Source organism: Anolis sagrei, chromosome 3 (assembly GCF_037176765.1).
Source record: "Anolis sagrei isolate rAnoSag1 chromosome 3, rAnoSag1.mat, whole genome shotgun sequence".
Classification (NCBI taxonomy): domain Eukaryota; kingdom Metazoa; phylum Chordata; class Lepidosauria; order Squamata; family Dactyloidae; genus Anolis; species Anolis sagrei.
The window spans coordinates 167,426,585-167,714,942 of NC_090023.1; the positions used below are offsets into that span (position 1 = coordinate 167,426,585).

The window sequence follows — 288,358 nt, forward strand, 5'->3', positions numbered from 1 at the left end:
TATGAAATAAATAAACAGATTCCAGAAAAACATAGTTTTCTTATGCATAGAAATGTCCAAAAGGTTGACAGTCTCAACAATATATAAGAGTTAACATGCTTGTAAGAGTGTTCCTTCTGTGGAAAAGAATTAACAATTTCTCCTAAAAATTAGAAGCTTGTCCCATTTTGGAAATCCAAGTGCTGCAAGCTTCAGAAATAGAATTAAATATTATAGAAAGAGTTCTTGCCATTGCATTTTTCTGTAGCTGTTAATGTGATTACACTCAATATAGGGAATATAGATTGAGATGTATGAATCGGGAGACAAACGATCCCAGGAGTATCTTTCAAAGGGCTTGTTGTTCTGCAGATACTCAGTTAACAAAATGTGGGCTGTTTTAAATTTAGTTCTTTAGCAGTTTGAGAATTTAGTTCTGTAACAGGAGTGGGTAATTTGCGACCTACTGGATATTGTCTATGACTTGCATAATTCCTCATCTTTGTCTAGTCCAGTGGTTCCCAGCCTTTGTTCCTCCAGTTGTTTTGGACTTCAATTCCCAGAAATCCCCGTCAGTTTATTAATTGGTAGGAATTGTGGGAGCTGCAATCCAAAACATCAGGAATACTAAAGGTTGGGAAGCACTGCTCTAGGCTACCTAAGACTGATAGGAATTGCACTGGGTGACACCTCCTCTTCTTCCTAAAGAACTCATCCTTGTTTTTAGTTTGCATCTTAATGCTGTATTTTGATTTTTATTTGCTTGTTGCCTAGAAATCAGCATTGTAATAGGTAAATTAACCCTTCCAGCTTGTTTCTTCCTTTTCACAAGTGAGTAAGCCAGGTAACTTCAAAGGATATGGGATAGGAAACAGTTGTGTAATGATGCATTCTAATGCTTCATATTGTGAATTTATTCAAAAAGGAACCTTGTCAGATGGGCTTGAAAGGAGGCAAGTTTAGTTTTCTTTGTACATTTCGTTAGTATGATGACACGATGCTTGCCAAAATATTGTAATTAATACTTAGAAACACTTATGAGAGGAAAGCACTTAAGAGAGTTCTTGACTGGCCAAAGCTTCCTGAGCCAAAACCTGCTTCATATGAGATCCAAAGAAGCTAGAAGTGGCCCTGTGTTTTTCAGTGAAATTAGTGAATGACAGGTTCTGTTCCCCAACACATGTGTTCTTTACCTTCTTGGAGTCAAACAGTGGCAATAGAAATACTAGAATTTGAAATGTAATTTTTGGCATGTATACTGTCAGAAAATACGTTACAACTCCCATATCCACTGGAGATACATTCGAAGACCCCCTGTGAATACCTGAAACCATGGATAATAGCAAATCCTATTAGACTTGAGCTGTAAGCAGACTGGAGAATTGCACTGGAGGACCTAGAGAAACCCACAGATACTTCTGGGGATTTTTTTTAAAGTGTGGGTATGTTAAATTGTGGATATTGAATTGTGGATGAGGTGGCTTTACTGTAAAGTATTGTGGAAAAGATGAGGCTTCCATTAGGTCACTGTTATATAAAATATTATGCAATAACAGCATATGCAAAATAAACATTCTAAACTGTATTCAAGCACTGCCTTTTACTTACCAGTTCTTACAATTAGTAGTTTCAATATCTGGATTCATCTTAACTTTAAGGACTGAAAACTTTAATTCTAATAATAAATGATCAACTTGTTTACATATTTGTAATAGAAAGAAGACTCTTCTAGCATTTTGTACTGATATTTCTTTACCTTTGTAAATGCTATTTTTGAAAGATGTAATTGCTCTTTATTTAAAAAAAAACAATAAATAAATAAATGAGTATTCTCAAAGTCTTTGACTTATATCATTTAAATGTAGTACAGATTACATTTAATATATTCCAGTCTGGCCTTTCTAAGCATTTGTAAATTGTACCAGTTCTTTCTGAAAGTTATTTAAACTTTACGGTGTGTGAGATTTCAATTTTAATTTGAAGGGCAGCTATGCATTCACAATGTAACAAAATCCAGCTGTTTGGGAAGTTTGGTGACATGGCAGTTGCATGTTGCTCCAATGTAGGAGTCAAGTAGACTGTGGTATTTTTGCCCACTTTGCCCCCCCCCCCCAAAAAAAAAAAGAAACCTCACAAAAGGTTAAAATAATAATTATCAGCCAGTATCAAATCTCCCTTTTTGGGGCAAGGTTCTGGAACATGTGGTGGCCTCGCAGCTTTAGGGATTCTTGAGAAAAACAAATTACTTGGATCCCTACCAGTCCAGCTTCAAGCTTAGCCATGGAACAGAAATGGCTTTGGTCGCCTTGGTGGATGACCTTCACAGAGAGCTCAACAGGGAGAATGTTTCTCTTGGCCATCTCAGCGGCTTTTGATACTATTGATCATGGTCCGCAGTTTGGGGGTCCTCCTGGATTCTTCACTTACGTTTGAGGCTCAGGCGTCAGTGGTGGCCGGGAGGGCCTTTGCACAATTAAGACTCGTGCACCAACTGCGACCGTACCTCGGGAAGGCGGATTTGGCCAAAGTGGTCCACGCCTTAGTCACCTCTAGACTAGATTACTGCAATGCACTCTACGTGGGGCTGCCCTTAAAAATGGCCCGGAAATTTCAGATGATCCAACGGGCGGCAGCCAGATTGTTAACTGGGGCGCCTTACAGGGAGCGGTTAACCCTCCTGTTCAAGGAGCCCCACTGGCTGCCATTCATTTACCCAATTCAAGGTGCAGGTTCTTACCTACAAAGCCCTGAACGGTTTGGGACCCGCCTACCTGCGTGACAGCATCTCTGTATACGAACCCTCACGATCCCTTTGATCATCCGGAGAGGCCCTGCTCTCGATCCCACCAGCATTGCAGGCGTGATTGGTGGGGACGAGAGAGAGGGCCTTTTCGGTGATGGCCCCTCGAATGGAACTCACTCCCTAAAGACATCAGACAGGCCCCAATTCTGGCAGTCTTTAGGAGGAGCTTGAAGACATGGTTGTTCCAGTGTGCCTTCCCGGAATAATGATTCCATAGCACTTTACATTTTTTTGGTCTGCTCGTATGCCCTTCTACAAACGCCACTATCACCTTTTCGTCCATGTCCCATCATTATTTCCAATTTTAACTTTACATTTGGCCTTCCCACTGTTTTAATTGTGTGTTGTCTTACTGATAATTGTATATTTTATTGTCTATGTTTTTATTTTAATTGCTTGTACTGTTGTTATTATTGCTTGTATTGTTGTATTCGGGCTCAGCCTCATGTAAGCCGCACCGAGTCCCCTGGGGAGATGGTAGCAGGGTACAAATAAAGTGTTATTGTTGTTATTATTATTATTATTATGGTATCCTCCTGGACCGGCTCACCGAGATGGTTTCTACAATTCTAATTATTCTCTCTGCAAGACTCAGGCTACAACTTCTGCAGGCTTGGTTCCTGTCAGTCTTCAATGCCACCAATTATTTATTTATTTATTTATTTATTGAGAGCTTTTATAACCCGGTCTTCTCGACCTCCGAGGAGGGACTCAAGCCGGCTAACAACAGAGAATCAATATACAAATAAACTAAAGCATAATAACATCATAGTACATTAATACATTAAAACACATTAAAATACAGATCAAGAATTACATAAAGCCAATTTGTCAAGGTAAATCACAAATTCATCACCATCCACCTTGTGGTCAACAGTATTGATTCAATGATCAATCTGAAAATGCTAAGTTCCAGAGCCAAGATTTTACCATCTTTCTGAAAGTCAGGAGGGAGGGGGCAGATCTGATCTCTATTGGGCGAGAGTTCCACAGCCGAGGGGCCACCACCGAGAAGGCCCTGTCTCTCGTCTCTACCAGGCGCGATTGCGAAGGTGGTGGGACCGAGAGCAGGGCCGCTCCAGAAGATCTTAACAACCTTGATGATTCATAGGGGAGAATCCGTTCGGACAGGTACACTGGGCCGGAGTCGTTTAGAGCTTTATAGGTCAACACCAGCACTTTGAATTGTGCTCGGAAGCCAATTGGCAGCCAGTGGAGCTGGCGCAACAGAGGAGTAGTATGCTCCCTGTACCCCGCTCCTGTTAGTTATCTGGCTGCCGCACATTGGACTAGTTGTAGCTTCCGGGCAGTGTTCAGAGGCAACCCCACGTAGAGAGCGTTGCAGTAGTCTATACGGGATGTAACCAGAGCATGGACCACCATGGCCAAGTCAGACTTCCCAAGGTACGGGTGCAGCTGAGGTGATAATATTCTTCAGATTCTTCTCCCAAATAGCCTCATACTCAAACTCTCCTAATATCCTCTGATATCCTCTGATATCATCTGGCCCAATCTGTTTATCTTTTCTCTCCACTGTGCTCTGTTTTCTCATTTGTCTTCCTTATCTTATCTTCTGAGTTATTTACCATATAGAGAAAGAGTATTCATACTCACAGTTTTCGCTGCATTCTTCTTTTAAAGTTAAAAGTGTGGTGGCTGGCAGTGTGCCAGAACTAGCTTATTTAGCTGGCTGGCTCGCACTTCAGTGACTTGCTACCCTGAGGGGAAGGGACAATTAGACCGTCGGCTGACACCCCTGTGGGTTTGCTGCTTCTCCGGACTCAATCCACCTGAGAAGGGGGGTTTCTCTGCCCTCCAAGTCATCTGAAAAGACCATCCTGCCGCCATGAATCCACACTGGAAGTCCAGCTTTGAATGTGTTTTGATAGCTTTCCATTTAATGTTTAAAGCAGGCATGGGCCAGCTTGGGCCCTCCTTGTGTTTTGGGCTTCAACTCCCACTACTGGCTGTTAGGAATTGTGGGAGCTGAAGTCCAAAACACAAGGAGGGCCCAAGCTGGCCCATGCCTGTTTTAAAGAATAGCAGTGATGTTTAATTCTATTGTAATGATTCATATATTTGTAGATTTAAAATTGTATTGAAATGTAAGCTGCTTTGGCCCCTTCCACACAGCTGTATAAAATTCACACTTAACTGGCTTATATGGCAGTGTGGACTCTGATAATGCAGTACAAAGCAGATATTGTGGATTATTTGCCTTGATATTCTGGGTTATATTTATTTATTTATTTATTTATTTATTTCGAGGTTTTATATGGCTGTTTGGAAGGGCCCTTTCAAACAGGTCCCATATCCCAGAATCTGATCCTAGGTTTTCTGTTTATCCCAGATTATTTGGCAGTGCAGACTCATATAATCCAGTTTAAAGCAGAAAACCTGGGATCAGATCCTGGGATATAGGGCATCTGGAAGGGCCCACAGTCTCCTTGTGGAGACAAAAAGTGATGTATAAATAAACATAATAAAATTGTAGAACAGATTTGGTTTGAAAGTGTTATTTTCTGTTTAATTGTGCGGCCCTTACTTTGAAAGTAGTAGTTCTCATCCAGAGACTTTGTGTGGCTGCCACAAACTATCGGCCAAACTCCCATGAGAAGAGATCATGGGAGTTTGGCCGATAGGCTGATCAGTAAACATATTCATGGGTTCCTCCTGTTATAGTAAACCTGTTACCCATGCCACGACATACTTGAAGTCAAAATTTCAATTATTTGTAATTAGAAATAAATGTTTCACAATATATAAAACAAATGTTTCACAATATTCCCGTGTAAACTATAGTCCGGCCCTCCAACAGTCTGAGGGACTGTTTGAACTGGCCCCCTGTTCAAAAAGTTTGAGGATCCCTGCTCTAAGCAGTACAGGATAGCTAAGAATTTCTGGAGGGGGAAATTGGAGTTATAATGCATGGATATATTTCTAAACAACTCACTGAGGGTTTTTTGATCCTTGTTTGTTGGACTTGGCTGGTTTTCTTCTGTTAAAGTTATGTGCTGATCTTAACCTGCTACAGCCCAGATTAGAACCCAGTTGTTTTGGGCAAAGAAAAAAAAGGTACAGATTTCCAGTTAGTCCCCGCCTGTATAATTATTTGCCAGGGAAACAGGGGTCTTATACACCTAAAACTGTTCAATGTGAAAATACAGCTGTTTTGCAAAATGGGGCAGCAATAGTAGTTAAACTCACTCACCGGGTCACTTTAAGAGCCTGCATATTTGGGAAATGTTTTATTTTAAAAACATTTTCTTTGCTTAGCTGTTGGATATGCCATTATAGATGTTAGATGTTTGAAATTGTTTTCATATATTTTAAGCAATGCTGAACAGGACTGTAATGGATGTCAAGATGATATATTGCAGGCTTAAAGCAGCAAGTCTGTATCCTTAGCAAAGTGCCCTGAATGCCTTTGTAATTTGTTTCGAGAAGTTCAACATAAGGGGATATTTGAGCATATAAGCTCTGATAAGAGTTTCACAGCCACATCTGTCAGGCACCAGCACAGAGCTTCCCGAACCTTCATCTGCCTTCCACAGTGGGAGTTTCCTATCAGAGTAATCTTTACCAATGAAAGTACAATCCAATATGTTCAGTACATGTAACATTGTCCCCTCCAATGAAAGTAATTTTCCTAAGCATTCCAAATGTTTCAGGAAAGCATATTCTAGTCCAGAGTTTGGAAACACTTTTTTCCCTAGAGTATAAATCATTAAACATCCACTCAGTGTAAAGTTAATAGGATTTGTGATGGTAAAATAACACCCAAATTCTGTTGTAGGTGGGACAGAGAATGAAAATTTAATTTCTGACAAACATCTTACACAAAAGCCATTTGTTTGCTGTTACCCATTCTGGGATCCAAAATATAGTATCTGCTAATGATGATGTTCTATTGACACTCAGTGAGCTTCTCATGTTAGCTTTTAATTTTAAAAGAAGATCTAGAAGTGTTTTGGTACAGCCGCACCAGGAGTTCCAGCTTATCTTGCTATTTGTTCATTGCTGCATGTATTTTGAAGTTATATGCCTTTGCAGTTAGATGGCTCTCCTTACTTTGCAGTTATTGGGTCAATTGCTTGTCAATTATCCTTAGGTTCCCTAGTCCCGCCCTCTTTTTGGGCTTTGGTAGGGAAGTGAGCCATTTTGCGTTTAGTTTCAGCCAGGTTAACCAATGTATAGGATGTGTGTTGCTTCCCCTGTACAAAGGCTTCAACCTTTAAGAAATTCCAGGGTCACAGAAACTCTAACAGAATCTCCAGGGAAAGAATTTCCAGGGGAGAGCATCTAAAGATTCCCAAAGGTTCCCAGGGAAACAGCCTTACAGCCCTGAGGAATTTCGGAGGGAATAACAGCTTTAAACTTCAAGAACTCCAGCTGGAGACCATCCATTGCCTTGCTGGTAGGTCCTCTCAGCGCTCGAGAAGCAGTTTGACCTGGCAGCGGAACCCACACCAGTGAGGGTTGGATTTTAGTCAGCCTTGGGATAAGTTAAAAAAGGGGAATTTTCCTTTAAAGAAAGTTATTGAAGTTAGTGCCTGTCCCCTGTGGGCAAGATTGAGAGAACTAATTCTTTATCAAGAAAGCTTTGAAGTACCTGTTTGATTCATTAATAAAAGACTTTGTTGTATTTTTCAAGCCAAATGAAGATTCTTTTGTTGTGGGAACCTCTGAGAACTTCTTCTTAGGCCCTTGGCTTCCCGCTGGGCAAAGGTTACACATCCTATATTTAAAGCCAACCAAATACAGTCCCAGCGGCGACAGAACAAGAAGTTCTGTGTGTCACAAAGCTAAATGCCATTGTTGGTTCCCAGAATAGCCCTAAACTCTACATAGGTTATGGACACATTCTTGGAATACAAAAAAAAATTCAAAGATACAGCCCAAGGTAGAATCATAGAATCATAGAATCAAAGAGTTGGAAGAGACCTCATGGGCCATCCAGTCCAACCCCCTGCCAAGAAGCAGGAATATTGCATTCAAATCACCCCTGACAGATGGCCATCCAGCCTCTGTTTAAAAGCTTCCAAAGAAGGAGCCTCCACCACACTCCGGGGCAGAGTTCCACTGCTGAACGGCTCTCACAGTCAGGAAGTTCTTCCTAATGTTCAGATGGAATCTCCTCTCTTGTAGTTTGAAGCCATTGTTCCGCGTCCTAGTCTCCAAGGAAGCAGAAAACAAGCTTGCTCCCTCCTCCCTGTGGCTTCCTCTCACATATTTATACATGGCTATCATATCTCCTCTCAGCCTCTCAGCCTGGTAATTTGTTTCCAGGTAATTCCAAGTGTTGGAGGAGCTTTACTTTGGGTGGGGGGCAGTTAATTGAGTTCGATTTTGCTGATGTTTCTTTAATTATGTCATTTATAACTCACATTTCTCCCCAATGTAGAACTCAGTAGAGTTACTCACAACAATAAAACATGATTTTAAAATGATACACATTTATTATATTTGAAATGGGCATTTTATTGTGGTTGATGGAAGCAAAATATACACAATCCAATTTTTGGATTTTAAAATTTAGGATTCTGACTCCAACTGAAGATCCAGCTAAAACAACCCTAAATAGTGGCTGTGTCAGTAGAATAAAGGTTACTGAACTATACTTAACAGTGCTAGCAGCAAACCAAAAAGAAGAAAATAACATGCTGTATCTTTGTCTATGGGTTGAGACTCCTTTTTTCTCCACATCAACATTATGTGACATTTCTCTTATGTCTTCATCCTGCAGTCTTCGGGGTTCCTGTTTTAGACAGGCGTTTCCTTTGCTGACTCCTTCTTGGCCATGTAAATGAACTTTCTAAACAGAAAGTTCTTACTCATTCCAGACCACATTCTGGGGCTGAAACTCAAACTCTTTTGGAAAATGTAACTTAAGTGTCTTGCCCACCAAGAAGATATTCCAGCAATTTCTTGCCTGGAAACCAATTGTGTTTGTTTTGACAGAAGAGTTTTGTAGCCTAAATTTCCTCTTCCAAATGAATGCCAAGAGAAATAGAGTTCATTTTCTTTACGTGTGTATTGATTGAGGAGTGGTGCCCATGGAGGAATGTTTTTGCAAAGACCCATATAGAGAGAGACATAGGAGAGTCTTCAGCCAAAGTAGTCATTAAATGACATTGTTTTTCAATGCAGGGACTCTCAGATGGAAACTTTTCTCAGATGATGTTTTTATAACACTTAAGGAAAACAGGGAAATGATATGTATCAACTAATTCTTGAAAAAGTGAAGCTTATTTTTTACAGTTCCAACTCATGGTTTCGCCACATCCTGCTTCAAACCCTTAAGATATAATGTGCTTAAAAACTATACATAAAACGGGTTTAAATGACTTGGCCACAGTAGTCCACGCTCTGGTTACATCCCGCATAGATTACTGCAACGCGCTCTACGTGGGGTTGCCCTTGAAGACTGCCCGGAAGCTTCAGATGGTCCAGCGCTCGGCAGCCAGGTTGCAGACAGGAGCGGCACTCAGGGAGCATACCACTCCTCTGTTGAGCCAGCTCCACTGGCTGCCAATTTGCTACCGGGCACAATTCAAGGTGCTGGCGTTAGCCTATAAAGCCCTAAACGGTTCTGGCCCTACTTACCTCTCCGAACGCATCTCCACCTATGAACCGACTAGGACATTAAGATCATCCGGGGAGGCCCTGCTCTCGGTCCCGCCTGCGTCACAGGCGCGGTTGGCGGGGACGAGGGACAGGGCCATCTCGGTGGTGGCCCCTCGGCTATGGAATGCCCTACCTGTAGACATCAGACAGGCCCCTTCACTGCTGGAGTTTTGGAAGAAGGTTAAGACCTGGCTCTATGAACAAGCGTTTGGCTAATCAGTGCAACTGAATATAGGAGGATGGTAAAATTTGATCTCAGGAATGGCATAAGGATTACGAGAACGGAACTGATTTCATATTGAGGCGTTATGAATTGTTAATGATTGTTTGATTTTGTTGCTGTATATGATGTGTTTTAATTGTCTAGGATATTGTTGTGATAGTATTGATGTTATTGTGATAATTTTCATTGTGTAAACCGCATTGAGTCGCCTTCTCAGGCTGAAAAATGCGGTATAGAAATGAAGCAAATACATAAATAAATAATAAATCTAAAAATTAAGATGGGAAACACACTCCGTAAGCCTGAAATATTCTAACTTCCACATCAGCTGTTTTAGGTATTTGTGTTATGATTACACAATTTCATTATGCAGGATTCTTCTATGTAATAACAGCTGGTAGACTATCTCTAGAGTGTGACAAGATCTCCTTTCCAGACTATCCCCACCATTTCAACCTTTGGTCTCCTGTCACTCACCTGCCCATTTACTCCCTACCTGGATTGTTATTTTGGCTTCAGAGTGCATCCTTAAATGTGGATCTGTGGCTGTGTTGTGGTGCTGGATTCATTGTGTTTATCGTGACCAGCCCTTTATTAAACTTAATATGAAGTGAGACAACAGGCACATCTACTTACTTAGGTGATCCCTCGTTGGTTGAGTAGGATAGTCTTCCAGGATCAGAATTCTTGTGAGTTGGTAAGTGGCTGTGGAGCCCTATTCTTGATCTGCATCTTCTTCTGCAGTGAGGGCATTGGTTTTCAGGTGGAAGGCAGTCCCGGTCGGAGTTGGCTTGACGCGCCTTCCTCTTGGCACGTTTCTCTCTTTCACCCTCCATTCGTGCCTCTTCAAATTCTGCAGCACTGCTGGTCACAGCTGAACTCCAGCTGGAGCGCTCAAGGGCCAAGGCTTCCCAGTTCTCAGTGTCTATGCCAGAGTTTTTAAGGTTGGCTTTGAGCCCATCTTTAAATCTCTTTTCCTGTCCACCAACATTCCATTTTCCATTCTTGAGTTCGGAGTAGAGCAACTGCTTTGGGAGACTGTGGTCAGGCATTCGGACAACGTGGCCGGTCCAGCGGAGTTGATGGCAGAGGACCATTGCTTCAATGCTGGTGGTCTTTGCTTCTTCCAGCATGCTGACATTTGTCCCCTTGTCTTCCCAGGAGATTTGCAGGATTTTCCGGAGGCAGCGCTGATGGAATCGTTCCAGGAGTTGCATGTGATGACTGTAGACAGTCCACATTTTGCAGGCATATAGCAGGGTTGGGAGGACAATAGCTTTATAAACAAGTACCTTGGTATCCCTACGGATGTCCTCAAACACTCTCTGCTTTATTCGGAAAAATGTTGCACTTGCAGAGCTCAGGCGGTGTTGTATTTTGTTGTCGATGTTGACTTTGGTAGAGAGGAGGTGGCATTGGAGCTGTATCTCTGGCATTGGAAAGGGGTTGGCTGGTGACTGCTGGAACAGCACTTTGGTTTTCTCAATGTTAAATGACAGGCCGAGCTTATCGTATGCTTCTGCAAAGATGTTTAGAATGGCTTGTAGATCTTCTTCTGAATGCACACAGGTAACTTTGTCATCAGCATACTGGAGTTCTATAACAGATGTTGTTGTACCCTTGGTTTTGGCTTTCAGTCTGCTGAGGTTGAATAGCTTGCCATTTGTCCGATAGATTATTTCCACTCCGGTGGGAAGCTTCCCATCAACAAGGTGAAGTATCATAGTGATGAAGATGGAAAATAAAGTTGGGGCAATAACACATCCCTGTTTGACACCTGATTTCACCTTAAATGGGTTACTTTGGGAGCTACTGCTGTCCAGGACTGTTGCCATGATGTTATCATGGAGGAGCCACAGGATGTTCACAAATTTGTTTGGGCACCCAATTTTTTGGAGGATGGTCCAGAGAGCGCTGCGATTCACTGTGTCTAATGCCTTTGCAAGGTCAATGAATGCCATGTACAGAGGTTGATTTTGCTCCCTGCATTTTTCTTGGAGCTGTCGTGCAGTGAAGATCATGTCCCCAGTTCCTCTGGAGGGGTGGAAGTCATTCTGTGATTCTGGGAGGGTGTCTTCTGAGAGGGGTACTAAGTGGTTTGCAAGGATTCTTGCGAGGATTTTCCCAGCGGAGGTTAGAAAGGAGATACCTTGATAGTTTCCTAAATCTGTTCTTCCCCCTTTTTTGAAGAGGATGATGGTGGTGGCATCCTTGAAATCTGCTGGGATTTTCTCGGTCACCCACACTTTTTCTATGAGCTGGTGGAGTTGTTGTGTCAGCTCAGGTCCTCTGTCTTTTAAGATTTCAGCAGGGATCCCATCAGGTCCACTGGCTTTATTATTTTTTGTTGGCTGATGGCATTGATGACTTCTTCCAAACTAGGCAGTGCTGCAAGCTCATCCCTGGTTGGTTGTTGCAGGATTTGTGAGAGAACCTCTTCGGCCACATTGGAGCTGCGGTTCAGGAGGCTTTGGTAGTGTTCTTTCCAACGTAGTGCAATTGATTTTTGATCCTTCAGGAGTTTGGTTCCATCTGATGAGCAGAGAGGCTGTATGCCATGGTTTCTCTGTCCAAAGATGACCTTTGTGGCTTTGAAAAATCCCTGAGCATCATGGGTATCTGCCAGGTGTTGGATTTCTTCAGCCTTCTTTGTCCACCAGATGTACTTGAGTTCTCTTGTCCTTCTTTAGACGTAGATATTTTTCTTAGCAGCACAGTTGATGTCTCTCTGCCATGTTTGGAAGGCTTTCCTTTTCTTGTCAATTAGCTGTTGGATCTCGTTGTCATTTTCGTCAAACCAATCTTGATGTTTCTTGGTTTGATATCCAATAGTTTCTTCGCACACTGTGCAAAGGTCTTCAATTTGTTCCAGTGTTTCTCAGCATTTTTGGGGTGTTTTGTGGGTAGATGGTCCTTGAGTGCTGTTTGGAGAAGGGCTCATTTGGAGGACTCCTGAAGGGCTTGGGTGTTCATTTTGCGCCTTGTCTTTCTTCCTTGGAGTCTGCGCCTGGGGGCGATCTTGATAGCCATTGTGGATCAGATTAGCCTGTGGTCTGTCCAGCAGTCGTCAGCACCTATCATGGTTCTTGTGAGGAGCATGGCACGGCACGTGTGATTACGTAGTCTAAGAGGTGCCAATGCTTTGACCAGGGGTGCTTCCATGATGTCTTCAACTTGTTTTTCTGCTGGAAGAGTGTGCCGGAAGAGTGTGTTGGTGATGACAAGGTTGTGTTCCGCACATTTAGTGAGAAGCAGGATGCCATTCGAGTTGCTGTTTCCAACCCCGTCTTTTCCTATGGTCCCTGGCCACAGGTCGAAGTCTCGCCCGACTCTTGCATTAAAGTCCCCCAAGAGGATGATTTTGTCCTCCTTAGGTATCCCCGATAGGACAGTGTCCAGCTGACAGTAACATTTTTCCTTGATGTCTTCATCAGCATCTAGTGTTGGTGCATAGGCACTTATGATGGTTGCCTGTTAGTTTTTTGCAAGATCAATTTGGAGGATTGAGAGTTGTTCGTTGATGCCAGTGGGTGCTTCGGTCAGATGTTTCACCAGAAATGCAAAGCCAACTCCATGCATTCTTTGGTCTTCTTCGGGCAGTCCCTTCCAGAAGAAGGTGTAGCCTCCTTTTTCTTCCTTCAGCTGTCCCTGTCCTGCTCTCCGGGTCTCCTGAAGGGCTGCTATGTCGATGTTAAAGCATCCCAGCTCCCTTGCAATGATGGCAGTTCTGCGTTCGGGGCGTTCACTGTCAGTGTTGTCCATCAGTGTCCGTACGTTCCATGTACCAAAGTTCATTTTTCTTTTTTGGCCGCAGGGTGGTGACCCCACTGGACGCGGCAGTCCATTCAGAGATAAGAGAGGCAGACTATGTTTAGGGCACCTTTTCTAGCCCCTTCCCCGTGTGGGGTGAGCAGAGTGGGTCCTAAAAAGGGCTGCTCAGTCGTGGATACAGCTGCCGACCTAATCAACTGCCTCGGACCTTGAGGTAGAACGACTGAGTCCGTATCCACCGCCCATGTGCCAGTCTGTGACTAGGGGCTTCCAGATTTCACACTCCTGCCCCCGTCGCCACTCGCTCATCGCCATGGGACTTTTGTTGGTTTGTTTTTATTTTCTTTGTGCGTTTTTTTAATGTGTGCACAATTGATCAACACACAGTCTTCACAGCGTGAGGTTCCACTGGTGGTGTAGTTCAACACAATGACCGTGGCTTCTCAGTCTGTTGCAGCCTTCTTCCGCCTTCACAGCCGTTGTAACATGTATCATGTTATCCTCCACCACTGAGGTCTTTGGGTTTTTGGACTGTGCTTGGTCTGGAACCTCCCCCGCGGCAACTCCTGGGAGTGCACGACTCCAGTTGTTGTGCCCACAGGTTCATCGGAACACGCAAGCCCCCTCACCACGACAAGGTGACAGTCCATCGAGGGGGAGGCACATCTACATTGGTAATTTAATGCAGTTTGAAAGCATGGCATTTACATAACACATACCATTGTATGCTGCAATGCACTTTAAGCCATTTAAATCAGGTTAAGCCAAGTCGAGGAATACTCCAATATCAAGTCCTTAATGAGAATCAGTGTGCTCTAATATACTGCACATCAAAAGTGACTTTGCAGAATACGAATCACTCAGTTGACCCACACATTCACATTCTGACAGGGTGGAGATGAAAAAAAGTGCATTCTTCATGGAGTTCAAATTAGATTAATGTCTAAGTGAAAATAGCTCCTTCAAAAGCCAAGGTCACCTCAACTGCATCTGCAGAAGCACTTTGTATGCGGCAACTAAGATTTAATGGAAGATGCTTTCTACACAACATTCTTGCTACAGTTTTGCTAACATTGCAAAGGTAATAAGAGATATGGGTTAGGGTTAGGTCTTAAATGCAACGAGACCTGGAAACCTAACATGTTGGAGGGAACTACACAATTATAGATCATGTAAGGGATTGAAGAACCTTTTTATCTACTGCATATTTAGATGTTCACATAAGTTAGTTGTAGACTTAGTTTAACTTCTGTGTTACAACAAACATGTTGTATACTTGTTTTAAAAAAAAACCTTGTAGGCAGTTCTTCATTTGGCATATGCTCATTCATATCAACTATATAAAATGTCTTAGATGAGTATTCAGGGGATGTTACTTTTCCTTTTTAAATAGATTTTAAATTTGATTACAGTCTTATGGCCAAGAGAGGAGGAAGGCTGTGCTTGCATTGTGTTCTCTCATGATCATTGTTAAGTGAGAATAAAAATAATACCCAAAGCAAACTGTATATCTGTAACTCTTAACACCTTTCTTCTCTGGTATGATTTTTAACATTTTGATGAAGAAGCCTGTAATTAGCTTGCGAAATGTATTTTCTGCATTTTGGTTGGTGAATGAAGGTATCATTTTTTGTGGATTTTCTTTTTTTTAATATAATTGATTAACATTTATGCTTGCAGACACGTAAAGAGGGGGAACAATAGTGGTAATAGAAAAGTAGGAAAATAGTATCATCCAGGAAAATGGATATTTTTGTGTCAGACTGTCATTTCTACCAGATTTCAGTTGCTAATTAAAATAATTTCTTCAGGTTCTTCTAAACTTATTCCCTTTTATAAACACACAAGTGATGTAATATGAACTACTTATTCTTTTCGTTCAAGGAATATTTATTTTGATAGGATTTCTTAGGTTGATGATAACTAAAATCAACTGTGTTGACCAACAAGAGCAAAAAATTGCTCTTGTTGAAAATATAATGCAGGAATTTGTGAAAGCCTTTTATTTAATACCTAAGCACCGCCAGCTGGTTTAATACACCAGTGCTTCTTCTCTTACTATAGAATGGGAGCATGGAAATGTGCAATGCATAAAAACTATTTTGAGGGGACGTTATCTGTTCAGGAATCCAAACAAAGATTCTCCTAGTATAACTTGACCCTGATCTAAAGCTTTTAATCAATACTAGATTCAAGGCTCATGGGCTTCACTGATGCCATTCTCTAAAATTCCAAATTGTAATAAACATTTGGTCACATTAAAGAAAATATTATGCAGAAATTTGTGAAACCCTTTTATTTAATACCTAAGCACCACCAGCTGGTTTAATACTAGCTTAGCCTCTTATCAGGCAAGCCAGATCATAGAGAAAGATACTGTTTTTCCTGCCATATGTGCCTTACACAAGCATGCTAGGCCAAATTAAAAACAGCTTTAGTGCTATGTAGCCTTTTCCCTATTTTGGTTGGTATAAGCCAGATTGAGTTAATGATTTGCTTTTTGGAATTGTCTGCATAAGCTATTGTGTCTCCCATCCCATCCCGAAAAGGCCCTGCCTATAGAAAGTATGGAAATACTTCCTATTGAAGGAAAAAGCCCTTTAGCATATAGCCTACTTGGCTCATAAATGATTGTGGATTTATTTTGCCTCCCATAAAAGTATTTCTAAGCTGGGGAAGCTGTGCAAATTATCTTTACTTAGTCTAATTAAACAGCAGTACTATTGAATCAGAGGGCACACTTTGGCCTTTTCTTTTATATCAAAGTCATCTATCTAACATTATGTGCTGACGTGATACATGATGAGACTTTATGTGTAAAAATAAAAACAAAATCTGCAAGAGTATAAAGAGGATTATTGAGAAGGGATCAAACAATAATCTTCAAGTACACACAGACCCAAACCAGAGAGAATACTCAGTCTTCATTTCTGTTGTCTGCAAAATATGTGATGTGCTCTGATAGTCAGTTGTTTGTTATTTGGGTCTTGAATATTCAGTTTCTCTTGTACGCCAATTTAATTTTTTTTAAAGCAGGTCTCTCCTTATTAGATGTATTAATTTAAGAATAAACACCTATATATCCTTGTTTCCGATATGATCAGAAAAGCAATTAATGACTGAAATACTAGAATAACTATCTCAAGTTTTAAACCAGAAACTTGGGGAAATGGTAATTCCATGACATCACCATTTTCAATAGGAATTCAAAAACACTTTTAACAGGTTCTAATTTTAAAATTACACAGAAGAAAGAAAGACAATAATTTACAAGTTAGTATAATTAGGATAGTGAGGGCCCGGGAGAAAACTGCAGCATGGATGAGTCGTAGAGATTAAGTAGAGCAAGAAACAAATGCCCCCAGTTTCTGCAAATTTATGTAGAAGTGTACAAAACAACTTGCTGACCTTTGAGTCTGACAGTTTATACTGTTTGGGGGAAAGTTTTTGGTGTGCTTGCTTCCTTTCTACTCTGATTCTAATGCAAACTCTCTCTGGGTTCTTATGACTCCAGACATTTTGGACTTCAGTTGCCAGTACTCCTGACTGTTGGCCAAGTTGGTTAGGGCCAAGCTGACTGGGGCATCCAAAACACCTCAAGGACCGAAGTTTGCGAACCATTGCCTTACATCACAAGTACTACATCACCCAGTTTCTTTCCTTTTACATCTGCACAGATGAGGTCTTTATATTGTTAGAGACTGGGAATTTAGGGTGACGGGCCCAGAGGGCAGGGAGGAGATGAGATTCTGATGAGGTTTTTCAACAAGACTTTATTGCAAGTTGATCAACATTGAGATGAACAGCCTTTGACCATCCCGGTCAAAGAACAAAGAACTGTTCACCCCTTTGTGGCGCACTTAACAAGTTTTTATATCAAACTGATAAAAACAACATGTAAGCAACTTCTGATTGGTTCTTCTGTTTCTAACGTCAAAGCCTATTAATGATCCTGTTGAAATGTTTGACCCTGAGCTGTGGCTTATCTATCTGCAAGTTTGCTTACCCATGGCTGAAAGAATTTTAGGGAGTGTGGGAGTGCATCTGCTGTGTCTGACTGAACAAGGAACACAGAGAATAATTATTCTTTCTCTATGCAGCAGCAGTCCTTGGCAAGCAAGGTTTTCTCTATAGACAGGGATTCTGGGACTTGTAATAATTGGAAATTTATTTTTGTTCATGTTTCTCTCAATATATAGAACATACATGAAAACATGTGTCTGTGAAGTTCCCTTGGTTTACCATCCCAAATATATTACAATGGAATCTTCTGTCTTTTTATGATTTTATTGGAGTCTTTCCAAAAAGCAGGTGTTTGTTTGAAGCCTTAATAACTAAAGCAGTGGTTCTCAATCTGGGGTCCCCAGATATTTTTGGCCTTCAACTCCCAGAAATCCTAACAGCTGGTAAACTGGCTGGGATTTCTGGGAGTTGTAGGCCAAAACACCTGGGACCCACAGGTTGAGAACCACTGAACTAAAGGATTTACTGTGGAAAGCTGCTTCTCTCTGAGGCACAGTGGGCATAAAAAGGAGACACCAAAAGTGTGTCTTCTTGCACTTTTGACTAAATGCCTAGCAGTCACTTTATTCTGCTGCAGGAAAGCCTTTCAAGGAGAGTATCCCCCGCTCTTCCCACCCCCATCTGTGTAAATTACTGTTGGTTGACAATCTGCATGTGAACCATATAATGTCTTTTAACTAAAAATTTCACTGTAGTCCAGGGCAACAGATGGGTATATATACATCCATATGGATGAGGCATGGGAGACTCCAAATCCAAATGAGACTTCATTCCCTAGATGTCTTGTGAACCATTCCTCTACTTGGCAGATATATACTCATTTAGAAAGAAACATTTCACTAATTGAATAGCAAACACCAATAAAATGTAAGTCTTTTGTTGAAAACTATTAAACGATTGAAGTGGCAATGTAATTTACTGTTATTGCTGTGTGTCTTCAAGGTATTTTCAGTTGATTATGACCGTAATCATGGGTTCTAAGGATGGGAAGATGTGACTTGTCCAAAATCACCCAGTGAGTTTGGGCAAGTCAATGGGAGGAATCCCACTGGAGCACTCCGGGCTTATAAGAACTGCTTGAATATCAAGCAAAAAGTGGGTATTAGAAACAATATCACCCGAGGACAGACAGTAAAAGAATTGAAATTACTGAATCAGGAAAAACATCATTTAGAAATGGAAGAACAAGCAAAACAGCTAAAATTTATCAAAGTCATATTTTGAGAATGCTAATAAGCCAGGCAAATGGCTTTCAAGACAAGTTTGGAAAAAGAAGCAATCACAACAAATAGTTAACCTTAAAAAAGGAGATAAAGAAATAAATACAGACAAAGATATTTTGGAAGAATTTAAACTGTTTTTTAAACAACTCTATACAAAAGATCATATTTCGAAGGATCATATTTTGAAGGATGAAATATTTAAATATATAGGTCAATTTAACTTCCCAAAGATATCTGAAAGCCAGAGGGAAAACCGAACAAAGAAATAGCAGATGAGGAGATTGCTAGCACAATAAACAAAATGGATACTAATAAAGCTCCTGGCCCGGACAGGTTCACAGCGGGTTATTATAAAATAAAATCTTTGAAAACTTCTTAGCAGCAAGACTAAAAGAATTCTTAAATGAATGTATAGAAGAAGAACAGGCGGGTCTTTTTTTACCGAAATGGAATCTAAAAGATAATATTAGAACAGTAATTGATCTGATTGAATATTTTGAACCCAACCATCAAAAAGAAGCAGCTTTCCTCGCAATCGATGCAGATAAAGCCTTTGACAATTTGAATTGGGACTTTTTCAAAATACTAATACAGGAACTAGATTTAGGTTACCAATTCACCATTGAAATTAATGCTATATATGATAAACAATATGCTAAAATTCAAATTAATGGTCAAATCTCTGAACTATTTGAGATCAGCAAAGGTTGCCCCCTTTCACCTCTTATTTTTATTATGTCATTGGAAGTATTACTAAAAAGTATTAAAGAGGACAAAAGTATAAAGGGAATAACAATTGCCAAACAAGAGTTCAAGATGAGAGCTTTTGCAGACGATATAATTGGTATAATTGAAAATCCATGCCAAAATTTAGAAATTTGGTTGCAAAAAATAGATGAATTTGTAAAATTAGCTGGCTTCAGACTAAACAGGAAAAAACAATAATCCTTACTAAAAATATGGCGAAGACAAAACAAGAAGAACTGAGTAAAATAACGGGCTTACAAATAGCAACAAAAATAAAATATTTAGGCATATGGATTACCCCAAAAATGGTCAACTATTAACAAATAACTATGAAAGAGTGTGGAATCAAATAAGAAGAGAAATGGATAAGTGGAAATCACTAAATCTCTCCCTTCTGGGTAGGATATTGTTGGTAACAATGAATATTTTACCGAGATTACTTTTTTAAATTTCAAAACATACCAATAATACAAAGTACTGCAAAATTTAAGGCATGGAACAAAGATTTAATTAAATTCGTATGGGAGCGGGAAAAGCCTAGAATAAAGTTTACGATATTAACAGACAAAAAAAATAAGAGGTGGCTTCGATTTCCCCGATTTAAAATTGTACAACAATGCATGTGTCCTAGCCTGGATTAAAGACTGGATGAACTTAAAAAGGGAAAAACTGCTATCCTTAGAAGGTCATGACTTACCGGTGGGCTGGCACTCATACGTTACAAGAGGAAAAAAAGAGAGAAAAAATTCAGAAACCACTTTGCAAGATCCTCACTATTAAGAATTTGGCAAAAATATAAAAATTGCTTCTATTCAAGGACTCAATTGTGGGTATCAACTATGGAGGCGAATCAAAGAAGGCTATTAGGTTGGTCTAATTGGCCAACCTATAAGGACTTACTGATAAAAGGATCACCCAACCTGAAATCACAAGAGGAAATTAAACAAAAAATTACTAATATTTATTGGCTTCACTACTTACAAATTAAAGAGTATCATAGTAAAGATAAAACAGTGGGTTTTAATTGGAGTGAGCAATTCTGGGATAAAATTTTAGAAAGTGATAAAAAGATTATTACTAAAATATATAATAAATTGTTAGACTGGTCAACGGAAGAGGAAACAGTGAAAGCCTGCATAACCATGGGTGGAAAATTTAAGAATGGGAATCAATCTGGAACAGAAAATTAAAATATACATATGCAATGGATTTAAAGGAGAATTGGCTTAAGATATTCCATCGTTGGTACAATACTCCAAGAAAACTAAGCTTAATGTATAAGAATACACAAAAATATTGTTGGAAATATTGGTCTTTCAGCATAATCTTTCTGGGGGGCTGGATATAGGAAACGGGCAAATTCAACAGCACCAGCTGCCACTCAGAATCTCAATCCAACTATTAAAAGTACCGAGAACCTGCCCAAGATGGGGGAGAACACATTCCTTTTACCTCTCAGGAATATAAGTTCCCCTGATCCCCACTCTAGAATCCTGGCTTCTGCCGCTATTAGATCTCCATTAGATTCTAATCGACAACCGGGAGACCTGGTCTTTACGCCTGCCCCAGCCTGTTCAGGAAATCCCACTCAAGAACTTTCTTTGTTCGACCGTATTCCGTCCCTTTTTCAGTTAGCAGGACGAAAACCGGACACTTAGCAGACTGTAATGTGGAATGTAAATCTGGGTGGGGGATTCCGGTCAAATGTAAAGGGTCAAATGGCAGCAGTCCTAGGTCAAGCGCCAGAGCGAGGTTGAGTCGTTTGGAAACTTGCTCCCTTGCCAACTTGCGTTCCATCCCCAAGCATACGACCGAGAAGGTGCTATCTTTGTCCTCCCCCTTGTCCCTGCTACTAATCAATGCTAGGTCTGTTGTTAACAAAACTGCTACCCTCTACGACTTCATTCTTGACCAAGCAGCGGACCTGGTTTACATTACAGAGACCTGGATTCATGAGGGAGATAACATCCCCTCACATGAACTGACACCTCCAGGTTTCCAGATATTTCAACAGCTTCGGAGTGCGGGACGGGGTGGAGGGGTTGCATTACTCCTCCGTGATTATTTTACCATCAAAATTGTTCCAACTCCGAAGATAGCCGGCATCGAATGTCTCGGTGCAGTCTTGGCCAGTAGGGAATCCTTAGCCATTCTTGTAGTTTACCGTGCACCGGGGTCGCCGGGAGAGAGTCTGCTTAAGCTATTAGATCTTGTTTGTGGACTGGGCCCTGAGGTTCCCCAGGCTTATTGTCCTGGGTGACTTCAATGTACATGCCGAGGCACCATCATCCTCATCAGTAACTAAGGTCCTAGTACTAATCTTGGAAACTTTGGGGCTCTCATTAATCAAGACTCGCCCCACTCATCGGGCCGGTCATACTTTAGACCTGATTTTCCATATTGGAGTACAGACATCTTTATCGGCGGTAATTGATGTCCCCTGGTCTGACCACGCTGCCCTGAAGGTCCGGATTGAGACGCCATCTCCTCCTTCCCAAGCTGTCAAACCAATCCTCGCCCACTCCAGAAGACTCATGGAACCTACTGAGGCATTGAATGCCCTTAAGGGCCTTGGAACTGTGTGCGTCACTCTCAATGAGCAAGTCAACAACTGGAACACCAGTCTGCTGGCTGCCTTGGATGAGATTGCTCCCATGCGCCACTTCTGCCCTTGCCAGAATCGCTCCCCTTGGTACACTAATGAGCTAGGGATGATGAAGCAAGCACAAAAGCGGCTGGAACATCGGTGAAGACAGAAACCTGACGAAGTGTCAATGTCTATTTTTAAGGCTTTTCGCAAGTCCTATAAGTCAGCCATCAAGGATGCTAAAAAATCTTATAATTCTTCCTTAATAGCCTCTGCTAGATCGCACCCAGCACAGTTATTCAAAATTGTTCATGCCTTGATTAGTCCGGCTCCTTTAGTCCAGAACCCAACAACTATGCCTATAACAGCTTTGGCATTCCAGGAATTTTTCACTAACAAAATTACCATGCTTACCTTGCCAACTACCGTCCTGTTTCTAATCTGCCATTCTTAGGCAAGGTGATAGAGTGGGCTGTACTGGGACAATTGCAGCAGATCCTGGATGACACAATTGGCCTCGACCCTTTCCAGTCAGGTTTTCGCCTGGGTCATGGGACGGAGACAATCCTGGTTGCCATTACGGATGAACTCCGTCGCCAGTCTGACAATGGTGGATCCGCGCTACTGGTATTTCTCGACCTTACCGCAGCATTTGACACCGTCGACTACGATCTAATGATTCACCGTCTTGCCATGTCCGGAGTTCGTGGTCAAGCCCTCAATTGGTTCAACTCATTTCTCCGGAACCGGAGTCAATGCGTGGAGTACATGGATCAAGTCTCTGATAGATCCCGCCTCCTATGTGGGGTCCCCCAAGGTGCAATTCTCTCTCCTCTTCTCTTCAACATCTACCTTAGACCCCTTGCTAGTTTGGCTCAGAGTTTCGGCCTGGACTGCTACCAATATGCAGACGATACCCAACTCCTTCTGCGTCTGGAGCCTGGAGCAACGTCAATTCCAGACAATTTCACCCTATGTCTGGAAGCTCTGTCAAACTGGTTACATGCTAGCAGACTGAAGATGAACCCGGCGAAGACTGAGATTCTCTGGCATGGCCGCCCGGCAGGTCTGACTCCTCCATTACCCACCTTCGATGGTGCTGCCCTATCTCCATCGACCACTGTTAAGAGCTTAGATGTCATCCTGGATGCACAGTTGACAATGGAAGCTCAGGTCGCTGCTGCCAGCAAACAGGCCTTTTTCCATCTACGACAAGCGAGGCAACTACCTATCTGACGAGGCTCTGGCAACTGTCATCCATGCCACAGTCACGTCTAGGCTGGACTATTGCAACGCGCTGTATGTGGGCCTTCCGATGTCTACGACCCGAAAGCTTCGTATTGTTCAGAATGCGGCAGCCAGGTTACTTACAAGAATGCCCATGAAATGCCATATAACACCAGTGCTGCAACATTTACATTGGCTTCCAACTGAGTACCGTGGCTTGTATAAGATGCTAGTTCTGACCTTTAAAACTCTTTACGGCCAGGGTCCATCGTACCTTAGGGACCACCTCTTCTTCTCCCATCATCGGAGGTCGCAACGACCAGCCCAACGTGACTTACTCCATATACCGGGTCCTAGAGAAGTGCACTTGGAAAGGACCAGACGCAGGGCTTTTTCCATTTCTGCCCCTGCCTTGTGGAATTCCTTGCCGCCCTACATGAGAGCCATGCATGACTTAGGGCCTTTTACTCTCGCACTTAAGACCTGGCTTTTTACTAGAGCATTCGATCTCTGTTGATTTTTAATTTTTGTATGTATATATTTTATCTTTTGTAATTTAGCTGTAAATTGCCTGGAGCATTCTCGGATGGAGGGCTATTAATAAGTTATTAAATGATGATGATGATGATGATATTACTATACCTTGAAAGTACAGGTAGTCTCCAAGTAAAAAAAAACCATCCAGCTTATAAACAACTCATAGTTAAGAATGGGGGACAATGAGAAGCGAGAGAAATCTACCCCTAGGAAGGGAAATCCACTCCTGAAAGAGTTAACATGGGGGAAAGAGTTCTCTGCTGAAACTTATCACCAAGCTGTTTCCACAAAAAGCCTTTTTTTTCCAAAATCCAATTGTCAGAAAAACAGAAAGTGTGGCCAAATCTTCTGAACAGGGGCACAGACAACAAAATAAACGCCATAGGAGTGTTAAATATTCCCTATGGTATACATGATTTTTTGACCGGAGTTACATTTTAAAAAATGTACCTGTTCCAACTTACAAACAATTTCAACTTAAGAGCAAACCTACAGTTCATAACTTGTGGACTGCCAGTACTAGGCAAGATTTTGTGGTTAAAACTTTAAATCCATCCTTTAGCATAAACAACAGCAAGACTACCTGGGCTGTCTAATCCAATGTACATTTTCAGTTTTGGATGAAAATAATTTTCCTTTTGAGAGGCAACACTAAACACTTAGTAGTCTTTCATATATATCCCATAGCAGGAAAAGTGCGGTGCTCATACTGCCTGCGGCTCCCATTCTTAATTTTAATATCCCCAATATATAGTTTGTCTGACAATAATAGGCCCAATGCCTCAGTAGAGTAAGTCTTCCCCTTTTTACAATACTGTTATAAATATACAAGGGTTGGAGACTAGACAACAGGACCAAGAAAGCCCTTTTTATAGCAGTGGGAGAAGTTTGACTTTTAAGGTTTTAATGAGTAGGCAGCCCAAATATCTACAAGGTGTATCGGGTATTACAAGGGGTGTCCCTTATTTGAGATCAGAAAGGGTATCTCTCCTTAGACAGAGTTGGAGATTGGAAAACTCTTTCTCTTTATATAAACAAGATGCAGAGGATCATTTATATTTCTGGGTACAGGCCTGACCAGCACAAAGTGCCCTGGGAGGGGGAAACAACTCCCCAATGAAAAAGTTATTAAAAACAGATTTAAAAACAGTTTAAAAGAACAGGTTAATGTAGTCGGTATAGAACCAAGGGGACTTTGAAGGAGAGGCCAAAGCACTGGTGGGGGGAGTGCTAAAAGGGATGGGAGGGCCACTTTACAAGTCTAGTAGCATTTTAGTTGTAACAGGCTGCTCTAACTAGATTCCTGACAGGGTGTCATTTTGCGGGGTCGACCCATCATCCCACTAATTTTAAGTGCTGCAGCACAAAACTTAGCAACATCGTAACGTATTGTAGTGCTAGAGTCCAAAAGCAGCAGGGTAGAGTAATACTTTTTTGGGTGTTTTTTTGTTTATTTTTTGTCGTGTCAGGAGCAACTTGAGAAACTGCAAGTCGCTTCTGGTGTGAGAAAATTGGCAGTCTGCAAGGACATTGCTCAGGGGACATCCGGATGATTTGATGTTTTTATCATCCTTGTGGGAGGCTTCTCTCGTGTCTCCGCATGAGGAACTGGAGTTGATAGAGGGAGCTCATCCGCCTCTCCCCGAATTCGAACCTGCGACCTGTTGCAGTCCTGCTGGCACAGGGGTTTAACCCACTGCGCCACCCACTAAAATGAGAAGCCATGGTGTAATGAGATTAGTTCGAAGGTCTCTGTAGAGAAGAAGCACATGCTCCGTTGTTTCTACGTGTCCACATTCACAGGGCCAGAGTCTCTCCTTGAAGGGGATCTTTCGATACCTCTCTTCCAATAAGCTGATGGGAGAACATGGCACCTTGCCAGGATAAAAGCCCTTCGGTGTTTGGGCACCTCCAGGTCTATTGTCAACTCTGAGGATGCTTGCCATAGATGCTGGCAAAACGTCAGGAGAAAATGCCTCTAGAACATGGCCATATAGCCTGAAAAAACCTACAACAACCCACCTCCAGGTCTGTTTGTTATGCCATGGAGGCAGGGAGGTATCTAATGGCTTCAGGTCCAATTGGTGCTCTATGTTCAGGATTCACTGAGATGCTTGGCTTGGTCCCATATCATGCTTAGCCATTGTCCTTGGGGAAACCTAGTGTTGCGATCTTTACTGCCACTGTTTTAGTCCACGTGGACTGGAAGTCGGCCCTCATGGTTAGAGGCAAAACCACGTGGGGAGAAGATACTTGTTGCTTCCTTGAAAAACAAAATTCAGGAACCCTAAGTCCCAATGAACCTCCCAGTTCATTAATTAGACCAGGGGTCCACAAACTAAGGCCCGGGTGCCGGATGCGGCCTTCCAAGGTCATTTACCTGGCCCTCGCTCAGGGTCAACCTAAGTCTGAAATGACTTGAAAGCACACAACAACAATCCTATCTCATCAGCCAAAAGCAGGCCCACACTTCCCACTGAAATACTAATAAGATTATATTTGTTAAAATTGGTCTGCGATTTAATTATTGTATTGTTTTAAAGTGTTTTTTCACTACAAATAAGATATGTGTAATGTGCATAGGAATTCATTCATGCTTTTTTTCAAATTATAATCCGTTCCTCCAACAGTTTGAGGGACTGTGACCTGGCCCTCTGTTTAAAAAGTTTGAGGACCCCTGAATTAGGCAATACACACTTTCTTTATAAACCACCCAAATCGCGCATGGTGCGCATGCGCTGAGCAGGGAAGCCCCCCCCCCCGCTCGGCCCTAAGGCGGGGAAGGGCGTGGCTGCGGAGTGAAGTGGCAGCCGCCAAACCCCGCCCCCTCCGAGGCCTCGCCGGCGTTTCGTCAGCAGAGACCGCTCTTCCCAACAGCCGCGTTTCGCTCTCAGCCCCGCCACGTAGACTCGGGCTGATGGGATGCTGCTACTGCGAAGGGGCCTGTCGGAACCATGGACCTCGACGAAGCTTTCGGGATGGTGGGGGAATTCGGCCCCAGCCAGAAGAGGCTCACCGCGTTCCTGGTGCTGCTGCAGGTGGGAGCACAGCCCAGCACACCCCTTCCTTTCGCCCAATTGTTGGGCCCCTTCCTCCTCTCTATCCCTTCCTCCCCACCGCGCGCTTCCTTTTTCGACGCTTGGTGGGAGGAGCCAACTTTCGCGCAGAAGTAGGCGGGGCCAAATCTCGCTCCCGTTGCCTAGGCGACGTGGAAACTTGCTTGGCCTTTCCAGGGTCACGCTCTCCCCCTCCCCACTTCCCCTCCATGGCATTGGGCCCCCAGAATCCCCGCTGCCTGGCGACGATGGGGTCCAGCACATGGAAAGGAAGGGCTCCAGGGAACCCTCTCGCTTCTCCGGCGTGGGAAGGAAATAGAAGCCGGACAGGAAATATGTAGGAGGAGGCCCTTTTTTGGTCCTTTCAAGATTGCATCTACACTTCAGAATGAATGCAGTCGTGACATCCCCTTTAACTCCCATGCTGTGGAATCATGGGACTTCTCGCTTTACGTGGTTTTCCTTTAGCCTTCTCTGCCAGAGGGCTGGCACCTCTCCAAAGTGCAGATCCCATGATTCCATCGCATTCCGCCCTGGCAGTTAAAGTGGCGTCAAACTACATTAATTCCATAGTTTAAATGCGCCCTTGATTTCCAATTCAAACCATTCCCTCCTTTATAAGGTTTAACTAACATATGGAGTGTTTCTGTGCCACGTCATTGTTTTTTCCTATGAGCTCATGCCTTTCCTGAAAATTATAATGTGACTAGGGCTAGATCCAATAGTAAAGAGTAGAGAAATCAGACTGGCAACAAAGATCCGCCTAGTCAAAGCCATGGTATTCCCTGTAGTCACCTACGGATGTGAGAGCTGGACCTTAGGAAAGGCTGAGCGAAGGAAGATAGATGCTTTTGACCTGTGGTGTTGGAGGAAAGTTCTGAGAGTGCCTTGGACTACGAGAAGATCCAACCAGTCCATCCTCCAGGAAATAAAGCCCGACTGCTCATTGGAGGGAAGGATACTAGAGACAAAGTTGAAGTACTTTGGCCACATCATGAGGAGACAGCAAAGCCTAGAGAAGACAATGATGCTGGGGAAAGTGGAAGGCAAAAGGAAGAGGGGCTGACCAAGGGCAAGATGGATGGATGGATGGCATCCTTGAAGTGACTGAACTGACCTTGAAGGAGCTGGGGGTGGTGACGGCTGACAGGGAGCTCTGGCGTGGGCTGGTCCATGAGGTCACGAAGAGTCGGAGATGACTGAACGAATGAACAACAACAAGGGCTAGATCTACACTGCCTTATAATCCAGTATCTGATTCCTGTTTACACGAGTCTACACTGCCATATAATCCAGTTCAGAAACTTAATTAAACATATTTTGAGATTTCCTATTAGTTTAGGGGAGTGCCTTTTCAACGACAGCCTACTAAGGCTGCACCTACACTGTAGAATTAATGCAACTCAACACCACTTTACTCCTATGACTCAATGCTATGGAGTGGTGGGATTTGTAGTTTGTTGTGGCACCAGCACTCTTTGGTAGAGAAAGCTGAAGACACTAAAACAAACACCAGCTCTCATGATTCTATCGCATTGAGCCATGGCAGTTTAAAAGGTGTCAGACTACATTAATTCTACAGTGCAGATGCACTCTAAGGCTCCTACACTGCCATAAAAATCCAGAATATCTGCTTTGAGCTGGATTATATGGCAGTGTAGACTCATATAATCCAATTCAAAGCAGATAATCTGTATTTTATATAGCAGTATAGATGGGCCTAAGTCTGGGCAGTCAAAAGCATGGGTTTGTTTAGAAGAACGTTGATTGAAGGGGACCAAAACCAGCACCATCCTGCATGACATTTGAGTATTCAAGAAGTGGGATCATTACAACTGAGCTGAATGGCAGCAAGAGGACAGAAGAAAGTAGTTCTTGCAATATGATATCATGGTCTAAGGTTGCCAGAGTTGAAACTGGAGAGGACTCCTGTATAATTCATGGTTGTGTGGAAGAGGGGATTACTCCAGCCATTGCTTGTTACTGGAAGTGAAACACCTGATGAATTTTTCTCTTCACAACCAGTGATGTCACCCCATGGACTTCCTCCTAAATCAGATCATCCCAGAAAATTTGACAAAAATTATTGCTATTAAAAAAAACCAGTAGTAGTAGAAACAGTAGAGTGTGCTTACTCATGGTGCATACAGATGAAACAACAGGATTTGAAGTGTCATTGTAATTCCTTCCTTTGCCTGGGCAAAGCAGACACACATGGCATGCAGGAACAGGAGGAGGAGCACACCCTGTCTCCCATGTCCCTGTCTCCGCAATATCACCTATCCTCCGGATCTAGCACACACATGGCACACAGACACATAGGAAGAAGAAAAGGAAGACAAATCTACAGGGTAAACATGTGGGAAATGCTCCTCCTCTTCTTAGAATCATACAATCATAGAATAATAGAGTTAGAAGAGACTTAACCCTGCCACATCTGGACGAGAGAAGGCACAACAGGAGGCGGCGGCAGTGGCAGCAGCAGCAACTGGACTCGACCTCGGCAGTATAAGCCTGGCAGAGTTTGGTTTTTTTTAAAAAAAATTATTAATTTCTCCATACAGATAACAAAACAATACAATACTAACCTTAGCCATCTAAAAGATAATATCGAAAACTGATTACAAGCCTGGCAGAGTTGAGGAGCCTGATGTACTGCTTCAGAAGAAACATCTCCAGCCAGCCCTTCTGTTCCTGCCTTTGGAACTCCTTGTGAGTAGACTGCAGCCCCAGGCCCTTTTCATCTGGGTGTGACTCAGCACTTCCAAGGAGGGTGTAACTATAAAGCCTGAGTCCACAAGGCCTGGCAGGGCTGAGTAGTCTGCTGTGCTGTTGCAGAAGAGGCCAGAAACATCTCCAGCCAGCTCTTCTGTTGCTGCCTTTGGGAATCCTCCTTGAAAGGCTGACTGATATACACTGCCCATTCCATGGATCAGTGGAGGCCGGTTTCACAAGACAGTCAGCATTGCTAGCCGCTCCAGGCTCCATTGTCCACGAAGCAGTCAGTGTTGCTGGCTGCTCTAGGCTCCATCTGCACCACCTGCTTTATCTGCCCCACTTCGTCCTTCGCTGTTAGGCTCGCCACCGGATGAAGGCTGTGCTGGGCTGCTTCAATCTCTGAACATCATGTGAGACCTCTACTACAATGCCTCCACTACAGTGCCTTCTACTCTATCATCAGCTGGATTGCGTCCATCTTGGTGCAGGCTGTTTTGAAGGATATGAAGAGACTCTATTGCTGCAACTAGAGTTGAGGGGAGGGCGTGACTTGTTGAGAACATTGTGAGGTCATCTGCTGCTCAAGGGATGCCGGCGAGTACCACGGGTTCCTTGGCTCCGGCCAAACCAACAGGAATTGCTTCTTCTTTGCCCGCCATTGCCATTTTACTGCTGCTGAGGGCATTTTCCAGTATTTTTCCCCTTCTCTGACTAGCCTCATAGCCAGGTTTTAATCCCAACTCCACCATCACTTATTTTATCATCTTATTTGGGGACCCTTAATAAAGGACATTGTGGCTGTTACCATCAAATACCATTGCTAACATTAAGCTATTTGCACTACTAAAACTTGATCTCACTGCTTGCACTTTATTCGAAGAACTTACCCACAGACTGTGTTATATAGCCTGCCTTGCACTTTACAGACTCTAAGATCTACTCACTTATGCTGACCCATAACCCCTTGCACTTAGCACTTTTGCTTGCACTTTATGTACTTGGAGGGGGTTGGAGGAGACTGGAGGGAACTGAAGAGGGAAAGAGTGGGGAATAAAGCCAGCTAATAATGAAGAACTAAATGAAAAAACCACTATTAAGCCATGGGCTGAGGACGGGGGAGGGGAGCATGCTGGAGGAGGAGGGAGTTCTAGTGGGTGAGATTCCCCCATAAAAGTTATATCTGAGAGGAGGAGATATGCGAAAAGTAGACCTAAACAATTAATTTAATCTAGTTCCAAAATGCTCTTCTGACATGGCTAAACTTTTTTTGAGAAACTGCAAGTCGCTTCTAGTGTGAGAGAATTTGTTGGCTGCAACAACATTGCCCGGGGGATGCCTGAATGTTTTGATGTTTTACCATCCTTGTGGGAGGCTTCTCTCATGTCCCCGCATGGGGAGCTGGAGCTGACAGAGGGAGCTCATCCGCACTATCCCTGGATTCAAAGCTCTGACCTCTCGGTCTTCAGTCCTGCCGGCACAAGGGTTTAACCCAATGTGTCACTGGGGGCTCCTACGGTTAAAATGAGTACCCAGGATGGCGGTCCCTCTAAATTAAGAGCGGTGCTGTTAAATGCCAGATCTGTAAATGGCATCTTCTTCTCTCCTCACCCTCTTTACCTTCCTCTTTTTCCTCCTCGCCACTGTCGGGGCCCCACGACACCTCTGCCGCCTCTCCAATTGCAGGGCCCAAGTGGCGTCAAGAGGCCCAGGTGGCGACGAGGAGGAAGGTAAAGAGGGTGAAGGAGGTAAAGAGGGTGAGGAGGGAAGGTCCTGGAATGTAACCCCTGCAATAAGTGACGGAACACTGTATACAACAATATGTTATTATTTTTTACCCTAAATAACACAATCTGTTGATTACATTTTATTGTGGCTTGGATGGCTTCAATCATATATTTTGCAATTTAAATCTGGTCTTTATTCCTCCCATTACCTTCAATTTGTTGGGTAAATAATTGTTTCTTGTTTAATCTGGGCCATTTGGTGTGGGGTTTGATACCATTTTGTGTTTCCTTAATCCTTAAGTGTTTTCTTAATTGCTCTCATCGAATTCTCAATATCATTCTCCTTCCAATTTAATTTGTTTTTCCATATCTCAATTAAAATGTGTTTCATGTTCATATATATATATATATATATATATATATATATATCCCCAATTCCTTTCTCCTTATCAAATTTCCATTTTAAAATTTGGTCTAAGTCTGCTTCTGGGCTTTCCTTTCTTTTCCATTTTATTATCCTCTGATTCCATGCCATAATAGCCAGTTTCTTTCTCCACACTTATTCTTTAACTCCCTTTTTAAAATTCATCCATCGGTGTAATAACTTGCCATTTTTTGTTATTCTATTATGTTTCATATTATTTATCAATTTCCCAAATATCTGATTTTTAAAATTATCTATTAGTCCTGTTGGAAGCAGATCTATTTTATTTATCGGAAATATACGGTAGTTTGCCATTTTTTCCAGCATTGCATTGTTGAAATCAGTGGTCTACTTTATCTAACTTTTCTTTAATACATGAACAGTGTTCCCACCCACTGATTTATTTCTCCAATCTTGCCCATCTTTTTGACTCATCCAAATCCAATACTAATAATTTCACTAATTGGAATGCCTCAAAATAACTCAAAAAAACTCGCTGTGTATAACAAACACTCTCTTCCAACAACCTAAAAGACGGCTTTATACATGGACTTCACCAAATGGTCAGCACCGAAATCAGATTGACTACATCCTTTGCAGCCAAAGGCAGCGGACATCCATCCAGTTGGTGAAAACAAGACCTGGGGCTGACTGTAGTTCAGATCACGAACTTCTTATTGCTCAATTTAGAATAAAACTAAAGAGATCAGGAAAAATACACAGACCAGTTAGATATGATCTCACTAACATTCCTAGCGAATATACAGTGGAAGTGAAGAACAGATTTGAAGGACTAGATTTAGTAAACAGAGTCCCAGAAGAACTATGGACAGAAGTCCGCGACATTGTTCAGGAGGCGGCAACAAAGTACGTCCCAAAGAAAAAGAAAACCAAGAAGGCAAAATGGTTGTCTGCTGAGACACTGGAAGTAGCCCAAGAAAGGAGGAAAGCAAAAGGAAACAGTGATAAGGGGAGATATGCCCAGTTAAATGCACAATTCCAAAGGTTATCCAGAAGAGATAAGGAACTATTTTTAAATAAGCAATGCATGGAAGTGGAAGAAGACAACAGAATAGGAAGGACAAGAGACCTCTTCCAGAAAATTAGAAACATTGGAGGTAAATTTCAGGCAAAAATTGGCATGGACAAAAACAAAGATGGCAGGGTCCTAACAGAAGCTGAAGAGATCAAGAGAAGGTGGCGAGACTATACAGACGATCTGTATAGGAAGGATAATAATATCGAGGATAGTTTTGACGGTGTGGTGAATGAATTAGAACCAGACATTCTGAGGAGTGAGGTTGAATGGGCCTTAAGAAGCATTGCTAACAACAAGGCAGCAGGAGATGACGGGATCCCAGCTGAACTGTTTAAAATCTTAAAAGATGATGCTGTCAAGGTGATGCATGCCATATGCCAGCAAATATGGAAAACACAAAAATGGCCATCAGACTGGAAAAAATCAACTTATATCCCCATACCAAAAAAGGGAAATGCGAAAGACTGCTCAAACTTCCGTACAGTGGCCCTTATTTCTCATGCCAGTAAGGTAATGCTCAAGATCCTGCAAGGAAGACTCCAGCAATACATGGAGCGAGAGTTGCCAGATGTTCAAGCTGGGTTTAGAAAAGGCAGAGGAACGAGAGACCAGATTGCCACTATCCGCTGGATAATGGAGAAAGGCAAGGAGTTTCAGAAAAACATCTATTTCTGCTTCATTGACTATTCTAAAGCCTTTTACTGTGTGGATCATAATAAATTGTGGCAAGTTCTTGGTGGGATGGGCATACCAAGCCACCTTGTCTCTCTCCTGAGGAATCTGTACAAGGACCAAGTAGCAACAGTCAGAACTGACCACGGAACAGCAGACTGGTTCAAGATTGGGAAAGGTGTACGGCAAGGCTGCATACTCTCACCCAACCTTTTTAACTTGTATGCAGAACACATCATGCGATGTGCGGTGCTTGATGAATGCAAAGCTGGGGTGAAAATTGCTGGAAGAAACATTAACAACCTCAGATATGCAGATGACACCACTCTGGTGGCCGAAAGCGAGGAGGAGCTGAGGAGCCTTCTAACCAAGGTGAAAGAAGAAAGCGCAAAAGCCGGGTTGCAGCTAAACATAAAAAAAACCAAGATTATGGCAACAAGAATGATTGACAACTGGAAAATAGAGGGAGAAAATGTGGAGGCCGTGACAGACTTTGTATTTCTAGGTGCAAAGATTACTGCAGATGCAGACTGTGGCCAGGAAATCAGAAGACGCTTACTTCTTGGGAGGAGAGCAATGTCCAGTCTCGAAAAAATAGTAAAGAGTAGAGACATCAGACTGGCAACAAAGATCTGCCTAGTCAAAGCCATGGTATTCCCTGTAGTCACCTACGGATGTGAGAGCTGGACCTTAGGGAAGGCTGAGCGAAGGAAGATAGATGCTTTTGAACTGTGGTGTTGGAGGAAAGTTCTGAGAGTGCCTTGGACTGTGAGAAGATCCAACCAGTCCATCCTCCAGGAAATAAAGCCCGACTGCTCACTGGAGGGAAGGATACTAGAGACAAAGTTGAAGTACTTTGGCCACATCATGAGGAGACAGCAAAGCCTAGAGAAGACAATGATGCTGGGGAAAGTGGAAGGCAAAAGGAAGAGGGGCCGACCAAGGGCAAGATGAATGGATGGCATCCTTGAAGTGACTGGACTGACCTTGAAGGAGCTGGGGGTGGTGACGGCCGACAGGGAGCTCTGGCGTGGGTTGGTCCATGAGGTCACGAAGAGTCGGAGACGACTGAACGAATGAACAGTTAGAGATTCTATTCTTGTTAGCCCCTACTATCCAACATTTAATTGAGTTGTCTCATTTATTTATTATTTTGGATGGAGTATTACATGGAACAATAAAAGGATTTTAAACAATATTTTAAAATATTTAAAAAGGAACAATACCTTGGGTAAAAACTTTATTTTACAAACCTTTATCCTGGTTGTGACATCCCAATTCCATTGTTTCCTGTTAAGCATTTGCTAACTTATTTTTCCCATAATTGATAGTAGTTTAGTTTAACTATATTATTTAGACTAGCTTGGGTACCCGGCAGTGCCCGGGTTATTTGAAAAAGGCATTGTTTGTTTTGGGGTGTTACTGTAGGTAATATCATTTATTTAATTAGTAACACTATTTATTAGGCAAAAGCCAGTCTTTGATTTAGTTTTTTTTTATGAATGCTCCCATTAAAAAATACATAATGATGTGGGTGAACTACAATTCCCAGAATTGTGGGTCAACTCCCATATGCCGAGGACAAACACACCCAAAACCTGCCAGTCTTCACGGTTGGCCATGTTGGATCTGTGTGCCAAGTTTGGTCCAGATCCATTATTGATGGAGTTCAGAGCGCTTTGTGTGCAGGGTGAACTACAACTCTCATGCATGTGGGTTGGTCCCCCTACAAACACCTCTAGTATGTTCTGTTGGTCACCAGGGTTCTGTGTGCCATGTTTGGTCCAGATCTATCATTGGTGGGGTTCAGAGTTATCTGGACGCATGGTGAATGACAACTCCCATGTGGGTGGGTCAGTTCCCCAAACCTCTCCAGTATGTCATGGGGGGTTTTGTGTCCTAAGTTTGGTCCAGGCCCTTCATTCGTGGGGGTCACAGGGGTCCATATTGACCTTATTTTTTGTAAAAACATTATAATCCACATTGCATAGTGTCATTGGTCTATATGAGTTTGGGTCAACCTCCTCCTTATTTGGTTTTAATATGGATGGTAATAGCAAGGTTTGGCAGTTCATTTGGCAGTAGGGATTAAATTCAAAACTCAGTTTGTAAAAGATATTTGTCATTGCCTTGCACTGGATTTCCTAAAACTTGTAACTAAGGAGAAATGTACAGTAATATGACAGTAATTGTCATTTCCTAATTGGTTCTATCATAAAAAACTGCAAAAACTTTTGCAGGATAACCTGCAGTACGTTTTACTATAGCTTTTCAATGAATATCTCATAGAGTTTCAACCAATTCAACCCAGTCTGTAGCAGTCATAAAAATAAAGTTTCTGGAGTATAACAACAACTTACAAAGTAAGTACTGTGCAATTAAACAGGAAATAACACATTCAAACCAGGAACAGATTTTTTTTCAGATTTTGTTATGTATGTTTTGTTATTTACAGGTTGGAAAATGAGGGTAATAAAGCTCTTCATGCCAGACTAATCTGATTTCTGGGTTGTTGTAGGTTTTTTCGGGCTATATGGCCATGTTTTAAAGGCATTTTCTCCTGACGTTTTGCCTGCATCTATGGCAAGCATCCTCAGAGGTAATGAGATCTATGGCAAGCATCCTCAGAGGTAATGAGGCATTTTCTCCTGACGTTTTGCCTGCATCAATGGCAAGCATCCTCAGAGGTAAACTAGGAAAAAGGATTTATGTATCTGTGGAATGACCAGGGTGGGACAAAGGACTCTTGTCTGTTGGAGCTAGGTGTGAATGTTTCAACTGATCACCTTGATTAGCATTTGATTGCGTGGCAGTGCCTGGAGCAATCCTTTGTTGAGAGGTGATTAGATGTTCTTGTTTGTTTCCTCTCTGTTGTTGTGCTGTTCTAATTTTAGAGTTTTTTTTTAATACTGGAAGCCAGATTTTGTTCATTTTCATGCTTTCCTCCTTTCTGTTGAAATTGTCTACATACTTGTGGATTTCAGTGGCTTCTCTGTGTAGTCTGATATAGTGGTTGTTGGAGTGGTCCATTATTTCGGTGTTCTCAAATAATATGCTGTGTCCAGGTTGGTTCTTTTTTCAATAGAGTTAAAAATGGGTAGATGCAGGGAACGCCATGAATGTAGCATATCTGTATTTCATTAAGCCTTCAACAAGGTCCCCCATGACCTTCTGGCAAACAAACTAGTCCAATGTGGGCTAGGCAAAACTACGTTAGGTGGATCTCTAATTGATTAAGCAAATGAACCCAGAGGGTGCTCACCAATGCTTCCTCTTCATCCTGGAAAGAAGTGACAAGCGGAGTGCTGCAGGGTTCCGTCCTGGGCCCGGTCCTGTTCAACATCTTTATTAATGACTTGGATGAAGGGTTAGAAGCCATTGGAGATGGCACCCAATTAGGAGGTCCAGCCAGTAACCCAGAAGACAGGAGCAGAATTCAAAACGATGTTGACAGATTGGGGAGATGGGCCAAAGCAAGCAAAATGAAGTTCAACAGTGACAAATGCACTCCATTTAGGTAGAAAAAATAAAAAATAAAATGCAAAGATACAGACTGGGGGCCTCGAGAGTAATAAGTTAAATGAGCAAAAAATGTCATGCAGCAGCAAAAAAGCCAATGGGATTTTGGCCTGCATAAATAGGAATATAGTGTCTAGATCCAGCGAAGCCATGCTGTCCCTCTATTCTACCTTGGTCAGACCACACCTGGAATACTGTGTCTAATTCTGGACACCGCAATTGAAGGAAGATGTCAACAAGCTGGAACGTGTCCAGAGGAGGTCGACTAAAATAATCAAGGGTCTGGAGGACAAGCCTATGAGGAGCAACTTAAAGAGCTGGGCATGTTTAGCCTTCAGAAGAGAAGGCTAGGAGAAGACATGATGGCCAAGTACAAACATGTGAGGGAAATTCATAGGGAAGTGGGAGCAAGCTTGTTTTTTGCTGCCCTGGAGACTAGGACGCGAAACAATGGCTTCAAACTCCAGGAAAGGAGATTCCACCTGAACGTTAGGAAGAACTTCCTAACTGTGAGAGCTGTTCAGCAGTGGAACTCTCTGCCCTGGAGTGTGGTGGAGGCTCCTTCTTTGGAGGCTTTTAAGCAGAGGCTGAATGGCCATCTGTCAGGGGTGCATTGTATGCAATATTCCTGCTTCTTGGCAGTGGGTTGGACTGGATGGCCTACAACAGTGGTTCTCAACCTGGGGTCCCCAAATGTTTTTGGCATTCAACTCCAAGAAATCCTAACAGCTGGTAAACTGGCTGAGATTTCTGGAAGTTGTAGGCCAAAATATCTGGGGACCCCAGGTTGAGAACCACTGGGCTACAAGGTCTCTTTCAACTCTATGATTCTATGATTCTAAGGGCTAATGTTTTAATGTTTTCCAGACCATTATTTTTTGTGGGGTTTGTGTGTGTGTGTGTGTGTGTGTGTGTGTATCAGGAGCGACTTGAGAAACTCACCGTCTGCAAAGATGTTGCCCAGGGGACACCCAGATGTTTTACCATCTTGTGGGAGGCTTCTCTCATGTCTTCGTCTGAGAAGCTGGAACTGACAGACGGGAGCTCACCCTGCGTCCTGGATTTGAACCACTGACCTTTCGGTTAACGATCCTGCTGGCACAAGGGTTTAACCCAGCGTTTCTCAACCTGGGGGTCACGACTCCCATGGGGTTTGTTCAGCTGTTTCTGAGGGGTTGCCACCACCTCCTTCGGCCTCTCCCCCTCCTCCTGGAATGGCCAGCTTTTCTGGAGCCTCAGGTCAAAAGAGCCACACAAAAACAGCAATTCCTCCCATTCATCCTCTTCCTCCTCCTCCCTTTCCTCCTCCTCTCGGCCCCTCAGCACCTGAAAAGCTTATCCTTGGAGGCACCTCCCTCCCCCTTTGCAGGATCTGCCTGCCTCTTCCGTCTTTTCCCTCCCTTCCCCTTTCTCCTTTCCTCAATCCTCCCTTCCTTCCTTCCTCCCTCCCTTCCCTCTGTGGGGCCTCTGCGCCTCGCCGCCCTCTCCCTCCATTCAGACCTCCTCATCCTCACCCACTTCACCCATGGGGGAGAGAGCAGTAGCAGCAGCACGGTTCCTTTCCCTCTGCCTTCAAGAGCTTCCCGACCCCACCAGTATCCAAATTTTGGGGTATCAGGTATGTATATCAAATTTGGTCCAGATCCCTCATTGTTTGAGTCCACAGTTCTCTCTGGATGTAAGTTAACTACAACTCTAAAACTCAAGGTCAGTGTCCACCAAACCCATCCAGTGAATCCAGGAGACTACTAGTATTATTAGTAGTATTAGTATTATATGGGACAGAATGGATGGGAGAACCTGCCATAAGCTTGACTTACTGTTGTTGTTGTTGTTATATTATTATTATTATTATTATTATTATTATTATTATTATTATTATTATTATATGGGGCAGAAAGGATGCGGGAACCTGCCATAAACTTGACTTACTGTTGTTGGTTGTTGTTGTTGTTATTATTATTATTAGTATTATTATATGGGGCAGAAAGGACAGGAGAACCTGCCATAAGCTTGACTTACTGTTGTTGGTTATTGTTGTTGTTGTTCTTATCATTATTAGTATTAGTATTATTATATGGGGCAGAAAGGATGGGAAAACCTGCCATAAGCATGATTTACTGTTGTAATAATAACAACAACAACAACAACAACAACTTTATTTATACCCTGCCACCATCTCCCCAAGGGGACTCGGGGCATCTTACACAATATAACATAAAAACACAACAGAAAATCAGAAAAAAACCTAAAATACAAAACCAATGTATATGAGCGACACAACAATATAAAATCAAAACATTACAACATTAAAAATGATCACCATGGGCAGGGCCAAATTCAGGGATTAAAATTTTAAAACACTGGGAGATAGAGCAATATCAGGGAGGGGCTCCGGGGGATGAGGTAGGATTTAATTGCACAACAAGAAAATAAAGTGCTTCTGAGAGCATTTTATGTAGAGTTTGATCAGAGATTATCATGTAATCAATCATTGAAGGCACATTGGAAGAGCCAAGTTTTCAGGCTCCTCCTGAAGATTGCCAGATTGGGGGCTTGCCTAATATCTCTGGGGAGCGAATTCCAGAGCCAAGGGGCCACTACAGAGAAAGACCTCTCCCTCGTCCCCACCAGTTGTATTTGCGATGGAGGTGGGAGCGAGAGGAGGGCCTCTCTGGAAGATCGAAGAGATTGTGTGGGTTCGTAGAAGGAAATGCAGTCACACTGGTAGGCTAGTATTATTATATGGGGCCGAAAGAATGGGAGAACCTGCCGTAAGCTTGACTTACTGTTGTTGTTGTTGTTGTTGTTGTTATTAGTATTAGTATTATAATTTGAGGCAGAAAGGATGGTAGAACCTGCCACAAGCTTGAATTTCTATTGTTGTTAGCAGAAAGAACAAGAGAACCTATCATAAGCTTTTTGATTGCAAGGGAACTATACATTCCAGTAACATCCAAATGCCAAGATCTATTTTCCCCAAGCCTCTCCAGTATTTTCTGTCAGTCATGGGAGTTCTGTATGCCAAGTTTGTTCAATTTCATGGTTGCTGGAGTTCAGAATTCTTTTTGATGACAGAGGAACTATAAATCCCATTAACTGCAACTCCCAAATGTTTTCCTCAAACTCCATATTGAGTATAAGTATGGGTATATTATTAGTGCCAAGTTTGGTCCAGATCCATAGTTGTTTGGGTTCACAGTGCTTTCCGGATGTAAGTGAACTACATCTCCCATACATCACTGTCAATTCCTCCCAACCTCCTCCAGTATTTTCTGCTGGTCATTGGAGTTCTGTGTGCCAAGTTTGGTCCAGGTCTGTAATTCACAAGCATGTGGACAATTTCAACAGAAAGGAAGAAACCATAAAAATGAACAAAATCTGGCTACCAGTATTTTAAAAAATCAGGGCAGTAAATAAAGAACAACACTCAGGAATTTCAGACATGAAGCAATCAAGGCCTGCTAACACTTTCTAACAAAAGGATTCCCCCAGGCATAAAGCTTGTCAGGCTTTGATCTGCAAGGCATTACAATGCTAATCAAGATGGCTAATTACAATATTCACACCTAGCTCACACAGACAAGAGTTCTTTCTCCCTCCCTGGGGAGAGACCCTAGGGGAGGAGCGATAGTAGCTAGCGGGAGAGAAGGGAGAACTATGGGAGACAGGAAGAGGAAATGACGTATCGCAAGGTTCGAAGGGCTCGAAGGAGAGAGGAAAGTGATCGGAGAAGAGAAAGAGAAGGCAGATTTTTAAGGTAAAATCAAACAAGAACAAATTAAGTGGTTTATTAAATTTGCAATAACTCTCCTATGAACTGGCTATAGAGCGTAACGGACTATCTTTATGAACTGTAGTGGATTACTGGATTATGTGAGACTGTTGGATAATCTGATGAATTTGATGAAATGTTTTGAAATGTTATGAAATGCTAATACATGTCACAAAGGATTATGAATTGTATGTATGTGGAATTAAATTATTAGAAATCATGAACTACTCTCCATAAAGAGAGGAAAATAGATTAAAGTCTGGACATATAAGCTATAATTTATAACCCTAACTCTATTAGAGTAAAGAAAAGAAAGAATAAAAAATTAATAGCAATAATAATAAATTAATAATAAAAAACTGAGGTGACCAGATAAGAGAGAAAGACTACCAGAACATATTTAAAATTTACAACTTGAAAATGTCATCACAAAAGGGAAAAATGGAGAAAGACAAAGACAAGGAAAGAAGAACGACAGAGATTGGAAGAAAATATTCACTACCAGAAGAACTTAGTATCAAAGTTATTATGAGAGAAATTCTGAAACTACAGACAAATGTACTAAAAATACAAGACAATCAGGACATGCAAAACAAGACAATCAAGGAAGAAATGTGGAGGATAAAAAAGGAAATGAAAGAACAGTCTTAAAAGAGGAGATGAAAGTAATGAAAGAGGATATAGAGAAATTAAAACAAGCAAATAGAGACCTAATGAGGGAAAATGTCCCTATTAAAAACCAAAGCATGATGAAAAAAATCAAGTATTTAGAAGATATAACTATCTCAACAAAGATCCAACAGGAGACTTTGGAGAGAAAAGAGAAAGAACACCAGTTACGCTTTAGAAACGTAATAGAGACAGACAACGAAAACATCAGAGAAATGATTACAGGGATGATATCCCACAGCTTAAACAAGTGCACAGAAAATACAGATTTAAATTTAGATCTAATTTTCAGGATTCAATCACATTACTCGAAGTGCTCCAAAACTCCAAGAGATGTAATTGTGTGTCTAACAAGGAAAAATGTACGGGATGAAATATTAAAAGTAAATGCAACTTCACCAATGTATTATAAAGGAAATAAAATAACGATTCTAAAAGAAATCCCCTCATCAACAATAGCAAGAAGACGTAAATACTACTTCTTGATGGATGAACTAAAGAAAAGAAATATTAGATTTAAATGGGAAAGGAGAGAAGAGTTAATGGTATCGTGGAAGGAATCCAAATACTTGCTAACATCGGAGGTAAAAGCAAAATCATTCTGGGAAAAGTTTCTTTAAAAAGAAAATAAAGAGAATCAAGATCCAGAGAAAGAGGAAGATAATATCTCAAACACAAAACAATAAGGGGGTCGCATTGAGAAAATTTTCCCAAAAAGATTTGAAAAACCAGGAAAAAAGAAGAGAAAGTCCAAAGGAAAAATCACGAGAAAACTATACACTACATTCTAATATGGACAAAGGGAATAGAGAATCAGGGGGAGATTTGTAAGAAGAAAATGGATTGGAAAATTAAAATATATTCAAATAATGTTGATGGGCTAAATTGCCCAAATAAAAGGAATAAAATTTGGCACCACCTTAAAAAGGAAAATACGATGTGATTTCCCTACAGGAAACACACATAAACACACCCCTCACTTAGAGCAAAAATCCCTGGGTAAATTCTTCTATGCATCAGGACCCAAAAAAAGAAAGGTCTAGTCACATGCATAAATGAAAAACTTTTACCAAGCCTGGCCTTTAAAGACCAGGAAGGAAGTATATTGGAAATAAAGATTGACCTAGAAGGTAAGAATGTACTATTATGTAACATATATGCCCCCAATGACACCAAAAGTAAATTTATCGAAAAATTAAGAAAGAACATAGAAGAGCAAGAATTCGATGACTTATTAATAATGGGGGACTTTAATGGGGTCTTAGATATAACAAAAGATAGATCCAGCAACAAAGGAAAGACAAAACAAAGTACATCAGGATTACTACCCAAGAAATTCACACAACTAAAAGAAGATCTGGACCTTTTTGACATATGGACGCATGGCCACGATAAAGAGAAAGATTATACCTTTTTCTCCAACAGGCATAAATCATGGTCATGCATCGACATGATTTGGGGAACTAAAACAATCTTAACTAATGTGACCAATTCCAAAATACTCCCCATAACACACTCTGACCATGCCCCAATGGAAATAATTCTGCGAGAATGCCAGGGAAAGACATGAGGATTTAACTGGAATCTATGATAATAAAAGACCCTCAAGACCAAGATAGAAACAAAGTCAGTTTAAGAGAAATCTTTAAATTTAATTTAGAAAAGGAGACCCCAATAAATACTATCTGGGACGCTAGCAAAGCGTTCATGAAAGGCCATCTCATAGAACAAGCAGCAAGGAAGAAGAGAATTAGAAACCAGGAATACAATATGCTGACAAAAGAAATACAAGACTGGGAAACACAAGTTAAATTAAACACACAGAATACCAAGAATTTCCAACATTTAGAAATATTAAGGAAACAATTGAACACACTACAAATAGGGGAAATGGAAAAAAAACCTTAAATTTGCTAAACAACAATATTTCGAAAACGCGAATAAGATGGCTAGCAAGAAAAATTGCCATTAAAAAACAATCCAGACTTATTTCGAAAATAGAAGAAGGTGGGGAAAGCTATTATAATACAAAAGATATTATAAAACAATTTGAAGGTTATTATACTAATCTATTCAAATCAGATAATATTCCAAGAGAAAAAATATCACAATACCCAGGGGCACAAGATATTGAGAGATTGACTGAAGAACAGAGAGAAAAGTTAAATCGAAAAATTTCACATGAGGAAATAAATAAAGCAATAAAGAATATGCCACCCAATAAAGCCCCGGGCCCAGATGGCTTCACCACACTATTCTAGAAAACATTCTCAGAAATTTTGATCCCACCACTTCAGAAGGTTATGAATAAAGTAATGCAAGAAAGGACAATACCGGAGACATGGAAAGCAGCAACAATCTCGATATATAAAGAAAATACCGACAGTACCCATGTTAAAAACTACAGACCCATTTCATTACTCAATGTTGACTACAAAATTTTCTCCAGCATCCTATCTGTAAGACTAAAGGAGCTACTATCCTCAAGAATAGAAGAAAAACAAGCGGGTTTTCTCCCGAAACGTCAAATAAGAGGCAACATAAGAACAATAATAAATGTCATCGAATACTACGAAAAGAATAAACGGAGAAAGGTAGCACTAATGTTTCTAGATGCCAAAAAGGCATTCGATAATGTAAACTGGCAGTTCATCACTTCAGTCTTAAAAGAAATGGATATTGGATTTCAATATATGAATGCAATTAAGGCAATTTACTCATATCAAACAGCAAAAATTTCCATAAACGGCCAACAATCTACCAGCATCCCAATTCAGAAAGGGACAAGACAGGGTTGTCCCCTCTCTCCTTTACTTTTTATTTTAACTTTAGAAGTTTTGTTATCTAACATAAGAAAAAATACAGAATTAAAAGGATTGAAACCAAAAAAATACTCCTAAAAAATCCGCACTTTCGCAGATGATGTAGTCTGCATTATACAAGATCCAATAAATGAAATAAATAACTGGTTTCAAGAAATTAATGAATTCGGTGAAGTAGCGGGATTTAAAATAAACAAAGAAAAATGCAAATTATCACCAAAAATATGTGCAAAGAAAGAAAAAAAGGACTACAAGAAAAGACAGGGATAAAAATAGTAACAAAGACAAAATATCTAGGGAGAAAAATAAGACAAAGTATGGGAGAAATATAAGACAAAAATGTATAGTAAAACACCACAATGGATATCCCCCTTAGAGGCGGGACAGAGGAGATGCATGTGGTGAAATGATTGACCAGTCTATAAAGAAATACTGAAAAACAAACAAGGAGAATTGGTAATAAAAGAGCAACATGAATAAGAAAATAACCTGACTGCAATATTGGCAGATTAAAGAGAAATACAAATTAGATAAAAAATTAGGTTTTACACAAAGAAAAGAATTTTGGGACAAAATTATGGAAACAGAGAAGAAATTAATAACAAAGATATACAAGAAATTATTAGAATGGTATATGGAACCAAAAGAAGAGAAAAAAATACATGAAAAGGTGGAACAGAAATATACGAAGAAAGATAAGAAAAGAAGAATGTGAGGAAGTCTGGAAGAGAAGGCTAAAGTTCGCTTATGCATCGGATTTGAAAGAAAATTGGGTCAAAATTTCACAAAGGTGGTATTTGACCCTGAAAAATTTGGGAAAAATATATAACAATACAAGCACGGCATGTTGGAAATGTAGGGAAAAAAAGAAGGTTCATATTACCACATGTGGTGGACTTGCGATAAAGCAAAAGAATATTGGACGATAATACAAAAAGTAATTCAAAATATGTTAAAGATGCAAGTACCACTGAAACCAGAGCTATTTTTATTAGGAATATACGATACGAATTTGGAAAAAGATAAAGATAAAATTCTATTCTTAGCCCTAACTGCTGCAAGAATGTGCTTTGCCAGAAAATCGAAACAGGAAGAGATACCAAAAGAGGAAGACTGGATAATACAGATGTTAGAAATTAGAAAACTGGATAGGCTTACATTCCTACTATTGAAAAATAAAGAAATAAGAAGAAAAGAAACAGACTGGAAAGAAGTTACCGAATATTTAAGAAAGAAAGAAAAAGAAATTGTGATTTGAAAGGAACAAATAGAGACAGTAACTCAATAAGAAGAGAGAAAGAAGGAAACAAAAAAGGTAAAGAAATAAAGAAATATTAAAAGAAGACCACATAGAAGACTTTTGAAAGATACCAGGAAGCCAAGCTTTCTTTCTCTAAGCCTTTTTTTAAAAATTTGGTATGGTTTTTTTTAATGGTTTTTTTTTTCTTCTTTTCCCTCTTTTCCCTGCTCTCTCATCTTCTATGATGATTTTATTACACTGGTATATTTTATGAAAAACTTTAATAAAGATATTTTTAAAAAGACAAAATATCTAGGGATACTAATTACAGCAAGCAACCAACACTTATTGAAAAATATTTATTTATTTATTATTTACTTCACTTGTATACCGTTTTTCTTGGCCTTCAGGCGACTCAGAGCAGTTAACAACCAGTATCAACAACACAATACAAAATCATTAGTCATTTAAAACAGTAATATCAATTAATTAACATCAAAACATCAATACAACAATACAGCAAAATAACAATCCATCACGTCTCATCAATAGAATCAGCATCCGATCTCATTGTCCATTAATCCATATTCCAGTAATCAATCAATTGCACTGCCAGATACCCGTTGGGACAGCCCCATGGTTGCCATGAACGACATGAAGTCCTGAGCCGTTCCTACTAGGGTAGTCTCGGCGTATACATTGAAATCCCCCAGCACAAGAAGCCGTTGGAACTCCAATGCCAAGCTCGAGACCACCCCTGCTAGCTCAGGTAGGGAGACCATAGTGCAGCGAGGTGGGCGGTACACTAACAGAATCCCTATTCTATCCCAGTCACCCACTCTCAGATGGACACATTCAAAATTGGTTGACTGCGGGATGAGGCCCCTGGTAAGAGGGATAGTATTTCTATAGACCACCGCAACCCTGCCACCTCCGGATCTTGGTTGGTGCTGCACGAAGAACCCTGGTGGGCAGAGCTGGGTCAAATTTACACCTCCCGCTTCGTCCAACCAGGTCTCCATAATGCACGCCAGATCTGCCCGCTCATCCAGGATTAAGTCTTGGATGAAAGTTGTTTTTCCGTTGACAGATCTGGCGTTCAACAGCACCACCTTCAATCCAGAGGGACCGTCATCCTGGGTACACCGACTTGTCACGTCAGGAGACCGATTTATGGTTACTAAATTACCAGAGTCCCTAGGCCAAATTAATGGTCTCCCTTTCCTGCATCTCCCCCTCCCCATTATGGTTTCTATAGGGGTCTCTCAGCTGTCAGAACACCCTCCCTCCTCCATTTCACACTCCGCTGTCATACTCTCAACCCATACTTCACACTTGATTGTATAATTTGTTAGTGTTTCCACTTGCTGTAATCCACCCCTCTATTCATTTCCTCCCCCTGCTCTATTATATCCAAACTTCTCAAACCTGCTCCCCCCCCCCCCCTTATCCCTTTCCCAATCCGTTAACAATACACTAAGCAGATACCAGGGGATAGGGAGCAGCATGGGTAATATAATTGATACAGTATCACTAGAACTTCGTAAAGTGCCAGCAGGTGTAAAGTGCTAGAAGATATAGCTATTAAAGTGCAACGGGATGTCACAAATTTATAGACAGTTAAAGTACCAGTTAAGGTGTGACATGGAGGGGTTGATATTCAACTGCCAGTTGTTAAGTCAGTAAATTAAAGTGCTGAAGTTGGGCAGGTTAGCAGCACAAATTCAGTTTGATATTAAATTCACTTCAATGTTAATTCACAGGTTCCCTTCAGAGTTAAGTTAGTAAATTAAAGTGCTGAAGTTGGGCAGGTTAGCAGCACAATTCACTTCACTGTAAGGCAGTGGATTAAAGTGCTGAAGTTGGGCAGGCTAACAACACAATTCAGTATTTTAAAGTGCAATTATACTACAGTTCTTAATCTTCAATCTTAACTGGAAATGGAAATGAACAGTCGGATGGTAACAAGCTCAGATGGTGAGATGGTCAACACTAGTCCTTCCAGGAATGGAGACGGAAAATGCGATGATAGGCGTCTCAGATGGCGAGATGGTTAGCACTAGTCCTTCCGGGAATGGAGACGGAGACACGGTGACAGGTGTCTCATATGATAGCGGCAGGCCAACACAACCCAAATCAGCCGTGGATCAGGGAGGAAATGGTCATGTACCCCAGGAGTTGAGGCAGTCCTCAGTGCCTTCAGCATCGGTCCCCGGCTGCAATCAAAGGGGAACCGCGTCAATGGCTAGGAGGAAAAGTCGTGAGGTATCACCGAAGAGATCACCGAGGGGGCGCTGCGCTCGAGGGCCAGTCGGCACAATCAAAAGTCGTATGCTGGAAAAGTCGGCCAAGTTCTCAAATTGGCACAGTCGGGCGATAGCACAACACAGCCGGCACGATGGAAAGCCGGCCAGGCCAACACCAGGTAAACAATAAGTCAGCCAAGCGGCAACACCAGATGGTGAAAAGCCGACTGGAGCTGAAAAGGCCGGTACAGTGGAAAGCCGAGCTGGAACAAAAAGGCTAGAGCAATAGAAGCCGGTCTGGCCCGACAATCAGGTGACTGCAAAGCGACTGCAAACAGCAGCATGGAGGTGCAGTAACGCCACAGGCAGTCGAGCAATCCAGCACTTGAGCTACACCCGCAAGTGAGGTATGGCCATGCGGCAACAGCCAAGCCAAGCCAATCCGTGTCTTCGGGTCTCACCAGGTCTCTAGCTCCCAGGGCTGAGAGAAGCCAGTCGGGGCGTCAGGCAACTGTGGAAGCAGAGCAGCGGTGGAGCAATGCGGTGAGGCCGTGAGGGAGCGAGCTGGCAAACCTGCATCCCTGGAATCAAGGAATGGCACCGTGGCAACAAGCCAGCCAGGCCGCGCCTCCAAGTCCCGAGACGGAGCGGAGCAGAGAGAGCGGAAGGATGGCACGTGCCTGCCCACTCGAACGGCAGTAATTTTCAGCTCCTGTCAACGGCAGTGGAGTTGGTATGTAGAAGCCAGTGGTTGCAAAAATAAGGCGAGGAGGGAGCGCACTCAAGGGCTAGTAATGGCGGCGACCCAGTCGCTCTACCTCCTTCCTTCCCAGCCTTCTTCTTCTGCAATCCCACTCCTCCAAATTGACCCCCAAGGCTGCCTTCACGACCCTGGTTTGTCGATGGAATACGGAGCAGTTTTTGGGGGGTTTGGATGGGGAAGCTTAAGGTCGGATTGCAAATTCTTTCCTACCGTGGTGGAATTTCGCTACAGCCGCGCCGCCGTCATACCGGAAGTATTATGAAAAAAAATGGTCAACAATAAGAGAAAAATTAAAGTCATGGAGAAATCTGAATCTTTCCTTGATGGAGAAAATAGCTACAATCAAGATGAGTATTCTTCCAGATATGCTTTTCCTATTTCAAACCCTTCTGATAATAAGATCCAAAGCAATGTTTCAGAAGTGGCAGAAAGAAATAGGAAACTTTATCTGGAAAGGCAAAAACCACAGAATAAGCCATAAAAATTTAACAGATGATAAGAAGAGAGGCGGCCTGGGACTCCCAGATCTCCAATTATATTACAACGCAGCCAGTTTATCTTGGATAAGAGACTGGTCTCTACTAGAAAAGAGAAAAATACTAGCCTTAGAAGGCTTTGATTTGATACAGGGATGGCACAGCTATCTCTGGAGAGGGAAGGCAAAGAAAGAAAGAAAATTTAAAAACCATCTTACAAGAGCAGCGCTTATCCAAACATGGAATAAGTACAAAGGAAGACTATACTCAAAAATGCAATTGTGGTTCTCCCCCAATGAAGCGGAACAAATGAGGGAGTTGCCCAGAGAAAAATGGCCGTCATACAGACAATTATTAAAAACGAATATTCAATACACAGAATTAAAAACACTAGAAGAACTAACATCAATTGACCCCTCGCTGTCATGGTTCCAATACTGGCAAATTAAAGAAAACTTTAAAATAGACAATAAAGTAGGTTTTGAAACAAAGGACACAGTCTGGGACAAGATACTACAATCTGATACAAAAATAATAAGAAAAATATATCACCAATTACTAAAATGGTCTACAGAATCATAGCAGGTGAAAGAAAATATGGTAAAATGGGCTAAGGACACAAAACGTCCAATAAAAATGTCAGAGTGGGAGGAGATATGGAAAAATAAACTGAAATACACATATTTGATAGAACTCAAAGAGAACTGGTATAAATTGTTCTATAGGTGATATTTGACCCCCGAAAAAATAGCAAAGTTCAGTAAAGGCAAAATAAAAGGAAAATACTGGAAATGCGACAAACATAGGCAACCTGTTCCACATGTGGTGGAACTGTAAGAAAATTAAAAAAATCTGGCCCCCAAGTATATAAAGATATAGGAACAATTTTATCACAAAAATTCGACTTTAAACCTGAATATTTTCTTTTAGGGATCACAGACTTCCCAATGGACAAAAATTCGGATATTTTTTCCCCCATTTAATTACAGCCGCCAGAATAACTGTAGCCAAAATGTGGAAATCTAAGGAAATACCCACAATAGAACAATGGATCCTAAAAGTTATGGACACCGTGAATATGGACATGCTTACCCAAAAATTGTCAGTCAATCCCCATAGAACAGACTGGAGGAAAGTTCTAGGATTCATAAAAGAGAAAAACATAGGAAGCTATGTTATCAAAACATAAATGAAACTCAATGGAACGATCTCTAAGAATCTGACAATGAAAACAAATAAGAAGGAGTAAAACAAAAGAAATCCACATCCTGAGGCGACCTGGAAGTGCTTTCTCCTTCGTTTTTTTTCTCTCCCCTTAAGTTCTTGCTGTTTGTTTGTTTGTTTTTGGTTTGTGTTTTTGTTTGTTTTTCTTTTCTTTTCTTTTTTACACTGGGCTTACCTATTGTATAAATGCCTCAAATTTCATATCTTTCCTACGCCCATATTGTTCCCACTCTTTTTATGTAAAAAAAATACTTCTATCACCACTTTTTCTGCTCCCTTCTTCAGGGAGACCACCTCTATTCTCAATTAAAAACATTGGGAAAAAAGAGTTCTTTCTCCCTCCCTGGACATTCCACAGATATATAAACCTCACTTGTCCTAGTTTCCAACAGACCCCAAACCTCTGAGGATGCCTGCCACAGATGTGGGCGAAACATCAGGAGAGAATGCTTCTGGAACATGGCCATACAGCTCGGAAAACTCACAGCAACCCAGTGATTCCGACCATGAAAGCCTTCGACAACAAATTGTATGTTTTATATATCTCAGATTGTTCTACAATATTTACAACTTAACAGTACAAAAGAAGCTAGTGAAACGTACTGTGTCTAATGATAACCGGTCTTGAGTCCCTCTACGTAGGTAGAGAAGACTGGGATATAAAAGTTTTAATAAATAAATAGCCATGTATAAATATGTGAGAGGAAGTCATAGGGACAAGAAAGCAAGCTTGTTTTCTGCTGCCCTGGAGACTAGGAAGCGGAACAATGGCTTCAAACTACAAGAAAGGAGATACCAGCTGTACATTAGGAAGAACTTCCTGACTGTGAGAGCCGTTCAGCAGTGGAACTCTCTGCCCCAGAGTGTGGGGGAGGCTCCTTTGGAAGCTTTTAAACAGAGGCTGGGGATGGCCATCTGTTAGGAATGGCTTGAAAGCAATATTCCTGCTTCTTGGCAGGGGGTTGGACTGCCAACTCTATGATTCTCTTCCAACTCTATGATTCTGTGATTCTAGTCATATCGTGCAAGTTGTTCCTTGAACACGCCATAGATGGCAGCACTAACAGGCCAGTCAGTGCTGCTCTTGTGGCAAAACAATGAACTTCAAGAGGCAAGAGAAAATTTGAGGCCTACTAGGCTAGTAGGCCTCAAATTTTCTCTTACCTATTGAAGTTCATTGTTTTGTACTTGCCTAATAGATCTAAATGCTATTATAATATTTTAAAAGATGGATCAAAATCAGGATACATACAAGTTTTAAAAGAAAAAGGATTGAGCAAGCAATGCATGATAAATAGTTAATTTAGTGTTATTCCAAATAAAACTCAACTTACCTTTAACTTTAGATGAAATGTCTTCCTCTCTGGGCTTTTAAAAGAATGATGTTATGCTCTTTTGGCTTTGTTTCATGTTAGTTGTTCTGTCTTCATGTGCTATAGCGAGACTGAAAGGAATTTCACACAAATGTCCATGACTCCAACGTGACATGCTTCTATATATTTCTAATACTCCAACTTGATGTGGATTTTTATGCTCTACCAATAACCCTCTGTTCAAGCCTAATCTTAAACTTAAACTGAACAGAAATCCCCAACCGTCATTCTAATTTTCATTCCCAGAGTTCTAAAGCTAGGGCTCCTTACCCCTTCCCAACTCTTAAAGATGCAGGCCCTAAATTACATATTCTGCCTTTGGAGGCAGCATATTAGTAGCATAACTAACTTCATTTTAACGTAGAAGAACTGTTTAATAATAATAACAATAATAATAACAAAAATATCAATAATAATAATAAAGCAGGGCATTGAACCAAACCAACACTGGATCTGGACCAAATTGGGGAATTATTGCCCCTTTCAAATGGTAGTTGTTGTTTGCCTGGATCCAGAAAGCACTGAAGGCAGCCAACGTCATATCTGAACCAAACATGGACAACTATGCATACAGTACAGGCGGGGATTGGGGGTGACTGACCTTGGATCTGGGAGTTGCAGTGCGTCTTTATCCAGAGGGCATTGAACCAAGCCAACGCTGGATCTGGACTAAACTTGGCACAGTTCCTGCGCATCGAGGCAGGAATTGGGGAATGAGTGCCCTTTTTCAAATGGGAGTTGTTGTTTACCTGGATCCAGAGAGTGTGATGAGACTTCAACGCACAGGCGCAAAGGCCTGCCAAGTGCACGGACACGAAGGCTTATTGCGGCTTATGAATTGTCTGTGGTGTGGTGGCATCCTCTTTGGCGCCTCAGCTGTCGGCACACTCCCCTTTCTCTCCCAGCACCGAAGGCCGAAACCAGAGGCACCAAAAAGGAAAGAGAGTGCACCGAGGGCCCAGGCACAGACAGGGACACTACTGTGCCACGTACCAGTAAGGCCTTCTCGTGGACCACCCTGAGAATTTCGGGGGGGGGGGTGAAGCACCTCAAGCCCCCCCCCCCCCCCGACTACATGTCTGATTCTGAGTTCTGTTTCTTTGGGCACATTAAGATTTGGCAGTGTTGGCATCAGGCCAGTATATTTATCTGATTATTTAGCCTGAAGAAGAGAAGGCTGAGAGGCGATATAGCAATATATAAATAAGTGAGAGGAAGTCATAGGGAGGAGGGAGCAAGCTTGTTTTCTGCTTCCCTGGAGACTAGGACATGGAACAGTGGCTTCAAACTACAAGAAAGGAGATTCTGCCTGAACGTGAAGAAGAACTTCCTGACTGTGAGAGCCGTTCAGCAGTGGAACTCTCTGACCCGGAGTGTGGTGGAGGCTCCTTCTTTGGAAGCTTTTAAACAGAGGTTGGATGGCCATCTGTCAGGGGTGCTTTGAATGCAGTATTCCTGTTTCTTGGCAGGGGGTTGGACTGAATGGCCCATGAGATCTCTTCCAACTCTATGATTCTATGATTCTATTCATCCTAAATTACCTTTGTTTTATTTTAAAGGTGTTTGTGGCCTTCCAGTCTATGCTTATTGTACTAGTCGGAGCTATGCCAGAATATCATCTTGACCATGAAGTGATTTCAACTAATACAGAACCTCTTGCAAAACACATCAGGTTTGCCAGTAACTTCACATCCATAGCAACAGAGGCAAGTACATGTTGTTATTAGTTTTAACATTTTCTGCATTTTAGATTTCTTCTCTCTTCCATATGGCTTCAGTGTTAAAAAACCTTGGGAGAAGTGCTTACTTTAGACTGGTTTCCATTTATAGTTTACTTTCAAATATGATTGTGGAATTTGCTGATGAAGGAAAATTTAAAATGTTACATCAACCACTTTCTTATCTAAAAGCATAGCTCACCATTCTAGCTTTTCTCCCATTTTTAGACCATGTATAGTTCAGATTCTAAACACTACTTTCAGTGAAATGTTTAAAATGATTTGTTAGTTTTGTAAGGTTAAAAATTCAACACAAAATGATTTATACTCCTTAACACAGCATGAATTATACTCCTTAGTGCCATAAATGAAAATATATTAATGTAGGATACCAGATTTCATGTTTACAACATTCTCACTCTTTAACCTTGTTCTGCTTACAATGTATCTCCTGGGGGAAAAAACCCCTGTATCAATATGCAGCAGTTGCATGCACTGGGGTGGGGTGGACTAATGGGCATGTGTTGAAGCTTTGAAACGCGATGCTGCATTGCCTTGAATCCTTTCAAGACACCTGCATTTTCTACACTCAGCATTTTGTGGCACCAAAAGGTGGCATCAAAAGAGACAGCCATACAATGGACCTCTTTCTAACAGCATTGCATCTATGGTGCTAGTGTTTAAATTGAATTGAAAGCAGATGGGAGTATGGATTGCTTTTTGCTTTCTTGACTGTGATTCTCTGTAGTTACCAGTGTAATTTCTCCGTGGTTTTTAAATAATAATAATAATCTTGTGAGAAGTTTGCTACCATCTCCCTGATTGGGACTCGGGACGGCTTACATGAGGCCAAGCCCAAACAACAAGTTACAGCAGAATAAAACCAAAATCGCAAACCAAAAACGCAGACAATAAACAACAACATCATATGTATTGTCGAAGGCTTTCATGGCCGGAATCGCTGGGTTGTTGTAGGTTTTTCCAGGCTATATGGCCATGTTCTGGAGGCAATTTTTCTCCTGACGTTTCGCCTGCATCTATGGCAAGCATCCTCAGAGGTAGTGAGGTCTGTTGGAAGTAGGAAAAATGGGTTTATATATCTGTGGAATGACCAGGGTGAGACAAAGGATTTTTGTTTGCTGGGGCTAGCTGTGAATGTTTCAGCTGATCACCTTGATTAGCATTCAATGGCTTGGAAGCGCCTGGGGGGAATCTTTTGTTGAGAGTGATTTCATGTGCCTGTTTGTTTCCCTTCTGTTGTTTTGCTGCTGTAATTTTTGAGTTTTTTAATACTGGTAGTCAGATTTTGTTCATTTTCATGGTTACTTCCTTTCTGTTGAAATTGTCCACATGCTTGTGGATTTCAATGGCTTCTCTGTGTAGTCTGACATGGTGGTCGTGATACTGGTCCAGCACTTCTGTGTTCTCAAATAATATGCTGTGTCCAGGTTGGTTCATCAGGTGCTCTGCTATGGCTGATTTCTCTGAGTGAGGTTGTATACCTACTCACCAAAGGCACAGCGGAAGAGCCAGGTTTTAAGGTTCTTTTTAGAGGTTTCTAGGGTAGGGGCTTTCCTAATCTCTCCAGGTAATGAGTTCCAGAGTCGGGGGTCCACAGAGGAAAAAGCTCGCTCCTTAAACAATGGGGTTGACTGCTCCCTGTAAGTCACCCCAGTTATTAATCTGGCTGCCGAACGTTGGACAAGTTGTAGTTTCTGGGCCGTCTTCAATGGTAGCCCCACATAGAGTGCATTACAGTAGTCCAGTCTAGAGGTAAGTAAGGCGTGGACCACCATGGTCAAGTCAGACTTCACGAGGTAAGGTTGCAGTTGGCGCACGAGTTTTAGTTGTGCGAAGGCCCTCCCGGCACCGTCGACACCTGCGCATCAAGTGTAAGCGCTGAGTCCAGGAGGACCCCCAAACTGCGGACCTGTGATTTCAGGGGGCGTGCAACCCCATCCAGCACAGGTTGCCACCCAATACCCCAGTCAGACGAGCGACTGACCTGGAGGACCTCTGTCTTGTCAGGATTGATCCTCAGTTTGTTCTTCCTCATCCAGGTTGTCACAGCAGCCAGGCACTAGTCCAGTATTAATTTATTTTATTTATTTGGGGTGCTTCTACCCCGCCCTTCTCAACCCCCTAGGGGGGACTCAGGGCGGCTTACAAAAGGCACAATTCGATGCCTAACAATTACAACATACAACGGAATATACAATACACAAATTTACCATATAATATCACAGTTATCACTAATTAAAACAATCAACAATATACTAGCAGCAATAAAAACATCTTGTGGTCAATGTTCACCAAATCCAGTCCGTAAACCATTTAGCATTGTCATTGTCCTTTCCTACTCTGGTCATTATTGGTTGTCTTTGTCCATCTGCCAGCTAAAAGAAGAAGCTAAAAACCTGGATGTGGGATCAGGCTTTCGGGTAACGAAAGGCTGATCCCACATCCAGGTTTTTAGCTTCTTCCTGAAGGAGAGGAGGAATGTTGATGTCCTAATTTCCCCGGGGAGTGCATTCCACAGGCGAGGGGCCACCACCGAGAAGGCCCTGTCCCTCGTCCCCACCAGTCTCGCTTTTGATAAAGGTGGGGCCGAGAGCAGGGCCCCCTCAGCAGATCTTAAACTCCGAGGTGGGACGTAGAAGGAGATACGTTCGGACAGGTACGCTGGGCCGGAACCATAAAGGGTTTTGTAGGTCAAAACCAGCACTTTGAATTGTGCTCGGAACTGGATCGGCAGCCAGTGGAGCTGACATAGCAGGGGGGTGGTATGCTCCTTGTATGACGCTCCGGTGAGTAATCTAGCTGCCGCCCGTTGGACTAATTGAAGTTTCCGAACAGTCTTCAAAGGCAACCCCACGTAGAGCGCGTTGCAGTAATCTATTCGGGATGTAACAAGAGCATGGACCACCGTGGCCAGATCCGACTTCCCAAGGTACGGGCGCAGCTGGTGCACAAGTTTTAATTGTGCAAAAGCCCTCCCAGCCACCGCTGAGACCTGTGGTGTCCTCGGGGCTTCCTTGGAGTCTGGTGGAAAAGAGTAGTGGAGTTGGATGTCATCTGCATAGAGATGGCACCATACTCCAAAACTCCAGATGACCTCTCCCAGCGGTTTCACATAGACGTTGAATACATGGGGGACAGAATAAAGCCTTGCGGGACCCCACAGGTCAACAGCCAGAATTTATATTCAGTGTACACTCTACATTATGTTCTGGTGAACAAAAGATGGCAGGAGTGAGAAGTTGGTTGGTGATTTATGGTGTAATGCAATGTCTGCTTCTACAGCAGTATATGTGGAATCTTTATGATTATATGGAATATTGCATCTCTGTGTTTTCCTGAAATCTCTGCTGAAAAAAATCATAAAATGTTGTGCATATGACACACTGATATACATGCATTATTCACAAACTAGATGATATTACACATGTCAAAGTTTTAGCTTCTTAATGAGCTCCCAAAACATAAAAAGGGCATTCATTTCCTTGAAGTATGTTTTCCTGAGCTCTTAAAAAAAAAAAAAAACCAGTGTGATGAAACATGTCAAATTGATAGTACTTTTATTCTCCAGCTTGTGATTTTGTTTGGGATGGGGAAAATATCAGGAAAATGTTCAATAATGTGTACTGTTCTATTATATGATATCAATAATGGACAAAGGTTCCAACTAAGCTTATTTGAATTTATCCCAACTTGTCAACTGAATAAAAGTCCACACATTAAAGTATGGGAGATTGAATTAGTCAAAGAAGCCACAACCTTGAATTTGCAAGATCTGACCAATGCTGTTGATGACAGAAGCTCTTGAAAATATCTCATTCATGGGGTTACTGTAAATTGACGCCAACTTAATGAAAATGGACCACAACAATGACACCAGTCCTCCCCTTCTTATTGAAATTAATAGCAATAAATCAGCTGGAAAGAAATCTAAAGCAAATTGTTTTTGCTAAAGTTTTAATCCCAACAGCAGTGAAACACAGGGTGAAAGTTTTCCAAGTTTTAAAATAAATCATCTATGTGAAGATAAATAAAATGCTGAATTGTCCATAGAATTGTTTTCTTCTATCACCCCTTGGCTCTGCATTCTATCCATCTGTGTTTACATTTACTACAGGCATAGTTCCTGTTGCTTATTTACCTTTCTCCACTACCCAGTTTAGATTACCACTCTATTGTATTGTTTTGTCTGCTAATGTTTCTACTGTTGCTCCCTAGCCCAGATAGCAAAAACTTCATTGGTTGCTCTAAATCTGTAGCTTCCTAGAATTACATTGAAAATGAGGGACAGCTGTTATGAATTCAGTGTGGTATTTTGCTTGTTACCATAGAAACCAATGTGAGATTACAGTTCTTACCTACGCAAAACTCTCATACCAAGGAACATCTTGATGAGCTGAGACAGATGTGTGAATGTGCTCCCCCTTGGAGGTTACTTTTGACTATGCCCATAGATTTTTCCCACCTGCCCCTTTTATTCAATTCTAGGATAGTCTAGTTCCATACATAACTAGATATTTTACATTTTTGTTGTTGCTGTGTAGGATTTTATTAGCATTTATTTATTTATTTATTTATTTCATTTACTTATACCCCGCCCTTCTCACCCCGGGGAGGACTCAGGGCGGCTTACAGTGGAGGCACAATTAGATGCCCAAAACAATTCACAAGCAATACAAATACAAACAATTCAACAATTAATTAAAAACATCAGTACATAATAAAATAATAAAACAGTCTCATGCTCAGGGTTCAGAGTCCATATATCCATTCCATTCCATTTGTCCTTGTCTATCATCAGATCCTTCAGTTAGCTGTCAGAATGACCAAAGGCTTGATCCCAGATCCAGGTCTTCAGTTTTTTCCTGAACGCCAAAAGGGAAGATGACGATCTAATCTCCCCGGGGAGTGAGATCCACAGGTGGGGGGCCACCACTGAGAAGGCCCTGCTCCTCATCCCCGCCAGCCTCACTTGTGACAGTGGCGGGGTTGAGAGCAGGGCCTCCCCAGAAGATCTTAAGCTTCGAGATGGGACGTAGAGGGAGATCCGTTCGGACAAATACACTGGGCCGGAACCGTATAGGGTTTTGTAGGTCAAAACCAGCACTTTGAATTGTGCTCGGAATTGGATCGGCAGCCAGTGGAGCTGACGCAACAGGGGGGCTGTATGCTCCCTGTACGTCGCTTCGGTGAGCAATCTGGCTGCTTCTCGCTGGACTAGTTGTAGTTTCTGAGCAGTCTTCAAAGGCAACCCCACGTAGAGTGCGTTGCAGTAATCCAGCCGGGATGTGACAAGAGCGTGGACCACCGTGGCCAGATCTGGCTTCTCAAGGTACAGGCGCAGCTGGCGCACAAGTTTTAATTGTGCGAAAGCTCTCCCGGACACCGCTGAGACCTGGGGTTCCAGCCTCAGCGATGAGTCCAGGATCACTCCCAAGCTGCGAACCTGCATCTTCAGGGGGAGTGTAACCCCGTCTAACACAGGCTGTAACCCTATACCCTGTTCGGCCTTGCGACTGACCAGTAGGACCTCTGTCTTGTCTGGATTCAATTTCAATTTGTTAGCTCTCATCCAGTCCGATACAGCAGCTAAACACCAGTTCAAGGTCTGGACAGCCTCCTTGGTGACAGGTGGAAAGGAGTGACAGATTTGGACATCATCTGCGTAGAGATAACATCTCATTCCGAAACTCCGAATGATCTCTCCCAACGGCTTCATGTAGATGTTAAATAACATCGGGGACAAAATTGAACCCTGTGAGACTCCACACAACAACGGTTGTGGTGTCGAACAGGTGTCACCCAATAACATCTTCTGTGTCCGTCCCTCAAGGAAGGATCGGAGCCACTGCAAAGCAGTGCCCCCGAGCCCCATATCCATGAGGCAACCCAGAAGGATACCGTGATCGACAGTATCGAAAGCTGCTGAGAGGTCCAGCAGAACTAACAGGGACACACTCCCCCCTGTCCCGTTCCCTGCGAAGATCATCTACCAAGGCGACCAAGGCTGTCTCAGTTCCATGTCCCGGCCTAAAGCCAGACTGTGCCGGATCCAGATAATCAGTGTCTACCAGAAACCCCTGGAGTTGTGTTGCCACCACACGTTCCATGACTTTGCCCAAGTAGGGAAGATTGGAAACTGGCCGATAGTTGTCGAATTGAGTGGGATCCAGTGATGGTTTCTACAACAGCGGTTTTATAATAGCTTGTTTTAAGCTCGCTGGAAATTTTCCTTCCTGTAAGGAGGCATTAACCATCACCTTCACCCACTCCGCCAAACCCCCTCTGGCTTCCTTGATCAGCCAGGATGGGCAGGGGTCTAGGATGCATGTGGTGGGTCGCACCTCTCCATGGATCCTGTCCACCCGACCGAATCCGCTCAATTTTATCCGTGAAGGATCGAGCAAATGCTTCACAGCGAGCCACCGAGTTGTCCGAGGCCTCGCATTTTGGCGGATTTAACAGGCCCCTGACAACTCGGAAAAGCTCCGCCGGACGATTCTTCGCTGATGCAATATTGGCTGTGATGAATGTTTTCTGAGCTGCCGTTATTGCCACACCGTAGGACCTTAAAAAGGCATTCAGGTGTGTTTGGGCTGGATTGGTGGGGTTCTGGCGCCACACGCACTCTAACCTCCTCTTCTTTCGCTTCATCGCTGCCAGCTCCTCGGTGAACCAAGAGGCTGGTTTAGCTCGGTTACTCGATAGGGGGCGATAGTGTCAATTGCCCTAGTCAACTCATTATTCCAATGAGAGACCAGAGCATCGACAGTATCACTAGCCAAGGAGGTGGAAAGATCCCCAAGAGCCGTCAGGAGTCCATAAGTCTCCTGGGGCGGACCATTCTAACGGGTCCACCACCCCTGCGGAGGTTAGGAGGCCCAGTTAGTCTAAATCTGATCAGGTGGTTATTGGTCCATGGCAACGGAGCAATGGTCGGCTCCTCCATCCCGTCACCCTCATCCCATCCCTGGACAAAAACCAAATCTAAAGTGTGCCCGGCACTATGGGTGGGACCCAATATTAGTTGGGACAGGCCCATGGTTGCCATGGCGGCCATGAAGTCCTGAGCCGCGCCAGAAAGAGGGGCCTCGGCATGGACGTTGAAATCTCCCAAGACCAGGAGCCGTTGGAAGCTCAACGCCATGTCCGAGACCACTCCTGCTAGCTCAGGTAGGGAGACTGTAGTGCAGCGGGGTGGTCGGTACACTAACAGAATCCCTATCCTGTCCCGGTCACCTATCCTGAAGCCGGCACATTCAAAGGAAGATGATTGTGGGATGGGACACCTGATCAGTGGAATAAAGTCCTTATAGACCACTGCGACTCCGCCTCCCCGCCCTCCAAGCCTTGGTTGGTGCTGAATGGAATAACCTGGTGGACAGAGTTGGGAGAGATTAACCCCTCCCCCCTCGTCCAGCCAGGTCTCCGTTATACAAGCCAGGTCGGCTCGTTCTTCTTGGATTAGATCTTGAATGATAGAAGTTTTTCCATTTACCGACCTGGCATTGAACAGCACCACCTTTAGCTTGGAGGGGCCACCATCCTGGCACCTCAGTTGTATATTGTCAGGAGTAGGTTTTGGGGTTGTCAAATTGTCATTATTAATTTCGGGCCGAATAGTAGCATTAATTTTTGGAGTTGTCAATGTCCTATTTAGAGTTTTGGGTCGAATTTGCTTTTGTCTTTGATTTCTAAGATCTTTGGAGGTTGCCAATTTGTTATTAAAAATTTTGGGCCGAAATGAATGTTTTATACTCCCTTTCCCGTATCTCCCTCTCCCAGTCACTACCTCTATGGCGGCCCCCCCACCCGCAGCCCCACCCCCCCGGGGACGTTCCCTCCATTTCCAGCAGTTGTAATCTCAATAGTGGACGCATACTCATAGTACTGATTATCTGTCTCTGGGTCCCAATATTCCCACCTCTTAATGCTATCTATTCCTTCCAGTGTAGCAAAAGCTGTAAAGTGCACTTGTGTTGATGCTATAAAGTGCACTTGTGCTAAAGTTGTTATAAGGTGCACTTGCGCTGAAAAAGCTGTAAAGTGCACTTGTGTTAATACTATAAAGTGCACTTGTGCTAGAGTTGTTATAAAGTGCACTTGCGCTGGAAATTGGAGGGATATCAATAGCAGCAAAGGTAAAGTGAACATTGACCTAGAGGTAGTATGCTGATGTAAACAGTTAGCAGGAACCCAAAGAACAGAACATAAAGTGCAATGGCTATGACCACTTGACCTAGGATTTTGGACCACTTAGTCGAGATATGGAATCTAGCAAGATCTAAAGTGCCTAGAGTAATGATATGGGATTTAGCAGGAACTAAAGTGCTTAGATTAAAGTGACTTTGTGCTGAGATAGTTCTAAAGTGCACAATAATGCAAAGAATGTCTACTATAAATGGATTCACTTTCCAACCACTCAGTCAAGACAGACAGTTCGCACCGAAGAACCTAGGTCCTTGGGCCCATGGAGCAAACAAGCTGGCACCCAGGGCCAGGTGTGAAGATGATCCCAGCAGAGCAGATGGTAATCCGTAATGGAGACAATATATGCAATTATTGGTAACTCAACAGCACCGTTTTACGGATTGTCCGTTGTATAATGGATGTTATTTGCACTTTTTGTCCTGACCTCAAGGGGCAGTGTGGAAGGAATGAGAGTCTGGTTCTTTGGTATAGAGCTCTGAGGATTGTATTAAAACCCTGAGTCATGAGCGGACAGACCAGAGACGTGATGGTAGAGACAAAAAACGTCACGGTCAGCACCAGTCCTTCCGGAGATGGAAACAGTGGACGCAATGATAGGCGTCATATAAGATGGCAGCAGGTTCGACACACGTTCAACACAAGATGGCAGCGTCACAAGAGCGGTCGACACAATCAGTCTGGACAGCACAATGATCAGTCAGCACAACAGTGGATGATCTGTACAATGAAAAGCCGGGCCTCCCTGGGCCTAAGGCGCCTAGAGACAGCGAAAAACGCAGTCCCGCCCAGGGCCAGTAGCCAAGCCAAGGTGGTCAGGCGAAGGGCCGGCTGAACGGCAGGGGGCTGGCGCAATGGAAAGCCAGTCGGCCGAACGGCAGGGGGCCGGCGCAGTGGAAAGCCAGCCGGCCGAACGGCAGGGGGCTGGCGCGATGGAAAGCCAGCCTACCCAGGGCCAGGGGGCGTCGAGGGAGCACGAGGGACGTCGAAGCGCCGGGCAGGAAGCAAGCAGCGGGCGCCAGCTGGAATCAGGCCGAGGAGCAGCCGCGCGCCAGGCCCTCCAGTCCAGCGGAGGCCACGATGACCCAGAACGCCATCTGCCTCCACCCGATGGCCTGGGCGCAACGAGGGCGACGAGGCCGGCTCACGCCGCAGCGAACCGCCGAGCAGCTGGAACGCCGAGATGGCAAGCGACCAAAGCAGTGAAGCAGCGGCGCGCCAGCCGCGGAGCGGAGCGCCAAACAAACGCCGGGCGGCACAACCAGGACAGCATCTCGGTAGGCCCTCCGGCAGTAATGGCGTCCGCGGCGGTGGCAAGGTCCTGCTTCTCCCCGGTGTTGTGAGGGGGCGGTCAGCGGTCAGGGAGCCAACATCCCTCCTGGGCTGTGGCTCAGTCGAGGTGGTCTGGCGGCCGCTGTCATGGCTGGGAGGGAACGTTCTTGCTAGGCCCTAGATGGAAAAGGCCTCGGCGTTCTACCTCCCCTCTTCTCCCTCTTCCTCTTAACTCCTCTTTATCCCCCTCCCTTAGAAGGGAAACTCGCCAAAGGCTCTCCAGGGGGTTCCTTCAAATCCCTGGGGGCTGATGGAGGCGGTTGGGGGTTGGGGGAGTCTAGATGAGGGGGATTGTGTTCAGATTGAGTAGTCTCACCAGACCGCTCCTCAAACCAGCTGTTAGTTCTCCGCCATCTTACCGGAAATCACAGAGAATAAAGTAAATCATGGTTCCAGCAGAGAAAGGCGTTGGTTTTGGGGGTGCTGGAATGGATTAATAGCATTTCAATGCATGTCAATGGGAAAATTTACTTTGACATACACACTTTTTTAATGACCCCCCTGGCTACCAAAAGAATTAAATTCATATGTCAAGGTATCACTGTACTGTAATGCACTCTACGTGGGACTTCCTTTGAAAAGTAATTCAGTTGGTCCATAGCAGCTGGGTTATTAATTGGGGATGGATAGCAGCAGCACACAATTTTTTGCCATAGCTTCATTGGCTGCCAATTTGTTTCCAGGTTTTGACCTATAAAGCCCTATATGGCTTGGGTCCAGTCCTCCCCTTGGCTGAGAGGCCGGCCAATCTTAGTGGAGGAGGGCTTTTGGTGGGAGGATTCACCACTAAAAGGAAGAGGACAGGCGAAGAGATCGTCAGCCTTCTCTGCCAAAGGGGTTCCTAAGAGCATCAGAAATATATGTTTTCTGATGGTCTTTGGCGACACCTCTGAAACCCCCTCTCAACCCCCCCCCCAGGAGTCCCAACACCCAAGTTGAGAAACACTGTTCTAAAGTCTGACATTATGAGTGGGTGTGTAATTTTTAAATGTATGTTAATATTTTACGTTTAATAACACAAAAGGCTTAATTGTTTTTCAATTTTTATCATCATATTTTAATGCGTTTGCATTGTTTTGATTTCTTGTTAGCTGCCCTGAGTCCCTATTTTGAGAGAAAGGTGGATAACAACAAATTTATAAGTAAATATACTGTATCAATGTTAACAATATACTAACTTTACAGAGAAATAGATGGTGAGGTGAATAAGATCAATATGTTTATTTGGTATTTAGGTACATTACACATTTGTTAATAGCTACTCATCATGAATTTTGGCTATCCCTTTGAAAAACTTGGCAACACTACATTGCATAGCATGACGTCACATAACAAGAGCATTGCAGTGAAGCAGCAGGAAACAACAATACACTAACATGCCATCTTTAAACTTCATGTCTTCCTAAAAGCTATGTTATATCCAATAAAGCGGTTAGGAGTGAAAGGGGGAAGAATAAGACATCATGGTGGCAAAAAATCCGATTCCTGCTTATTGCGTACTTCTTAAACTACTGTATTTTCAAATGCAAGAAGATATGTATGCAAGAAGATATGTACACTATCCATCTCCCCCCCCCCCCAAAAAAAACCCCTTCTATCTGACTTCAGCAGACATTTTCTTTTTAGCAGTTGGAGGAGTAGCACCTGTCAAACTGAGCCTGGATTCACTACTTGACAGGAATGGCTTCTTCACCCTGGGGTTGACAATGCCTTTATTCTGACATCATAATGTCCTTCTTTAGCTTGTTGTACAGATTATTTGATATAATCTAGAAAGACACCTAAATCCTTACTGATTTGTTACTATGTTATAACTGACAAGGACTCCATCGTGTTTTCAACAGTGGTATTTAATCAGACATGAAGCTTATAAGGTGAGCCTGGCATCATCCTTGTACTTTGCTGGGTTGCTTATTGGAAATATAATATTTGGCCCATTATCGGATAAACTGGGCAGGAAGCCTGTGTACCTTACAGGTAAGTTGATAAGGGGAAATGGTCTCTGACAATGCTTTGCCACATTTCCATTTTGGCTGATCATGTTAAGTCTTCCTGTAGTTGATTAATGGTTAATCTTTAAAATATGTGTTTGAACATTTTTATGCAAAACTGTAGAATTTTATACAAATCTGACAATTGAATTTGACAATTTCTCAACAAATTTTTAAATGGCAAAAGTATACATGGTCAAGGTAATAATTACATATTCTAAAACTTCGTGCTTCAGTATAGCCATAAAATGTTATAATAGATACAGGTTTTACCTTTTAAAGCTCTAAATGCTTTGGGTTCATGTGATCTGAACAACCAGTTCCACTAATGTGAGCCTACAACAGCATAAAGCTTAGCATCAGGAAAGCCAACACCTTTGACACCCCACCCCTCAGATTTACTTATAGCCTTACCACTGCTGGCGTTGAGCTTCATCACTGGTTAGAGAAGAAAATACTTGTTTATTCTCATCTGTATTTGGTACTTTTAGAACTTTAACAGCTGCAGTAGCTCTCTGTGTGTGGCAGACGCCAGGAAGGAGGCAGCTGATGAGGAGGGCCCAAAGAGGCCACCTCCTTTCTGGCATTTGCCAGGATGCCCCCAACCTCCTGTTTAAGCCCAACCACCACCTCCAACCTCTTTTTTAGTCCCAACTGGGGCACTCGTTTCCGTAGCAGAGATTGGAGGCAGCAGCTGGGCCCAAAAAGGAGACTGGAGGCACCCCGGCTGAGGCTGGGAAGAGGGTGGGCAATGAGGAAGACGCAATGAGGCCACCTCCTTCCTGGCATCAGCCAGGGTGCCTCCAGTCTCTTGCTTAGGCCCAGCTGCCACCTCCAGCCTCCACTGCAAGAAAAAGCATACTGGATGGGCTTAATAAGGAGGCCGGAGGTGGTGGTTGGGCTTAAATAGGAGGCTGGAGGTGCCCTGACAGATGCCGGGAAGGAGGTGGACAATGAGGACGTAATAAGGCTGCCTCCTTCCTGGCCTCAGCCAGCGCCTACAGCCTCCTGTTTAAGCCCAACCACCACATCCGGCCTCCTTTTTAGGCACTCTTTCCTGTGGCAGAGGCCTAAACAGGAGGCCGGAGGCAACCCAGCCCAATGAGGCCGCCTCTTTCCCAGTGTCAGTGGGGTACCTCCAGCCTCCTGTTTAGGCCCAGCCATTGCCTCCGGCCTCCTTGGCTCTCCCTGACTCCCGGAGGCACCCCAGCAGCCATTCTGGGGAGGCAGAGGAGGCGGGGCCTGAGGAGGTGGCAGCGTGACCCCCCAGAGACAACCAATTGACCCCTCTGGAAGTTGCAATCCCCAGGTTGAGAACCAGTTGGTTTAGATGCTTGCTGTTGACAATTTATAAATGTAATATCTAAATTTAAATAATTTTTATGCGGGAAGTCTTAATTTTTGGTCACACCAACATATGTGTTTGCGATATTCACTTCATGTTGACTACATCATAATAATCATAATTATAATAACAATAACAATAATAATAATAATAATAATAATAATATAAACTTTATTTGTATTTCACCCTATCTCCCCGTGGGGACTCAGGGCGGAGTCCAACATATGACAGCTAACATTCAATGCCTGCATAAAACAAACAAATACTGAAATAAAATCCCAGAAAAACCCCATATATGAAAATAACATTAAAATCTAAAATCAAATTAAAGCCTAACATCATTAAATTAAATCTAACATCAATAAATTAAACGACATGTAGTCAGAGAAATTATATAATAACATATAATTAAACAAAACATCCACATTGAATTACATCAGCCAGCAAGGGTTAACAAAACGGTGTGGGTTGGTTATGTAGTCAAATGAGGTCATTGGGCTGGCGTGGACCAGGAAAGCCCAAATACAAATAGTTCTCCATTAGAGGCCCGGCAGTGATCTCTCAACCATCTAATCCTCCTCCTCTCCATATGCTAGTGAGCAAAAGTAGGTCTTCAGTTGTTTTTTGAAGGAAAGGAGGGAGGGGGCCGCTTTATTTCTTTAGGGAGGGAGTTCCAGAGGTGGGGGGTGACCACAGAGAAGGCCTTCTTGAGATGGGTATGGGACCAAGAGCAGGGCCTCTGCTGATGACCACAGTGCCCAGGCTGGTTTGTAAGAGGAAATGTGATTGGTCAAATAGCCTGGACATGAGCCATTTAGCGCTTTAAAGGTAATGACCAGCACTTTGTATTTAGCCCAGAAGTAGACCAGCAGCCAGTGGAGCTGCCACAACATGGGAGTGGATCTCTCTGTACGGGGCTCCTATTAGCAATCTGGCTGCCGATCTCACAACCAGTTGAAGCTTCTGAACTATCTTTAAAGGCAGACACACATAGAGAGCATTGCCGTAGTCTAAATGGGATGTGATTAAGGCGAGGACTACCATAGCCAGATCTGATGTCTCGAGGTATGGGCGCAGCTGTCGCACAAGTTTTAATTGTGCAAAGGCGCTACTGGCCACTGCTGACATGGGGTTCCAGGGTCAGCGATGAGTCCAAAAGCACCCCAGACTGCAAACTTGTGTCTTCGAGGGGAGTGTGACCCCATCCAACACAGGCTGCAACCTCACACCTTGGTCTGCTTTCCAACTGAACAAGAGTACCTCTGTCTTGTCTGGATTTAATTTCAACTTATTAGTTGTCATCTAGTCCATCACTGATGACAGGCACTGGTTTAGGGGCATTGTTAACATTTCTCCATATTTATGTTGCATATGTTATCCATGTAAGTTACACTGCCATATAATAACAGGATTGCTCATAACCAAGATTTTAGCTAAATGATTTTAGCCATATTTGAACATGCTTTTGTATGTTCATATTTTCAAATATTAAAAGAGGGAAGAACTAGGATTTCACCCAGGATTAAATAACTAGGTGTTATTTACCCATTTGGCATATTTTCTCATCATGGAACACTGCAAATGAACTTGATAAATAGCTTGAAGTGAGTCCCATTAAAGTAATGGGCTGTGTTTCTGTGTAGGATAGGATTAAGATACATAATGGGTAATATTTCCAATCTGTATGTGTTTTGTGCAGGCCTTTTCTTTGATGTCATTTTTGGGTATGTCTCAGCATTTGCTCCAAACTATGAAATTTTTGCAATGTCACGCTTTTTTGTTGGGATTACAAATGGTGGAATGGCTCTAGTCTCTTTCGTTTTGACACAAGAATATGTTGGAAAATCCTTCTGGGCATTGACAGGTAAGATATGACTTGGGTTAGTTTATAGAAGAAATTCTAGCAATTTAAGACTTTTTCAGTAGATTTAATGGTTAGAATGAGTCAGTATTCAAAATCCAGACTCCATTTCCCCCCAGATTTCTACCTGTAAGGATTTTTGTGTGCTTTCATCCAGAGAACTGCTTTTTGTAAAAACTTTTTGTACAGTGTTTTGTTTTGTTTTTTAAAACAGACCTTGTTCTTAAAACACGCATTGCTAAGGTCTCTTACTAAGCAGCTGAGGAAATTGCAGGACTCTTTTCTACCATTTTGCTCCCACTCCCTCCTAATAAAATATTCCTTATAAGAATAATGGCTCACAAAATTTATAATAATGGTTTTCAATGCAAACCCACCCCTTGCCTTCAGGATAAACATAAGGCATTTATTTTTCTGGTTTGTTGGTGGGGAAGATGGCAGAGAGTGAAACACCCTGACAACGTCGTTCCATGGATTTCTTACTAAGAACTTCTAAAAACTAAAACTAAGAATCCTAAACAGACTGAAGGTCGAGGCATGTTAACAAGATAATTTGCTGACTTCTACTAAAAGGAGTGACAATTTAAGCTAATTTGAAAACCTGAAAAACTCTTTTATCAGAAGACTCAGCGTTTCTCTTGAGTTGTTTTTCTGCTGATATCTATTGCAAGGTAAAGCCCCCCCCCCCCTTACTGGATGGTCCTTTCCTTCTACAAACAAGAAAAGCAGAGACAAGGACATTTTACTCTTTTATATTTTTATCCATAGTCTATTATTATTTTTGTTGTACTTTTTAATCACTGACAAGGCTTATTGGTTCTCTCTCTTTTAATTTGTAATGGGAAAAAGAAAGAGAGAATGAGCTCTCCCAGACAAACAGAATGGCAAAGCAAGCAAATTGCTAAAGAATGGAGAGGTTTCTCCAAAGGAGGATTCTGTATCTGACCTTTTTTGCAGAAATAAGTATGAGTTACTTCAAGACAACTCGACTGATAGCTGCTTTGAGGTGATAACTGAAGACAAGGGGAAAATAGATGCTGAAAGTAGCATCGTGATTAACCCCACAGAGCATAAGGAGTCTATTTCTGTTTACGAACTATTATTTTTCTGGTTTGGAGAGCCTGAACAACATCTAGATAGTTTTTTCCTAGATTTCAGTGTCCAGGAAATTTTTTTTTACTGTATATAGAGAAACCTACATTATCACCATCTTTTTCCTCTCCCCAAATTAGAATCATAGAATCATATAGTTGGAAGAGACCTCATGGGCCATCCAGTCCAGCCCCCTGCCAAGAAGCAGGAATATTGCATTCAAAGCACCCCTCACAGATGGCTATCCAGCCTCTGTATAAAAGCCTCCAAAAAAGGAGCCTCCCCCGCACTCCGGGGTAGAGTTCCACTGCTGAACGGCTCTCACAGTCAGAAAGTTCTTCCTAATGTACAGCTGGAATATTCTTTCTTGTAATTTGAAGCCATTGTTCTGCGTCCTAGTCTTCAGGGCAGTAGAAAACAAGCTTGCTCCCTCCTCCCTATGACTTCCTCTCACATATTTATACATGGCTATCATGTCTCCTCTCAGCCTTATCTTCTTCAGGCTAAACATGCCCAGCTCTTTAAGCCGCTCCTTATAGGGCTTGTTCTCTAGACCCTTGATCATTTTAGTCACCCTCTTCTGGACACATTCCAGCTGGTCAATATCTTTCTTCGGTTGTGGTGCCCAGAATTGGACACAGTATTCCAGATGTGCTCCAACCAAGGCAGAATAGAGGGGTAGCATGACTTCCCTGATCTAGATATTATACTCCTATTGATGCAGGCCAAAATCCCATTGGCTTTTTTGATGCTGCATCACATTGTTGCCTCATGTTTAATTTGTTGTCCACAAGGACTCCAAGATCTTTTTCACACGTACTGCTGTCGAGCCATGTGTCCCCCATTCTGCATCTTTGTATTTCATTTTTTCTGCCTAAGTGGAGTATTTTGCATTTGTCACTGTTAAACTTCATTTTGTTAGTTTTGGCCCATTTCTCTAATCTATTAAGATCGTTTTGAATTCTGCTCCTGCCTCCTGGAGAATTGGCTATCCCTCCCAATTAGGTGTCGTCTGCAAACTTGATGATCATGCCTTCTAAACCTTCATCTTAGTCATTAATAAAGATGTTGAACAGGACCGGGCCCAGGACGGAACCCTGCGGCACTCCACTTGTCACTTCTTTCCAAGATGAAGAGGAAGCATTAGTGAGCACTCTCTGTGTTCGTCCACTTAACCAATTACAGATCCACCTCACCGTAGTTTTGCCTAGCCCACATTGGACTAGTTTCCTTGCCAGAAGGTCATGGGGGACCTTGTTGAAGGCCTTGCTGAAATCCAGATATGCTACATCCACGGCATCCCCCGCATCTACCCAGCTTGTAACTCTATCGAAAAAAGAGATCAGTTTAGTCTGGCATGACTTGTTTTTGATAAATCCATGTTGACTATTAACGATGACTGCATTTGTTTGCAGACCACTTCCTTAAGAATCTTTTCCAGAATCTTGTCTGGTATTGATGTGAGGCTGACAGGACGGTAATTGTTTGGGTCCTCCTTTTTTTCCCCTTCTTGAAGATTGGGACCACATTGGCCCTTCTCCAATCTGCTGGGACTTCTCCCATTCTCCAAGAACTCTCGAAGATGATTGCCAATGGTTCCGAGATGACTTTAGCTAGTTCCTTCAATATGCTTGGGTGTTGTTGATCTGGCCCTGGGAGCCCGTTTAGAGTGGTCAGGTATTCCTGGGTGACTTGTTTCCCAATTTGGGGTTGGATGTCCTCTAATCCCTCTCCACTCCATCTTGCTGAGATTGAAGGTGACTTTCTTTTTGTGAGAAGATCGAGACAAAGAAGGGGCTTCCTGGTTATCCTATATAAACCAGCGTCTGAACCCAAGGGGCAGCTGGGCTTCCACAGAAGTTGAGGAAGCAGGAATCCATTTTGTTTCCTTCTGCTTCAGGATAAGCTTTGTTTAAATTTAACTGCTTTCAGTGCTGCTTTGTTTGAGAGGTGGGGCTTCCTGAGTTTAAAAATTAACTGCCTTGTTTGAGAGGCGGGGCTTCCTGAGTTTAAAAATTAACTGCTTTGTTTGAGAGGCGGGGCTTCCTGGTTATCCTATATAAACCAGCATCTGAACCCAAGGGGCAGCTGGGCTTCCACAGAAGTTGAGGAAGCAGGAATCCATTTTGTTTCCTTCTGCTTCAGGATAAGCTTTGTTTAAATTTAACTGCTTTCAGTGCTGCTTTGTTTGAGAGGCGGGGCTTCCTGAGTTTAAAAATTAACTGCCTTGTTTGAGAGGCGGGGCTTCCTGGTTATCCTATATAAACCAACTCATACACTCAGTAACCTATACTTTCACCCCTGCATACAGACAACAACATCAAACACACACCAAGAGGAGGTCATTAGCAACCTCCAGATGGAACAAACATGAAAACTTCCCGTCTCATGCACAAGCTGTGGCATGTTCAGCTTTTTCACACTACAATTACTCCATTACATCTGCTCCAAGTGTAAACAGATCACTCGCATGGAACACAGGATCCGACAACTCGAGGACCGTATTAAGACCCTTAAGGACATTCAGGAACTTGAGCTGTTCTTAGACACCACACACCACACTGTCCTAGACACGCAGCCCATATCACACCAACATTACGGGGAGGCTCAAGAGAACAGCACCTCAGATGTGGACAACCCTCAGGCTTGGAGAAATGTCATCCTTAGAAGGACACATAGGACCCGGAAGCCTCCTCAGAATACTTCCGCTCAGCTGCAGTTACACAATAGATTCCAAATTCTCACACAACTATCACCTGACCAAGAAACACAACATATTGGGGAAGACCAGAATGGCTTAGATACTGATCAGTGGCTCATCCTTGATCAGTGTGAGGGGATAGCCCTGGCTGGGACAACACTTCACAACATTCACACTTGCAGAATCGTGCAGGTGTACCATCCCCAACCATAGACCAGGTGCAACAGGAACACATACAGGAGAACCATAGGCTCTTGGACGAATCTCAATGGATTGTCCTTGACGAAACCGGGGATGTCGAGGAGGAGGACAACACTTTTCACCTACACAATTCACACCAACAGGATCACTTTTCTGGAGACCTACACACTACATTGCACAAAAGGGGCCCTGTCATTCCCGAAAGTAAACAGGTCTTGGTAGTAGGCGACTCCCTCCTTAGAGGAACGGAAGCTGTCATTTCCAGACCGGATGGGATGGCTCAAGAAATATGCTGCCTACCGGGGGCAAAAATACACCATATCACTCAGAGGCTCACCAGGCTCCTCAAGCCCTATCACCGTCCTCCCCTCATGTTGATTCATGTAGGAACCAATTATGCTGCAAGGCATACGTTTCAAAAGATCACAAATGATTTTCGAGCTCTAGGAGCAAAGCTAAAACAATGTAATGTACAGGTGGTATTTTCATCCTTCCTCCCAGTTGTAAGACACGGTCCTATAAGGGCCAGAAAAATAGTACAGGTCAGTGACTGCCTTAGAAAATGGTGTCAGGAGGAACGCTTTGGCTTCCTCGACCATGGCCTGCTATTCCAGGAGGATGGCCTACTGGCAAGGGATGGGGTGCATCTCACACAAGTAGGAAAACACCTTTTTGCTCACAGACTCGCAAACCTCATTAGACGCACTTTAAACTAGGTCCACCGGGGGAGGGGGACAACAGCCTTGCGAACACTACTTTACCCATAATGTCTGGGAATCGCCAGAAGGCTAAACGGAGGGCTGCACAAGCACAACAAGGACCAAGTACCAAAAGCACAATAATCCCAATTAAACAGCTCAAGGGAAGATCTCAGGGGCTCACATGTCTTTACACTAATGCACAGAGCATGGGAAATAAACAAGACGAACTCCAATTTTTAACACAACACCACAAATATGACATCATAGGGATCACTGAAACCTGGTGGGATGACTCCTATCGCTGGAATGTAGATATCGAGGGGTATAACCTCTTTCACCGAAACCGAACAAAGGGGAGAGGAAGCGGAGTAGCCTTATATGTCAAAAACTCTTATGCTGCAGAAGAGATTCAAGACAGCAATCTGGGAAACCAGCTTGAAATCATCTGGATAAGAATCAAGGGAACTGGGACTCAAAAAGATGTCGTTGTAGGCGTCTACTACAGACCCCCAAGCCAGGAGGAAGAACTTGATGAAGTCTTCTGCCAACAGTTGACCAAACAGGCACAGAAAAGAGATGTAGTAGTCATGGGCGATTTCAACTATCCCGATATTTGCTGGAAAACAAACTCGGCCAAGAGTACAAGGTCCAACAAATTCCTCGCTTGCCTTGCAGACAATTTCATGGTCCAGAAGGTAGAAGAGGCAACAAGGGGATTGGCTACTCTTGATCTCATCCTAACAAATGCGGAGGACCTGATCGATGCAGTCGAAGTGGTAGGATCCTTAGGGGCAAGTGACCATGTGCTCCTGCAATTTGAGGTACAAAGGAAGGCCGAAACTAAGACAAGTCAAACCCGCATTTTGGACATTAGGAGAGCTGATTTCCAAAAAATGAAGGAAATGCTGAGCAGCATTCCGTGGACACAGATACTAAAAGACAAGGGAGTTATGGATGGATGGGAATTTCTCAATAGTGAAATACTCAAGGCGCAATTGCAAACCGTGCCAACAAAGAGAAAAAATAGGACAAGTGCAAAGAAGCCAGAATGGATGTCCAAAGAACTTCTAACTGTGCTAAGACACAAAAGAGACATGCACAAGAAGTGGAAAAAGGGAGAAATCACCAAAGAAGAATTCAAACAAATGGCCAACACCTGTAGGGAAAAGGTCCGCAAGGCTAAAGCAAAAAACGAGCTCAGACTTGCTAGGGACATTAAAAACAATAAAAAGGGCTTCTATTCTTATGTCAGTAGAAAAAGGAAAAACAAGGAGGCGATAGGACCTCTTCGAGGAGAAGATGGGGCAATGCTGACAGGGGATAGGGAAAAGGCAGAACTACTTAATGCCTTCTTTGCCTCGGTCTTCTCACAAAAAGAGAGTCTTCAACCTCAGCAAGATGGAGTGGATGAGGGATTGGAGGACATCCAACCCCAAATTGGGAAAGAAGTCGTCCAGGAATACCTGGCCACTCTTAATGAGTTCAAGTCCCCAGGGCCAGATCAACTACACCCCAGAGTATTGAAGGAACTAGCGGAAGTTATTTCGGAACCATTGGCAACCATCTTTGAGAGTTCTTGGAGAACGGGAGAAGTTCCAGCAGATTGGAGGAGGGCCAATGTGGTCCCAATCTTCAAGAAGGGAAAAAAGGATGACCCAAACAACTACCGTCCGGTCAGCCTCACGTCGATACCGGGCAAGATTCTGGAAAAGATTGTTAAGGAAGCGGTCTGCAAACACTTAGAAACAAATGCAGTCATCGCTAATAGTCAACATGGACTTATCAAAAACAAGTCATGCCAGACTAATCTGATCTCTTTCTTCGATAGAGCTACAAGCTGGGTAGATGCGGGGAATGCCGTGGATGTAGCGTACCTGGATTTCAGTAAGGCCTTCGACAAGGTCCCCCATGACCTTCCGGCAAGGAAACTAGTCCAATGTGGGCTAGGCAAAACTACGGTGAGGTGGATCTGTAATTGGTTAAGTGGACGATCACAGAGAGTGCTCACTAATGCTTCCTCTTCATCTTGGAAAGAAGTGACAAGTGGAGTGCCGAAGGGCCCGGTCCTGTTCAACATCTTTATTAATGACTTAGATGAAGGGCTAGAAGGCATGATCATCAAGTTTGCAGACGACACCAAATTGGGAAGGATAGCCAATAGTCCAGAGGACAGGAGCAGAATTCAAAACAATCTTGACAGATTAGAGAGATGGGCCAAAACTAACAAAATGAAGTTCAACTGTGACAAATGCAAGATACTCCACTTTGGCAGAAAAAATGAAATGCAAAGATGCAGAATGGGTGACGCCTGGCTCGAGAGCAGTACGTGTGAAAAAGATCTTGGAGTCCTCGTGGACAACAAGTTAAACATGAGCCAACAATGTGATGTGGCGGCAAAAAAAGCCAATGGGATTTTGGCCTGCATCAATAGGAGCATAGTGTCTAGATCTAGGGAAGTAATGCTACCCCTCTATTCTGCTTTGGTTAGACCACATCTGGAATATTGTGTCCAATTCTGGGCACCACAATTCAAGAGAGATATTGACAAGCTGGAATGTGTCCAGAGGAGCGCGACTAAAATGATCAAGGGTCTGGAGAACAAGCCCTATGAGGAGCGGCTTAGGGAACTGGGCATGTTTAGCCTGAAGAAGAGAAGGCTGAGAGGAGATATGATAGCCATGTATAAATATATGAGAGGAAGCCACAGGGAGGAGGGAGCAAGCTTGTTTTCTGCTTCCTTGGAGACTAGGACGCGGAACAATGGCTTCAAACTACAAGAGAGGAGATTCCATCTGAACATTAGGAGGAACTTCCTGACTGTGAGAGCCGTTCAGCAGTGGAACTCTCTGCCCCGGAGTGTGGTGGAGGCTCCTTCTTTGGAAGCTTTTAAGCAGAGGCTGGATGGCCATTTGTCAGGGGTGATTTGAATGCAATATTCCTGCTTCTTGGCAGGGGGTTGGACTGGATGGCCCATGAGGTCTCTTCCAACTCTTTGATTCTATGATTCTATGATTCTAAGGCATTAAGTAGTTCTGCCTTTTCCCTATCCTGTCAGCATTGCCCCATTGCCATGTTGCCTCCTTGTTCTTTCTTTTCGAACTGATGTTATAAAAGAAGCCCTTTCATGTCCCTGGCAAGCCTGAACTCGTTTTGTGCTTTAGCCTTGCAAACCTTTTCCCTACAGGAGTTAGCTATTTGTCTGAATTCTTTGGTGATTTCTCCCTTTTTCCACCTCTTGTGCATGTCTCTTTTGAGTCTTAGCACAGTTAGAAGTTCTTTGGATATCCATTCTGGCTTCCTTGCACTTGTCCTCTTTTTTCTCTTTGTTGGCACTGTTTTCAATTGAACCTTGAGTATTTCACTCTTGAAAAACACCCATCCACCCGTAACTCCCTTGTCTTTTAGTATCTGTGTCCACGGAATGCGGTTCAGTATTTCCTTCATTTTTCGGGAGTCAGCTCTCCTAAAGTACAAAATATGGGTTTGACTTGTCTTAGTTTTGGCCTTCCTTTGTACCTCAAAGTGCAGGAACCTGAAATTATTTTTAAAATATAACCTTTCCTGATGGCTTACAGTATGAACTCTTGTTTCCTGAGTGAATATTGCTGAAGAAACCCATGTGAAATGAACAGTTTGTTTGAATCTTCTTATGAGCAAATTGCATATGAGAAGGAGGTGCCTACATGGATAAAACACTTTAGAAAGAACTCTGTTGTTGTATTGTGCTCTTCAGTAGAATTAATTCATAGACTGGGGCCACTTCTACACTGCCATAAAAAACAGATTATGGGTCATCTTCCCAAGTAAGCATGTGTAAGCTTGAAACTTCAGGGCAGAGCCTGGAATCTGAAGGACCACAAACCTGTTGTGATTATCATTTGTGACAACTGAAAGTCACATTGCATCACTCCGAATCACTAGGGCCCTTCAACACTGTCATATAATCCAAATTATTAAAGTAGATAATCCACATTATCTACTTTGAACTGGATTATATGAGTCTGCATTACCATATAATCCAGTTCAAATCAGATAATCTGAATTTTTGGCAGTGTTTAAGGGGCCTAGGAGTGATGGGATGCAATTTTCAAGATGACCCCCATACCAGTGTTATAGGTAAAGGCCTGAAATTCTATTTAATTAAATGCCATTTAACTAAAATTTGGTATCTTGGGTGATTTTTAACTCCAAAACATGGTAGTTTGCTTTAAAAAAATTGTATTTTCTGGAGAGCTTTGAGGGTTTTTAAGCATATGAAGGGGCAAGTCTGTGGCCGGCACAACTCCCACCCTTGTTTTGGGATAATTTTCTTTGTAATTTGTAGGGTTGCCATTTTCCTTATTTTAAGATTAAAGCAGTAAAAACCATTGAAACGTGATTTTGTACCATAGTTTCCATTCCTAAACTGGATTACAATTTATAATAGCTGTGGTTACCTGTGACCCTCAAGATTCTTTTTGGCGAATAACTCCCATCAGACTTAGTCAGATAGCTAAAGGCTAGCAATGGCTGCAGACCATAGGCATCTGATTGACCACAGTTGCAAACACTTCTTTAGAGCATGCATAGGAGTGTCCAGTATCATGTATCCTTGCATCATCTTTTCCCCTTTTATATGCCTTTGTTTGTCCTCTAATTCTCTGACTTTAACAGCGAAAATTTTAAATCACAGTAGAAATCTATTGTTTGAAACCAGTTTAAAGTGCTGTGTTAGTTGTCATAAGATTTAAGCAGATAGAGGCTGAGAATGACGCCAGTATGTGATTTAAATACAATTGGTGAAATGTCTTTTGTTGTAAATTATGCTGAATATCTTGATCTTGGCACAGTTCAAATAAAATTTCTTGTTTTTCAACTTCTGGAAACTTATAAAATAAAACATACATGAAGAATCCAATTGAAGGACTCCTCATAAGGAAGAGGTTTTACACGTATGTATGTTTATGTATGCTGCTGAAATACTATGCCAGCATTTAACAAACATAGGTGACTGTTTCTTTTGCTTTTTAGGCTCATTAACAAACCTGACATTTGCAGTGGGCATAGCAATTTATGCCTTATTGGGTTTTTATATAAGGGAATGGCGTTTACTTGCCTTCGTATCAAATTCCCCAGGACTTTTCTTTTTTCTTCTCTCATTGTAAGTAATGCTGAAATATATCTTGGATAAATGTAAAATTTATTTTAATTTTAATGTATCTTAAATGTTTTGTTTGAACAAAAATCAAAAATCAAGTATAAACATTACAGTAACTAACAGAAACTGTACAATTACATCTTATCACACCCATACCCTCCCCCCCCCCACCCCTCCGAACACTCCACCTATGACTTCCAACACTTCTAAATGTGAATCTTAAAACCAATTCTTATATTTGTTTTAATACATTCCCCTTACGGCTACTTTAAAGTATACATTTGTCTTCCTTTTCAAACATGCAAATGTCAACCTCAGTTCTTAGCAAATTCTTCATTATTTCCTCCTCAAATACTTGACCATTTGAATATATTCTCATGTCAATGTAAAATTTCTTAAGTGGAAATATAGTACAATTGCTTGAAGATGTATGTCATAACTTTGACTTTCTTTAACCGTTTCAAAGAGTTTTCTTGTCAAGATTTATTCAGGCTGACAATTGTATTCCTTTGCTGTTGAAAGGTTGTGACTTGCCCAAGGTCATCCTGTGGGTTTCCATTGAAGACCTGGTTTCCCATAATCCCAGTTCAACATTTAAGCCACAATATCATTCTGGCTATCCTTTAATAGAGGTAGAACTTTAGATAATAATAGAGGTAGAATTTTGAAATTCTTTTTTTTCCCAAGGTAAAACTGAACAAAAGTGTGGCAAGAATATTTTTTGTGGGGAGACTATAGCAAGGCTTTTGGCATTGAACTCTTTGATTAACAGATGCAAAGCAGCTTTGGACTGGTATATGGTGTTCATGTTCGTATTAAATAAAACTAATCAAGTTGGCACTGATTTAAAGATTGTCTACCTCATCAGATGGGGGGAAATTTGGCGACATGCGCCAGTTCACCTTCCTTTTTGCCGTGGAGCTTGTGGGCTCTCATTCCATGATGCACAGCTCCTGGCAGGGCTCCATGGAAAAAGGGAAGGCAAATTGGTGCATGCTGCTGCCGCGATAACATGAGAGCCTTCCCATCTTCAATTGAGAACAACAGGGAGAAGCTGAACAGCCAACGATGGGTGAGTTGGACAATGCTTGGCAATTCCAGCAGTCCATCTGATGGAAGAGACCACAAAGGCCACCAATTCCAACTCCCTCCATGCAGGAACTCAAAATCAAATCTTACCTGGCAAATGTCTTTGAAAAAAATTCCAAAGAGAAGACTCTACCCCCTTTTGAGTGGACAGTGCATTCTACTCTCCATCAGATTTTACTGTCAGGAAATTCTTCCTGATGTTCAGGTGGAACTTCTTTTCCTGCAGTTTGCATCCATTGTTCCATGTCCTGGTCTCCAGAGCAGCAAAAATAAGCCTGCTCAATCTCCAATATGGCATCTTTTGACATAATTTAAACATGGCTATCATGTCCCCTCTCAACCGTCTCTTCCTTAAGTTAAAACATAACCAGCTCCCTAAGCTGCTCCTCATAAGGCATGGCTTATGATCATATTGGTCGCCTTTCTCTGGACACATTCTAGTTTTTCAATACTTTTCTTGAACTGTGATGCCCAGAAGCAGAGGGAGGAAAAAAATTTGTACACTTCTTGTTCCCTGCTGCCTGCAGTCTCTGAAAAAATTCTCCGACCCTCTTAAAACACCATGGTGTGGGATGCAGGGTGGGACTGGTGGAAGGAAGGGAGAATGGGAAAATTTATTTCCAAGAATATTGTAAAGTTCTCTTGGGAGCCAAACCTAAGTCCACAGTTGTCTGCAGTCCAAGAAGAAAACTAAGAGTTGTTCAAATAACTAGAATCCATCTATGAAATGCATGGCTTTGTGAAAAAGTAGCAATTGGAATAGTGACAGATAATGATGATAATAACTTTATTCTTATACCCCCGCCTCCATCTCCCTGAAGGGACTCGGGGCAGCTTACATGGAGCCAAGACCAATCAATACATTGAAAACGTAACACATTAAAATGCATAATAACAGTATAAAACAAAATAAGAACAATAACATTATAACAATGTATAAAAGAGGCATCAAAACCAAAAACCAATAGCAAAATTCAGTGTCTCGTCATGGGTGGACAAACTAGTGCAACAACAATTTAAAGGATAGGGCTAGTGAGTAAAGTGCATAGGTCATTTAGCAGCAGTAAATATAAGAGCAATGCAAAATAGGTCATTATAATTTTGGGTACAAACAATAGTAAAGTGTGAGGACAAGATTTTGGGTCCTAAATGAGTTTTACGAAATTCTTTAGAGGAAGGTAATTAGAAATAAATGGAACCAAATAGATGCTTTTCCTCTTGCACTTCTCTACTGTATGTATCTAAGCATTACAATACATGAAGTAATACTACTGTAATAGTAGTTAAATTGGTTATGGCTGTAAAATAACAGGCAATGGTAATTTGTGTCAGTTTCAGTAGGTTTGTCTTTTTCTTGTCATATTGAATAAAACAACTTGTTTAGTTGATATTTCACATCAAGTAACTGTATTGCTGCTATCTCATTTGTCATTTGGAAAGTGTGATATTTCTCTTTTGTTGTTGTTCATTCTTTCAGTCGTCTCCGACTCTTCGTGACCTCTAGTTCGCTTTTTATACACACCAAATAGTAATACAGTCCAGTGAAATGCAAAGGAACATGGGTTTGGATATGATCCAGACTAATTTTGCCTTGTGTGGGAGGGAGATTTGGAAGCTTTCCTATGCATAACATGGCTTTATGAATTTCTGCTTTCCTAGTTCATGAAAGCAGGGTTTTTAAAACAGTATTGACTATGATCCTAAGTGCTGATTATAAGCAAGTTATCTTGTCTTCCGTTATTCTTAGTCCTTTCTGTTCTAGGGGGCCGTGGTCAAGATAGCTTTCCTAATTTGGCTCTCTCCAGACATTTTGGACCTGGATCAGTATTTGGACCAGCTGCAGAATAATCGTATCTCTGGAGAGCGCTGGGTTAAGGAATGCTGATGTAAGATGTTTTTAGTATGTCAGACTATTGTCTCACAATTATTTATGTTATGTTCTCACATTTTAAAATTGTGGTAATCTTTAGACATTTTACTTTATTTTTAGCTGCTTTCCTGTCAGACAGCTTTGGTCAAGTTTTGAAATATACTGCGTACAACTAACAAACAGATGATCTGGCCAATACACAGATTTTTTTTTAAAGGCATAAACGCTGCACTTGTCTGTATTGAGTGTTTGAATGTTCCTTTTTTTCAGTATGCTTCCTGAATCACCAAGATGGTTATACTGTCAAGGCAGAACAACTGAGGCTGAGAGCATATTACAACACATAGCCCTTGGTAATGGGAAAGAGGGGTTGGCAGTGAAGTTGAAACAGTGCAAAGCAACGGTGGAAAGAGATGATTCAGCCCCTGGTATCCTAAACCTAGTTAAACATCCCGTCCTTCGGTGGCGCACTGTCATCTTGATGTATATCTGGTAATAATAAATAGAAATAAATAGAGCTACACGAATTAGTCACGCACAAAAATAGCAAACCCTGACTGGTAATTCTAGGCTGTTAGAAAGAAAAAATATTATGCTAATTATTATTATAGCAGCTTAATTGTTACCTGGCATTCCAAAGAGCAATAAATGTTTGAAGGAGTTCAGTTGCTCTGAGCCTTGAGGGATCATTGTTTTTTGTTTTTTTTCTTCCATTCCTCCAAACTAAGGGATAGTGAACTGAAGTTGTCTTTTTTACATTTCACCTTTAAAGAGAAGAGTAGGCTGAGAGGAGACATTATGTCCATATATAAATATGTGAGGGAAATCATAGGGAGGAGGGAGCAAGCTTGTTTTCTGCTTCCCTGAAGCCTAGGATGTAGGACTTCAAACTACAGGAAAGGAGATTCCACCTGAACATTAGGAAGAACTTCCTAAATGGGAGAGCTGTTCAGCAGTGGAACTCTCTGCCCCGGAGTGTGGGGGAGGCTCCTTCTTTGAAGGCTTTTAAACAGAGGCAGGATGGCCATCTGTCGGAGGTACTTTTGAATGTGATTTTCCTGCTTCTTGGCAGGGGGTTGGACTGGATGGCCCACGAGGTCTCCTCCAACTCAATAATTCTATGATTCTAAGAGGACAAAGGAGGCTATAACCAAGAAAATCTATTATACAGTATTTAATATACAGTGGCAACTCTCCTATGTTTGGTTCTGTCACAGTTAGCCAAGAAAATTCTTCAGCTATGGAGAAGGTAGGATGTCTGTTTTCCTTATGAGCAATTTTCACTGTATTGCCAAAACACACACACCATTTTGTTCTGGGAAGGAGAAAGAAGGTTGAGCTGCTGTACTCTTGGGGTGTTAGTTAGATGATCATTTCTTTCCTTCTAAAAGGTAAAAGGAAGTTTTACCTTCTAGAAGGTAAGATTTCCTTTCTTTCCTTCTAGAAGGTAAGTTTCATGCCAATGCAGGAATTCAATAGAATTTCTCCACTCAAAATATTTTCTCCCCTCACTTGGAAATATATATGCAAAGCTGGGAATCCTATTGCAGAAAAAGGCTTGGAAGTTTTCAGGATCTTCACACAAATAAAAGTTAACACAGCATAAATTCCTGGCTTGTGATGCTTAACATAACCAATATCTTTTTCATATTTAGGTATGTGTGTAGTTTTGTATATTATGGCTTAACCCTGAATGCTGGTGAATTAGGAGGAAATCTTTATCTGAATGTGGCACTTTCTGGCCTTGTAGAAGTTCCAGCATTTCCCCTCTGTATGTTTTTCATTGAGAAGCCTTGGTAAGTTTAATAACACCTCCCCCCCCCCTCTCTCTCTCTCTCTCTCTCTCTCTATATATATATATCTTATATCTATATATGAGGGTCTCTCCAAAAGTAATGCACAACATTAAAAAAAATTATTCTACATCTTTGCTATTTGCTTCTATTCCCATTTTATTCTCCTCCATGATGGCTGCTGCTCTTGGTATCTGTCAGAAGCAACATGCTGTAATTGCTGTAATTGAGTTCCATGAGTTTCATGCTGTAATTGCTGTAACTGAGTTCCTAATTTGTGAGAATGAGTCAGTGGGAAACATCCACAGGAGACTGAAGGTGTATATGGAGATGACACTGTCAATCGCAGTATTGTTAGTCGCTGGGTGCACAAGTTATCTGGTGAAAAAGGGCATGCCAATATTTAGGTTGCTCCACAAACTGGCAGACCACACATTGCACAAAAGAACTGACAGTGTGGAGTGTGTGAACTACATGGCTGATAGACACATAACTGTCAAAAACTCACTCCAACTGGGCATTGGGGAAGTGAGTGTGTGTATAGAACACTGAAACAGTTGCAGTTAAAGTAGGTCTGTGCAAAACGGGATCCCAAGGAAGATGACAGATGCACACAAGGTAACCCCAAAATCCATATGCAGCGAACTCTTGGTCCAGTATGAGAACAATGGAAGCAAATTTCCTCTGCGTGGTCCTGTGAAATGCACACATATGGGTTTTCTGCGCCTGCGCAGACAGTTTCAGAACCTTCTGGAATTTAAAAGATAGCACCGCCCATTATAGTATAAATAGCCGGTAGGTGGGGCTGCTAGCCAGTTCTTTCTTTCCGCCGTGAAAAGCAGCAGTTAGGGAACCTCTCTCTCTATCAGTGCTCTTTTTTTTCTACATTCTGCGACTTAACTGGACTCTGACTATTTTTGACTGGACATTGACTACTCTTGCCTACCGATTTGGACTCTGTTTGCTCCCGCTACCGACCTCGGATCGTTCTGACTACTGTCAGGCCTGTATCTCCCCTTTCTCCCCAATTAAAATGGTGGCCGTCTTTAAAAAGCGCTCGCAATGCGGGGGGAAATACCCTGACATGGATACTCTTCCTGTTTGCTTGCTGTGTCTAGGGGAGGGCCATGCGATGCACGCGTGCTCCATTTGCCAATCTTTCACCCCCCAGGCCCGCAAGCATAGGCAAATCCGCCTGAAAGCCCTCTTTTATGAACAGGCCCTCCTGCCTCCACCACCAAAGATTGCAAAGAGGGCGTCCTCCAAGCCCCCCTCCGCTTCTACTGCCCCCAGCCCTCTGGGATCTGACCTACCTGTAGTGCTGGAGGCGGGAGCGCATGGCACAGCTTTGGTGCCCAAATCCGGCAAGCCAAAGAAATCCAAATTGGCTGTTCCCTCCTCCGCCAAGGCCGCTCAGTGAAAAACACCAAGGCTCACTCATGGCGGCTGAACAGGGTGCCTCCCCGCTCCCCAGTGCCTCCTCTAATAATGCCTCCCAGGGCCGAGACTCTGAAGAACAGTCTCTCTCTCCGACTCAGCCGGAGCCATTAGGAGCAATCTCACCACCCCCAGAGAACACTCCTATGACCTCCTCCATTTCTCAAACCGCCGAGGGCACACACCAGCCAACTCCGCCTACTTCCCTAGAGAGAGAAGCGTCCACGGCTAGAGGAGAAACTCCTTCTACCAGTGGAGCCTTGGACCCCGCCCTCCCAGAGTTGCCGGCGGCGTTGAATGCTGAACAGCGGCACGGACCCAGGAGCTCCAAGCCCCCGTCTCGGGGATGCTCCCGAAGGCCACGCCACCGCCATTGGCATGGACGGCGTTATACCTCACGCAGCATGAGGCACCGCTCTTCTTCCTCGTGCTCATGGAGCTCTGCCTCTCGAAGCCGTTCTAGGAGCTACAGCCGCTCAGGAAGTTATGCGCGTGCACGCGAGGCCTTCTATTCAATGGACTCGCCTCCTCATTATTTTCATGCAGAAGGCCGCTCTCTTCGAGGCTATTACAGCCCTTACTACTACCATCACCAGCCTCTCAGTCCCCATACCGAGGCGTCCCTCCTCCTCCAGGGCCTCAGGAACAGCTGCAGGCTTCCTCGTCAGCGCCCCAGATGCGCCCAACCACAACAGCCCCCTCTCATGGCTGCCCAAGGGACAGAGCTTCCCCCACAGACAGCTACACCACTGCAACAGGACCCAGTGCTGCCCCATGTGGTCGAAACCGTTACCCTCAGTATCGAGGCAGGCTCGTATTCAGAGGCCAATGTTGCTGATTCCCCCCCCCCCCCCCCGAGGGGACAGTTGAGGATGATCCTGCCTCTCCTGAGGAGCCGAGTACCTTCTCCTCCTTCGTTAACCGTTTGGCAAAGGCACTGAAACTACAAACTCTGCAAGTAGTTACGCCTGTGGATGACCCCGTCTTCTCTCACGACCAGCAGCAGTCACCAGCCGCTGCCCCACTTCCCCTGTTGCCTTACCTACTTCAGCTGATTAAGGCACCAGGAATGGCTCCTTCGGTCCCACCCACTAGTAGGAAGGCCGAAAATCTCTACCGGCTGGATATGGCCTCAGCGGAGTCGCTAGGCAAACACCCAAAGCCGAATTCCGTGGTCGTGGATGTCTCCCAACCACACCCAGCGCAACATTCTCACAACACTCCAGCGAACAAAGAGGGCAAGAAACTGGATGGCATGGGGCGAAAGATATACACTGCTGCAGGACTCTTTGCAAGGATGGCACACTATGAGGCCTATATGAGTCGCGTATATGAGTCGCCAGTAGGCTGAGAATTGCGGTATATAAGCGTAGTAAATAAATAAATATATGGGAGCCTATCACTGCTTCATCTAGGATAAAATTGCTCCTCTGCTCGACCATCTCCCACCTGTGGAGCTCAGACTGGCTAGAACATACAAGCAAGAGGCCATGCAACTGGCAGGCCTGCAGAAGGATCTGGCAAAACACACTGCAGATACTTCGGGCAAACTTTTTGCAGCTGCAGTAGCCCTGCGTCGCCACGCAAGGCTGCGCTCTTCAGGCCTATCCCAATCTGCACGGGCAATCATAGAAGACCTCCCAATGCACGAGGCAGGGCTGTTTAACCCTGATACCGATACCAATTTGGAGCGCACGCACAAGATGCGCCCACAGGTTCGGCCTTCCCTTACTGTTTGCTAATCAACCCAGACAACGTTGGCTGAATTTCATTCCATACTATCAGAGGCATCCTAGCCCAACCTCGGCAGGATCACGAACGAGGCCAACCACCCAAGCATCCTCTGCTAGAAGACCACCTCCACCTCCAACCAGGAGCCGCCAACAAGGTAGGCGCAGACAGCCGTATGCCCTGAGGTGCCGGGTTCAGCATCCTACCATGACGCAGCAGTGGTCCTCCCCATCTAAGTTCTATTACCCTCCAGCCTGCCCAAATTGATTACCCCAGTTACACCGCCACCTCAGCCTGCGATGTACCTCTGCCACAACTTACCTTCACGGATCATCTCCAGCCATACATTGAGGCCTGGCAACAGATAACCACGGATGAGTGGGTCCTGGACACTGTGGAAAGAGGATATGCAATTGAGTTTACCTCTTTACCTCTGGTGGGACACCGTAAGGTAACCCCCGCTTCCACCCCCCTTGTCGAGGAGATCCAGAACTTTCTCCAGAAAGGGACCATATGCCATCTGAAGCCTACAGAAATCCCTCAATGCTTCATCTCTAGATACTTCCTGATCTTCTATCCTAGACCTACGGGGCCTAAACTGCTACATCAAACCCCGCAAATTACGGATGGTTACACTGACGATGATCTTGGCCCTACTGACCAGAGGAGCCTGGTTTGCTACGGTGGACCTCAGAGATGCATATTTCCACATCGGAATGAGGCGGTCCCATCGCAGATTCCTTAGTTTTCAGGTTGGACACCACTGTTATTGTTTCAATTAACTCCTGTTTGGCTTGTGCACTGCCCCGAGAGTTTTTACTAAATGCATAGCAGTTGTTGCCGCATACCTCCGCCAGGTTGGCGTTGTTATTTACCCTTAAATTGATGGTTGGCCAATTGTGTCTATTTCCCGATGAAGACTCCTGACTGACATTGACGTTACCTTGTCTCTTCTCCAGGACCTTGGACTGGTGGTGAATTGGGGAAAATCCTACCTGGCGCCTACCCAGTCCATCGAGTTTATTGGCGCTGTCATCGACTCTGTACAAGAAAAGGCATTTTTCCCAGAAGACCGCTTCAGGGCTTTGAGGTCCCTAATTCAGGTCATCCACACACGTCCTCGCATTTGCGCAAGGCAAATTCAATCGCTCCTGGGAAACTTAGCTTCCACCAAGGCCGTGACCCCCTTCGCGAGGCTTCGGATGCGCCAACTACAGATGTGGTTCCTCCAAGTGTTCGACGTACTAAGGGACCCACCGGAGAAGCCCCTGACGGTCCCTCCGCACATCCTAGCCTCGCTCTCCTGGTGGATGCGCAGACACAATGTCCAGAAAGAGATGCCGTTTCATCAGCAGCACCCTACAAAGGCCCTCACTACAGACGCATCCTTGTCCGGCTGGGGAGCCCATCTCGACGACTTGACGGTGCAGGGCAAGTAGTCTCCAGAGGAATCTCAACACCACATCAATTACCTGGAGATGTTAGTGGTTCAGAAGGCCCTCAGGTCATTCGAACTCCCTCTAACTGGCCATGTTGTCCGTCTCCTCACGGACAACACCACAACCAAGTTTTACATCAGCAAGCAGGGCGGGACATGCTCTTGCAAGCTGATCCACCTCACTCTGCACGTCTGGAACTGGTGTGTCCTGTGGAACATCCACCTCCTTGCTCTTCACATGCCAGGCGAGGAGAACACCTTGGCGGACACACTGAGCAGATCGCTGAACTCCTGCTACGAGTGGCAAGTAAATCATCGATCTCTACAACCCATATTCAACCTATGGGGGACACCTGCCATGGACTTGTTTGCAACACCAGAGAATGCGCAGTGCGCCCAATTTTGCACATGGCACCCAAAGGGCCATCCACCGGGCTGCCTGGGTGATGTGTTTCTATACTCCTGGATGCAGGCCCTAATGTACGCCTTCCAACCTCTACCTCTAATCCCAGGGGTCCTATCAAAGCGGCAGGCAGACAAGACGGACTGCATCCTCCTGACACCGTGGTGGCCTTGACAGCCATGGTTCGGCCCCCTAATCCAAGCCTCGCACAACGTGTACTAGCGACTACCAATCACACTGGACATCCTCACGACTCACAACGGGCAAGTTCGTCATCTGGATGCCCGCACTCTGTGCCTGACAGCTTGGAGGATCTGACCTATTCAAGGCTCTCCCACTCTGTAAAATCAGTGCTGGAGGCTACGCATAATGTGTCTACTAGGAAGTCTTACACATACAAGTGGCAACGCTTCTCTTCCTTCATGAGACAGAAGGGACAGGTACCATCCTCAGCCCCTGTCCCAGTAATTCTGGACTTCCTTATGCATCTCTCGAATAAAGGTCTCTCCATCTTGTCCATAAAATGCTACCTCGCAGCCATTTCATGGTACCGACACAAGTCAGGCCTGCCTTCCTGCTTTGAGCAACCACTTGTTAAATTGTTTTTGAAAGGGCATAACAACTTGTTTCCCCCGACACACCCCCAGGTGCCTGCATTGAGCCTGGAGTTGGTTTTGTCTCAGGTTTTTTCATGTGTAGCATGACGCCCACCTCCAAGGTTGGTAGCTTGCTAGTCACCCATATGTGTGCATTTCACAGGACCACACAGAGGAAACTTTGGTTGCTTACCTGTAAATGGGTTTCCTCTAGTGGTACCTGTGAAATCCACACAACCCGCCCATCCTCCCCATTGGACTTCATGCTACGGTATCCTGGGCTGCTTTTTGGCAACCGAGGAACTGGTGGGCAGCCCTGCCTACCAGCTATTTATACTATTGGGAGAATGGGCGATGCTACCGCCAAAAAGTATCTTTTAAATTCCAGAAGGTTCCGAAACTGTCTGCGCAGGCGCAGAAAACCCATATGTGTGGATTTGACAGGTACCACTAGAGGAAACCCGGTTACAGGTAAGCAACCAAAGTTTATTTCAAGAGTCATGATGGAAGATGAAACTATGGGCACACCTTTTTGAAGCAGAGACAAAGAGACAATAGAGTGGCATCACCTGAATTCTCCCATGGAAAAGAAATGCAAAGCTGTATCTCCAGCAGGAAAAATTATGGCATCTGTCTTCTGGAATTCAGGAGCACATCATGACTAAAGGGACAAATATTAATTCGGATGCATATGTAGAAACTCTTCAGAAACTTCAGTGAGTTACATTTAAATGTGTGCATTGTATTAGAATTTCTCCTTCAGGCAGCTGTCCTTGTTACCATCCAGGCCAAAGGGATTATTACTGCCATACAGGCCAACGGTGAACAGCTATGTAGTAACAAGGAAAGGTTAATGTGTATTAGTGACTTTGTTGGATACTTGTCTTTTATTTTGAGGCTGGGAAAAATTAGGAAGGCTAAGAACAGACCAGGGGTTTTTATCTTTATCCATTGTTAACCTCATAGAATCCTAGAGTTGGAAGAGAGCTCAAGGGCCATCCAATCCAATACTACTCTGTCATATAGGAAGACACAATCCAAGTTCTCTTGACAGATGGCCATCCAGCCTCTTTTTCAAGACCTCTAGAGAAGGAAACTCCACTGGACCCTAAGGGTTCCACTGCTGAACAGCTCTTACCATCAGGAAGTTCTTCCTAATGTTTAGGTGCAATCTTTTTTCCTGAAATTTGAATCCATGGCTCAATTTGTCCTAGTGTTTAGAGTACTAGAAAAAAGTAGGAAAATTATGGCAGCTGTCTTCTGGGATTCATAAGGACACCATGCCTAAAGGAGCAAACATTAATTCGGACACACTTGAGGGGGAACAGTTTACACATCCACCCGATAGCCCTGACCCAGCACCATCAAACTACCACTATTTGGCAAACTGAAGAACTCCCTGCCTGGAACAGGATTCTGCAGCCAGTCCTACATTGCTCCAAAACCATACTATTTTCGGTTCTCTTTTTGCCTGCCCCCATTCTGTTTTCCAGAAAAAAATTGAAATTGGGAGAGGGGTGACAAAACATTCCAGTAAGATTCGGTCCATTGATGCCAATTGGGAAAATGTAGAGGCTCATTTCTCTGCCATTTTAGGTCTAGTTTCAAAATGTTTCACAATCTACAGATATTTGAGATTTTTTAAAAAATTGCAATAATTTTTTAAAATTTAAAAGCAAGGGGGCGGTTTCCGGGAATTGAAACCCCAATGCGCTACAACTGGGGAGGAGAGTGGACACAGTCAACCATGTTTCTTGGCTGGGAAAGAAACGCAGAGTGAGAAAAATCTGGGAAAGCAAGTTCCTGGCAGGGGTCTCTCTGAAGGAGAGGCCTAGGGAAACATTTTTCTCCTTTTTCTCCCTTTCTCTTTCTGGCCTTATTTGCCTCAAGTGAGTGCTCCACCAGGAGGAGGGTTTTGGGGAGGAATGGAGGAGGCTGCCAGGGAAGAAAGAAGAGGAGGAGCTGCCGCCAACAGGCACCCACTTGTCTGATTTGCAAGGCTGCCCACATGCCATGGCCTCTGCCTCAGGTAGAGTGCCACTCAGCCCCTTGCCCTCATTAGCCAAAAGATCCAGCTGCTTGTGATCCATCCTAGTTAAGGCTCCGGCTTTGTCCTGCCCATTCCATTTTCCCAAATTGCCAAATGGAATTCTGCATACTCCCAGTACTTAATGTGTACAGATTTGGTGTCATCATTTTAATGTAATTCGGGGGAGGGGAATTTTATTTTACTATTCATCTGCATGCATAATGAGAGAAGAAGAGGAGTGAGACATCACACAATGTATAGTATTTCTTTCTGCCTATTGTTATTGCACTATTGGCCCTTAACAAAAATCTATTTCTAATAACAACTATATGCATCCTTGTATAGCTTTTACTCCAAACTTGTACTGCTTTCCTCTCCAGGTCAGGAAGACGTAAAAGTACAGTCGCTTTTTTGATATTTGCTGGCTTTGCCTGTATATTTACAATGTGTTTACCAGAAAATGCTGAGGGTGAGTATAATGTTCTGTTTTAAGCAAATATCATTTTTGCCAGTAGTCATGAAACTGATCTTTTCAGAAAATAAAATAGCAAATGCATTTAAGCCAAACAAGAACAGTATTTAAACAGTGTATTGTCGAAGGCTTTCATGGCTGGAATCACTAAGTTCTTGTGGGTTTTTTCGGGCTATATGGCCATGTTCTAGAGGCATTTCTCCTGACGTTTCGCCTGCATCTATGGCAAGCATCCTCAGAGGTGAGGTCCTCACCTCTGAGGATGCTTGCCATAGATGCAGGTGAAACGTCAGGAGAAATGCCTCTAGAACATGGCCATATAGCCCGAGAAAACCCAGAAGAACTTAGTATTTGAACAGTTTCTAAGATGAATTTCAAGCTCACATTTAAACTAAAAGGCAAATTTACTTGCAATACTAGTTCTTACATATCAGTGGCTTTGCTGTACATGTACCAAGTCACTATTTCTCCTTCATGAACAATCTTTTCATAATAGGGGTTGAAGGGTGAGTCAAACTTTTAATGTAGTGCCCCTCAAATAGAGCATTTTTTTGTTTAGAACTCTGTGTCAACCATCTGAATGGCACTAGATCATACTAACCTATGAATATACCTGGGTTCTTAAAAAGTTTCTTGTCACTGGAAGGCCTTGAAATGTGTTTTCATTTGTTCATAAAAACACTGGGAGGTTGATGTACTTTTCATAGGTGTTTCTATTCATTGTTTGAGTAGCTTTTCAAATGGCTCCTGTGGGGAAATGATTAACCATAAATGTTGCTTTGAAGCACAGCTTTTGACATCAGTACATCAAACCTTTGACTCCAGCTTCACTATTTTGTCCTCTCCAACTCTGTCATAAATTTATTTATTTATTTATCATGTCAGAAGTGTACAGTTGTAATGTATTTAAAAACACAAACAAAGTTTTAAAAACTTGGTATTATACTAAATATCCTTTGACCAGTAGCTGGGCACTTGGAGTATCTCTAGTGTTGCTATAAGAAGGTCCTCCATTGTGCATGTGGCAGGGCTCAGACTGCATTGTAATAGGTGGTTTGTGATTTACTCTTCTCCACACTTGCATGTTGCGGACTCCACTTTGTGGCCCTATTTCTTAAGATTGACTTTTTTGCTCTGGGATTTAAATCTGCATCATTTCAATCTTTCAAGAGGGGTGTTGTGTGGTTTCTGGGCTGTATGACCGTGTTCTAGCAGCATTTTCTCCTGATGCATCTGTGGGTGGCATCTTCAACCACAAAACACCCAAAGTGATTTTGGCTGTGAAGGCCTTCAACAATACAAACTGAGTACCATTTCTTAACTATTAGAAAATATGAAGACCTGATGAACTAATTAGTCTTGATTGCATATGATTTTAGGTTTGCACGTTCCATATTTGCAAACAGTCTCTTCTGTGTTCTGTTTTAGGATTTTTCTTCAATCCCAGCATTTTAGCTTTATATGGGAAATTGACCGTGAGTGCAGCCTTCAATATCATATATATTTACACCTCAGAACTCTACCCAACAGCAGTGAGGTAACTGAAAATGGGCATTCCTCCTCATATTTCTTTTAAATCCTGCAAGATCCAAGTGCTGATTGCAGTAGCAAACAAATAAAGTTGAGCCAAATTAGATCTCAACAGCAATTCAGTTCAATAGTTTAAGTAAAATTGCACTCTCATTCCCTTGAACAGCACATTGGGTGGTCCGAGCTGCTTTGGCATGAGCATAGAAAGGAGTCGGCTATTACTAAATAGCCTCCTGTTTGATCAGTCCTTTGCTGGCCAAAGGGCTGAGTAAAGCAGAAGCCAACCTTATAATGTATTTTTTAAATTAATGTAGATAGTTGCTTGAGATTCTATGGTTCAAGCTATAAAACTAACATGTTTTATGAAAGTTTGGTCCAGGGCCTACATGTGTCCTTCCAGGCTTCCTGAACCCCTAACGCAAAAGCCTCCATACATCTCTTTTCTTCCTTTTCTCTCTCTATATACTATCATATATACCTACTGTTTCCCAGGTAGTTTCATCCCTTCTTTTTCTGCCCTTTCTGTCAGAACCTGGAAGCTCTTGGAATAAAAGCAAGCTCACAAAGGCAAATCCTTGGATACAGCTTTATTTCCATCTTACCATAGGCAATAGGAAGACAGTTCTGAAAGTTTCCCTGCCAACCCCTGTGTATATCATTCAACTATCCCATCCCCCTCTCCTGGCTACATTCCATTCTCACAATTGCTATTCTACAGTTTCGTTCCCCCCCCCCCCCCCCCCAGATGTACATTCTCCTACATTCTCCTAGCCTCCTTCACTAAACATCCATGCCAAAGGGTGGACGGAACAGCTATTTCCAACCTGGTATGGACATCCTGACATAACTCCCCTCCAACAAAGTGGCCCTGGAAAAGAAAATAAGAAGAAAAAGGGGGCAGGGGACGAGGAGCATGTCAAGGTCCAGGCTTATGGGGAAAGTCTTTGTGGAACAGCTTTAACAACGTTAACAACAGCTTTAACATGTTCAGTGGCCACCCACTCAGGGTGTAGGGATCAAGAAGCCTACTGAACTAGATAAAATAAGCGTTCCCGAGATCTCTTAGAATCCAAAATGGACTTAATCTTAAAATGAATGTGAGCTCCCACCATTATCGGAACAGGGTCAGAGTTAGGTTTATACCACCGGTAGGAAGTACAGGCCCTCTTGAGCAGACTAACATGAAAAACAAGATGGACTTTTCTCCAAGTATGAGGAAAATCTAAACGAATGGCCACTGGTTTAATAACTTCATCATGGCAATAACTTCATCATCCAGCAAACCGAGGTGAAAACTTCTGAGAGGGCTGTGTGGATTTTAAATATTTAGTTGACAGATAAACCAAGTCTCCTACTTTGAAATCGGGTTGCACAGCCCTCTCCCAGTCAGCAATATTTTGGTAATCCTGTTTGGCTGACTACAATGTCAAATGCGTAATCGTCCAGGCAGCAGTCACCTTCTCTCCCCACTCATGCAGCACCCTTCCTGTTTTGTGTGGTGCAGCTAACTCAGGAAAAGGTGGGAAATCTCCTCTCCCCCCCCCCCCAGCTTTAAACAGGGAGACACCAGTAGACGAATGGTGATAATTATTTTAAGGAAACTCCACAAAAACAAAAACAAAACCTCCACTGGTCTTGTTGATGACTACTATAACACCTTAAACATTGTTGCAACATTTTCTGGACCCGTTCTGTGACCCCATCTGTCAGAGTGAAATGCAGTGCTGAGGGACCGCTCAGTGCCCATCAAGTTAAGAAAGCTTTTCTAAAACCTTGAAGTATACTGAGGGCCTCGATCAGATATTATTCTGAGCACCCATGAAGCTGGAAGATGTGATGTATGAACAATTTAGCCAACTCTGGCATGGAGGGAAGTGCCTTGAGGGGCAGGAAATGGTGGGACCCCATCTGCATTCTCAAAAAATTAGTGTTTTCTTTTACTGGGGTCCCATTGACCATGGACTTATCAAGCTGTGAGAATGAAACACGTGTTCTTACATGCTGGGCTTTTACTTCTAACTGGTTAGCTAGAGATGGAGTGATCAAACATCTGGTACATCCACAGTCTAGCAGTGCTTCTGCTTCTACCTGCATTCCCATCTTGGGGCTTTGTAATTCTACCCTGACCTACGCACAATTAAAACTCACCGACACGTCTTCACCCTGGGGTGATTTGATCTGCTGTCGGGCATCTAAAGCAGGTCGTTGCCATTTCCTGTCAACCAGTCGGCATGTTCCAATTCCAACTCTCCTCCTTCAGCCGGTAGTTGGCCTGGGGCTTGAGACGTCTCCGTTGCTGTGGACATTTTTTCTTTGGCCACCTTAGGAGGAAGAGGAGTCTTCTGTGGAAGGGACTTGTCCCTTTTCTGCTGGGTTTTTAACAGCCAGCTGCTCTGTGGCCTTCATGCCCACACGTAAAGCATTCTCCGTTCTTTCCTTTCTTCTCTTTGCTGACTGATCATCCTCTCATGTGGGAGCGGCAGGCCCCTCCCGTCTGAACTGCTGCTGAGTGTCATCCTCCTTTGTCTCTTGGTTGTCACGGCATCTGTTCCTTGTCACATTCCACTCTTCCAGCCAGTACAATCCACTCGTCCAAAGTATCCGGATTGCCACAATGTAGGGCCCATTCTAGCAAATCTGTTCTTGGTCCCATCCTGCAGTATTCCAACTTGGTAGTCTCTGACCAGTCCCAGATCTTTCCTGCTACTGTTTTAAATTCCAGAGCGTATTCCGACACCGTTTTGGCCCCTTGGTAAATTTTCTTTAACTGACCTTTGGCTTTCGTTTTCGCCAGGGCAAAAATTTCTCTCTTAAGGCTCTCAAGAAATCATCCAGTTGTCTTAGCTAAGGGGCCCTAGTGTCGCACATTTGCATTAACCATTCAGCTCCTGGCTCTTTCAAGTTTGCCCCTATGGCATGAATTTTTGCCCCTTCTGAAGGGAAAAACTTCCTTAAAATGCCTCACATTTGTTATGAAGTAAAGAGAGCTGTGCTGGGTCTCCATTAAACTTCACTCATAGCTCCCCTCTGCCAGGCACTGCTTGTAGCTGGCTTCTCCTCTATAATCCTGTTGGGAAAACAGAGGCACCCTGCTGTTCAACATCGTCCACCATGTCTTCAAACATCACTCTGCCCGATGGCCAGAATGCTGGCTTCACCTTTGATCTCTTTGTTCTGCGACCACCATCCAGGATGCCATCACCTCCCTCCTCATCTCATTGAGCTGGAGAGAGAAGGTCTGCAGCATTCTCTCCATAGCGTCAACCTTTTTTTCTGGCATTTCTCCCATTCCTACCACGGAGGGCGGGGGGGAGGGGGGCGGTTCTATCACACTGTTACACCTCTTCTCACTGGCATCTGGATGGAGGTCAGGGGCAACCCAGTTATCAGAAGATCAGTGCAAGCCTCACTATCCATATTGGATAGTTCCAATTCAAGTGCTGCAGTCAAAGCCCATTGAGAGCTCATCTCTGGATCCATCACATCCTGAGTTTCTAATAGGTACCTGGACTCCTCCAAAGATATGGTGCTCTTACTGTATGATTGCAAGCAATACGGTATATGTGTCGGAGTGAGAACTGTCTTAACCCCGAAGCTCTTGGATTAAAAGCCAGCTCACAAAGGCAAATCCTTGGATACAGCTTTATTTCTGTCTTACCATAGGCAATAGGAAGATAGTTCTGAAAGTTTCCCGCTAACCCCTGGGTATATCATTCAACTATCCCTCCCCCTCTACTGGCTACATGCCATTCCCACAATTGCTATCGTACAGTTTTGTTTTCCCCCCAGTCCAGATGGCCTTATTTAAGATGTATTCTCATCCATTCTCCTAGCCTCCTCCACTAAACATCCATGTCACAGGGTGAACAGAACAGCTAACTCCAAGCCTCTACGGACATCCTGACACTTTCTCTCATACCTTTTTCTCTTTCCTTTCTTTTCCTTCTTTCAATCTTCTTTTCCTTCCCTTCCCTTTCCCGCTCCTCATTTTTCCAGTTCTCTTTGTGGCTCTTTCCTCTCTCCCCGCCCCTTCCCCGCATACACATGTCACTACAACACCAGTCCATCGAAAAAGGCCTTACTGGAAGATGCAGCCCACAGCTGGTTTTGATCTTTGGCTGGTGCAGGGTTGAAAACTGCAGCCATGCTACAGTTGGTCACTAAGATGTGAATAATGACATAATTCAATCTGACACCGTCTTGTACATCAAGATGGTGTCAGATTGAATTATGTCATTATTCACATCTTAGTCTTAAATTGCTTTAAGAAAAAGGGACTTGAGTGACCACTGAAAAATTTAAATGCATGTTTCTGGGACAAAATTATTCATGCACTGCTTTTCAAAGATGAGAGTGCATTGGAAAGAGAAAGGTCTTTTTCTATATATGTGAACAGCTAATCCCCTTTAAAATATTACTTCTTGCTTAAATGTGTAGCAGGAAAACATGTTCCTATTTGATATTTTCTTAATATTGAGGACAAACTCTAGAATAATTTGAGCATAGTGTTATATTACCACCTAGTGTTCAGAGGTAGCGCTGCAAAATGTCTTTGTACAGATAATGACCAGACCTGTCTTTTTATTTATTGTACCTTGTAATTATTTCAGTATAGTTTATTCAGTGTGAGCTAGAACGATCTAAATTGGCAATCGAAACTACATTTCATGGAAATATAGAAACACAGGGTTGGAAGATACCACAGGGAAAGCAACCCCCTACCATTCGAGAAGGCACAATGAAACCACTTATTTGCATTCCCCACCCCCTTTAGTTATAACTTTATTTAAAGTCAGCATTTTTATTCCGGCCTTCCTCAGAGCACTCAGAGTAGCTGTAAGGTTTGTCTCCCAAACCATTCCCTGGTCCCCAAATTTATCCTTGAAACAAAACAATGTGGTTAGGCTGTAACCAATTCTGTGCCCGAGAACCTGTCATTCACAAACAAGTGGTACATAGAGTTTCAATTCATACAATCATAGAATCATAGAATCATAGAATCATAGAATCATAGAGTTGGAAGAGACCACATGGGCCATGTTCTGCCTCTGTGTTACTTGGATTGGATTGGAAGGAATTTTAACACAAAGGACAGATCGGAGGCTGTGTGTAAAGTAAGATAACGTTTATTTAAACAAACTTAATTTCCTTTCCTTTGATTGCCACTGTAAGTCTTTATGGAAAGAAATCTATGATCTTCTGCAGCCTTGTATTTAATCCAAAATGTGACTGCCTTTATTTTACTAAATAGATATTAGATGTGACTTCTATACTATAATCTAACTCTATAACTAATTATCTCCTACTGGACTATCTATATTATTTTACTATCTATATAACGCATGTATAACTATCTATGCATCTCTGATGTGACTGTATTATTTTACTATCAATATATCTCCGACATGACATGAAATCCTGTATTCTTTCTAGCCCTCTGTTCCAGTGGTTCTCAACCTGTGGGTCCCCGGGTGTTTTGGCCTACAGCTCCCAGAAATTCCAGCCAGTTTACCAGCTGTTAGGATTTCTGGGAGCTGTAGGCCAAAACATCTGGGGACCTACAGGTTGAGAACCACTGTTTCCCTACGTGGCTATGCTGTGAATGCGCACTAATGGTAACCTTCTGCGCATGCGCAGCACAGCTCGGAAATCTTCAGTTAAAATTTCAAATAGAATGGCGGTTGGCCCCGCGCACACTCCCCATGACACTATAAATAGCCCGCGGTAGGCTAACCGCCTCAGTTCCCTTCGTCCGCGCTTCACACAGACAGCTCAATCCTCGAAAAGAACCGTTTCGTGATCTGCCTGCCTATTGAGGCTAAAAATTGAAAAATATTTAAATATAATAATAAGAAATTCGTCCCTTAAAGAACATGTCGCAAACGAAGAGCTTTAAACGTTGCAGCGCTTGCCCCGCTAATTTTCCAGACAATGATGCCCATACTTTGTGCATCGCTTGCTTGGGAGAGGGACATCTAATTCAAAATTGTGCCATTTGCCAGTCCTTCACCCCAAAAACTAGGAAAAACAGGGAGATAAGACTAAAAGCGGCTCTTTATGAGCGGGCGCTTCTCCCTCCTGAAGACGAACATCAAAATGGCGACCCAAAGCAAGCAAAACAGTCAGACTTACCTTTGACGACTCTCAAAAAAGTGAAGAAGACCAAGAACATTGAAAAGTCAAAAAGTAATCCAAAACCGACCAAAAAGGAGGTGGCTCAGAAGAGCGGAACCACGCCCCCGATGCCGATACTCTCGGCGCCGGCCCCGCCTCCGTCCCTTTCAGGTGAAAGGGAGGGGGAGCCAGGCAGGTCTCCTCCAGCCTATCCCTCGACATCGGCTGAGATGGGGAATGCGCTTGAAAGACCGGCTTGGCGTCGCGCGCGCCTTCGCGCACAAAAGGAGTGAGGAGGAGCCATCGGGACCGGTCAAGCTCTAGTGATTCCACGTCAACGTGCTCAGATTCCTCGTGTTCAGCGAGGAAGCGCCGACGCGTAAGGGATGAGAGAGCATTCTCCATTGCCTCTTCCAGATCCTCACGTTGGGGTGGACCAAGGGAAAGGAGTGGCTTTCCACCCCCACAAGCAGGATTTTACCAGGTCACTCCCTAGGGAGAAATTGTATATTTTGGCGAGGAACCTTTGCCATCTCCTATGATCCAGAAAGTAAGCAGGAAGCCTGCGCCTGTCAAATACACTAGTGCTTCACAACAACGCCCTCTCCCTATGAACACTGTACTGAGATGCCCTTTGAGGGACATACCACCTATGCATATGGATGTGATGGAGCACCAACAACAAGAGGAACCAGTTGCAGATAATGACATTGACACGGACACCTCTGAGGAGGTGTTCGGTACTTCTAAAGATGATAAGGACACAGAGCCTAATACGAGGATTACAATAAGTTCCTGCAGTTAATAGGGAGAATGATAACTGCTTTGGACATCGCAGTCCCAAAACCGTCCTCAGCGGTGGATGACCCTATGTTTCCCCCGGAGCAGCAAGACACTCCATCATCTGCAATACTTCCTACTTTGCCATATTTGTTGAAGTTAACTAAAATACCTGATATGTCTCCATCTGTGGTCCCTGCCATTCCTAGGAGGGTAGACATTCTTTATAAGGTTGATTTGTCCACAGCTAAGTGGATAGCCCGCCCTTCTGCACCTAATACAGTAGTAGCGGAAGCGGCTAAGTCCAAAAAACCGAAGAAGTACACAATTTCCCCGCCTGATAAAGAGGGCAGGAAAATAGATTCCCTGGGAAAGAAAGTCCATATAGCAGCGGGTTTGTTTACTAGAATTGCTCACTACACAACATACCTGAGCGGCTACCAAAGTTTTCTTTGGAACAAAATGGTACCATATATTGATAGGTTACCATTGGAGGATAGACGTTTCCCTCGAGCATTTGTAAATGAGGCAACCTCTCTCTCAAGATTTCAAAAAGATATCGGCAAGCATACGGCAGAAACTGCCGGTAAACTGCTGGCCACTGCTACTGCCATAAGGCGACACGCATGGCTTCGTGCCTCCTCTTTAACAGAGGACAGCCGTTCATTGGCTGAGGATCTTCCCATGAACGAGGAAGGCCTTTTTGATCCTGCTACAGATGATAAAATAAAGCATTCCAGGGAGGTTTTGCAAGCAGCCAAGTATGAGTACCCCTGGCAGCGTGGTTACCAGCAGAAGCCTCGCTGGCATCAACCAGCAAACACATATCGTAAGGGTTTTTTCAGTGGTTACAATAATGGTCCAGGGTATAGGAATGTTACTTCTAAATTCCAACCCAATCGAAAGCAAAATTATAATGCCAAAACAAGGTACCAACTGTATAACAGCAAGGCGAAGAACGTAGGGAATCCAAGGCGTCGTCTTTGATGTTCCCATTGCACTTGAGACTCAGGAGCAATCTTATGTACAGGGGTCAAATGCTCCGAGTATTGCTGACTCCACCCAAACAGTAATGTTTTTTGACAGGTTGAGACCATTTCGGCATGTATGGAGTGCAATTACAACTGATAAGTGGGTACTAAAAGTAGTTAGTTATGGTTATGCTATGGAGTTTAAATCGTTGCCCCCGTTGGGCCATTTGAAGCATACACCAGAATCTCCTCCCTTATTGGAGGAAGTATGTAAACTGTTGAGTAAGGGGGCAATTTCTCCTCTCGAACCTTGTGATCTAGATAAGTGTTTTTTCTCAAGGTATTTCTTGATTAAAAAACGAGGAGGTGGTCTTCGACCTATTTTAGATTTGAGAGAAGTGAACATGTTTATTTATTCACAGAAATTTTGAATGGTCTCTTTGTCTTTGATTCTCCCACTACTCAATAAAGATGTATGGTTTGCAACCATTGATTTGAAAGATACGTATTTCCATATATCTATGGCTGCACACCACAGGAAGTATCTTTCCTTTATGATTGGAGAGAAGGCTTATTGTTTTAATGTCCTCCCATTTGGTTTAACAACAGCCCCGAGAGTTTTTACGAAGTGCATGGCAGTAATCGCAGCCCATCTTCGTACTCGGGACATTACCATCTATCCATATATAGACAATTGGCTTTTAGTAGGAGATACTTACGATCCGTTGCAAACGCACATCAGTACAACACTCTCTCTTCTCCAGTCCCTAGGTCTCGTTGTGAATGCAGAGAAATCCAATCTACATCACATCCAAGTCGCAGAATTCAGTTTATCGGAGCAGTACTGGATTCGATGCAACAGAGGGCCTTCTTGCCGGAGGACCGCTTTGCATCTCTGCAATCCCTGGTTGCCCAGGTCATTCGAGCGGACCGGGTGTCGGTGAAGAAAATACAGGCATTATTGGGCCATATGGCTTCAATGACTACCGTCACGCCGTATGCCCGACTGCGACTCAGACCCCTGCAGGCCTGGTTCCTGTCGGTCCACAGTCCTGGGGTGGACAAGCCCCATGCCTGGCTGGAAATACCATCTTCAGTCAGGCAATCCCTTTTTTGGTGGACAGATCCGTCCAATGTCTCTGCAGGCCACCCATTCCAGCACCCCGAACCATCCAGGGTCGTCACCACAGATTCCTCCTTGCTTGGTTTGGGAGTGCATTTCGAAGGTCTAACAGCTCAGGGGACATGGACTCCCGAAGAGTCTGTTTCCCACATAAATGCACTAGAACTCATGGCTGTAGAAAAAGCTTTAAAATCCTTTGAACAGGCGCTGCTGGGTCACGTAGTACAAATAGTTACGGACAATACAACAACGATGTACTATATAAACAAGCAGGGAGGAACCTGATCTCAACCACTGTTAGACCTGACGTTACGCATTTGGGAGTGGTGTGCGGCCAGAGAGATTTATCTAGTGGCCGTTCACCTACCAGGAGAGGAAAATGTGTTGGCCGATGTCCTCAGCAGGTCTCCTCTTTCGAACCACGAATGGTCCCTCAATCAGGGAGAGTTGAATCTCATTTACAAAGCATGGGGAACACCAAAGATAGACCTATTTGCTTCTCAGGAGAATGCGAAGTGTCCCCTGTACTGCGCACGCAGACGAGCCAATCCCAAACAGGGCTGTTTGGGGGATGCCTTTCTCCTGAAGTGGGCAGGGGATTATCTTTATGCGTTCCCCCCATTTCCCCTTTTACTCGAGGTGATTACAAAGTTACGGAGGGACAGGAGCCACTGCATATTAATCACGCCATGGTGGCCCCGCCAGCCTTGGTTTGCGGTCCTTCTGGAGATGTCAGGGGGAGTATACAGATGAATGTCGTGCAGAGCGGACCTCCTAACGACTCAGAACGGCAGGGTCTTCTACCCCGATGTCCACACCCTGAGACTTACGGCATGGAGGGTAATGCCCAACATTTAGAAGATCAACTATCTAGAAAGGTTAGAGTAGTATTGGAGGCTGCTCATAAGCTGTCAACCAAGCACTCTTACACTTATAAATGGAAACATTTCTCAGAGTTTATGGCAAGTAGGGGTTGTGATCCAACAACTGCCCCAGTCACAGAGGTGCTGGAATTCCTAGTATCGCTTTCTGATTTGGGTTTTACTCTATCTTCAGTGAAGTGCTATCTTGCAGCCATATCGTGGTACAGGAGGAAGCAGGGTATGCCATCTCTATTTACAGACTACTATGTCAAACTTTTTCTAAAAGGTATGGGGAATATGAGGCCTTCAGTTGACCCTGTCGCTCTGTCTTGGAACTTAGAGATGGTGTTAGAGTCTCTCCAAGGCTCTCCATATGAGCCAATGGCTACGTGTCAGATGTCATACTTGTCCTGGAAGGTTTCATTCTTAGTGGCCATAACATCAGCCAGACGAGTAAGTGAATTGTGTGCGCTTAGAGCAGATTCACCTTATCTTCGTTTCCATAAGGACAAGGTGGTGCTCCGCACCGACATTTCCTTTTTGCCTAAAGTGGCGTCGAACTTCCACATGTCTCAAGAACTGATACTGCCGGCTTTCTTCCAAGAGCCTTCTTCTCCACTAGAACGGAGACTTCACTTGTTAGATGTTTGTAGGGCTATTGCCTTTTATCTAAGCTGGACTAAGGACATAAGAAAAACCCCTAGACTGTTTGTAAAATACCGCCAAGATTCAATCGGGCACCCAGTGTCCTCGCAACGTCTGTCTTCTTGGATTGTGTCAGTTATCAAATTGGCGTATCAGAAGTCGGGACGAGAGCTTCCAATTGGAGTCAAAGGACATTCGACAAGAGCCTTGTCCACCACCACAGCCTTTATGAAAGGTGTGCCATTGGATGCCATATGTCGGGCTGCCACATGGTCTATACCTATAACGTTTGTGTCCCACTACAAGCTCGACTTGACGTCAAAGAAGGATGCTTCGTTTGGTCGGGCGGTGCTTTTCTCTGCGGTGGCATGACGCCCACCAGCCACGGTGAGTAGCTCGCTAGTCTGCTACCATTAGTGCGCATTCACAGCATAGCCACGCAGGGAAAATGAATGGTTGCTTACCTGTAACCATAGTTTCCCTAGTGATATGCTGTGAATTCGCACGGCCCCGCCCATCCTCCCCGCAGTTTGTCATGCCTCCTCTTTAAGCAGCTTTATGCGGCGGAAGAGAACTGAGGCGGTTAGCCTACTGCGGGCTATTTATAGTGTCATGGGGAGTGTGTGCGGGGCCAACCACCATTCTATTTGAAATTTTAACTGAAGATTTCCGAGCTGTGCTGCGCATGCGCAGAAGGTTACCATTAGTGCGAATTCACAGCATAACACTAGGGAAACTATGGTTACAGGTAAGCAACCATTCATCTCTGTTCCTTCTGTTCCTAGTTTTCAACTGACTATCTCTAACTGAAATAAACTGCCATTCTACAGGCTTGAGCTCCTCTCCCCCCCACCCCATCCTTAAAGGCACAGGGAGCAGATTATAAATTCTCTGGAGTCAGAACAGGCCATCTAGTCCAACCCCAGTGATGCAGGAAAAGCATAAGATATCCCCGACAGATGGCCACCCAGCCTCTGTTTAAAAGTTTCCAAGGAAGGAGCTTCCACCACACTCCAAGGCAGAGAATTCCACTGTGTTGAACAACTTGTATGGTCAGGAAGTTCTTTCTAATGTTCAGATGGAATCTTCTTTCCTGTAATTTGAACTCGCTGCTCCGAGTTCTAGTTTCAAGGGTAGCAGAAAACAAGTCTGCTCCCTCTTCCTTCTGACACCCTTTCACATATTTATACATGGCTATCCTGTCTCCATGGGCCCCTTGCTGGCGCAGCAGGTTAAACCGCTGAGCTGCTGAACTTGCTGACTGAAAGGTTGGCTGTTCGAATCTGAGGAGCAGGGTGAACTCCCGCTGTTAGTCCCAGCTTCTGCCAACCTAGCAGTTCGGAACCATGCAAATGTGAGTAGATCAATAGGTACTGCCTTGGCGGGAAGGTAATGGCGCTCCATTCAGTCATGCCAGGCACATGACCTTGGAGGCAGGGCCGTAGCCAGAAATCTTTTTTGGGGAGGGTTGAAAATTTGGGGGGGGGGGGTTGAAACCTGCCTCCTAGCTCACACTGAAGCAAAGAGCATGGCAGGGGGCAAAGCAGCCTTCAATTATTATTATTATTATTATTATTATTATTATTATTATATTATATTATTATAACATTATTTGTACCCCACTAGCATCTCCCAAAGGATTCGATGCGGCTTACAGTAGGCCGAAGCCCAAACAATACAACAATACAATACCTAGCAAACAAAAACAGTTAAGCAGAAAGCAAACAAATAGCAATATACATTATTAAGACATTATTAAAAACTGAGCCGGCCTGAGTGGGGTACAGAGTTAAAAGTGCTGATGTGTCGGAGGGATATGGGATTATAGTATATAAGTGCGGTGTGCAAAGTGCGGTGATCTTGGTTCTGCTAAAGTGCTTCTGGGATTTGGTGGTGGGGTTCCTAGTCTGAAAAGGCACATTGGAACAGCCAGGTTTTCAAATTCTTTCTGAAGACTGCCAATGTAGGGGCTTGTCTGAGGTCTTTCGGGAGGGTGTTCCAGAGGTGGGGGGCCACCACAGAGAAGGCCCTGTCTCGCATCCCAACCAAGCGCGCTTGTGACGCAGGCGGGATCACGAGCAGGGTCTCTCCCGATGATCGGAGTGAACGTGTGGGTTCGTAGACAGCAATACGGTCACGCAGGTAGGGTGGTCCCAAACCGTTCAGGGCTTTGTAGGTAAGCACCTGCACCTTAAATTGGGTTCGGAAAACAAACGGCAGCCAGTGGAGCTCCTTGAACAGGAGGGTTGACCTCTCTCTGTAATGGGCCCCAGTTAACATCCTGGCTGCTGCCCATTGGACTAATTGGAATTTCCGAGCCGTTTTTAAGGGTAGCCCCACGTAGAGCGCATTGCAGTAATCCAGTCTAGAGGTGACTAAGGCATGGACCACCCCGGCCAGATCAGCCTTAGCGAGGTACAGGCGTAGCTGGCGCACGAGTCTTAGTTGTGCAAAAGCCCTCCTGGCCACCGCCGACGCCTGAGCCTCAAGCATGAGCGATGAGCCCAGGAGGACTCCCAAGCTACGGACCTGTGGCTTCAGGGGGAGTGTAACCCCGTCCAACACAGGTTGCCACCCTATACCCCGATCTGGCTTACGATCGACCAGGAGGACCTCTGTCTTGTCGGGATTGATCTTCAGCTTGTTTGTCCTCATCCAGATAGACACAGCGGCCAGGCACTCGTCTAGCACCCGCGAGGCCTCCTTGGAATTAGGTGGAAAAGACTAGTAGAGTTGTGTGTCATCTGCGTAGAGATGGCACCCAACTCCAAAACTCCGGATGACCTCTCCCAGCAGTTTCATGTAGATGTTAAAAAGCATGGGAGATAGAATAGAACCTTGTGGGACCCCACAGGTCAAAGGCCAGGGGTCCGAGCAGGTGTCTCCCAGCTTCACCATCTGGGTTCGTCCCTCCAGGAACCAGAAGCCTGCAGCTCTGCCCCTGTCAACCACCTCCACCAAGTCTGGCCTCCTTAATGAGAGCATTCAACACCCCCCCCCCCAACTTGGTTGCTTCGCTACATCGGCTATTGCTGCAAGTAATGACAGTGTGAATAAATTGTCAATATTTGCTTGAGATAGTGCTTGCAGTTCTGGAGGGACTCTTATTTTTTTGCGTCTCATAGACTTAGCATGGGGATTTGGTTAACTAGTTAAAATTCATGAATAAACCAGGTTTTTTTTAACCTGAAAAATTTGAGGGGGGGTTGAACCTCTAAAAAACCTCAGGCTACAGGCCTGCTTGAGGTGTCTATGGACAATGCTGGTTCTTTGGCTTAGAAATGGAGATTAGTACCACCCCCCAGAGTCAGGCATGACTAGACCTAATGTCAGGGGAAACCTTTACCTTTACCTTTTATCATGTCTCCTCTTAACCTTACACATCACTAATCTTTATGACAAAAGAGAATTCTCTTTAAATGAGAACTATGGTTTAAGAAACACCAGTGTGTATCACTATCCCTTTTTCTATCATCTACCTATGTGTCTGGTACAACCATAGGTATACCTATAGTGTTGAATCACAATCCTCCCTTGTAAATATCTGCTCTGTATTTCGAGCACACGCATCGTTTATAATTCTGATGCCTTTCCATAAAAGATTGACATACTCAAGAAATGCATCCTTTATTTATTTATTTTTAATTCATTTATGCCTGTCAGTTGGAGAATTTACATGTTCAGTATAGTTGCTAAAGCAAACCAGCAACAAAAAACTGTAAGGTTTAGGGTTCCAGCCAGTTATCAAAGTAACTTTATTACAAAATACACAATTTTGCCCAATGCATGATGCATTTTGCCTACATAGGGATGGTTTTGTGTGTGTTTGTGTGCACTTATGCCCCTGTGTACATACAAAAAGTTGTTTCCAGATGTTGATAGATCACAGAGTGCTGAGAATCACGTGGAGTGTTGACGCTTTCTCACTAGCCAGGACAGAAATTATGTTATGTTGAGAAGTAGAAATGTACTTCTTTTTTAAAATATAAAAACACTACATAATAAAGTTGTGTATTATTATTGTTGTTATATTTCTTACCCACCTCTCCTTGTGGTGGGTTACAGAAGAATTAATTTGAGTTGTTCTTGCTTGTTTGTTTATTTTAATTTTTTACTCTCATAGAAGAATACTTTGCAAATACTTTAGACTAATGTTTCTTTTTTAAGCAGAAATGCTGGCTTAGGTGTGTGCTCAATGACTTGTCGATTTGGTGGCATTTTGGCTCCGTTTGTTCCTTCTCTGGTAAGCAGCACTTTTCCTAACATTTTATTTTGCTAGTACGATATATAATATTTTTTTAAAAAGAGAATGATAACATCATAGAATCATAGAGTTGAAAGAAACCTCATGGGCCATCCAGTCCAACCCCCTGCCAAGAAGCAGGACAATTTTGCGTTCAGAGCACCCCCAACAGATGGCCATCCAGCCTCTGTTTAAAAACTTCCATAGAAGGAGCCTCCACCACACTTAGGGGTAGAGAATTCCACTGCTGAACAACTCTCAGTCAGAAAGTTCTTCCTAATGTTCAGGTGGAATCTCCTTTCCTGTAGTTTGAAGCCATTGCTTTGCATCCTAGTCTCTAGGGCAGCAGAAAACAAGCTTGCTCCCTCCTCCCTATGATTTCCCCTCGCATATTTATACATGGCTATCATGTCTCTTCTCAGTCTTCTGCAGGCTAAACATGCCCAGCTCTTTAAGCTGCTCCTCATAGGGCTTGTTCTCCAGACCCTTGATCATTTTAGTCGCTCTCCTCTGGACACATCAGCTTGTCAATATCTCTCTTCAATTCTGGTGCCCAGAATTGGACACAGTATTCCAGGTGTGCTCCAACCAAGGCAGAATAGAGGGGTAGCATGATTCCCCTGGATCTAGACACTATACTCCTATTTATGCAGACCAAAATCCCATTGTCTTTTTTAGCTGCAGCATCACATTGTTGGCTCATGTTTAACTTGTTGTCCACAAGGACTCCAAGATCTTTTTCACATGTACTACTGTTGAGCCAGGAGTCCCCCATTCTGTATCTTTGCATTTCATTTTTTTCTGCCTAAGTGGAGGATCTTGCATTTGTCACTGTTACTTTCATTTTGTTAGTTTTGGCCCATCTCTCTAATCTGTTAAGATCATTTTGATTCTTCTCCTGTCTTCTGGAGTATTGCTATCCCTCCCAATTTGGTGTTGTCTGCAAACTTGAGGATCATACCTTCTAACACTTCATCTAAGTCATTAATAAAGATGTTGAGCAGGACCGGGTCCAGGACAGAACCCTCTGGCACTCCACTCGTCACTTCTTTCCAGGATGAAGAGAAAGCTTTGGTGAGCAGCCTCTGAGTTTGTTCATTTAACCAATTACAGATCCAACTAACCGTAGTTTTGCCTAGCCCACATTTGCCTAGTTTGTTTGCCAGAAGGTCATGGGGACCTTGCCGAAGGCCTTACTGAAATCCAGATATGCTACATCCACGACGTTCCCTGCATCTACCCAGCTTGTAACTCTATCGAAAAAAGAGATCAGATTGACTTGTTTTTGATAAATCCATGTTGACTATTAGCAATGTCTGCATTTCTTTCTAAGTGTTTGCAGACCACTTCCTTAACAATTTTTTCCAGAATCTTGCCTGGTATCAACATGAGGCTGACCGGACAGTAATTCTTTGGGTCATTCTTTTTTCCCTTCTTGAAGATTGGGACCACATTTGCCCTCCTCCAATCTGCTGGTACTTCTCCTGTTCTCCAAGAAGATGATTGCCAGGGGTTCCAAAATGACTTACACTAGTTCCTTCAATACTCTTGTGTGTAGTTAATCTGGCCTTGGGGACTTGAATTCATTTAGAGCGGTCAGGTATTCCTGGACAACTTGATTCCCTATTTGGAGTTGGATTTCCCCTATTCCTTAATCCATTCCATGTTGCTGAGGTTGAGGATAGCTTACTTTTTGTGAGAATACTGAGGCAAAGAAGGCATTAAGTAGTTCTGCCTTTTCTCTATCCCCTTGTCAACATTTCCCCATCTTCTCCTCGCAGAGGCCCTATTGCCTCCTTGTTCTTCCTTTTTCTACCGACATAAGCAGATAAGCCCTTTTTATTGTTTTTAATGTCCCTGCCAAGCCTCAGCTCATTTTGTGCTTTAGCCTTGCAAACCTTCTTCCTACTGGAGTTGGTTATTTGTTTGAATTCTTCTTTGGTGATATCTCCCCTTTTCCACTTCTTGTGCATGTCTCTTTTGAGTCTTAGCCCAGTTAGAAGTTCTTTGGACATTCATTCTGGCTTCTTTGCAGTTGTTTTATTCTTTCTCTTTGTTGGCACTGTTTGCAATTGCGCCTTGAGTATTTCATTCTTGAAAAACTCCCATTCATGCATAACTCCCTTGTCTTTTAGTATCTGCATCCATGGAATGCTGCTCAGTATTTCCTTCATTTTTCAGAAGTCAGCTCTCCTAAAGTCCAAAATGCAGCCTTCCTTTCTACCTCAAACTGCAGGAGCACATGGTCACTTGCCCCTAAGGATCCAACCACTTCAGCTGCATCGATCAGGTCCTCTACGTTTGTTAGGATGAGATCAAGAGTAGCTAATCCTCTTATTGCCTCTTCTGCTTTCTAGACCATAAAATTGTCTGTAAGGCAAGTGAGGAATTTGTTGGACCTTGTACTCTTGGCCAAGTTTGTTTTCCAGCAGATATCGTGATAGTTGAAATCGCCCATGACTATTATTTCTCTTCTTTGTATCTGTTTGGTCAACTGTTGGCAGAAGGCTTCATCAACTTCTCCATCCTGGCTTGGAGGTCTGTAGTAGATGCCTACAACGAGATCTTTTTGAGTCCCAGTTCCCTTGATTCTTATCCAGATGTTTTCAAGCTAGTTTCCCAGATTGCAGTCTTGCATCTCTTCTGTAGCATAATAGTTTTTGACCTATAAGGCTACTCCGCCTCCTCTCCCCTTTGTTCTGTTTCTGTGAAAGAGATTATAACCCTTGATGTCTACATTCCAGCAATAGGAGTCATCCCACTAGGTTTCAGTGATGACCATGACATTGTACATGTAGATCAAAATTATATTTAACAACTAGCTGTACCCAGCCACACGTTGCTGTGGCCCATTGTGAAGAAATGGGAAAGAAAGAAAAGAGGAAGAGCTGTTTCTAAGCCACCAATACACAACTGAAGTAGCAAAGTGTCAACCTAATAAAGGCCCCTTTTCAGTCTCCTCGAGGCCAAAGGGTTATATGGATGTGTGGAAGGGTCCTGGGTTACCTGAGTCCACACTGTCATATAACCCAGTTCAAAGATATTATATAGGTGTTGTTGTTGTTGTCGTTATAGACATATAGATATTATTATAGATATTATTTTTTATTTCATATCCAAATTTTATTTTATTATTTAAAGTATTTATATACCACCTTTCTCACCCCTGGGGGGACTCAAAGTATTGCATGAATTAGTATAAAATTGATAAAAAGTAGAAGTGCACAGGGCTAAACATCTTTCAAGCAAAAACGGGCAACAGATGCATGGATATTATTACAGATCAATAGATATTATTATAGGCAGATAGATATTATTATTATTATTATAGATACTATATAGCTATTATTATTATAGATGTATACATATTATTATACGTGTATATAGGTATTATTATTATTATTATTATTATTATAGACATAGATATAGGCATATAGGTATTATTATTATTATTATTATAGATGTATAGATATTATTGACATATATTATAATTATAGACATATGGATATTATTATAGACCTATAGATATTATAGGCATATAGACATTATTATTACAGACATACAGATATTATTATAGATATGTAAATATAATTGTTATAGATATATAGATATCATAGACATAGATATATATATTAGATTTATAGATATTATTATGATAGATATATAGGTATTATTATTGTAGCTATATTATAGCCCAGGGTTGCTATAAAGTAAAAATGTATGGCCATCTTTCAGGAGTGTTTTGATTGTGCCTTCCTGGACAGCGTTTTCTAACTCACAGAGCATGTCTTTTTGTCCTCTCTTTGAATATTTGACTTCATTTCCCAGAATTCCTTCCCATAACTCAGTATGGGTGAGCTTTCTGGGCACAGAGAGAGAGAGAGAGAGAGAGAATCCCTCCTGTGTGAGTTTGCAGCGGAGGCACCTCCATGCTGCTGACAGCGGGAAAGGAAAGGAAAGGAAGGAAAGGGAGGGGTGGATCTGGAGGAGGGTGTCCTCTCTCTCTCTCCTTTGGGAAGAGAGAGGCAGGGGGTAGCAAGAGGGATATACCGGCTACCTTTCCCTCCCTCTCTCAAGCTACCTCTCTCTCAGCTGTTGGGTTTTTTTCCCTCGTGCAGGAGAGAAGGGCGGGGGAGGGTGTTCTTTTAACGCATGCTCTGTGTAGTCATTTAGCTTTGGGGGGGAGGGGGGTTACATTCTTTCCAGGTTTTTTTTTTTTAGTGAAGGACATAGATTGCTTTAGTTGGTGTCTTGTGTTCAAATTTGGTGTCAATTCGTCCAGTGGTTTCTGAGTTCTGTTAATCCCACAAACAAACATTACATTTTTATTTATATAGATTGCTATACACATTTTTGTGAAGGGGAGGGCTTCACAAAAATGAAGTAGGTTACTTTTGATGACTAGAAAATAATACATCATCATTACTGATGGAAATGAAAACACTTGAATGAACATGGTTTCAGAATGTTCTGATAAAGTCACAAAGTATGTAGCATGCACAAACCGTGCTAGCTAATATGATGTTATGGGTGTTGTAATAAAAAATAATGTTTCCATGTTGTGTTATTTTGCCCCTAACTTTGGCATAAACACTTGAGAGCATGTCTTTTAATAGTTTTTCAGCACTATAGGACCCACTGTTTCTTTTAATTTATTTTAATGTAACAGACCAGGGTGTTTGTTCTTTATTATGCTTCGGTGTGGGCGAAGTAGTTCATAAAACTTTTTAAATTTAATCTAGAAAATCCTGGGTCCATCTGTACCATTTGTGGCCTTTGGAATCAGTGGACTATCAGCTGGTTTCCTGACTCTTCTGCTTCCAGAAACGCTAAACAAACCTATTGCAGAGACCATTGAAGACTTACACACGCCTGCAAATCAGATGAAAAAAAACCAAAAGGCAGAGTAAAAATGAATTTATTTCTTTTATTTTACAGTTCTGTTAATTTTTAGGAACAGCCTCAATAGCTATTGAAACTTCAGAAATTTTTTTCATGTACTTGAATTAAAATGAATGTTCCTTTTTGTTAGTTATTAAATTCATATATTTAATATTTTTCTCCATGTCCAAGAAGAAAAGAATTTCTCAAAATGTTGAGTGCCATCTGTTTTTAATCATAGTGTGCCTGGCGAAGTTCCCAACTCATCTCATTCATTCTCCACTTCGCATGCTTTTCTACAGTCACTCTGTTACAGGCAGGCTATTTAATAAGAGCTATTCGTTTCATATTTTTTATTCATATCTTAGAAAAACCACCTGGAAAATTTTCCTACATGAAATACATGGCAAATTTTTAAAAATGGAATTACACAGTATCTTAGTTTTGTTTGTTTTAATGGTTGTCAACATGGATGAGCATCACTATATTATAGTCTGTTTAAAAAGAAATAAATGTTTTCGTTTTGAGCCTGTTGCAGCTATGTTTGGTGTGAACTCTTGAAATCTTCTATAGAATACAATTTATGAAAGACGTGAGGAAATATTGATGTTAAAGGAGTTTGCAATTAAAATACTTTAGCCAATTTAGTGGGTTTTAAAAAAAACACAATAGACTGCACTGAGTAAAAGAAAACTGCATACAACATGGAGCACTGTTAAAGATAAATCCATGTACAAGAATGTGATCAGCTGTGACAGGGAGTGTAGCGTGATCCTCAGCTATTTTGCCATATATCAGATGGGGAAAACAATCAATAATTTCTCCCCCAAAACAAAAAGCACTGGACATTTTTCTGACTTTTTAAGAATAATTTTGCAGCCACTAAAATGTGCAAATGATTCAATATGGAACAAGAAATAATAATAGTTTATTAGGAATAGGATTCAGCAATGGAATTTTGATGACATCCACTGGAACTAGAAGGACAAAGAGACGGAGTTCTAGAACAATGTTGGATCTTCTGGAACTCTCTTTTTAATATTTTAATTTATTTTATCATAATTCAATATATTTGTGATACATTGTTCATTTTACAGCAGACACATAATATTCAGTGCAATTTACCATACATTATCTTTGAGCATCTACTGTTGTTTTTATGCTTATACATATTTTCTATCCCTCACCACTATGCTCCCCTCCCCCCAAGCCACTGCTTTTATGTGTCCAAAATTTAATTTCCTCTTGTGGAAGTAACTTTCCATCTTTCTTTTTTAATCCTTTTTCAATAATTTTTCTCCATACATCATCAAAATCACTTTGTTTCCATATCCCTCATTTAACTTTTAGTTTACATGTCAGCTTATCATTTATTGCCAATTTCCATACTTTCTTATACCACTCCTCTATTTGTATATTTATTTCTCTTTTCCAATTCCTTGCTATAAGCAGTTCTGGTATTGTTAATAAGTTTGTTATCGCATCTTTATCCTCTTTTTTCGGTTGTTTACTATTATATCATGATAATAAAGCTATACTAGAACTTCTTTCTATTTTAATGTTCATTATGTTTCCTATTTCTATAAATACTCCCCCCCCTCCAAAAAAATTACTTACACATTTACATTGCCACCACATATGCATATATGCATATGTGGCATCCTCTCCAACATTTGGCATCCTCTCCAACATTTTTTGAATAGTTTTTATTTATATTTGCTATTTTTATTAACTTGTAGTAATTTTCTTTAACCCGTGTTGATAATTTTTTCAAGTGTCTTTGTCTCCATAATTGTAACCACCCCATTTCATTTATTTTCCTCCCTAAATCTTCTTCCGAGATCTCCTCAAGGGAGTTATTCTTTATTTTTCCTTCATTTATTTCATTTATTATCTTATATACTTTACTAGTTATTCCTTCCAAATTTCTATGTTCCTTTATATCCCATTTTGTATTATTTGTTTAAATTAATTAAGCTTACTTGCATTTTTATTATTTTTAACCCAATTTTTGAATCATTGCTTTAATTCTATGCAATGGAACCATGTCGTTTTATTTCTTTAAATCCTCCCATAATCATTTCTTTCTTCATTCCAACCCTTATCCAATCCCCTATTTTGTCTAAGTTTTTTTTCACTAAACTTTTTATCCAATATATATTTTTAAATATTTTGGAATTTTATTTTTATTTTTATTTTTTGGAACTTTCTACCACAGCCTCTTGTGGACATCAAAACCACAGAAGTCAGTTTCTTCTTTGTGGTCTCTGGTGAAATAAGCACATATGGTAGTTGATGGCAGCAATCAGTGGAACCTTCTGGAAAGCTATCAGGCTTGTAGCTAGGGCCCAGCTCACATTCCCCAGGAGGCAATATAGGCTATGGGAGGGGCAGTAGTCCTTAGTTCCTTTTTTCCACCACCTTTGCAGCAGTATAGCAGAAACCTCTCTGATTTTACAAAGCATTTTATGACTCAGATTGTTACTGGATGCCCTTTTTTACTCTCTCCTAACTTTGACTTGGACTGATTTTTTTTAACTTTGACTTGTTTTTCTCCAACCTCCAATTTGGAACATACAACTATCCTTACCGCTTTGGCGCATCAACCTGGTCTGTACAATGGCTACTCTTATCTACATCCTGTGTCTCCTGTGAGGATAAGCTCCTGGAGGGAGATGCACATTAATGTACCTTCTTTGTTTGGGTGAAGCCTACTCAGTGAATTTCTGTACTTTTTGCCAGATGTTAACGCTGTGGGCAAGGAAGAACTGGAACCTCAGGTGAAGGCCCTTCTCTGTGGAAAGGCCCATGTTCCAGCTGGCCCAGCAGGGCACTGAGCAGTTTTGGAGCCACCAGCAGCTCCCGCACCGGGACTGGGTGCCCAGCCCATCGCTGACTGCCAGCACAAGTGGCTGGGCGCTACCCGCACCCGCTCACCTGCACAGAAACCGGCAAATAAGAAGCAGAAGACACATAGAGTGCGGCAACTGGAGCAGCCTTCTGCAGAGCAGGTGTGGTGGCATTCCTCCCACTACCACCATTGGTGCTGCAGGACTGGCGCCCATGCTGCTCCCACTCCCATCGTGCTGCCAGCACGTCTCAGAACTGCTACTTGCGCTCCCTCAGCAGGTCAACATATGAAGCCTCTTGGGTATCTTATTCTTCTTACTATGACTCCCCTCCACACCACCATCGCCACTGATATATGGCGATTCCTATCGTCAAGACTACAGCTCCCTTGGTGGCAGGACCTATTCCTTTGGGCCTGTGCAGGGCCCTCATCATCATAGGCCCTGTGCCTCTCAAGACCCACTGGTTCTCTCCCCACAGGTAACACAGGCCTCAGCTGTACCTCTTCCTTGGTGGGATTCAGATGCTGAGTGTCTGAGTCAGAGTGCTTGGAGGCCCTTCGGTCTGTTCCTCCTGGTGATATTGCTGCCTTTTTTGCTTTGATGATTTGTCTTGTGAAGTTTTTGAGCCTGCCAACTCAGAAGGCTCATCAATCCACGGAAGACACTCTGTTTCCACCAGAGCAACAAGTCCAGCAAGCAGCTGTGTCTATGGCATTGTCATCTCTTTCATACCTCATCCAGCTGGCCAGGAACCCAGACCAGGTACCATCTGAAGTCCCTGCCCTCTCCTGCTGCCAGAATACCAGGTATCATCTTGATCTGACCCAAGTTACCTATCCGAACACATCTCCGCCTATGAACCCACTAGGACTTTAAGATCTTCTGGGGAGGCCCTGCTCTCGATCCCGTCTGCAACTCAGGCACAGTTGGCGGGGGCGAGGGACAGGGCCTTCTCAGTGGTGGCCCCTCAGCTGTGGAACACCCTACCCACAGACATCAGATCAGCTCCCTCATTTCGGATGAAAGTGAAAACCTGGTTATTTGAACAGGCGCTTGAATAGGCAGTGCAATTAATTACAATGAATTATAGGAAATTGGAACAACGGATGATGAGCTTGGATTATGATTTTAGTTATGAGATGCTAGTGAGTTGTTTATTGATGTTTATTGATGGTTATTGATGTTAATTGCTTAGTGTATTATTGTGTTGTTTTTTAAATGGCTGTATGATGTTTGCATTGAATTTTTGCCGCTGCTTGTTGTTAACCACTCTGAGTCACCTAATGGCTGAGAAGATCGATATACAAATAAAGTAAGTAAATAAATAAATAAATCAGTACAGTGAGTAGGCAAACCACCTAAACCGAACACTGTCATTGTTACCATGGCCTACATCCTTCAGTAGGGTAAGTGCTCTACCACCACTCAACGTACCCTGTCTTACAAAGGGGAAGAAATTGGAGACTATGAGGAGAAAGGAGCACACTAATGCGAGTCTGGTCACTGCATAGCGCATTATGGTACATACATGGACTTTTTATGACAAAAGATAGCACACAATCTTGACCTCCTTCCACCAGTCCAACAAAGTATGTCCAAGGCCTACCATAAGGAGGTGCTTATTTTGGGCCGGGCCCAGAAGTATATGGCCCAACATATGGCTGACACAGCAGGGAAACTCTTTGCAATTGCCACCTCCATCTGTAGGCATGCCTGGCTCCTCACTTCAACACTGTCGGAAGAGGGCAAGACTTTAGCTGAGAATCTTCCTGCCCATTATGGAGGTCTCTTCGATCCCGACATGAATACCAGTCTTAAAGAATCCCAAGAAGTGCAGCAGATGCATGAAAGATTGAATTCCAGCAGCCCACATATCAGCCGATATAGAGGCGCTTCATCTGCCTCATACTCACAGAAGCCGTACCTGCTGTCCGGAAACTCATCAGGTCAGCCAAGGACCCCACATTTCTCCAAGCAGCAGGCACAGCCTAAGGAACGACAGCAGGGTAGGGGGCGCTCTCAGCCCAAGGCAAAACGCCATTTTTAGCAAGACTCACTTTTCTCTCTCTTCACGGGTGGCTCCACGGGTGGCTCCTTTGAATACTCACAGTTCTCCCTTGTCTTATGTATTTATTTAAAACATTTATATTCCGCCTTGCAGGGGACTTAGGGCGGAGCACAACATATATACAGCAAACATTCAATGCTGGGACATAAAACCATAAATATTCACAACCCCACGAGGCCACAGCTACTCCCCCTTTGGGTGAACTCTCCACATCTCAGCCACACGTCCGCTTTGGCACACGACTTGCTGGCTTTTACTCAGCATGGCAGGCCATAACCACTGACTAGTGGGTTCTTGATGTCATACACTGAGACTATGCTATTGAGTTTAAGAAAATTCCCCAAGTCGGCTTTGTTTGCACCACTGCACCCTCCACTGTGCTCTGGAATGAAGTATATGCTGTCCTCCAAAAGGGAGCGATTGTACTGTTTCACCCTTCTGATTTCTCTTCTTTTCTTTTCTACTTACTTCCTCGTGCCAAAGAAGCATTGAGGATAAGGCCTATCTTGGACCTAAGAGGCCTTAATGGCTACATTTGGCCACACAGGTTCTGGATGGTGACATTGCAGACCATTCTCCCCCTGCTCCCTAAGACTTAAAAGATGCATATTTTCACATTGCAATTGCGGCTCATCACCACAAGTATCTCTCCTTCAAGATAGGGCACAGAGCTTTCTCCTTCCGGTTCTTCCTTTTGAGATCTGAACTCGACCCTGCTTTTTCATGAAGTGCATGGCGGCCCACCAGCATGGCATCACAGTCATACATCAATCGCTGGAATGTAGACATTGAGGACTATAACCTCTTTCACAGAAATCGAACAAAGGGGAGAGGAGGCGGAGTAGCCTTATATGTCAAAAATTCTTATGCTGCAGAAGAGATGCAAGACAGCAATCCGGGAAACCAGCTTGAAAGCATCTGGATAAGAATCAAGGGAACTGGGACTCAAAAAGATGTCGTTGTAGGCGTCTACTACAGACCCCCAAGCCAGGAGGAAGAACTTGATGAAGTCTTCTGCCAACAGTTGACCAAACAGGCACAGAGAAGAGATGTAGTAGTCATGGGCGATTTCAACTATCCTGATATGGAGCCCCCGGTGGCGCAGTGGGTTAAAGCCTGTGCTGGCAGGACTGAAGACCGACAGGTTGCAGGTTCGAATCCCGGGAGAGGCGGATGAGCTCCCTCTATCGGCTCCAGCTCCTCATGCGGGGACATGAGAGAAGCCTCCCACAAGGATGATAAAACATCAGAAATCATCCGGGCATCCCCTGGGCAACTTCCTTGCAGACGGCCAATTCTCTCACAACAGGAGCGGTTGCTCCTGACACAACAAAAAAAAAACTATCCTGATATTTGCTGGAAAACAAACTCGGCCAAGAGTACAAGGTCCAACAAATTCCTCGCTTGCCTTGCAGACAGTTTCATGGTCCAGAAGGTAGAAGAGGCAACAAGGGGATTGGCTACTCTGGATCTCATCCTAACAAATGCGGAGGACCTGATCGATGCGGTCGAAGTGGTAGGATCCTTAAAGGCAAGTGACCATGTGCTCCTGCAATTTGGGGTACAAAGGAAGGCCGAATCTAAGACAAGTCAAACCCGCATTTTGGAATTTAGGAGAGCTGATTTCCGAAAAATGAAGGAAACACTGAGCAGCATTCCGTGGACACAGATACAAGTGCAAAAAAAGCCAATGGTATTTTGGCCTGCATCAATAGGAGCATAGTGTCTAGATCTAAGGAAGTAATGCTACCCCTCTATTCTGCTTTGGTTAGACCACACCTGGAATATTGTGTCCAATTCTGGGCACCACAATTCAAGAGAGATATTGACAAGCTGGAATGTGTCCAGAGGAGGGCGACTAAAATGATCAAGGGTCTGGAGAACAAGCCCTACGAGGAGTGGCTTAGGGAACTGGGCATGTTTAGCCTGAAGAAGAGAAGGCTGAGAGGAGATATGATAGCCATATGTGAGAGGAGGGAGCAAGCTTGTTTTCTGCTTCCTTGCAGACTAGGACGCGGAACAATGGCTTCAAACTACAAGAGAGGAGATTCCATCTGAACATTAGGAAGAACTTCCTGACTGTGAGAGTCATTCGGCAGTGGCACTCTTCCCCGGAGTGTGGTGGAGACTCCTTCTTTGGAAGCTTTTAAGCAGAGGCTGGATGGCCATCTGTCAGGGGTGATTTGAATGCAATATTCCTGCTTCTTGGCAGGGGGTTGGACTGGATGGCCCATGAGGTTTCTTCCAACTCTTTGATTCTATGATTCTATGACTGGCTCCTGTATCAGGAAAAGTTGAAATAAATCACCATTCTTATCTCAGCTGCTGTGACTTTGTAAGTTCTTGAAGACACAAAGTTGAAAAAACACCGGACTCATCCATTCAGCCTTCAACTAAAGTGGCACTGAATCTATTTACAAAATATGTACACTACAATCTCCGTTCATGTCCATGCACATCTCAGCACACTGCACAAAGAACACGGCAATCCTCTTTTCCAGTTTGCACAGGAAACTCCAAAAGTGGCACTCTACCAATTCTACACATCTCTATTGTTTTAACCCATGCATTTCTGAAACCATACAGTTTAAACTATGACTTTCATACCAGAAACTATAACATACTGACAATTCCCTCCTAAACATAACATGAACACTTTTAAACACATTTTAAACCCAATTTTTTAAGAAATTCTTCATATTTGTATGTGGATAGTGCTTCGTCTGCCAAATTTGTTTCTGATGGGCAATATTCTAGTTTGATTAATCCTTCTTGTACCAATTATCTCACATTTTGATACCTTTGTTGTTCATTCGTTCAGTCGTCTCCGACTCTTCGTGACCTCATGGACCAGCCTACGCCAGAGCTCCCTGTCGGCTGTTACCACCCTCAGCTCCCTCAAGGTCAGTCCAGTCACTTCAAGGATGCCACCCATCCATCTTGCCCTTGGTCGGCCCCTCTTCCTTTTGCCTTCCACTTTCCCCAGCATAATTGTCTTCTCTAGGCTTTCCTGTCTCCTCATGATGTGGCCAAAGTACTTCAACTTTGTCTCTAGTATTTTTCCCTCCAGTGAGCAGTCGGGCTTTATTTCCTGGAGGATGGACTGGTTGGATCTTCTCGCAGTCCAAGGCACTCTCAGCACTTTCCTCCAACACCACAGCTCAAAAGCATCGATCTTCCTTCGCTCAGCCTTCCCTAAGGTCCAGCTCTCACATCCGTAGGTGACTACAGGGAATACCATGGCTTTGACTAGGCGGATCTTTGTTGCAAGTCTGATGTCTCTACTCTTCACTATTTTATCGAGATTGGACATTGCTCTCCTCCCAAGAAGTAAGCGTCTTCTGATTTCCTGGCTACAGTCTGCATCTGCAGTAATCTTTGCACCTAGAAATACAAAGTCTGTCACGGCCTCCACGGTTTCTCCCTCTATTTTCCAGTTGTCAATCATTCTTGTTGCCATAATCTTGGTTTTTTTGACGTTTAGCTGCAACCCGGCTTTTGCGCTTTCTTCTTTCACCTTGATTAGAAGGCTCCTCAGCTCCTCCTCGCTTTCGGCCATCAGAGTGGTGTCATCTGCATATCTGAGGTTGTTAATGTTTCTTCCAGCAATTTTCACCCCAGCTTTGCATTCATCCAGCCCCACACATCGCATGATGTGTTCTGCATACAAGTTAAAAAGGTTGGGTGAGAGTATGCAGCCTTGCCGGACGCCTTTCCCAATCTTGAACCAGTCTGTTGTTCCATGGTCAGTTCTGACTGTTGCCACTTGGTCCTTGTACAGATTCCTCAGGAGAGAGACAAGGTGGCTTGGTATGCCCATCCCACCAAGAACTTGCCACAATTTATTATGATCCACACAGTCAAAGGCTTTAGAATAGTCAATGAAGCAGAAGTAGATGTTTTTCTGAAACTCCCTGCCTTTCTCCATTATCCAGCGGATATTGGCAATCTGGTCTCTCGTTCCTCTGCCTTTTCTAAACCCAGCTTGAACATCTGGCAACTCTCGCTCCATGTATTGCTGGAGTCTTCCTTGCAGGATCTTGAGCATTACCTTACTGGCATGAGAAATAAGGGCAACTGTACGGAAGTTTGAGCAGTCTTTCGCATTTCCCTTTTTTGGTATGGGGATGTAAGTTGATTTTTTCCAGTCTGATGGCCATTCTTGTGTTTTCCATATTTGCTGGCAAATGGCATGCATCACCTTGACAGCATCATCTTTTAAGATTTTAAACAGTTTGATACCTTACTCCAACATATTTTGTTCTATTTTTAAATTCTCTGCTTTTGCCATTGTTATACATGCTTGTGAGTCCTCTTTAATACAAATGGGAATTTCACATTCTTCTCCTAAATCTGACAAAAGTTGTTTCACCCACTGAAGTTCATTTACTGCTTCTGACAATGCAGCAAATTCCACTTCAGTATAATGCTAGACAATTTTGTTTCCTGGATCTCCAGGTAATAATGCTTCAAGCAAATTTAATCACGAATCCTGTTACTGATTTGCTTCCATTTTCAGTAGCAAAAGAACTGTCTGCAAAACAGTCAATTTTTTCTTTATCTCCACCTAAAGTCAAACAAAAATCAATGGTCCCCTGGATCGCCCTAAAGAGGCTCTTCATCTGCCTCATACTCACAGAAGCCGCACCTGCTGTCTGGACACTCATCAGGGCAGCCAAGGACCCCACATTCCTCCAAGCACCAGGTACAAACTAAGGCACGTCAGCAGGGTAGGGGGCACTCTCAGCCCAAGGTAAATCAACTCTTTTAGCAACCTTTTCGATTTGGGCTGACACTTGTAGAGCTGGAATCAATACCCGTGCAAACTGCGCAAATATTGTCAGGTAGTTAAAGTTGAAGAGTCTATTGTGAAGTTCAAAGTAAGATTGATTGCTGAACAGAACAATCTATTAAGAACATGGTTCGCTGCCTGGAAAGCTTCTCCCCAAAGACCTTTGGGGGCTTCAGGATTCCTCAACATGCAATCTTTCATTGTTGGAAGAACCCCTGTCCTCTCTGCAAGCCCATTTTCTGCTGGTGTGTAAGGATTTGTGGCTTTCTGTAGTATACCCATTTCTTTAAGCCAGTTTTGAAAACTATTTCCACAAAACTCCCCCCCCCCCCCCAACCAGGGAGGATGCTTTGAAGATAAACTCTCTTTCCATCATGCGAACCCATTATTTGAATTTCTCAAATGCTTGATCCTTATTTTTTAGGTGATATAAGAAACCATATATATATATGGATTTTCCTTCACTCTCTGGAAGAGAACCAGCTAAATCAGCATGAACAACTTGGAAAGGTCTCTTGACCATAATGTTATTCTTTCATGACTGGGAAAGCTTTGACTTTGACCTGTTTGCAAATTGCCCAATCTAAAAACTTATTACACTTCAACGTGGTTAGATCAGGGCAAACTTTTACTAACTGGGCTAATCTGTGAAAAACAACATGTCCCATTACTTTGTGTAAATAATGTTCACAAGAGTTATGTAAAGGTACATTTAAATTGTTTTTACAGTCACTTCATCATCACAGTCATTATTCTCATTCACTCTCTTGGCACTCATGAACACATTAAAACATTCTGCATTACAGGAAGTATCACCTCTCCTGGCATCAGATGAACCATTGTCCTTGGGCCCTGTTTTCTTGACAGCTGTAGAAGAACAAGTCTTGGTTGATGAGGAGCTCCTAGTCCCTCTTTTTCCACAGCAAAATCTTCCTCTGGGAGGCCTGTTCTTGGCTTGGAGAATCGCATAGGAATTGCAAGCTTTTATTTTGACTCCAAATGCTGATGTCTCCTGGCAGCCTTCATCATCTGGTAGATGATGATCTGGTAGCACCCCTCCTGGTCAGCCACGTCATCTTGTTCTTGCCTTTGAGATTGCTCAAACATTCTTCTGTCCAACTCTGCCATAACTCTGCCACAAATTAGGTCCAGGCTAATTTGGACTCTGGAAGCTCTAAATTAAATAATCCCAGTTTGAAGACAAACTTGACACCAAAACAAAACATTTCTGGACCTCAGAAAGCTCTGCACCATGAACATCTGTTTGCATGAACAACTCTTTCATCAGATCAAGATGTTTTCTGACATCCTGGCCCCTTTTCATTTTGCTGTTATACAGTATTTTGGTCCAAATCAATTGTGAGACACAAGACTCTCTTTGATGAACCTCTTTTAGAGCATTCCAGACCTCTTTTTCAGTGCTCTTATTCCTCACGTGCACCAACTGGTTCAGCTGAAGGCCTTAGCCTTTTTATCATGGGCCTGGTCTTGATCTTCACCTGTCATGGTGTGCTCTGGTCCTTTTTGGTCCTTCCATCATTAAGGACCAAGTTTGAAAATTTGTATCTGAAATTTTTTCAAAGTTCATGGTATTTTGGGCTTCCTACTGCCATCTCTGCTGTTTCTCTCACAGCCTGGATATTTTTTTAATCCACTGAACTTCAAACTGCTTGTCTGTGACCCTCAGGACACTGAGTTTAAGCCAATCACTACTCTACTCACATCCAGTAGCCAGTAGCCAACAGTCACCACATCTGCATCTTTTCTCCAAAGCTCAGTCCATCACCAGCTATATATCTTACAGCAGCTAATTGTCCTCATTAGCTTAGGGGAATGTTGCTGGCAGCATAACCCTTATTATGAAAAGTTAAGATAAATCACCATTCTTATCTCACCTGCTTCGACCTTGCAAGTTCTTCTTGAAGGCACAAAGTTGGGAAAACACCAGACTCATCAATTCAGTTTTCAACTAAAGCAGCACTTTATCTTTATTTACAAAATATATATATGACAATCTCCGGTCATGTCCGTGCGCATCTTAGGACACTGCATGAAGAATATTGCAAGCTTCTTTTCTGGTTTGCACAGGTTTGTTTGTTTGTTATTTTTGTCAACCGGGGGGTCGCTGGGCCATTTTCTAGGGGTCACGAAGCCACCTCGGTTGGGCCCACCCCTCTGCTGCAGCAAAATGGCTGCCACCCCCTGTGCCAGCCAAACAGCCAGACGCTCCTGGTTGGCTTCTCCTCGTCTTCCCACAAGGCTGCAGGGAGTCAGGAGGAGGAGCTTGGAGGCAAAGGCCGATCGGCCTTTTCCCCCACCGAGGTAGGAAGGGGCAAAGGGCAAGCGCAAAGGCTCCCCGCATGGCCAGGCCTTCCAGAGAGCCTTTGTCGCTCACCTCTCGCCCCTGCCAAGCTCGAAAGGCTTATACTTGAGTGAGTGTCCTGGTTGAGTGACCTTCCTGCCAGGACTCTCACCTCTCTGGACAATAACCCAGCTGGGAGAGAGAGAAAGGAGAGGAAGGCAGTGCTGAAGGAGAGCGAGAGCTCCGAGAGGAGGAGAGGAAGGGGTGTGTGGTTGCTGTGCGGAAAGGGTGCATACCTGTGCTGTGCTCTCAGAGCTCTCTCTCGGCGCTTGCCTTCCTCTCCCACCACAGTCTACAGTCCACTACCTCCCCATGGGCAGAAGCAACCTTGGAGGCAAAGCAGAGATCTGGCTTGGCTCCTCCTTTCTCCTTCGCTGCCTCTGCAAACATCCCCAGAGAAAAACAGCCTTGGAGGTGAGCAGAGGGAAAAGCCATCCAGTCACACCTCCTGCCACTCAGAAACACACTATCAAAGCACCCCGACAGATGGCGCTGCATAAAAAGCCCAGAGTAGGAAGGAGACTCTACCATGCTCCAAGGCAGCATATTCCGTTACTAAACAGCTTGGTTCCTCTCTTTTCTCTCCTTCTGCCTTTTGAGGAAATGTTGGAGCCCCTTTGTGTCTCTTTGGGTTTCCCAGAGAGTTAGACTGGGGTGGTGGGGATTGCCACGTTCTATTTATTATTATTGTTATTACATTTATTATTTTATTCTATTATTGTTATTATTATATTTTACTCTGTTTGTTATTACTGGAAGGATATGTACTGGTAAGTACATTTACATTGAAGGTTAGAATAATGATTTAAGCAGAGTTAGACTGTCAGAACCCAGATGCCTTTAAAGAGCCAGACACGGGGGTAAATTCAAAACAACAGTTTATTAAGGCAACAAAAGAACTCGGAGACACTACCTTATGTGCCTCTGGTCAAAACTTAACGTCTGTAGCAGTTTGCAGCTCAAAAACTTAACTTGGAAAATAATCCGGATTAAAATGACATATAATCTGGGATAAACAAAGTTCAAGCAAAACACCCCAAAATCACACAGTTCAAACAAACAAACAAAGAGCTGTGAAGAAAAGCCGTTGTCCAAAAGCAGTCCGAGGGCGAGGAAATTCCAGAAGTATTCAGAATCCAAAAGGCAGCATCATCGGCCCCACAACCGTTGTGTGGAGTCCCACAGGGTTCAATCTTGTCCCCGATGTTATTTAACATCTACATGAAGCCCCTGGGGGAGATCATTCGGAGTTTCGGAATGAGATGTTATCTCTACGCAGATCATGTCCAAATCTGTCACTCCTTTCCACCTGTCACCAAGGAGGCTGTCCAGACCTTGAATCAGTGCTTGGCTGCTGTGTCGGACTGGATGAGAGCTAACAAATTGAAACTGAATCCAGACAAGACAGAGGTCCTACTGGTCAGTCGTAAGGCCGAACAGGGTATAGGGTTACAGCCTGTGCTGGATGGAGTTACACTCCCCCTGAAGACGCAGGTTCGCAGCTTGGGAGTGATCCTGGACTCATCACTGAGCCTGGAAGCCCATGTCTCGGCGGTGGCTGGGAGAGCTTTTGCACAATTAAAACTTGTGCGCCAGCTGCATCCATACCTTGGGAAGTCGGATCACGCTCTTGTTACATCCCGATTAGACTACTGCAACGGACTCTACGTGGGGTTGCCTTTGAAGACTGCTCGGAAACTCCAACTAGTCCAGTGGGAGGCAGCCAGACTGCTCACCGGGGCGTCATACAGGGAGCATACCACCCTCCTGTTGTGTCAGCTCCACTGGCTGCCAATCCAGTTCCGAGCACAATTCAAAGTGCTGGTTTTGACCAACAAAACCATATACGGTTCCGGCCCAGTGCATCTGTCCGAACGGATCTCCCTCTACGTCTAAGATCTTCTGGGGAGGTCCTGCTCTCGACCCCGCCTTTATCACAAGTGAGATTGGCAGGGACGAGGAGCAGGGCCTTCTTGGTGGTGACCCCCCACCTGTGGAATTCACTCCCCGGGGAAATTAGATCTGCTCCTTTCCTTCGGGAAAAAAACTAAAGACATGGATCTGGGCATTCGGACAAGCGGGCAGATAAAGAAAGAACTTTGATGATGATTAGGAAATGATTAATGGATTACATCTATGCAACTCTGAAAGACGAAATGCTGATCACGAGTAGTTTTTATATGATGTGTTATGTACTTGTTGTTGATTGTGTTAACTATGATAACTGTTTTTAACTATGGTTTTGGTATATTATGTGTAATTTGTATAGGCATCGAATTGTGCCTTTTCTGTAAGCCACCCTGAGTCCTTCGGGGGTGGAGAAGGGCAGGGTAAAAGTACCCGAAATAAAATAAATCGTCAAAACAATCCAAGGTCGAAGAGAAAGGGAAATCTACACTTACAAGAATCCAAGCCAATCGATACACAGAGGAAACAGCAACCTGCTGTTCCAGGACCCAAGCCCAACAAGAGAAACGGCAGTGACAGAAGTCAAGGCACAAATCCAACACTTTGCCTACTGCAAAGTTCCCAACTTTCAGTGCCTTCATTTATCCTACAACTCATCATCCGTTGATGAGCTGCCCTCCGCCCTTTCCTCATCACTGTCAGCTGTTTTACCCATTACAGCTGAACGCCAATACCCATCTCTCCAACTCTTCCACCTCTTGTCAAGACTTAGGTCTCCCCATGATTCCCTGGTATCACCAGACTGCCAATCCCCAGAGAACCCTTCAAAAGTATCACTGGATGTGGGTTACATGCACACATTCCTGACTTCTTGTACTTGAGTCCAATCCAATGATTCCCCTTCGTCCTCACTACTCCCAGACCCATTACTTCCAGTAAAGCCCATAAAATCCTCCTCCTCAGTTGGAGCAGTAAATATGTCACAGATCCATTTCCTCTGACACTCCTCGTCTGACTCTTGCTCACGAGTAGTCCTTTTTGCACCTCTACTCCCATCTCCCTCCTCCCCCATTTCACTTTCTGAGAAGCCTTCAAAAGAGTCTTCATCTGTAGGTGACATGAATATTTCCCTGATTCTCTTTCTTTGTTGTTCTTCATCCAACACCTGAGCACCTCTCTTCCCTCCTCTGCTACTCCTACTATCAGTTGTAACAGTCAGTAGACTCAACTGCAACATAGACAGTCCTAAATTACAGTTTTATGTAAATATTCAAAAACAATTAAAATGTGGATGCCTCAATTAATGTAATTTTATTTTTGAAATTAGCCAGTAACTGCTGCATTTCCCACCCTCGGTTTATACTTGAGCCAATAAGTTTTCTGAGTTTTTAATGGTAAAATTAGGTGCCTCGGCTTATTACAATTCATAACAGTATCAAAATTACTGTTATGAAGTAGCAATGAAAATATGGTTGGGGGTTACCACAACATGAGGAACTTAATTAGGGGTCACAGCATTAGAAAGGTTGAGAACCACTGGTAAGTCAGGAGCCCACTAACAGTGGGTCAAAGTGCTAAACTGTTGAACTTGCTGAATGAAAGGTCACAGGTTTGAATCCGGGGAGCAGCGTGAGCTCCCCTGTTAACCCCAACTTCTACCAACCTAGCAGTTTGAAAACATGCAAATGTGAGTAGATCAATACTCTAGCAGGAAGGTAACAGCGCTCCATGGAGTCATGCTGGCCACATGACCTTGGAGGTATCTATGGACAACGCTGGCTTAGAAATTGAGATAAGCACCAACCCCCAGAGTCGGACATGACTGGACTTAAGGTCAGGGGAAAACCTTTACCTATACGGTAAGTTAGGTAAACGGTAAATTAGTGAGCTAAAATTAGAACTTTGTTCCTTTGGCACTGTAGAATGAAAGGTAAACAAATATGAATCAATTGGAAGACTAAGGGCAATTAGAGTGTATCTGTTCTGAAAGACCAAGTAGTGGTCTGATCAAGATTCAATGATGTGGCTGAGATCATGGAATCACAAAATGCATTGCTTAGAAAATTTGGCATGTTAGAACACAAATACAACATCTACTTGTGCATAAATAGATCTCATGTATAAGTCAAAATTAGGTTTTGGGCTCAAAATGAATAGGTTGGGGGTCAATTATTATTATAACTTTATTTGTACCCCGCTAGCATCTCCCGAAGGACTCGACGCGGCTTACATAGGCCGAGGCCTCAAAACACAATACAATACAATACCTAAAGCAAATTAAAAACAGTTAAGCAGAATAAACAACAACAATAACAATACATCGAGACACTATAAAACTGGGCCGGCCAGAGCAATGGGTACAGGATTAAAAGTGCTGACGTGGCAGGAGGTATGTAGGATTATAAAGTAAGTGCAGTGTGCGGTGTGCAGTGATCTTAGTTCTACTGAAGTGCTTCTAGGACTTGGCATTGGAGGTTCCTAATCTGAGAAGGCACATCGGAACAGCCAGGTCTTCAAGTTCTTTCTGAAAATTGCCAATGTAGGGGCCTGTCTAAGATCTTTTGGGAGGGCGTTCCAAAGTCGGGGGCCACCACAGAAAAGGCCCTGTCTCGAGTCCCCACCAAGCGCGCTTGCGACGCGGGCGGGATCACTAGCAGGGCCTCTCCAGATGACCGAAGTGAATGCGTGGGTTCGTAGACGGAGATGCAGTCACGCAGGTAGGGTGGTCCCAAACCGTACAGGGCTTTGCAGGTAAGCACCTGCACCTTAAATTGGGCCGGAAGATAAACGGTAGCCAGTGGAGCTCCTTGAACAGGAGGGTTGACCTCTCTCTGTAATGAGCCCCAGTTAGCATCCTGGCTGCTGCCCGTTGGACCAGTTGGAATTTCCGAGCCGTTTTCAAGGGCAGCCCTACGTAGAGCGCATTGCAGTAATCCAACCTAGAGGTGACCAAGGCATAGACCACCCCGGCCAGATCAGCCTTCGCGAGGTACGGTCGCAGCTGGCGCACAAGTCTCAGTTGTGCAAAAGCCCTCCCGGTCACCGCCGACGCCTGAGCCTCAAGCGTGAGCGATGAGTCCAAGAGGACTCCCAAACTGCGGGCCTGTGGCTTCAGGGGGAGTGTAACCCCGACCAACACAGGTTGCCACCCTATACCCCGATCCGGTTTGTGATCGACCAGGAGGACCTCTGTCTTGTCGAGATTAATCCTCAGCTTGTTAACTGGTGCTCCTTACAGGGAGAGGTCAACCCTCCTGTTCAAGGAGCTCCATTGGCTGCTGTTCATTTTCCGGTCCCAATTCAAGGTGCACGTGCTTACCTACAAAGCCCTAAACGGTTTGGGACCCACCTACCTGCGTGACCGCATCTCTGTGTATGAACCCACACGATCTCTTCGTTCATCTGGAAAGGCCCTACTCATGATCCCATTTCCATCGCAGGCGCGATTGGTGGGGACGAGGGATCAGTGGTGGCCCCTTGACTCTGGAACTCCCTCCCCAAGGACATGAGACATGCCCCAACTCTGGCAGTCTTTAAGAGGAGCCTGAAAATGTGGTTGTTCCAGTGTGCCTTCCCAGAATAAGGAACCCCAGGCAACATGTTCCTAATTGCACTTTACTAATGGTCTAGGATTGTCTGCTCGCTCCATCTCCCTCCAAATACCTATCCTAGTTATATGTCACCTTGTCATGCCCAGTATTTTAAAATTTTAATTATTACATTTGGCCCTGCCATAGGTTTTTAATGGTGGTGTTATTATTACTGTTTATTGCTTTGTTTATGAGTTTATTTATTGTCTGTATTGCTGTGTTATTATACTGATGTATTTGGGCTCGGCCTCTTATAAGCCACACCGAGTCCTCCGGGAGATGGTAGCAGGGTATAAATAAAGGAGGTTATTATTATTATTATTATTATTATTATTTCCAAATCAGTGCACTAGATAAAATGGGTTTAGCGTATGGTAAATAAAACATGTTGGTTTTTAAGGCATAACACTTTGCTGCAGGAAGTTTTTAGGCATTTTATACATTATCAACAACAACAATAATGCTTTTTTCCATCTACTTAACAGGAAAACCAATTAGAAGAAAACAGTTAACTATTGCAATCCCCCAACTTATTGGAAATTACAGTCGTGGTTGAAGTGTGACGCCATCAAGATTTATCACATTGCAACACTGAAGTACTTTGGAATTTCCAGTATGTTAAATGATTTATCTGCCTGTAGAATGCGAAGTTTGGTGCTGGCAGTGATTATTTATAACAATAGATGAGGAAAAATTAAGTAGTTACATCTTTGTCATCCTCTGTTCTAGGGCATTCAAAATTATGTGGATGCTTCAATAAAGGAGTAGATCTTATATATCTTAGATCAACCCTTAGCAATCTGACGTCTTCTAGTTGTGCTGGCCATGATGCTGAGGAATTATGGGAGTTGTTAAGCACATTTAGAAGGCTGCGGGCAAAATCACTTATTGGAGATTTGGACAGTTACCAAACTGCATGGTCCAGCACAAAGTATCATGGTTAATTGGTGTCTGTGTATTGATAACATCCCTAGTAGTGCAGTGGGTTAAACCCTTGTGCTGGCAAGACCGCTGACTGACAGGTCAGTAGCATGAGTCCGGGTAGAGCGGGTTGAGCTCCATGCGGGGACGTGATGAAGCCTCCCATAAAGAAGGTCCCCCTGGGCAACGTCCTTGCAGACAGCCAATTCTCTCACACCAGAAGTGACTTGCAGTTTCTCAAGTCGCTCCTGATATGGAAAAAAACCCACTTTAAATGAATAACAAACTGTTTGCTGTCAGACTGGAGAGCTATAGACCAACTTAGTCCCATTCTACACTGCCACATAAAATCTAGAATATCTGCTTTCAACTGGATTATATGGCAGTGTAGATTCAAATGATCCAGTTCAAAGCAGATAATGTATCAAAGCAGATTATCTGCTTTGATAATCTGGGTTATATGGCAGTATAAAAGGGGCCTTAATTCTTAATGTTTACAAAGTCCAAATGTTGCCAATATTTTTCTGTAAATGCTTTAAAGCAAATGTTTCAAAATATTTATAAAGACCAAAAATGCCTTTTGAGTGCATTTTTGGTCTTTATAAATATTTTGAAACATTTATAAATACTTTGAAACTGGAAGCTGACCCTCCCCCACACACACACACACACACACACATTCATAAAGTATCTTTTGCTTGTGGGAAAGCTGTTCTCTTGTGCAAGATGTAAAAGCAAAAATAGAAACCCAAATTATGTTTTGTTTCATATATTTTATCGAACAGAATCACGAGAAAGACAAGCAGACAGCAAAGTTGCGTAATTTGACAAATTCCTTGACGAATCCCATTTTAAGTCAAGTTAGATACAATGGAGGTAATTTAGAGATCCCTACTGGTCTATGTATCTTCCCATCTGGAAGTTGCCTTGGGGACCCATAATTAATCTGTCAATGGCCAAATTAGGGTCCCTTTCATACTGCGCTATTGTTGGCTATGAATTGTTGTGGTTTCATTCAATGGAATCTTGGGATTTGTAGTTTACTGATTCAGTCTCAAAGCCATAGTTCCTCCCCAAACTGCAAGCCCTATTATTCCGTGGGCTGTTGCCATGACTGTTAAAATGGAATAAAGTGTTCTATAATTCCAGGTGTGAAAAGGTTCCAGGTTCCAAACGTTCTTCTTCTCCTACTACAGAACCTACCTGGTGTTACACTGCATGCTTGCTTGCAAAACATGTACAGAACTATGCCAGCACTGCTTTTCCTTTGGCTCGCAATCTGAAGGTCCAAACTGAAGGACAGGAATATTTTGCACAGCCCTGAGGGTTACAGTGTGGTATTTTTAATTGCCTGCTGTTATCTTTCTAGTCCAAAAGCTTGTGATTTACAGGCACATTGCTGTCAAACCAAGTTGGTGTCTGTTGAACGTATGGCTTCAGAGGTCTGCATTTAAAGTTCATGAGCTCAATATCACTTTTAAAAGAAGCTAAAAGCACAGGAAAACCAAACAAAACATTGGGTAGACTCAAGAGATCAGAGGTGCATGTGTATTTGTTACTCTGAGCTTGAAAAAGCTTATTTTTCTGGATCTCTCATTATGCTTGACCAGTGATTAAGCTGATGACATGGTTTTGAGAAAGCTGCTCTTTCCAAACGTTTGATTTTTGCAAGTTATGAACACATTTATCAGCACTGTTTAATAGTGTCGTTGGGTGCTCCATTATCTTCTTTCAGTGCTATTGTCCAAACAGCAGGAGGGGATATGAAGACCAATTTTATGTATTATGGCTTATTATTATGGAAAGATTTATAAATCTATATTTTTGTAATAATAATGTGATATCAGCCTTATAAAAATGTTGCTCCTATGGAAGCAGAAAATTGTTGCTTTTCCTCAACTAACTGCCACGTAATGAAATAGTTTTCATAATATTTAATGTATCTTTGATGAAGCTATTCTACCTTCCCATTGTTCCAGTAGTGTAGAAAATGATTAATAAACAAGAATGGCATTTTAAATCCAGTGATTTGTACTATTTATTGTTCGGTAGGATGCTTAAATAAAATTTTGTGTATGTCTGAAAATGATTTGCAAGGCTAGTAATCACCTGTCTCTGTTGGATGTACAGCGCAAAAGTTGTGAGAAAAGTTCTATGCCAGACAAAGAAAATATGCCACACAGATGAACAATAAAGAACCAGTAGTTTACTTTTTATAATTCAGAACAACACATTTACAATCATGTGATCAGCTGCATCAACTCACATAATGTACATTTTTAATTTTTTAAAATATTTTTATTGAAAGAATTTTCCACTACATTAAAAATAAAAACATATTAGGATAGGTATGGGAAGGATATCAACTATTTCTGATACTGTCAATGTTTTCAATGCATGTTCCTCAGAAATAGCCATATACATGAGGTTTATCACATTGGGAGGATATCAACTATTTCTGATACTGCGAATGTTTTCAATGCAAGTTCCTCAGAAATATACATGAAGTTTGTCACATTTCTGATACTGTGAATGTTTTCAAGGCAAGTTCCTCAGAAATGGCCAAATGCATGAAGTTTGTTACATTGGGAGGATATCAACTATTTCTGTGAATGTTTTCAATGCAAGTTCCTTAGAAAAAGCCATATACTTGAAGTTTGTCACATTGGGAGGATATCAACTATTTCTGATACTGTGAAGGTTTTCAATGCAAGTTCCTCAGAAATAGCCATATACATGAAGTTTGTCACATCAACTATTTCTTTTTTAAAAAAATAATGTTTTATTAAACGGTTTCAAACATAAATACATGGAAAGAGGGGGAATATTTAGGGAGAAGATAGAAAAGTAGGAAATACAATAAATAAAACCACTACCTTAAAAAAAGGAGAAAAAAAATACAAAAATCAAAAATAAAGTAAAACAACTTCCATTCCAATCTCAGGATCTTCTTATCTTTTATTTCATTTTTATTTACCTCTTCTTTGTTTCTCTCTCTTTTCATTTCATAGTCATAAAAGAGAACACAATCTGTCTTTTTTATAGGTTTCCCGGTGTACAGAAGTTATTGATACTGTGTATATGGTTAACTGTTAGAATATATTCGTGTTGGTAACAGTCGCTGAAAGCTAGAGTTAACAGGTTGTATCCACAGTGGCATTGCCAAGGAGACCAGGCAAGAGAGTGAGAAGTGGGCGGAGCCTAGCAAGAGAATGTTATCTGCGTCTTTGAAAAGAAGCAGTTCAGTTGGCAGTTGGGAGTTTGGAGTCGGAGTTAGCAGTTGAGAGAGGAGAGTGGAGAGTGGAGAAGCAGTGTGTGTGAATAGCCAGAGGTTTCTTCAGTCTAGGAAGGCTGAAGGGGGAAACCTAATTAGTTTCATTAGTCAGAGAGGACTAAGGGAAGCTTGTTTAAATCACTAGTTAGGAAAGAACTAGAGATCTAGGATTTGATCAAGAAAGGATCAAATAGGAAAGCTATTCACCTCAGGAAACATTGTTTAATAAAGTGCTTCACCACAGTAAAAGACAATCACAAGTTGTGTCATCCAGAAGTGTGAACTGTATTTGCAAACCAAGTTACATTCAAAGTTCTATAAGTTATTCCAAGTTGGAACTTCCGGTTGGTGGCTGCAAGTTGACGGACGTGCTTTGAGACTCTCCAGAAAGAGAGCTCAGGCAACCAGGTATTGGAAGGTCAGGGGATCATCACCCCTCCCCTGTCGATGGTCGGAGGTCGCAGGGGCTATTTCTAAGTGATGCCAGCCGACGGCGTCTGAGAGGTGCCCCCCTCAAGGGGACATTCGGAGACGCCCGGCAATCGGGCATACTTGAAGGACTCCATTCCTCGGTAGAAGGCTACTGCCCTCAACTCCGCATTGGCTGCCAACACACCGAAAAGTGAAGAAACTTAAAGGAAAACCAAATACAAATACAAAGCGAACAGCTCTTCCGGGACCACGAGTCAGCGAAAAATAAAGAGACACTCACCAGCTGAGGCAAGTCAGGACGCACAGCGAAGAAACAACAGGAGTCCTGTATATGAAAACCCGATCTAAATAAACAAACCCGATCTAAATAAACAAAGAACCGGACCGGACCGGTGGGAAGCGTGGAAGGCGTATGAAACAGTAAGAAAAGGAGAGAAGGAGAGAAGGAGAGAAGGAGAAAAGGAAAGGTAAAGGAAGTGGGGAAAAGGGAAACTAAACACTCAAAGAAAACAGCAGCAGCCGGGTAGAGCAGGATTGCTCCCTCCCTCAAAGGGACAGCAAAACCGAGAGACCCTCCAAGCCCAGAGACCAGCTCTTAAAGGGGCTGGTCGATGGAGGATTGGAGGTTAAGGTATAGCGGGCTGCTGACAAGATATTAAATTTAAGACTTCGAAATTCAAGAGGCATAGCCTGAAGGCACTGTGGAAAACAAAACCCTTTATCCCCACACCACCATCGTCTCAGAGGCTTACTGACCTTGAAGACGCGCTGGTTGGGAGTAAAAGATAAGGGAGGCATAAACATTCTTATCTTCAGGGAGGCCTTGAAGAGACTTGCGGCCCCGGCAATCAATCAGCAGGCAGGACGGGCACGCCCATTCCTCCCCAAGCTCTTGAAGAAGAGAGCGCAATCGCTACGTGAGAGATTACGCGAGACTTCCTGGCTGGATGAAATCTCGTTAACATCTCGTGGGAACAGGAGAATTTATACTCGCGCGAGAACATAAACAGAAGTCTCGACCCTACGAGAATTACTGGGAAGCAGAATAGAACAGGAAGTGGACTCTAACTATCGGGAAGCCCAGGAAAAGGCAAAAGGTAAAAGAAATAGAAAGGCCATAAGAAGATAAAAGAAACACAGCGAGGGAAAGCAAAAGAAAGAAAAAGGGAAACCTGAAAGAGACAACGGAAAGAAGCAAGAAGAAAAGGTAAGGGAAACAATTTTCATGGGAAAATAAAATAAGACAAAGCAAGATAAAATTATAACTTGGCCTAACTCTCTCTCTCTATATATAATATATATATATATATTTCGACCAAAACATAACCAGAAACCTATATTAATATTAATTAATACAACAATATAATAATAAACTGAAGATAATTAATTAAGAAAATTAGGGGGGAAAAAGGATGACGACACAAAGCACTAAAGGGAAGAACCCACAACAATTCAAAGGACAAAACAGAAGAGACTCTCTATGCAAACAGGATCCACAAACTGAAGGTAATATAAAGAAAGACCCCCGACAGAAGAATCAATGTTAAGTAACATACTGGTAGAGATCAAGAAACTCTCAGAGAAACACGATAAACAGCACAAAGAGTTACAAAATGAAATTCAAAACATGAAAAAAGAGCTGAAGGAAAAAATTGGTAAATTGCAAGAAGATGTGGATAAAGTCAAGAAGGAAAATCAAAAAATACTTAAAACTCAAGGAAAGATGGAAGGCAGAATGAACAAACTGGAAACAGTAACCCAAAAGATTAATGAACAAACCAAAAGACTGGAATATAGAGAAGCCGAATATCAACTAAGAATTCGTAACCTGCAAGAAGTTAAAGATGAAAACATAAAACAGACTATGATTGAATTATTGGCAGAATTGTTGGACGTATCCATAGAAGTAATCGGGCAGGATGTGGATAGGGTGTATAGGGTACCTACGGGATATGCCAGAAAACATAAAACACCACAAGATGTTATAATAAGCTTCTGCAGAAAGAGTACTAGGGATGAGATCCTAAAAGAAAATGCAAAAAAATCAGTCTTCTACAAGGAGCAAAAAGTAACCATCATGAAGGAAATCCCACAACAAATCCTGGCAAGAAGAAGGAAATTCTCTTTTCTCACAAAAGAATTAACCAGGAAAAAGATAAAATTCAGATGGGAAAAATCTGACGGTTTGACGGTCACTCTAAACGACAAGAGATACTGGTTGAATACAGAGGAAAGTGCCAAGGCCTTTTATAATAACCATATTAACGACAGAGCAACAGAACTCACACAAAAGAAGGACCAGGACAATGGGAAAAAAGGAAACCAGAATGAGGAAAACACAAAATCAAAAATAGGAGAAGAATCGGAAGAAGAGGAGGGAATGGAAGTGAAAGGCCTAGGTAAATGGGCAAGAGATCAACATGAAGAGGAAAACAAAAGAGACATCAAAAGACTAAGAGAGTTTTCTCCTGAGAACTATCAATTAGTGGTCCCACAGGAGATGTTGCAGTGGGAGATGCCCGAAAACATCAATGAGTAGGGAAGGTGTCAAAATATACTCCAACAATATCAATGGATTGAACTGCCCGAGGAAGAGGAGGAGATTTTTCAAATACCTACAACAAAAAAAATATGACCTAATAACTCTGCAAGAGACTCACATATCTGATAGACATGTAAGACATCTAAACCAAGACAAATTAGGAAAAAAATTTCAGGCATCCTATAGTCAGAAAAAAAGGGGTGTGGCCATCTATGCAAAGGATTGGCTAAACCCCAAACAAATGTTTAAAGACACTCAAAGAAGATATATAGGCATCTTAATTGAAATAAAAGGCAAAAAAACCCTATTGTGCAACATTTATTGCCCTAATGGACCAAAAATAAAATTTATAACGGAATTGGCAAAGGTGATAAACAAGGTAGACTATGAAGACTTAATCCTTATTGGGGATTTCAATGGTGTGGTAGACGGCACCTTAGACAAGTCAGGTAGGAAGCAAAAGAAAGCTAAAATTAAAACCAAAAATAAAACCGTGCTACTACCAAAAAAATTCCTTTCCCAATTAGAAAAATTGCGAATAAAAGATGTATGGAGGCACCACAATAGTGAAACAAAAGATTATACATTCTATTCGGGCAGGCACGATTCGTGGTCGCGGATAGATATGGCCTGGGCCACGAATTCCTTAAATATAATGATAAAAAAGGTAGAGATTTTACCAAGGATTTTCTCTGACCACTGCGCCCCAGAGGTATCAATTAAAGGGAAAGATTCCCGATATCGATGGAGACTGAATGAAAATTTACTGAGAAAAGAAGATGACATAGAAAGGAATAAAAAGTTACTAATAGAGTATCTAGACCTAAATAAGGGGGAAGAAACATCAAAAAGCATCCAGTGGGAAGCAATGAAGGTTGTTATGAGAGGGTATTTTATACAGCAAGAGGCCAATAGGAAAAAAGTTAAAAGAAAGGAACTAGAAGAAATAATGGAAAGACTAAACAAAAACGAAGGTCAACTAAAGGAAAAGCCAAAAGATAAAAAACTAATTTATACATCCAAAATCCTTAAAAAACAATTGGAATTATTACAAACCGAGAACATAGAGAGGCAAATGAAATTTGCAAAAGTAAACTATTTCCAAAACGCCAATAAGATTGGAAATTGGCTAGCCAACAAAATTAAGAAACGTAAACAAAAGCAAGTAATTACAAAAATTAAAACGAATGGGAAAATATATACAGAAAGACAGGACATAGCAAATCAATTTCAAATATTTTATCAAGACCTCTACAGGAAAAGGTATGTCCCGTTAGATAACATCTCACAGTATCTAAGTGAATTAAAAATACCAAAATTAACAGAACAACAAAGAGAACTCCTAAATGGTAAAATTACCCCTTTCGAAATTGATGAAGCCATTCAGAAACTAAAGTCCAATAAATCACCCGGGCCAGATGGATACACCGCTTTATTCTATAAAGTATTCAAAAATGAATTAGGCCAACTTCTAAAAGACATCCTAAATAATATCCTAGAAAATAAATCGATGCCAAAATCCTGGGAAAAAACCCAACATAGTACTAATCCATAAGGAAGGAACAGACCCGGAAGAAGTAAAAAATTACAGGCCTATATCGTTACTAAATACGGATTACAAAATATTTGCAATAATAATGGCGGAAAGATTTTAAAAATTCATAAAAAATTGGATCTCCTTAGATCAGGCAGGATTCTTACCAAATAGGCAGATTAGGGATAATATCTGTCAGGATGTGTCTTCATGTTCGAGATTCCAAGAAGTCTTCTTCCTGACACTAGAGGGAGTAGTCATGATAGATGGGTTTATGGCAGGGACATCTGGGCATAGTATTCGCTTTGAAGCTGTGGGAAAAGGAATCTTAGTCTAAACTTTGATAAGCAAGGGGGAGAAGGAGGGGCCGAAGCCAGGAGGGGGGATCTGGAGACTCTTGGTGGGAAACCTCAGTTCTCTCTTTGACTTTGTTCTGTATGGACTGAAATAAACTCCAAATCCGAGTACCTACTTGTGAGTGCGAGTTTTTTCTAAGATCCAGCGGAACCTGACATAAAGAGAGAACTCACAACTTCTTGCTCAACCTGTGAGGATTACAACTATCCGGGGAAAGAGCATGTTCCAGGAAGGAGAGATCCTGATGGGAGCCGAGGGAAGCACCGGAGCTTCCCCTTCCCAGGGGCTGGAGGATGAGAGGATCGAGGACGAGGAATCTTCCCAAGAAGGAGGCGTGGGGATAGAAGAAGAGGGCCCAGCAGTGCCTGAAGACTGGAGGGGCCCCCTGACTTCCACGCAGATGCCTTCCAGGAAGGATGTAACAGTGAGACGCAAGCTGCCCATGTCGGGATTGCGGGAGCCTCGCAGGGAACCCTCGCCCTTCAGCAGCGCATTGGCGCTGCCTGCTCAACACTTCGGGGAGAAAGTGGATGCGATGGAGAGAATGCTGCAAACGTTTTCATTCCAACTGGATGAGATGAGAAAAGAGATAGCAGCGTCGTGGAGAACCACGCTAGAAGAGAGAGAGCAGCGACGCTCTCATCCACAAGGTATGGGGCGTGGGTATCGGCCCTCGGGGAGAGTGGCGTTCGCCATGGAGGGAGAGCAGCTCTACCCCCCCCCCCGGGACCTCGGCATTCACCTCGGGATGGGCGGGGAGAAGCCAACTACCTGGAGGCCCCGGGAGATGAGAGCTGCGCGTAAAGTTCAATGGAGACCCCAAGCAGCTCTCCTATTTCATCACAAACGTGAGACATTTTATGGAGGACTATGGTGATACCTTCCCCTCAGAGGGAGCTATGATCCATGCAGTGGGGGCCAATTTGAAGGAAGCTGCGGCCGATTGGCTCATGCAAATGTATGATACCCGAGCGCCTGAGTTGAGGAGACTGGATGACTTCTTGAGAGCGCTCCGGGAGAGATTTCAAGATCCCTTGGCGGAGGAGAAGGCGAAAGGACAGCTTAAAAAATCTACCAGGGCAATAAGACTGTCTCTGAATATGCCTTGGAGTTTAAAGCCATTGCGGGCAGAATTAGAGACTGGTCTGAAGCCACAAAGCTCGAATACTTCCGAGCGGGCTTGCGCTCCGATGTGTTGGAGTGGTCACTGCACCGGAGCAACCCAAACACGCTCGAGGAGTGGATTGTGCTGGCAGGGAGGGTCGAGTGTGACCAGGAGCAGATGCCACGCAGAGTGAGAGAGAGAGGGCGAACCCGGCACCCCGCAGCAGGCCCGCAAGGAGGGTCGAGACGCCCCTCGCCCAGAGGAAGGTCAGCCAGCAGCGAGAGGAAAGGAAGGAGGGGACCGTGCTTCGCGTGCGGCCAGGAGGGGCACAGAGCGGCGGAATGCCCAAGAGGGCGCAACCCTCCCAACGCTCCCAAGCCTGACAAGACACCTCCCGCGAGGCCAGCGCCAGGATCCAAAACCACGAAGGGGAAAGCCTCCACGGCGGTGGAAACCGCTTTGGCCCCACACCAGCTCCCTGCAGAGGAGGAGGCAGAACCGGAGGACGCAGACAGAGATTCCTACCTGGCGGGAAACGGGCGAGATCTCCTGTGAGTGCCGCCAACAGGAAGATCGTGAAGACGTCAGGCGGTGAGTTAAAGAAACTAAATTGTGATGTGCTTAAAATGACTGTGATTCTAAACAACCCCAAGTCGGGACTGAGAATAAAAACTGAAGCCATGCTAGACTGTGGGTGCACCAGGTGCCTAATCACCCCCTCCCTGGCAGCCAAACTGGGAGTTAAGCCCCAGGCATTAAAGACACCAGTCATTTTCTCCCAGCTGGATGGGACAGCAGCCCACGGGGCCCCAGTAATGGAAGAAACAGACTATTTACACCTGGAGATGGGGACCCACAGAGAGACTTTGCAGTTTGCAAAAAGGTCAGTTTTCGCCTATTCGATCATTTCCCATTGAGTTTACATTGGAATCGCAAACTGTTTCCCAGAGAGTCAAGTAACTGCAAAAATGTCAGTTTTCGCCTATTTGATCATTTTCCATTGAGTTTACATTGGAATCGCAAACTGTTTCCCAGAGAGTCAAGTAACTGCAAAAATGTCAGTTTTCGCCTATTTGATCATTTCCCATTGAGTTTACATTGGAATCGCAAACGGTTTCCCAGAGAGTCAAGTAACTGCAAAAAGGTCAGTTTTCGCCTATTTGATCATTTCCCATTGAGTTTACATTGGAATCGCAAACTGTTTCCCAGAGAGTCAAGTAACTGCAAAAAGGTCAGTTTTCGCCTATTTGATCATTTCCCATTGAGTTTACATTGGAATCGCAAACTGTTTCCCAGAGAGTCAAGTAACTGCAAAAAGGTCAGTTTTCGCCTATTGGATCATTTCCCATTGAGTTTACATTGGAATCGCAAACTGTTTCCCAGAGAGTCAAGTAACTGCAAAAAGGTCAGTTTTCGCCTATTTGATCATTTCCCATTGAGTTTACATTGGAATCGCAAACTGTTTCCCAGAGAGCCAACTAACTGCAAAAATGTCAGTTTTCGCCTATTTGATCATTTCCCATTGAGTTTACATTGGAATCGCAAACTGTTTCCCAGAGTCAAGTAACTGCAAAAAAGTCAGTTTTCGCCTATTTGATCATTTCCCATTCAGTTTACACTGGAATCGCAAACTGTTTCCCAGAGAGTCAAGTAACTGCAAAAATGTCAGTTTTCGCCTATTTGATCATTTCCCATTGAGTTTACATTGGAATCGCAAACTGTTTCCCAGAGAGTCAAGTAACTGCAAAAAGGTCAGTTTTCGCCTATTTGATCATTTCCCATTGAGTTTACATTGTAATCGCAAACTGTTTCCCAGAGAGTCAAGTAACTGCAAAAAGGTCAGTTTTCGCCTATTTGATCATTTCCCATTGAGTTTACATTGGAATCGCAAACTGTTTCCCAGAGAGTCAAGTAACTGCAAAAAGGTCACTTTTCGCCTATTTGATCATTTCCCATTGAGTTTACATTGGAATCGCAAACTGTTTCCCAGAGAGTCAAGTAACTGCAAAAAGGTCAGTTTTCGCCTATTTGATCATTTCCCATTGAGTTTACATTGGAATCGCAAACTGTTTCCCAGAGAGTCAAGTAACTGCAAAAAGGTCAGTTTTCGCCTATTTGATCATTTCCCATTGAGTTTACATTGGAATCGCAAACTGTTTCCCAGAGTCAAGTAACTGCAAAAAGGTCAGTTTTTGCCTATTTGATCATTTCCCATTGAGTTTACATTGGAATCGCAAACTGTTTCCCAGAGTCAAGTAACTGCAAAAAGGTCAGTTTTCGCCTATTTGATCATTTCCCATTGAGTTTACATTGGAATCGCAAACTGTTTCCCAGAGAGTCAAGTAACTGCAAAAAGGTAAGTTTTCGCCTATTTGATCATTTCCCATTGAGTTTACATTGGAATCGCAAACTGTTTACCAGAGAGTCAAGTAACTGCAAAAAGGTCAGTTTTCGCCTATTTGATCATTTCCCATTGAGTTTACATTGGAATCGCAAACTGTTTCCCAGAGAGTCAAGTAACTGCAAAAAGGTCAGTTTTCGCCTATTTGACCATTTCCCATTGAGTTTACATTGGAATCGCAAACTGTTTCCCAGAGAGTCAAGTAACTGCAAAAAGGTCAGTTTTCGCCTATTTGATCATTTCCCATTGAGTTTACATTGGAATCGCAAACTGTTTCCCAGAGAGTCAAGTAACTGCAAAAATGTCAGTTTTCGCCTATTTGATCATTTCCCATTGAGTTTACTTTGGAATCGCAAACTGTTTCCCAGAGAGTCAAGTAACTGCAAAAAGGTCAGTTTTCGCCTATTTGATCATTTCCCATTGAGTTTACATTGGAATCGCAAACTGTTTCCCAGAGAGTCAAGTAACTGCAAAAAGGCCAGTTTTCGCCTATTTGATCATTTCCCATTGAGTTTACATTGGAATCGCAAACTGTTTCCCAGAGAGTCAAGTAACTGCAAAAAGGTCAGTTTTCGCCTATTTGATCATTTCCCATTGAGTTTACATTGGAATCGCAAACTGTTTCCCAGAGAGTCAAGTAACTGCAAAAAGGTCAGTTTTCGCCTATTTGATCATTTCCCATTGAGTTTACATTGGAATCGCAAACTGTTTCCCAGAGAGTCAAGTAACTGCAAAAAGGTCAGTTTTCGCCTACTTGATCATTTCCCATTGAGTTTACATTGGAATCGCAAACTGTTTCCCAGAGAGTCAAGTAACTGCAAAAAGGTCAGTTTTCGCCTATTTGATCATTTCCCATTGAGTTTACATTGGAATCGCAAACTGTTTCCCAGAGAGTCAAGTAACTGCAAAAAGGTCACTTTTCGCCTATTTGATCATTTCCCATTGAGTTTACATTGGAATCGCAAACTGTTTCCCAGTGTCAAGTAACTGCAAAAAGGTCAGTTTTCGCCTATTTGATCATTTCCCATTGAGTTTACATTGGAATCGCAAACTGTTTCCCAGAGAGTCAAGTAACTGCAAAAAGGTCAGTTTTCGCCTATTTGACCATTTCCCATTGAGTTTACATTGGAATCGCAAACTGTTTACCAGAGAGTCAAGTAACTGCAAAAATGTCAGTTTTCGCCTATTTGATCATTTCCCATTGAGTTTACATTGGAATCGCAAACTGTTTCCCAGAGAGTCAAGTAACTGCAAAAATGTCAGTTTTCGCCTATTTGATCATTTCCCATTGAGTTTACATTGGAATCGCAAACTGTTTCCCAGAGTCAAGTAACTGCAAAAAAGTCAGTTTTCGCCTATTTGATCATTTCCCATTGAGTTTACACTGGAATCGCAAACTGTTTCCCAGAGAGTCAAGTAACTGCAAAAATGTCAGTTTTCGCCTATTTGATCATTTCCCATTGAGTTTACTTTGGAATCGCAAACTGTTTCCCAGAGAGTCAAGTAACTGCAAAAAGGTCAGTTTTCGCCTATTTGATCATTTCCCATTGAGTTTACATTGGAATCGCAAACTGTTTCCCAGAGAGTCAAGTAACTGCAAAAAGGTCACTTTTCGCCTATTTGATCATTTCCCATTGAGTTTACATTGGAATCGCAAACTGTTTCCCAGAGAGTCAAGTAACTGCAAAAAGGTCAGTTTTCGCCTATTTGATCATTTCCCATTAAGTTTACATTGGAATCGCAAACGGTTTCCCAGAGAGTCAAGTAACTGCAAAAAGGTCAGTTTTCGCCTATTTGATCATTTCCCATTGAGTTTACATTGGAATCGCAAACTGTTTCCCAGAGAGTCAAGTAACTGCAAAAAGGTCAGTTTTCGCCTATTTGATCATTTCCCATTGAGTTTACATTGGAATCGCAAACTGTTTCCCAGAGAGTCAAGTAACTGCAAAAAGGTCAGTTTTCGCCTATTTGATCATTTCCCATTGAGTTTACATTGGAATCGCAAACTGTTTCCCAGAGAGCCAACTAACTGCAAAAATGTCAGTTTTCGCCTATTTGATCATTTCCCATTGAGTTTACATTGGAATCGCAAACTGTTTACCAGAGAGTCAAGTAACTGCAAAAAAGTCAGTTTTCGCCTATTTGATCATTTCCCATTCAGTTTACACTGGAATCGCAAACTGTTTCCCAGAGAGTCAAGTAACTGCAAAAATGTCAGTTTTCGCCTATTTGATCATTTCCCATTGAGTTTACATTGGAATCGCAAACTGTTTCCCAGAGAGTCAAGTAACTGCAAAAATGTCAGTTTTCGCCTATTTGATCATTTCCCATTGAGTTTACATTGGAATCGCAAACGGTTTCCCAGAGAGTCAAGTAACTGCAAAAAGGTCAGTTTTCGCCTATTTGATCATTTCCCATTGAGTTTACATTGGAATCGCAAACTGTTTCCCAGAGAGTCAAGTAACTGCAAAAAGGTCAGTTTTCGCCTATTGGATCATTTCCCATTGAGTTTACATTGGAATCGCAAACTGTTTCCCAGAGAGTCAAGTAACTGCAAAAATGTCAGTTTTCGCCTATTTGATCATTTCCCATTGAGTTTACATTGGAATCGCAAACTGTTTCCCAGAGAGTCAAGTAACTGCAAAAAGGTCAGTTTTCGCCTATTTGATCATTTCCCATTGAGTTTACATTGGAATCGCAAACTGTTTCCCAGAGAGCCAACTAACTGCAAAAATGTCAGTTTTCGCCTATTTGATCATTTCCCATTGAGTTTACATTGGAATCGCAAACTGTTTCCCAGAGTCAAGTAACTGCAAAAAAGTCAGTTTTCGCCTATTTGATCATTTCCCATTCAGTTTACACTGGAATCGCAAACTGTTTCCCAGAGAGTCAAGTAACTGCAAAAATGTCAGTTTTCGCCTATTTGATCATTTCCCATTGAGTTTACATTGGAATCGCAAACTGTTTCCCAGAGAGTCAAGTAACTGCAAAAAGGTCAGTTTTCGCCTATTTGATCATTTCCCATTGAGTTTACATTGGAATCGCAAACTGTTTCCCAGAGAGTCAAGTAACTGCAAAAAGGTCAGTTTTCGCCTATTTGATCATTTCCCATTGAGTTTACATTGGAATCGCAAACTGTTTCCCAGAGAGTCAAGTAACTGCAAAAAGGTCACTTTTCGCCTATTTGATCATTTCCCATTGAGTTTACATTGGAATCGCAAACTGTTTCCCAGAGAGTCAAGTAACTGCAAAAAGGTCAGTTTTCGCCTATTTGATCATTTCCCATTGAGTTTACATTGGAATCGCAAACTGTTTCCCAGAGAGTCAAGTAACTGCAAAAAGGTCAGTTTTCGCCTATTTGATCATTTCCCATTGAGTTTACATTGGAATCGCAAACTGTTTCCCAGAGAGTCAAGTAACTGCAAAAAGGTCAGTTTTCGCCTATTTGATCATTTCCCATTGAGTTTACATTGGAATCGCAAACTGTTTCCCAGAGAGCCAACTAACTGCAAAAATGTCAGTTTTCGCCTATTTGATCATTTCCCATTGAGTTTACATTGGAATCGCAAACTGTTTCCCAGAGTCAAGTAACTGCAAAAAAGTCAGTTTTCGCCTATTTGATCATTTCCCATTCAGTTTACACTGGAATCGCAAACTGTTTCCCAGAGAGTCAAGTAACTGCAAAAATGTCAGTTTTCGCCTATTTGATCATTTCCCATTGAGTTTACATTGGAATCGCAAACTGTTTCCCAGAGAGTCAAGTAACTGCAAAAAGGTCAGTTTTCGCCTATTTGATCATTTCCCATTGAGTTTACATTGGAATCGCAAACTGTTTCCCAGAGAGTCAAGTAACTGCAAAAAGGTCAGTTTTCGCCTATTTGATCATTTCCCATTGAGTTTACATTGGAATCGCAAACTGTTTCCCAGAGAGTCAAGTAACTGCAAAAAGGTCAGTTTTCGCCTATTTGATCATTTCCCATTGAGTTTACATTGGAATCGCAAACTGTTTCCCAGAGAGTCAAGTAACTGCAAAAAGGTCAGTTTTCGCCTATTTGATCATTTCCCATTGAGTTTACATTGGAATCGCAAGCTGTTTCCCAGAGAGTCAAGTAACTGCAAAAAGGTCAGTTTTCGCCTATTTGATCATTTCCCATTGAGTTTACATTGGAATCGCAAACTGTTTCCCAGAGAGTCAAGTAACTGCAAAAAGGTCAGTTTTCGCCTATTTGATCATTTCCCATTGAGTTTACATTGGAATCGCAAACTGTTTCCCAGAGTCAAGTAACTGCAAAAAGGTCAGTTTTCACCTATTTGATCATTTCCCATTGAGTTTACATTGGAATCGCAAACTGTTTCCCAGAGAGTCAAGTAACTGCAAAAAGGTCACTTTTCGCCTATTTGATCATTTCCCATTGAGTTTACATTGGAATCGCAAACTGTTTCCCAGAGAGTCAAGTAACTGCAAAAAGGTAAGTTTTCGCCTATTTGATCATTTCCCATTGAGTTTACATTGGAATCGCAAACTGTTTCCCAGAGAGTCAAGTAACTGCAAAAAGGTCACTTTTCGCCTATTTGATCATTTCCCATTGAGTTTACATTGGAATCGCAAACTGTTTCCCAGAGAGTCAAGTAACTGCAAAAAGGTCAGTTTTCGCCTATTTGATCATTTCCCATTGAGTTTACATTGGAATCGCAAACTGTTTCCCAGAGAGTCAAGTAACTGCAAAAATGTCAGTTTTCGCCTATTTGATCATTTCCCATTGAGTTTACATTGGAATCGCAAACTGTTTCCCAGAGTCAAGTAACTGCAAAAAAGTCAGTTTTCGCCTATTTGATCATTTCCCATTGAGTTTACACTGGAATCGCAAACTGTTTCCCAGAGAGTCAAGTAACTGCAAAAAGGTCAGTTTTCGCCTATTTGATCATTTCCCATTGAGTTTACATTGGAATCGCAAACTGTTTCCCAGAGAGTCAAGTAACTGCAAAAATGTCAGTTTTCGCCTATTTGATCATTTCCCATTGAGTTTACTTTGGAATCGCAAACTGTTTCCCAGAGAGTCAAGTAACTGCAAAAAGGTCAGTTTTCGCCTATTTGATCATTTCCCATTGAGTTTACATTGGAATCGCAAACTGTTTCCCAGAGAGTCAAGTAACTGCAAAAAGGTCACTTTTCGCCTATTTGATCATTTCCCATTGAGTTTACATTGGAATCGCAAACTGTTTCCCAGAGAGTCAAGTAACTGCAAAAAGGTCAGTTTTCGCCTATTTGATCATTTCCCATTGAGTTTACATTGGAATCGCAAACTGTTTCCCAGAGAGTCAAGTAACTGCAAAAAGGTCAGTTTTCGCCTATTTGATCATTTCCCATTGAGTTTACATTGGAATCGCAAACTGTTTCCCAGAGAGCCAACTAACTGCAAAAATGTCAGTTTTCGCCTATTTGATCATTTCCCATTGAGTTTACATTGGAATCGCAAACTGTTTCCCAGAGTCAAGTAACTGCAAAAAAGTCAGTTTTCGCCTATTTGATCATTTCCCATTCAGTTTACACTGGAATCGCAAACTGTTTCCCAGAGAGTCAAGTAACTGCAAAAATGTCAGTTTTCGCCTATTTGATCATTTCCCATTGAGTTTACATTGGAATCGCAAACTGTTTCCCAGAGAGTCAAGTAACTGCAAAAAGGTCAGTTTTCGCCTATTTGATCATTTCCCATTGAGTTTACATTGGAATCGCAAACTGTTTCCCAGAGAGTCAAGTAACTGCAAAAAGGTCAGTTTTCGCCTATTTGATCATTTCCCATTGAGTTTACATTGGAATCGCAAACTGTTTCCCAGAGAGTCAAGTAACTGCAAAAAGGTCACTTTTCGCCTATTTGATCATTTCCCATTGAGTTTACATTGGAATCGCAAGCTGTTTCCCAGAGAGTCAAGTAACTGCAAAAAGGTCAGTTTTCGCCTATTTGATCATTTCCCATTGAGTTTACATTGGAATCGCAAACTGTTTCCCAGAGAGTCAAGTAACTGCAAAAAGGTCAGTTTTCGCCTATTTGATCATTTCCCATTGAGTTTACATTGGAATCGCAAACTGTTTCCCAGAGTCAAGTAACTGCAAAAAGGTCAGTTTTCACCTATTTGATCATTTCCCATTGAGTTTACATTGGAATCGCAAACTGTTTCCCAGAGTCAAGTAACTGCAAAAAGGTCAGTTTTCGCCTATTTGATCATTTCCCATTGAGTTTACATTGGAATCGCAAACTGTTTCCCAGAGAGTCAAGTAACTGCAAAAAGGTAAGTTTTCGCCTATTTGATCATTTCCCATTGAGTTTACATTGGAATCGCAAACTGTTTACCAGAGAGTCAAGTAACTGCAAAAAGGTCAGTTTTCGCCTATTTGATCATTTCCCATTGAGTTTACATTGGAATCGCAAACTGTTTCCCAGAGAGTCAAGTAACTGCAAAAAGGTCAGTTTTCGCCTATTTGACCATTTCCCATTGAGTTTACATTGGAATCGCAAACTGTTTCCCAGAGAGTCAAGTAACTGCAAAAAGGTCAGTTTTCGCCTATTTGATCATTTCCCATTGAGTTTACATTGGAATCGCAAACTGTTTCCCAGAGAGCCAACTAACTGCAAAAATGTCAGTTTTCGCCTATTTGATCATTTCCCATTGAGTTTACATTGGAATCGCAAACTGTTTCCCAGAGTCAAGTAACTGCAAAAAAGTCAGTTTTCGCCTATTTGATCATTTCCCATTCAGTTTACACTGGAATCGCAAACTGTTTCCCAGAGAGTCAAGTAACTGCAAAAATGTCAGTTTTCGCCTATTTGATCATTTCCCATTGAGTTTACATTGGAATCGCAAACTGTTTCCCAGAGAGTCAAGTAACTGCAAAAAGGTCAGTTTTCGCCTATTTGATCATTTCCCATTGAGTTTACATTGGAATCGCAAACTGTTTCCCAGAGAGTCAAGTAACTGCAAAAAGGTCAGTTTTCGCCTATTTGATCATTTCCCATTGAGTTTACATTGGAATCGCAAACTGTTTCCCAGAGAGTCAAGTAACTGCAAAAAGGTCACTTTTCGCCTATTTGATCATTTCCCATTGAGTTTACATTGGAATCGCAAACTGTTTCCCAGAGAGTCAAGTAACTGCAAAAAGGTCAGTTTTCGCCTATTTGATCATTTCCCATTGAGTTTACATTGGAATCGCAAACTGTTTCCCAGAGAGTCAAGTAACTGCAAAAAGGTCAGTTTTCGCCTATTTGATCATTTCCCATTGAGTTTACATTGGAATCGCAAACTGTTTCCCAGAGAGTCAAGTAACTGCAAAAAGGTCAGTTTTCGCCTATTTGATCATTTCCCATTGAGTTTACATTGGAATCGCAAACTGTTTCCCAGAGAGCCAACTAACTGCAAAAATGTCAGTTTTCGCCTATTTGATCATTTCCCATTGAGTTTACATTGGAATCGCAAACTGTTTCCCAGAGTCAAGTAACTGCAAAAAGGTCAGTTTTCGCCTATTTGATCATTTCCCATTCAGTTTACACTGGAATCGCAAACTGTTTCCCAGAGAGTCAAGTAACTGCAAAAATGTCAGTTTTCGCCTATTTGATCATTTCCCATTGAGTTTACATTGGAATCGCAAACTGTTTCCCAGAGAGTCAAGTAACTGCAAAAAGGTCAGTTTTCGCCTATTTGATCATTTCCCATTGAGTTTACATTGGAATCGCAAACTGTTTCCCAGAGAGTCAAGTAACTGCAAAAAGGTCAGTTTTCGCCTATTTGATCATTTCCCATTGAGTTTACATTGGAATCGCAAACTGTTTCCCAGAGAGTCAAGTAACTGCAAAAAGGTCAGTTTTCGCCTATTTGATCATTTCCCATTGAGTTTACATTGGAATCGCAAACTGTTTCCCAGAGAGTCAAGTAACTGCAAAAAGGTCAGTTTTCGCCTATTTGATCATTTCCCATTGAGTTTACATTGGAATCGCAAGCTGTTTCCCAGAGAGTCAAGTAACTGCAAAAAGGTCAGTTTTCGCCTATTTGATCATTTCCCATTGAGTTTACATTGGAATCGCAAACTGTTTCCCAGAGAGTCAAGTAACTGCAAAAAGGTCAGTTTTCGCCTATTTGATCATTTCCCATTGAGTTTACATTGGAATCGCAAACTGTTTCCCAGAGTCAAGTAACTGCAAAAAGGTCAGTTTTCACCTATTTGATCATTTCCCATTGAGTTTACATTGGAATCGCAAACTGTTTCCCAGAGAGTCAAGTAACTGCAAAAAGGTCACTTTTCGCCTATTTGATCATTTCCCATTGAGTTTACATTGGAATCGCAAACTGTTTCCCAGAGAGTCAAGTAACTGCAAAAAGGTAAGTTTTCGCCTATTTGATCATTTCCCATTGATTTTACATTGGAATCGCAAACTGTTTCCCAGAGAGTCAAGTAACTGCAAAAAGGTCACTTTTCGCCTATTTGATCATTTCCCATTGAGTTTACATTGGAATCGCAAACTGTTTCCCAGAGAGTCAAGTAACTGCAAAAAGGTCAGTTTTCGCCTATTTGATCATTTCCCATTGAGTTTACATTGGAATCGCAAACTGTTTCCCAGAGAGTCAAGTAACTGCAAAAATGTCAGTTTTCGCCTATTTGATCATTTCCCATTGAGTTTACATTGGAATCGCAAACTGTTTCCCAGAGTCAAGTAACTGCAAAAAAGTCAGTTTTCGCCTATTTGATCATTTCCCATTGAGTTTACACTGGAATCGCAAACTGTTTCCCAGAGAGTCAAGTAACTGCAAAAAGGTCAGTTTTCGCCTATTTGATCATTTCCCATTGAGTTTACATTGGAATCGCAAACTGTTTCCCAGAGAGTCAAGTAACTGCAAAAATGTCAGTTTTCGCCTATTTGATCATTTCCCATTGAGTTTACTTTGGAATCGCAAACTGTTTCCCAGAGAGTCAAGTAACTGCAAAAAGGTCAGTTTTCGCCTATTTGATCATTTCCCATTGAGTTTACATTGGAATCGCAAACTGTTTCCCAGAGAGTCAAGTAACTGCAAAAAGGTCACTTTTCGCCTATTTGATCATTTCCCATTGAGTTTACATTGGAATCGCAAACTGTTTCCCAGAGAGTCAAGTAACTGCAAAAAGGTCAGTTTTCGCCTATTTGATCATTTCCCATTGAGTTTACATTGGAATCGCAAACTGTTTCCCAGAGAGTCAAGTAACTGCAAAAAGGTCAGTTTTCGCCTATTTGATCATTTCCCATTGAGTTTACATTGGAATCGCAAACTGTTTCCCAGAGAGCCAACTAACTGCAAAAATGTCAGTTTTCGCCTATTTGATCATTTCCCATTGAGTTTACATTGGAATCGCAAACTGTTTCCCAGAGTCAAGTAACTGCAAAAAAGTCAGTTTTCGCCTATTTGATCATTTCCCATTCAGTTTACACTGGAATCGCAAACTGTTTCCCAGAGAGTCAAGTAACTGCAAAAATGTCAGTTTTCGCCTATTTGATCATTTCCCATTGAGTTTACATTGGAATCGCAAACTGTTTCCCAGAGAGTCAAGTAACTGCAAAAAGGTCAGTTTTCGCCTATTTGATCATTTCCCATTGAGTTTACATTGGAATCGCAAACTGTTTCCCAGAGAGTCAAGTAACTGCAAAAAGGTCAGTTTTCGCCTATTTGATCATTTCCCATTGAGTTTACATTGGAATCGCAAACTGTTTCCCAGAGAGTCAAGTAACTGCAAAAAGGTCACTTTTCGCCTATTTGATCATTTCCCATTGAGTTTACATTGGAATCGCAAGCTGTTTCCCAGAGAGTCAAGTAACTGCAAAAAGGTCAGTTTTCGCCTATTTGATCATTTCCCATTGAGTTTACATTGGAATCGCAAACTGTTTCCCAGAGAGTCAAGTAACTGCAAAAAGGTCAGTTTTCGCCTATTTGATCATTTCCCATTGAGTTTACATTGGAATCGCAAACTGTTTCCCAGAGTCAAGTAACTGCAAAAAGGTCAGTTTTCACCTATTTGATCATTTCCCATTGAGTTTACATTGGAATCGCAAACTGTTTCCCAGAGTCAAGTAACTGCAAAAAGGTCAGTTTTCGCCTATTTGATCATTTCCCATTGAGTTTACATTGGAATCGCAAACTGTTTCCCAGAGAGTCAAGTAACTGCAAAAAGGTAAGTTTTCGCCTATTTGATCATTTCCCATTGAGTTTACATTGGAATCGCAAACTGTTTACCAGAGAGTCAAGTAACTGCAAAAAGGTCAGTTTTCGCCTATTTGATCATTTCCCATTGAGTTTACATTGGAATCGCAAACTGTTTCCCAGAGAGTCAAGTAACTGCAAAAAGGTCAGTTTTCGCCTATTTGACCATTTCCCATTGAGTTTACATTGGAATCGCAAACTGTTTCCCAGAGAGTCAAGTAACTGCAAAAAGGTCAGTTTTCGCCTATTTGATCATTTCCCATTGAGTTTACATTGGAATCGCAAACTGTTTCCCAGAGAGTCAAGTAACTGCAAAAAGGTCAGTTTTCGCCTATTTGATCATTTCCAATTGAGTTTACATTGGAATCGCAAACTGTTTCCCAGTCAAGTAACTGCAAAAAGGCCAGTTTTCGCCTATTTGATCATTTCCCATTGAGTTTACATTGGAATCGCAAACTGTTTCCCAGAGAGTCAAGTAACTGCAAAAAGGTCACTTTTCGCCTATTTGATCATTTCCCATTGAGTTTACATTGGAATCGCAAACTGTTTCCCAGAGAGTCAAGTAACTGCAAAAAGGTCAGTTTTCGCCTATTTGATCATTTCCCATTGAGTTTACATTGGAATCGCAAACTGTTTCCCAGAGAGTCAAGTAACTGCAAAAATGTCAGTTTTCGCCTATTTGATCATTTCCCATTGAGTTTACATTGGAATCGCAAACTGTTTCCCAGAGTCAAGTAACTGCAAAAAAGTCAGTTTTCGCCTATTTGATCATTTCCCATTGAGTTTACACTGGAATCGCAAACTGTTTCCCAGAGAGTCAAGTAACTGCAAAAAGGTCAGTTTTCGCCTATTTGATCATTTCCCATTGAGTTTACATTGGAATCGCAAACTGTTTCCCAGAGAGTCAAGTAACTGCAAAAATGTCAGTTTTCGCCTATTTGATCATTTCCCATTGAGTTTACTTTGGAATCGCAAACTGTTTCCCAGAGAGTCAAGTAACTGCAAAAAGGTCAGTTTTCGCCTATTTGATCATTTCCCATTGAGTTTACATTGGAATCGCAAACTGTTTCCCAGAGAGTCAAGTAACTGCAAAAAGGTCACTTTTCGCCTATTTGATCATTTCCCATTGAGTTTACATTGGAATCGCAAACTGTTTCCCAGAGAGTCAAGTAACTGCAAAAAGGTCACTTTTCGCCTATTTGATCATTTCCCATTGAGTTTACATTGGAATCGCAAACTGTTTCCCAGAGAGTCAAGTAACTGCAAAAATGTCAGTTTTCGCCTATTTGATCATTTCCCATTGAGTTTACTTTGGAATCGCAAACTGTTTCCCAGAGAGTCAAGTAACTGCAAAAAGGTCAGTTTTCGCCTATTTGATCATTTCCCATTGAGTTTACATTGGAATCGCAAACTGTTTCCCAGAGAGTCAAGTAACTGCAAAAAGGCCAGTTTTCGCCTATTTGATCATTTCCCATTGAGTTTACATTGGAATCGCAAACTGTTTCCCAGAGAGTCAAGTAACTGCAAAAAGGTCACTTTTCGCCTATTTGATCATTTCCCATTGAGTTTACATTGGAATCGCAAGCTGTTTCCCAGAGAGTCAAGTAACTGCAAAAAGGTCAGTTTTCGCCTATTTGATCATTTCCCATTGAGTTTACATTGGAATCGCAAACTGTTTCCCAGAGAGTCAAGTAACTGCAAAAAGGTCAGTTTTCGCCTATTTGATCATTTCCCATTGAGTTTACATTGGAATCGCAAACTGTTTCCCAGAGTCAAGTAACTGCAAAAAGGTCAGTTTTCACCTATTTGATCATTTCCCATTGAGTTTACATTGGAATCGCAAACTGTTTCCCAGAGTCAAGTAACTGCAAAAAGGTCAGTTTTCGCCTATTTGATCATTTCCCATTGAGTTTACATTGGAATCGCAAACTGTTTCCCAGAGAGTCAAGTAACTGCAAAAAGGTAAGTTTTCGCCTATTTGATCATTTCCCATTGAGTTTACATTGGAATCGCAAACTGTTTACCAGAGAGTCAAGTAACTGCAAAAAGGTCAGTTTTCGCCTATTTGATCATTTCCCATTGAGTTTACATTGGAATCGCAAACTGTTTCCCAGAGAGTCAAGTAACTGCAAAAAGGTCAGTTTTCGCCTATTTGACCATTTCCCATTGAGTTTACATTGGAATCGCAAACTGTTTCCCAGAGAGTCAAGTAACTGCAAAAAGGTCAGTTTTCGCCTATTTGATCATTTCCCATTGAGTTTACATTGGAATCGCAAACTGTTTCCCAGAGAGTCAAGTAACTGCAAAAAGGTCAGTTTTCGCCTATTTGATCATTTCCAATTGAGTTTACATTGGAATCGCAAACTGTTTCCCAGTCAAGTAACTGCAAAAAGGCCAGTTTTCGCCTATTTGATCATTTCCCATTGAGTTTACATTGGAATCGCAAACTGTTTCCCAGAGAGTCAAGTAACTGCAAAAAGGTCACTTTTCGCCTATTTGATCATTTCCCATTGAGTTTACATTGGAATCGCAAACTGTTTCCCAGAGAGTCAAGTAACTGCAAAAAGGTCAGTTTTCGCCTATTTGATCATTTCCCATTGAGTTTACATTGGAATCGCAAACTGTTTCCCAGAGAGTCAAGTAACTGCAAAAATGTCAGTTTTCGCCTATTTGATCATTTCCCATTGAGTTTACATTGGAATCGCAAACTGTTTCCCAGAGTCAAGTAACTGCAAAAAAGTCAGTTTTCGCCTATTTGATCATTTCCCATTGAGTTTACACTGGAATCGCAAACTGTTTCCCAGAGAGTCAAGTAACTGCAAAAAGGTCAGTTTTCGCCTATTTGATCATTTCCCATTGAGTTTACATTGGAATCGCAAACTGTTTCCCAGAGAGTCAAGTAACTGCAAAAATGTCAGTTTTCGCCTATTTGATCATTTCCCATTGAGTTTACTTTGGAATCGCAAACTGTTTCCCAGAGAGTCAAGTAACTGCAAAAAGGTCAGTTTTCGCCTATTTGATCATTTCCCATTGAGTTTACATTGGAATCGCAAACTGTTTCCCAGAGAGTCAAGTAACTGCAAAAAGGTCACTTTTCGCCTATTTGATCATTTCCCATTGAGTTTACATTGGAATCGCAAACTGTTTCCCAGAGAGTCAAGTAACTGCAAAAAGGTCACTTTTCGCCTATTTGATCATTTCCCATTGAGTTTACATTGGAATCGCAAACTGTTTCCCAGAGAGTCAAGTAACTGCAAAAATGTCAGTTTTCGCCTATTTGATCATTTCCCATTGAGTTTACTTTGGAATCGCAAACTGTTTCCCAGAGAGTCAAGTAACTGCAAAAAGGTCAGTTTTCGCCTATTTGATCATTTCCCATTGAGTTTACATTGGAATCGCAAACTGTTTCCCAGAGAGTCAAGTAACTGCAAAAAGGCCAGTTTTCGCCTATTTGATCATTTCCCATTGAGTTTACATTGGAATCGCAAACTGTTTCCCAGAGAGTCAAGTAACTGCAAAAAGGTCAGTTTTCGCCTATTTGATCATTTCCCATTGAGTTTACATTGGAATCGCAAACTGTTTCCCAGAGAGTCAAGTAACTGCAAAAAGGTCAGTTTTCGCCTATTTGATCATTTCCCATTGAGTTTACATTGGAATCGCAAACTGTTTCCCAGAGAGTCAAGTAACTGCAAAAAGGTCAGTTTTCGCCTACTTGATCATTTCCCATTGAGTTTACATTGGAATCGCAAACTGTTTCCCAGAGAGTCAAGTAACTGCAAAAAGGTCAGTTTTCGCCTATTTGATCATTTCCCATTGAGTTTACATTGGAATCGCAAACTGTTTCCCAGAGAGTCAAGTAACTGCAAAAAGGTCACTTTTCGCCTATTTGATCATTTCCCATTGAGTTTACATTGGAATCGCAAACTGTTTCCCAGTGTCAAGTAACTGCAAAAAGGTCAGTTTTCGCCTATTTGATCATTTCCCATTGAGTTTACATTGGAATCGCAAACTGTTTCCCAGAGAGTCAAGTAACTGCAAAAAGGTCAGTTTTCGCCTATTTGATCATTTCCCATTGAGTTTACATTGGAATCGCAAACTGTTTCCCAGAGAGTCAAGTAACTGCAAAAAGGTAAGTTTTCGCCTATTTGATCATTTCCCATTGAGTTTACATTGGAATCGCAAACTGTTTCCCAGAGAGTCAAGTAACTGCAAAAATGTCAGTTTTCGCCTATTTGATCATTTCCCATTGAGTTTACATTGGAATCGCAAACTGTTTCCCAGAGTCAAGTAACTGCAAAAAAGTCAGTTTTCGCCTATTTGATCATTTCCCATTGAGTTTACACTGGAATCGCAAACTGTTTCCCAGAGAGTCAAGTAACTGCAAAAAGGTCAGTTTTCGCCTATTTGATCATTTCCCATTGAGTTTACATTGGAATCGCAAACTGTTTCCCAGAGAGTCAAGTAACTGCAAAAATGTCAGTTTTCGCCTATTTGATCATTTCCCATTGAGTTTACTTTGGAATCGCAAACTGTTTCCCAGAGAGTCAAGTAACTGCAAAAAGGTCAGTTTTCGCCTATTTGATCATTTCCCATTGAGTTTACATTGGAATCGCAAACTGTTTCCCAGAGAGTCAAGTAACTGCAAAAAGGTCACTTTTCGCCTATTTGATCATTTCCCATTGAGTTTACATTGGAATCGCAAACTGTTTCCCAGAGAGTCAAGTAACTGCAAAAAGGTCACTTTTCGCCTATTTGATCATTTCCCATTGAGTTTACATTGGAATCGCAAACTGTTTCCCAGAGAGTCAAGTAACTGCAAAAAAGTCAGTTTTCGCCTATTTGATCATTTCCCATTGAGTTTACATTGGAATCGCAAACTGTTTCCCAGAGAGTCAAGTAACTGCAAAAAGGTCAGTTTTCGCCTATTTGATCATTTCCCATTGAGTTTACATTGGAATTGCAAACTATTTCCCAGAGAGTCAAGTAACTGCAAAAAGGTCAGTTTTCGCCTATTTGATCATTTCCCATTAAGTTTACATTGGAATCGCAAACGGTTTCCCAGAGAGTCAAGTAACTGCAAAAAGGTCAGTTTTCGCCTATTTGATCATTTCCCATTGAGTTTACATTGGAATCGCAAACTGTTTCCCAGAGAGTCAAGTAACTGCAAAAAGGTCAGTTTTCGCCTATTTGATCATTTCCCATTGAGTTTACATTGGAATCGCAAACTGTTTCCCAGAGAGTCAAGTAACTGCAAAAAGGTCAGTTTTCGCCTATTTGATCATTTCCCATTGAGTTTACATTGGAATCGCAAACTGTTTCCCAGAGAGCCAACTAACTGCAAAAATGTCAGTTTTCGCCTATTAGATCATTTCCCATTGAGTTTACATTGGAATCGCAAACTGTTTCCCAGAGTCAAGTAACTGCAAAAAAGTCAGTTTTCGCCTATTTGATCATTTCCCATTCAGTTTACACTGGAATCGCAAACTGTTTCCCAGAGAGTCAAGTAACTGCAAAAATGTCAGTTTTCGCCTATTTGATCATTTCCCATTGAGTTTACATTGGAATCGCAAACTGTTTCCCAGAGAGTCAAGTAACTGCAAAAAGGTCAGTTTTCGCCTATTTGATCATTTCCCATTGAGTTTACTTTGGAATCGCAAACTGTTTCCCAGAGAGTCAAGTAACTGCAAAAAGGTCAGTTTTCGCCTATTTGATCATTTCCCATTGAGTTTACATTGGAATCGCAAACTGTTTCCCAGAGAGTCAAGTAACTGCAAAAAGGTCAGTTTTCGCCTATTTGATCATTTCCCATTGAGTTTACATTGGAATCGCAAGCTGTTTCCCAGAGAGTCAAGTAACTGCAAAAAGGTCAGTTTTCGCCTATTTGATCATTTCCCATTGAGTTTACATTGGAATCGCAAACTGTTTCCCAGAGAGTCAAGTAACTGCAAAAAGGTCAGTTTTCGCCTATTTGATCATTTCCCATTGAGTTTACATTGGAATCGCAAACTGTTTCCCAGAGAGTCAAGTAACTGCAAAAAGGTCAGTTTTCGCCTATTTGATCATTTCCCATTGAGTTTACATTGGAATCGCAAACTGTTTCCCAGAGAGTCAAGTAACTGCAAAAAGGTCAGTTTTCGCCTATTTGACCATTTCCCATTGAGTTTACATTGGAATCGCAAACTGTTTACCAGAGAGTCAAGTAACTGCAAAAATGTCAGTTTTCGCCTATTTGATCATTTCCCATTGAGTTTACATTGGAATCGCAAACTGTTTCCCAGAGAGTCAAGTAACTGCAAAAATGTCAGTTTTCGCCTATTTGATCATTTCCCATTGAGTTTACATTGGAATCGCAAACTGTTTCCCAGAGTCAAGTAACTGCAAAAAAGTCAGTTTTCGCCTATTTGATCATTTCCCATTGAGTTTACACTGGAATCGCAAACTGTTTCCCAGAGAGTCAAGTAACTGCAAAAAGGTCAGTTTTCGCCTATTTGATCATTTCCCATTGAGTTTACATTGGAATCGCAAACTGTTTCCCAGAGAGTCAAGTAACTGCAAAAATGTCAGTTTTCGCCTATTTGATCATTTCCCATTGAGTTTACTTTGGAATCGCAAACTGTTTCCCAGAGAGTCAAGTAACTGCAAAAAGGTCAGTTTTCGCCTATTTGATCATTTCCCATTGAGTTTACATTGGAATCGCAAACTGTTTCCCAGAGAGTCAAGTAACTGCAAAAAGGTCACTTTTCGCCTATTTGATCATTTCCCATTGAGTTTACATTGGAATCGCAAACTGTTTCCCAGAGAGTCAAGTAACTGCAAAAAGGTCACTTTTCGCCTATTTGATCATTTCCCATTGAGTTTACATTGGAATCGCAAACTGTTTCCCAGAGAGTCAAGTAACTGCAAAAAAGTCAGTTTTCGCCTATTTGATCATTTCCCATTGAGTTTACATTGGAATCGCAAACTGTTTCCCAGAGAGTCAAGTAACTGCAAAAAGGTCAGTTTTTGCCTATTTGATCATTTCCCATTGAGTTTACATTGGAATTGCAAACTATTTCCCAGAGAGTCAAGTAACTGCAAAAAGGTCAGTTTTCGCCTATTTGATCATTTCCCATTAAGTTTACATTGGAATCGCAAACGGTTTCCCAGAGAGTCAAGTAACTGCAAAAAGGTCAGTTTTCGCCTATTTGATCATTTCCCATTGAGTTTACATTGGAATCGCAAACTGTTTCCCAGAGAGTCAAGTAACTGCAAAAAGGTCAGTTTTCGCCTATTTGATCATTTCCCATTGAGTTTACATTGGAATCGCAAACTGTTTCCCAGAGAGTCAAGTAACCGCAAAAAGGTCAGTTTTCGCCTATTGGATCATTTCCCATTGAGTTTACATTGGAATCGCAAACTGTTTCCCAGAGAGTCAAGTAACTGCAAAAATGTCAGTTTTCGCCTATTTGATCATTTCCCATTGAGTTTACATTGGAATCGCAAACTGTTTCCCAGAGAGTCAAGTAACTGCAAAAAGGTCAGTTTTCGCCTATTTGATCATTTCCCATTGAGTTTACATTGGAATCGCAAACTGTTTCCCAGAGAGCCAACTAACTGCAAAAATGTCAGTTTTCGCCTATTTGATCATTTCCCATTGAGTTTACATTGGAATCGCAAACTGTTTCCCAGAGTCAAGTAACTGCAAAAAAGTCAGTTTTCGCCTATTTGATCATTTCCCATTAAGTTTACACTGGAATCGCAAACTGTTTCCCAGAGAGTCAAGTAACTGCAAAAAGGTCAGTTTTCGCCTATTTGATCATTTCCCATTGAGTTTACATTGGAATCGCAAACTGTTTCCCAGAGAGTCAAGTAACTGCAAAATGGTCACTTTTCGCCTATTTGATCATTTCCCATTGAGTTTACATTGGAATCGCAAGCTGTTTCCCAGAGAGTCAAGTAACTGCAAAAAGGTCAGTTTTCGCCTATTTGATCATTTCCCATTGAGTTTACATTGGAATCGCAAACTGTTTCCCAGAGAGTCAAGTAACTGCAAAAAGGTCAGTTTTCGCCTATTTGATCATTTCCCATTGAGTTTACATTGGAATCGCAAACTGTTTCCCAGAGTCAAGTAACTGCAAAAAGGTCAGTTTTCGCCTATTTGATCATTTCCCATTGAGTTTACATTGGAATCGCAAACTGTTTCCCAGAGAGTCAAGTAACTGCAAAAAGGTCAGTTTTCGCCTATTTGATCATTTCCCATTGAGTTTACATTGGAATCGCAAACTGTTTACCAGAGAGTCAAGTAACTGCAAAAAGGTCAGTTTTCGCCTATTTGATCATTTCCCATTGAGTTTACATTGGAATCGCAAACTGTTTCCCAGAGAGTCAAGTAACTGCAAAAAGGTCAGTTTTCGCCTATTTGACCATTTCCCATTGAGTTTACATTGGAATCGCAAACTGTTTCCCAGAGAGTCAAGTAACTGCAAAAAGGTCAGTTTTCGCCTATTTGATCATTTCCCATTGAGTTTACATTGGAATCGCAAACTGTTTCCCAGAGAGTCAAGTAACTGCAAAAAGGCCAGTTTTCGCCTATTTGATCATTTCCCATTGAGTTTACATTGGAATCGCAAACTGTTTCCCAGAGAGTCAAGTAACTGCAAAAAGGTCACTTTTCGCCTATTTGATCATTTCCCATTGAGTTTACATTGGAATCGCAAACTGTTTCCCAGAGTCAAGTAACTGCAAAAAAGTCAGTTTTCGCCTATTTGATCATTTCCCATTGAGTTTACACTGGAATCGCAAACTGTTTCCCAGAGAGTCAAGTAACTGCAAAAAGGTCAGTTTTCGCCTATTTGATCATTTCCCATTGAGTTTACATTGGAATCGCAAACTGTTTCCCAGAGAGTCAAGTAACTGCAAAAAAGTCAGTTTTTGCCTATTTGATCATTTCCCATTGAGTTTACATTGAAATCGCAAACTGTTTCCCAGAGAGTCAAGTAACTGCAAAAATGTCAGTTTTCGCCTATTTGATCATTTCCCATTGAGTTTACATCCCCCATGGCCCACCAGCCAGTCATACTGGGGATCCCATGGCTGAAATGGCAAAACCCTCAAATTAACTGGGCTGAGGGAGTGTTTACCTTCGCAGATGGGGAATATAGGCCTGAGGGGCTCAACCAGACACCCCCCACCCTGTGCAGATACAAGGGGCGCAGGCAGGAGCGACTCCGGAGGACCCTAAATTTTGCATCCCAGAGGTTTATCGAGAGTGGGCAGACGTTTTTAGCGAGACAGAATGTGATCAACTACCCCCACATAGAAAAACGGACTGTGCCATTGAATTCGAACCAAATGTTAAATTGCCTAGCCCGAAGCTATATGCAATGTCTGAACCGGAGAGAAAGGCCTTGAGGGAATTCCTGGATAAAAACCTGGAAAGGGGGTTCATAGAGCCGTCCACTTCACCGGTGGTGGCCCCAGTGCTTTTTAGACCTAAGGCCGATGGATCGATGAGGCTGTGTGTGGACTATAGAGGCCTAAACGCCATATGCACCACCAACCAATACCCCCTCCCCCTCATGTCGGACATTTTGGCACAACTGGGTAAAGCCAAAATCTTTACAAAATTAGACATCAGAGAAGCGTTTTATCGCCTGAGGATTGCTGGAAGACGGCTTTTAATTGTTGTTATGGGCAGTTTCAATGGACCGTGACCCCCTTCGGTTTAAAAGGAGCTCCAAAGGTGTTAATGCAATTCATAAACGACATCTTCAGGGAGATGCTGTATGATGGACTGCTGATTTATTTGGATGACCTTTTGATATATTCGGACTCCTTAGACCAGCACATAAAAACGACCCAAAAGGTGCTCCAAATCCTGAGGGAGAACCAGCTATATGTTAAGCTCTCTAAGTGTGAATTTCACCAAACCGAACTCACCTACCTGGGCTTCCGCATATCCACAAAGGGGCTGGCCATGGACCCAGCCAAGATACAGGATGTGCTAGCATGGGAACCTCCCCGCACCCGGAAGCAACTACAAGGGTTCCTAGGATTCGCCAACTTTTATCAGCAATTCATTAAAGACTTCGCCGAGGTGGCGCTGCCCCTTACTGAATTGTTAAAAATAAAAGGGAAGGGGGAAACAAAAAAGGCGAAAACCCCGGGGGCTCGACTAGAATGGACACCTGAGTGCCAGAAATCTTTTGAAAGCCTAAAAGCAAAATTCACTAGCCAACCCATCCTAACACATGTCCAGCCAAACAAGCCTTTTGTAGTACAATGCGATGCCTCGGAGGCAGCTTATGGAGCGGTGCTCTTACAAGCTGACGATGAGGGCCAGCTCAAGCCATGCGCTTACTTATCAAAAAAATTCTCAGAGACTGAAAAGCGCTGGCATGTCTGGGAAAAAGAATCCTTTGCGGTGCGAGCGGCACTGGCCCACTGGCGGCATTTTCTTGAGGGTACCCAAATTCCTTTTGAGGTATGGACAGACCACAAAAATCTACAGGCTCTACAAACCCCACAGAGACTTAACGCCAAGCATCTCAGATGGGTTCAGTTTTTCCAGCGGTTCAATTTCCGCCTCAAGTTCATTCCGGGAAAGACCAACCAGGTGGCAGACGCTCTTTCGCGCATGCCAGAAGCAGACTATTAATCCCCCACGGAGGCAGGAACGATCTTTAACCAACAGCAAATGGGACTAGTAGTACAGACCCGGGCCAAACTCAAAGACAAGCCACCGTCCCCCAGCCAGCCAGCTGAATTGTTACAGAGGTTGAGGGAAGCAGCAGGAAAAGATGAGTGGTTACAACACAAAGGGGACCTAACCCAAGAGGGAGGACTCTGGACTTATGGGGCCAAATACTACGTGCCAGCTTCCATGCGAAAGGACATAATTAAGGGGGGCCATGACTCACTGCTAGCGGGCCACTTTGGGTTTACCAAGACCCTTAAACTACTGGCCCGTCAGTTCTGGTGGCCCGCTATGCGCAAGGACATAAAAGACTATACCCAGGAATGTCCAACCTGTGCAAAAAACAAACAAAAGGTGGGGAAACCCACGGGGCTGTTACAACCAGTGGCCAACCCCACACACCCCTGGTCAGAAATTGCCATGGACTTTGTAGTAGAACTGCCCGACAGCCATGGATATAATACTATCTGGACTGTAATTGACCTGTTTTCCAACCAGGCACACTTCGTAGCCCTGAAAAGACTTCCCTCTGCCCCTGAATTGGCGAAGCTGTTCCTTCACCATGTATTCAGGTTACATGGCTGTCCACGCAGGATTATAACCGACAGGGGCACACAGTTCACATCCAAGTTTTGGAAATCCTTTTTGTCCATGCTAGGGACAGAGCGGGCCCTAAGTACAGCTTTCCACCCAGAAACTGATGGGGCCACCGAGAGAGTTCAAAAAACCTTACAACAGTACTTAAGATGCTATTCCACTTATCAACAAGACAATTGGGCTTCCCTGCTAGACTTCACTGAGTATAGTTACAACAATAGCGAACATGCGTCCACGGGGTCTTCCCCTTTTAAAATTGTGGGGGATAGAGACTTTCCCCCATTTCCGGGCCTGACGCTCCTGGGACCAGGAGAGACTTCACCGGATGGATGGGGGGAGATGATTGCAGCGTCCTGGCCTGTTGTTAAAGAGACTTTAGACAAAGCCAGGTCTGACTATAAGAAATTCGCTGACAAAAAGAGGTCGCTGCAACCCCAGCTCAAGGTGGGGGACCTAGTGTCCCTGTCCACCAAATATTTGAAATCCACCCAGCCATCCCGTAAATTGTCCGCTTTGTATATGGGGCCCTTCCCCGTCCAGGAGGTCATCAATCCGGTTACTGTACGGCTAGAGCTGCCCCATACTTGGAGGAAGGTCCACCCAGTCTTCCATGTGAGCTTGCTTAAACCCGCGTGCTCCTGTCCGAAATGGTCTGAAGCGGATTCCCGACCAGTCCCCATCATGGTGGGGGCCCATACTCATTTTGAAATCAAGGACATTCTGGACTCTAAGCGGACACGGGGAAAGTTGTATTATTTGGTTCAGTGGTCCTCTAAGGCTATCCACCCGGAGTGGGTGTTACAAGAACATGTAAACGCTCAGCGCCTTATAAAAAAGTTCCACTCTGCCTTCCCGCTGAAGCCTAAGCCTTGATGTTGTGTCTCATGTTTCTCTCTTTGTCTTTCAGATGGGGCCCATCTTCCGAGGGGGGGAGATATGTCAGGATGTGTCTTCATGTTCGAGATTCCAAGAAGTCTTCTTCCTGACACTAGAGGGAGTAGTCATGATAGATGGGTTTATGGCAGGGACATCTGGGCATAGTATTCGCTTTGAAGCTGTGGGAAAAGGAATCTTAGTCTAAACTTTGATAAGCAAGGGGGAGAAGGAGGGGCCGAAGCCAGGAGGGGGGATCTGGAGACTCTTGGCGGGAAACCTCAGTTCTCTCTTTGACTTTGTTCTGTATGGACTGAAATAAACTCCAAATCTGAGTACCTACTTGTGAGTGCGAGTTTTTTCTAAGATCCAGCGGAACCTGACAAATATCAGAATAATCATCGACACAATTGAATATTATGAGAGACATAACGAAAAACAAGTAGCACTGATGTTCATTGACGCCGAAAAGGCCTTTGACAGGATCAATTGGGACTATTTAAAACTTCTAATAAGGGAACTAGACATGGGGTTTCATTTTCAAAATGCGGTGGAGACCATATATACTAATCAGGAAGCCACTCTCATAATCAACGGAGAAGAAGAAAAAGAAGCTATTAAGTTATCACAAGGAACACGACAAGGATGCCCCTTGTCTCCTTTACTATTTATTTTTGTAATGGAGACCCTGATCAGAACAATAAATGAAGACCAAACACTAAAGGGATTGAAAATTCAAAATTACAATTTCAAACTGAGGGTCTATGCAGACGACGTAGTCTGCATAATAGAAGATCCAATAAATAACATAGAAAATTGGCTTAAGAAAATAGAAAATTTTGGAGGACTGGCAGGCTTCAAATTAAATAAACAAAAAACAAAATTACTGTTAAAAAAATTGGACCCAAAAGCAAAATCCATACTACATGAAATTTCGGGGATACAAATTGAAAAGAAAGTAAAATATCTAGGGGTGAATATAACAAAAAGTAATATAAATTTAGTAAAAAATAATTACGAACTATTATGGAAAAAAATAAAAAATGATCTTAATAGATGGAAATATAAAAACTTTTCATTATTAGGGCGTATTGCTATAATTAAAATGACAATATTACCTCAACTTCTGTTCCTTTTTCAAAACCTACCAGTATTAAGAAATGACTACCTCTTCAAAAAATGGAATGTAGATGTGAGCAAATTTATTTGGAAAGATCGAAAACCCAGAATCAGCCTAAAAATCTTAACAGATGACAAAAAAAGGGGAGGTCTCGGGCTACCGGACTTCAAAGCCTACTACGAGGCCTGTAATTTGGTTGCAATAAAGGACTGGGCTACACTGGAGAATAGACCCTTGTTAGCATTGGAAGGCCACGATATCCGTGCCGGATGGCACGGATATCTATGGTATAATAAAATAAAGGTGGAGAAAGCCTTCACTAATCATTATATAAGAGCAGCCCTGATTAGAACATGGGAAAAATACAAACCCAGGTTAAAAATTAACTGCTCTGTTTGAGGGGAGGGGCTTCCTGAGTTTGAAAATTAACTGCCTTGTCTGAGAGGCGGGGCTTCCTGGTTATCCTATATAAACCAGTGTCTGAACCCAAGGGGCAGCTGGGCTTTCCACAGAAGTTGAGGAAGCAGGAACCCATTTTGTTTCCTTCTGCTTCAGGGTAAGCTTTCTTTAAATTTAACAGCTTTCAGCGCTGCTTTCTTTCTTTGAGAGGCGGGGCTTCCTGAGTTTAAAAATTAACTGCTCTGTTTGAGGGGAGGGGCTTCCTGAGTTTGAAAATTAACTGCCTTGTCTGAACTCATACACTCAGTAACCTATACTTTCACCCCTGCATACAGACAACAACATCAAACACACACCAAGAGGAGGTCATTAGCAACCTCCAGATGGAACAAACACAAAACCTTCCCGTCTCATGCACAAGCTGTGGCATGTTCAGCTTTTTCACACTACAATTACGCAATTACATCTGCCCCAAGTGTACACAGATCACTCGCATGGAACACAGGATACGACAACTCGAGGACCGTATTAACACCCTTAAGGACATTCAGGAACCTGAGCTGTTCTTAGACACCACACACCACACTGGCCTAGACACGCAGCCCATATCACACCAACATTACGGGGAGGCTCAACAGAACAGCACCTCAGATGTGGACAACCCTGAGGCTTGGAGAAATGTCACCCTTAGAAGGACACATAGGACCCGGAAGCCTCCTCAGAATACTTCCGCTCAGCTGCAGTTACACAATAGATTCCAAATTCTCACACAACTAGCACCTGACCAAGAAACACAACATATTGGGGAAGACCAGAATGGCTTAGATACTGATCAGTGGCTCATCCTTGATCAGTGTGCGGGGGATAGCCCTGACTGGGACAACACTTCACAACATTCACACTTGCACAATCCTGCAGGTGTACCATCCCCAACCATAGACCAGGAGCAACAGGAACACATACAGGAGAACCATAGGCTCTTGGACGAATCTCAATGGATTGTCCTTGACGAATGCACCGGGGATGTCGAGGAGGAGGACTTTTCACCTACACAATTCACACCAACAGGATCACTTTTCTGGAGACCTACACACTACGTTGCACAAAAGGGGCCCTGTCCTGAAAGTAAACAGGTCTTGGTAGTAGGCGACTCCCTCCTTAGAGGAACGGAAGCTGTCATTTCCAGACCAGATGGGATGGCTCGAGAAATATGCTGCCTACCGGGGGCAAAAATACACCATATCACTCAGAGGCTCACCAGGCTCCTCAAGCCCTATCACCGTCCTCCCCTCATGTTGATTCATGTAGGAACCAATTATACTGCAAGGCATACGTTTCAAAAGATCACAAATGATTTTTGAGCTCTAGGAGCAATGCTAAAAGAATGTAATGTACAGGTGGTCTTTTCATCCCTCCTCCCTGTTGTAAGACACGGACCCACAAGAGCCAGAAAAATAGTACAGGTCAATGACTGGCTTAGAAAATGGTGTCAGGAGGAACGCTTTGGCTTCCTCGACCATGGCCTGCTATTCCAGGAGGATGGCCTACTGGCAAGGGATGGGGTGCATCTCACACAAGTAGGAAAACACCTTTTTGCTCACAGACTCGCAAACCTCATTAGACGCACTTTAAACTAGGTCCACCGGGGGAGGGGGACAACAGCCTTGCGAACACTACTTTACCCATAATGTCTGGGAATCGCCAGAAGGCTAAACGGAGGGCTGCACAAACACAACAAGGACCAAGTACCAAAAGCACAATAATCCCAATTAAACAGCTCAAGGGAAGATCCCAGGGGCTCACATGTCTTTACACTAATGCACAGAGCATGGGAAATAAACAAGACGAACTCCAACTTCTAGCACAACACCACAAATATGATATCATAGGGATCACTGAAACCTGGTGGGATGACTCCTATCGCTGGAATGTAGATATCGAGGGGTATAACCTCTTTCACAGAAACCGAACAAAGGGGAGAGGAGTCGGAGTAGCCTTATATGTCAAAAACTCTTATGCTGCTGAAGAGATTCAAGACAGCAATCTGGGAAACCAGCTTGAAATCATCTGGATAAGAATCAAGGGAACTGGGACTCAAAAAGATGTCGTTGTAGGCGTGTACTACAGACCCCCAAGCCAGGAGGAAGAACTTGATGAAGTCTTCTGCCAACAGTTGACCAAACAAGCACAGAAAAGAGATGTAGTAGTCATGGGCGATTTCAACTATCCTGATATTTGCTGGAAAACAAACTCGGCCAAGAGTACAAGGTCCAACAAATTCCTCGCTTGCCTTGCAGACAATTTCATGGTCCAGAAGGTAGAAGAGACAACAAGGGGATTGGCTACTCTTGATCTCATCCTAACAAATGCGGAAGACCTGATCGATGCGGTCGAAGTGGTAGGATCCTTAGGGGCAAGTGACCATGTGCTCCTGCAATTTGAGGTACAAAGGAAGGCCGAAACTAAGACAAGTCAAACCCGCATTTTGGATTTTAGGAGAGCTGATTTCCAAAAAATGAAGGAAACGCTGAGCAGCATTCCGTGGACACAGATACTAAAAGACAAGGGAGCTACGGATGGATGGGAATTTCTCAAGAGTGAAATACTCAAGGCGCAATTGCAAACCGTGCCAACAAAGAGAAAAAATAGGACAAGTGCAAAGAAGCCAGAATGGATGTCCAAAGAACTTCTAACTGTGCTAAGACACAAAAGAGACATGCACAAGAAGTGGAAAAAGGGAGAAATCACCAAAGAAGAATTCAAACAAATAGCCAACACCTGTAGGGAAAAGGTCCGCGAAGCTAAAGCAAAAAACGAGCTCAGACTTGCCAGGGACATTAAAAACAATAAAAAGGGCTTCTATTCTTATGTCAGTAGAAAAAGGAAAAACAAGGAGGCGATAGGACCTCTTCGAGGAGAAGATGGGGCAATGCTGACAGGGGATAGGGAAAAGGCAGAACTACTTAATGCCTTCTTTGCCTCGGTCTTCTCACAAAAAGAGAGTCTTCAACCTCAGCAAGATGGAGTAGATGTGGGATTGGTGGACATCCAACCCAAATTGGGAAAGAAGTCGTCCAGGAATACCTGGCCGCTCTTAATGAGTTCAAGTCCCCAGGGCCAGATCAACTACACCCCAGAGTATTGAAGGAACTAGCGGAAGTTATTTCGGAACCATTGGCAACCATCTTTGAGAGTTCTTGGAGAACGGGAGAAGTTCCAGCAGATTGGAGGAGGGCCAATGTGGTCCCAATCTTCAAGAAGGGAAAAAAGGACGACCCAAACAACTACCGTCCGGTCAGCCTCACGTCGATACCGGGCAAGATTCTGGAAAAGATTGTTAAGGAAGCGGTCTGCAAACACTTAGAAACAAATGCAGTCATCGCTAATAGTCAACATGGATTTATCAAAAACAAGTCATGCCAGACTAATCTGATCTCTTTCTTCGATACAGCTACAAGCTGGGTAGATGCGGGGAATGCCGTGGATGTAGCGTACCTGGATTTCAGTAAGGCCTTCGACAAGGTCCCCCATGACCTTCCAGCAAGGAAACTAGTCCAATGTGGGCTAGGCAAAACTACGGTGAGGTGGATCTGTAATTGGTTAAGTGGACGAACACAGAGAGTGCTCACTAACGCTTCCTCTTCATCTTGGAAAGAAGTGACGAGCGGAGTGCCTCAGGGTTCCGTCCTGGGCCCGGTCCTGTTCAACATCTTTATTAATGACTTAGATGAAGGGCTAGAAGGCATGATCATCAAGTTTGCAGACGACACCAAATTGGGAGGGATAGCCAATAGTCCAGAGGACAGGAGCAGAATTCAAAACGATCTTGACAGATTAGAGAGATGGGCCAAAACTAACAAAATGAAGTTCAACAGTGACAAATGCAAGATACTCCACTTTGGCAGAAAAAATGAAATGCAAAGATACAGAATGGGGGATGCCTGGCTCAAGAGCAGTACGTGTGAAAAAGATCTTGGAGTCCTCGTGGACAACAAGTTAAACATGAGCCAACAATGTGATGTGGCGGCAAAAAAAGCCAATGGGATTTTGGCCTGCATCAATAGGAGCATAGTGTCTAGATCTAAGGAAGTAATGCTACCCCTCTATTCTGCTTTGGTTAGACCACATCTGGAATATTGTGTCCAATTCTGGGCACCACAATTCAAGAGAGATGTTGACAAGCTGGAATGTGTCCAGAGGAGGGCGACTAAAATGATCAAGGGTCTGGAGAACAAGCCCTATGAGGAGCGGCTTAGGGAACTGGGCATGTTTAGCCTGAAGAAGAGAAGGCTGAGAGGAGATATGATAGCCATGTATAAATATGTGAGAGGAAGCCACAGGGAGGAGGGAGCAAGCTTGTTTTCTGCTTCCTTGGAGACTAGGACGCGGAACAATGGCTTCAAACTACAAGAGAGGAGATTCCATCTGAACATTAGGAAGAACTTCCTGACTGTGAGAGCCGTTCAGCAGTGGAACTCTCTGCCCCGGAGTGTGGTGGAAGCTCCTTCTTTGGAAGCTTTTAAGCAGAGGCTGGATGGCCATTTGTCAGGGGTGATTTGAATGCAATATTCCTGCTCCTTGGCAGGGGGTTGGACTGGATGGCCCATGAGGTCTCCTCCAACTCTTTGATTCTATGATTCTATATAGGAGAACTCCACTATGGATATCCCCAACAGAGGCCAAGCATAAAAGGGAATTGGAGGAAAAGAATTGGCTGACCTACAAACAACTACTAAAGAAAAATGAGGGTGGAGAATTAAGGTTAAAATCTTTGGATGAACTAAAACAGATCAATAGGAAGATATCATGGCTAAACTACCATCAAATATACCAAGAGTATAAAGAAGATAGTAAATATGGTTTCAGTCTAGATCAAGGAGTATGGGAAATAGTAATGGAAAAGAAAAGGAAATTAATAAAAAATATCTATCAACAATTACTTACATGGTCCATGGAAGAAGAACAAATTAAAAACTGTCAGGTGGAATGGGCTAAAGACATAGGACATAGCATACTAACAAAGCAGTGGGAAAAGATTTGGACAACAAAAATAAAATATTCAGAAGCCAGCGACCTACGAGAGAATTGGTTTAAGATGTTTTATCGATGGTACTTTACACCAGAAAAAATATCAAAATTTAATAAAAGTGGCTCAGATTTGTACTGGAAATGTGGCAAGGAAAAAGGAACCTTTTTCCACCAATGGTGGACTTGTAAATTAGTCAAGAAATTCTGGAGGGAGGTGCATAAGGCAATGCAAAAAATTATAAAAGTCAATTTCCCCCAAACACCAGAAACATATCTATTAGGAATTACAAACATAAAATTAAACGAAAACCAAGAGAAAATAATTTTTCTACTCAGTACAGCTGCGAGAATTTTACTTGCAAAAGTTTGGAAGTCCAAAGACGACTATAGAAGAGTGGTATATCAAAACTTTAGATATTATCCAAATGGATAGTCTCTCCCAGAAATTAAAAGGAATAAACAAACATACAAATTGGTCAGGTTTTAAAGACTTTATTACACTCAAGGATCTCCCTGTACAAATTAACTTGTCTTGCATATGAAGAAAGAAAACACAGAGGACGACGCTGACACTGAAGCACAAGAAACAGCAGAAAATAAAAATTCCTGGAAGACTGACGGGAAGCAATCCCCCTCCTTTCTCTCCCCCCTGTTTTTCCCTCCCCTCCCCAACCTCCAACACCCTCCTCACCCTCCTCACCCTTCACCCCTCAACCCTTCCCAATACCCTTCCCTTCACACTACCCCCCACCGTTACCCTATCTCTCCACTACCCCCGATGTATGTATACAGAATGAAAAACCCCAATAAAGAAATTTTTAAAAAAAGTTATTCCAAGTTAATTAACAGCCTGCAACCATACGCTTTGTACAAAATAAACTTATTAACTTTTGTTGAAGACCATGTCATCTCCATTTATCTGCGTCTGGGGAACCAGTTCTCATCAGCAATACCTCACGTTGGTGGCAGTTACCTTAATTACATCCATAATCTTCCACACCTGTATAACTGGTGGCAGAATTTAAGAGCAGACAGTAAAATTAGTGACAGCGGGTGAGTTCTTTAAAGTTAAAAACCCTATACCCTGTCTGTTGTTGGCACAATTGTACAACTGGTGCGTGCAAATTGGTGGCAGCCCTGTACAATTGGCGTACAACCTTTACAATTGGCTAGCATCATTGCACCCGGTATTTTTCTTTAGCAAAAAAGTTAACTCATCCATGTATCTTATTTCTTTGACCTTGTCCACCCACTCATCCATTTGTTCTTTTTTTCCAAAATTTTACAAAAATAATTCTAGCTGCTGTTGTAATATATGCCAGTAGTTTATCTTCATTTTTATCCAACTGTAATTCCAAATCAGTAAAGCCCAGCAAATAATATTCTGGTTTTTTCTTAAACTTTTTGTTTAAGATTTTTTGTGTTTCCTCGTGGATTAAAGACCAATATTTAGTTGTTTCCTTGCATGTCCACCACATATGATAGCATGTACCTACTTCTTCACAACATTTCCAACACTTATCCGGTGTATTTTTGTACATATGTACCATCTGTGGAACATTTTAAACCAGTTCTCCTTCAGATCCATAGCATAAGTATATTTTAACTTTTTGTTCCACATTTGTTCCAACTCCCTAAATTGAACTGGTCTCCTTAAATTTTCTGCCCACTTAATCATACAAGTCTTGACCTGTTCTTTTTCTGTTATCCATGATAATAGTTTGTTATTGATCATTGTAACTATTTTCCTTTCCCTTTTCAGAATTTTGTCCCATATATTTTCTTCCCAGTCAAATCCTTTTTTTTATCTTGTTTATAGTAGTCTTTGATTTGTAAGTAATGAAACCATGTTATATTTTCATAATTTGCATTCAACTGTTCTTAATATCCATTGTGTCCTTAATTAGAATATTTTGTGAATAATATCCATTGTATCTTAATATCCATTGTGTCCTTAATTAGAATATTTTGTGAATAATATCCATTGTGTCTTAATATCCATTGTGTCCTTAATTAGAATATCTTTATATATCGGCCATATTCTCCAGCCTAAAAGTCTCATTTGATGAGCCTCCACTGGAGAGACCCATAATGGTGTCGTTTTATTTTTAAAAAATTTGTACCTAATCCAGGTTCTTAATAATGAGGCTCTTACAAAATGGTTACCAAAATTCTTTTCTTGAATTTCTCTATTGTACCAAATATAAGCATGCCAACCTACCCTCAAGTCATGACCCTCCAAATTTAAACATTTCTCTTTCTCTAATGTCATCCATTCCTTTATCCATAGGAGCGCACATGCTTCGTGATAGGTTTTCAAGTCTGGGAAACCAAGACCCCCTCTATTTTTTTATCAATTAAATTGATATAGTTTATTCTTGGTCTTTTCCCCTTCCAGACAAATTTTAATAGGTCTTTCTTCCATTTTTTGAATAAAGTCTGATTTCTTATTACAGGTATATTCTGAAAAAGAAATATTAACTTCGGTAACACATTCATTTTTACCAATTATATTCGGCCAAATAAGGACAGTTTAAGATGGTTCCAGTTTTTTAGATCATTTTAAATCTTTTTCCAAATCATTTCATAGTTATTTTTAAGGAGTTGGCCATTTCTTGCTGAGAGCCAAATTCCTAATTTTTAATATTTTTTTTACAATTTCCACACCGAACCATTTCTGGATCTTCTCTTGTTTTCCTTTGTTTACATTTTACAGTTTTGTTTTCCTCATGTTCATCTTAAATCCCGCCACTTTCCCAAATTCTTCTATTTTGCTAATCCAATTTTGTAAATTATTGCTTGGGTCCTCAATAATTCCTAACAGATCATCTGCAAAGGCTCAAATTTTATATTCGAATTTCTGAATTTTTGCTCCTTTGATATTTCCATCTTCCCTGATTTTTTTCATCAATATTTCCAATGCCATTATAAATATAAGTGGGGATAGGGGGCATCCTTGTCTTGTCCCTTTTGAAATAATTTCTTCAGTCACTTGACTATTTATCTTGACTTTAGCTTTTTGATGATTGTAAATAGCATTAACTGCATTGATAAACATGTCTCCCATATCCAATTCCTGTATTAATATCTTGAAAAAAAATCCCAATTTAAATTATCAAAGGTTTTTTCAGCGTCTAATAATAATATAGCAAATTCTTTTTGATGATTAACCTCATAATATTCCAGAAGATCAAGTACTGTACGAATATTTTCTTTCATATGTCTATTCGGGAGGAACCCAGTTTGTTTTTCTCCTATCCATTCATTTAAAAAATCTTTTAGTCTCGTGGCTATGACATTTGCAAATATTTTCTAATCTGTATTTAACAGAGAGATCGGTCTATAGTTCTTGATATCAGTGTCCAGTGTTCCTTCCTTATGTATTACTGTAATTTCTGCCTCCTTCCATGAATCTGGAATTTTTTGATATTTCATTACCTCATTTAGGATTTTCTTCAGCATTGGTGTTAAGGCCTGTTTAAATGATTTGTAAAAGCCCGCCGTGAACCCGCCTGGTCCCTGTGCTTTATCTGCGTCCATTTTATTTACTGCTTTTTCTATCTCCTCATCTGTTATTTCTCTATTTAAATTTTCCCTGTCCTCATCGGTGATTTTGTCTAGTTTCATCTGGCCTAAATATTTCGTAATCTTTTCTTTCAATATCTTATCATTCGTATATAATTGGCCATAGAACTTTCTAAATTCCATCAATATTTCCTTATCCATCATTAATTCTTTATCCTTTATAATTATTTTTGTTATCTGCTTTATTTGTTTCTTTTTTCTTACTTGATTTGATAACCATTTCCCTGGTTTGTTTGCATTTTCAAAAGTCTGTTGTTTTAAAATTTTTAGTTGCCTAGCTTAGAATTCCAGTTCCAATTGCGCTTTTTCTTGTTTCAAAGTTGTTAATTCTCATTCAAGCATTTTATTCTCAGGTCTCTTCTTTAAGTTCATTTCTTTAGTTGCAATTTTTGTTGCAATTTTTGTCATCAAATCCTTAATCTTTTTATTTCTATATTTGAATAAAATTGCCTCTTAAGACTGCTTTGAGTGCATCCCATGTCACTTGTGGATTCACTTCTCCAGAATCATTTATTTGTAAATATTATTGAATCACTTTCTTATAATGTTCCTTGTCTTCCTCCGTTTTAATTAAGTTTTCATTAAGTCTCCATTTTTTACATTGGTTTTTATGATTAATTATAATTTCCAACGGACAATGGTCTGACATAATATATTGATATCAATTATTTTGGAGGCTAATTTTTTAGTTGTCCAAGCCATGTCTATTCTGGACCATGACTGGTGTCTGCCAGAGAAGAAGGTATAGTCTTTTTTATTCTCATTTCTCAACCTCCAAGTATCCTCTAACACAAATTCTTTTTGAAGTTCCAAAAACTTCTGAGGTAATGTACTTTCCTTTGCCTTTCCTTTATTTTTTATGCTTTTGCCTTTCTGGCTATCAACCACTCCATTAAGGAGACCCCAGTGGCGCAGTGGGTTAAACCCCTGTGCCGGCAGGACTGAAGACCGACAGGTCGCAGGTTCGAATCTGGGGAGAGGCAAATGAGCTCACTCTATCAGCTCCAGCGGGGACATGAGAGAAGCCTCCCACAAAGATGATAAAAACATCAAATCAACCGGACGTCCCCTGGGCAACGTCCTTGCAGACAGCCAATTCTCTCACACCAGAAGCAGCTTGCAGTTTCTCAAGTCGCTCCTGACACGACAAAAAAAACAAAAACAAAACACCACTCCATTAAGGTCCCCTACCAGAATCAGTTCATCGAATTCTGTTTCCTTCAGTTTGGCACGTAAAAATTGTATTAATTTAGTTTTCGGACCATTTGGAGCATAAATATTACAAATTAATATCTTTGAATCACCAATTATTATTTTAACTGCAACACATCTGCTCATCTTTAAAAGCCAATTCCGATCCTATATTTTCTTTCACGTAGGTTACCACTCCTCTTTTTTTTCTCATAAGAGAAGTAATACTCCTTTCCCAATTTTTTATTTGTAAGGTGCGCTATGTGTTTATGGCAGATGTGCGTTTTTTGTGGGTTTTTTTCATGTGTTATACATGGTTTGTTTTACAGCAGATACATATTATTCGATACAACCTGTCATACTTTGGCATCTAGTGTTATTTTTCTGCTTATACATATTATCTATCGCTCACCGCTGTGCTCCCCTCCCCCCTCCCAAGCCACAGCTTTTACATGTCATCTGTCCAAAATTTCAGTTCATCTTGTGGAGGTAACTTTTCTTCTTTATTTTTTAATCCTTTTTCAATAAATTTTCTCCATACATCATCAAAATCACTTTGTTTCCATATACTTCTTTTAACTTTTAATATACAGGGTTAGTCAAAATGAATAGGCCAATAAGAAAATTAATTTTAGACGAATGTATGTTTATTGTAACCAAACTACAGCTACGTATCGACAGATAAATTATCAAAGTTTTGTCTCACCTTCAGAGATGTTCGATATGGGCGCCCCGTGTGACACGGCAGACGTCCAAGCGATAGTCCAGTTCATTCCACATCCGTTGCAGCACATCCGACGTAATGGCATCGAATGCAGCACATATGCGCTGTTTTAAGTCGTCCAAGGTCAGCGGTAATGGAGGTCGGAACACAGTGTCTTTCACATACCCCCAGAGAGAAAAGTCGCATGGTGTGAGGTCGGGGGACCTGGGGGGCCACAGGAGGAATGGAAGATCAGTCACTCCAGCACGGCCAATCCAACGTCTGGGAAGGTGTTCGTTGAGGTACTCGCGTACACTGTTGTGCCAATGCGGAGGGGCACCGTCCTGTTGGAATACGAAATCGGGCACTTTCTCTTCTAACTGTGGCATCAACCATTCAGACAACATGTCAGCGTACACTATGCCTGTTACGGTTTTCTCCGCAAAAAAGAATGGACCAAACACGTGACGGTTGGTTATTGCACAGAAAACGTTTACCTTCGGCGAATCCCTTACATGTTCCAATACGGCATGAGGATTTTCAGATCCCCAAAAGCGGAGATTATGCCTATTGACCTTCCCGCACAGGTGAAACGTTGCCTCGTCACTGAAGACCAGTCTGTTGGCAAAGCCTTCCTCCTCTAGTCTTCGCTGCATTGATTCGCAAAAATCATGTCGTTTCGAATAGTCACCTTTTTTCAAAGCCTGCACCATTTGCAATTTATACGGCTTGAACTGCAAACGTTTGCGTAACACGCGCCACACAGTTTTTTGCGGAACGTTCAATTCCATGGAAACACGATTTGTCGACTTCTGGGGACTTCGTTGAAAGGATGCACGAATGGATTCCACTGTGTCTTCGGAGACACGCGGTCGTCCTGTGGTTTTACCCTTGCATAAGCAGCCCGTCTCCTCAAATTGCTTTACCCACCTCGCAATGGAATGTCGATGAAGTGGTTCCTTGCCATACCTGGCTCGAAATTCTCGCTGGACCATAATTACTGACATTGTTTTAGCAAATGTCATCACACAAAATGCCTTCTCTTTGCCTGATTCCGCCATTTTGAAAACAGCGACTCATAGCGACGCCTAGCAGCATTAACGTACATGTGTGTTGCTCAAAAAAAACTTTGATAGTTTATCTGTCGCTACGTAGCTGTGGTTTGGTTACAGTAAACATACATTCGAGTACAATTAATTTTCTTATTGGCCTGTTCATTTTGACTAACCCTGTACATATGAGTTTATCATTTATTGCCAGTTTCCAAATTTCCTTGTACCACTCCTCTATTTGTATATGTATTTCTTATTTCCAGTTCCTTGCTATAAGTAGTCTTGCTATTGTTAATAAATTTGTTATCGCATCTTTATCCTCTTTTTTCAATTGTTTATTATTATATAATGATAATAAAGCTATACTAGGACTTTTTTCTATTTTAATATTAAATATATCTTCTATTTCCCTAAATACCGCATACATACTGACCTAGAGGCTGATACTTTCTATCTCTATGCTGCCCTCTCCTCTCTCCCCCTGAGCACGGCAAACATACTGACCTAGAGGCTGATTCTTTCTATCTCTATGCTGCCCTCTTCGGTCTCCACCTGAGCTCTGCAAACATACTGACCTAGAGGCTGATTCTTTCTATCTCTATGCTGCCCTCTCCGGTCTCCACCTGAGCTCTGCAAACATACTGACCTAGAGGCTATTCTTTCTATCTCTATGCTGCCCTCTACTGTCTCCACCTGAGCACTGCATACATACTGACCTAAAGGCTGATTCTTTCTATCTCTATGCTGCCCTCTCCTGTCTCCACCTGAGCATTGCATACATACTGACCTAGAGGCTAATTCCTTCTATCTCTATGCTGCCCTCTACTGTCTCCACCTGAGCACTGCATACATACTGACCTAGAGGCTGATTCTTTCTATCTCTACGCTGCCCTCTCCTGTCTCCATCTGAGTATTGCATAACTACTGACCTAGAGGCTGATTCTTTCTGTCTCTATGCTGCCCACTCCTGTCTCCACCTGGGCACTGCAAACAAATTGACCTAGAGCAGGGGTCAGGAACCTTTGCCTCTCCAGGTGTGGTGGACTTCAACTCCCACAATTCCTTGAGGCTCGGCATTCACCCCAAAGGCTTACCTTGGCCTCAAGGAATTGTGGGAGTTGAAGTCCACCACACCTGGAGGGCCGAAGGTTCCTGACCCCTGACCTAGAGGCTGATTATTTCTATCTGTATGCTGCCCTCTCCTGTCTCCACCTGAGCACTGCAAACAAACTGACCTAGAGGCTGATACTTTCTATATCTATGCTGCCCTCTACTGTCTTAACCAGAACATTGCATACATACTGTCCTAGAAGCTGAATCTTTCTAACTCTCTGCTGCCCTCTCCTGTCCCCACCTGAGCATTGCATAAATCCAGACTTAGAGGCTGATTCTTTCTATCTCTATACTGCCCTCTCCTGTCTCCACCTGAGCATTGCAAACATACTGACCTAGTGGCTGAATCTTTCTGTCTCTATGCTGCCCTCTCCTGTCTCCACCTGAGCACTACAAACATACTGACCTAGAGGCTGATTCCTCTATCTCTATGCTGCCCTCTCCTGTCTCTACCTGAGCATTGCATGCATAATGACCTAGAGGCTGATTCTTTCTATCTCTATACTGCCCCCTCCTGTCTGCAGCTGAGCACTGCAAACATACTGACCTAAGGCTGATTCTTTCTATGTCTATGCTGCCTTCTCCTGTCACCACCTGAGCGTTGCATACCTACTGACCTAGACGCTAATTCTTTCTATCTCTATTCTGCCCTCTCCTGTCTCCACCTGAGCGTTGCATACATACTGACCTAGAGGCTGATTCTTTCTATCTCTATGCTGCCCTCTCCTGTCTCCACCTGAGTATTGCATACATACTGACATAGAGGATGATTCTTTCTATCTCTATACTGCCCTCTCCTGTCTCGACCTGAGCACTGCATACATACTGACCTGGAAGCTGATTCGTTCTATCTCTATGCTGCCCTCTCCTGTCTCCACCTGAGCATTGCGTACATACAGACCTAAAGGCTCATTCTTTCTATCTCTATGCTGCCCTCTCCTGTATCCAGCTGAGCACTGCATACATACTGACCTGGAAGCTGATTCTTTCTATCTCTATGCTGCCCTCTCCTGTCTCCACCTGAGTACTGCAAGCATACTGATCTAGAGGCTGATTCTTTCTATCTCTATGCTGCCCTCTCCTGTCTAAACCAGAACATTGCATACATACTGACCTAGAAACTGATTCTTTTTGGCTCTATGCTGCCCTCTCCTGTCTGCACCTGAGCGTTGTATACCTACTGACCTAGAGGCTAATTCTTTCTATCTCTATTCTGCCCTCTCCTGTCTCCACCTGAGCATTGCATACATACTGACCTAGAGGCTGATTCTTTCTATCTCTATGCTGCCCTCTCCTGTCTCCACCTGAGCATTGCATACATACTGACATAGAGGATGATTCTTTCTATCTCTATACTGCCCTCTCCTGTCTCGACCTGAGCACTGCATACATACTGACCTGGAAGCTGATTCGTTCTATCTCTATGCTGCCCTCTCCTGTCTCCACCTGAGCATTGCGTACATACAGACCTAAAGGCTCATTCTTTCTATCTCTATGCTGCCCTCTCCTGTATCCACCTGAGCACTGCATACATACTGACCTGGAAGCTGATTCTTTCTATCTCTATGCTGCCCTCTCCTGTCTCCACCTGAGTACTGCAAGCATACTGATCTAGAGGCTGATTCTTTCTATCTCTATGCTGCCCTCTCCTGTCTAAACCAGAACATTGCATACATACTGACCTAGAAACTGATTCTTTTTGGCTCTATGCTGCCCTCTCCTGTCTGCACCTGAGCATTGCATAAGTACAGACCTAGAGGCTGATTATTTCTATCCCTATATTGCCCTCTCCTGTCGCCACCTGAACATTGCAAACATATTGAACTAGAGGCTGATTTTTTCTGTCTCTATGCTGCCCTCTCCTGTCTCCACCTGAGCACTGCAAACATACTGACCTAGAGGCTGATTCTTTCTATATCTATGCTGCCCTCTCCTGTCTCTACCTGGGCATTGATTGCATAATGACCTAGAGGCTGATTCTTTCTATCTCTATACTGCCCTCTCCTGTCTGCAGCTGAGCACTGCAAACATACTAATCTAAGGCTGACTCTTTCTATCTCTATGCTGCCTTCATAGAATCATAGAATCATAGAATCAAAGAGTTGGAAGAGACCTCATGGGCCATCCAGTCCAACCCCCTGCCAAGAAGCAGGAATATTGCATTCAAATCACCCCTGACAGATGGCCATCCAGCCTCTGCTTAAAAGCTTCCAAAGAAGGAGCCTCCACCACACTCCGGGGCAGAGAGTTCCACTGCTGAACGGCTCTCACAGTCAGGAAGTTCTTCCTAATGTTCAGATGGAATCTTCTTTCTTGTAGTTTGAAGCCATTGTTTCGCGTCCTAGTCTCCAAGGAAGCAGAAAACAAGCTTGCTCCCTCCTCCCTGTGGCTTCCTCTCACATATTTATACATGGCTATCATATCTCCTCTCAGCCTTCTCTTGTTCAGGCTAAACATGCCCAGTTCCCCAAGCCGCTCCTCATAGGGCTTGTTCTCCAGACCCTTGATCATTTTAGTCGCCCTCCTCTGGACACATTCCAGCTTGTCAATATCTCTCTTGAATTGTGGTGCCCAGAATTGGACACAATATTCCAGATGTGGTCTAACTAAAGCAGAATAGAGGGGTAGCATTACTTCCTTAGATCTAGACACTATGCTCCTATTGATGCAGGCCAAGATCCCATTGGCTTTTTTTGCCGCCACATCACATTGTTGGCTCATGTTTAACTTGTTGTCCACGAGGACTCCAAGATCTTTTTCACACGTACTGCTCTCGAGCCAGGCGTCCCCCATTCTGTATCTTTGCATTTCACTTTTTCTGCCAAAGTGGAGTATCTTGCATTTGTCACTGTTGAACTTCATTTTGTTAGTTTTGGCCCATCTCTCTAATCTGTCAAGATCGTTTTGAATTCTGCTCCTGTCCTCTGGACTATTGGCTATCCCTCCCAATTTGGTGTCGTCTGCAAACTTGATGATCCTGCCTTCTAGCCCTTCATCTAAGTCATTAATAAAGATGTTGAACAGGACCGGGCCCAGGACGGAACCCTGCGGCACTCCACTTGTCACTTTTTTCCAAGATGAGGAGGAAGCATTAGTGAGCACTCTCTGTGTTCGTCCACTTAACCAATTACAGATCCACCTCACCGTAGTTTTGCCTAGCCCACATTGGACTAGTTTCCTTGCCGGAAGGTCATGGGGGACCTTGTCGAAGGCCTTACTGAAATCCAGGTACGCTACATCCACGGCATTCCCCGCATCTACCCAGCTTGTAGCTAGATCGAAGAAAGAGATCAGATTAGTCTGGCATGACTTGTTTTTGATAAATCCATGTTGACTATTAGCGATGACTGCATTTGTTTCTAAGTGTTTGCAGACCGCTTCCTTAACAATCTTTTCCAAAATCTTGCCCGGTATCGACGTGAGGCTGACCGGACAGTAGTTGTTTGGGTCATCCTTTTTTCCCTTCTTGAAGATTGGGACCACATTGGCCCTCCTCCAATCTGCTGGAACTTCTCCCGTTCTCCAAGAACTCTCAAAGATGGTTGCCAATGGTTCCGAAATAACTTCCGCTAGTTCCTTCAATACTCTGGGGTGTAGTTGATCTGGACCTGGGGACTTGAACTCAATAAGAGTGGCCAGGTATTCCTGGATGACTTCTTTCCCAATTTGGGGTTGGATGTCCTCCAATCCCTCATCCACTCCATCTTGCTGAGGTTGAAGACTCTCTTTTTGTGAGAAGACCGAGGCAAAGAAGGCATTAAGTAGTTCTGCCTTTTCCCTATCCCCTGTCAGCATTGCCCCATCTTCTCCTCGAAGAGGTCCTATCGCCTCCTTGTTTTTCCTTTTTCTACTGACATAAGAATAGAAGCCCTTTTTATTGTTTTTAATGTCCCTGGCAAGCCTGAGCTCATTTTGTGCTTTAGCCTTGCGGACCTTTTCCCTACAGGTGTTGGCTAATTGTTTGAATTCTTCTTTGGTGATTTCTCCCTTTTTCCACTTCTTGTGCATGTCTCTTTTGTGTCTTAGCACAGTTAGAAGTTCTTTGGACATCCATTCTGGCTTCTTTGCACTTGTCCTATTTTTTCTCTTTGTTGGCACGGTTTGCAATTGCGCCTTGAGTATTTCACTCTTGAGAAATTCCCATCCATCCATAACTCCCTTGTCTTTTAGTATCTGTGTCCACGGAATGCTGCTCAGCGTTTCCTTCATTTTTTGGAAATCAGCTCTCCTAAAGTCCAAAATGCGGGTTTGACTTGTCTTAGTTTCGGCGTTCCTTTGTACCTCAAATTGCAGGAGCACATGGTCACTTGCCCCTAAGGATCCTACCACTTCGACCGCATCGATCAGGTCCTCCGCATTTGTTAGGATGAGATCAAGAGTAGCCAATCCCCTTGTTGCCTCTTCTACCTTCTGGACCATGAAATTGTCTGCAAGGCAAGCGAGGAATTTGTTGGACCTTGTACTCTTGGCCGAGTTTGTTTTCCAGCAAATATCGGGATAGTTGAAATCGCCCATGACTACTACATCTCTTTTCTGTGCCTGTTTGGTCAACTGTTGGCAGAAGACTTCATCAAGTTCTTCCTCCTGGCTTGGGGGTCTGTAGTAGACGCCTACAACGACATCTTTTTGAGTCCCAGTTCCCTTGATTCTTATCCAGATGATTTCAAGCTGGTTTCCCAGATTGCTGTCTTGAATCTCTTCAGCAGCATAAGAGTTTTTGACATATAAGGCTACTCCGACTCCTCTCCCCTTTGTTGGGTTTCTGTGAAAGAGGTTATACCCCTCGATATCTACATTCCAGCGATAGGAGTCATCCCACCAGGTTTCAGTGATCCGTATGATATCATATTTGTGGTGTTGTGCTACAAGTTCTCCTGTCACCACCTGAGCATTGCATACATACTGACCTAGGGCTAATTCTTTCTATCTCTATGCTGCCCTATTCTGTCTCCACCTGAGTGCTGCATACATACTGACCTAGAGGCTGATTCTTTCTACCTCTATGCTGCCCTCTCCTGTCTCCACCTGAGCATTGCATACATACTGACATAGAGGATGATTCTATCTCTATGCTGCCCTCTCCTGTCTCCACCTCAGCACTGCATACATACTAACCTAGAAGCTGATTCTTTCTATCTCTGTGCTGCCCTCTCCTGTCTCCACCTGAGCACTGCAAACATACTGATCTAGAGGCTGATTCTTTCTATCTCTATGCTGCCCTCTCCTGTCTCCACCTGAGCACAGCATACATACTGACCTAGAGGCTGATTCTATCTCTTTGCTTCCCTCTCCTGTCTCCACCTGAGCATAGCAGGCATTCTGACCTAGAGGTTGATTCTTTCTATCTCTATGCTGCCCTCCCCTGTCTCCACCTGAGCACTGAAAACATACTGACCTAGAGGCTGATTATTTCTTTCTCTATGCTGCCCTCTACTGTCACCACCCGAGCACTGCATACATACTGATCTAAAGGCTGATTCTTTCTATCTCTGTGCTGCCCTCTCCTGCCTCCACCTGAGCACTGTAAACATATTTACCTAGAGGCTGATACTTTCTATCTCTATGCTGCCCTCTACTCTCTAAACCAGAACATTGCATACATACTGACCTAGAAGCTGTTTCTTTCTAGCTCTATGCTGCCCTCTCATGTCTCCACCTGAGCATTGCATAAATACAGACCTAGAGGCAGATTCTTTCTATCTCTATGCTGCCCTCTCCTGTCTCCACCTGAGCACTGCAAACATCCTGATGTAGAGGCTGATTCTTTCTATCTCTATGCCGCCCACTCCTGTCTCTACCTGAGCATTGCATGCATACGGACCTAGAGGCTGATTCTTTCTATCTCTATACTGCTCTCTCCTGTCTGCAGCTGAGCACTGCAAACATACTGACCTAGGGGCTAATTCTTTCTGTCTCTATGCTGCGCTATCCTGTCTCCACCTGAGCACTGCAAACATACTAACCTAGAGGCTCATTCTGTCTATTTCTATGCTGCCCTCTTCTGTCTCCACCTGAGCATTGCATACATACTGAACTAGAAGCTAAATCTTTCTATCTCTATGCTGCCCTCTCCTGTCTCCACCTGAGCATTGCGTACATACTGACCTAGAGGCTCATTCTTTCTATCTCTATGCTGCCCCCTCCTGTATCCACCTGAGCACTGCATACATACTCACCTGGAAGCTGATTCTTTCTATCTCTATGCTGCCCTCTCCTGTCTGCAGCTGAGGACTGCAAACAAACTGATCTAGAGGCTGATTCTTTCTATCTCTATGCTGCCCTCTCCTGTCTCCACCTGAGCACTGCAAACATACGAAGCTAGAGGCTGATACTTTCTATCTCTATGCTGCCCTCTAATGTCTAAACCAGAACATTGAATACATACTGACCTAGAAGCTGATTCTATCTAGCTCTATGCTGCCCTCTCCTGTCTCCACCTGAGCATTGCATAAATACAGACCTAGAGGCTGATTCTTTCTATCTCTATACTGCCCTCTCCTGTCTCCACCTGAACATTGCAAACATACTGACCTAGAGGCTGATTCTTTCTGTCTCTATGCTGCACTCTCCTGTCTCCACCTGAGCACTGCAAACATACTGACCTAGAGGCTGATTCTTTCTATCTCTATGCTGCCCTCTCCTGTCTCTACCTGAGCATTACATGCATAATGACCTAGAGGCTGATTCTTTGTATCTCTATGCTGCCCTCTACTGTCTCCACCTGAGCATTGCATGCATACTGACCTAGAGGCTGATTTTTTCTATCTCTATACTGCCCTCTCCTGTCTGCAGCTGAGCACTGCAAACATACTCACCTCGAGGCTGATTCTTTCTATCTCTATGCTGCCTTCTCCTGTCACCACCAGAGCATTGCATACATACTAACCTAGGGGCTAATTCTTTCTATCTCTATGCTGCCCTCTTCTGTCTCCATCTGAGCACTGCATACATACTGACCTAGAGGCTCATTCTTTCTACGTCTATGATGCTGCCCTCTCCTGTCTCGACCTGAGCATTGCATACATACTGACATAGAGGATGATTCTTTCTATCTCTATACTGCCCTCTCCTGTCTCCACCTCAGCACTGCATACATACTGAACTAGAAGCTGATTCTTTCTATCCCTATGCTGCCCTCTCCTGTCTCCACCTGAGCACTGCAAATATACTGATCTAGAGGCTGATTATTTCTATCTCTATGCTGCCCTCTCCTCTCTCCACCTGAGCACTGCATACATACTGACCTAGAGGCTGAATCTATCTCTATGCTTCCCTCTCCTGTCTCCACCTGAGCATAGCACGCATTCTGACCTAAAGGTTGATTCTTTGTATCTCTATGCTGCCCTCCCCTGTCTCCACCTGAGCACTGCAAACATACTGACCTAGAGGCTGATTATTTCTATCTCTATGCTGCCCTCTACTGTCTCCACCTGAGCACTGCAAACATACTGATCAAGAGGCTGATTCTTTCTATCTCTATGCTGCCCTCTCCTGTCTCCACCTGAGCACTGCATATATACTGACCTAGAGGCTGATTCTATCTCTATGCTTCCCTCTCCTGTCTCCACCTGAGCATAGCCGGCATTCTGACATAGAGGTTGATTCTTTCTATCTCTATGCTGCCCTCCCTTGTCTCCACCTGAGCACTGCAAACATACTGACCTAGAGACTGATTATTTCTTTCTCTATGCTGCCCTCTCCTGTCTCCACCTGAGCACTGCAAACATACGAAACTAGAGGTTGATACTTTCTATCTCTATGCTGCCCTCTACTGTCTAAACCAGAACATTGCATACATACTCACCTAGAAGCTGATTCTATCTAGCTCTATGCTGCCCTCTCCTGTCTCCACCTGAGCATTGCATAAATACAGAGGCTGATTCTTTCTATCTCTATACTGCCCTCTCCTGTCTCCACCTGAACATTGCAAACATACTGACCTAGAGGCTGATTCTTTCTGTCTCTATGCTGCCCTCTCCTGTCTCCACCTGAGCACTGCAAACATACTAACCTAGAGGCTGATTCTTTCTATCTCTATACTGCCCTCTCCTGTCTCCACCTGAACATTGCAAACATACTGACCTAGAGGCTGATTCTTTCTGTCTCTATGCTGCCCTCTCCTGTCTCCACCTGAGCACTGCAAACATACTGACCTAGAGGCTCATTCTTTCTACCTCTATGCTGCCCTCTCCTGTCTCGACCTGAGCATTGCATACATACTGACATAGAGGATGATTCTTTCTATCTCTATACTGCCCTCTCCTGTCTGCACCTCAGCACTGCATACATACTGAACTAGAAGCTGATTCTTTCTATCCCTATGCTGCCCTCTCCTGTCTCCACCTGAGCACTGCAAACATACTGATCTAGAGGCTGATTATTTCTATCTCTATGCTGCCCTCTCCTCTCTCCACCTGAGCACTGCATACATACTGACCTAGAGGCTGAATCTATCTCTATGCTTCCCTCTCCTGTCTCCACCTGAGCATAGCACGCATTCTGACCTAGAGGTTGATTCTTTCTATCTCTATGCTGCCCTCCCCTGTCTCCACCTGAGCACTGCAAACATACTGACCTAGAGGCTGATTATTTCTATCTCTATGCTGCCCTCTACTGTCTCCACCTGAGCACTGCAAACATACTGATAAAGAGGCTGATTCTTTCTATCTCTATGCTGCCCTCTCCTGTCTCCACCTGAGCACTGCATATATACTGACCTAGAGGCTGATTCTATCTCTATGCTTCCCTCTCCTGTCTCCACCTGAGCATAGCCGGCATTCTGACATAGAGGTTGATTCTTTCTATCTCTATGCTGCCCTCTCCTGCCTCCACCGGAGCACTGTAAACATATTTACCTAGAGGCTTATACTTTTTCTCTCTATGCTGCCCTCTACTGTCTAAACCAGAACATTGCATACATACTGACCTAGAAGCTGATTCTTTCTAGCTCTATGCTGCCCTCTCATGGCTCCACCTCAGCATTGCATGCATACAGAGGCTGATTCTTTCTATCTTATTTTGCCCTCTCCTGTCTGCAGCTGAGCACTGCAAACATACTGACCTAGGGGCTAATTCTTTCTATTTCTATGCTGCCCTCTTCTGTCTACACCTGAGCATTGCGTACATATAGACCTAGAGGCTCATTCTTTCTATCTCTATGCTGCCCTCTCCTGTATCCACCTGAGCACTGCATACATACTGACCTGGAAGCTGATTCTTTCTATCTCTATGCTGCCCTCTCCTGTCTCCACCTGAGGACTGCAAACATACTGACCTAGAGGCTGATTCTTTCTATCTCTATGCTGCCCTCTCCTGTCTCCACCTGAGCACTGCAAACATACGAACCTAGAGGTTGATACTTTCTATCTCTATGCTGCCCTCTACTGTCTAAACCAGAACATTGCATACATACTCACCTAGAAGCTGATTCTATCTAGCTCTATGCTGCCCTCTCCTGTCTCCACCTGAGCATTGCATAAATACAGAGGCTGATTCTTTCTATCTCTATACTGCCCTCTCCTGTCTCCACCTGAACATTGCAAACATACTGACCTAGAGGCTGATTCTTTCTGTCTCTATGCTGCCCTCTCCTGTCTCCACCTGAGCACTGCAAACATACTAACCTAGAGGCTGATTCTTTCTATCTGTATGCTGCCCTCTCCTGTCTCTACCTGAGCATTACATGCATACTGACCTAGAAGCTGATTCTTTCTAGCTCTATGCTGCCCTCTCATGGCTCCACCTGAGCATTGCATGCATACGGACCTAGAGGCTGATTCTTTCTATCTCTATACTGCCCTCTCCTGTCTGCAGCTGAGCACTGCAAACATACTGACCTAGGGGCTGATTCTTTCTATTTCTATGCTGCCCTCTTCTGTCACCACCTGAGCATTGCATACATACTGAACTAGAAGCTAAATCTTTCTATATCTATGCTGCCCTCTCCTGTCTCCATCTGAACATTTCGTACATATAGACCTAGAGGCTCATTCTTTCTATCTCTATGCTGCCCTCTCCTGTATCCACCTGAGCACTGCATACATACTGACCTGGAAGCTGATTCTTTCTATCTCTATGCTGCCCTCTCCTGTCTCCACCTGAGCACAGCAAACATACTGACCTAGAGGCTGATTCTTTCTATCTCTATACTGCCCTCTCCTGTCTCCACCTCAGCACTGCAAACATACTGATCTAGAGGCTGATACTTTCTATCTCTATCCTGCCCTCTACTGTCTAAACCAGAACATTAATTACATACTCACCTAGAAGCTGATTCTATCTAGCTCTATGCTGCCCTCTCCTGTCTCCACCTGAGCATTGCATAAATACAGAACTAGAGGCTGATTCTTTCTATCTCTATGCTGCCCTCTCCTGTCTGCAGCTGAGCACTGCAAACATACTGACCTAGAGGCTGATTCTTTCTATCTCTATGATGCCTTCTCCTGTCACCACCTGAGCATTGCATACATACTGACCTAGGGGCTGATTCTTTCTATCTCTATGATACCTTCTCCTGTCTCCACCTCAGCACTGCATACATACTGAACTAGAAGCTTATTCTTTCTATCTCTATGCTGCCCTCTCCTGTCTCCACCTGAGCATAGCAGGCATTCTGACCTAGAGGTTGATTCTTTCTATCTCTATGCTGCCCTCTCCTGTCTCCACCTGAGCACTGCAAACATACTAACCTAGAGGCTGATTCTTTCTATCTCTATGCTGCCCTCTCCTGTCTCTACCTGAGCATTACATGCATAATGACCCAGAGGCAGATTCTTTCTATCTCTATGCTGCCCTCTCCTGTCTCCACCTAAGCATTGCATGCATACTGACCTAGAGGCTGATTTTTTTCTATCTCTATACTGCCCTCTCCTGTCTGCAGCTGAGCACTGCAAACATACTGACCTAGAGGCTGATTCTTTCTATCTCTATGATGCCTTCTCCTGTCACCACCTGAGCATTGCATACATACTGAACTAGAATCTAAAACTTTCTATCTCTATGTTGCCCTCTCCTGTCTCCACCTGAGCATTGCGTACATATAAACCTAGAGGCTCATTCTATCTGTATGCTGCCCTCTCCTGTATCCACCTAAGCACTGCATACATACTGACCTGGAAGCTGATTCTTTCTATCTCTATGCTGCCCTCTACTGTCTCCACCTGAGCACTGCAAACATACTGATCAAGAGGCTGATTCTTTCTATCTCTATGCTGCCCTCTCCTTTCTTCACCTGAGCACTGCATATATACTGACCTAGAGGCTGATTCTATCTCTATGCTTCCCTCTCCTGTCTCCACCTGAGCATAGCCAGCATTCTGACATAGAGGTTGATTCTTTCTATCTCTATGCTGCCCTCCCTTGTCTCCACCTGAGCACTGCAAACATACTGACCTAGAGACTGATTATTTCTTTCTCTATGTTGCCCTCTACTGTCTACACCTGAGCACTGCATACATACTGATCTAAAGGCTGATTCTTTCTATCTCTGTGCTGCCCTCTCCTGCCTCCACCGGAGCACTGTAAACATATTTACCGAGAGGCTTATAGTTTTTCTCTCTATGCTGCCCTCTCCTGTCTAAACCAGAACATTGCATATATACTGACCTAGAAGCTGATTCTATCTAGCTCTATGCTGCCCTCTCCTGTCTCCACCTGAGCATTGCATAAATACTGACCTAGAGGCTGATTCTTTCTATCTCTATACTGCCCTCTCCTGTCTCCACCTGAACATTGGAAACATACTTACCAAGAGGCTGATTCTTTCTGTCCCTATGCTGCCCTCTCCTGTCTCCACCTGAACACTGCAAACATACTGACCTAGAGGCTGATTCTTTCTATCTCTATGCTGCCCTCTCCTGTCTCTACCTGAGCATTACATGCATAATGACCTAGTGGCTGATTCTTTCTATCTCTATGCTGCCCCCTTCTGTCTCCACCTGAGCATTGCATACATACTGTACTAGAAGCTAAATCTTTCTATCTCTATGCTGCCATCTCCTGTCTCCACCTGAGCATTGCGTACATATAGACCTAGAGGCTCATTCTTTCTATCTCTATGCTGCCTTCTCCTGTCACCACCTGAGCATTGCATACATACTGACCTAGGGGCTAATTCTTTCTATCTCTATGCTGCCCTCTACTGTCTCCACCTCAGCACTGCAAACATACTGATCTAGAGGCTGATTCTATCTCTATGCTTCCCTCTCCTGTCTCCACCTGAGCATAGCAGGCATTCTTACCTAGAGGTTGATTCTTTATATCTCTATGCTGCCCTCCCTTGTCTCCACCTGAGCACTGCAAACATACTGACCTAGAGGCTGATTATTTCTATCTCTATGATGCCCTCTACTATCTCCACCTGAACACTGCATACATACTGATCTAAAGGCTGATTCTTTCTATCTCTATGCTGCCCTCTCCTGCCTCCAGCTGAGCACTGTAAACATACTTACCTAGAGGCTGCTTCTTTCTATCTCTATGCTGTCCTCTACTGTCTAAACCAGAACATTGCATACATACTGACCTAGAAGCTGATTCTTTCTAGCTCTATGCTGCCCTCTCATGTCTCCACCTGAGCATTGCATAAATACAGACCTAGAGGCTGATTCTTTCTATCTCTATGCTGCGCTATCCTGTCTCCACCTGAGCACTGCAAACAAACTAACCTAGAGGATCATTCTTTCTATTTCTATGCTGCCCTCTTCTGTCTCCACCTGAGCATTGCATACATACTGAACTAGAAGCTAAATCTTTCTATCTCTATGCTACCCTCTCCTGTCTCCACCTGAGCATTGCGTACATATAGACCTAGAGGCTCATTCTTTCTATCTCTATGCTGCCCTCTCCTGTATCCACCTGAGGACTGCATACATACTGACCTGGAAGCTGATTCTTTCTATCTCTATGCTGCCCTCTCCTGTCTCCACCTGAGCACTGCAAACATACTGATCTAGAGGCTGATTCTTTCTATCTCTATGCTGCCCTCTCCTGTCTCCACCTGAGCACTGCAAACATACAAACCTAGAGGCTGATTCTTTCTATCTCTATGCTGCCCTCTACTGTCTAAACCAGAACATTGCATACATACTGACCTAGAAGCTGATTCTTTCTGTCTCTATGCTGCCCTCTCCTGTCTCCACCTGAACACTGCAAACATACTGACCTAGAGGCTGATTCTTTCTATCTCTATGCTGCCCTCTCCTGTCTCTACCTGAGCATTACATGCATAATGACCTAGTGGCTGATTCTTTCTATCTCTATGCTGCTTCTCCTGTCACCGCCTGAGCATTGCATACATACTGAACTAGAAGCTAAATCTTTCTATCTCTATGCTGCCCTCTCCTGTCTCCACCTGAGCATTGCGTACATATAGACCTAGAGGCTCATTCTTTCTATCTCTATGCTGCCTTCTCCTGTCACCACCTGAGCATTGCATACATACTGACCTAGGGGCTAATTCTTTCTATCTCTATGCTGCCCTCTTCTGTCTCCACCTGAGCATTGCATACATACTGACATAGAGGATGATTCTTTCTATCTCTATAGTGCCCTCTCCTGTCTCCACCTCATCACTGCAAACATACTGACCTAGAGGCTGATTATTTCTATCTCTATGCTGCCCTCTCCTGTCTCCACCTGAGCACTGCATATATACTGACCGAGAGGCTGATTCTATCTCTATGCTTCCCTCTCCTGTCTCCACCTGAGCATAGCAGGCATTCTTACCTAGAGGTTGATTCTTTATATCTCTATGCTGCCCTCCCTTGTCTCCACCTGAGCACTGCAAACATACTGACCTAGAGGCTGATTATTTCTATCTCTATACTGCCCTCTACTATCTCCACCTGAGCACTGCATACATACTGATCTAAAGGCTGATTCTTTCTATCTCTATGCTGCCCTCTCCTGCCTCCAGCTGAGCACTGTAAACACACTTACCTAGAGGCTGCTACTTTCTATCTCTATGCTGCCATCGACTGTCTAAAAAAGAACATTGCATACATACTGACCTAGAAGCTGATTCTTTCTAGCTCTATGCTGCCCTCTCATGTCTCCACCTGAGCATTGCATAAATACAGACCTAGAGGCAGATTCTTTCTATCTCTATACTGAGCACTGCAAACATACTGACCTAGAGGCTGATTCTTTCTATCTCTATGCTGCGCTATCCTGTCTCCACCTGAGCACTGCAAACATACTAACCTAGAGGCTCATTCTTTCTATTTCTATGCTGCCCTCTCCTGTCTCCACCTGAGCATTACATACATACTGAACTAGAAGCTAAATCTTTCTATCTCTATGCTGCCCTCTCCTGTCTCCACCTGAGCATTGCGTACATATAGACCTAGAGGCTCATTCTTTCTATCTCTATGCTGCCTTCTCCTGTCACCACCTGAGCATTGCATACATACTGACCTAGGGGCTAATTCTTTCTATCTCTATGCTGCCCTCTTCTGTCTCCACCTGAGCATTGCATACATACTGACATAGAGGATGATTCTTTCTATCTCTATAGTGCCCTCTCCTGTCTCCACCTCATCACTGCAAACATACTGACCTAGAGACTGATTCTTTCTATCTCTATGCTGCCCCCTCCTGTATCCACCTGAGCACTGCATACATACTCACCTGGAAGCTGATTCTTTCTATCTCTATGCTGCCCTCTCCTGTCTGCAGCTGAGGACTGCAAACAAACTGATCTAGAGGCTGATTCTTTCTATCTCTATGCTGCCCTCTCCTGTCTCCACCTGAGCACTGCAAACATACGAAGCTAGAGGCTGATACTTTCTATCTCTATGCTGCCCTCTAATGTCTAAACCAGAACATTGAATACATACTGACCTAGAAGCTGATTCTATCTAGCTCTATGCTGCCCTCTCCTGTCTCCACCTGAGCATTGCATAAATACAGACCTAGAGGCTGATTCTTTCTATCTCTATACTGCCCTCTCCTGTCTCCACCTGAACATTGCAAACATACTGACCTAGAGGCTGATTCTTTCTGTCTCTATGCTGCACTCTCCTGTCTCCACCTGAGCACTGCAAACATACTGACCTAGAGGCTGATTCTTTCTATCTCTATGCTGCCCTCTCCTGTCTCTACCTGAGCATTACATGCATAATGACCTAGAGGCTGATTCTTTGTATCTCTATGCTGCCCTCTACTGTCTCCACCTGAGCATTGCATGCATACTGACCTAGAGGCTGATTTTTTCTATCTCTATACTGCCCTCTCCTGTCTGCAGCTGAGCACTGCAAACACACTCACCTCGAGGCTGATTCTTTCTATCTCTATGCTGCCTTCTCCTGTCACCACCTGAGCATTGCATACATACTAACCTAGGGGCTAATTCTTTCTATCTCTATGCTGCCCTCTTCTGTCTCCATCTGAGCACTGCATACATACTGACCTAGAGGCTCATTCTTTCTACGTCTATGATGCTGCCCTCTCCTGTCTCGACCTGAGCATTGCATACATACTGACATAGAGGATGATTCTTTCTATCTCTATACTGCCCTCTCCTGTCTCCACCTCAGCACTGCATACATACTGAACTAGAAGCTGATTCTTTCTATCCCTATGCTGCCCTCTCCTGTCTCCACCTGAGCACTGCAAATATACTGATCTAGAGGCTGATTATTTCTATCTCTATGCTGCCCTCTCCTCTCTCCACCTGAGCACTGCATACATACTGACCTAGAGGCTGAATCTATCTCTATGCTTCCCTCTCCTGTCTCCACCTGAGCATAGCACGCATTCTGACCTAAAGGTTGATTCTTTGTATCTCTATGCTGCCCTCCCCTGTCTCCACCTGAGCACTGCAAACATACTGACCTAGAGGCTGATTATTTCTATCTCTATGCTGCCCTCTACTGTCTCCACCTGAGCACTGCAAACATACTGATCAAGAGGCTGATTCTTTCTATCTCTATGCTGCCCTCTCCTGTCTCCACCTGAGCACTGCATATATACTGACCTAGAGGCTGATTCTATCTCTATGCTTCCCTCTCCTGTCTCCACCTGAGCATAGCCGGCATTCTGACATAGAGGTTGATTCTTTCTATCTCTATGCTGCCCTCCCTTGTCTCCACCTGAGCACTGCAAACATACTGACCTAGAGACTGATTATTTCTTTCTCTATGCTGCCCTCTCCTGTCTCCACCTGAGCACTGCAAACATACGAAACTAGAGGTTGATACTTTCTATCTCTATGCTGCCCTCTACTGTCTAAACCAGAACATTGCATACATACTCACCTAGAAGCTGATTCTATCTAGCTCTATGCTGCCCTCTCCTGTCTCCACCTGAGCATTGCATAAATACAGAGGCTGATTCTTTCTATCTCTATACTGCCCTCTACTGTCTCCACCTGAACATTGCAAACATACTGACCTAGAGGCTGATTCTTTCTGTCTCTATGCTGCCCTCTCCTGTCTCCACCTGAGCACTGCAAACATACTAACCTAGAGGCTGATTCTTTCTATCTCTATACTGCCCTCTCCTGTCTCCACCTGAACATTGCAAACGTACTGACCTAGAGGCTGATTCTTTCTGTCTCTATGCTGCCCTCTCCTGTCTCCACCTGAGCACTGCAAACATACTGACCTAGAGGCTCATTCTTTCTACCTCTATGCTGCCCTCTAATGTCTCGACCTGAGCATTGCATACATACTGACATAGAGGATGATTCTTTCTATCTCTATACTGCCCTCTCCTGTCTGCACCTCAGCACTGCATACATACTGAACTAGAAGCTGATTCTTTCTATCCCTATGCTGCCCTCTCCTGTCTCCACCTGAGCACTGCAAACATACTGATCTAGAGGCTGATTATTTCTATCTCTATGCTGCCCTCTCCTCTCTCCACCTGAGCACTGCATACATACTGACCTAGAGGCTGAATCTATCTCTATGCTTCCCTCTCCTGTCTCCACCTGAGCATAGCACGCATTCTGACCTAGAGGTTGATTCTTTCTATCTCTATGCTGCCCTCCCCTGTCTCCACCTGAGCACTGCAAACATACTGACCTAGAGGCTGATTATTTCTATCTCTATGCTGCCCTCTACTGTCTCCACCTGAGCACTGCAAACATACTGATAAAGAGGCTGATTCTTTCTATCTCTATGCTGCCCTCTCCTGTCTCCACCTGAGCACTGCATATATACTGACCTAGAGGCTGATTCTATCTCTATGCTTCCCTCTCCTGTCTCCACCTGAGCATAGCCGGCATTCTGACATAGAGGTTGATTCTTTCTATCTCTATGCTGCCCTCTCCTGCCTCCACCGGAGCACTGTAAACATATTTACCTAGAGGCTTATACTTTTTCTCTCTATGCTGCCCTCTACTGTCTAAACCAGAACATTGCATACATACTGACCTAGAAGCTGATTCTTTCTAGCTCTATGCTGCCCTCTCATGGCTCCACCTCAGCATTGCATGCATACAGAGGCTGATTCTTTCTATCTTATTTTGCCCTCTCCTGTCTGCAGCTGAGCACTGCAAACATACTGACCTAGGGGCTAATTCTTTCTATTTCTATGCTGCCCTCTTCTGTCTACACCTGAGCATTGCGTACATATAGACCTAGAGGCTCATTCTTTCTATCTCTATGCTGCCCCCTCCTGTATCCACCTGAGCACTGCATACATACTGACCTGGAAGCTGATTCTTTCTATCTCTATGCTGCCCTCTCCTGTCTCCACCTGAGGACTGCAAACATACTGACCTAGAGGCTGATTCTTTCTATCTCTATGCTGCCCTCTCCTGTCTCCACCTGAGCACTGCAAACATACGAACCTAGAGGTTGATACTTTCTATCTCTATGCTGCCCTCTACTGTCTAAACCAGAACATTGCATACATACTCACCTAGAAGCTGATTCTATCTAGCTCTATGCTGCCCTCTCCTGTCTCCACCTGAGCATTGCATAAATACAGAGGCTGATTCTTTCTATCTCTATACTGCCCTCTCCTGTCTCCACCTGAACATTGCAAACATACTGACCTAGAGGCTGATTCTTTCTGTCTCTATGCTGCCCTCTCCTGTCTCCACCTGAGCACTGCAAACATACTAACCTAGAGGCTGATTCTTTCTATCTGTATGCTGCCCTCTCCTGTCTCTACCTGAGCATTACATGCATACTGACCTAGAAGCTGATTCTTTCTAGCTCTATGCTGCCCTCTCATGGCTCCACCTGAGCATTGCATGCATACGGACCTAGAGGCTGATTCTTTCTATCTCTATACTGCCCTCTCCTGTCTGCAGCTGAGCACTGCAAACATACTGACCTAGGGGCTGATTCTTTCTATTTCTATGCTGCCCTCTTCTGTCACCACCTGAGCATTGCATACATACTGAACTAGAAGCTAAATCTTTCTATATCTATGCTGCCCTCTCCTGTCTCCATCTGAACATTGCGTACATATAGACCTAGAGGCTCATTCTTTCTATCTCTATGCTGCCCTCTCCTGTATCCACCTGAGCACTGCATACATACTGACCTGGAAGCTGATTCTTTCTATCTCTATGCTGCCCTCTCCTGTCTCCACCTGAGAACAGCAAACATACTGACCTAGAGGCTGATTCTTTCTATCTCTATACTGCCCTCTCCTGTCTCCACCTCAGCACTGCAAACATACTGATCTAGAGGCTGATACTTTCTATCTCTATCCTGCCCTCTACTGTCTAAACCAGAACATTAATTACATACTCACCTAGAAGCTGATTCTATCTAGCTCTATGCTGCCCTCTCCTGTCTCCACCTGAGCATTGCATAAATACAGAACTAGAGGCTGATTCTTTCTATCTCTATGCTGCCCTCTCCTGTCTGCAGCTGAGCACTGCAAACATACTGACCTAGAGGCTGATTCTTTCTATCTCTATGATGCCTTCTCCTGTCACCACCTGAGCATTGCATACATACTGACCTAGGGGCTGATTCTTTCTATCTCTATGATACCTTCTCCTGTCTCCACCTCAGCACTGCATACATACTGAACTAGAAGCTTATTCTTTCTATCTCTATGCTGCCCTCTCCTGTCTCCACCTGAGCATAGCAGGCATTCTGACCTAGAGGTTGATTCTTTCTATCTCTATGCTGCCCTCTCCTGTCTCCACCTGAGCACTGCAAACATACTAACCTAGAGGCTGATTCTTTCTATCTCTATGCTGCCCTCTCCTGTCTCTACCTGAGCATTACATGCATAATGACCCAGAGGCAGATTCTTTCTATCTCTATGCTGCCCTCTCCTGTCTCCACCTAAGCATTGCATGCATACTGACCTAGAGGCTGATTTTTTTCTATCTCTATACTGCCCTCTCCTGTCTGCAGCTGAGCACTGCAAACATACTGACCTAGAGGCTGATTCTTTCTATCTCTATGATGCCTTCTCCTGTCACCACCTGAGCATTGCATACATACTGAACTAGAATCTAAAACTTTCTATCTCTATGTTGCCCTCTCCTGTCTCCACCTGAGCATTGCGTACATATAAACCTAGAGGCTCATTCTATCTCTATGCTGCCCTCTCCTGTATCCACCTAAGCACTGCATACATACTGACCTGGAAGCTGATTCTTTCTATCTCTATGCTGCCCTCTACTGTCTCCACCTGAGCACTGCAAACATACTGATCAAGAGGCTGATTCTTTCTATCTCTATGCTGCCCTCTCCTTTCTTCACCTGAGCACTGCATATATACTGACCTAGAGGCTGATTCTATCTCTATGCTTCCCTCTCCTGTCTCCACCTGAGCATAGCCAGCATTCTGACATAGAGGTTGATTCTTTCTATCTCTATGCTGCCCTCCCTTGTCTCCACCTGAGCACTGCAAACATACTGACCTAGAGACTGATTCTTTCTATCTCTATGCTGCCCTCTCCTGTATCCACCTAAGCACTGCATACATACTGACCTGGAAGCTGATTCTTTCTATCTCTATGCTGCCCTCTACTGTCTCCACCTGAGCACTGCAAACATACTGATCAAGAGGCTGATTCTTTCTATCTCTATGCTGCCCTCTCCTTTCTTCACCTGAGCACTGCATATATACTGACCTAGAGGCTGATTCTATCTCTATGCTTCCCTCTCCTGTCTCCACCTGAGCATAGCCAGCATTCTGACATAGAGGTTGATTCTTTCTATCTCTATGCTTCCCTCTCCTGTCTCCACCTGAGCATAGCCAGCATTCTGACATAGAGGTTGATTCTTTCTATCTCTATGTTGCCCTCTACTGTCTACACCTGAGCACTGCATACATACTGATCTAAAGGCTGATTCTTTCTATCTCTGTGCTGCCCTCTCCTGCCTCCACCGGAGCACTGTAAACATATTTACAGAGAGGCTTATAGTTTTTCTCTCTATGCTGCCCTCTCCTGTCTAAACCAGAACATTGCATATATACTGACCTAGAAGCTGATTCTATCTAGCTCTATGCTGCCCTCTCCTGTCTCCACCTGAGCATTGCATAAATACTGACCTAGAGGCTGATTCTTTCTATCTCTATACTGCCCTCTCCTGTCTCCACCTGAACATTGGAAACATACTTACCAAGAGGCTGATTCTTTCTGTCCCTATGCTGCCCTCTCCTGTCTCCACTTGAACACTGCAAACATACTGACCTAGAGGCTGATTCTTTCTATCTCTATGCTGCCCTCTCCTGTCTCTACCTGAGCATTACATGCATAATGACCTAGTGGCTGATTCTTTCTATCTCTATGCTGCCCCCTTCTGTCTCCACCTGAGCATTGCATACATACTGTACTAGAAGCTAAATCTTTCTATCTCTATGCTGCCATCTCCTGTCTCCACCTGAGCATTGCGTACATATAGACCTAGAGGCTCATTCTTTCTATCTCTATGCTGCCTTCTCCTGTCACCACCTGAGCATTGCATACATACTGACCTAGGGGCTAATTCTTTCTATCTCTATGCTGCCCTCTACTGTCTCCACCTCAGCACTGCAAACATACTGATCTAGAGGCTGATTCTATCTCTATGCTTCCCTCTCCTGTCTCCACCTGAGCATAGCAGGCATTCTTACCTAGAGGTTGATTCTTTATATCTCTATGCTGCCCTCCCTTGTCTCCACCTGAGCACTGCAAACATACTGACCTAGAGGCTGATTATTTCTATCTCTATGATGCCCTCTACTATCTCCACCTGAACACTGCATACATACTGATCTAAAGGCTGATTCTTTCTATCTCTATGCTGCCCTCTCCTGCCTCCAGCTGAGCACTGTAAACATACTTACCTAGAGGCTGCTTCTTTCTATCTCTATGCTGCCCTCTACTGTCTAAACCAGAACATTGCATACATACTGACCTAGAAGCTGATTCTTTCTAGCTCTATGCTGCCCTCTCATGTCTCCACCAGAGCATTGCATAAATACAGACCTAGAGGCTGATTCTTTCTATCTCTATGCTGCGCTATCCTGTCTCCACCTGAGCACTGCAAACAAACTAACCTAGAGGATCATTCTTTCTATTTCTATGCTGCCCTCTTCTGTCTCCACCTGAGCATTGCATACATACTGAACTAGAAGCTAAATCTTTCTATCTCTATGCTACCCTCTCCTGTCTCCACCTGAGCATTGCGTACATATAGACCTAGAGGCTCATTCTTTCTATCTCTATGCTGCCCTCTCCTGTATCCACCTGAGGACTGCATACATACTGACCTGGAAGCTGATTCTTTCTATCTCTATGCTGCCCTCTCCTGTCTCCACCTGAGCACTGCAAACATACTGATCTAGAGGCTGATTCTTTCTATCTCTATGCTGCCCTCTCCTGTCTCCACCTGAGCACTGCAAACATACAAACCAAGAGGCTGATTCTTTCTATCTCTATGCTGCCCTCTACTGTCTAAACCAGAACATTGCATACATACTGACCTAGAAGCTGATTCTTTCTGTCTCTATGCTGCCCTCTCCTGTCTCCACCTGAACACTGCAAACATACTGACCTAGAGGCTGATTCTTTCTATCTCTATGCTGCCCTCTCCTGTCTCTACCTGAGCATTACATGCATAATGACCTAGTGGCTGATTCTTTCTATCTCTATGCTGCCTTCTCCTGTCACCGCCTGAGCATTGCATACATACTGACCTAGGGGCTAATTCTTTCTATCTCTATGCTGCCCTCTTCTGTCTCCACCTGAGCATTGCATACATACTGACATAGAGGATGATTCTTTCTATCTCTATAGTGCCCTCTCCTGTCTCCACCTCATCACTGCAAACATACTGACCTAGAGGCTGATTATTTCTATCTCTATGCTGCCCTCTCCTGCCTCCAGCTGAGCACTGTAAACACACTTACCTAGAGGCTGCTACTTTCTATCTCTATGCTGCCATTGACTGTCTAAAAAAGAACATTGCATACATACTGACCTAGAAGCTGATTCTTTCTAGCTCTATGCTGCCCTCTCATGTCTCCACCTGAGCATTGCATAAATACAGACCTAGAGGCAGATTCTTTCTATCTCTATACTGAGCACTGCAAACATACTGACCTAGAGGCTGATTCTTTCTATCTCTATGCTGCGCTATCCTGTCTCCACCTGAGCACTGCAAACATACTAACCTAGAGGCTCATTCTTTCTATTTCTATGCTGCCCTCTTCTGTCTCCACCTGAGCATTACATACATACTGAACTAGAAGCTAAATCTTTCTATCTCTATGCTGCCCTCTCCTGTCTCCACCTGAGCATTGCGTACATATAGACCTAGAGGCTCATTCTTTCTATCTCTATGCTGCCCTCTCCTGTATCCACCTGAGGACTGACTGCATACATACTGACCTGGAAGCTGATTCTTTCTATCTCTATGCTGCCCTCTCCTGTCTCCACCTGAGCAGTGCAAACATACTGATATAGAGGCTGATTCTTTCTATCTCTATGCTTCCCTCTCCTGTCTCCACCTGAGCACTGCAAACATACGAACCTAGAGGCTGATTCTTTCTATCTCTATGCTGCCCTCTACTGTCTAAACCAGAACATTGCATACATACTGACCTAGAAGCTGATTCTTTCTGTCTCTATGCTGCCCTCTCCTGTCTCCACCTGAACACTGCAAACATACTGACCTAGAGGCTGATTTCTTCTATCTCTATGCTGCCCTCTCCTGTCTCTATCTGAGCATTGCATACATACTGAACTAGAAGCTAAATCTTTCTATCTCTATGCTGCCCTCTCCTGTCTCCACCTGAGCATTGCGTACATATAGACCTAGAGGCTCATTCTTTCTATCTCTATGCTGCCTTCTCCTGTCACCACCTGAGCATTGCATACATACTGACCTAGGGGCTAATTCTTTCTATCTCTATGCTGCCCTCTTCTGTCTCCACCTGAGCATTGCATACATACTGACATAGAGGATGATTCTTTCTATCTCTATACTGCCCTCTCCTGTCTCCACCTCAGCACTGCAAACATACTGACCTAGAGGCTGATTATTTCTATCTCTATGCTGCCCTCTCCTGCCTCCAGCTGAGCACTGTAAACACACTTACCTAGAGGCTGCTACTTTCTATCTCTATGCTGCCATCGACTGTCTAAAAAAGAACATTGCATACATACTGACCTAGAAGCTGATTCTTTCTAGCTCTATGCTGCCCTCTCATGTCTCCACCTGAGCATTGCATAAATACAGAACTAGAGGCAGATTCTTTCTATCTCTATACTGCCCTGTCCTGTCTTCACCTGAGCACTGCAAACATACTGACCTAGAGGCTGATTCTTTCTATCTCTATGCTGCGCTATCCTGTCTCCACCTGAGCACTGCCAACATACTAACCTAGAGGCACATTCTTTCTATTTCTATGCTGCCCTCTTCTGTCTCCACCTGAGCATTACATACATACTGAACTAGAAGCTAAATCTTTCTATCTCTATGCTGCCCTCTCCTGTCTCCACCTGAGCATTGCGTAAATATAGACCTAGAGGCTCATTCTTTCTATCTCTATGCTGCCCTCTACTGTATCCACCTGAGGACTGCATACATACTGACCTGGAAGCTGATTCTTTCTATCTCTATGCTGCCCTCTCCTGTCTCCACCTGAGCAGTGCAAACATACTGATATAGAGGCTGATTCTTTCTATCTCTATGCTGCCCTCTCCTGTCTCCACCTGAGCACTGCAAACATACGAACCTAGAGGCTGATTCTTTCTATCTCTATGCTGCCCTCTCCTGTCTCCACCTGAGCACTGCATACATACTGACCTAGAAGCTGATTCTTTCTGTCTCTATGCTGCCCTCTCCTGTCTCCACCTGAACACTGCAAACATACTGACCTAGAGGCTGATTTCTTCTATCTCTATGCTGCCCTCTCCTGTCTCTACCTGAGCATTACATGGATAATGACCTAGTGGCTGATTCTTTCTATCTCTATGCTGCCCTCTTCTGTCTCCACCTGAGCATTGCATACATACTGAACTAGAAGCTAAATCTTTCTATCTCTATGCTGCCCTCTCCTGTCTCCACCTGAGCATTGCGTACATATAGACCTAGAGGCTCATTCTTTCTATCTCTATGCTGCCTTCTCCTGTCACCACCTGAGCATTGCATACATACTGACCTAGGGGCTAATTCTTTCTATCTCTATGCTGCCCTCTTCTGTCTCCACCTGAGCATTGCATACATTCTGACATAGAGGATGATTCTTTCTATCTCTATGCTGCCCTCTCCTGTCTCCACCTGAGCACTGCAAACATACTGACCTAGAGGCTGATTCTTTCTATCTCTATGATGCGCTATCCTGTCGCCACCTGAGCACCTCAAACATACTAACCTAGAGGCTCATTCTTTCTATTTCTATGCTGCCCTCTTCTGTCTCCACCTGAGCATTGCATACATACTGAACTAGAAGCTAAATCTTTCTATCTCTATGCTGCCCTCTCCTGTCTCCACCTGAGCATTGCGTACATATAGACCTAGAGGCTCATTCTTTCTATCTCTATGCTGCCCTCTGCTGTATCCACCTGAAGACTGCATACATACTCACCTGGAAGCTGATTCTTTCTATCTCTATGCTGCCCTCTCCTGTCTCCACCTGAGCACTGCAAACATACTGATCTAGAGGCTGATTCTTTCTGTCTCTATGCTGCCTTCTCCTGTCTCCACCTGAGCACTGTAAACATACGAACCTAGAGGCTGATACTTTGTGTCTCTATGCTCCTCTCTCCTGTCTTCACCTGAGCACTGCAAACATACTGACCTAGAGTCTGATTCTTTCTATGTCTATGCTGCCCTCTCCTGTCTCTACCTGAGCATTACATGCATAATGACCTAGAGGCTGATTTTTTCTATCTCTATACTGCCCTCTCCTATCAGCAGCTGAGCACTGCATACATACTGAACTAGAAGCTGATTCTTTCTATCTCTATGCTGCCCTCTCCTGTCTCCACCTGAGCATAGCAGGCATTCTGACCTAGAGGTTGATTCTTTCTATCTCTATGCTGACCTCCCTTGTCTCCACGTGAGGACTGCAAACATACTGACCGAGAGGCTGATTATTTCTATCTCTATGCTGCCCTCTACTGTCTCCACCTGAGCACTGCATACATACTGATCTAAAGGCTGATTCTTTCTATCTTTATGCTGCCCTCTCCTGCCTCCAGCTGAGCACTGTAAACATACTTACCTAGAGGCTGCTATTTTCTATCTCTATGCTGCCCTCTCCTGTCTCCACCTGAACATTGCAAACATACTGAACTAGAGGCTGATTCTTTCTGTCTCTATGCTGCCCTCTCCTGTCTCCACGTGAGCACTGCAAACATACTGACCTAGAGGCTGATTCTTTCTATCTCTATGCTGCCCTCTCCTGTCCCTACCTGAGCATTACATGCATAATGACCTAGAGGCTGATTCTTTCTATCTCTATGCTGCCCTCTCCTGTCTCCACCTGAGCATTGCATGCATACTGACCTAGAGGCTGATTCTTTCTATCTCTATGCTGCCCTCTCCTGTCTCCACCTGAGCATTGCATGCATACTGACCCAGAGGCTGATTTTTTCTATCTCTATACTGCCCTCTCCTGTCTGCAGCTGAGCACTGCAAACATACTGACCTAGAGGCTGATTCTTTCTATCTCTATTCTGCCTTCTCCTGTCTCCACCTCAGCACTGCATACATACTGAACTAGAAGCTGTTTCTTTCTATCTCTATACTGCCCTCTCCTGTCTCCACCTGAACATTGCAAACATACTGATCTAGATTCTGATTCTTTCTATCTCTATGCTGCCCTCTCCTGTCTCCACCTGAGCACAGCAAACATACGAACCTAGAGGCTGATACTTTCTATCTCTATGCGGCCCTCTACTGTCTAAACCAGAACATTGCATACATACTGACCTAGAAGCTGATTCTGTCTAGCTCTCTGCTGCCCTCTCCTATCTCCACCTGAGCATTGCATAAATACAGACCTAGAGGCTGATTCTTTCTATCTCTATAATACCCTCTCCTGTCTCCACCTGAACATTGCAAACATACTGATCTAGAGGCTGATTCTTTCTGTCTCTATGCTGCCCTCTCCTGTCTCCACCTGAGCACTGCAAACATACTGATCTAGAGGCTGATTTTTTTCTATCTCTATACTGCCCTCTCCTGTCTGCAGCTGAGCACTGCAAACATACTGACCTAGAGGCTGATTCTTTCTATCTCTATGCTGCCCTCTCCTGTCTCCACCTGAGCATTGCATAAATACAGACCTAGAGGCAGATTCTTTCTATCTCTATGCTGCCCTGTCCTGCCTCCACCTGAGCACTGCAAACCTCCTGACCTAGAGGCTGATTCTTCCTATCTCTATACTGCCCTCTCCTGTCTGCAGCTGAGCACTGCAAACATACTGACCTAGGGGCTAATTCTTTCTATCTCTATGCTGCGCTATCCTGTCTCCACCTGAGCACTGAAAACATACTAACCTAGAGTCTCATTCTTTCTATTTCTATGCTGCCCTCTTCTGTCTCCACCTGAGCATTGCATACATACTGAACTAGAAGCTAAATCTTTCTATCTCTATGCTGCCCTCTCCTGTCTCCACCTGAGGACTGCAAACATACTGATCTAGAAGTTGATTCTTTCTATCTCTATGCTGCCCTCTCCTGTCTCCACCTGAGCACTGCATACATACTGACCTGGAAGCTGATTCTTTCTATCTCTATGCTGCCCTCTACTGTCTCCACCTGAGGACTGCAAACATACTGATCTAGAGGCTGATTCTTTCTATCTCTATGCTGCCCTCTCCTGACTCCACCTGAGCACTGCAAACATACGAACCTAGAGGCTGATACTTACTGTCTCTATGCTGCCCTCTATTCTCTAAACCAGAACATTGCATACATACTGACCTAGAAGCTGATTCTATCTAGCTCTATGCTGCCCTCTCCTGTGTCCACCTGAGCATTGCATAAATACAGATCTAGAGGCTGATTCTTTCTATCTCTATACTGCCCTCTCCTGTCTCCATCTGAACATTGCAAACATACTGATCTAGAGGTTGATTCTTTCTGTCTCTATGCTGCCCTCTCCTGTCTCCACCTGAGCACTGCAAACATACTGATCTAGAGGCTGATTTTTTCTATCTCTATACTGCCCTCTCCTGTCTGCAGCTGAGCACTGCAAACATACTGACCTAGAGGCTGATTCTTTCTATCTCTATGCTGCCCTCTCCTGTCTCCACCTGAGCATTGCATAAATACAGACCTAGAGGCAGATTCTTTCTATCTCTATGCTGCCCTGTCCTGTCTCCACCTGAGCACTGCAAACCTCCTGACCTAGAGGCTGATTCTTTCTATCTCTATGCTGCCCTCTCCTGTCTCCACCTGAGCATTGCATAAATACAGACCTAGAGGCAGATTCTTTCTATCTCTATGCTGCCCTGTCCTGTCTCCACCTGAGCACTGCAAACCTCCTGACCTAGAGGCTGATTCTTTCTATCTCTATACTGCCCTCTCCTGTCTGCAGCTGAGCACTGCAAACATACTGACCTAGGGGCTAATTCTTTCTATTTCTATGCTGCCCTCTTCTCTCTCCACCTGAGCATTGCATACATACTGAACTAGAAGCTAAATCTTTCTATCTCTATGCTGCCCTCTCCTGTCTCCACCTGAGGACTGCAAACATACTGATCTAGAAGTTGATTCTTTCTATCTCTATGCTGCCCGCTCCTGTCTCCACCTGAACACTGCATACATACTGACCTGGAAGCTGATTCTTTCTATCTCTATGCTGCCCTCTACTGTCTCCACCTGAGGACTGCAAACATACTGATCTAGAGGCTGATTCTTTCTATCTCTATGCTGCCCTCTAATGTCTCCACCTGAGCACTGCAAACATACGAACCTAGAGGCTGATACTTAGTGTCTCTATGCTGCCCTCTGCTGTCTAAACCAGAACATTGCATACATACTGACCTAGAAGCTGATTCTATCTAGCTCTATGCTGCCCTCTCCTGTTTCCACCTGAGCATTGGATAAATACAGATCTAGAGGCTGATTCTTTCTATCTCTATACTGCCCTCTCCTGTCTCCACCTGAACATTGCAAACATACTGATCTAGATTCTAATTATTTCTATCTCTATGCTGCCCTCTCCTGTCTCCACCTGAGCATAGCAGGCATTCTGAGCTAGAGGTTGATTCTTTCTATCTCTATGCTGCCCTCCCTTGTCTCCACCTGAGCACTGCAAACATACTGACCTAGACGCTGATTATTTCTATCTCTATACTGCCCTCTCCTGTCTCCACCTGAGGACTGCAAACATACAGATCTAGAAGTTGATTCTTTCTATCTCTATGCTGCCCTCTCCTGTCTCCACCTGAACACTCCATACATACTGACCTGGAAGCTGATTCTTTCTATCTCTATGCTGCCCTCTACTGTCTCCACCTGAGGACTGCAAACATACTGATCTACAGGCTGATTCTTTCAATCTCTATGCTGCCCTCTCCTGTCTCCACCTGAGCACTGCAAACATACGAACCTAGAGGCTGATACTTACTGTCTCTATGCTGCCCTCTACTGTCTAAACCAGAACATTGCATACATACTGACCTAGAAGCTGATTCTATCTAGCTCTATGCTGCCCTCTCCTGTGTCTACCTGAGCATTGCATAAACACAGATGTAGAGGCTGATTCTTTCTATCTCTATACTGCCCTCTCCTGTCTCCACCTGAACATTGCAAACATACTGATCTAGATTCTGATTCTTTCTATCTCTATGCTGCCCTCTCCTGTCTCCACCTGAGCATAGCAGGCATTCTGACCTAGACGCTGATTATTTCTATCTCTATGCTGCCCTCTCCTGTATCCACCTGAGGACTGCATACATACTGACCTGGAAGCTGATTCTTTCTGTCTCTATGCTGCCCTCTCCTGTCTCCACCTGAGCACTGCAAACATACTGATCTAGAGGCTGATTTTTTTCTATCTCTATACTGCCCTCTCCTGTCTGCAGCTGAGCACTGCAAACATACTGACCTAGAGGCTGATTCTTTCTATCTCTATGCTGCCCTCTCCTGTCTCCACCTGAGCATTGCATAAATACAGACCTAGAGGCAGATTCTTTCTATCTCTATGCTGCCCTCTCCTGTCTCCACCTGAGCACTGCAAACCTCCTGACCTAGAGGCTGATTCTTCCTATCTCTATACTGCCCTCTCCTGTCTCCACCTGAACATTGCAAACATACTGACCTAGAGACTGATTCTTTCTGTCTCTATGCTGCCCTCTCCTGTCTCCACCTGAGCACTGCAAACATACTGACCTAGAGGCTGATTCTTTCTATCTCTATGCTGCCCTGTCCTGTCTCCACCTGAGCACTGCAAACCTCCTGACCTAGAGGCTGATTCTTTCTATCTCTATGCTTCCCTCTCCTGTCTCCACCTGAGCATAGCAGGCATTCTGACCTAGAGGTTGATTCTTTCTATCTCTATGCTGCCCTCCCTTGTCTCCACCTGAGCACTGCAAACATACTGACCTAGACGCTGATTATTTCTATCTCTATGCTGCCCTCTCCTGTCTCCACCTGAGGACTGCAAACATACAGATCTAGAAGTTGATTCTTTCTATCTCTATGCTGCCCTCTCCTGTCTCCACCTGAACACTCCATACATACTGACCTGGAAGCTGATTCTTTCTATCTCTATGCTGCCCTCTACTGTCTCCACCTGAGGACTGCAAACATACTGATCTAGAGGCTGATTCTTTCAATCTCTATGCTGCCCTCTCCTGTCTCCACCTGAGCACTGCAAACATACGAACCTAGAGGCTGATACTTACTGTCTCTATGCTGCCCTCTACTGTCTAAACCAGAACATTGCATACATACTGACCTAGAAGCTGATTCTATCTAGCTCTATGCTGCCCTCTCCTGTGTCTACCTGAGCATTGCATAAACACAGATCTAGCGGCTGATTCTTTCTATCTCTATACTGCCCTCTCCTGTCTCCACCTGAACATTGCAAACATACTGATCTAGATTCTGATTCTTTCTATCTCTATGCTGCCCTCTCCTGTCTCCACCTGAGCACTACATACATACTGACCTAGATGCTGATTCTATCTCTATGCTTCCCTCTCATGTCTCCACCTGAGCATAGCAGGCATTCTGACCTAGAGGTTGATTCTTTCTATCTCTATGCTGCCCTCCCTTGTCTCCACCTGAGCACTGCAAACATACTGACCTAGACGCTGATTATTTCTATCTCTATGCTGCCCTCTCCTGTATCCACCTGAGGACTGCATACATACTGACCTGGAAGCTGATTCTTTCTGTCTCTATGCTGCCCTCTCCTGTCTCCACCTGAACACTGCAAACATACTGACCTAGAGGCTGATTTCTTCTATCTCTATGCTGCCCTCTCCTGTCTCTACCTGAGCATTGCATACATACTGAACTAGAAGCTAAATCTTTCTATCTCTATGCTGCCCTCTCCTGTCTCCACCTGAGCATTGCGTACATATAGACCTAGAGGCTCATTCTTTCTATCTCTATGCTGCCTTCTCCTGTCACCACCTGAGCATTGCATACATACTGACCTAGGGGCTAATTCTTTCTATCTCTATGCTGCCCTCTTCTGTCTCCACCTGAGCATTGCATACATACTGACATAGAGGATGATTCTTTCTATCTCTATACTGCCCTCTCCTGTCTCCACCTCAGCACTGCAAACATACTGATCTAGAGGCTGATTCTTTCTATCTTTATGCTGCCCTCTCCTGCCTCCAGCTGAGCACGGTAAACACACTTACCTAGAGGCTGCTACTTTCTATCTCTATGCTGCTATCGACTGTCTAAAAAAGAACATTGCATACATACTGACCTAGAAGCTGATTCTTTCTAGCTCTATGCTGCCCTCTCATGTCTCCACCTGAGCATTGCATAAATACAGACCTAGAGGCAGATTCTTTCTATCTCTATACTGCCCTCTTCTGTCTCCACCTGAGCATTACATACATACTGAACTAGAAGCTAAATCTTTCTATCTCTATGCTGCCCTCTCCTGTGTCCACCTGAGCATTGCGTACATATAGACCTAGAGGCTGATTCTTTCTGTCTCTATGCTGCCCTCTACTGTCTCCACCTGAACACTGCAAACATACTGACCTAGAGGCTGATTTCTTCTATCTCTATGCTGCCCTCTCCTGTCTCTACCTGAGCATTACATGGATAATGACCTAGTGGCTGATTCTTTCTATCTCTATGCTGCCCTCTTCTGTCTCCACCTGAGCATTGCATACATACTGAACTAGAAGCTAAATCTTTCTATCTCTATGCTGCCCTCTCCTGTCTCCACCTGAGCATTGCATACATACTGACCTAGGGGCTAATTCTTTCTATCTCTATGCTGCCCTCTTCTGTCTCCACCTGAGCATTGCATACATACTGACATAGAGGATGATTCTTTCTATCTCTATACTGCCCTCTCCTGTCTCCACCTCAGCACTGCAAACATACTGATCTAGAGGCTGATTATTTCTATCTCTATGCTGCCCTCTCCTGTCTCCACCTGAGCACTGCAAACATACTGACCTAGAGGCTGATTCTTTCTATCTCTATGATGCGCTATCCTGTCGCCACCTGAGCACCTCAAACATACTAACCTAGAGGCTCATTCTTTCTATTTCTATGCTGCCCTCTTCTGTCTCCACCTGAGCATTGCATACATACTGAACTAGAAGCTAAATCTTTCTATCTCTATGCTGCCCTCTCCTGTCTCCACCTGAGCATTGCGTACATATAGACCTAGAGGCTCATTCTTTCTATCTCTATGCTGCCCTCTGTTGTATCCACCTGAGGACTGCATACATACTCACCTGGAAGCTGATTCTTTCTATCTCTATGCTGCCCTCTCCTGTCTCCACCTGAGCACTGCAAACATACTGATCTAGAGGCTGATTCTTTCTGTCTCTATGCTGCCTTCTCCTGTCTCCACCTGAGCACTGTAAACATACGAACCTAGAGGCTGATACTTTGTGTCTCTATGCTCCCCTCTCCTGTCTTCACCTGAGCACTGCAAACATACTGACCTAGAGGCTGATTCTTTCTATGTCTATGCTGCCCTCTCCTGTCTCTACCTGAGCATTACATGCATAATGACCTAGAGGCTGATTTTTTCTATCTCTATACTGCCCTCTCCTATCTGCAGCTGAGCACTGCATACATACTGAACTAGAAGCTGATTCTTTCTATCTCTATGCTGCCCTCTCCTGTCTCCACCTGAGCATAGCAGGCATTCTGACCTAGAGGTTGATTCCTTCTATCTCTATACTGCCCTCTCCTATCTGCAGCTGAGCACTGCATACATACTGAACTAGAAGCTGATTCTTTCTATCTCTATGATGCCCTCTCCTGTCTTCACCTGAGGACTGCAAACATACGAACCTAGGTGCTGCTACTTTCTATCTCTTTGCTGCCGTCTACTTTCTAAACCAGAACATTGCATACATACTGACCTAGAAGCTGATTCTATCTAGCTCTATGCTGCCCTTTCCTATCTCCACCTGAGCATTGCGTACACATAGACCTAGAGGCTCATTCTTTCTATCTCTATGCTGCCCTCTCCTGTATCCACCTGAGCACTGCATACATACTGACCTGGAACTGCTACTTTCTATCTCTATGATGCCCTCTCCTGTCTCCACCTGAGGACTGCAAACATACTGATCTAGATGTTGATTCTTTCTATCTCTATGCTGCCCTCTCCTGTCTCCACCTTAGCACTGCTAACATACGAAACTAGAGGCTGATACTTTCTATCTCTATGCTGCCCTCTACTGTCTAAACCAGAACATTGCATAAATACAGACCTAGAGGCTGATTCTTTCTATCTCTATACTGCCCTCTCCTGTCTCCACCTGAACATTGCAAACATACTGACCTAGAGGCTGATTCTATCTCTATGCTTCCCTCTCCTGTCTCCACCTGAGCATAGCAGGCATTCTGACCTAGAGGTTCATTCTTTCTATCTCTATGCTGCCCTCCCTTGTCTCCACCTGAGCACTGCAAACATACTGACCTAGAGGCTGATTCTTTCTATCTCTATGCTGCCCTCTACTGTCTAAACCAGAACATTGCATACATACTGACCTAGAAGCTGATTCTATCTAGCTCTATGCTGCCCTCTCCTGTGTCCACCTGAGCATTGCATAAATACAGATCTAGAGGCTGATTCTTTCTATCTCTATACTGCCCTCTCCTGTCTCCACCTGAGCATTGCAAACATACTGATCTAGATTCTGATTCATTCTATCTCTATGCTGCCCTCTCCTTTCTCCACCTGAGCACTGCATACATACTGACCTAGAGGCAGATTCTATCTCTATGCTTCCCTCTCCTGTCTCCACCTGAGCATAGCAGGCATTCTGACCTAGAGGTTGATTCTTTCTATCTCTATGCTGCCCTCCCTTGTCTCCACCTGAGCACTGCAAACATACTGACCTAGAGGCTGATTATTTCTATCTCTATGCTGCCCTCTCCTGTATCCACCTGAGGACTGCATACATACTGACCTGGAAGCTGATTCTTTCTATCTCTATGCTGCCCTCTCCTGTCTCCACCTGAGGACTGCAAACATACTGATCTAGAAGTTGATTCTTTCTATCTCTATACTGCCCTCTCCTGTCTCCACCTGAGCACTGCTAACATACGAAACTAGACGCTGCTACTTTCTATCTCTATGCTGCCCTCTACTGTCTAAACCAGAACATTGCAAACATACTGACCTAGAAGCTGATTCTATCTAGCTCTATGCTGCCCTCTCCTGAATCCACCTGAGCTTTGCATAAATACAGACCTAGAGGCTGATTCTTACTATCTCTATACTGCCCTCTCCTGTCTCCACCTGAACATTGCAAACATACTGACCTAGAGACTGATTCTTTCTGTCTCTATGCTGCCCTCTCCTGTCTCCACCTGAGCACTGCAAACATACTGACCTAGAGGCTGATTCTTTCTATCTCTATGCTGCCCTGTCCTGTCTCCACCTGAGCACTGCAAACCTCCTGACCTAGAGGCTCATTCTTTCTATCTCTATGCTGCCCTCTCCTGAATCCACCTGAGCACTGCATACATACTGACCTGGAAGCTGATTCTTTCTATCTCTATGATGCCCTCTCCTGTCTCCACCTGAGGACTGCAAACATACTGATCTAGAGGCTGATTCTATCTCTATGCTGCCCTCTCCTGTCTCCACCTGAGCACTGCAAACCTCCTGACCTAGAGGCTGATTTTTTCTATCTCTATACTGCCCTCTCCTGTCTCCACCTGAACATTGCAAACATACTCACCTACAGGCTGATTCTTTCTGTCTCTATGCTGCCCTCTCCTGTCTCCACCTGAGCACTGCAAACATACTAACCTAGAGTCTCATTCTTTCTATTTCTATGCTGCCCTCTTCTGTCTCCACCTGAGCATTGCATACATACTGAACTAGAAGCTAAATCTTTCTATCTCTATGCTGCCCTCTCCTGTCTCCACCTGAGCACTGCATACATACTGACCTGGAAGCTGATTATTTCTATCTCTATGCTGCCCTCTACTGTCTCCACCTGAGCACTGCAAACATACTGATCTAGAGGCTGATTTTTCTATCTCTATGCTGCCCTCTCCTGTCTCAACCTGAGCACTGCATACATACTGACCTGGAAGCTGATTATTTCTATCTCTATGCTGCCCTCTACTGTCTCCACCTGAGCACTGCAAACATACTGATCTAGAGGCTGATTTTTTCTATCTCTATGCTGCCCTGTCCTGTCTCCACCTGAGCACTGCAAACCTCCTGACCTAGAGGCTCATTCTTTCTATCTCTATGCTGCCCTCTCCTGTATCCACCTGAGCACTGCATACATACTGACCTGGAAGCTGATTCTTTCTATCTCTATGATGCCCTCTCCTGTCTCCACCTGAGGACTGCAAACATACTGATGTAGAGGCTGATTCTATCTCTATGCTGCCCTCTCCTGTCTCCACCTGAGCACTGCAAACCTCCTGACCTAGAGGCTGATTTTTTCTATCTCTATACTGCCCTCTCCTGTCTCCACCTGAACATTGCAAACATACTCACCTACAGGCTGATTCTTTCTGTCTCTATGCTGCCCTCTCCTGTCTCCACCTGAGCACTGCAAACATACTAACCTAGAGTCTCATTCTTTCTATTTCTATGCTGCCCTCTTCTGTCTCCACCTGAGCATTGCATACATACTGAACTAGAAGCTAAATCTTTCTATCTCTATGCTGCCCTCTCCTGTCTCCACCTGAGCACTGCATACATACTGACCTGGAAGCTGATTATTTCTATCTCTACGCTGCCCTCTACTGTCTCCACCTGAGCACTGCAAACATACTGATCTAGAGGCTGATTTTTTCTATCTCTATGCTGCCCTCTCCTGTCTCCACCTGAGCACTGCATACATACTGACCTGGAAGCTGATTATTTCTATCTCTATGCGGCCCTCTACTGTCTCCACCTGAGCACTGCAAACATACTGATCTAGAGGCTGATTTTTTCTATCTCTATGCTGCCCTCTCCTGTCTCCACCTGAGCACTGCAAACATACGAACCTAGAGGCTGATACTTACTGTCTCTATGCTGCCCTCTACTGTCTAAAGCAGAACATTGTATACATACTGACCTAGAAGCTGATTCTATCTAGCTCTATGCTGCCCTCTCCTGTGTCCACCTGAGCATTGCATAAATACAGATCTAGAGGCTGATTCTTTCTATCTCTATACTGCCCTCTCCTTTCTCCACCTGAACATTGCAAACATACTGATCTAGATTCTGATTCTTTCTATCTCTATGCTGCCATCTCCTGTCTCCACCTGAGCACTGCATACATACTGACCTAGAGGCTGATTCTATCTCTATGCTGCCCTCTCCTGTATCCACCTGAGGACTGCATACATACTGACCTGGAAGCTGATTCTTTCTATCTCTATGCTGCCCTCTCCTGTCTCCACCTGAGCACTGCAAACATACTGATCTAGCGGCTGATTCTTTCTATCTCTATGCTGCCCTCTCCTGTCTCCACCTGAGCACTGAAAACATACGAACCTAGATGCTGCTACTTTCTATCTCTATGCTGCCGTCTACTTTCTAAACCAGAACTTTGCATACATACTGACCTAGAAGCTGATTCTATCTAGCTCTATGCTGCCCTTTCCTATCTCCACCTGAGCATTGCGTACACATAGACCTAGAGGCTCATTCTTTCAATCTCTATGCTGCCCTCTCCTGTATCCACCTGAGCACTGCATACATACTGACCTGGAAGCTGATTCTTTCTATCTCTATGATGCCCTCTCCTGTCTTCACCTGAGGACTGCAAACATACGAACCTAGGTGCTGCTACTTTCTATCTCTATGCTGCCGTCTACTTTCTAAACCAGAACATTGCATACATACTGACCTAGAAGCTGATTCTATCTAGCTCTATGCTGCCCTTTCCTATCTCCACCTGAGCATTGCGTACACATAGACCTAGAGGCTCATTCTTTCTATCTCTATGCTGCCCTCTCCTGTATCCACCTGAGCACTGCATACATACTGACCTGGAACTGCTACTTTCTATCTCTATGATGCCCTCTCCTGTCTCCACCTGAGGACTGCAAACATACTGATCTAGAGGCTGATTCTTTCTATCTCTATGCTGCCCTCTCCTGTCTCCACCTGAGCACTGCTAACATACGAAACTAGAGGCTGATACTTTCTATCTCTATGCTGCCCTCTACTGTCTAAACCAGAACATTGCATACATACTGACCTAGAAGCTGATTCTATCTAGCTCTATGCTGCCCTCTCCTGTCTCCACCTGAGCATTGCATAAATACAGACCTAGAGGCTGATTCTTTCTATCTCTATACTGCCCTCTCCTGTCTCCACCTGAACATTGCAAACATACTGACCTAGAGACTGATTCTTTCTGTCTCTATGCTGCCCTCTCCTGTCTCCACCTGAGCACTGCAAACATACTGACCTAGAGGCGGATTCTTTCTATCTCTATGCTGCCCTGTCCTGTCTCCACCTGAGCACTGCAAACCTCCTGACCTAGAGGCTGATTCTTTCTATCTCTATGCTGCCCTCTCCTGTCTCCACCTGAGGACTGCAAACATACTGATCTAGAAGTTGATTCTTTCTATCTCTATGCTGCCCTCTCCTGTCTCCACCTGAGCACTCCATACATACTGACCTGGAAGCTGATTCTTTCTATCTCTATGCTGCCCTCTACTGTCTCCACCTGAGGACTGCAAACATACTGATCTAGAGGCTGATTCTTTCTATTTCTATGCTGCCCTCTCCTGTCTCCACCTGAGCACTGCAAACATACGAACCTAGAGGCTGATACTTACTGTCTCTATGCTGCCCTCTACTGTCTAAACCAGAACATTGCATACATACTGACCTAGAAGCTGATTCTATCTAGCTCTATGCTGCCCTCTCCTGTGTCCACCTGAGCATTGCATAAATACAGATCTAGAGGCTGATTCTTTCTATCTCTATACTGCCCTCTCCTGTCTCCACCTGAACATTGCAAACATACTGATCTAATTCTGATTCTTTCTATCTCTATGCTTCCCTCTCCTGTCTCCACCTGAGCATAGCAGGCATTCTGACCTAGAGGTTGATTCTTTCTATCTCTATGCTGCCCTCCCTTGTCTCCACCTGAGCACTGCAAACATACTGACCTAGAGGCTGATTATTTCTATCTCTATGCTGCCCTCTCCTGTCTTCACCTGAGCACTGAAAACATACGAACCTAGGTGCTGCTACTTTCTATCTCTATGCTGCCGTCTACTTTCTAAACCAGAACATTGCATACATACTGACCTAGAAGCTGATTTTATCTAGCTCTATGCTGCCCTTTCCTATCTCCACCTGAGCATTGCGTACACATAGACCTAGAGGCTCATTCTTTCTATCTCTATGCTGCCCTCTCCTGTATCCACCTGAGCACTGCATACATACTGACCTGGAACTGCTACTTTCTATCTCTATGATGCCCTCTCCTGTCTCCACCTGAGGACTGCAAACATACTGATCTAGAGGCTGATTCTTTCTATCTCTATGCTGCCCTCTCCTGTCTCCACCTGAGCACTGCTAACATACGAAACTAGAGGCTGATACTTTCTATCTCTATGCTGCCCTCTACTGTCTAAACCAGAACATTGCATACATACTGACCTAGAAGCTGATTCTATCTAGCTCTATGCTGCCCTCTCCTGTCTCCACCTGAGCATTGCATAAATACAGACCTAGAGGCTGATTCTTTCTATCTCTATACTGCCCTCTCCTGTCTCCACCTGAACATTGCAAACATACTGACCTAGAGACTGATTCTTTCTGTCTCTATGCTGCCCTCTCCTGTCTCCACCTGAGCACTGCAAACATACTGACCTAGAGGCGGATTCTTTCTATCTCTATGCTGCCCTGTCCTGTCTCCACCTGAGCACTGCAAACCTCCTGACCTAGAGGCTGATTCTTTCTATCTCTATGCTGCCCTCTCCTGTCTCCACCTGAGGACTGCAAACATACTGATCTAGAAGTTGATTCTTTCTATCTCTATGCTGCCCTCTCCTGTCTCCACCTGAGCACTGCATACATACTGACCTGGAAGCTGATTCTTTCTATCTCTATGCTGCCCTCTACTGTCTCCACCTGAGGACTGCAAACATACTGATCTAGAGGCTGATTCTTTCTATTTCTATGCTGCCCTCTCCTGTCTCCACCTGAGCACTGCAAACATACGAACCTAGAGGCTGATACTTACTGTCTCTATGCTGCCCTCTACTGTCTAAACCAGAACATTGCATACATACTGACCTAGAAGCTGATTCTATCTAGCTCTATGCTGCCCTCTCCTGTGTCCACCTGAGCATTGCATAAATACAGATCTAGAGGCTGATTCTTTCTATCTCTATACTGCCCTCTCCTGTCTCCACCTGAACATTGCAAACATACTGATCTAATTCTGATTCTTTCTATCTCTATGCTGCCCTCTCCTGTCTCCACCTGAGCACTGCATACATACTGACCTAGAGGCTGATTCTATCTCTATGCTTACCTCTCCTGTCTCCACCTGAGCATAGCAGGCATTCTGACCTAGAGGTTGATTCTTTCCTCCCTTGTCTCCACCTGAGCACTGCAAACATACTGACCTAGAGGCTGATTATTTCTATCTCTATGCTGCCCTCTCCTGTCTTCACCTGAGCACTGAAAACATACGAACCTAGGTGCTGCTACTTTCTATCTCTATGCTGCCGTCTACTTTCTAAACCAGAACATTGCATACATACTGACCTAGAAGCTGATTCTATCTAGCTCTATGCTGCCCTTTCCTATCTCCACCTGAGCATTGCGTACACATAGACCTAGAGGCTCATTCTTTCTATCTCTATGCTGCCCTCTCCTGTATCCACCTGAGCACTGCATACATACTGACCTGGAAGCTGCTACTTTCTATCTCTATGATGCCCTCTCCTGTCTCCACCTGAGGACTGCAAACATACTGATCTAGAGGCTGATACTTTCTATCTCTATGCTGCCCTCTACTGTCTAAACCAGAACATTGCATACATACTGACCTAGAAGCTGATTCTATCTAGCTCTATGCTGCCCTCTCCTGTCTCCACCTGAGCATTGCATAAATACAGACCTAGAGGCTGATTCTTTCTATCTCTATACTGCCCTCTCCTGTCTCCACCTGAACATTGCAAACATACTGACCTAGAGACTGATTCTTTCTGTCTCTATGCTGCCCTCTCCTGTCTCCACCTGAGCACTGCAAACATACTGACCTAGAGGCGGATTCTTTCTATCTCTATGCTGCCCTGTCCTGTCTCCACCTGAGCACTGCAAACCTCCTGACCTAGAGGCTGATTCTTTCTATCTCTATGCTGCCCTCTCCTGTCTCCACCTGAGCACTGAAAACATACGAACCTAGATGCTGCTACTTTCTATCTCTATGCTGCCGTCTACTTTCTAAACCAGAACATTGCATACATACTGACCTAGAAGCTGATTCTATCTAGCTCTATGCTGCCCTTTCCTATCTCCACCTGAGCATTGCGTACACATAGACCTAGAGGCTCATTCTTTCTATCTCTATGCTGCCCTCTCCTGTATCCACCTGAGCACTGCATACATACTGACCTGGAAGCTGATTCTTTCTATCTCTATGATGCCCTCTCCTGTCTCCACCTGAGGACTGCAAACATACTGATCTAGAGGCTGATTCTTTCTATTTCTATGCTGCCCTCTCCTGTCTCCACCTGAGCACTGCAAACATACGAACCTAGAGGCTGATACTTACTGTCTCTATGCTGCCCTCTACTGTCTAAACCAGAACATTGCATACATACTGACCTAGAAGCTGATTCTATCTAGCTCTATGCTGCCCTCTCCTGTGTCCACCTGAGCATTGCATAAATACAGATCTAGAGGCTGATTCTTTCTATCTCTATACTGCCCTCTCCTGTCTCCACCTGAACATTGCAAACATACTGATCTAATTCTGATTCTTTCTATCTCTATGCTGCCCTCTCCTGTCTCCACCTGAGCACTGCATACATACTGACCTAGAGGCTGATTCTATCTCTATGCTTCCCTCTCCTGTCTCCACCTGAGCATAGCAGGCATTCTGACCTAGAGGTTGATTCTTTCTATCTCTATGCTGCCCTCCCTTGTCTCCACCTGAGCACTGCAAACATACTGACCTAGAGGCTGATTATGTCTATCTCTATGCTGCCCTCTCCTGTCTTCACCTGAGCACTGAAAACATACGAACCTAGGTGCTGCTACTTTCTATCTCTATGCTGCCGTCTACTTTCTAAACCAGAACATTGCATACATACTGACCTAGAAGCTGATTCTATCTAGCTCTATGCTGCCCTTTCCTATCTCCACCTGAGCATTGCGTACACATAGACCTAGAGGCTCATTCTTTCTATCTCTATGCTGCCCTCTCCTGTCTCCACCTGAGGACTGCAAACATACTGATCTAGAGGCTGATTCTTTCTATCTCTATGCTGCCCTCTCCTGTCTCCACCTGAGCACTGCTAACATACGAAACTAGAGGCTGATACTTTCTATCTCTATGCTGCCCTCTACTGTCTAAACCAGAACATTGCATACATACTGACCTAGAAGCTGATTCTATCTAGCTCTATGCTGCCCTCTCCTGTCTCCACCTGAGCATTGCATAAATACAGACCTAGAGGCTGATTCTTTCTATCTCTATACTGCCCTCTCCTGTCTCCACCTGAACATTGCAAACATACTGACCTAGAGACTGATTCTTTCTGTCTCTATGCTGCCCTCTCCTGTCTCCACCTGAGCACTGCAAACATACTGACCTAGAGGCGGATTCTTTCTATCTCTATGCTGCCCTGTCCTGTCTCCACCTGAGCACTGCAAACCTCCTGACCTAGAGGCTGATTCTTTCTATCTCTATGCTGCCCTCTCCTGTCTCCACCTGAGCACTGAAAACATACGAACCTAGATGCTGCTACTTTCTATCTCTATGCTGCCGTCTACTTTCTAAACCAGAACATTGCATACATACTGACCTAGAAGCTGATTCTATCTAGCTCTATGCTGCCCTTTCCTATCTCCACCTGAGCATTGCGTACACATAGACCTAGAGGCTCATTCTTTCTATCTCTATGCTGCCCTCTCCTGTATCCACCTGAGCACTGCATACATACTGACCTGGAAGCTGATTCTTTCTATCTCTATGATGCCCTCTCCTGTCTCCACCTGAGGACTGCAAACATACTGATCTAGAGGCTGTTTCTTTCTATCTCTATACTGCCCTCTCATGTCTCCACCTGAGCACTGCTAACATACGAAACTAGAGGCTGATACTTTCTATCTCTATGCTGCCCTCTACTGTCTAAACCAGAACATTGCATACATACTGACCTAGAAGCTGATTCTATCTAGCTCTATGCTGCCCTCTCCTGTCTCCACCTGAGCATTGCATAAATACAGACCTAGAGGCTGATTCTTTCTATCTCTATACTGCCCTCTCCTGTCTCCACCTGAACATTGCAAACATACTGACCTAGAGGCTGATTCTTTCTGTCTCTATGCTGCCCTCTCCTGTCTCCACCTGAGCACTGCAAACATAGTGACCTAGAGGCTGATTCTTTCTATCTCTATGCTGCCCTCTCCTGTCTCTACCTGAGCATTACATGCATAATGACCTAGAGGCTGATTCTTTCTATCTCTATGCTGCCATCTACTTTCTAAACCAGAACATTGCATACATACTGACCTAGAAGCTGATTCTATCTAGCTCTATGCTGCCCTTTCCTATCTCCACCTGAGCATTGCGTACACATAGACCTAGAGGCTCATTCTTTCTATCTCTATGCTGCCCTCTCCTGTATCCACCTGAGCACTGCATACATACTGACCTGGAAGCTGATTCTTTCTATCTCTATGATGCCCTCTCCTGTCTCCACCTGAGGACTGCAAACATACTGATCTAGAGGCTGATTCTTTCTATCTCTATGCTGCCCTCTCCTGTCTCCACCTGAGCACTGCTAACATACGAAACTAGAGGCTGATACTTTCTATCTCTATGCTGCCCTCTACTGTCTAAACCAGAACATTGCATATTTACAGACCTAGAAGCTGATTCTATCTAGCTCTATGCTGCCCTCTCCTGTCTCCACTTGAGCATTGCATAAATACAGACCTAGAGGCTGATTCTTTCTATCTCTATACTGCCCTCTCCTGTCTCCACCTGAACATTGCAAACATACTGACCTAGAGGCTGATTCTTTCTGTCTCTATGCTGCCCTCTCCTGTCTCCACCTGAGCACTGCAAACATAGTGACCTAGAGGCTGATTCTTTCTATCTCTATGCTGCCCTCTCCTGTCTCTACCTGAGCATTACATGCATAATGACCTAGAGGCTGATTCTTTCTATCTCTATGCTGCCCTCTCCTGTCTCCACCTGAGCATAGCAGGCATTCTGACCTAGAGGTTGATTCTTTTTTTCTCTATGCTGCCCTCTCTTGTCTCCACCTGAGCACTGCAAACATACTGACCTAGAGGCTGATTATTTCTATCTCTATACTGCCCTCTCCTGTCTCCACCTGAGCACTGCATACATACTGATCTAAAGGCTGATTCTTTCTATCTCTATGCTGCCCTCTCCTGCCTCCAGCTGAGCACTGTAAACATACTTACCTAGAGGCTGCTACTTTCTATCTCTATGCTGCCCTCTATTGTCTAAACCAGAACATTGCATACATACTGACCTAAAAGCTGATTCTTTCTAGCTCTATGCTGCCCTCTCATGTCTCCACCTGAGCATTGCATAAATACAGACCTAGAGGCAGATTCTTTCTACCTCTATGCTGCCCTCTCCTGTCTTCACCTGAGCACTGCAAACATACTTACCTAGAGGCAGATTCTTTCTATCTCTATGCTGCCCTCTCCTGTCTCTACCTGATCATTACATGCATAATGACCTAGAGGCTGATTCTTTCTATTTCTATGCTGCCCTCTTCTGTCTCCACCTGAGCATTGCATACATACTGAACTAGAAGCTAAATCTTTCTATCTCTATGCTGCCCTCTCCTGTCTCCACCTGAGCAGTGCAAACATACTGACCTAGAGGCTGATTTTTTCTATCTCTATGCTGCCCTCTCCTGTCTCCACCTGAGCACTGCAAACAACCTGACCTAGAGGCTGATTCTTTCTATCTCTATGCTGCCCTCTCCTGTCTCCACCTGAGCACTGAAAACATACGAACCTAGATGCTGCTACTTTCTATCTCTATGCTGCCGTCTACTTTCTAAACCAGAACATTGCATACATACTGACCTAGAAGCTGATTCTATCTAGCTCTATGCTGCCCTTTCCTATCCCCACCTGAGCATTGCGTACACATAGAGCTAGAGGCTCATTCTTTCTATCTCTATGCTGCCCTCTCCTGTATCCACCTGAGCACTGCATACATACTGACCTCTCTATGTTACCCTCTACTGCCTAAACCAGAACATTGCATACATACTAACCTAGAGGCTGATTTTTTCTATCTCTATGCTGCCCTCTACTGTCTCCACCTGAGCACTGCATACATACTGATCTAAAGCCTGATTCTTTCTATCTCTATGCTGCCCTCTCCTGCCTCCACCTGAGCACTGCAAACATACTAACCTGGAGGCGCATTCTTTCTATTTCTATGCTGCCCTCTTCTGTCTCCACCTGAGCATTGCATACATACTGAACTAGAAGCTAAATCTTTCTATCTCTATGCTGCCCTCTCCTGTCTTCACCTGAGCACTGCAAACATACTGACCTAGAAGCTGATTCTTTCTATCTCTATGCTGCCCTTTCCTATCTCCACCTGAGCATTGCGTACACATAGACCTAGAGGCTCATTCTTTCTATCTCTATTCTGCCCTCTCCTGTATCCACCTGAGCACTGCATACATACTGACCTGGAAGCTGATTCTTTCTATCTCTATGATGCCCTCTCCTGTCTCCACCTGAGGACTGCAAACATACTGATCTAGAGGCTGATTCTTTCTATCTCTATGCTGCCCTCTCCTGTCTCCACCTCAGCACTGCTAACATACGAAACTAGAGGCTGATACTTTCTATCTCTATGCTGCCCTCTACTGTCTAAACCAGAACATTGCATACATACTGATCTAGAAGCTGATTCTATCTAGCTCTATGCTGCCCTCTCCTGAATCCACCTGAGCATTGCATAAATACAGACCTACAGGCTGATTCTCTCTATCTCTATACTGCCCTCTCCTGTCTCCACCTGAACATTGCAAACATACTGACCTAGAGACTGATTCTTTCTGTCTCTATGCTGCCCTCTCCTGTCTCCACCTGAGCACTGCAAACATACTGACCTAGAGGCTGATTCTTTCTATCTCTATGCTGCCCTTTCCTGTCTCCACCTGAGCACTGCAAACCTCCTGACCTAGAGGCTGATTCTTTCTATCTCTATACTGCCCTCTCCTGTCTCCACCTGAACATTGCAAACATACTCACCTAGAGGCTGATTTTTTCTGTCTCTATGCTGCCCTCTCCTGTCTCCACCTGAGCACTGCAAACATACTGACCTAAAGGCTGATTCTATGTATCTCTATGCTGCCCTGTCCTGTCTCCATCTGAGCACTGCAAACCTCCTGACCTAGAGGCTGATTCTTTCTATCTCTATGCTGCCCTGTCCTGTCTCCACCTGAGCACTGCAAACCTCCTGACCTAGAGGCTGATTCTTTCTATCTCTATACTGCCCTCTCCTGTCTCCACCTGAACATTGCAAACATACTCACCTAGAGGCTGATTCTTTCTGTCTCTATGCTGCCCTCTCCTGTCTCCACCTGAGCACTGCAAACATACTAACCCAGAGTCTCATTCTTTCTATTTCTATGCTGCCCTCTTCTGTCTCCACCTGAGCATTGCATACATACTGAACTAGAAGCTAAATCTTTCTATCTCTATGCTGCCCTTTCCTGTCTCCACCTGAGGACTGCAAACATACTGATCTAGAAGTTGATTCTTTCTATCTCTATGCTGCCCTCTCCTGTCTCCACCTGAGCACTGCATACATACTGACCTGGAAGCTGATTCTTTCTATCTCTATGCTGCCCTCTACTGTCTCCACCTGAGGACTGCAAACATACTGATCTAGAGGCTGATTTTTCTATCTCTATGCTGCCCTCTCCTGTCTCCACCTGAGCACTGCAAACATACGAACCTAGAGGCTGATACTTACTGTCTCTATGCTGCCCTCTACTGTCTAAACCAGAACATTGCATACATACTGACCTAGAAGCTGACTCTATCTAGCTCTATGCTGCCCTCTCCTGTGTCCACCTGAGCATTGCATAAATACAGATCTAGAGGCTGATTCTTTCTATCTCTATACTGCCCTCTCCTGTCTCCACCTGAACATTGCAAACATACTGATCTAGATTCTGATTCTTTCTATCTCTATGCTGCCCTCTCCTGTCTCCACCTGAGCACTGCATACATACTGACCTAGAGGCTGATTCTATCTCTATGCTTCCCTCTCCTGTCTCCACCTGAGCATAGCAGGCATTCTGACCTAGAGGTTGATTCTTTCTATCTCTATGCTGCCCTCCCTTGTCTCCACCTGAGCACTGCAAACATACTGACCTAGAGGCTGATTATTTCTATCTCTATGCTGCCCTCTCCTGTATCCACCTGAGGACTGCATACATACTGACCTGGAAGCTGATTCTTTCTATCTCTATGCTGCCCTCTCCTGTCTCCACCTGAGCACTGCAAACATACTGATCTAGCGGCTGATTCTTTCTATCTCTATGCTGCCCTCTCCTGTCTCCACCTGAGCACTGAAAACATACGAACCTAGATGCTGCGACTTTCTATCTCTATGCTGCCGTCTACTTTCTAAACCAGAACATTGCATACATACTGACCTAGAAGCTGATTCTATCTAGCTCTATGCTGCCCTTTCCTATCTCCACCTGAGCATTGCGTACACATAGACCTAGAGGCTGATTCTTTCTATCTCTATGCTGCACCCTCCTGCCTCCAGCTGAGCACTGTAAACATACTTACCTCGAGGCTGCTACTTTCTATCTCTATGCTGCCCTCTACTGTCTAAACCAGAACATTGCATACATATTGACCTAGAAGCTGATTCTTTCTAGCTCTATGCTGCCCTCTCATGTCTCCACCTGAGCATTGCATAAATAAAGACCTAGAGGCAGATTCCGTCTATCTCTATGCTGCCCTCACCTGAGCACTGCAAACATACTGACCTAGAGGCTGATTCTTTCTATCTCTATGCTGCCCTCTCCTGTCTCCACCTGAGAACTGCAAACATCCTGACCTAGAGGCTGATTCTTTCTATCTCTATGCTGCCCTCTCCTGTCTCTACCTGAGCATTGCATGCATACGGACCTAGAGGCTGATTCTTTCTATCTTTAAACTGCCCTCTCCTTTCTCCACCTGAGCATAGCAGGCATACTGACCTAGAAGCTGATTCTTTCTAGCTCTATGCTGCCCTCTCATGTCTCCACCTGAGCATTGCATAAATACAGACCTAGAGGCAGATTCTTTCTATCTCTATGCTGCCCTCTCCTGTCTCCACCTGAGCACTGCAAACATACTGGTCTAGAGGCTGATACTTCCAATCCCTATGCTGCCCTCTCCTGTCACCACCTGAGCACTGCATACATACTGACATCGAAGCTGATTCGTTCTATCTCTATGCTGCCCTCTTCTGTCTCCACCTGAGCACTCCGTACATATAGACCTAGATGCTCACTCTTTCTATCCCTATGCTGCCCTCTCCTGTCTCCACCTGAGCATTGCGTACATATAGACCTAGATGCTCATTCTTTCTATCTCTATGCTGCACTCTTCTGTCTCCACCTGACTATTGCATACATACTGAACTAGAAGCTAAATCTTTCTATCCCTATGCTGCCCTCTCCTGTCTAAACCTGAGCATTGCGTACATATAGACTTGATGCTCACTCTTTCTATCCCTATGCTGCCCTCTCCTGTCTCCACCTGAGCATTGCGTACATATAGACCTAGATGCTCATTCTTTCTATCTCTATGCTGCCCTCTCCTATATCCACCTGAGCAGGGCAAACATACTGTCCTAGAGGATAATTCTTTCTATCTCTATGCTGCCCTTTCCTGTCTCCACCTGAGCACTGCAAACATACTGACCTAGAGGCTGATACATTCTATCTCTATGTTGCCCTCTACTGCCTAAACCAGAACATTGCATACATACTAACCTAGAGGCTGATTTTTTCTATCTCTATGCTGCCCTCTACTGTCTCCACCTGAGCACTGCAAACATACTAACCTGGAGGCGCATTCTTTCTATTTCTATGCTGCCCTCTTCTGTCTCCACCTGAGCATTGCATACATACTGAACTAGAAGCTAAATCTTTCTATCTCTATGCTGCCCTCTCCTGTCCTCACCTGAGCACTGCAAACATACTGACCTAGAAGCTGATTCTTTCTATCTCTATGCTGCCCTCTCCTGTCTCTACCTGAGCATTACATGCATAATGACCTAGAGGCTGATTCTTTATATCTCTATGCTGCCCTCTCCTGCCTCCAGCTGAGCACTGTAAACAAACTTACCTAGAGGCTGCTACTTTCTATCTCTATGCTGCCCTCTACTGTCTAAACCAGAACATTGCATAGATATTGACCTAGAAGCTGTTTTTTTCTAGCTCTATGCTGTCCTCTCATGTCTCCACCTGAGCATTGCATAAATACAGACCTAGAAGCTGATTCTTTCTAGCTCTATGCTGCCCCCTCCTGTCTCCAACTGAGCATTACATTAATACAGACCTACAGGCAGATTCTTTCTATCTCTATGCTGCCCTCTCCTGTCTCCACCTTAGCATTGCATACATACTGACCTAGAGGCTGATTCTTTATATCTCTATGCTGCCCACTCCTGTCTCCACCCAAGCACTGCAAACATACTGAGCTAGAGGCTCATTTTTTCTATCTCTATGCTGCCCTCTCCTACCTCCACCTGAGCATTGCATACATACTGACCTAGAACCTGATTCTTTCTATCTCGATGCTGCGCTATCCTGTCTCCACCTCAGCACTGCAAACATACTGACCTAGAGGCTCATTCTTTCTATCTCTATGCTGCACTCTTCTGTCTCCACCTGACTATTGCATAGATATTGACCTAGAAGCTGATTTTTTCTAGCTCTATGCTGTCCTCTCATGTCTCCACCTGAGCATTGCATAAATACAGACCTAGAAGCTGATTCTTTCTATCTCTATGCTGCCCTCTCCTGTCTCCAACTGAGCACTGCAAACATACTCATCTAGAGGCTGATTATTTCTATCTCTATGCTGCCCTCTCCTGTCTCCACCTGAGCACTGCATACATACTGATCAAGAGGCTGAATCTATCTTTATGCTTCCCTCTCCTGTCTCCACCTGAGCATAGCACGCATTTTGACCTAGAGGTTGATTCTTTCTATCTCTATGCTGTCCTCCCCTGTCTCCACCTGAGCACTGCAAACATACTGACCTAGAGGCTGATTATTTCTATCTCTATGCTGCCCTCTACTGTCTCTACCTGAGCACTGCAAACATACTGATCTAGAGGCTGTATCTTCCTGTCTCTCTGCTGCCCTCTCCTGTCTCCACCTGAGCACTGCATACATACTGACCTAGAGGCTGATTCTATCTCTATGCATCCCTCTCCTGTCTCCACCTGAGCATAGCAGGCATTCTGACCTAGTGGTTGATTCTTTCTATCTCTATGCTGCCCTCCCTTGTCTCCATCTGAGCACTGCAAAGATACTGACCTAGAGGCTGATTATTTCTATTTCTATGCTGCCCTCTACTTTCTCCACCTGAGCACTGCATACATACTGATCTAAAGGCTGATTCTTTCTATCTCTATGCTGCCCTCTCCTGCCTCCAGCTGAGCACTGTAAACAAACCTACCTAGAGGCTGCTACTTTCTATCTCTATGCTGCCCTCTACTTTCTAATCCAGAACATTGCATACATACTGAACTAGAAGCTGATTTTTTCTAGCTCTATGCTGTCCTCTCGTGTCTCCACCTGAGCATTGCATAAATACAGACCTAGAGGCAGATTCTTTCGATCTCTATGCTGCCCTCTCCTGTCTCCACCTGAGCACTGCAAACATACTGACCTAGAGGCTGATTCTTTCTATCTCTATGCTGCCCTCTCCTGTCTCCACCTGAGTACTGCAAACATCCTGACCTAGAGGCTGATTCTTTCTATCTTTATGCTGCCCCCTTCTGTCTCTTCCTGAGCATTGGGTGCATACGGACCTAGAGGCTGATTCTTTCTATCTCTAAACTGCCCTCTCCTGTCTCCACCTGAGCACTGCAAACATCCTGACCTAGAGGCTGATTCTTTCTATCTCTATACTGCCCTCTCCTGTCTGCAGCTGAGCACTGCAAACTTACTGACCTAGGGGCTAATTCTTTCTATCTCTATGCTGTGCTATCCTGTCTCCACCTGAGCACTGAAAACTAACCTAGAGGCTCATTCTTTCTATTTCTATGCTGCCCTCTTCTGTTTCCACCTGAGCATTGCATACATACTGAACTAGAAGCTAAATCTTTCTATCTCTATGCTGTCCTCTCCTGTCTCCACCTGAGCACTGCAAACATACTGACCTAGAGGCTGATTCTTTCTATCTCTATGCTGCCCTCTCCTGTATCCACCTGAGGACTGCATACATACTGACCTGGAAGCTGATTCTTTCTATCCCTATGCTGCCCTCTCCTGTCTCCACCTGAGCACTGCAAACATACTGATCGAGAGGCTGATTCTTTCTATCTCTATGCTGCCCTCTCCTGTCTTCACCTGAGCACTGAAAACATACGAACCTAGATGCTGCTACTTTCTATCTCTATGCTGCCGTCTACTTTCTAAACCAGAACATTGCATACATACTGAACTAGAAGCTGATTCTATCTAGCTTCATGCTGTCCTTTCCTATCTCCAACTGAGCATTGCGTACACATAGACCTAGAGGCTCATTCTTTCTATCTCTATGCTGCCCTCTCCTGTATCCACCTGAGCACTGCAAACATCCTGACCTAGCGGCTGATTCTTTCTATCTCTATACTGCCCTCTCCTATCTGCAGCTGAGCACTGCAAACATACTGACCTAGGGGCTAATTCTTTCTATCTCTATGCCGCGCTATCCTGTCTCCACCTGAGCACTGAAAACATAGTAACCTAGATTCTCATTCTTTCTATTTCTATGCTGCCCTCTTCTGTCTCCACCTGAGCATTGCATACATACTGAACTAGAAGCTAAATCTTTCTATCTATATGCTGCCCTCTCCTGTCTCCACCTGAGGACTGCAAACATACTGATCTAGAAGTCGATTCTATCTCTATGCTGCCCTCTCTTGTCTCCACCTGAGCACTGCATACATACTGACCTGGAAGCTGATTCTTTTTTATCTCTATGCTGCCCTCTACTGTCTCCACCTGAGGACTGCAAACATACTGATCTAGAGGCTGATTCTTCTATCTCTATGCTGCCCTCTCCTGTCTCCACCTGAGCGCTGCAAACATACGAACCTAGAGGCTGATACTTTCTGTCTCTATGCTGCCCTCTACTGTCTAAACCAGAACATTGCATATATACTGACCTAGAAGCTGATTCTATCTAGCTCTATGCTGCCATCTCCTGTGTCCACCTGAGCATTGCATAAATACAGATCTAGATGCTGAATCTTTCTATCTCTATAATACCCTCTCCTGTCTCCACCTGAACATTGCAAACATACTGATCTAGATTCTGATTCTTTCTATCTCTATGCTGCCCTCTCCTGTCTCCACCTGAGCACTGCAAACATACAGACCTAGAGGCTGATTCTATCTCTTTGCTTCCCTCTCCTGTCTCCACCTGAGCATAGCAGGCATTCTGACCTAGAGGTTGATTCTTTCTATCTCTATGCTGCCCTCCCTTGTCTCCACCTGAGCACTGCAAACATACTGACCTAGAGGCTGATTATTACTATCTCTATGCTGCCCTCTACTGTCTCCACCTGAGCACTGCATACATACTGATCTAAAGGCTGATTCTTTCTATCTCTATGATGCCCTCTCCTGTCACCACCTGAGGACTGCAAACATACTGATCTAGAGGCTGATTCTTTCTATCTCTATGCTGCCCTCTCCTGTCTCCACCTGAGCACTGCTAACATACGAACCTAGAGGCTGATACTTTCTATCTCTATGCTGCCCTCTACTGTCTAAACGAGAACATTGCATACATACTGACCTAGAAGTTGATTCTATCTAGCTCTATGCTGCCCTCTCCTGTCTCCACCTGACCATTGCATAAATACAGACCTAGAGGCTGATTCTTTCTATCTCTATACTACCCTCTCCTGTCTCCACCTGAACATTGCAAACATACTGACCTAGAGGCTGATTCTTTCTGTCTCTATGCTGCCCTCTCCTGTCTGCAGCTGAGCACTGCAAACATACTGACCTAGAGACTGATTCTTTCTATCTCTATTCTGCCTTCTCCTGTCTCCACCTCAGCACTGCATACATACTGAACTAGAAGCTGTTTCTTTCTATCTCTGTGCTGCCCTCTCCTGTCTCCACCTGAGCACTGCAAACATACTGACCTAGAGGCTGATTGTTTCTATCTCTATTCTTCCCTCTCGTGTCTCCACCTGAGCATAGCAGGCATTCTGACCTAGAGGTTGATTCTTTCTATCTCTATGCTGCCCTCCCTTGTCTCCACCTGATCACTGCAAACATACTGACCTAGAGGCTGATTATTTCTATCTCTATGCTGCCCTCTACTGTCTCCACCTGAGCACTGCATACATACTGACCTACAGGCTGATTCTATCTCTATGCTTCCCTCTCCTGTCTCCACCTGAGCATAGCAGGCATTCTGACCTAGAGGTTGATTCTTTCTATCTCTATGCTGCCCTCCCTTGTCTCCACCTGAGCACTGCAAACATACCGACCTAGAGGCTGATTATTTCTATCTCTATGCTGCCCTCTCCTGTATCCACCTGAGGACTGCATACATACTGACCTGGAAGCTGATTCTTTCTATCTCTATCCTGCCCTCTCCTGACTCCACCTGAGCACTGCAAACACAATGATTTAGAGGCTGATTCTTTCTATCTCTATGCTGCCCCCTCCTGTCTCCACCTGAGCACTGAAAACATATTAACCTAGATGCTGCTACTTTCTATCTCTATGCTGCCGTCTACTTTCTAAACCAGAACATTGCATACATACTGAACTAGAAGCTGATTCTATCTAGCTTCATGCTGCCCTTTCCTATCTCCAACTGAGCATTGCGTACACATAGACCTAGAGGCTCATTCTTTCTATCTCTATGCTGCCCTCTCCTGTCTCCACATGAGGACTGCAAACATACTGATCTAGAAGTCGATTCTATCTCTATGCTGCCCTCTCTTGTCTCCACCTGAGCACTGCATACATACGGACCTGGAAGCTGATTCTTTTTTATCTCTATGCTGCCCTCTACTGTCTCCACCTGAGGACTGCAAACATACTGATCTAGAGGCTGATTCTTCTATCTCTATGCTGCCCTCTCCTGTCTCCACCTGAGCACTGCAAACATACGAACCTAGAGGCTGATACTTTCTGTCTCTATGCTGCCCTCTACTGTCTAAACCAGAACATTGCATGTATACTGACCTAGAAGCTGATTCTATCTAGCTCTATGCTGCCATCTCCTGTCTCCACCTGAGCATTGCATAAATACAGATCTAGATGCTGAATCTTTCTATCTCTATAATACCCTCTCCTGTCTCCACCTGAACATTGCAAACATACTGATCTAGATTCTGATTCTTTCTATCTCTATGCTGCCCTCTCCTGTCTCCACCTGAGCACTGCAAACATACAGACCTAGAGGCTGATTCTATCTCTTTGCTTCCCTCTCCTGTTTCCACCTGAGCATAGCAGGCATTCTGACCTAGAGGTTGATTCTTTCTATCTCTATGCTGCCCTCCCTTGTCTCCACCTGAGCACTGCAAACATACTGACCTAGAGGCTGATTATTACTATCTCTATGCTGCCCTCTACTGTCTCCACCTGAGCACTGCATACATACTGATCTAAAGGCTGATTCTTTCTATCTCTATGATGCCCTCTCCTGTCACCACCTGAGGACTGCAAACATACTGATCTAGAGGCTGATTCTTTCTATCTCTATGCTGCCCTCTCCTGTCTCCACCTGAGCACTGCTAACATACGAACCTAGAGGCTGATACTTTCTATCTCTATGCTGCCCTCTACTGTCTAAACGAGAACATTGCATACATACTGACCTAGAAGTTGATTCTATCTAGCTCTATGCTGCCCTCTCCTGTCTCCACCTGACCATTGCATAAATACAGACCTAGAGGCTGATTCTTTCTATCTCTATACTACCCTCTCCTGTCTCCACCTGAACATTGCAAACATACTGACCTAGAGGCTGATTCTTTCTGTCTCTATGCTGCCCTCTCCTGTCTGCAGCTGAGCACTGCAAACATACTGACCTAGAGACTGATTCTTTCTATCTCTATTCTGCCTTCTCCTGTCTCCACCTCAGCACTGCATACATACTGAACTAGAAGCTGTTTCTTTCTATCTCTGTGCTGCCCTCTCCTGTCTCCACCTGAGCACTGCAAACATACTGACCTAGAGGCTGATTGTTTCTATCTCTATTCTTCCCTCTCGTGTCTCCACCTGAGCATAGCAGGCATTCTGACCTAGAGGTTGATTCTTTCTATCTCTATGCTGCCCTCCTTTGTCTCCACCTGATCACTGCAAACATACTGACCTAGAGGCTGATTATTTCTATCTCTATGCTGCCCTCTACTGTCTCCACCTGAGCACTGCATACATACTGACCTACAGGCTGATTCTATCTCTATGCTTCCCTCTCCTGTCTCCACCTGAGCATAGCAGGCATTCTGACCTAGAGGTTGATTCTTTCTATCTCTATGCTGCCCTCCCTTGTCTCCACCTGAGCACTGCAAACATACCGACCTAGAGGCTGATTATTTCTATCTCTATGCTGCCCTCTCCTGTATCCACCTGAGGACTGCATACATACTGACCTGGAAGCTGATTCTTTCTATCTCTATCCTGCCCTCTCCTGACTCCACCTGAGCACTGCAAACACACTGATCTAGAGGCTGATTCTTTCTATCTCTATGCTGCCCCCTCCTGTCTCCACCTGAGCACTGAAAACATACTAACCTAGATGCTGCTACTTTCTATCTCTATGCTGCCGTCTACTTTCTAAACCAGAACATTGCATACATACTGAACTAGAAGCTGATTCTATCTAGCTTCATGCTGCCCTTTCCTATCTCCAACTGAGCATTGCGTACACATAGACCTAGAGGCTGATTCTTTCTATCTCTATGCTGCCCTCTCCTGTATCCACCTGAGCACTGCATACATACTGACCTGGAAGCTGATTCTTTCTCTCTATGATGCCCTCTCCTGTCTCCACCTGAGGACTGCAAACATACTGATCTAGAGGCTGATTCTTTCTATCTCTATGCTGCCCTCTACTGTCTCCACCTGAGCACTGCTAACATACGAACCTAGAGGCTGATACTTTCTATCTCTATGCTGCCCTCTACTGTCTAAACCAGAACATTGCATACATACTGACCTAGAAGCTGATTCTATCTAGCTCTATGCTGCCCTCTCCTGTCTCCACCTTAGCATAGCATAAATACAGACCTAGAGGCTGATTCTTTCTATCTCTATACTGCCCTCTCCTGTCTCCACCTGAACATTGCAAACATACTGACCTAGAGGCTATTTCTTTCTGTCTCTATGCTGCCCTCTCCTGTCTCCACCTGAGCACTGCAAACATACTGACCTGATTCTTTCTATCTCTATGCTGCCCTCTCCTGTCTCTACCTGAGCATTACATGCATAATGACCTAGAGGCTGATTCTTTGTATCTCTATGCTGCCCTCTCCTGTCTCCACCTGAGCATTGCATGCATACTGACCTAGAGGCTGATTTTTTCTATCTCTATACTGCCCTCTCCTTTCTGCAGCTGAGCACTGCAAACATACTGACCTAGAGGCTGATTCTTTCTATCTCTATTCTGCCTTCTCCTGTCTCCACCTCAGCACTGCATACATACTGAACTAGAAGCTGTTTCTTTCTATCTCTGTGCTGCCCACTCCTGGGCAGCACCTGAGCACTGCAAACATACTGACCTAGAGGCTGATTATTTCTATCTCTATGCTTCCCTCTCCTGTCTCCACCTGAGCATAGCAGGCATTCTGACCTAGAGGTTGATTCTTTCTATCTCTATGCTGCCCTCCCTTGTCTCCACCTGAGCACTGCAAACATACTGACCTAGAGGCTGATTATTTCTATCTCTATGCTGCCCTCTACTGTCTCCACCTGAGCACTGCATACATACTGATCTAAAGGCTGATTCTTTCTATCTCTATGATGCCCTCTCCTGTCTCCAGCTGAGGACTGCAAACATACTGATCTAGAGGCTGATTCTTTCTATCTCTATGCTGCCCTCTCCTGTCTCCACCTGAGCACTGCTAACATACGAACCTAGAGGCTGATTATTTCTATCTCTATGCTGCCCTCTACTGTCTCCACCTGAGCACTGCATACATACTGATCTAAAGGCTGATTCTTTCTATCTCTATGATGCCCTCTCCTGTCTCCACCTGAGGACTGCAAACATACTGATCTAGAGGCTGATTCTTTCTATCTCTATGCTGCCCTCTCCTGTCTCCACCTGAGCACTGCTAACATACGAACCTAGAGGCTGATACTTTCTATCTCTATGCTGCCCTCTACTGTCTGAACCAGAACATTGCATACATACTGACCTAGAAGCTGATTCTATCTAGCTCTATGCTGCCCTCTCCTGTCTCCACCTGAGCATTGCATAAATACAGACCTAGAGGCTGATTCTTTCTATGTCTATACTGCCCTCTCCTGTCTCCACCTGAACATTGCAAACATACTGACCTAGAGGCTGATTCTTTCTGTCTCTATGCTGCCCTCTCCTGTCTCCACCTGAGCACTGCAAACATACTGACCTAGAGGCTGATTTTTTCTATCTCTATGCTGCCCTCTCCTGTCTGCAGCTGAGCACTGCAAACATACTGACCTAGAGGCTGATTCTTTCTATCTCTATGCTGCCCTCTCCTGTCTCCACCTGAGCATTGCATGCATACTGACCTAGAGGCTGTTTCTTTCTATCTCTGTGCTGCCCTCTCCTTTCTCCACCTGAGCACTGCAAACATACAGACCTAGAGGCTGATTATTTCTATCTCTATGCTTCCCTCTCCTGTCTCCACCTGAGCATAGCAGGCATTCTGACCTAGAGGTTGATTCTTTCTATCTCTATGCTGCCCTACCTTGTCTCCACCTGAGCATTGCAAACATACTGACCTAGAGGCTGATTATTTCTATCTCTATGCTGCCCTCTACTGTCTCCACCTGAGCACTGCATACATACTGATCTAAAGGCTGATTCTTTCTATCTCTATGATGCCCTCTCCTGTCTCCAGCTGAGGACTGCAAACATACTGATCTAGAGGCTGATTCTTTCTATCTATCTCTATGCTGCCCTCTCCTGTCTCCACCTGAGCACTGCTAATATACGAACCTAGAAGCTGATTATTTCTATCTCTATGCTGCCCTCTACTGTCTCCACCTGAGCACTGCATACATACTGATCTAAAGGCTGATTCTTTCTATCTCTATGATGCCCTCTCCTGTCTCCACCTGAGGACTGCAAACATACTGATCTAGAGGCTGATTCTTTCTATCTCTATGCTGCCCTCTCCTGTCTCCACCTGAGCACTGCTAACATACGAACCTAGAGGCTGATACTTTCTATCTCTATGCTGCCCTCTACTGTCTAAACCAGAACATTGCATACATACTGACCTAGAAGCTGATTCTATCTAGCTCTATGCTGCCCTCTGCTGTCTCCACCTGAGCATTGCATAAATACAGACCTAGAGGCTGATTCTTTCTATCTCTATACTGCCCTCTCCTGTCTCCACCTGAACATTGCAAACATACTGACCTAGAGGCTGATTCTTTCTGTCTCTATGCTGCCCTCTCCTGTCTCCACCTGAGCATTGCATGCATACTGACCTAGAGGCTGTTTCTTTCTATCTCTGTGCTGCCCTCTCCTGTCTCCACCTGAGCACTGCAAACATACAGACCTAGAGGCTGATTATTTCTATCTCTATGCTTCCCTCTCCTGTCTCCACCTGAGCATAGCAGGCATTCTGACCTAGAGGTTGATTCTTTCTATCTCTATGCTGCCCTCCCTTGTCTCCACCTGAGCACTGCAAACATACTGACCTAGAGGCTGATTATTTCTATCTCTATGCTGCCCTCTACTGTCTCCACCTGAGCACTGCATACATACTGATCTAAAGGCTGATTCTTTCTATCTCAATGTTGCCCTCTCCTGTCTCCACCTGAGCACTGCTAACATACGAACCTAGAGGCTGATACTTTCTATCTCTATGCTGCCCTCTACTGTCTTAACCAGAACATTGCATACATACTGACCTAGAAGTTGATTCTATCTAGCTCTATACTGCCTTCTCCTGTCTCCACCTGAACATTGCAAACATACTGACCTAGAGGCTGATTCTTTCTGTCTCTATGCTGCCCTCTCCTGTCTCCACCTGAGCACTGCAAACATACTGACCTAGAGGCTGATTCTTTCTATCTCTATGCTGCCCTCTCCTGTCTCCACCTGAGCATTGCATACATACTGACCTAGAGGCTGATTTTTTCTATCTCTATACTGCCCTCTCCTGTCTGCAGCTGAGCCCTGCAAACATACTGACCTAGAGACTGATTCTTTCTATCTCTATTCTGCCTTCTCCTGTCTCCACCTCAGCACTGCATACATACTGAACTAGAAGCTGTTTCTTTCTATCTCTGTGCTGCCCTCTCCTGTCTCCACCTGAGCACTGCAAACATACTGACCTAGAGGCTGATTATTTCTATCTCTATGCTGCCCTCTACTGTCTCCACCTGAGCACTGCATACATACTGACCTACAGGCTGATTCTATCTCTATGCTTCCCTCTCCTGTCTCCACCTGAGCATAGCAGGCATTCTGACCTAGAGGTTGATTCTTTCTATCTCTATGCTGCCCTCCCTTGTCTCCACCTGAGCACTGCAAACATACCGACCTAGAGGCTGATTATTTCTATCTCTATGCTGCCCTCTCCTGTATCCACCTGAGGACTGCATACATACTGACCTGGAAGCTGATTCTTTCTATCTCTATCCTGCCCTCTCCTGACTCCACCTGAGCACTGCAAACACACTGATCTAGAGGCTGATTCTTTCTATCTCTATGCTGCCCCCTCCTGTCTCCACCTGAGCACTGAAAACATACTAACCTAGATGCTGCTACTTTCTATCTCTATGCTGCCGTCTACTTTCTAAACCAGAACATTGCATACATACTGAACTAGAAGCTGATTCTATCTAGCTTCATGCTGCCCTTTCCTATCTCCAACTGAGCATTGCGTACACATAGACCTAGAGGCTGATTCTTTCTATCTCTATGCTGCCCTCTCCTGTCTCCACATGAGGACTGCAAACATACTGATCTAGAAGTCGATTCTATCTCTATGCTGCCCTCTCTTGTCTCCACCTGAGCACTGCATACATACTGACCTGGAAGCTGATTCTTTTTTATCTCTATGCTGCCCTCTACTGTCTCCACCTGAGGACTGCAAACATACTGATCTAGAGGCTGATTCTTCTATCTCTATGCTGCCCTCTCCTGTCTCCACCTGAGCACTGCAAACATACGAACCTAGAGGCTGATACTTTCTGTCTCTATGCTGCCCTCTACTGTCTAAACCAGAACATTGCATGTATACTGACCTAGAAGCTGATTCTATCTAGCTCTATGCTGCCATCTCCTGTGTCCACCTGAGCATTGCATAAATACAGATCTAGATGCTGAATCTTTCTATCTCTATAATACCCTCTCCTGTCTCCACCTGAACATTGCAAACATACTGATCTAGATTCTGATTCTTTCTATCTCTATGCTGCCCTCTCCTGTCTCCACCTGAGCACTGCAAACATACAGACCTAGAGGCTGATTCTATCTCTTTGCTTCCCTCTCCTGTTTCCACCTGAGCATAGCAGGCATTCTGACCTAGAGGTTGATTCTTTCTATCTCTATGCTGCCCTCCCTTGTCTCCACCTGAGCACTGCAAACATACTGACCTAGAGGCTGATTATTACTATCTCTATGCTGCCCTCTACTGTCTCCACCTGAGCACTGCATACATACTGATCTAAAGGCTGATTCTTTCTATCTCTATGATGCCCTCTCCTGTCACCACCTGAGGACTGCAAACATACTGATCTAGAGGCTGATTCTTTCTATCTCTATGCTGCCCTCTCCTGTCTCCACCTGAGCACTGCTAACATACGAACCTAGAGGCTGATACTTTCTATCTCTATGCTGCCCTCTACTGTCTAAACGAGAACATTGCATACATACTGACCTAGAAGTTGATTCTATCTAGCTCTATGCTGCCCTCTCCTGTCTCCACCTGACCATTGCATAAATACAGACCTAGAGGCTGATTCTTTCTATCTCTATACTACCCTCTCCTGTCTCCACCTGAACATTGCAAACATACTGACCTAGAGGCTGATTCTTTCTGTCTCTATGCTGCCCTCTCCTGTCTGCAGCTGAGCACTGCAAACATACTGACCTAGAGACTGATTCTTTCTATCTCTATTCTGCCTTCTCCTGTCTCCACCTCAGCACTGCATACATACTGAACTAGAAGCTGTTTCTTTCTATCTCTGTGCTGCCCTCTCCTGTCTCCACCTGAGCACTGCAAACATACTGACCTAGAGGCTGATTGTTTCTATCTCTATTCTTCCCTCTCGTGTCTCCACCTGAGCATAGCAGGCATTCTGACCTAGAGGTTGAATCTTTCTATCTCTATGCTGCCCTCCTTTGTCTCCACCTGATCACTGCAAACATACTGACCTAGAGGCTGATTATTTCTATCTCTATGCTGCCCTCTACTGTCTACACCTGAGCACTGCATACATACTGACCTACAGGCTGATTCTATCTCTATGCTTCCCTCTCCTGTCTCCACCTGAGCATAGCAGGCATTCTGACCTAGAGGTTGATTCTTTCTATCTCTATGCTGCTCTCCCTTGTCTCCACCTGAGCACTGCAAACATACCGACCTAGAGGCTGATTATTTCTATCTCTATGCTGCCCTCTCCTGTATCCACCTGAGGACTGCATACATACTGACCTGGAAGCTGATTCTTTCTATCTCTATCCTGCCCTCTCCTGACTCCACCTGAGCACTGCAAACACACTGATCTAGAGGCTGATTCTTTCTATCTCTATGCTGCCCCCTCCTGTCTCCACCTGAGCACTGAAAACATACTAACCTAGATGCTGCTACTTTCTATCTCTATGCTGCCGTCTACATTCTAAACCAGAACATTGCATACATACTGAACTAGAAGCTGATTCTATCTAGCTTCATGCTGCCCTTTCCTATCTCCAACTGAGCATTGCGTACACATAGACCTAGAGGCTGATTCTTTCTATCTCTATGCTGCCCTCTCCTGTATCCACCTGAGCACTGCATACATACTGACCTGGAAGCTGATTCTTTCTCTCTATGATGCCCTCTCCTGTCTCCACCTGAGGACTGCAAACATACTGATCTAGAGGCTGATTCTTTCTATCTCTATGCTGCCCTCTACTGTCTCCACCTGAGCACTGCTAACATACGAACCTAGAGGCTGATACTTTCTATCTCTATGTTGCCCTCTACTGTCTAAACCAGAACATTGCATACATACTGACCTAGAAGCTGATTCTATCTAGCTCTATGCTGCCCTCTCCTGTCTCCACCTTAGCATAGCATAAATACAGACCTAGAGGCTGATTCTTTCTATCTCTATACTGCCCTCTCCTGTCTCCACCTGAACATTGCAAACATACTGACCTAGAGGCTATTTCTTTCTGTCTCTATGCTGCCCTCTCCTGTCTCCACCTGAGCACTGCAAACATACTGACCTGATTCTTTCTATCTCTATGCTGCCCTCTCCTGTCTCTACCTGAGCATTACATGCATAATGACCTAGAGGCTGATTCTTTGTATCTCTATGCTGCCCTCTCCTGTCTCCACCTGAGCATTGCATGCATACTGACCTAGAGGCTGATTTTTTCTATCTCTATACTGCCCTCTCCTTTCTGCAGCTGAGCACTGCAAACATACTGACCTAGAGGCTGATTCTTTCTATCTCTATTCTGCCTTCTCCTGTCTCCACCTCAGCACTGCATACATACTGAACTAGAAGCTGTTTCTTTCTATCTCTGTGCTGCCCACTCCTGGGCAGCACCTGAGCACTGCAAACATACTGACCTAGAGGCTGATTATTTCTATCTCTATGCTTCCCTCTCCTGTCTCCACCTGAGCATAGCAGGCATTCTGACCTAGAGGTTGCTTCTTTCTATCTCTATGCTGCCCTCCCTTGTCTCCACCTGAGCACTGCAAACATACTGACCTAGAGGCTGATTATTTCTATCTCTATGCTGCCCTCTACTGTCTCCACCTGAGCACTGCATACATACTGATCTAAAGGCTGATTCTTTCTATCTCTATGATGCCCTCTCCTGTCTCCAGCTGAGGACTGCAAACATACTGATCTAGAGGCTGATTCTTTCTATCTCTATGCTGCCCTCTCCTGTCTCCACCTGAGCACTGCTAACATACGAACCTAGAGGCTGATTATTTCTATCTCTATGCTGCCCTCTACTGTCTCCACCTGAGCACTGCATACATACTGATCTAAAGGCTGATTCTTTCTATCTCTATGATGCCCTCTCCTGTCTCCACCTGAGGACTGCAAACATACTGATCTAGAGGCTGATTCTTTCTATCTCTATGCTGCCCTCTCCTGTCTCCACCTGAGCACTTCTAACATACGAACCTAGAGGCTGATACTTTCTATCTCTATGCTGCCCTCTACTGTCTAAACCAGAACATTGCATACATACTGACCTAGAAGCTGATTCTATCTAGCTCTATGCTGCCCTCTCCTGTCTCCACCTGAGCATTGCATAAATACAGACCTAGAGGCTGATTCTTTCTATGTCTATACTGCCCTCTCCTGTCTCCACCTGAACATTGCAAACATACTGACCTAGAGGCTGATTCTTTCTGTCTCTATGCTGCCCTCTCCTGTCTCCACCTGAGCACTGCAAACATACTGACCTAGAGGCTGATTTTTTCTATCTCTATGCTGCCCTCTCCTGTCTGCAGCTGAGCACTGCAAACATACTGACCTAGAGGCTGATTCTTTCTATCTCTATGCTGCCCTCTCCTGTCTCCACCTGAGCATTGCATGCATACTGACCTAGAGGCTGTTTCTTTCTATCTCTGTGCTGCCCTCTCCTTTCTCCACCTGAGCACTGCAAACATACAGACCTAGAGGCTGATTATTTCTATCTCTATGCTTCCCTCTCCTGTCTCCACCTGAGCATAGCAGGCATTCTGACCTAGAGGTTGATTCTTTCTATCTCTATGCTGCCCTCCCTTGTCTCCACCTGAGCACTGCAAACATACTGACCTAGAGGCTGATTATTTCTATCTCTATGCTGCCCTCTACTGTCTCCACCTGAGCACTGCATACATACTGATCTAAAGGCTGATTCTTTCTATCTCTATGATGCCCTCTCCTGTCTCCAGCTGAGGACTGCAAACATACTGATCTAGAGGCTGATTCTTTCTATCTATCTCTATGCTGCCCTCTCCTGTCTCCACCTGAGCACTGCTAATATACGAACCTAGAAGCTGATTATTTCTATCTCTATGCTGCCCTCTACTGTCTCCACCTGAGCACTGCATACATACTGATCTAAAGGCTGATTCTTTCTATCTCTATGATGCCCTCTCCTGTCTCCACCTGAGGACTGCAAACATACTGATCTAGAGGCTGATTCTTTCAATCTCTATGCTGCCCTCTCCTGTCTCCACCTGAGCACTGCTAACATACGAACCTAGAGGCTGATACTTTCTATCTCTATGCTGCCCTCTACTGTCTAAACCAGAACATTGCATACATACTAACCTAGAAGCTGATTCTATCTAGCTCTATGCTGCCCTCTGCTGTCTCCACCTGAGCATTGCATAAATACAGACCTAGAGGCTGATTCTTTCTATCTCTATACTGCCCTCTCCTGTCTCCACCTGAACATTGCAAACATACTGACCTAGAGGCTGATTCTTTCTGTCTCTATGCTGCCCTCTCCTGTCTCCACCTGAGCATTGCATGCATACTGACCTAGAGGCTGTTTCTTTCTATCTCTGTGCTGCCCTCTCCTGTCTCCACCTGAGCACTGCAAACATACAGACCTAGAGGCTGATTATTTCTATCTCTATGCTTCCCTCTCCTGTCTCCACCTGAGCATAGCAGGCATTCTGACCTAGAGGTTGATTCTTTCTATCTCTATGCTGCCCTCCCTTGTCTCCACCTGAGCACTGCAAACATACTGACCTAGAGGCTGATTATTTCTATCTCTATGCTGCCCTCTACTGTCTCCACCTGAGCACTGCATACATACTGATCTAAAGGCTGATTCTTTCTATCTCAATGTTGCCCTCTCCTGTCTCCACCTGAGCACTGCTAACATACGAACCTAGAGGCTGATACTTTCTATCTCTATGCTGCCCTCTACTGTCTTAACCAGAACATTGCATACATACTGACCTAGAAGTTGATTCTATCTAGCTCTATGCTGCCCTCTCCTGTCTCCACCTGACCATTGCATAAATACAGACCTAGAGGCTGATTCTTTCTATCTCTATACTGCCCTCTCCTGTCTCCACCTGAACATTGCAAACATACTGACCTAGAGGCTGATTCTTTCTGTCTCTATGCTGCCCTCTCCTGTCTCCACCTGAGCACTGCAAACATACTGACCTAGAGGCTGATTCTTTCTATCTCTATGCTGCCCTCTCCTGTCTCCACCTGAGCATTGCATACATACTGACCTAGAGGCTGATTTTTTCTATCTCTATACTGCCCTCTCCTGTCTGCAGCTGAGCCCTGCAAACATACTGACCTAGAGACTGATTCTTTCTATCTCTATTCTGCCTTCTCCTGTCTCCACCTCAGCACTGCATACATACTGAACTAGAAGCTGTTTCTTTCTATCTCTGTGCTGCCCTCTCCTGTCTCCACCTGAGCACTGCAAACATACTGACCTAGAGGCTGATTATTTCTATCTCTATGCTGCCCTCTACTGTCTCCACCTGAGCACTGCATACATACTGACCTACAGGCTGATTCTATCTCTATGCTTCCCTCTCCTGTCTCCACCTGAGCATAGCAGGCATTCTGACCTAGAGGTTGATTCTTTCTATCTCTATGCTGCCCTCCCTTGTCTCCACCTGAGCACTGCAAACATACTGACCTAGAGGCTGATTCTTTCTATCTCTATGCTGCCCTCTCCTGTATCCACCTGAGGACTGCATACATACTGACCTGGAAGCTGATTCTTTCTATCTCTATCCTGCCCTCTCCTGTCTCCACCTGAGCACTGCAAACATACTGATCTAGAGGCTGATTCTTTCTATCTCTATGCTGCCCCCTCCTGTCTCCACCTGAGCACTGAAAACATACTAACCTAGATGCTGCTACTTTCTATCTCTATGCTGCCGTCTACTTTCTAAACCAGAACATTGCATACATACTGAACTAGAAGCTGATTCTATCTAGCTTCATGCTGCCCTTTCCTATCTCTAACTGAGCATTGCGTACACATAGACCTAGAGGCTCATTCTTTCTATCTCTATGCTGCCCTCTCCTGTATCCACCTGAGCACTGCATACATACTGACCTGGAAGCTGATTCTTTCTATCTCTATGATGCCCTCTCCTGTCTCCACCTGAGGACTGCAAACATACTGATCTAGAGGCTGATTCTTTCTACCTCTATGCTGCCCTCTCCTGTCTCCACCTGAGCACTGCTAACATACGAACCTAGAGGCTGATACTTTCTATCTCTATGCTACCCTCTACTGTCTAAACCAGAACATTGCATACATACTGACCTAGAAGCTGATTCTATCTAGCTCTATGCTGCCCTCTCCTGTCTCCACCTGAGCATTGCATAAATACAGACCTAGAGGCTGATTCTTTCTATCTCTATACTGCCCTCTCCTGTCTCCACCTGAACATTGCAAACATACTGACCTAGAGGCTATTTCTTTCTGTCTCTATGCTGCCCTCTCCTGTCTCCACCTGAGCACTGCAAACATACTGACCTGATTCTTTCTATCTCTATGCTGCCCTCTCCTGTCTCTACCAGAGCATTACATGCATAATGACCTAGAGGCTGATTCTTTGTTTCTCTATGCTGCCCTCTCCTGTCTGCAGCTGAGCACTGCAAACATACTGACCTAGAGGCTGATTCTTTCTATCTCTATTCTGCCTTCTCCTCTCTCCACCTCAGCACTGCATACATACTGAACTAGAAGCTGTTTCTTTCTATCTCTGTGCTGCCCTCTCCTGTCTCCACCTGAGCACTGCAAACATACTGACCTAGAGGCTGATTATTTCTATCTCTATGCTTCCCTCTCCTGTCTCCACCTGAGCATAGCAGGCATTCTGACCTAGAGGTTGCTTCTTTCTATCTCTATGCTGCCCTCCCTTGTCTCCACCTGAGCAATGCAAACATACTGACCTAGAGGCTGATTATTTCTATCTCTATGCTGCCCTCTACTGTCTCCACCTGAGCACTGCATAAATACTGATCTAAAGGCTGATTCTTTCTATCTCTATGATGCCCTCTCCTGTCTCCACCTGAGGACTGCAAACATACTGATCTAGAGGCTGATTCTTTCTATCTCTATGCTGCCCTCTCCTGTCTCCACCTGAGCACTGCTAACATACGAACCTAGAGGCTGATTATTTCTATCTCTATGCTGCCCTCTACTGTCTCCACCCGAGCACTGCATACATAGTGATCTAAAGGCTGATTCTTTCTATCTCTATGATGCCCTCTCCTGTCTCCACCTGAGGACTGCAAACATACTGATCTAGAGGCTGATTCTTTCTATCTCTATGCTGCCCTCTTCTGTCTCCACCTGAGCAATGCTAACATACGAACCTAGAGGCTGATACTTTCTATCTCTATGCTGCCCTCTACTGTCTAAACCAGAACATTGCATACATACTGACCTAGAAGCTGATTCTATCTAGCTCTATGCTGCCCTCTCCTGTCTCCACCTGAGCACTGCAAACATACTGACCTAGAGGCTGATTCTTTCTATCTCTATGCTGCCCTCTCCTGTCTCTACCTGAGCATTACATGCATAATGACCTAGAAGCTGATTCTATCTAGCTCTATGCTGCCCTCTCCCGTCTACAGCTGAGCACTGCAAACATACTGACCTAGAGGCTGATTCTTTCTATCTCTATTCTGCCTTCTCCTGTCTCCACCTCAGCACTGCATACATACTGAACTAGAAGCTGTTTCTTTCTATCTCTGTGCTGCCCTCTCCTGTCTCGTCCTGAGCACTGCAAACATACTGACCTAGAGGCTGATTATTTCTATCTCTATGCTTCCCTCTCCTGTCTCCACCTGAGCATAGCAGGCACTCTGACCTAGAGGTTGATTCTTTCTATCTCTATGCTGCCCTCCCTTGTCTCCACCTGAGCACTGCAAACATACTGACCTAGAGGCTGATTATTTCTATCTCTATGCTGCCCTCTACTGTCTCCACCTGAGCACTGCATACATACTGATCTAAAGGCTGATTCTTTCTATCTCTATGCTGCCCTCTCCTGTCTCCAGCTGAGCACTGTAAACATACTTAACTAGAGGCTGCTACTTTCTATCTCTATGCTGCCCTCTACTGTCTAAACCAGAACATTGCATACATATTGACCTAGAAGCTGATTCTTTCTAGCTCTATGCTGCCCTCTCATGTCTCCACCTGAGCATTGCATAAATACAGACCTAGAGGCAGATTCTTTCTGTCTCTATGCTGCCCTCTCCTGTCTTCACCTGAGCACTGCAAACATACTGACCTAGAGGCTGATTCTTTCTATCTCTATACTGCCCTCTCCTGTCTCCACCTGAACATTGCAAACATACTGACCTAGAGGCTGATTCTTTCTGTCTCTATGCTGCCCACTGCTGTCTCCACCTGAGCACTGCAAACATACTGATCTAGAGGCTGATTCTTTCTATCTCTATGGTGCCCTCTCCTGTCTCCACCTTAGCACTGCATACATACTGACCTAGAGGCTGATTCTATCTCTATGCTTCCCTCTCCTGTCTCCACCTAAGCATAGCAGGCATTCTGACCTAGAGGTTGATTCTTTCTATCTCTATGCTGCCCTCCCTTGTCTCCACCTGAGCACTGCAAACATACTGACCTAGAGGCTGATTATTTCTATCTCTATGCTGCCCTCTACTGTCTCCACCTGAGCACTGCATACATACTGATCTAAAGGCTGATTCTTTCCATCTCTATGCTGCCCGCTCCTGCCTCCAGCTGAGCACTGTAAACATACTTACCTATAGGCTGCTACTTTCTATCTCTATGCTGCCCTCTACTGTCTAAACCAGAACACTGCATACATACTGACCTAGAAGCTGATTCTTTCTAGCTCTATGCTTCCCTCTCATGTCTCCACCTCAGCATTGCATAAATACAGACCTAGAGGTAGATTCTTTCTATCTCTATGCTGCCCTCTCCTGTCTCCACCTTAGCACTGCAAACATACTGACCTAGAGGCTGATACATTCTATATCTATGCTGCCCTCTACTGTCTAAACCAGAACATTGCATACATACTGACCTAGAAGCTCATTCTTTCTATTTCTATGCTGCTCTCTTCTGTCGCCACCTGAGCATTGCATACATACTGAACTAGAAGCTAAATCTTTCTATCTCTATGCGGCCCTATTCTGTCTCCACCTGAGCATTGTGTACATATAGACCTAGAGGCTCATTCTTTCTATCTCTATGCTGCCCTCTCCTGTATCCACCTGAGGACTGCATACATACTGACCTGGAAGCTGATTCTTTCTATCTCTATGCTGCCCTCTCCTGTCTCCAGCTGAGCACTGTAAACATACTTACCTCGAGGCTGCTACTTTCTATCTCTATGCTGCCCTCTACTGTCTAAACCAGAACATTGCATACATATTGACCTAGTAGCTGATTCTTTCTAGCTCTATGCTGCCCTCTTATGTCTCCACCTGAGCATTGCATAAAAAAAGACCTAGAGGCAGATTCCGTCTATCTCTATGCTGCCCTCACCTGAGCACTGCAAACATACTGACCTAGAGGCTGATTCTTTCTATCTCTATGCTGCCCTCTCCTGTCTCCACCTGAGAACTGCAAATATCCTGATCTAGAGGCTGATACTTTCTATCTCTATGCTGCCCTCTCCGGTCTCTACCTGAGCATTGCATACATACGGACCTAGAGGCTGATTCTTTCTATCTTTAAACTGCCCTCTCCTTTCTCCACCTGAGCATAGCAGGCATACTGACCTAGAAGCTGATTCTTTCTAGCTCTATGCTGCCCTCTCATGTCTCCACCTGAGCATTGCATAAATACAGACCTAGAGGCAGATTCTTTCTATCTCTATGCTGCCCTCTCCTGTCTCCACCTGAGCACTGCTAACATACGAAACTAGAGGCTGATACTTGCTATCTCTATGCTGCCCTCTACTGTCTAAACCATAACATTGCATACATACTGACCTAGAAGCTGATTCTATCTAGCTCTATGCTGCCCTCTCCTGTCTCCACCTGAGCATTGCATAAATACAGACCTACAGGCTGATTCTTTCTATCTCTATACTACCCTCTCCTGTCTCCACCTGAACATTGCAAACATACTGACCTAGAGGCTGATTCTTTCTGTCTCTATGCTGAACTCTCCTGTCTCCACCTGAGCACTGCAAACATACTGACCTAGAGGCTGATTCTTTCTATCTCTATGCTGCCCTCTCCTGTCTCTACCTGAGCATTACATGCATAATGACCTAGAGGCTGATACTTTCTATCTCTATGCTGTCCTCTCCTGTCTCCACCTGAGCATTGCATGCATACTGACCTAGAGGCTGATTTTTTCTATGTCTATACTGCCCTCTCCTGTCTGCAGCTGAGCACTGCAAACATACTGACCTAGAGGCTGATTCTTTCTATCTCTATTCTGCCTTCTCCTGTCTCCACCTCAGCACTGCATATATACTGAATTAGAAGCTGTTTCTTTCTACCTCTGTGCTGCCCTCTCCTGTCTCCACCTGAGCACTGCAAACATACAGACCTAGAGGCTGATTATTTCTATCTCTATGCTTCCCTCTCTTGTCTCCACCTGAGCATAGCAGGCATTCTGACCTAGAGGTTGATTCTTTCTATCTCTATGCTGCCCTCCCTTGTCCCCACATGAGCACTGCAAACATACTGACCTAGAGGTTGATTCTTTCTATCTCTATACTGCCCTCTCCTGTCTCCAACTGAACATTGCAAACATACTGACCTAGAGGCTGATTCTTTCTGTCTCTATGCTGCCCACTGCTGTCTCCACCTGAGCACTGCAAACATACTGATCTAGAGGCTGATTCTTTCTATCTCTATGGTGCCCTCTCCTGTCTCCACCTGAGCACTGCATACATACTGAACTAGAGGCTGATTCTATCTCTATGCTTCCCTCTCCTGTCTCCACCTAAGCATAGCAGGCATTCTGACCTAGAGGTTGATTCTTTCTATCTCTATGCTGCCCTCCCTTGTCTCCACCTGAGCACTGCAAACATACTGACCTAGAGGCTGATTATTTCTATCTCTATGCTGCCCTCTACTGTCTCCACCTGAGCACTGCATACATACTGATCTAAAGGCTGATTCTTTCTATCTCTATGCTGCCCTCTCCTGTCTCCACCTGAGCACTGCTAACATACGAACCTAGAGGCAGATACTTTCTATCTCTATGCTGCCCTCTACTGTCTAAACCATAACATTGCATACATACTGACATAGAAGCTGATTCTATCTAGCTCTATGCTGCCCTCTCCTGTCTCCACCTGAGCATTGCATAAATACAGACCTAGAGACTGATTCTTTCTATCTCTATACTACCCTCTCCTGTCTCCACCTGAACATTGCAAACATACTGACCTAGGGGCTGATTCTTTCTGTCTCTATGCTGAACTCTCCTGTCTCCACCTGAGCACTGCAAACATACTGACCTAGAGGCTGATTCTTTCTATCTCTATGCTGCCCTCTCCTGTCTCTACCTGAGCATTACATGCATAATGACCTAGAGGCTGATTCTTTCTATCTCTATGCTGCCCTCTCCTGTCTCCACCTGAGCATTGCATGCATACTGACCTAGAGGCTGATTTTTTCTATCCCTATACTGCCCTCTCCTGTCTGCAGCTGAGCACTGCAAACATACTGACCTAGAGGCTGATTCTTTCTATCTCTATTCTGCCTTCTCCTGTCTCCACCTCAGCACTGCATATATACTGAACTAGAAGCTGTTTCTTTCTATCTCTGTGCTGCCCTCTCCTGTCTCCACCTGAGCACTGCAAACATACAGACCTAGAGGCTGATTATTTCTATCTCTATGCTTCCCTCTCCTACCTCCACCTGAGCATAGCAGGCATTCTGACCTAGAGGTTGATTCTTTCTATCTCTATGCTGCCCTCCCTTGTCTCCACCTGAGCACTGCAAACATACTGACCTAGAGGCTTATTCTTTCTATCTCTATACTGCCCTCTCCTGTCTCCACCTGAACATTGCAAACATACTGACCTAGAGGCTGATTCTTTCTGTCTCTATGCTGCCCTCTCCTGTCTCCACCTGAGCACTGCAAACATACTGACCTAGAGGCTGATTCTTTCTATCTCTATACTGCCCTCTCCTGTCTCTACCTGAGCATTACATGCATAATGACCTAGAGGCTGATTTTTCTATCTCAATGCTGCTCTCTCCTGTCTCCACTTGAGCATTGCATGCATACTGACCTAGAGGCTGATTTTTTCTATCTCTATACTGCCCTCTCCTGTCTGCAGCTGAGCACTGCAAACATACTGACCTAGAGGCTGATTCTTTCTATCTCTATTCTGCCTTCTCCTGTCTCCACCTCAGCACTGCATACATACTGAACTAGAAGCTGTTTCTTTCTATCTCTGTGCTGCCCTCTCCTGTCTCGTCCTGAGCACTGCAAACATACAGACCTAGAGGCTGATTATTTCTATCTCTATGCTTCCCTCTCCTGTCTCCACCTGAGCATAGCAGGCATTCTGACCTAGAGGTTGATTCTTTCTATCTCTATGCTGCCCTCCCTTGTCTCCACCTGAGCACTGCAAACATACTGACCTAGAGGCTGATTATTTCTATCTCTATGCTGCCCTCTACTGTCTCCACCTGAGCAATGCATACATACTGATCTAAAGGCTGATTCTTTCTATCTATATGATGCCCTCTCCTGTCTCCACCTGAGGACTGCAAACATACTGATCTAGAGGCTGATTCTTTCTATCTCTATGCTGCCCTCTCCTGTCTCCACCTGAGCACTGCGAACATACGAACCTAGAGGCTGATACTTTCTATCTCTATGCTGCCCTCTACTGTCTAAACCAGAACATTGCATACATACTGACCTAGAAGCTGATTCTATCTAGCTCTATGCTGCCATTTCCTGTCTCCACCTGAGCATTGCATAAATAGAGACCTAGAGGCTGATTCTTTCTATCTCTATACTGCCCTCTCCTGTCTCCACCTGAACATTGCAAACATACTGACCTTGAGGCTGATTCTTTCTGTCTCTATGCTGCCCTCTCCTGTCTCCACCTGAGCACTGCAAACATACTGACCTAGAGGCTGATTCTTTCTATCTCTATGCTGCCCTCTCCTGTCTCTACCTGAGCATTACATGCATAATGACCTAGAGGCTGATTCTTTCTATCTCTATGCTGCCCTCTCCTGTCTCCACCTGAGCATTGCATGCATACTGACCTAGAGGCTGATTTTTTCTATCTCTATGCTGCCCTCTCCTGTCTCCACCTGAGCACTGCAAACATACTGACCTAGAGGCTGATACATTCTATGTCTATGCTGCCCTCTACTGTCTAAACCAGAACATTGCATACATACTGACCTAGAAGCTCATTCTTTCTATTTCTATGCTGCCCTCTTCTGTCTCCACCTGAGCATTGCATACATACTGAACTAGAAGCTAAATCTTTCTATCTCTATGCTGCCCTCTACTGTCTCCACCTGAGCACTGCAAACATACTGATCTAAAGGCTGATTCTTTCTATCTCTATGCTGCCCTCTCCTGCCTCCAGCTGAGCACTGTAAACATACTTACCTCGAGGCTGCTACTTTCTATCTCTATGCTGCCCTCTACTGTCTAAACCAGAACATTGCATACATATTGACCTAGAAGCTGATTCTTTCTAGCTCTATGCTGCCCTCTCATGTCTCCACCTGAGCATTGCATAAATAAAGACCTAGAGGCAGATTCCGTCTATCTCTATGCTGCCCTCACCTGAGCACTGCAAACATACTGACCTAGAGGCTGATTCTTTCTATCTCTATGTTGCCCTTTCCTGTCTCCACCTGAGAACTGCAAACATCCTGACCTAGAGGCTGATTCTTTCTATCTCTATGCTGCCCTCTCCTGTCTCTACCTGAGCATTGCATGCATACGGACATAGAGGCTGATTCTTTCTATCTTTAAACTGCCTTCTCCTTTCTCCACCTGAGCATAGCAGGCATACTGACCTAGAAGGTGATTCTTTCTAGCTCTATGCTGCCCTCTCATGTCTCCACCTGAGCATTGCATAAATACAGACCTAGAGGCAGATTCTTTCTATCTCTATGCTGCCCTCTCCTGTCTCCACCTGAGCACTGCAAACATACTGGCCTAGAGGCTGATACTTCCAATCCCTATGCTGCCCTCTCCTGTCACCACCTGAGCACTGAATACATACTGACATGGAAGCTGATTCGTTCTATCTCTATGCTGCCCTCTTCTGTCTCCACCTGAGCACTGTAAACATACTGACCTAGAGACTGATTCTTTTCATCTCTATGCGGCCCTTACCTTACTCCACCTGAGCACTGCAAACATACTAACCTAGAGTCTGATTCTTTCTACCTCTATGCAGCCCTCTCCTGTCTCCACCAGAGCATTGCATAAATCCTGACCTAAAAGCTGATTCTTTCTAGCTCTATGCTGCCCCTCCTGTCTCCAACTGAGCATTGCATTAATACAGACCTACAGGCAGATTCTTTCTATCTCTATGCTGCCCTCTCCTGTCTCCACCTTAGCATTGCATACATACTGACCTACAGGCTGATTCTTTATATCTCTATGCTGCCCTCTCCTGTCTCCACCCAAGCACTGCAAACATACTGAGCTAGAGGCTCATTTTTTCTATCTCTATGCTGCCCTCTACTGTCTCTACCTGAGCATTACATGCATAATGACCTAGAGGCTGATTCTTTCTATCTCTATGCTGCCCTCTCCTGTCTCCACCTGAGCATTGCATGCATACTGACCTAGAGGCTGATTTTTTCTATCTCTATGCTGCCCTCTCCTGTCTCCACCTGAGCACTGCAAACATACTGACCTAGAGGCTGATACATTCTATCTCTATGCTGCCCTCTACTGTCTAAACCAGAACATTGCATACATACTGACCTAGAAGCTCATTCTTTCTATTTCTATGCTGCCCTCTTCTGTCTCCACCTGAGCATTGCATACATACTGAACTAGAAGCTAAATCTTTCTATCTCTATGCTGCCCTATTCTGTCTCCACCTGAGCATTGCGTATATATAGACCTAGAGGCTCATTCTTTCTATCTCTATGCTGCCCTCTCCTCTATCCACCTGAGGACTGCATACATACTGACCTGGAAACTGATTCTTTCTATCTCTATGCTGCCCTCTACTGTCTCCACCTGAGCACTGCAAACATACTGATCTAAAGGCTGATTCTTTCTATCTCTATGCTGCCCTCTCCTGCCTCCAGCTGAGCACTGTAAACATACTTACCTCGAGGCTGCTACTTTCTATCTCTATGCTGCCCTCTACTGTCTAAACCAGAACATTGCATACATATTGACCTAGAAGCTGATTCTTTCTAGCTCTATGCTGCCCTCTCATGTCTCCACCTGAGCATTGCATAAATAAAGACCTAGAGGCAGATTCCGTCTATCTCTATGCTGCCCTCACCTGAGCACTGCAAACATACTGACCTAGAGGCTGATTCTTTCTATCTCTATGTTGCCCTTTCCTGTCTCCACCTGAGAACTGCAAACATCCTGACCTAGAGGCTGATTCTTTCTATCTCTATGCTGCCCTCTCCTGTCTCTACCTGAGCACTGCATGCATACAGACATAGAGGCTGATTCTTTCTATCTTTAAACTGCCTTCTCCTTTCTCCACCTGAGCATAGCAGGCATACTGACCTAGAAGGTGATTCTTTCTAGCTCTATGCTGCCCTCTCATGTCTCCACCTGAGCATTGCATAAATACAGACCTAGAGGCAGATTCTTTCTATCTCTATGCTGCCCTCTCCTGTCTCCACCTGAGCACTGCAAACATACTGGCCTAGAGGCTGATACTTCCAATCCCTATGCTGCCCTCTCCTGTCACCACCTGAGCACTGAATACATACTGACATGGAAGCTGATTCGTTCTATCTCTATGCTGCCCTCTTCTGTCTCCACCTGAGCACTGTAAACATACTGACCTAGAGACTGATTCTTTTCATCTCTATGCGGCCCTCACCTTACTCCACCTGAGCACTGCAAACATACTAACCTAGAGTCTGATTCTTTCTACCTCTATGCAGCCCTCTCCTGTCTCCACCAGAGCATTGCATAAATCCTGACCTAAAAGCTGATTCTTTCTATCTCTATGCTGCCCCCTCCTGTCTCCAACTGAGCATTGCATTAATACAGACCTACAGGCAGATTCTTTCTATCTCTATGCTGCCCTATCCTACCCTCTCCTGTCCCCACCTGAGCACTGCAAACATACTTATCTAGAGGCTGATTATTTCTATCTCTATGCTGCCCTCTCCTGTCTCCACCTCAGCACTGCATACATACTGAACTAGAAGCTGATTCTTTCTATCTCTATACATACTGAACTAGAAGCTAAATCTTTCTATCCCTATGCTGCCCTATTCTGTCTCCACCTGAGCATTGCGTACATATAGACGTCGAGGCTCATTCTTTCTATCTCTATGCTGCCCTATCCTACCCTCTCCTGTCCCCACCTGAGCACTGCAAACATACTGATCATAGGCTGATTATTTCTATCTCTATGCTGCCCTCTCCTGTCTCCACCTTAGCATTGCATACATACTGACCTACAGGCTTATTCTTTATATCTCTATGCTGCCCTCTCCTGTCTCCACCCAAGCACTGCAAACATACTGAGCTAGAGGCTCATTTTTTCTATCTCTATGCTGCCCACTCCTACCTCCACCTGAGCATTGCATACATACTGACCTAGAACCTGATTCTTTCTATCGCTATGCTGCGCTATCCTGTCTCCACCTCAGCACTGCAAACATACTGACCTAGAGGCTCATTCGTTCTATCTCTATGCTGCACTCTTCTGTCTCCACCTGACTATTGCATACATACTGAACTAGAAGCTAAATCTTTCTATCCCTATGCTGCCCTATTCTGTCTCCACCTGAGCATTGCGTACATATAGACCTAGAGGCTCATTCTTTCTATCTCTATGCTGCCCTCTCCTGTCTCCACCTGAGCACTACAAACATACTGACTCTATCTCTATGCTGTCCTCTCCTGTTTCTACTTGATCATTACATGCATAATGACCTAGAGGCTATTTCTTTCTATCTCTCTGCTGCCCTCTCCTGTCTCCACCTGAGCATTGCATGCATACTGACCTAGAGGCTGATTTTTTCTATCTCTATACTGCCTTCTCCTGTCTGCAGCTGAGCACTGCTTACATACTGACATAGAGGATGATTCTTTCTATCTCTATATTGCCCTCTCCTGTCTCCACCTCAGCACTGCATACATACTGAACTAGAAGCTGATTCTTTCTATCTCTATACATACTGAACTAGAAGCTAAATCTTTCTATCCCTATGCTGCCCTATTCTGTCTCCACCTGAGCATTGCGTACATATAGACCTAGAGGCTCATTCTTTCTATCTCTATGCTGCCCTATCCTACCCTCTCCTGTCCCCACCTGAGCACTGCAAACATACTTATCTAGAGGCTGATTATTTCTATCTCTATGCTGCCCTCTCCTGTCTCCACCTCAGCACTGCATACATACTGAACTAGAAGCTGATTCTTTCTATCTCTATACATACTGAACTAGAAGCTAAATCTTTCTATCCCTATGCTGCCCTATTCTGTCTCCACCTGAGCATTGCGTACATATAGACCTAGAGGCTCATTCTTTCTATCTCTATGCTGCCCTATCCTACCCTCTCCTGTCCCCACCTGAGCACTGCAAACATACTGATCTAGAGGCTGATTATTTCTATCTCTATGCTGCCCTCTCCTGTCTCCACCTGAGCACTGCATACATACTGACCTAGAGGCTGAATCTATCTCTATGCTGCCCTCCCCTGCCTCCACCTGAGCACTGCAAACAGACTGACCTAGAGGCTGATTATTTCTATCTCTATGCTGCCCTCTACTGTCTCCACCTGAGCACTGCATACATACTGATCTAAAGGCTGATTCTTTCTATCTCTATGCTGCCCTCTCCTGCCTCCAGCTGAGCACTGTAAACATACTTACCTAGAGGCTGCTACTTTCTATCTCTATGCTGCCCTCTACTGTCTAAACAAGAACATTGCATACATATTGACCTAGAAGCTGATTCTTTCTAGCTCTATGCTGCCCTCTCATGTCTCCACCTGAGCATTGCATAAATACAGACCTAGAGGCAGATTCCGTCTATCTCTATGCTGCCCTCACCTGAGCACTGCAAACATACTGACCTAGAGGCTGGTTCTTTCTTTCTCTATGCTGCCCTCTCCTGTCTCCACCTGAGCACTGCAAACTTACTGACCTATAGGCTGATTCTTTCTATCTCTATGCTGCCCTCTCCTGTCTCTACCTGAGCATTGCATGCATAATAACCTAGAGGCTGATTTTTTCTATCTCTATACTGCCCTCTCCTGTCTGCAGCTGAGCACTGCAAACATACTGACCTAGAGGCTGATTCTTACTATATCTATGCTGCCCGCTCCTATCTCCACCTGAGCATTGCGTACATATAGACCTAGATGCTCAATCTTTCTATCCCTATGCTGCCCTCTCCTGTCTCCACCTGAGCATTGCGTCCATATAGACCTAGATGCTCACTCTTTCTATCTCTATGCTTCCCTCTCCTATATCCACCTGAGCACTGCAAACATACTGATCTAGAGGCTGATTCTTTCTATCTCTATGCTGCCCTTTCCTGTCTCCACCTGAGCACTGCAAACATACTGACCTAGAGGCTGATACATTCTATCTCTATGCTGGCCGCTACTGTCTAAACCAGAACATTGCATACATACTGACCTAGAAGCTGATTCTTTCTAGCTCTATGCTGCCCTCTCCTATCTCCACCTGAGCATTGCGTCCATATAGACCTAGATGCTCACTCTTTCTATCTCTATGCTTCCCTCTCCTGTCTCCACCTGAACATTGCAAACGTACTGACCTAGAGGCTGATTCTTTCTGTCTCTATGCTGCCCTCTCCTGTCTCTACCTGAGCATTGCATGCATAATGACCTAGAGGCTGATTCTTTCTATCTCTATACTGCCCTCTCCTGTCTGCAGCTGAGCACTGCAAACATACTGACCTAGAGGCTGATTCTTACTATATCTAGGCTGCCTCCTCCTGTCTCCACATGAGCACTGCAAACATACTGACCTAGAGGCTGATTCTTTCTATCTCTATGCTGCCCTCTTCTGTCTCCACCTGAGCACTGCATACATACTGATCTAAAGTCTGATTCTTTCTATCTCTATGCTGCCCTCTCCTGCCTCCAGCTGAGCACTGTAAACATACTTACCTAGAGGCTGCTACTTTCTATCTCTATGCTGCCCTCTACTGTCTAAACAAGAACATTGCATACATATTGACCTAGAAGCTGATTCTTTCTAGCTCTATGCTGCCCTCTCATGTCTCCACCTGAGCATTGCATAAATACAGACCTAGAGGCAGATTCCGTCTATCTCTATGCTGCCCTCACCTGAGCACTGCAAACATACTGACCTAGAGGCTGGTTCTTTCTTTCTCTGTGCTGCCCTCTCCTGTCTCCACCTGAGCACTGCAAACTTACTGACCTATAGGCTGATTCTTTCTATCTCTATGCTGCCCTCTCCTGTCTCTACCTGAGCATTGCATGCATAATAACCTAAAGGCTTATTCTTTCTATCTCTATACTGCCCTCTCCTGTCTGCAGCTGAGCACTGCAAACATACTGACCTAGAGGCTGATTCTTACTATATCTATGCTGCCCGCTCCTATCTCCACCTGAGCATTGCGTACATATAGACCTAGATGCTCAATCTTTCTATCCCTATGCTGCCCTCTCCTGTCTCCACCTGAGCATTGCGTCCATATAGACCTAGATGCTCACTCTTTCTATCTCTATGCTTCCCTCTCCTATATCCACCTGAGCACTGCAAACATACTGATCTAGAGGCTGATTCTTTCTATCTCTATGCTGCCCTTTCCTGTCTCCACCTGAGCACTGCAAACATACTGACCTAGAGGCTGATACATTCTATCTCTATGCTGGCCTCTACTGTCTAAACCAGAACATTGCATACGTACTGACCTAGAAGCTGATTCTTTCTATCTCTATGCTGCCCTCTCCTATCTCCACCTGAGCATTGCATAAATACAGACCTAGAGGCTGATTCTTTCTATCTCTATACTGCCCTCTCCTGTCTCCACCTGAACATTGCAAACATACTGACCTAGAGGCTGATTCTTTCTATCTCTATGCTGCCCTCTTCTGTCTGCAGCTGAGCACTGCAAACATACTGACCTCGAGGCTGATTCTTTCTATCTCTATGCTGCCCTCTTCTGTCTCCACCTGAGCACTGCATACATATTGAACTAGAGGCTCATTCTTTCTACCTCTATGCTGCCCTCTCCTGTCTCCATCTGAGCATTGCATACATACTGACACAGAGGATGATTCTTTCTATCTCTATACTGCCCTCTCCTGTCTCCACCTCAGCACTGCATACATACTGACCTAGAAGCTGATTTTTTCTATCTCTATGCTGCCCTCTTCTGTCTCCACCTGAGCCCTGCAAACATACTGATCTGGAGGCTGATTCTTTCTATCTGTATGCTGCCCTCTTCTGTCTCCACCTGAGCACTGCATACATACTGTCCTAGAGGCTGATTCTTTCTTTCTCAATGCTGCCCTCTCCTGTCTCCAGCTGAGCACTGCAAACATCCTGACCTAGAGGCTGATTCTTTCTATCTCTATGCTGCCCTCTCCTGTCTCCAACTGAGAACTGCAAACATCCTGATCTAGAGGCTGATTCTTTCTATCTCTATGATGCCCTCTCCTGTCTCTACCTGAGCTTTGCTTGTATACGGATCTAGAGGCTGATTCTTTCTATCTCTATACTGCCTTCTCCTGTCTGCACCTGAGCATTGCATGCATACTGATCTAGAGGCTGATTCTTTCTATCTCTATACTGCACTCCTGTCTGCAGCTGAGCACTGCAAACATCTGACCTGGAGGCTGATAGTTTCCATCTCTATGCTGCCCTCTCCTGTATCCACCTAAGCACAGCATACATACCGACCTAGAGGCTGATTCTTTCTATCTCTACGCGGCCCTCTCCTTTCTCCACCTGAGCACTGCACACATACTAACCTAGAGGAAGATTCTTTCTATCTCTATGCTGCCCTCTCCTGTCTCCACCTGAGCACTGCAAACATACTGACGTAGAGGCTGATTCTTTCTATCTCTATGCTGCCCTCTCCTCTCTCCACCTGAGCACTGCATACATACTGACTTAGAGGCTGATTCTATCTCTATGTTTCCCTCTCCTTTCTCCACCTGAGCATAGCAGGCATACTGACCTAGAGGCTGATACTTTCTATCTCTATGCTGCCCTCTCCTGTCTTCGCCTGAGCACTGCAAACTTTCTGTCCTAGGGGCTGATTCTTTCTATCTCTATGCTGCCCTCTCCTGTCTCCACCTGAGCATTGCATACATACTGACCTAGAGGCTGATTCTTTCTATCTCTACGCTGCCCTCTGCTGTCTGCACCTGAGCATTGGTATGTACTGACTTAGAGGCTGATTCTATCTCTTTGCTGCCCTCTCCTCTCTCCACCTGAGCACTGCACACATAATGACGTAGAGAATGATTCCTTCTATCTCTATGCTGCCCTCCCCTGTCCCCACCTGAGCACTGCAAACAAATTGACCTAGAGGCTGATTCCTTCTGTCTCTATGCTGCCCTCTCCTGTCTCTACCTGACCACTGCAAACATACAGACCTAGAGGCTGATTCCTTCTATCTCTATGCTGCCTTCTCCTGTTTCCAACTGACCACTGCATACATACTGATCTAAAGGGTGATTCTTTCTATCTCTATGCTGCCCTCTCCTAACTCCACCTGAGCACTGCAAACATACTGACCTACAGGCTGATTCTATCTCTACACTGCCCGCTCCTGTCTGCAGCTGAGCACTGCAAACATACTGACCTAGAGGCTGATACGTTCTATCTCTTCGCGGCCCTCTCCTGTCTCTACTTGAGCACTGCACACATACTGACCTAGAGGATGATTCTTTCTATCTCTATGCTGCCCTCTCCTGTCTCCACCTGAGCACTGCAAACATACTGACCTAGAGCCTGATTCTTTCTTTCTCTATGCTGCCCTCTCCTGTCTCCACCTGAGCGCTCCAAACATACTGAACTAGAGGCTGATTCTTTCTATCTTTAAACTGCCCTCTCCTTTCTCCACCTGAGCATAGCAGGCATACTGACCTAGAAGCTGATTCTTTCTAGCTCTATGCTGCCCTCTCATGTCTCCATCTGAGCATTGCATAAATACAGACCTAGAGGCAAATTCTTTCTATCTCTATGCTGCCCTCTCCTGTCTCCACCTGAGCACTGCAAACATACTGGCCTAGAGGCTGATACTTCCAATCCCTATGCTGCCCTCTCCTGTCACCACCTGAGCACTGCATACATACTGACATGGAAGCTGATTCGTTCTATCTCTATGCTGCCCTCTCCTCTCTCCACCTGAGCACAGCATACATACTGACTTAGAGGCTGATTCTATCTCTATGTTTCCCTCTCCTTTCTCCACCTGAACAATGCAAACATACTGACCTAGAGGCTGATTCTTTCTTTCTCTATGCTGCCCTCTCCTGTCTCCACCTGAGCACTGCAAACTTATTGACCTATAGGCTGATTCTTTCTATCTCTATGCCGCCCTCTCCTGTCTCTACCTGAGCATTGCATGCATAATAACCTAGAGGCTGATTCTTTCTATCTCTATACTGCCCTCTCCTGTCTGCAGCTGAGCACTGCAAACATACTGACCTAGAGGCTGATTCTTACTATATCTATGCTGCCCGCTCCTGTCTCCACCTGAGCATTGCGTACATATAGACCTAGATGCTCAATCTTTCTATCCCTATGCTGCCCTCTCCTGTCTCCACCTGAGCATTGCGTACATATAGACCTAGATGCTCATTTTTTCTATCTCTATGCTTCCCTCTCCTATATCCACCTGAGCACTGCAAACATACTGATCTAGAGGCTGATTCTTTCTATCTCTATGCTGCCCTTTCCTGTCTCCACCCAAGCACTGCAAACATACTGACCTAGAGGCTGATTCTATCTCTATGCTTCCCTCTCCTTTCTCCACCTGAACATTGCAAACATACTGACCTAGAGGCTGATTCTTTCTATCTCTATGCCGCCCTCTCCTGTCTCCGCCTGAGCACTTCAAACATTCTGTCCTAGGGGCTGATTCTTTCTATCTCTATGCTGCCCTCTCCTGTCTCCACCTGAGCATTGCATACATACTGTCCTACAGGCTGATTCTTTATATCTCTATGCTGCCCTCTCCTGTCTCCACCCAAGCACTGCAAACATACTGAGCTAGAGGCTCATTTTTTCTATCTCTATGCTGCCCTCTCCTACCTCCACCTGAGCATTGCATACATACTGACCTAGAACCTGATTCTTTCTGTCTCTATGCTGCGCTATCCTGTCTCCACCTCAGCACTGCAAACATACTGACCTAGAGGCTCATTCTTTCTATCTCTATGCTGCACTCTTCTGTCTCCACCTGACTATTGCATACATACTGAACTAGAAGCTAAATCTTTCTATGCTGCCCTCTCCTGTCTAAACCTGAGCATTGCGTACATATAGACCTAGATGCTCATTCTTTCTATCCCTATGCTGCCCTCTCCTGTCTCCACCTGATCATTGCGTACATATAGACCTAGATGCTCATTCTTTCTATCTCTATGCTGCCCTCTCCTATATCCACCTGAGCAGTGCAAACATACTGTCCTAGAGGCTAATTCTTTCTATCTCTATGCTGCCCTTTCCTGTCTCCAACTGAGCACTGCAAACATACTGACCTAGAGGCTGATACATTCTATCTCTATGCTGCCCTCGACTGCCTAAACCAGAACATTGCATACATACTGACCTAGAGGCTGATTTTTTCTATCTCTATGCTGCCCTCTCCTGTCTCCACCTGAGCACTGCAAACATACTGATCTAAAGGCTGATTCTTTCTATGCTGCACCCTCCTGCCTCCAGCTGAGCACTGTAAACATACTTACCTCGAGGCTGCTACTTTCTATCTCTATGCTGCCCTCTACTGTCTAAACCAGAACATTGCATACATATTGACCTAGAAGCTGATTCTTTCTAGCTCTATGCGGCCCTCTCATGTCTCCACCTGAGCACAGCACACATACTAACCTAGAGGAAGATTCTTTCTATCTCTATGCTGCCCTCACCTGAGCACTGCAAACATACTGACCTAGAGGCTGATTCTTTCTATCTCTATGCTGCCCTCTCCTGTCTCCACCTGAGAACTCCAAACATCCTGACCTAGAGGCTGATTCTTTCTATCTCTATGCTGCCCTCTCCTGTCTCTACCTGAGCATTGCATGCATACGGACCTAGAGGCTGATTCTTTCTATCTTTAAACTGCCCTCTCCTTTCTCCACCTGAGCATAGCAGGCATACTGACCTAGAAGCTGATTCTTTCTAGCTCTATGCTGCCCTCTCATGTCTCCATCTGAGCATTGCATAAATACAGACCTAGAGGCAGATTCTTTCTATCTCTATGCTGCCCTCTCCTGTCTCCACCTGAGCACTGCAAACATACTGGCCTAGAGGCTGATACTTCCAATCCCTATGCTGCCCTCTCCTGTCATCACCTGAGCACTGCATACATACTGACATGGAAGCTGATTCGTTCTATCTCTATGCTGCCCTCTCCTCTCTCCACCTGAGCACTGCATACATACTGACTTAGAGGCTGATTCTATCTCTATGTTTCCCTCTCCTTTCTCCACCTGAACAATGCAAACATACTGACCTAGAGGCTGATTCTTTCTTTCTCTATGCTGCCCTCTCCTGTCTCCACCTGAGCACTGCAAACTTATTGACCTCTAGGCTGATTCTTTCTATCTCTATGCCGCCCTCTCCTGTCTCTACCTGAGCATTGCATGCATAATAACCTAGAGGCTGATTCTTTCTATCTCTATACTGCCCTCTCCTGTCTGCAGCTGAGCACTGCAAACATACTGACCTAGAGGCTGATTCTTACTATATCTATGCTGCCCGCTCCTGTCTCCACCTGAGCATTGCGTACATATAGACCTAGATGCTCAATCTTTCTATCCCTATGCTGCCCTCTCCTGTCTCCACCTGAGCATTGCGTACATATAGACCTAGATGCTCATTCTTTCTATCTCTATGCTTCCCTCTCCTATATCCACCTGAGCACTGCAAACATACTGATCTAGAGGCTGATTCTTTCTATCTCTATGCTGCCCTTTCCTGTCTCCACCCAAGCACTGCAAACATACTGACCTAGAGGCTGATTCTATCTCTATGCTTCCCTCTCCTTTCTCCACCTGAACATTGCAAACATACTGACCTAGAGGCTGATTCTTTCTATCTCTATGCCGCCCTCTCCTGTCTCCGCCTGAGCACTTCAAACATTCTGTCCTAGGGGCTGATTCTTTCTATCTCTATGCTGCCCTCTCCTGTCTCCACCTGAGCATTGCATACATACTGTCCTACAGGCTGATTCTTTATATCTCTATGCTGCCCTCTCCTGTCTCCACCCAAGCACTGCAAACATACTGAGCTAGAGGCTCATTTTTTCTATCTCTATGCTGCCCTCTCCTACCTCCACCTGAGCATTGCATACATACTGACCTAGAACCTGATTCTTTCTGTCTCTATGCTGCGCTATCCTGTCTCCACCTCAGCACTGCAAACATACTGACCTAGAGGCTCATTCTTTCTATCTCTATGCTGCACTCTTCTGTCTCCACCTGACTATTGCATACATACTGAACTAGAAGCTAAATCTTTCTATGCTGCCCTCTCCTGTCTAAACCTGAGCATTGCGTACATATAGACCTAGATGCTCATTCTTTCTATCCCTATGCTGCCCTCTCCTGTCTCCACCTGATCATTGCGTACATATAGACCTAGATGCTCATTCTTTCTATCTCTATGCTGCCCTCTCCTATATCCACCTGAGCAGTGCAAACATACTGTCCTAGAGGCTAATTCTTTCTATCTCTATGCTGCCCTTTCCTGTCTCCAACTGAGCACTGCAAACATACTGACCTAGAGGCTGATACATTCTATCTCTATGCTGCCCTCGACTGCCTAAACCAGAACATTGCATACATACTGACCTAGAGGCTGATTTTTTCTATCTCTATGCTGCCCTCTCCTGTCTCCACCTGAGCACTGCAAACATACTGATCTAAAGGCTGATTCTTTCTATGCTGCACCCTCCTGCCTCCAGCTGAGCACTGTAAACATACTTACCTCGAGGCTGCTACTTTCTATCTCTATGCTGCCCTCTACTGTCTAAACCAGAACATTGCATACATATTGACCTAGAAGCTGATTCTTTCTAGCTCTATGCGGCCCTCTCATGTCTCCACCTGAGCACTGCACACATACTAACCTAGAGGAAGATTCTTTCTATCTCTATGCTGCCCTCACCTGAGCACTGCAAACATACTGACCTAGAGGCTGATTCTTTCTATCTCTATGCTGCCCTCTCCTGTCTCCACCTGAGAACTGCAAACATCCTGACCTAGAGGCTGATTCTTTCTATCTCTATGCTGCCTCTCCTGTCTCTACCTGAGCATTGCATGCATACGGACCTAGAGGCTGATTCTTTCTATCTTTAAACTGCCCTCTCCTTTCTCCACCTGAGCATAGCAGGCATACTGACCTAGAAGCTGATTCTTTCTAGCTCTATGCTGCCCTCTCATGTCTCCATCTGAGCATTGCATAAATACAGACCTAGAGGCAGATTCTTTCTATCTCTATGCTGCCCTCTCCTGTCTCCACCTGAGCACTGCAAACATACTGGCCTAGAGGCTGATACTTCCAATCCCTATGCTGCCCTCTCCTGTCACCACCTGAGCACTGCATACATACTGACATGGAAGCTGATTCGTTCTATCTCTATGCTGCCCTCTCCTCTCTCCACCTGAGCACTGCATACATACTGACTTAGAGGCTGATTCTATCTCTATGTTTCCCTCTCCTTTCTCCACCTGAACAATGCAAACATACTGACCTAGAGGCTGATTCTTTCTTTCTCTATGCTGCCCTCTCCTGTCTCCACCTGAGCACTGCAAACTTATTGACCTATAGGCTGATTCTTTCTATCTCTATGCCGCCCTCTCCTGTCTCTACCGGAGCATTGCATGCATAATAACCTAGAGGCTGATTCTTTCTATCTCTATACTGCCCTCTCCTGTCTGCAGCTGAGCACTGCAAACATACTGACCTAGAGGCTGATTCTTACTATATCTATGCTGCCCGCTCCTGTCTCCACCTGAGCATTGCGTACATATAGACCTAGATGCTCAATCTTTCTATCCCTATGCTGCCCTCTCCTGTCTCCACCTGAGCATTGCGTACATATAGACCTAGATGCTCATTCTTTCTATCTCTATGCTTCCCTCTCCTATATCCACCTGAGCACTGCAAACATACTGATCTAGAGGCTGATTCTTTCTATCTCTATGCTGCCCTTTCCTGTCTCTACCTGAGCACTGCAAACATACTGACCTAGAGGCTGATACATTCTATCTCTATGCTGGCCTCTACTGTCTAAACCAGAACATTGCATACATACTGACCTAGAAGCTGATACTTTCTAGCTCTATGCTGCCCTCTCCTCTCTCCACCTGAGCACTGCATACATACTGACCTAGAGGCTGATTCTATCTCTATGCTTCCCTCTCCTTTCTCCACCTGAACATTGCAAACATTCTGTCCTAGGGGCTGATTCTTTCTATCTCTATGCTGCCCTCTCCTGTCTCCACCTGAGCATTGCATACATACTGTCCTACAGGCTGATTCTTTGTATCTCTATGCTGCCCTCTCCTGTCTCCACCCAAGCACTGCAAACATACTGAGCTAGAGGCTCATTTTTTCTATCTCTATGCTGCCCTCTCCTACCTCCACCTGAGCATTGCATACATACTGACCTAGAACCTGATTCTATCTATCTCTGTGCTGCGCTATCCTGGATCCACCTCAGCACTGCAAACATACTGACCTAGAGGCTCATTCTTTCTATCTCTATGCTGCACTCTTCTGTCTCCACCTGACTATTGCATACATACTGAACTAGAAGCTAAATCTTTCTATGCTGCCCTCTCCTGTCTCCACCTGAGCACTGCATACATATTGAACTAGAGGCTGATTCTTTCTACCTCTATGCTGCCCTCTCCTGTCTCCACCTCAGCACTGCATACATACTGACCTAGAAGCTGATTTTTTCTATCTCTATGCTGCCCTCTTCTGTCTCCACCTGAGCACTGCAAACATACTGATCTGGAGGCTGATTCTTTCTATCTGTATGCTGCCCTCTTCTGTCTCCACCTGAGCACTGCAAACATCCTGACCTAGAGGCTGATTCTTTCTATCTCTATGATGCCCTCTCCTGTCTCTACCTGCGCATTGCATGTATACGGATCTAGAGGCTGAATCTTTCTATCTCTATACTGCCTTCTCCTGTCTGCACCTGAGCATTGCATGCATACTGATCTAGAGGCTGATTCTTTCTATCTCTATACTGCACTCTCCTGTCTGCAGCTGAGCACTGCAAACATCTGACCTGGAGGCTGATAGTTTCCATCTCTATGCTGCCCTCTCCTGTCTCAACCTAAGCACAGCATACATACTGACCTAGAGGCTGGTTCTTTCTATCTCTACGCGGCCCTCTCCTGTCTCCACCTGAGCACTGCACACATACTAACCTAGAGGAAGATTCTTTCTATCTCTATGCTGCCCTCTCCTGCCTCCACCTGAGCACTGCAAACATACTGACCTAGAGGCTGATTCTTTCTATCTCTATGCTGCCCTCTCCTGTCTCCACCTGAGAACTGCAAACATCCTGACCTAGAGGCTGATTCTTTCTATCTCTATGCTGCCCTCTCCTGTCTCTACCTGAGCATTGCATGCATACGGACCTAGAGGCTGATTCTTTCTATCTTTAAACTGCCCTCTCCTTTCTCCACCTGAGCATAGCAGGCATACTGACCTAGAAGCTGATTCTTTCTAGCTCTATGCTGCCCTCTCATGTCTCCATCTGAGCATTGCATAAATACAGACCTAGAGGCAGATTCTTTCTACCTCTATGCTGCCCTCTCCTGTCTCCATCTGAGCATTGCATACATACTGACACAGAGGATGATTCTTTCTATCTCTATACTGCCCTCTCCTGTCTCCACCTCAGCACTGCATACATACTGACCTAGAAGCTGATTTTTTCTATCTCTATGCTGCCCTCTTCTGTCTCCACCTGAGCCCTGCAAACATAATGATCTGGAGGCTGATTCTTTCTATCTGTATGCTGCCCTCTTCTGTCTCCACCTGAGCACTGCATACATACTGTCCTAGAGGCTGATTCTTTCTTTCTCAATGCTGCCCTCTCCTGTCTCCAGCTGAGCACTGCAAACATCCTGACCTAGAGGCTGATTCTTTCTATCTCTATGCTGCCCTCTCCTGTCTCCACCTGAGAACTGCAAACATCCTGATCTAGAGGCTGATTCTTTCTATCTCTATACTGCCTTCTCCTGTCTGCACCTGAGCATTGCATGCATACTGATTTAGAGGCTGATTCTTTCTATCTCTATACTGCACTCTCCTGTCTGCAGCTAAGCACTGCAAACATCTGACCTGGAGGCTGATAGTTTCCATCTCTATGCTGCCCTCTCCTGTCTCCACCTAAGCACAGCATACATACTGACCTAGAGGCTGATTCTTTCTATCTCTATGCTGCTCTCTCCTGTCTCCACCTGAGCACTGCAAACATACTGTCGTAGAGGCTGATTCTTTCTATCTCTATGCTGCCCTCTTCTGTCTTCGCCTGAGCACTGCAAACTTTCTGTCCTAGGGGCTGATTCTTTCTATCTCTATGCTGCCCTCTCCTGTCTCCACCTGAGCATTGCATACATACTGACCTAGAGGCTGACTCTTTCTATCTCTACGCTGCCCTCTGCTGTCTGCACCTGAGCATTTGTATGTACTGACTTAGAGGCTGATTCTATCTCCTTGCTGCCCTCTCCTCTCTCCACCTGAGCACTGCACACATAATGACGTAGAGAATGATTCCTTCTATCTCTATGCTGCCCTCTCCTGTCCCCACCTGAGCACTGCAAACAAATTGACCTAGAGGCTGATTCCTTCTATCTCTATGCTGCCCTCTCCTGTCTCCACCTGAGCACTGCAAACATACAGACCTAGAGGCTGATTCCTTCTATCTCTATGCCGCCCTCTCCTGTCTCCAACTGACCACGGCATACATACTGATCTAAAGAGTGATTCTTTCTATCTCTATGCTGCCCTCTCCTAACTCCACCTGAGCACTGCAAACATACTGACCTACAGGCTGATTCTATCTCTATACTGCCCTCTCCTGTCTGCAGCTGAGCACTGCAAACATACTGACCTAGAGGCTGATACGTTCTATCTCTACGCGGCCCTCTCCTGTCTCAACTTGAGCACTGCACACATACTGACCTAGAGGATGATTCTTTCTATCTCTATGCTGCCCTCTCCTGTCTCCACCTGAGCACTGCAAACATACTGACCTAGAGGCTGATTCTTTCTATCTCTATGCTGGCCTCTCCTCTCTCCACCTGAGCACTGCATACATACTGACTTAGAGGCTGATTCGATCTCTATGTTTCCCTCTCCTTTCTCCACCTGAACATTGCAAACATACTGACCTAGAGGCTGATTCTTTCTTTCTCTATGCTGCCCTCTCCTGTCTCCACCTGAGCACTGCAAACTTACTGACCTATAGGCTGATTCTTTCTATCTCTATGCTGCCCTCTCCTGTCTCTACCTGAGCATTGCATGCATAATGACCTAGAGGCTGATTCTTTCTATCTCTGTACTGGCCTCTCCTGTCTGCAGCTGAGCACTGCAAACATACTGACCTAGAGGCTGATTCTTACTATATCTATGCTGCCCGCTCGGGTCTCCACCTGAGCATTACGTACATATAGACCTAGATGCTCATTCTTTCTATCTCTATGCTGCCCTCTCCTATATCCACCTGAGCACTGCAAACATACTGATCTAGAGGCTGATACATTCTATCTCTATGCTGGCCTCTACTGTCTAAACCAGAACATTGCATACATACTGACCTAGAAGCTGATTCTTTCTAGCTCTATGCTGCCCTCTCCTGTCTCCACCTGAGCATTGCATAAATACAGACCTAGAGGCTGATTCTTTCTATCTCTATACTGCCCTCTCCTGTCTCCACCTGAACATTCCAAACATACTGAACTAGAGGCTGATTCTTTCTGTCTCTATGCTGCCCTCTCCTGTCTCTACCTGAGCATTGCATCCATAATGACCTAGAGGCTGATTCTTTCTATCTCTATACTGCCCTCTCCTGTCTGCTGCTGAGCACTGCAAACATACTGAAATAGATGCTGATTCTTACTATATCTAGGCTGCGCGCTCCTGTCTCCACATGAGCACTGCATACATACTGACCTAGAGGCTGATTCTTTCTATCTCTATACTGCCCTCTCCTGTCTGCAGCTGAGCACTGCAAACATACTGACCTCGAGGCTGATTCTTTCTATCTCTATGATGCCCTCTTCTGTCTCCACCTGAGCATTGCATACATACTGACACAGAGGATGATTCTTTCTATCTCTATACTGCCCTCTCCTGTCTCCACCTCAGCATTGCATACATACTGACCTAGAAGCTGATTTTTTCTATCTCTATGCTGCTCTCTTCTGTCTCCACCTGAGCACTGCAAACATACTGATCTGGAGGCTGAGTCTTTCTATCTCTATGCTGCCCTCTTCTGTCTCCACCTGAGCACTGCATTCATACTGTCCTAGAGGCTGATTCTTTCTTTCTCAATGCTGCCCTCTCCTGTCTCCACCTGAGCACTGCAAACATCCCGACCTAGAGGCTGATTCTTTCTATCTCTATGATGCCCTCTCCTGTCTCTACCTGAGCTTTGCTTGTATACGGATCTAGAGGCTGATTCTTTCTATCTCTATACTGCCTTCTCCTGTCTGCACCTGAGCATTGCATGCATACTGATCTAGAGGCTGATTCTTTCTATCTCTATACTGCACTCCTGTCTGCAGCTGAGCACTGCAAACATCTGACCTGGAGGCTGATAGTTTCCATCTCTATGCTGCCCTCTCCTGTATCCACCTAAGCACAGCATACATACCGACCTAGAGGCTGATTCTTTCTATCTCTACGCGGCCCTCTCCTTTCTCCACCTGAGCACTGCACACATACTAACCTAGAGGAAGATTCTTTCTATCTCTATGCTGCCCTCTCCTGTCTCCACCTGAGCACTGCAAACATACTGACGTAGAGGCTGATTCTTTCTATCTCTATGCTGCCCTCTCCTCTCTCCACCTGAGCACTGCATACATACTGACTTAGAGGCTGATTCTATCTCTATGTTTCCCTCTCCTTTCTCCACCTGAGCATAGCAGGCATACTGACCTAGAGGCTGATACTTTCTATCTCTATGCTGCCCTCTCCTGTCTTCGCCTGAGCACTGCAAACTTTCTGTCCTAGGGGCTGATTCTTTCTATCTCTATGCTGCCCTCTCCTGTCTCCACCTGAGCATTGCATACATACTGACCTAGAGGCTGATTCTTTCTATCTCTACGCTGCCCTCTGCTGTCTGCACCTGAGCATTGGTATGTACTGACTTAGAGGCTGATTCTATCTCTTTGCTGCCCTCTCCTCTCTCCACCTGAGCACTGCACACATAATGACGTAGAGAATGATTCCTTCTATCTCTATGCTGCCCTCTCCTGTCCCCACCTGAGCACTGCAAACAAATTGACCTAGAGGCTGATTCCTTCTATCTCTATGCTGCCCTCTCCTGTCTCTACCTGAGCACTGCAAACATACAGACCTAGAGGCTGATTCCTTCTATCTCTATGCTGCCCTCTCCTGTTTCCAACTGACCACTGCATACATACTGATCTAAAGGGTGATTCTTTCTATCTCTATGCTGCCCTCTCCTAACTCCACCTGAGCACTGCAAACATACTGACCTACAGGCTGATTCTATCTCTATACTGCCCGCTCCTGTCTGCAGCTGAGCACTGCAAACATACTGACCTAGAGGCTGATACGTTCTATCTCTTCGCGGCCCTCTCCTGTCTCTACTTGAGCACTGCACACATACTGACCTAGAGGATGATTCTTTCTATCTCTATGCTGCCCTCTCCTGTCTCCACCTGAGCACTGCAAACATACTGACCTAGAGCCTGATTCTTTCTTTCTCTATGCTGCCCTCTCCTGTCTCCACCTGAGCGCTCCAAACATACTGAACTAGAGGCTGATTCTTTCTATCTTTAAACTGCCCTCTCCTTTCTCCACCTGAGCATAGCAGGCATACTGACCTAGAAGCTGATTCTTTCTAGCTCTATGCTGCCCTCTCATGTCTCCATCTGAGCATTGCATAAATACAGACCTAGAGGCAAATTCTTTCTATCTCTATGCTGCCCTCTCCTGTCTCCACCTGAGCACTGCAAACATACTGGCCTAGAGGCTGATACTTCCAATCCCTATGCTGCCCTCTCCTGTCATCACCTGAGCACTGCATACATACTGACATGGAAACTGATTCGTTCTATCTCTATGCTGCCCTCTCCTCTCTCCACCTGAGCACAGCATACATACTGACTTAGAGGCAGATTCTATCTCTATGTTTCCCTCTCCTTTCTCCACCTGAACAATGCAAACATACTGACCTAGAGGCTGATTCTTTCTTTCTCTATGCTGCCCTCTCCTGTCTCCACCTGAGCACTGCAAACTTATTGACCTATAGGCTGATTCTTTCTATCTCTATGCCGCCCTCTCCTGTCTCTACCTGAGCATTGCATGCATAATAACCTAGAGGCTGATTCTTTCTATCACTATACTGCCCTCTCCTGTCTGCAGCTGAGCACTGCAAACATACTGACCTAGAGGCTGATTCTTACTATATCTATGCTGCCCGCTCCTGTCTCCACCTGAGCATTGCGTACATATAGACCTAGATGCTCAATCTTTCTATCCCTATGCTGCCCTCTCCTGTCTCCACCTGAGCATTGCGTACATATAGACCTAGATGCTCATTCTTTCTATCTCTATGCTTCCCTCTCCTATATCCACCTGAGCACTGCAAACATACTGATCTAGAGGCTGATTCTTTCTATCTCTATGCTGCCCTTTCCTGTCTCTACCTGAGCACTGCAAACATACTGACCTAGAGGCTGATACATTCTATCTCTCTGCTGGCCTCTACTGTCTAAACCAGAACATTCCATACATACTGACCTAGAAGCTGATTCTTTCTAGCTCTATGCTGCCCTCTCCTCTCTCCACCTGAGCACTGCATACATACTGACCTAGAGGCTGATTCTATCTCTATGCTTCCCTCTCCTTTCTCCACCTGAACATTGCAAACATACTGACCTAGAGGCTGATTCTTTCTATCTCTATGCCGCCCTCTCCTGTCTCCGCCTGAGCACTGCAAACATTCTGTCCTAGGGGCTGATTCTTTCTATCTCTATGCTGCCCTCTCCTGTCTCCACCTGAGCATTGCATACATACTGTCCTACAGGCTGATTCTTTGTATCTCTATGCTGCCCTCTCCTGTCTCCACCCAAGCACTGCAAACATACTGAGCTAGAGGCTCATTTTTTCTATCTCTATGCTGCCCTCTCCTACCTCCACCTGAGCATTGCATACATACTGACCTAGAACCTGATTCTTTCTATCTCTATGCTGCGCTATCCTGTCTCCACCTCAGCACTGCAAACATACTGACCTAGAGGCTCATTCTTACTATCTCTATGCTGCACTCTTCTGTCTCCACCTGACTATTGCATACATACTGAACTAGAAGCTAAATCTTTCTATGCTGCCCTCTCCTGTCTAAACCTGAGCATTGCGTACATATAGACCTAGATGCTCATTCTTTCTATCTCTATGCTGCCCTCTCCTATATCCACCTGAGCAGTGCAAACATACTGTCCTAGAGGCTAATTCTTTCTATCTCTATGCTGCCCTTTCCGGTCTCCAACTGAGCACTGCAAACATACTGACCTAGAGGCTGATACATTATATCTCTATGCTGCCCTCGACTGCCTAAACAGAACATTGCATACATACTGACCTAGAGGATGATTTTTTTCTATCTCTATGCTGCCCTCTCCTGTCTCCACCTGAGCACTGCAAACATACTGATCTAAAGGCTGATTCTTTCTATCTCTATACTGCACTCCTGTCTGCAGCTGAGCACTGCAAACATCTGACCTGGAGGATGATAGTTTCCATCTCTATGCTGCCCTCTCCTGTATCCACCTAAGCACAGCATACATACCGACCTAGAGGCTGATTCTTTCTATCTCTATGCTGCCCTCTCCTGTCACCACCTGAGCACTGCAAACATACTGATCTAAAGGCTGATTCTTTCTATCTCTATACTGCACTCCTGTCTGCAGCTGAGCACTGCAAACATCTGACCTGGAGGCTGATAGTTTCCATCTCTATGCTGCCCTCTCCTGTATCCACCTAAGCACAGCATACATACCGACCTTGAGGCTGATTCTTTCTATCTCTACGCGGCCCTCTCCTTTCTCCACCTGAGCACTGCACACATACTAACCTAGAGGAAGATTCTTTCTATCTCTATGCTGCCCTCTCCTGTCTCCACCTGAGCACTGCAAACATACTGACGTAGAGGCTGATTCTTTCTATCTCTATGCTGCCCTCTCCTCTCTCCACCTGAGCACTGCATACATACTGACTTAGAGGCTGATTCTATCTCTATGTTTCCCTCTCCTTTCTCCACCTGAGCATAGCAGGCATACTGACCTAGAGGCTGATACTTTCTATCTCTATGCTGCCCTCTCCTGTCTTCGCCTGAGCACTGCAAACTTTCTGTCCTAGGGGCTGATTCTTTCTATCTCTATGCTGCCCTCTCCTGTCTCCACCTGAGCATTGCATACATACTGACCTAGAGGCTGATTCTTTCTATCTCTACGCTGCCCTCTGCTGTCTGCACCTGAGCATTGGTATGTACTGACTTAGAGGCTGATTCTATCTCTTTGCTGCCCTCTCCTCTCTCCACCTGAGCACTGCACACATAATGACGTAGAGAATGATTCCTTCTATCTCTATGCTGCCCTCTCCTGTCCCCACCTGAGCACTGCAAACAAATTGACCTAGAGGCTGATTCCTTCTATCTCTATGCTGCCCTCTCCTGTCTCTACCTGAGCACTGCAAACATACAGACCTAGAGGCTGATTCCTTCTATCTCTATGCTGCCCTCTCCTGTTTCCAACTGACCACTGCATACATACTGATCTAAAGGGTGATTCTTTCTATCTCTATGCTGCCCTCTCCTAACTCCACCTGAGCACTGCAAACATACTGACCTACAGGCTGATTCTATCTCTATACTGCCCGCTCCTGTCTGCAGCTGAGCACTGCAAACATACTGACCTAGAGGCTGATACGTTCTATCTCTTCGCGGCCCTCTCCTGTCTCTACTTGAGCACTGCACACATACTGACCTAGAGGATGATTCTTTCTATCTCTATGCTGCCCTCTCCTGTCTCCACCTGAGCACTGCAAACATACTGACCTAGAGCCTGATTCTTTCTTTCTCTATGCTGCCCTCTCCTGTCTCCACCTGAGCGCTCCAAACATACTGAACTAGAGGCTGATTCCTTCTATCTCTATGCTGCCCTCTCCTCTCTCCACCTGAGCACTGCATACATACTGACCTAGAGGCTGATTCTATCTCTATGCTTCCCTCTCCTTTCTCCACTTGAGCATAGCAGGCATACTGACCTAGAGGCTGATTCTTTGTCTCTATGCTGCCCTCTCCTGTCTCCACCTGAGCACTGCAAACATACTGACCTAGAGGCTGATTCTTTCTATCTCTATATTGCCCTCTCCTGTCTGCAGGTGAGCACTGCAAACAGACCTAGAGGCTGATTCTTTCTATCTCTACGCGGCCCTCTCCTGTCTCCACCTGAGCACTGCACACATACTGAACTAGAGGATGATTCTTTCTATCTCTATGCTGCCCTTTCCTGTCTCCACCTGACCACTGCAAACATACTGACCTAGAGGCTGATTCCTTCTATCTCTATGCTGCCCTCTCCTCTCTCCACCTTAGCACTGCATACATACTGACCTAGAGGCTGATTCTATCTCTATGCTTCCCTCTCCTTTCTCCACCTGAACATTGCAAACATACTGACCTAGAGGCTGATTCTTTCTATCTCTATGCCGCCCTCTCCTGTCTCCGCCTGAGCACTTCAAACATTCTGTCCTAGGGGCTGATTCTTTCTATCTCTATGCTGCCCTCTCCTGTCTCCACCTGAGCATTGCATACATACTGTCCTACAGGCTGATTCTTTATATCTCTATGCTGCCCTCTCCTGTCTCCACCTGAGCACTGCAAACATACTGATCTAAAGGCTGATTCTTTCTATCTCTATACTGCACTCCTGTCTGCATCTGAGCACTGCAAACATCTGACCTGGAGGCTGATAGTTTCCATCTCTATGCTGCCCTCTCCTGTATCCACCTAAGCACAGCATACATACCGACCTAGAGGCTGATTCTTTCTATCTCTATGCTGCCCTCTCCTGTCTCCACCTGAGCACTGCAAACATACTGATCTAAAGGCTGATTCTTTCTATCTCTATACTGCACTCCTGTCTGCAGCTGAGCACTGCAAACATCTGACCTGGAGGCTGATAGTTTCCATCTCTATGCTGCCCTCTCCTGTATCCACCTAAGCACAGCATACATACCGACCTAGAGGCTGATTCTTTCTATCTCTACGCGGCCCTCTCCTTTCTCCACCTGAGCACTGCACACATACTAACCTAGAGGAAGATTCTTTCTATCTCTATGCTGCCCTCTCCTGTCTCCACCTGAGCACTGCAAACATACTGACGTAGAGGCTGATTCTTTCTATCTCTATGCTGCCCTCTCCTCTCTCCACCTGAGCACTGCATACATACTGACTTAGAGGCTGATTCTATCTCTATGTTTCCCTCTCCTTTCTCCACCCGAGCATAGCAGGCATACTGACCTAGAGGCTGATACTTTCTATCTCTATGCTGCCCTCTCCTGTCTTCGCCTGAGCACTGCAAACTTTCTGTCCTAGGGGCTGATTCTTTCTATCTCTATGCTGCCCTCTCCTGTCTCCACCTGAGCATTGCATACATACTGACCTAGAGGCTGATTCTTTCTATCTCTACGCTGCCCTCTGCTGTCTGCACATGAGCATTGGTATGTACTGACTTAGAGGCTGATTCTATCTCTTTGCTGCCCTCTCCTCTCTCCACCTGAGCACTGCACACATAATGACGTAGAGAATGATTCCTTCTATCTCTATGCTGCCCTCTCCTGTCCCCACCTGAGCACTGCAAACAAATTGACCTAGAGGCTGATTCCTTCTATCTCTATGCTGCCCTCTCCTGTCTCTACCTGAGCACTGCAAACATACAGACCTAGAGGCTGATTCCTTCTATCTCTATGCTGCCCTCTCCTGTTTCCAACTGACCACTGCATACATACTGATCTAAAGGGTGATTCTTTCTATCTCTATGCTGCCCTCTCCTAACTCCACCTGAGCACTGCAAACATACTGACCTACAGGCTGATTCTATCTCTATACTGCCCGCTCCTGTCTGCAGCTGAGCACTGCAAACATACTGACCTAGAGGCTGATACGTTCTATCTCTTCGCGGCCCTCTCCTGTCTCTACTTGAGCACTGCACACATACTGACCTAGAGGATGATTCTTTCTATCTCTATGCTGCCCTCTCCTGTCTCCACCTGAGCACTGCAAACATACTGACCTAGAGCCTGATTCTTTCTTTCTCTATGCTGCCCTCTCCTGTCTCCACCTGAGCGCTCCAAACATACTGAACTAGAGGCTGATTCCTTCTATCTCTATGCTGCCCTCTCCTCTCTCCACCTGAGCATGGCATACATACTGACCTAGAGGCTGATTCTATCTCTATGCTTCCCTCTCCTTTCTCCACTTGAGCATAGCAGGCATACTGACCTAGAGGCTGATTCTTTGTCTCTATGCTGCCCTCTCCTGTCTCCACCTGAGCACTGCAAACATACTGACCTAGAGGCTGATTCTTTCTATCTCTATACTGCCCTCTCCTGTCTGCAGGTGAGCACTGCAAACAGACCTAGAGGCTGATTCTATCTCTACGCGGCCCTCTCCTGTCTCCACCTGAGCACTGCACACATACTGAACTAGAGGATGATTCTTTCTATCTCTATGCTGCCCTTTCCTGTCTCCACCTGACCACTGCAAACATACTGACCTAGAGGCTGATTCCTTCTATCTCTATGCTGCCCTCTCCTCTCTCCACCTGAGCACTGCATACATACTGACCTAGAGGCTGATTCTATCTCTATGCTTCCCTCTCCTTTCTCCACCTGAACATTGCAAACATACTGACCTAGAGGCTGATTCTTTCTATCTCTATGCCGCCCTCTCCTGTCTCCGCCTGAGCACTTCAAACATTCTGTCCTAGGGGCTGATTCTTTCTATCTCTATGCTGCCCTCTCCTGTCTCCACCTGAGCATTGCATACATACTGTCCTACAGGCTGATTCTTTATATCTCTATGCTGCCCTCTCCTGTCTCCACCCAAGCACTGCAAACATACTGAGCTAGAGGCTCATTTTTTCTATCTCTATGCTGCCCTCTCCTACCTCCACCTGAGCATTGCATACATACTGACCTAGAACCTGATTCTTTCTGTCTCTATGCTGCGCTATCCTGTCTCCACCTCAGCACTGCAAACATGCTGACCTAGAGGCTCATTCTTTCTATCTCTATGCTGCACTCTTCTGTCTCCACCTGACTATTGCATACATACTGAACTAGAAGCTAAATCTTTCTATGCTGCCCTCTCCTGTCTAAACCTGAGCATTGCGTACATATAGACCTAGATGCTCATTCTTTCTATCCCTATGCTGCCCTCTCCTGTCTCCACCTGAGCATTGCGTACATATAGACCTAGATGCTCATTCTTTCTATCTCTATGCTGCCCTCTCCTATATCCACCTGAGCAGTGCAAACATACTGTCCTAGAGGCTAATTCTTTCTATCTCTATGCTGCCCTTTCCTGTCTCCAACTGAGCACTGCAAACATACTGACCTAGAGGCTGATACATTCTATCTCTATGCTGCCCTCGACTGCCTAAACCAGAACATTGCATACATACTGACCTAGAGGCTGATTTTTTCTATCTCTATGCTGCCCTCTCCTGTCTCCACCTGAGCACTGCAAACATACTGATCTAAAGGCTGATTCTTTCTATGCTGCACCCTCCTGCCTCCAGCTGAGCACTGTAAACATACTTACCTCGAGGCTGCTACTTTCTATCTCTATGCTGCCCTCTACTGTCTAAACCAGAACATTGCATACATATTGACCTAGAAGCTGATTCTTTCTAGCTCTATGCGGCCCTCTCATGTCTCCACCTGAGCACTGCACACATACTAACCTAGAGGAAGATTCTTTCTATCTCTATGCTGCCCTCACCTGAGCACTGCAAACATACTGACCTAGAGGCTGATTCTTTCTATCTCTATGCTGCCCTCTCCTGTCTCCACCTGAGAACTGCAAACATCCTGACCTAGAGGCTGATTCTTTCTATCTCTATGCTGCCCTCTCCTGTCTCTACCTGAGCATTGCATGCATACTGACCTAGAAGCTGATTCTTTCTAGCTCTATGCTGCCCTCTCATGTCTCCATCTGAGCATTGCATAAATACAGACCTAGAGGCAGATTCTTTCTATCTCTATGCTGCCCTCTCCTGTCTCCACCTGAGCACTGCAAACATACTGGCCTAGAGGCTGATACTTCCAATCCCTATGCTGCCCTCTCCTGTCACCACCTGAGCACTGCATACATACTGACATGGAAGCTGATTCGTTCTATCTCTATGCTGCCCTCTCCTCTCTCCACCTGAGCACTGCATACATACTGACTTAGAGGCTGATTCGATCTCTATGTTTCCCTCTCCTTTCTCCACCTGAACAATGCAAACATACTGACCTAGAGGCTGATTCTTTCTTTCTCTATGCTGCCCTCTCCTGTCTCCACCTGAGCACTGCAAACTTATTGACCTATAGGCTGATTCTTTCTATCTCTATGCCGCCCTCTCCTGTCTCTACCTGAGCATTGCATGCATAATAACCTAGAGGCTGATTCTTTCTATCTCCATACTGCCCTCTCCTGTCTGCAGCTGAGCACTGCAAACATACTGACCTAGAGGCTGATTCTTACTATATCTATGCTGCCCGCTCCTGTCTCCACCTGAGCATTGCGTACATATAGACCTAGATGCTCAATCTTTCTATCCCTATGCTGCCCTCTCCTGTCTCCACCTGAGCATTGCGTACATATAGACCTAGATGCTCATTCTTTCTATCTCTATGCTTCCCTCTCCTATATCCACCTGAGCACTGCAAACATACTGATCTAGAGGCTGATTCTTTCTATCTCTATGCTGCCCTTTCCTGTCTCTACCTGAGCACTGCAAACATACTGACCTAGAGGCTGATACATTCTATCTCTATGCTGGCCTCTACTGTCTAAACCAGAACATTGCATACATACTGACCTAGAAGCTGATACTTTCTAGCTCTATGCTGCCCTCTCCTCTCTCCACCTGAGCACTGCATACATACTGACCTAGAGGCTGATTCTATCTCTATGCTTCCCTCTCCTTTCTCCACCTGAACATTGCAAACATACTGACCTAGAGGCTGATTATTTCTATCTCTATGCCGCCCTCTCCTGTCTCCGCCTGAGCACTGCAAACATTCTGTCCTAGGGGCTGATTCTTTCTATCTCTATGCTGCCCTCTCCTGTCTCCACCTGAGCATTGCATACATACTGTCCTACAGGCTGATTCTTTGTATCTCTATGCTGCCCTCTCCTGTCTCCACCCAAGCACTGCAAACATACTGAGCTAGAGGCTCATTTTTTCTATCTCTATGCTGCCCTCTCCTACCTCCACCTGAGCATTGCATACATACTGACCTAGAACCTGATTCTTTCTATCTCTATGCTGCGTTATCCTGTCTCCACCTCAGCACTGCAAACATACTGACCTAGAGGCTCATTCTTTCTATCTCTATGCTGCACTCTTCTGTCTCCACCTGACTATTGCATACATACTGAACTAGAAGCTAAATCTTTCTATGCTGCCCTCTCCTGTCTCCACCTGAGCACTGCATACATATTGAACTAGAGGCTGATTCTTTCTACCTCTATGCTGCCCTCTCCTGTCTCCACCTCAGCACTGCATACATACTGACCTAGAAGCTGATTTTTTCTATCTCTATGCTGCCCTCTTCTGTCTCCACCTGAGCACTGCAAACATACTGATCTGGAGGCTGATTCTTTCTATCTGTATGCTGCCCTCTTCTGTCTCCACCTGAGCACTGCAAACATCCTGACCTAGAGGCTGATTCTTTCTATCTCTATGATGCCCTCTCCTGTCTCTACCTGAGCATTGCATGTATACGGATCTAGAGGCTGAATCTTTCTATCTCTATACTGCCTTCTCCTGTCTGCACCTGAGCATTGCATGCATACTGATCTAGAGGCTGATTCTTTCTATCTCTATACTGCACTCTCCTGTCTGCAGCTGAGCACTGCAAACATCTGACCTGGAGGCTGATAGTTTCCATCTCTATGCTGCCCTCTCCTGTCTCAACCTAAGCACAGCATACATACTGACCTAGAGGCTGGTTCTTTCTATCTCTACGCGGCCCTCTCCTGTCTCCACCTGAGCACTGCACACATACTAACCTAGAGGAAGATTCTTTCTATCTCTATGCTGCCCTCTACTGCCTCCACCTGAGCACTGCAAACATACTGACCTAGAGGCTGATTCTTTCTATCTCTATGCTGCCCTCTCCTGTCTCCACCTGAGAACTGCAAACATCCTGACCTAGAGGCTGATTCTTTCTATCTCTATGCTGCCCTCTCCTGTCTCTACCTGAGCATTGCATGCATACGGACCTAGAGGCTGATTCTTTCTATCTTTAAACTGCCCTCTCCTTTCTCCACCTGAGCATAGCAGGCATACTGACCTAGAAGCTGATTCTTTCTAGCTCTATGCTGCCCTCTCATGTCTCCATCTGAGCATTGCATAAATACAGACCTAGAGGCAGATTCTTTCTATCTCTATGCTGCAGTCTCCTGTCTCCACCTGAGCACTGCAAACATACTGGCCTAGAGGCTGATACTTCCAATCCCTATGCTGCCCTCTCCTGTCACCACCTGAGCACTGCATACATACTGACATGGAAGCTGATTCGTTCTATCTCTATGCTGCCCTCTCCTCTCTCCACCTGAGCACTGCATACATACTGACTTAGAGGCTGATTCTATCTCTATGCTGCCCTCTCCTGTCTCCACCTGAGCACTGCAAACTTATTGACCTATAGGCTGATTCTTTCTATCTCTATGCCGCCCTCTCCTGTCTCTACCTGAGCATTGCATGCATAATAACCTAGAGGCTGATTCTTTCTATCTCTATACTGCCCTCTCCTGTCTGCAGCTGAGCACTGCAAACATACTGACCTAGAGGCTGATTCTTACTATATCTATGCTGCCCGCTCCTGTCTCCACCTGAGCATTGCGTACATATAGACCTAGATGCTCAATCTTTCTATCCCTATGCTGCCCTCTCCTGTCTCCACCTGAGCATTGCGTACATATAGACCTAGATGCTCATTCTTTCTATCTCTATGCTTCCCTCTCCTATATCCACCTGAGCACTGCAAACATACTGATCTAGAGGCTGATTCTTCCTATCTCTATGCTGCCCTTTCCTGTCTCTACCTGAGCACTGCAAACATATTGACCTAGAGGCTGATACATTCTATCTCTATGCTGGCCTCTACTGTCTAAACCAGAACATTGCATAAATACAAACCTAGAGGCTGATTCTTTCTATCTCTATACTGCCCTCTCCTGTCTCCACCTGAACATTGCAAACATACTGACCTAGAGGCTGATTCTTTCTGTCTCTATGCTGCCCTCTCCTGTCTCTACCTGAGCACTGCAAACATACTGACCTAGAGGCTGATACATTCTATCTCTATGCTGGCCTCTACTGTCTAAACCAGAACATTGCATACATACTGACCTAGAAGCTGATACTTTCTAGCTCTATGCTGCCCTCTCCTCTCTCCACCTGAGCACTGCATACATACTGACCTAGAGGCTGATTCTATCTCTATGCTTCCCTCTCCTTTCTCCACCTGAACATTGCAAACATACTGACCTAGAGGCTGATTATTTCTATCTCTATGCCGCCCTCTCCTGTCTCCGCCTGAGCACTGCAAACATTCTGTCCTAGGGGCTGATTCTTTCTATCTCTATGCTGCCCTCTCCTGTCTCCACCTGAGCATTGCATACATACTGTCCTACAGGCTGATTCTTTGTATCTCTATGCTGCCCTCTCCTGTCTCCACCCAAGCACTGCAAACATACTGAGCTAGAGGCTCATTTTTTCTATCTCTATGCTGCCCTCTCCTACCTCCACCTGAGCATTGCATACATACTGACCTAGAACCTGATTCTTTCTATCTCTATGCTGCGTTATCCTGTCTCCACCTCAGCACTGCAAACATACTGACCTAGAGGCTCATTCTTTCTATCTCTATGCTGCACTCTTCTGTCTCCACCTGACTATTGCATACATACTGAACTAGAAGCTAAATCTTTCTATGCTGCCCTCTCCTGTCTCCACCTGAGCACTGCATACATATTGAACTAGAGGCTGATTCTTTCTACCTCTATGCTGCCCTCTCCTGTCTCCACCTCAGCACTGCATACATACTGACCTAGAAGCTGATTTTTTCTATCTCTATGCTGCCCTCTTCTGTCTCCACCTGAGCACTGCAAACATACTGATCTGGAGGCTGATTCTTTCTATCTGTATGCTGCCCTCTTCTGTCTCCACCTGAGCACTGCAAACATCCTGACCTAGAGGCTGATTCTTTCTATCTCTATGATGCCCTCTCCTGTCTCTACCTGAGCATTGCATGTATACGGATCTAGAGGCTGAATCTTTCTATCTCTATACTGCCTTCTCCTGTCTGCACCTGAGCATTGCATGCATACTGATCTAGAGGCTGATTCTTTCTATCTCTATACTGCACTCTCCTGTCTGCAGCTGAGCACTGCAAACATCTGACCTGGAGGCTGATAGTTTCCATCTCTATGCTGCCCTCTCCTGTCTCAACCTAAGCACAGCATACATACTGACCTAGAGGCTGGTTCTTTCTATCTCTACGCGGCCCTCTCCTGTCTCCACCTGAGCACTGCACACATACTAACCTAGAGGAAGATTCTTTCTATCTCTATGCTGCCCTCTACTGCCTCCACCTGAGCACTGCAAACATACTGACCTAGAGGCTGATTCTTTCTATCTCTATGCTGCCCTCTCCTGTCTCCACCTGAGAACTGCAAACATCCTGACCTAGAGGCTGATTCTTTCTATCTCTATGCTGCCCTCTCCTGTCTCTACCTGAGCATTGCATGCATACGGACCTAGAGGCTGATTCTTTCTATCTTTAAACTGCCCTCTCCTTTCTCCACCTGAGCATAGCAGGCATACTGACCTAGAAGCTGATTCTTTCTAGCTCTATGCTGCCCTCTCATGTCTCCATCTGAGCATTGCATAAATACAGACCTAGAGGCAGATTCTTTCTATCTCTATGCTGCAGTCTCCTGTCTCCACCTGAGCACTGCAAACATACTGGCCTAGAGGCTGATACTTCCAATCCCTATGCTGCCCTCTCCTGTCACCACCTGAGCACTGCATACATACTGACATGGAAGCTGATTCGTTCTATCTCTATGCTGCCCTCTCCTCTCTCCACCTGAGCACTGCATACATACTGACTTAGAGGCTGATTCTATCTCTATGCTGCCCTCTCCTGTCTCCACCTGAGCACTGCAAACTTATTGACCTATAGGCTGATTCTTTCTATCTCTATGCCGCCCTCTCCTGTCTCTACCTGAGCATTGCATGCATAATAACCTAGAGGCTGATTCTTTCTATCTCTATACTGCCCTCTCCTGTCTGCAGCTGAGCACTGCAAACATACTGACCTAGAGGCTGATTCTTACTATATCTATGCTGCCCGCTCCTGTCTCCACCTGAGCATTGCGTACATATAGACCTAGATGCTCAATCTTTCTATCCCTATGCTGCCCTCTCCTGTCTCCACCTGAGCATTGCGTACATATAGACCTAGATGCTCATTCTTTCTATCTCTATGCTTCCCTCTCCTATATCCACCTGAGCACTGCAAACATACTGATCTAGAGGCTGATTCTTCCTATCTCTATGCTGCCCTTTCCTGTCTCTACCTGAGCACTGCAAACATATTGACCTAGAGGCTGATACATTCTATCTCTATGCTGGCCTCTACTGTCTAAACCAGAACATTGCATAAATACAAACCTAGAGGCTGATTCTTTCTATCTCTATGCTGCCCTCTCCTGTCTCCACCTGAGCACTGCATACATATTGAACTAGAGGCTGATTCTTTCTACCTCTATGCTGCCCTCTCCTGTCTCCACCTCAGCACTGCATACATACTGACCTAGAAGCTGATTTTTTCTATCTCTATGCTGCCCTCTTCTGTCTCCACCTGAGCACTGCAAACATACTGATCTGGAGGCTGATTCTTTCTATCTGTATGCTGCCCTCTTCTGTCTCCACCTGAGCACTGCAAACATCCTGACCTAGAGGCTGATTCTTTCTATCTCTATGATGCCCTCTCCTGTCTCTACCTGAGCATTGCATGTATACGGATCTAGAGGCTGAATCTTTCTATCTCTATACTGCCTTCTCCTGTCTGCACCTGAGCATTGCATGCATACTGATCTAGAGGCTGATTCTTTCTATCTCTATACTGCACTCTCCTGTCTGCAGCTGAGCACTGCAAACATCTGACCTGGAGGCTGATAGTTTCCATCTCTATGCTGCCCTCTCCTGTCTCAACCTAAGCACAGCATACATACTGACCTAGAGGCTGGTTCTTTCTATCTCTACGCGGCCCTCTCCTGTCTCCACCTGAGCACTGCACACATACTAACCTAGAGGAAGATTCTTTCTATCTCTATGCTGCCCTCTACTGCCTCCACCTGAGCACTGCAAACATACTGACCTAGAGGCTGATTCTTTCTATCTCTATGCTGCCCTCTCCTGTCTCCACCTGAGAACTGCAAACATCCTGACCTAGAGGCTGATTCTTTCTATCTCTATGCTGCCCTCTCCTGTCTCTACCTGAGCATTGCATGCATACGGACCTAGAGGCTGATTCTTTCTATCTTTAAACTGCCCTCTCCTTTCTCCACCTGAGCATAGCAGGCATACTGACCTAGAAGCTGATTCTTTCTAGCTCTATGCTGCCCTCTCATGTCTCCATCTGAGCATTGCATAAATACAGACCTAGAGGCAGATTCTTTCTATCTCTATGCTGCAGTCTCCTGTCTCCACCTGAGCACTGCAAACATACTGGCCTAGAGGCTGATACTTCCAATCCCTATGCTGCCCTCTCCTGTCACCACCTGAGCACTGCATACATACTGACATGGAAGCTGATTCGTTCTATCTCTATGCTGCCCTCTCCTCTCTCCACCTGAGCACTGCATACATACTGACTTAGAGGCTGATTCTATCTCTATGCTGCCCTCTCCTGTCTCCACCTGAGCACTGCAAACTTATTGACCTATAGGCTGATTCTTTCTATCTCTATGCCGCCCTCTCCTGTCTCTACCTGAGCATTGCATGCATAATAACCTAGAGGCTGATTCTTTCTATCTCTATACTGCCCTCTCCTGTCTGCAGCTGAGCACTGCAAACATACTGACCTAGAGGCTGATTCTTACTATATCTATGCTGCCCGCTCCTGTCTCCACCTGAGCATTGCGTACATATAGACCTAGATGCTCAATCTTTCTATCCCTATGCTGCCCTCTCCTGTCTCCACCTGAGCATTGCGTACATATAGACCTAGATGCTCATTCTTTCTATCTCTATGCTTCCCTCTCCTATATCCACCTGAGCACTGCAAACATACTGATCTAGAGGCTGATTCTTCCTATCTCTATGCTGCCCTTTCCTGTCTCTACCTGAGCACTGCAAACATATTGACCTAGAGGCTGATACATTCTATCTCTATGCTGGCCTCTACTGTCTAAACCAGAACATTGCATAAATACAAACCTAGAGGCTGATTCTTTCTATCTCTATACTGCCCTCTCCTGTCTCCACCTGAACATTGCAAACATACTGACCTAGAGGCTGATTCTTTCTGTCTCTATGCTGCCCTCTCCTGTCTCTACCTGAGCATTGCATGCATAATGACCTAGAGGCTGATTCTTTCTATCACTATAATGCCCTCTCCTGTCTGCAGCTGAGCACTGCAAACATACTGACCTAGAGGCTGATTCTTACTATATCTAGGCTGCCCGCTCCTGTCTCCACATGAGCACTGCATACATATTGAACTAGAGGCTCATTCTTTTTACCTCTATGCTGCCCTCTCCTCTCTCCATCTGAGCATTGCATACATACTGACACAGAGGATGATTCTTTCTATCTCTATACTGCCCTCTCCTGTCTCCACCTCAGCACTGCATACATACTGACCTAGAAGCTGATTTTTTCTATCTCTATGCTGCCCTCTTCTGTCTGCAGCTGAGCACTGCAAACATACTGACCTCGAGGCTGATTCTTTCTATCTCTATGCTGCCCTCTTCTGTCTCCACCTGAGCACTGCATACATATTGAACTAGAGGCTGATTCTTTCTACCTCTATGCTGCCCTCTCCTGTCTCCATCTGAGCATTGCATACATATTGACACAGAGGATGATTCTTTCTATCTCTATACTGCCCTCTCCTGTCTCCACCTCAGCACTGCATACATACTGACCTAGAAGCTGATTTTTTCTATCTCTATGCTGCCCTCTTCTGTCTCCACCTGAGCACTGCAAACATACTGATCTGGAGGCTGATTCTTTCTATCTGTATGCTGCCCTCTTCTGTCTCCACTTGAGCACTGCAAACATCCTGACCTAGAGGCTGATTCTTTCTATCTCTATGATGCCCTCTCCTGTCTCTACCTGAGCATTGCATGTATACGGATCTAGAGGCTGATTCTTTCTATCTCTATACTGCCTTCTCCTGTCTGCACCTGAGCATTGCATGCATACTGATCTAGAGGCTGATTCTTTCTATCTCTATACTGCACTCTCCTGTCTGCAGCTGAGCACTGCAAACATCCTGACCTAGAGGCTGATTCTTTCTATCTCTATGCTGCCCTCTCCTGTCTCAACCTAAGCACAGCATACATACTGACCTAGAGGCTGGTTCTTTCTATGTCTACGCGGCCCTCTCCTGTCTCCACCTGAGCTCTGCACACATACTAACCTAGAGGAAGATTCTTTCTATCTCTATGCTGCCCTCTCCTGTCTCCACCTGAGCACTGCAAACATACTGACGTAGAGGCTGATTATTTCTATCTCTATGCTGCCCTCTCCTCTCTCCACCTGAGCACTGCATACATACTGACTTAGAGGCTGATTCTATCTCTATGTTTCCCTCTCCTTTAGCCACCTGAGCATAGCAGGCATACTGACCTAGAGGCTGATTCTTTCTATCTCTATGCTGCCCTCTCCTGTCTTCGCCTGAGCACTGCAAACATATTGACCTAGAGGCTGATACATTCTATCTCTATGCTGGCCTCTACTGTCTAAACCAGAACATTGCTACATACTGACCTAGAAGCTGATTCTTTGTAGCTCTATGCTGCCCTCTCCTATCTCCACCTGAGCATTGCATAAATACAAACCTAGAGGCTGATTCTTTCTATCTC

General features: G+C 44.1%; 2 protein-coding genes and 1 long non-coding RNA gene across 7 annotated transcripts in view; 2 read left to right on the forward strand and 1 right to left on the reverse strand.

Moving 5' to 3' along the window:
* The window catches only part of REEP3 (receptor accessory protein 3), an 86,506-nt gene extending 84,690 nt beyond the window's left edge, over positions 1-1,816 (forward strand). The window contains exon 8 of the mRNA XM_060768931.2: positions 1-1,816. This exon is cut by the window's left edge and continues 2,010 nt beyond it. The gene's annotated coding sequence lies outside the window, so the exon portion shown is untranslated.
* A 24,732-nt stretch (positions 1,817-26,548) lies between these two features.
* On the forward strand, positions 26,549-132,313 carry LOC132771208 (solute carrier family 22 member 15-like). 5 transcript variants are annotated; one of them, XM_067465666.1, is made up of 12 exons: positions 26,550-26,785; positions 53,047-53,193; positions 64,608-64,740; positions 67,799-67,963; positions 77,666-77,795; positions 81,022-81,243; positions 82,407-82,547; positions 90,559-90,647; positions 92,079-92,187; positions 106,847-106,919; positions 111,662-111,820; positions 114,543-119,712. In XM_067465666.1, the coding sequence occupies exons 1-12, from the start codon at positions 26,702-26,704 to the stop codon at positions 114,582-114,584; spliced, it is 1,494 nt and encodes a 497-aa protein (XP_067321767.1). In that variant the 5' UTR covers positions 26,550-26,701; the 3' UTR covers positions 114,585-119,712. The 5 variants fall into 5 exon arrangements, with proteins under 5 accessions (XP_067321768.1, XP_067321767.1, XP_060624907.2 ...); XM_060768924.2 differs by lacking the exon at positions 114,543-119,712 and adding an exon at positions 129,858-132,313 and having other exon boundaries at positions 26,551-26,785; positions 111,662-111,825; XM_060768923.2 differs by lacking the exon at positions 114,543-119,712 and adding an exon at positions 129,858-132,313 and having other exon boundaries at positions 26,551-26,785.
* LOC137096494 (uncharacterized) lies at positions 51,474-94,635 on the reverse strand. The gene is made up of 3 exons (XR_010909494.1): positions 94,329-94,635; positions 86,034-86,104; positions 51,474-51,558 (listed from the first exon to the last, which is right to left on the reverse strand). It is a non-coding gene; the product is annotated as an uncharacterized lncRNA (long non-coding RNA).
* Positions 132,314-288,358: the final 156,045 nt, after the last annotated feature.

Excerpts from the sequence above, each read along its gene's own strand:
- LOC132771208 (XM_067465666.1), top strand. The coding sequence starts at position 26,702 with ATGGACCTCGACGAAGCTTTCGGGATGGTGGGGGAATTCGGCCCCAGC. Across the intron at positions 77,796-81,021 it reads TTCTTTTTTCTTCTCTCATT|TATGCTTCCTGAATCACCAA; the intron begins GTAAGTAATGCT and ends CCTTTTTTTCAG. Across the intron at positions 106,920-111,661 it reads CTCCGTTTGTTCCTTCTCTG|AAAATCCTGGGTCCATCTGT; the intron begins GTAAGCAGCACT and ends AATTTAATCTAG.